At 43.1% G+C, this 288,358-nt stretch overlaps 2 protein-coding genes across 5 annotated transcripts; both read right to left on the minus strand.

Annotated features, from left to right (window-relative positions):
* Window positions 1–6,573: 6,573 nt before the first annotated feature.
* On the minus strand, window positions 6,574–147,549 carry dicer1 (dicer 1, ribonuclease type III). Of its 4 annotated transcripts, none has more exons than XM_073039417.1 (29): window positions 147,336–147,549; window positions 110,962–111,022; window positions 107,100–107,198; window positions 99,415–99,598; window positions 94,221–94,383; window positions 93,457–93,587; window positions 93,106–93,240; window positions 84,914–85,074; window positions 83,870–84,041; window positions 80,767–81,239; window positions 76,989–77,121; window positions 74,981–75,223; window positions 71,212–71,366; window positions 63,764–63,896; window positions 60,505–60,580; window positions 60,285–60,424; window positions 58,612–58,791; window positions 57,520–57,733; window positions 56,440–56,593; window positions 54,772–54,954; window positions 52,082–52,187; window positions 50,693–50,868; window positions 43,829–44,618; window positions 33,281–33,436; window positions 22,267–23,176; window positions 17,854–18,122; window positions 13,247–13,409; window positions 13,083–13,158; window positions 6,574–9,779 (listed from the first exon to the last, which is right to left on the minus strand). In XM_073039417.1, exons 4-29 carry the CDS (start codon window positions 99,526–99,528, stop codon window positions 9,614–9,616), a joined length of 5,772 nt encoding a protein of 1,923 aa, XP_072895518.1. In that variant the 5' UTR covers window positions 99,529–99,598; window positions 107,100–107,198; window positions 110,962–111,022; window positions 147,336–147,549; the 3' UTR covers window positions 6,574–9,613. The 4 variants fall into 4 exon arrangements, with proteins under 4 accessions (XP_072895518.1, XP_072895522.1, XP_072895520.1 ...); XM_073039421.1 differs by lacking the exon at window positions 147,336–147,549 and adding an exon at window positions 115,367–115,401; XM_073039419.1 differs by lacking the exon at window positions 147,336–147,549 and adding an exon at window positions 115,357–115,375.
* A 7,348-nt stretch (window positions 147,550–154,897) lies between these two features.
* LOC140724798 (uncharacterized) lies at window positions 154,898–236,486 on the minus strand. The gene is made up of 14 exons (XM_073039422.1): window positions 236,194–236,486; window positions 189,612–189,673; window positions 188,443–188,538; window positions 186,829–186,912; window positions 184,788–184,880; window positions 181,403–181,593; window positions 178,613–178,806; window positions 175,865–175,947; window positions 172,607–173,944; window positions 170,120–170,274; window positions 169,002–169,092; window positions 166,816–166,959; window positions 165,001–165,065; window positions 154,898–156,321 (listed from the first exon to the last, which is right to left on the minus strand). Exons 1-14 carry the CDS (start codon window positions 236,273–236,275, stop codon window positions 156,117–156,119), a joined length of 2,883 nt encoding a protein of 960 aa, XP_072895523.1. The 5' UTR covers window positions 236,276–236,486; the 3' UTR covers window positions 154,898–156,116.
* Window positions 236,487–288,358: the final 51,872 nt, after the last annotated feature.

Genomic DNA, 288,358 nt, shown 5'->3' on the forward strand with positions numbered 1-288,358 from the left:
GGTTTTGACATAGGGAAAGGTTAAGATTAATTGTGGCGTAGTTTAAAAGATAGATACAACAGCTTGGGCTGAAGGGCCTGTACTATGCTGTACTGTTCTATGTGACATGCTCTATATTGCTCTCAGATACCCTCTAGTGGCTGAAGTCAGTACTGGCATCCTTCAGACTTGAATGCTGCTTTACTCAGTCAATATATACAAAATGCTGGAGGAACTCAGCAAGTCAAGCAGCCTCTATGGAGAGGAATAAACAGTCAACATTTTGGGCTGAGACCCTTCACCAGGACTTCATGCAGTTGAAACTGGTTATTCTTCTCCATAGGTGTTGCCTGACCTGCTGAACTCCTCCAGCATTTTGTGTGTATTGTTCTGGTCCTCCAGCATCTGCAGAAACTCCTATGCTTATCCTAGGCCATATCAGGAATGAAAAATACAACAGTTAACGTCTGATGCAGTTTTTAAAATAGCACAAGCTCCAGCCTTGGCTCACTGCTAATCCTGCATCCTTGCCTCTTAAGTCACAAGGTTACTTTTCAGATCTTCCAGAACCCCAGCTCATGATCTAGTGGGGACCTGAGTGGAGCTCTGAAGCGAGACTTGCATCAGAAACACTCCTTTGGAATGGCATGATTAGGATGTACAACTTAAGTGAACGTAGCCCATGAATGAATAAAGAGTAGGGTCGCAGTTAGTGCAACACTATTATGGAACAAGCTGGGTTCAATTCTGCCACTGAATTTAAGGAGTTTGTATGTTCTCCTTGTCACTGCATGGGGTTCCTCTTACATTCCAAATATGCATGTCAAGGGTTAGTAGTTGAGGGCATGCTATGTTGGCACTAGAAGCATGGTGACACTTCTGGGCTGCCTTCAGCACATCCTCGGACTGCTTTTTACCTTGTTGCAAATGATGTATTTCATTGTATGCTTTGATTTACATGTGACAAATAAACCTATAACAACAAAAACTCTTCGCCAGCTTCCAGCCAGGTATAGGTATTGATTATAACTGATGTTTTGATGACTAGCTGTGCCATTTTCACCAGGGATGAAGATGGCAGAGTTGGTCATTGAAATGCCAGTTACAATCGATACCCGTTCCCGGCTGGAAGCCCTAGAAAAGTGTATTCATCACATATACCCGGAAAGCTCTAGATCCTTTTTCAAATTTATAATAAACTTGAACTTGATCCTTGACTGATTAAAAAAAAACTCTCCATTATGGGAAAAGTTGGGGTGCAAATTCTACTACTGGAGCTGGGCAGGAAGACAGGAGCCCTTGACAATCATGCCAGGAACCAAAAAATACAAACAATTCCAAAGGTGCTTTTAATGAAGTGGTATCATTCAAACAATGGAAAAGTCAAGATTTGCCAGAATTCTTAGCTCATTCTGCAACTCATCAACAGCCTATCGAAGGATGCCTTTCCCCAACAACCTCATCCAGCAGGGAGCTGCAAACATTGACACGTCATAAGACTCAAAGCCCTGTCTTCACATAGGATTTGCTGACAGAGCTGTGTTACAGCCTGAATGTTGGTTTTAACTACAGGAGTCATGGCTATAATAGTTTTGACAAGAGTCCAAGACACATAACTGAATGCCATTAAAAACAATGGCAGTCCAAGTTCCAAGGAGCATGGCCCAGACACTACTGTGCTCGACATTCAACTGCTCCTCAAGTGGATGAACAGATGTAGTCATAGAGGGGACTGGGAGATGGGAAAATTATGGTTGTCACAGGTACTGAGGTACAGTGAAAAACATCTCTCTCATACACTGTTCGTACAGATCAATTCATTACAACAGTGGATTGAGGTAGTAAAGGGAAAACAGTAACAATGCAGAATAAATTGTTACAGTTACAGAGAAAGTGTAGTGTAGGCAAAAATAATAAAATTATGAGTTAAGACTGAGGTCTAGTCCTTTTTATAAGAAGTAACTGTTCAATGGTCTTATAACAGTGGAATAGAAAGCTGCCCTTGAGCCTGGTTGTGTGTGTTTCAGGCCTTTGCATGTTCTGATCAATAGGAGGGAGGAGGAGGGAGTTTTTGATTATGCTGGATGCTTTACCTAGGCAGTGAGAAGTGTAGAATCCATGGAGGGGAGAGCTAGCTTCTAAGATGTGCTGAGCTGCGTCCACAACTCTCTGCAGTTTCTCGTGGCTGTGGACCATACCAAGCCACAGTGCATCTGGATAGAATACTAAGAGAGGACAAGGATGAGAGCTTTCTCAGCTGTGGCATCAAAATGATTGGACAAGGGCAAGATATTGATGATGTTCACTTGATTCTGCCAACCCTCTTGACCTTAGCACTGTTGATGCAAACAGAAGCATATGTACCACTCCCGAGATTGCTGAATTTAATGAAGAATAGTTTTATCACAACTAGGGGATTTTCCATTTCCCTCCACAGATGCTGCATGACTCTCTAATAGCTTGCTTCCTTTTGCTCAAGATCTGTCCAAGGACGCAGGTGCAGAAATTTAGGAGTGTGAAATGAGCACTAAGTTTCAGATCAAACTTGGAGGCCAGAGGTTGCAGGGAACTAAACGGAGGTGCCTCTCCACTGTGGAACTAGCTGATCTTACAATAACTGTGGGATGAGTGCACATCTCTGAGGATTGTCACCTTGTCATAGTGGAGTGGCCTGTGATCCCAGTGCCTTTTGGAGCTTATCTCCTGGCAGGGCCACACACAGTGGAAAGGTCAAGGGGGAGGAACCAGACAAAGAGCGATCCAACCAAGATCTCAATGGTGGAGTTCATGGAAGACCATAGAACACTACAGCACAGTAGAGGCCCTTCAGCCCTCCATGTTGTGCCGACCCATATAATCCTTAAAAAAAAAAGCACTAAACCCACACTACCCCATAACCCTCCATTTTTCTTTCATCCATGTGCCTGTCCAAGAGGCTCTTAAATACCCCTAATGTTTTAGCTTCCACCACCATCCCTGGCAAGTCATTCCAGGCACTCACAACCCTTTGTGTAAAAAAACTTACCCCTGATGTCTCTCCTAAAATTCCCTCCCTTAATTTTGTACATATGCCCTACAATAACACATCACAATGGCAGAGGTGGAGGAAGACTGCAGTAGTGAAAGCTCCCTGTCGTCTTGCAATCTATACCACTGGGCTCTGACTACAATCTTTCAAGGACCATGTGGTGGCTGCCCATGCATCAGCCTCCCTACATTAAACAGTCATGCACAGGCATTCTCTATTAAGAAAAAATAATCACTTGGGAGAACATAGTGCTTGACTCAAGAGATCACACTGCTGCAATTAACCAACTGATTTTAAGCCAAAATGATTTATTGGGTTTCTGACACCACAAAGCCCAACCAAGTGGCCTATTAATGACAGATCTCATAGCCATCACCCAACAGGCTTCATCATTCTCAGATATTCTTTCCAGATGTGTAACCATTCATTGACAGATACAAGGTATTCCATTGTCTTTGGGTAGGCTTCTTTACCAATGTTGGCCTTCATTAACATTTTGGAGCCATTAATTTCAGCTGATTTCCAGCCTTTCAGATCCTCTTGGATTTAACAATCAGAGAAAAAGCAATTCAATGGCATTGCTATTTCCAAGTCTCTCACTATGAACATTTTGGAGGTCACCATTAACAGTAAAAAAAAATTAGAAATGTAATCAGACTTGGGAGTCCTAGTGCAGGACTTCCTAAAGGTTAACTTGTAGGTTGAGTCAGGATATGACAGGTTTTACAAGGCATTGTTCAGGCTGCATGTGGAATATTGTGAGCAGTTTTGGGCTCTTTTTTCTAAGGAAGGATGGAGAGGGTCCAGAGGAGGCTCATAAGAATGATCTGGGAATGAAAGGGTTTACACCTGAGAGAGTGTCATGGCTCTGGACCCATACTTGCTTAAGTTTAGAAGTATGCGGATCTAATTGAAACCTACCAAATATTGAAAGGCCTAGATAGAGTGAATGTGCATAAGATATTTCCAATAGTGGAACAGCCTAGGACCAGAACTAAAGTACATCCCTTTAGATCAGAGATGAGGAATTTCTTCAGGCAGAAGGTGGTGAATCAGTGGTCTATTTAAAGCAGAGGTTTATATCTACTTAATTACTAAGGGTGTCAAAAGTTACAAGGTGAAGGCTAGAGAATGGGGTTAAGAGGGAAAATAAAATAAGCCACAAGCAAATGGTGGAGCACCGATGGACCAAATGGCTTAATTATAATCCTGCCTTATGGTCTTGAATCAGTGCAGGTAGCACTTGATATCTTGAAGCAAATGATTCACAACAGCAACCCGTTTTTTAAAATATCTACCATGGTTGCAACCCGTTTTTTAAAATACCCATGGTTGCAGCTCCCACAAAAAAAACTTGAAACCCTACTCACCAACAGAGCTCCATGCAGCCATTGTGTTCACTGCGGCTACCCGATCTGACACACTGTACTGGTTGTGAAGGTGGCTCACTACCACCTTTCCAAGAACAATTAAATCCAGATGATAAATGCTGCTCTTGCCAGTGAAAGCTGTATGCCAAAAAAAAAGAGAAAAAAAATAGCTGACTGGAAAGCTGTTCTTCCTTTGAGAGGCATGCTGTACTTGAAGTATAAGCACAAAATCACATCAAGATCTTTCTTTATAAAGAGACAAAACAACAAGAGTTCTTAAACTCAGAAGACATGCCAAAACAAAAGATCACTGAAGAACTATTTCCAGATAATTCTCAATCTCTAAGATCTCAGCCCCTCTGATTACTAGAGTAACAAAAAAAATCAGTATTCTTTTTTGTATTCATCTTTATTGGAATTTGGCAGTGAAAGCATTAGGGAATCCCTAGCCATTTATGTGATTCAGATTTATTTATCACATGTACATCAAAACATAGTGAAAAGTGACGCTTGTGTTAACAACCAATACACCCAAGGGCAAGTGGGGGCATCCCATGGTAGTGTAGTGATTAGCACATTTTACAGTACCAGTGACCTGGATTCAATTCCTGCCACTGCCCATAAGGAGTTTGTACATTCTCCCAGTGACCGCGTGGGTTTCCTCCCATGGTCCAAAGACGTAGGTTAATTGGTCATTAGGCTGAGATTAAATTGGGGCAGTGCAGCTCAAAGGGCTGCTGTATCTCGATTATAAATAAATGTCACCACACATTCTGGTGACAACATAACATGACCACAATGCGTGGCAGAAGAAAACAAGTATAAACATTTTCAGTATGTGGACTGCTAGCAAGACTTCACACTGAAGATGAAGCATAAAGTTAATTGCAGGATTCTTAGCAGTGTGGAGGAACAGATGAATCTTAGCACCAAATCCATAGACCTCTCAAAGTTCCCACAAAAATTCATAGTGTGGTTTAGAAGGCTATATGGTGTGTTGGCTTTCATTAGTCAGGAGATTGAGTTCAAGAGCTACAAGGTAATATTGCAGCTCTAGATCTTTGGTTAGATTACACTTGGAATATTGTGTTCAGTTCTGGTCATCACATTATAGAAAGGATGTGAAACTTTAGAGGGGGTACAGAGGAAATTTACTAGCACGCTGACTGGATTAGAGAGCATATCTAATGAAGAAAGGTCAAGGAAGCTAGGTTTTTTTTTAAAAGCAAAGGAGTATGAGAGGTGTAGAAAATTGAGGCAAAGCCAGAACCTTTCTTCCAGGGTGGCAAAGGCCAATACCAGATAGCATTTGTTTAAGTTGAGTGAAAGTTAGTTTAGAAGTAGGTTTTTTAAAAAAAAAAACAGGTGATAGTTCATAAACACCTAGTCTGCAGATGCTGGAAATCATCTTCAGCCCATTATCTTTCCAACCCACCTGGCTTCACCTATCACCTTTTAGCTACTCTTCTCCCCCCCCCCCCCCACCTTTTTATTCTAACCAGCTTCTTTTTCAGTTCTGAAGAAGGGTGTTGGCTTGAAATGTCAACTGTATATTAATTTCCATAGATGTGCAGTATATGACCCAGTTTGACCTGCAGGGCTCTTCCTAAAATTGATGTACTGCATTTACAGTAAGAACACTAAGAATGGTTTGTGTTATCTGAGAAGCACTAGAAAAATTAAAGATTTATAAAAGATATTACCGTAACTATGCAAAATCTGCACTCTTTTTTTAAACTGGAGCAGAAGTTACAGATATCCTAAATGACTATTAAAGAAATATTTGATAGGATAAAATAAAGACATTTCCATGCAAAAGGAAAGACCAGTGAAAGAATGAACAGAACAGCTTCACCAATAAATCCAACGGTTTTAGAGGAAATTTCAGTAGTGCCACATTTTTTCTCAAGAAACATTAAGGCAAATTACTTGGGGCATTTAATAGAAAGCTAGGTAAGTCCACATGGAAGTAAGTAGTAGGATGTGTTGATTAGATTAGGTGATATGTATGAAACATAAATATTGACATAGGACTTTGGCATTAAATAGTGTATCTGTCTTGTGCTGTAAAGTTCTGAGAAGCAATCTGCTGGCAAAAATGCAAAGGGCTGATACATAAACTCCCTTTAGTATTCCTGAGCACAGAAGCTCAATTCATACATTATTTTGATGCAAGGAAACTTCCACACTTTAAAATAATGACCAACCAGACCATACTTTATTGTTGATATTTAGCTACAATTACAAAAAGAAACCATTAAAAAGTAAATCGTGATCCATAAGGTGCAGAATGCAAATCTCTGCAGCAAGTTTACAGTATGAATGAGATAGATTCTATGTCCCTTGAAGACTGCTGCAGTATGTGATGTTGCAGTTCATTTAGTTCCAAAACATTTTGTACTCTTTCCCATTCTGCTGCAGGTGCTTTAAAAATCACACTATTTACAATACAGCAAACGCCCGCAATACTCAAACGCCTCGCAAACACGCACTTTTTCTTTTCTTAAATGTCACAGTTATCATTCTGGTACAAAATATCAACAAAACAATAGCTTTCTGCCACCGCTGCTGCTGACCCGCTGTTGCAATGAGGTTAGAGTGCATTAAAGTCATGTGTTGTACAGTGAATGAGGGACCGCAGGCACACAATAGATAGCAAGTTCATCACCTTTCACAAATAAAACCTTAGCAGTTATTACAGCAGCAAGGCCCAGACCCAAAATAAAACAAATCTTTTCTCATTAAGCATATTAGCATATACATTTCTCGTTTGAAATGAGGTAAAGCATGGTGCCAAGTGCAATGCTTAAATCGTGCTACATCTATATAACAGCAAAAGGGGAGGGGGACAGAACTGTGTTTTGTGTCTTGATAAAGACAAGAAAATAAAATGCAGCATCGATTAGGACTTTAAATGAGGAAGGTTGTTACAGTGGAAAAATATGATTTTATAAGTGACTGTAAATGATAGAAGCAGCCCACGCTTCTTTTAATTCTTAAAAAGTGTGATGCGCTGTTAATACTGAAAATAATTCCAAATTGGTGACATTGTGTTTGGTGTCATATTCTTTGTGACAGTTCTAGCTAAATAAAATCTCTTTGAAAGTACAAAATATGGAAATGAGTGTTTGCCCACGTCTATGCCCATATGTTGGGGAACAAATCTGTTTTCTGGATCATGCAGATTAAAAGGAGTCTGCACTAATCAATTACATACATGTGACAGCAGTTTTAAAAACAATTACTCATTTGTCAGCTTATACATTAATAAAAAGGTAGCCACGTTTCTTTAGTAATTAACAGATTTAAAAGGCTTTACTTTTCCAAGTGAAAAGAAAGTGATGTGAAAATGGAACATCTTAACATGTATCAAATTCATGTCTCCGTTTCATGTCAACAATAAAAGCTAAAGGCTAGCTTTCAAAATCTGAAACGGATCATGGTAGGAGAAGTGGGTAACATTGAGAGGATTTACCTGGAGAGCAAGCATTGAGACAAAGTTTCCAAATGTAATTTTAAAAACAAAAAGTAAATTAAAGAGGTATTATAGTTACAGTGCAAAAACAATTATTTAAAAATTTCAAGCATAATATAAAAACATAGCACCAAAAATAACGAGAAATCAAAAACGCATGCAAATGAGAACTGAGGTATTCAAAGGGAAGAACGCCTAATTGGTTTCTACTGAAAACATAACCACTACCTTGAGCTGAGCTAAGTAGGATGCATCCTCTCTTTAAAAGCTTGTATGCTGAAGACTGATTAAATGTAATCATATCTTATCACAGGATTTTCTGTTCCTTGCCTGTGCCATGTACATTTTAACTCTTATAAACTAAATGATGCAGCATGAATGTGGTTTCTTCACAAATACACAGCTTTGGTGTAAAATTCAACTGTTATGGTGCTATGGAAAAACACCGAGGATAGTCATGTGCGTGAATGTACATGTGCTGAATTGCGCGAGTGCTTGTTCTCTGCCCATGCATATGCAGGCGCCTGTGTGCATGTGTGTGCCTTTGTATGTGTTTGTGTATGCACATATATACATGTAATTTGCTGCATGCGCTTGTGTCTATGTATGTGTGTACTTATGTGCATTTTACCCCACCCCACTTATAAATGGAAAGGTGCTCATTAAAAATAAACTTTCCAATTTTCTTTTAGAAAAATCTGCAGCATATTTTATGAATGATATGTCTAAAATCACTGTCATTAGAGCAACAGTTTCAGTACTGCAGCACCAATTTACTGTCCTTTACATTTGGAAGCACCGCACTCACACCGTCAGCACAATGCACTTTCCCTAGAGACCAAATAGTGTAAATTTAGCTACTTGCATGAAAAAGAAAATTGTCAACACCTTAAATCTAAGTATCTGAAGCCATCTTATCTGTATTAAAATATATATGCAGCTACCTCTAGCTCTGCAGTAAGTTACACAACCACAACTCCAATGGAGGTCAGTCGAGGGCTGTAGTTCAGTATCATATAGTGTGTATTAAATGGGAATGTAAAATCAGCCATAGAAATGTATCAAAAGGTTCAAGAAAACAAAACAAGTGGGGGTTATTTTCAATTAAGGCAAAACCCTTTTGATTAAATGCAAGAGACTCATTGTGTGGCATTAAGTTGAACAAATGCTACTGTAAATGCCAGTCGCTTTAAGTGGAACCTGTTCCTATTTAAATTAAGTGCAAAACAAGGATAGGGCATGCCACCTCAAAATGTGAACAGATGACAAGGAAACAGGACAATACTGGCACGCTAGCTCTCTCTTACCAGCTCACACACGACAGTTTTACACACCGTGGTTGGACTGGCACTAGTGCACAGGTCAAGAATTTCAAGATTACTAAAAATGTGCAATCTAATAACTAATCACTTTCCAGCATAAGCTTCCTGGCTCACTAAACACCAAGCAAAAGCTATTAAAAAGAAATCAGTAAACATCATAGGGAAACCTGACAACTGTTAAAATGCTTGCAAAATGAATATAAAGCACTCTTGTGATTAATCTAGCAAAAAGGGAAGGAGGAGGGGAAGGATTGTGTTCGCGCAAGAGCTTACTATATTCTACAATTATTCTTAAATTAACTACTGTACTACAAACACTTTACACCTTCATAGAATAACTGGCTCACTCTTGACAACCCAGTCTTGTTTTTTGAGACCCCCACGTGAGCTTATGAAAAGGTGCGGGCTGGGCTGGGGTTCGGGAGTAGATGACAAATCCTCAGCTGTTTTGCAATGGAGACTGGTTTGCCTTCAGGCTCCTTAGTGCGCGCCGAGCTGCCGCAGATTTAGCAATCCTGTAACTGCGACCAACTCCTTTGAATTTTCCTTTGCCAACCACTTCCACGGTGACGCGGACTTTGCCATCATATGTTCTTTCTGCAGGGCTTTTAAGGAAAAGCAAAGTAAGAGTGAGAAATAAATTTATTTAATGAGACATTTCAGTTAAACAAGGGAAAATCAGCAGTTTACTTTGGTACAGAATACACATAAAACAGGAGGATTGAGGTGTTGTGGATAATGAGGTGGGTTTTCAAAGCTTGCAGGGAGATTTATGCCGGTTAGAAGAATGGGCTGAACGTTGGCAGATGGAGTTTAATGCTGAGAAGTGTGAGGTTCTACATTTTGGCAGGAATAATCCAAATAGAACATACAGGGTAAATGGTAGGGCATTGAGGAATGCAGTGGAACAGAGAGATCTAGGAATAACAGTGCATAGTTCCCTGAAGTTGGAGTCTCATGTAGATAGGGTGGTGAAGAAGGCTTTTGGAACGCTGGCCTTTATAAATCAGAGCATTGAGTACAGAAGTTGGGATGTAATGTTAAAATTGTACAAGGCATTGGTAAGGCCAAATTTGGAATATTGTGTACAGTTCTGGTCACCGAATTATAGGAAAGATATCAATAAATTAGAGAGAGTGCAGAGACGATTTACGAGGATGTTACCTGGGTTTCAGCACTTAAGTTACAGAGAAAGGTTGAACAAGTTAGGTCTCTATTCATTGGAACGTAGAAGGTTGAGGGGGGATTTGATCGAGGTATTTAAAATTTTGAGGGATAGATAGAGTTGATGTGAGTAGGCTGTTTCCATTGAGAGTAGGGGAGATTCAAACGAGAGGACATGATTGGAGAGTTAGGGGGCAAAAGTTTAAGGGAAACACGAGGGGGTATTTCTTTACTCAGACAGTGATAGCTGTGTGGAATGAGCTTCCTGTAGAAGTAGTAGAGGCCAGTTCAGTTGTGTCACTTAAGGTAAAATTGGATAGGTATATGGACAGGAAAGGAGTGGAGGGTTATGGACTGAGTGCGGGTAGGTGGGACTAGGTGAGATTAAGAGTTCGGCATGGACTAGGAGGGCCGGAATGGCCTGTTTCCGTGCTGTGATTGTTATATGGTTATACGCTGTTAGCTCAAGTCTGTGCTGCTGTTCAATTATTTCTTGGCTTTAAAGTTATTTGATTGCATTTGGATGCCTGTTCATCATGTAGCTCCAATGACTAACCAGACCATACTTCATTGTTGTTTTCCAAAATTTTTTGTTAATTTGCTTAATTAGATTAGGTTTCCCAGTTACTGTGATGGGTATTACTGGATTGACCACTCTAGCCTCTGGACAGTAGTCCAGTAACTTCATTGCTAAATTGCCATAAGTAAACAGTATACAGGGACAGTAGGAAACCACTTAGTCCCTCAATAAAAATGTGGCTGAAACACAAACTCTAGAAAGCAGGCTTTCCCATATTGACTGATTAACAAAAGAAAATCCATCTCAGACTTAAAACCAAGTAACAGTTTGTTTGCTTATATTTTTGTTTTTCCTCAGCATAGAAAAGTTTTCTAACTTCATTCTTGAAAGGTCCAGCATTCCTTTTGCCCCTACTCCAAGGCTCTGCAATTATAATATATTTCTTTCCATTTATCCTATGGTTCCCTTTAATATCCTAAAAAAAAAACTGGATCAAATAACCATCAACTAAACATTCGCTAGGCAATAAAATCCTAGTTTGTATAATCTCTTTATATTTAATGGACAGTTTTAATACCCCTACTTCCTAAAGATGGTAAAATACAGCTAATCATCTTTCTAATCCATTTCATTATGTCATATAAACCGAAGTATTCACAAACAGCACAGCAAGTGCTTTAAACAAGGCTTGAAAGTATTGTGGTTGGCTTATGATCAAACAGATTACATACTAAATGACAGAACAGATATCTAACCTGCTATTTAGGTCTCAGCTAATGTGAGGTTAAATGAACTCTACCTGTAGGTATGTTGCCTTCATTATAAACAAGAGTTTTTATAGTGCGCAGCAAAATCATCACAGAACAGTCATATACAATAACATGCTTACTATTTGAGAGGCATCATCTAAAGGTCAGTATAGCATCATGGGCCGAAGGGCCTGTACTGTGCTGTAGTCTTTTATTTAGCTAGTGATTTCTGCACAGAACGTGCTTGGAGTTACTGTACATATTATCCTTAGAATGTTGATGTGGATAAGCTGTCAAACTCCAGCTTCTGATTCTAGAGGTCGTTATGCTGTGTAGTTGGGGAAACTTCAATGTTGGAAAATTGAAATTTCAGAGCAGGACTAAGGACATCTCAGAAGACTTGAATGCAGTTGAACTGCCCCCTTAAACTGTATTTTAAATATCAATGCCTTGTATTTTTCAAAAATTCTAACCCTTAGCACTTTATTTTTGTTTTATGAAAGATATTATTCAATTTGCACATTTAATCTGGATCACATCAGCCCTTTGGCATATGAAATCTGTGCCATTATTTTTCTCCAAAGGCTCTCCAGTTTAATCTATCTACTGCTCATTTCATCCATCCTATTTTACTTCTCTGAGTTTGACATAATGGATCATGTTTAAATAAAAGTTTACAGAGTAGTCCACATTTTAATCAGCATCTGTTCAAAAGAAACATTTTTTGCTCCTCTGTTTCTTTCATTTTTAAAAATGCTCGCTTCTTACGTTCTTGTCAACAAGTAAAGAGCCCTGATTTATCTCAATCACATTGATGACTTTAAATTTCTTTTTTCAAATGAAAAGTAGCTTTCAAAAACATCTCTTTTCTGGTCCTCAGCCAAAAGAGGACCATTGCTTTATCCATTGCTTATAATAATGTGAACAAGGTTGTACTAACCACAGGTTAAAGGTCTCTTAATTTTCATTATCAGTTTACATTTTATTCATAGTGACTATCCTAAAACACCTATCCTTATAGATGTTCATATTTTTGCAAGTAACAAAATATATTAATATATTTTAAATGCACTTGAATTCATTTTACCAATTTCCATTGTTCCTACTGCTTCTGGAAGTGAAAAATACAATAATAAAAATCAGAGCATAAAAGAACATAATTGGATATATCTTATGTGGAGTGTGAGAGGTTGCAATCCCTGTTTGAGAATCTGAAGGAGCTACACCTCAAGTTCTGGCTTCACTTCAGCCTCATGCTACACTCACCTGTTGCAGAGAGGTATTTTAATTTGAAACTGTAAATAGTTTTGTGAACCTCTGATTATTGTATGTACTTGTGTGAATAAATATTTGTATATTTGTAAAAAAACATGTATCCCTTCTTTTAGATGCTTATATATTTGATATGCAGGTGTGGCTGTTTCCTGAACTGCTGTACTCTATTATTGATGTACAACATTTTGACAATCCTTTACCTGAATTTGGCAGTCTCCGGCTCCATCTCCAACAACTCACGAACAGGAGAGCGTGGCACATTTGCTGAAAACTTCTCTGAAACATGAAGTACAACAAAAAGCATTAATATTTAAGCTAAACCAATAGGTATAACAACATGAGGATGATAACAAGGCAGCACTACCTATCAGGGGTCTCATCATTGGGTAGTACACTTGCCAAACTGTCTCCAAGGACATCCTGCTGTCCATATAGATGGCACCAGCAAGAGATTCAAATATATCCCCCATTGCCTTGGGAACCTCAATATCTTCTTCCTTTTCTTCATCCTCTTCAGATCTTCTTAGCTTTCAAGAAAAAAAAAACACTAGGTTAAAGATTGCAGACAGACTTTTAGTTTAGCAGAAGATGAAGAATAAGTGATTACTGAAGATTTTCTCCAATTGGCAAAATTTTGACCTGAGGTTTACACACAAAACCTGTAACACTAGTAAAATAATTAAATTTAAAAAAAAAAAAACTATTTTCCAAGCAAGCAGTCATTGCAGCCATTGGCATTGTCTGCCAAACCATTTCTGTTTAGATTCCCAAGAACCCAAGTATTTTTCACGAAGACCCACTGTTTCAGCTGTTCTCATCCCAAAGAACCCTTGCTACCACCACTCAATTCTGTCACCTATCCTGTGTTCAATTGTATGAAGCTTCTGATACTCTGTACCAATCTGATGATTTCCTAATCCCAGCTGGTTCACCATTGCCATCAATCTGTCTACACCTGCATCCCACATCAAGATAATACAAGGGCCCTTCATTTCATCCATCAGCATAGAACAAATCACTCTCCCCCCCCACTTTATTTGAGGGGCTAATTTAAAATTGTCAGTACAAGTGCAAACAAGAGAAGCTTTAGAGTCAATGATGCTCCAATATTTTGTCACAAGGAATGTTTATGCAAAGAATGGGGACAAGCAGAGATTATTTTTGAACCACTCTGGCTAAAGCCTTTTAAGTCTTTGATGGGCAGAATGGTTATATTAGGGAGTCAGCAGAGTCACTGAATCATGAATGGGATCCATAATATGTAATTATGTAATTATCAGGGTTTCTCAACTGGGGTTCCACAAGAGATTGTGATTAAAATAAATATTGCTTTTTGGAACATGCCATGCTAGCACTTTCAGTGGTGGGCAGTGACTGAAAGCTCCATTAGATCTTGTTAGAAGTCTCTCAGCCCAGTATGGCAATGCGCAGTAGAACCATGTTTACTTCATTGAGTCCATTCTCAGTTTTTGAGGTGAAATAGGGGAGGCCATCGACAATTGGTGAGCGCTGTATTGCACAGAGAGGAGGGTGGCAAGCTGATGGGGAGCAGGAGTGCATTTTCAAAGCATTACATGGACTTGCCCAACTTGGGCTGTGACATCAGCCTCTCCCTCCCAAAATACCTCCTCCAACTTCTCTGATGCGTTGCCGACTGACTTATGGGAGCAAATAAACTACTAGTGTAGCAGAAAATTGGAGGGAATTTTTCATTGTAAAGATGGTCCAGTGTGGTGATTTTTGAAGAGGAGATGTGAGAAATGTGTATTCTAGGCTGATGACTACAGACAATTCTGATAAGGTTAACGATGAAGAATTACAATCTTCTGAGTCATTCCACTGCACTAGTGCAACAATGGACACAAAAACAGCCCATCTCTACATGAAAGTTACTTATCAATGGGTTTTCCATGGACTGGTGATCCAAGTTGTCCTATTCCACTGTGCCTTGTCTATGGTAAACAACTGACAAATGCAGCAATGGCTCCAGCAAAATTGAAAGGACACTTTAAAAGTCACAGCCATATGACACATAAAAGTGCTGATTGTTTTAAACGGCTATTGGAATCTCAAAACAAATAGATTAAAACTTTTGAAAATAAAGTCAGTCAGCAAAGAAAATCAGGAAACAAGTTATTTAGTAGCTTTCAGATCAGTTCACTCCAGACTGTTTAAACCTGGACACAGAGCTCACCACTCCCCTGCTACAAACAGAAATCAGGTGGCTTAGCAGAGGAAGAGATTTCAATGGGGTGTTTGAACTGAAAGGTGAATTGCAGTACTTTCAAGAAAATAGTAGGCCAGACCTTTGCTAAGTACCTGGAAGATGAAGAATGGCTACAGAAACTAGACTACTTAAGACATTTTTAGAAATCATATAAACCAGTTGAACAAGTCTTTGTAAGGACCTGGAGAAAATGTTTTGACTTCTAGTGACAAGATTCTTGAATTTAAAAGGAAACCGAATCTCTGGAAAAAATCATGCTGCAAAAGGAAATCTTTGAAATGTTTCTATTGTTGTTTGGGCTTGAGAGTGAGGAAGGACAAGAGAAATTTGAGTCTTATTAAAAACCACCTGGAAGAACTGCAGAACACAATTGAACACTATTTTATTCCTCCCTCAAGTGTATGACTGGGTGAGGGACCCTTTCTCTGAACCTTCGGCTCAGCCTGAGCATTTGAGAGAAGAGGAATAACTTTGTGAGCTGTACTCTGATCATGAACAAGATGAGATTTAATGGCCTGCCTCTACACAAGTTCTGGATTTCTGTGGAAGAGTATCCTGCCATTCATAGGAAACCAATGAACATCTTACATGTGAGCAAGCTGATTCTTGTTTAACAAACATCAAGAGCAAGGATAGAAATAGTCTCATTTCAGTAAAAGGTGAAATCCATGCTTATCTCAAGTTTGACCCAGAATTGAGAAATTTATTATGTTTGCCTTATGAGATTTTAAAATTTAAGAAAAGAGATTAATTTCAAGAAAGGCAAGCTAAACTTAACTATTTTTTCCCAGGAAAGGCTGGCTAAACATTCATTCTCTCCTGAAAAGAGCACTGACAATCATTTTTGGACTATTATATCTACAACTTACAGATCATGCTAACGTACTGTGAGCTCTAGATATAATAATTTTTATGCAGGGGTTTCCTGAAACCTGAAAATTATTTCCAAGGTTCCTCCAGGGCAAAATGGTTGAGAAAGGCTGATCTAGAGATGACTGTATTACTAAAGAGCAATCGACAATTGATGATAAATATTGAGAGTAGCAACTCTTCAGATGTTTGAAATTATCCTTATCCCTAACCTTGGTCACCTTTTCCTCAGACTGTGGTAAAGTGCCAGGTCTCAATTCAGCAACATTTTATGGTATCACATCTGTAACAATTGCAGTGATAAGTTCTTGGTTCACTCTTGAAATAACCAAGGCAGCAAAGTTCAAAGTAAATATATGATTAAAGTACATATATGACACCATATTCAACCCAAAAATTCATTTTCTTGCAGGTATACTCAGTAAATCCTAGAACCATAAAAGAATCAATGAAAGATTGCACCCAACAGAGTGGACAAACAACCAATGTGCAAAACACGACAAACAGTACAAATACAAAAGAGAATGAATAAATATATAAGCAATAACTATTGAGAACATGAGATGAAGAGAAGTTGAAATTGAGTCCATAGGTTGTTGGGTAATAACTATTCCTAAACCTGGTGGTGAGAGTCCTGAGGCTCCTGTACCTTCTTCCTGATGGCAGCAGTGAGAAGGGAGCATGACCTGGGTGGTGGGGGTCCTTGATGATGGACACTGTTTTCCTACAACAGTGCTCTGTGTAGATGTGCTCAGTGATGGGTGGGCTTTACCTGTGTTGGACTGGGCTGTAACCACTCCTTTTTGAAGGATTTTCCATTCAAGGGCATTGGTGTTTCCATACCAGGCCATAATGCACCCAATCAACATACTCTGCACCACACATCTATAGAAGTTTGTCAAAGTATTAGATGTTATGTCAAACCTTCACAAACTTCTAAGTAGAGGTATTGCTGTGAAATTTGCAGAAGATGCAGCATGATATCTTAATACTTTGACAAACTTCTATAGATAGAAGCTCAATTTCAACTTCAATGGTCTAATCTGCCTACTTTCTTAACATTCTCCAGCTCTTCCAATATTGCATCTCTACACAGTTTCAGCTTTGGCCTTTTGCACATCATTGATTTTTCTTCATCCTCTATCAGGAGCATGCCTTCAAATGTCAATGCCTAATGCTATGGAATAACCTCCAAAAAGCTTCCGTACTTTATCGTTTACCACATTCACTTTCTTAATATCTGTTTATGCTCCGATACCAAACTCTGTTTCTTTGATACCAAGTGTTTCAGCCCAAATGCTCACAATGTCTACCATTTGCACAATGCACTTCAACAGCTCATCAAGTCTTCTCCAATAGCATCTTTTAAACATGTGACTACAACCACTGAGGGACAAGGATGATGTTCCATATGTCTAAAAATTATTGGCATGCTTCATAGAACATAATACAGCACAGGCCCTTCAGCCATGATGTTGTGCTGACCCTTAACCAACTTTAAACACTATCTAACCCTTCTCTCACACATAGCTCTCCATTTTACTTTTTTCTTCAAAGTTACACCTTGCCCTTACTTGGAGATGTAGCAATTCCTTCACTGCCGCTTTATCAGAGTACAGGAGTTTCCTGTTCATTGGCATTGTGGAGCATTTTCAACAGAGGCAGCTGTGCCTCAAAATGTTGACTTCACTTCAACAAAAGTTAAAGGTGCTTAATAAATACTGATTTGTTAATGATGCCCACATCCCATGAACTTCTTAAAGAAAAAGCCCCTTTGTCATGCTGTACCAAGATGTGCATTTTCAAATAATCCTTAAGATCCTTTTCTCCAGGGACCATGATTCACAAAATTTGCATATGATACAGGGACTAACCTCAGAGTCCATTCCTTGCATTTCATTCTTCTCTAACTGGAACTGAACAAAGTCATCTATAACGTGGAACAGCTCGGGTGAGATGGCTTTAAAGTACTTATGGTAGTCATATTTCACAGCTAAAGATGCAAAGATGGTATTATTCACAAGGGCTGAACGCAAGTCTGTCAACACTCCAGGAGAATGTTGCCGGGGATCTTCATAAAGGTGCTTGGTAATGAGGTAGTCCAAAATTGCATCTCCAAGGAATTCCAAACGCTGGTAACAATCTTAAAAAGAAAGATTTTAAAATGCTTAAAATATTGAGTAAAAATAATTAATTAAAATAATTAATCTCACTGTATATATTGAAAAACATGCAAAATTGCCTTCTTGGATAAGGAATCATACTGCAGGAAAAAGTGAAACCTGCTAATTTTCTGATTTATAAAATTTAAACATTTAATCTCACACACACACACAAAGCCCTTCCATTGGAAGACTGTAACTGATGTATTGCAGGCATCAGTGCTGAGATCCTTCCTGTTACCTACATTATCTTGGATAGGAATATAGGAGGTATGATTTAAAGCTTGCAGATAAAACAATAGTAGTGTTGTGGAATGTCACAGCCTACAGGATATTATCAATCTATTGGCAAGATGGCAGAGCAACAGCAGACAGTATTTAATTTTGATAAAGACCATAAGATATAGGAGCAGAAGTAAGCCATTTGGCCTATCGAGTCTGCTCCGCCATTCAATCATGCCCTTGGATGGCTCAGGGACAGGATTGGTTAGTTCAAGTGCCAGATTTTAGATGTTTCAGAAAAGACAGGGAGGGAGGCAAAAGAGGAGGGGGCGTGGCACTTCTGATCAGAGATAGTGTCACAGCTGCAGAAAAGGTGGACGCCATGGAGGGATTGTCTACGGAGTCTCTGTTAGGAAGAGGAAGGGGTCAATAAATTTACAGGGTATTTTTTATAGGCCGCCTAATAGTAACAGGGATATTGAGGAGCAGACAGGGAAACAGATCCTGGAAAGGTGTAATAATAACAAAGTTGTGATGGGATATTTTAATTTCCCAAATATCGACTGGCATCTCCCTTGACGAGGGGTTTAGATGGGGTGGAGTTTGTTCGGTGTATTCAGGAAAGTTTCTTGACACAGTATGTAGATAAACCTACAAGAGCAGAGACTGTACTTGATTTGGTATTGGGAAATGAACCTGGTCAGGTGTCAGATCTCTCAGTGGGAGAGCATTTTGAAGATAGTGATCATTATTCTATCTCCTTTACAATAGCATTGGAGAGAGATAGGAACAGACAAGTTAGAAAAGCATTTAATTGGAGTAAGGGGAATTATGAGGCTATCAGGCAGGAAATTGGAGGCTTAAATTGGAAACGGATGTTCTCAGGGAAAAGTACGAAAGAAATGTGGCAAATATTCAGAGGATATTTGTGTAGAGTTCTGTACAGGTACGTTCCAATGAGACAGTGAAGTTATGGTAGGGTACAGGAACCGTGGTGTACAAAGGCTGTAATAAATCTAGTCAAGAAGCAAAGAAAAGCTTACAAAAGGTTCAGAGAGCTAGGTAATGTTAGCGATCTAGAAGATTATAAGGCTACCAGAAAAGAGCTTAAGAAGGAAATTAGGAGAACCCGAAGGGGCCATGAGAAGGCCTTGGTGGGCAGAATTAAGGAAAACACCAAGGCATTCTACAAGTATGTGAAGAGCAAGAGGATAAGACGTGAAAGAATAGGACCTATCAAATGCAACAGTGGGAAAGTGTGTATGGAACCGGAGGAAACAGCAGAGGTACTTAATGAATACTTTACTTCAGTATTCACTATGGAAAAGGATCTTAGTGACTGTAATAATGACTTGCAGCAGACTGAAAAGCTTGAGCATGTAGGTATTAAGAAAGAGGATGTGCTGGAGCTTTTGGAAAGCATTAAGTTGGATAAGTTGCCGGGACCGGATGAGATGTACCCCAGGCTACTGTGGGAGGTGAGGGAGGAGATTGCTGAGCCTCTGGCAATGATCTTGGCGTTGGATAAGTTGCCGGGACCGGATGAGATGTACCCCAGGCTACTGTGGGAGGCGAGGGAGGAGATTGCTGAGCCTCTGGCAATGATCTTGGCATCATCAATGGGGACAGGCGAGGTTCCCGAGGATTGGAGGGCTGTGGATATTGTTCCTTTATTCAAGAAAGGGAATAGAAATAGCCCAGGAAATTATAGACCAGTGAGTCTTACCTCAGTAGTTGGTAAGTTGATGGAGAAGATCCTGAGAGGCAGGATTTATGAACATTTGGAGAGGTATAATATGATTAGGAATAGTCAGCATGGCTTTGTCAAGGGCAAGTTGTGCCTTACGAGCCTGATTGAATTTTTTTGAGGATGTGACTAAACAAATAGATGAAAGAAGAGCAGTAGATGTAGTGTATATGGATTTTAGCAAGGCATTTGATAAGGTACCCCATGCAAGGCTTACTGAGAAAGTAAGGAGGCATGGTGTCCAAGGGGACATTGCTTTGTGGATCCAGAACTGGCTTGTCCACGGAAGGCAAAGAGTGATTGTAGACGGGTCATATTCTGCATGGAGGTCGGTCACCAGTGGTGTGCCACAGTGATCTGTTCTGGGACGCTTACTCTTCATGAGTTTTATAAATGACCTGGATGAGGAAGTGGAGGGATAGGTTAGTAAGTTTGCTGATGACACAAAGGTTGGAGGTGTTGTGGATAGTGTGGAGGGCTGTCAGAGGTTACAGTGGGACAGTGATAGGATGCAAAACTGGGCTGAGAAGTGGCAGATGGAGTTCAACCCAGATAAGTGTGAAGTGGTTCATTTTGGTAGGTCAAATATGATGGCAGAATATAGTATTAATGGTAAGACTCTTGGCAGTGTGGAGGATCAGCGGGATCTTGGGGTCCGAGTCCATAGGACACTCAAAGCAGCTGCTTAGGTTGACTCTGTGGTTAAGAAGGCGTATGGTGTACTGGCCCTCATCAATTGTGGAATTGAATTTGGGAGCTGAGAGGTAATGTTGCAGCTATATAGGACCCTGGTCAGACCCCACTTGGAGTACTGTGCTCAGTTCTGGTCGCCTCACTACAGGAACGATGTGGAAGCCATAGAAAGGGTGCAGATTTACAAGGATGTTGCCTGGATTGGGGAGCATGCCCTATGAGAATAGGTTGAGTGAACTTGGCCTTTTCTCCTTGGAGCCACGGAGGATGAGAGGTGACCTGATAGAGGTGTACAAGATAATGAGAGGCATTGATCATGTGGATAGTCAGAGGCTTTTTTCCAGGGCTGAAATGGTTGCCACAAGAGGACACAGGTTTAAGGTGCTGGGGAGTAGGTACAGAGATGTCAGAGGTCTGTTTTTTCTTTACGCAAAGAGTGGTGAGTGCGTGGAATGGGCTGCCAGCAATGGTGGTGGTGGACGCGGATACAACAGGGTCTTTTAAGATGCTTTTAGATAGGTACATGGAGCGTAGTAAAATATAGGGCTTTCTTCCAATTCTTCCAGTCATCCTCTCTCCCCTGTCTTCTCTCCATACCCTTTGATACCCTGGTTAATCAAGAACCTATCTCTGCCTTAAATGACTTGGCCTCCACAGCCGCTTATGGCAATGTGAGGTAATAATGCTAGAATAATGAATGGTTGAGCCCTAGGGAGTTTTCAGGAACAGAAGGACTTCCATGCACAGGTTGAGGATTTCTGAAAGTAGATAGGCATGCGCAGCCACATACTGTATACGGTAGGTAAAGGCATTTAAAAACAAACAGAATAGGTTTAAGGTAAAGGACAAAAATTGGAGAGGATATGAGGAATACTTTCCATATAGAGGGTACCTGAATAGATAGTAAAAGCATCTAAATAAGTACTTGAATCACCAATTCTTAGAAGGCTACTTTCTGACTTTTGGATTTGTTTAGATAGGTATGTGATGGTTGGCATGGACATGGTGGGCCAAAGAGCCTATTTCTATGCTACACAACTCTATGACAAGCCCTTAAAACAAGTCAAAATAGGCTCCTGCTGCCAAAAAGCACAGTTCAAAAATCAGATTTATTGTCACTGACACGTGACATGCAATTTGTTGTCACATTGCCTTAGCTCATAATGTAGGTCAAAGGCCAATTAGCGACTAATTAATCTACCTTTCCCAATAGTTGGAGGGGAGGTGAAAGAAGAAAGATTTCTGTTACCAATAAACCAAATGCTTTCCAATCTTACTTGCTGCCCTTAGACATTTGCTTTGAGCACAGGGCCAGTTTTAAATATATGCTGCTAACAAAGGGTTCTACCTCCCCATGCCATACTCACTGGTTCCTTCATAATTCTGCACACCAGTACCACAACACATTAAACCTATACAGTAATACTACACATTCATCAAGAATAATTGGCTGAACTTTTTACCTGTGATTGTATTGTAGTGGTAGGAGGCATGAGTAAATGCCTGTAAAAGGTAAGCCTTGTTCTTGAATTTGTAGTTTATTTTATTTTCAAAATTTTCATAACCCGATATTAGATGGCCCAGTGTTCTGTCAGCATCCGGGTGATCAAACATGCACCTCGGAGGAATCTGAAGGTGTCCATATTCTAGACCTTTGCAGGGTGATTTCAAGTGGGACAAAGGAAGAATTTTGGATTCTCCTGCTTTATTGTTTGTATTAAAGGTGCTCTGCTCCTCAGGTGGCCATTTTCTCTCTTCATCCAGTTTTTCTTCTGCTGGGAGTACTTTCAAACCCAATGAGCAGAGAAAAAGCTGGGCAGCTCTTTCACCACAGCTGGTTAGGTAACAGCCCAATAAAGCCTCCACGCAATCAGCAATGCTCTTGTCTGCTATGCATTGCTCTGTGTGCAAGTCGTAAGAGATGCTTTGCTTGCCTGTGTCAACGCCACCATTCTCTTCAGATGGGTTCCAGAAACCCACAACAAAATCATCCTCATCTGTGGCCTTACTGGGGTCCAAGTAGCACATGGCATCCCAAGAGCTGTAGTCAAACTCGTCACCATCAGAGACGGAATGGCCATTTCCTGTTGCAGATTTTTTAGGAGGTTTCCATTCAAAAGCTGTGTCATTGGGTGGGAAGTCAGGCAGAGAGATCTTTTTCCCAAAGGCCCCAGACCCCATAAGCATATTGTCAATGAATTTTATATGCTCCTGATCATACTCTGAAAAGTCATCGTCATATTCTGCCTCCTCCTTCTGGGCTGTCCACATCAGATCTTCACGGAAATCAGGGTCGTCATCATCATCCTCCTCCTCCTCATCGTCATCATCATCCCCATACGTATCACCATTAGCCATTTGTCCTGTTACTGTCTGAAATAATAAAAAACAGTTAGAAAGAGGTTTTATTCATATATACCCATGTCACTACTATACTTAGTGATTATCCAAAGGCAAGCAACAGCTGACAGTACCTTCACTGGTAATGTATGGTAGCATAATGCTTTATAGAGCTAGTGACTGCAACCGAGGTTCAATTCCTGCTGCTGTCTGTAAAGAGTTTGTACATTCTCCATGTGATCATGTAGGTTTCCTCTGGGTGCACTGGTTTCCTCCCACGTTCCAAAGGCATATAGGTTAGTATTCGTGAGTTGTAGGCATGCTATGATGGTGCCAGAAGTATGGCGACACTTGTCTGCTGCCTCCAGCACATCAGACTGTGTTGAATATTCACTCAAACAACAGAATGCACTGTATGCTTCAATGTTTTCATGTGATGTAACAAATAAAGCTGATCTTTCTTTCTGTATTTCAAAGGTGTGGTGGGGAGGTGGGAAGAAGGGAGGAAAAAGTAGTACAGCAGAGGAAGTTAAGGTAGCAGGATAAATTGTAGACAGTTCAGTGGATTCTAGTTAATTGGGCAGCTACTTCTTTCCTTAAACAACAAAAATTAATCAAGAAAATAGCCGGAATTCTCTTCGTTTATTTGGGACACCATGCCGTTTTATGGGGTAGGATACAGTTGCTGAACAGTTTCTAACTGTGCGGCCATTACAAGACACCACACTGTTTTTAGGACGAACGTTTTTTAAATAGCATCAGTTGCATGTGTTTGTGTTCAAAAAGCAGTGATTTTTGTCACTGATAGTTAGTGAGAAGTAAGCTGTAAGAAAATTTGAAACTGCTTTACTCACTGTGGTTTTGAAGTATTCAGGTTTGGAGGGGCCAGAAACAGCCGAAAGTGAAAATAAAACAATTTCACTGAAGTTCAAAGTAAATTTATTATCAAAGTACATATACGTCACCATATACATATACAACCCGGAGGTTCACTCTCAATGAAAGACTGCAACAACTTCGGCATTCAACCAGTGTGCAAAAGACAACAAACTGAAAAAAGAAATAATAATAAAGCAATAAATATTGAGACCATGAGTCCTTGAAAGTGAGTCCATAGGTTGTGGGAACATTTCAATGATGAGGCAAGTGAAGTTGAGTGAAGTTATCCCCTTTGATTCAAGAGCCTGATGATTGAGAGGTAATAACTGTTCCTGAACCTGGTGGTGAGAATCCCGAGGCTCCTGTTCTTCTTCCTAATGGCAGCAGTAAGAAGAGATCAATCGATGTTCAAGTGTGATTTCCTGGTGGCCACCAATTTCAATTCTACTTCCTAATCCTATTCTGACATGCCAGTCCACGGCATCCTCTACTGCTGTGATGAGGTCACAGTGAGGTTGGAGGAGCAACAACTTATATTCTACCTGGGTAGTCTCCAACATGGTACGGACATCAATTTCTCAAACTTCTGGTAATTACCCCCCCCTCCCCCCCCCACCTTTCACCATATGAGTTTCCCTCACACCTTCTCTTACCTGCCCATCACTTCCCTTCCTTTGTCTCAGCCCAAAATGTCAACTTGTGCTCTTCTGCATGGATGCCACCTAACCTGCCAAGTTCCTTCAGCATTGAGAGGGTTACTTTGGATTTCTAGGATTTGCAGATTTTCACATATTTGTGGGCTGCACCTACTGTTTTGTAGAATTTTCCGTTCAAGGGCATTATGTTTTTATGCCAGTAAATATACTCTCCACCACACATCTATAAAAGTTTCTCACGGTTTTAGACATCATGCTGATGCTTTGCAAACTCCCAAGGAAGCAGAGGCGGTGCTGTGCTTTCTTTGACAGGTCCTCTGAAATGATAGCACTTATATAAAGTAGCTGACCCCTCTCCACCTCTGATCCGCCGATGAGGACTGGCTCATGGACCTCTGTTTTCCTCCTCCTGAAGTCAATAATCAGCTCTTTTGTCTTGCTAACAGTAAGAGGTTGGTGCTGTGGCACCACTCAGATTTCCAATCTCCTTCCTATATGCTAATATCATTACCTTTGAATCAGCCAATGATAGTGGTGTTGTCAGCAAACTTGAATATGGCATTGAAGGTGTGCTTAACCACACAGTCATAAGCAGGGGGGCTAAACACACAGCTTTGTGGTATACCTGTGCTGATGGAGAATGTGGTTGTTGCTAATCCAAACTGACTGGGCTCTGCAAGTGAGGAAATCAAGGACCCAATTGCACAAGGAGTTGTTGAGGTTTTGAGGGGATGATGGTATTGGATGCCAAGCTGTAGCCAATAAAGAGCATCCTGATGTATGCATCTTTGCTCTTCAGATGCTCCAGGGTTGAGTGAAGAGCCAATGAGATGACATTCGCTGTGGACCTGTTTCTCTGGTAGGCAAATTGGAGCAGATCCAAGTAATTTCTCAGGCAGGAGTTGATATGTTTTATCACAAACTTCTCAAAACACTTCATCACTGTGAATGTAAGTGCCACCAGACGATAGTCATTGAAGGCAGGTTAGCACATTCTTGTTATAAGTGAAGTTTGCTTGAGCAGGTGGGTACATCAGACTGCAGAGGCGAGATATCAAAGATCTCAGTGAACACAACAACGAGTTATCAGCACAGGTCTTTAGTACTTGGCCAGATACCCCATCTGAGCTGGATGCTTCTCGTGGGTTCACTCTCCTGAAGGCTGCTCGCACGTTGGCCTTAGAGACATAAATCACAGGATCATCTTGGGCTGTGGGAATTTGATGGTTTCTCCATGTTTTGATGGCCAAAGCAAATGTAGAAGTCATTGGGCTCATCTGGGGGTGGAGCTCTGTTGTTGTCTATGTTGCTTGAGTTTACTTCATAAGAGGTGATAGCATTCAAGCCCTGCCAAAACTGTCAAGTATCCTTGATTCAAGTTTAGTCCAGAACTGCCACAGCTTGTTTGATGGCTTTTTGGAGGTTGTACCTGGACCTCTTGTAACTTTCTGGGTCACTGGACTTGAATGCCCCTGACTTGGTCCTCAGCAGACCGTGGATCTGATGGTTCATCCAGAGATTCTGGTTGGGTAAGACTGAATGATTTTGTGGGGTCACACTCATCTACAACTGTTTTTATAAAATCTGTCACAACTATAGTGTATTCATTCAGATCCTCAGATGAGTCCTTGAAATCAGCCCAGTACACCCTTGAAGCAATCTCGCAGCTGCTCCTCTGCCCCCTGCAACCACCTCTTAGTTGTCCTAATCTTTGGAACTCCGCTGTATGCAGGTAAAAGAAGGACGGCCAAGTGATCAGATTCCCAAAATGCAGTCTGGGTATGGTAGACATTCCTCATCTTGGTAAAACAGTAGCCTAGCGTTGGGAACTTGGGTGATATGATTTATATGCTGATGGTAATTAGCCAAGGTTTTCTTCAAACAAGCCTGGATGAAGTCCCCGACCATGATCTGAAATGCATCGGGATAGACTGATTTTTGTCTGGAGATGACATCATGCAGTATTTCAAGTGTGTGATTATAGTCGGCCGCTGGTGCCACGTAAACTGCGATCAGGTCAATGGAGAACTCCCTAAGTAAATAGCATTTATAGCAAATATATCCAGGTAGCATTAGACGACCATTAGGCCTTCAAGGTGGGGGAACACAAATTTGACAAAAACACCACATTCATCCTTTGAATTGAGAAGCCTTCAAGTCTGATCACTGTATCTGACAAGCCAGCATACCTAGATAACCCATAGAACACAACAATCCCTCATTTCCCTCCACTACAGCAATCTTACCCCCAGGCCCTCAATTTTGTTCTCCAGTGACTGCACATTTGCTAACAAGACACTGAGTAGAAGAGGTTTCATTCTGAATTCAGCCTGCCTTAGAGCCCCTCCTTCCCATCTTACTTCCAGCCATTGCAATTAATCTTCCTCTGCTTAAAGGTGCCATACCTGCTTGCATAAGAGTTAAGTTTGCTGAGTTCTTCAGAAGACTGTGAAATCTGTACTTCATTGTCAATTTAAAAATACATAGCTTGAGGGAAATTACATGCTGTAGATTACAATGAGGGTAATTCAAATGAGGTATATTTAAAAGTATTGTACATAGCCTGTAGAACACTGCCGTGGCTCACCGGTGCTATCTTGCACCGATAGGAACTACAAAGAATTTGAAGGTATCAACAATCATCTTCAATGTTACAATGAAAATGAAGATTTGGAGAATGTGATCGTCAAAAGCATTGCCTCAAGTCAGTGCATTACTGACATTAAGCGTGTGTTTGCTCATTTACAATCCATCAAAAGAACATGACAATGAATTCCTTCGTCAATAATTATTAGGAACAAATCACAGTTTTATAGTGCTGTAGCAGTTTTATAGTATTGTAGTAGTACTCATTTAAATGGTAGTTTGTCCTTCTTATATCTTTTATGTCTTTCAACTATTTCCATGAAACTTTGGCTACTTAGGGAAGATGTTTAATTGGGCAAAGATATACTGGTCCTGATGCATCCCAATTAACTGGAATCCATTGTATCTCCGAGTCATTGTTTTTTTTTAATACAGGTAGTCCCTGAGTTATGGACGTCCGACTTACGAACCGAGGAAGAAGAATGCCGTCCGCCATTTTAAGCTGCTGCCGTTGACACTTTGTTGAGTGTGTAACTTTGTATTTGGCTTAAATTTTTTTTTTAGTAAGATTCACCCTGACCCCCCTCCCCTTTTCCGGTCGGCTGGTGGCACAGTGAGATCAGCACCGGGCTCAAGAACGGAGGTTTCCGAGTTCGATCCAGTGACAGACCGCTCCCAAGCGCGCCGGGTTGATGTCGAGCTCGCAACTCGACCTCGTAAAAAAAAAATGCCACTTCCAGTTTAAATTCCCACGTGGAATATTGAGGAGGATCAAATACCCAAACCCAGCAGAGCCCCCACATGTCCCATTTAACCTGTCTCACTGAAGTGGACTTTAGGACCCGGGGAATTCGGTGTGGTGGTCCTTAGGATTCAGTGGAGCTCGGGAGCTGGTGGAGGTCGGAACCCGTTGCCCGCAGTGTTTCTGTTCCGTTTACAGGAAGCGATCATGATTGGAAATAAAGTGGAAATAATAAAGCGTTTGGAAAGAGGTAAAACGTCATCGGTTATTGGAAAAGCATTAGGCTATAGTCGGTCAACGATCGGAACAATTTTAAAGGATAAAGTGAGAATAATGGAGCATGTGAAAGGCCCCACCGCGATGAAAGCTACAATTATTACTAAGCAACACAGTAGTTTAATTATTGGAATACATACATTTCTTAAGTGTTTTATAAGCATAGAAAGGTAAAATATATGCTATATACTAAGACAAATGTTTGACTAACTGACGCTAAATAACACCGGATGTACTTGTTCCAACTTACGTACAAATCCAACTTAAAGACGGACTCAGGAACGGAACTTGTTCGTAACCCGGGGACTGCCTGCATCTGAAAAGCTATGCTAGCCAAGAGGGAATTAGTGAATCAGTATGTAAGCAATAAATGTTTATTGGAGTTGGAGTTAAAACATCTGCAAAGACACTAAAGAAATGGACAGAGACATGGATAAGGAGCAGAATGTGACAGCACAGTAGTAGGGTATCTGACTCATCAACTTCCTGTGTCTTGACAGACAAAAAAGGCAGTTCCAGTCAATCCTTCTTTCCTCACCATCACACAAGTATTGGTATTTATTCAATTTACTTTTTAAATACAAAATTATTATGCATCACTACACTACAGTTTCAGGCAGAGAATCTGCTATACTGTGCAGCATCATTGTGGAGCAACAGTGGACTCAGGATTTGATTCTGAACTCTCCCTGTAACTGGGTGGGTGCTCCAACCTCTTCCCACATTCTAAAACTGCTGGTTGGTTAGACAGCTACTGTGTGTTTTGGGGTAGATTAAATAACAACTAGGCCCGCTGGTGATGTAGTGGCATCTGCATTGGACTTCAAGGCAAGTGGTCGCAGGTCCGAATCTGGCCAGCTCCTTGCACACTATCCATCCATGCTGTGTTGAGCGTTGAGCTAGCAACTGGCCCTTGCAAAAACAAAAAAAATCAGACAAATGCAAAGGAAACGATGTGACAAAAGGCACGGAGAGGAACAACAATAACGACAAAATGAGTGTTGATAGACATAGAAGAGAACAAGTTTCAGGGGTGCAGAGAAATGAGAGGAGCAATGGAATTATTTGCTTGTGAAGAGTTGTAGGCTGAATAGTTTCCTGTATTGTTACAAGACTAAGATACAAGTATGAATGTTTTACTTGTTGCATTCTTGAATTTTTTGCCAATCATTTAAAATATGTGCCTTACACAAATGGGAACAGTTTCTTTTGATTTACTCTATCCAAGCCTATCATGATTTTGAACACTTCTATCCAATCATCTTTCAACCTTCTTGGTTCCAAATAAACATTCTCCAGATTCACTGGTTTAACAGTTTATCCAAAACGCCTTGCGCTCCATTGGAAGTGACAGGGATAAATATGGGAAACTACAAAAATAGAAGTCAGAGGTATCTATTACCCACATCTTGAGATGCTTGTTAAGTTAGAAATATTGGCATATAAATACAGCCTGCTTCCTAAAACACACAGATGCTGTGTAAACACCTATAAGAATTCCTTCTGTACTGGGAAAGGAGAGGCAAACCAGCTGAGCACATTATATGTCAGGCCCCATTGTTGCAATATTTCTGACGTACATAGATTTGTTTCATTTTGGAGTGGTAAGAGGGAGATAGAAACATAGAAAACCTACAGCACAATACAGGCCCTTCGGCCCACAAAGCTGTGCTGAACATGTCCTTACTTTAGAAATTACCTAGGGTTACCCATAGCCCTCTGTTTTTCTGAGCTCCATGTACCTGTCTAGGAGTCTCTTAAAAGACCCTATCGTATCCACCTCCACCACTGTTGCAGGCAGCCCATTCCACACACTCACCACTCTTGGTGTAAAAAAACTTACCCCTGACATCTCCTCTGTACCTACTTCCAAGCACCTTAAAACTGTGCCCTCTCATGCTAGCCATTCAAGCCCTGGGAAAAAGCCACTGACTATCCACACGATCAATGCCGCTCATCATCTTATACATCTCTATCAGGTCACCTCTCATCCTCCGTTGCTCCAAGGACAAAAGGCTGAGTTCACTCAACCTATTCTCATAAGGTATGCCCCCAATCTCCAATCTTTGTAAATCTCCTCTGCACCCTTTCTATGGTTTCCTCATCCTTCCTGTAGTGAGGCAACCAGAACTGAGCACAGTACTCCAAGTGGGGTCTGACCAGAGTCCTACATAGCTGCAACATTACCTCTCGGCTCGGAAACTCAATCCCACAATTGATGAAGGCCAGTGCACCACATGCTTTTTTAACCACAGAGTCAATCTGCACAGCAACTTTGAGTGGCCTATAGACTCAGACCCCAAGACCCCTCTGATCCTTCACACTGCCAAGAATCTTACCACTAATACTATATTCTGCCATCATATTTGACCTACCAAGATGAACCACCTCACACTTATTTGGATTAAATTCCATCTGCCACTTCTTAGCCCAGATTTACATCCTATCAATGTCCCGCTGTAACCTCTGACAGCCCTCTACGCAATCCATAACACCCGCTACCTTTGTGTCATCAGCAAATTCACTAACCCATCCCTCCAATTCTTCGCCCAGGTCATTTATAAAAATCACGAAGAGTAGGGTTTTCATAACAGATCCCTCAGGCACACCACTGGTCACCAAACTCCATGCAGAATATGACCCGTCTACAACCACTCTTTGCCTTCTGTGGACAAGCCAGTTCTGGATCCACAAAGCAATGTCCCCTTGGATCCCATGTCTCTTTACTTTCTTAATAAGCCTTGCATGGGGTACCTTGTCAAATGCCTTGCTGAAATCCATATACACTACCATCTACTGCTCTACCTTCATGTGTTTAATCACATCCTCAAAAAATTCAATCAGTCTCGTAAGGCACAACCTGCCTTTGACAAAGCCATCCTAATCTTATGCCTCTCAAATGTTCATAAATCCTGCCTCTCAGGACCTTTTCCATCAACTTACCAACCACTGAAGTAAGACTCACTGGTCTATAATTTCCTGGGCTATCTCTACTCCCTTTCTTGAATAACGGAACAACATCTGCAACCCTCCAATCCTCTGGAACCTTTCCCGTCCCATTGATGATGCAAAGATCATCGCTAGAGGCTCAGCAATATCCTCCCTCACCTCCCACAGCCTGAGGCACATCTCGTCCGTCCTAGTGACTTATCCAACTTGATGCTTTCCTCCAGCACATCCTCTTTCTTAATATCTACACACTCAAGCTTTTCAGACCCCTGCAAGTCATCCCTACAATCGCCAAGATCCTTTTCCGTAGCGAATACTGAAGCAAAGTACTCAATAAGTACCTCTGCTACCTCATCCAGTTCCATAGACACTTTTCCACTGTCATACTTGATTGGTCCTATACTCTCATGTCTTATTCTCTTGCTCTTCACATATTTGTAGAATGCCGTGGGGTTTTCCTTAATCCTGTCTGCCAACACCTTCTCATGGCCCCTTCTGGTTCTCCTAATTTCTTTCTTAAGCTCCTTCCTGCTAGCCTTATAATCTTATAGATCTCTATCATTACCTAGTCTTTTGAACCTTTCGTAAGCTTTTCTTTTCTTCTTAACTAGATTTACAACAGCCTTTGCACAACACAGTTCCTGTAACCCCCCACCACCCTTTCCCTGTCTCACTGGAACATACCTATATAGAACTCCTCGCAAATACCCCTGAATATTTGCCACATTTCTTTCGTACATTTCCCTGAGAACATGTTCTCAATTTATGCTTCCAAGTTCCTGCCTGATAGCCTCATATTTCCCCTTACTCCAATTAAACACTTTACTAACTTGTTTGTTCCTATCCCTCTCCAACGCTATGGTAAAGGAGATAGAATTGTGATCACTATCTCCAAAATGCTCTCCCACTTAAGAGACCTGACACCTGACCAGGTTCATTTCCCAATACCAGATCCAGTACAGCCTCTCCTCTTGTAGGCTTATCTACATACTGTGTCAAGAAATTTTCCTGAACACACCTAACAAACTCCACCCCATCTAAACACCTCACTCTAGGAACATGGTAGTCGATAGTTGGGAAATTAAATTCTTCCATCACGACAACCCTGTTATTATTACATCTTTGCAGAATCTGTCTCCCTATCTGCTCCTCAATGTCCCTGTTACCATTGGGTGGTCTATAAAAAAACACCCAGTAGAGTTATTGACCCCTTCCTGTTCCTAACTTGCACCCGCAGAGACTCCGTAGACAATCCCTCTGTCTTCCTCCTTTTCTGCAGCCGTGACTATCTCTGATCAACAGTGCCATGCCCCCACCTCTCTTGCCTCCCTCCCTGTCCTTTCAGAAACATCTAAAGCCTGGCACTCTAAGTAACCATTCCTGCCCCTATTTCGAGATATCACATGAAAGAGCCCTGGAGCAGTGGACTACGAGGGGTAGTAAAAAGGGAAAGCTTCCTCTTCTTGTGTAAGATACCTGTTAGATTTTAACATATCTGGGCTTGTTCTCTACTAACACACACAAAATGCTGGTGGAACGCAGCAGGCCAGACAGCATGTATAGGAAGAAGTGCAGTCAACATTTCTGGCCGAGACCCTTTGTCAAGACTTTTGTGTGTGTTGCTTGAATTTCCAGCATCTGCAATTTCCTCGTGTTTTTGTTCTCTACTAAATTTTTTTTGTTAAGAATTCTATTCTAAAGCTCTTGGATGCTTGTATGTGCCCTTTAGTAAGATGACTACCTACCATGATACTCTGGACATGGTTCCATCAAAGCAAAGTTAACTACCATCACAATTACTTATCAGTAAAAAGTTCTGAAGCTTGCAGATGAGGACATTGCCAACACGTTGCTCAGCAACAAAATGTTTACTGTCCATTGTGAATTCAGGCACTGGTACAATTTCAAACAAGTCTTATAAAGTTGATGTGGAAAATATTACTTCATACTAAAAAGGGATCTGGGAGGCCCCCTAGCTCAAAGAGCTCCCTTTCATTTTTAAATAGGAGTCTTATCCACCTCGTCCATTAGAGAGGAGCTTACACCTACCGCTTCTTTCATTTCACTCTTGTCTGCAATGTATTTGTCCTGATTAACCACGTAGCCAGGAGGAAGCCAATTAACGGGTGGGTCAAATATTGAGACCACCATTCGACTAGGAAGACCTTTCTTCTTTCCGAGGCGATAGAGATTACAATTGCTGACCTGGTTAAATGACACAAAAAGGCAGGTTATTAATTTTATCTAGCATTCAAATACAAAACTATCACCAACATTTTCACAGAAAAGGGAAATACCTACAATCAAACAGTGGGAAGAAATTTTATTTAACTGCCTTAAAAGAATAGGGGTATTATTATGTAACTTGTCCCACATTAGGGCAGTTAAGATGACGCCAGGACTTTGAAACTATTCCAAATCAAGCTTTCAACAATCTACTGCAAATTATTTCAATAAGTTTGGTACTGCTTTCCATTGCTGTTCCATTCAGTTCTGACTTGGACAAAAAGATAACAGAAAGGCATTTCAAATTTCTAACCTTTAAAAGACACATCCAAGCAACATAATGGGACACTGAAAGATATGTTCAGCTTTAACAGTTCACAAGTCAATTAACGTAAACTGTCATTGCTTAATGATACTTGCTAATAAACACTCAGTCTGCATTTACTGTGGTAATGGCAGTGACCACTTGGACACCTATCCACCAAGTAACACAAGATTTTGTTGCAACTGCACTACTTTCAGTTCTGTATGCATCCAACTTCATCTGCCAGACATTTGTCCCTACTACCAGCCCATTTCTACACACTACAATTTATCACCTTTTGTCACCACTCCACCGCAACCACCATCTTGAAACAAAGAATAAAAACCAGCAGACCAACCAGCATCCAAAATGACATTTATTGCAAAGTTGCTCCAGCCTATTCAACTTTGAAAAACCCCTCATTTGCAAAACATCTGGAAACTGCGATCTAGACTGGTGGAGCTGCCTCACAAGTTAACAAAGCAACAGCCTGAAAGGGAAATTGTAGGAGTACCTTCAATTAAATGACAGCAAAAGTTAAAAGAGGTGGCTAGAAAATTAAAGCTACCCTTACTAGTGATATACAGATCTTATAAAATAAATAGTAAAATCCATTCTCTCTTTGCCCCACATGCAGGACATATACCAGAAGCACTGCTCTTGCATTGTCAAAGACTCTTGTCATCTGCTGCACAAGTTCGTTGATCTCCCACCACCACACAGAAGATACTGCAGTACAAGAACAAGTCTATTAGGCTGGGTAACAGCTTCTTTTCCCAGGCTGTGAGACTTTTGAACACCTTGCTATCAGCCAGTACACATTCATTACAGTGGTAGCAGCATTATATCATTGCATACTTAACTATGTGGGATATGCACTTTATGTCAACTTGTACATCTACAGAATATTTTTATTGTATGTTAATATTAGTTTGTGCTGTATATATATGTACTGTGTTTTGCACCTTGCTGTACACATGTGTATGGTTCAATCTTTATTTAAATAATTGTATGCTATATCCCCACAAAACATTAGGTTGGAAATCAGGATTTGGGGGGTTGGAATATGAGAGTTTGGTGTGTGCGTGCCAGAAGAGTCACTAAAGTAGTGCAGAGGAACAGGAAAAGAGAAGATGTAGATTTGTGCTGGGATTTTCGAACAAACACAAGTGGGAATATGGTCCAATCAAAAATGGGAAAAGAACAGGAATGAAGCCATAGATTTGTAGGAGAGCTAACAGTTTGGATTTATCATTTTTCCTGTTATCATTTTTCCTGTATTTTTACATAATCACCTATATACATACATATATACATATAATTGCTAAAAGATTTTTCCAGTTGCTATTGTATTTTTCTAGAAGCTTCTTAGTTTTCAGCAGCAGGGACCACACCACTTGAATATGGCTATTTTATAGGCTAATAGTTATCACTGGAATTTTTTGCTATCTCTATTCTGAGTATGAGATGACCATAACTGCATTTTTCTTTGTTTTTTCTCGACTCCTCTTTCTTGTTCAATTTCCATTCTTGGAACACTTAATGAAACAACCATAAGCAACAGGTTTTATGCCTCATTCTTGACATCCCTTGGATTGCAAATGTATCAGGATCCAAAACATCATACAATTATAGAACACAGAAATGAGCCCATCATCTATGACAACTGTGATGCTCATCTACACTAATCTTATTTGTCTGTATTACACCAGCATCCCTCTACTCTTTTCCTATCCAAGTATCTGTACAACAGTGCAAGTGTTTGTCAGTCATTGACTCTATTGTATTTCTTTGATCTGTGAATGCTTGCAAGAAAATGAATTCCAGGGTAGCATATCCGACATCTGAAGTTTTGAGAGGAGGGGACTTCATTCAGGTCCACTGCCTGAGTACAAAAGACAGCACAGCGGGTTGCTACAGTGAAAAAGAGCTTTGACCAGTAACCAACTGGCATTTAGGATTGATTGATTAGCAAGAACAAATTAAAGGAAGGCCGGGACAAGTGCAGCAGCTAGCGTCCGAATGGACAGTGTCAGAGTGGTGATCTTGAGGCTTCAGCTCTTTGAGGTTTCAACAAAGAGAGGATTTAGACAAAGAAAGCAAAGGGAAAAAAAGCTAATGGTTAAGTTTTTTTCCTTCCTTTCTTCATAGCTAGGACAGTAGAGATGCCAGGCAGGATAGTGGAATGCTCCTCTTGTGCAATGCGCGAAGGCAAGGAGACCTCCAGTGTCTCTGCCGACTACAATGGGAAGAAGAGCATCCTAACAAACCAGCTTCTGACAAACCGTGTTAAGGAGTTGGAGCTGGAACTGGATGAACTGTGGATCATTCACGAGGCTGGGGGGGGGGGGGGGGGGGGGGGTAATAGATAGGGCATAGAGAGAGGCAGTTACACCTATGGTGCAGGACACAGGAAACTGGGTCACAGCCAGGAAAGGGGAAGGGTTAAAGGAGCCAGTACAGAGCACCTATGGCCACTCTCCTCAACAAAAGGTATAACACTTTGGACACTGTCAGGGAGTGGGGGGGGAGAGAAGAAGAATGACCCTAACAGAGGAAAGTCACTCTGGCACTGAGTCTGCCTTTGTGACTCAGAATGGAAGGAAGGAAGGAGGACGCTGTGGTGATAGGGGACTTGTTAATTAGGGGAAAAGACTGGAGGTTCTGTGGGCAAGAACAAGATTCCCACATAATACATTGCTTCCCAGGTGCCAAGGTCCAGGATATCTCAGATGGAGTCCTCAGCATTCTTAAGTGGGAGAGTGAACAGTCAGAGATTGTGGTCCATGCAGGTACCAATGACATGGGTAGGATCAGTGATGAGGTTTTGCATAGGGAGTTCAGGGAGTTAGGTGTAAAGTTAAAGTAAAGGATCTCCAGGGGTGTGATCTCAGGATTGCTATCTGTGTCACATGCTAGTGAGGCTAGAACTAGGAAGATTATAGAGTATAATACATGGCAAAGGTGTTGGTGTAGGAGGGAGGGCATAAGATTTTGGGATCATTGGGCTCTCTTCAAGAGAAGGTGGGACTTGTACAGAAGGGGCAGCTTGCGCCTGAACTGGAGGGGGACTAATATCCTAACGGGAAGGTTTGTTAATGTTGCATGATTTGGCTCAAACTAGAGTTGCAGGGAAATGGGAACCAGAAGAGTTAGTGGGGAGGTTCTGGAAGCAGATGTTGGTAAAACCTCAGACAAAGTTAAGAATTTGTATTGAGGAATGCAAATGCAATATTAGCATTCATTGAAAGAGGACAAGAATATAAAAGCAAGGATGTAATGTAGACAGATTATAAAGCACTGGTGAGCCCTTACTTGGAGCATTGTGAGCCATTTTGGGCCCTTATATTAGAAAGGATGTGCTGAAACTGCAGGGGGTTCCATAGGAGGTTCACATAAATGATTCCACGATTAAACGGCTTTTCATTTGAAGAACATTTGATGGCTCTGGGCTTGTACAGCATTCACTGGAATTCAGAAGAATGTGGAGTGACCTCATTGAAACCTATCGAATGGTGAAAGGCACTGATAGATTGGATGTGGAGAGGATATTTCCTATGCTGGGAGAGTCTAAGACCAGAGGACACAGCCTCGGAATAGAGGGGCGTCTTTTAAAAATGGAAATGAGGAAGAATTTCTTTAGCCAGAGTGCAGTGAATCTGTGGAATTCTTTGCCATGGGCACCTGTGGAGGCCAAGTCTTTATACATATTTTAGGCAGAGGTTGATGAATTCTTGACTGGTCAGGGCATGAAGTGATACGGGGAGAAGGCAGGAGATTCAAGCTGATAGGATAATTGGATCAGCCATGATAAAATGGTGATACATTGATAATAAATTTATTTTGAACACTGCACAAGAATCCCAATTCTTCTAGAGAAGAAATGTGGATAAATACTTCTGTTTGAGTATACAGTAGGTTAATGTGGTATGAATGTACGAAATTGCAAAGGCAAAAACATATGACTTTAGCAGGTATATTGAGTTGCAATATAGCATACGAGTTAAAAACAGATCACATCACATCAAGGTCAGAGAGAACATGCAATCTAAAAAGTGTATGGGTATTGTCAGGAGTTTTTAGCACAAGCTAATAAAATTCACTTCTAACAGAAGCTGTTCTTTAAAGAAGTTCCTGTTCCAAGGACTTTCTAAAAATACAGGTGTGGTCAAAGTAGTGTAAGGATTAGAGAAGTGAAAGCAGAGCCTGTGGCCACAAAGGAGGTCACCCAAGGGTCAGAATGCCTTCCAAGAATGTTGGAAAAAGCTGCAAGTGCTGTGAGGTAAAGAGTCACGGGAGAAGGAAAGCAAGAGGATAGGTTCACTCTTTGAAACAAAAGAAATGCAAAAACATCTTGCATTTTGATTGGAAACAAAATGGGAAAAGAAATTAATGCAAAAGAAAGCAGCAGGGCGAGTTTGGAATTGCAAAACAAAAACGATTGAACCAAATCTGGCAGCAGAGAACTGGTGCAGCAAAATATCAGTCAACTGAGAATTGTATTGGATGAAGGATAAAGAACAAAAAATTATACTCAGATTATGCCAGTTCAGTGATTTTCCACAGTTCAAGTGCCAGACTGAAAACTGAATAAGAGCGATTAGTTACTGAACAGATCCAAACTAGTCTAGATTTTAAAATCTCAAAAGAAAAAGACCCTTGCCTTTAGAGCTATTCCTCCAAACAAAAATCTTTTAATGAGTACTAAAGTAAATGAATTCAGGCTGAAAATGTAGCTAACTGAACATCCATGTTTTCTCAGTAGCACGCAAAGGGAATAGACAATAGACAGTAGGTGCAGGAGTAGGCCATTCGGCCCTTCTAGCCAGCACCGCCATTCACTGTGATCATGGCTGATCATGCACAACCAGTACCCCGTCCGTTCCTGCCCTCTCCCCATATCCCTTGACCCCGCTATCTATAAGAGCTCTATCTAACTCTCTCCTGAATGCATCCAGAGACTTGGCCTCCACTGCCTTCTGGGGCAGAGCATTCCACATATCCACCACTCTCTGGGTGAAAAAGTTTTTCCGCATCTCTGTTCTAAATGGCCTACCCCTTATTCTTAAACTGTGGCCTCTAGTTCTGGACTCACCCATCAGCGGGAACATGCTTCCTGCCTCCAGTGTGTCCAATCCCTTAATAATCTTATATCTTTCAATCAGATCCCCTCATCCTTCTAAATTCCAGTGTATACAAGCCCAGTTGCTCCAACCTTTCAACATATGACAGTCCCGCCATTCCGGGAATTAACCTTGTGAACCTACGCTGCACTCCCTCAGTAGTAAGAATGTCCTTCCTCAAATTTGGAAATCAAAACTGCACACAATACTCCAGCTGGGGTCTCACCAGGGCCCTGTACAGCTGCAGAAGGACCTCTTTACTCCTATACTCAATTCCTCTTGTTATAAAAGCCAGCATGCTATTAGCTTTCTTCACTGCCTGCTGTACCTGCATGCTTGCTTTCATTGACTGATGTACAAGAACACCTAGATCTCGTTGTACTTCCCCTTTTCCTAACTTGACTCCATTTAGATAGTAATCTGCCTTCCTGTTCTTGCCACCAAAGTGGATAACCTCATATTTAGCCACAGTAAACTGCATCTGCCATACATTTGCCCACTCACCCAACCTGTCCAAGTCACCCTGCATTCTCATAACATCCTCCTGACATTTCACACTGCCACCCAGCTTTGTGTCATCGGCAAATTTGCTAATGTTACTTTTAATCCCTTTATCTAAATCATTAATGTATATTGTAAACAGCTGCGGTCCCAGCACCGAACCTTGCGGTACCCCACTGGTCACAGCCTGCCATTCCAAAAGGGACCCATTAATCACTACTATTTGTTTCCTGTCAGCCAGCCAATTTTCAATCCATGTCAGTACTCTGCCCCCAATACCATGTGCCCTAATTTTGCCCACTAATAATAGGAATAGTTCTATTTAAAAAATAATTTTAAAACCTGACATATCTACCAGATTCCTACTAGTATTTGGCATATTGTTGATGAGCTGGATACTTGACCTCCAGTTAAAGGAGGCAGAATGAAGAATGTACCGTGTGAGCTGTCGGTCTGGATGCCACCAGAGTAAACCCAGAGGACTCTTCCCACGTATAAAGACATTAATTTGATCACTGAAAAACCCAATGGAGCTACAAGTGCCACCAGCCACAGGAGAACAACGTACTTATATACAAGGTGTGCCATACAAAATACAACAAAACCCACATATTAATGTAGAAAATCCGCATGTCAGGTTCAAAGCTGTGTAAAGATCCTGGTGTAGCAGATTGGGAACTCCTGCCATGGCTTCACTGCTACTTCAGGTTTGGGACTTTAAAAAAAATCAAAGGAGTGGAAGATAGAGAAGCGAATAGTGAAAATTCTCACATATTTGAATGAGAAGTGTGTATTCAACTAAAATGGATTCTTGCACCTTTCCTGGTAATGCTGCCTTGCTGTACTTAAAACATTCACTTCATTGACAGGATTTAAGAAACGCTGCCACATCAAAATAAAAGCAAAAAAAGCCTTTTCAAGTAGATTGATAAGTGCTGAAATAAAAAAAATGAACCAAGTGCCTGAAGGCCATGATAACTTTTGGTTAATAAAGTAAACAGACATCACCTTTAAAAAAAAGCCAGTTTCAACTTACTCAGCTGAATAGATTAAAATACTAATGACTTGCATTTTAACAGTGATTATAAAACATCAAGTTGTTTCAGAGAAACAACCAAACAGCTGAGCTTTAAAAAGTTTATAAGAATTAGTTTCAAAGGAAAGAGTCGGAGAGTTCAAGGCTTTATGAGTATTCTACAACTTCAATCATGGCCACATGACAAAGCACCTCCAAGGCACAAAAAAAACAGCATCCAGTTAAACTGCTTATTTTCCAATAACCAAAATAACACCAGGAATCAAAAATCACACAGAAATGCTCAAGAATAAATAATGAAATGTTAATATACATATTATACACACACACACACATAGAGTAAAGCAAATCACATTTGATTTCAGTTGCTTTTTGAGAGGTTTATTTCCCATTTTGAGGAAATTGCAAACTATGCTTATAGATTTTTGATACCATCGATTTCCATTTATTATAACAAAAACTATGAACACTGGAAATAAAAAAAAAATAGTAATGGAGAAATGCTGGATGGTGCCAGAGGTTTGCTAGTAGCCTGGAATGTTAACCTATCTCTTCAGAACTTCAAACCTTTTGTGCTTTTACTTCATTTTGTATCCTTGTGGCTGCATCAATTTTGTTCAGTGCATCAATTAAACAGCAGCACGCCCGTCATAGCTAAAGCCAGGGGCGACTATTTAGGCAGAATCTGGTAATGTTTTCCAGGTGCCCCCTTTCTATTTTCTTTAAAATTGATTTATTAAGGAAACAGCTGCAATTACAACAATATAATTTAGAACACATTTCCTGCTAAATCATCCATTTTATTCTTTACACACCACACTCTGAAATAATTAAACACTACAATATTCCCCCCAATCTGAAATTATTCTGTCAGAACATGGGCTTCATAACATTATTCCAGTGTATTACAGTATAATGTATAAATATGCTTCTAACAATCTGTCATTATGGTGACACCTAGAAGACTCTCCAGGATTGATGTGGGCAGACTCTGTAATCATTCAGTAACTCAAATGAAAAGTACAAGTGTCAAGATGTTTGGAAATATTGCACTGCACTTATAAAATAATAATTACTGTTATGACATTTGATTTCTTTTGACAGTTTGGAACAGATGGGATTTTTTTTTCAACATTCTCCAAATCTGATTTCCTTACATTTTCCTGTCGTGTGGCTGAATGTGCATCAAAAGCCTTTTTTATCCTCCCCATCTGCCTTTTTATTGAGTCTACCAATTTAAGACGACAGACAGGGTTAATTGTCCTGGCAATGTTTGCATGAGCACAAAAAGGCTTTTGCAGGAAGACTATGACATACCATGTTGAAACCTGACATTTAATTTCACTTGCCCAGATAGTCACTTGTGACAATTAAACAGTACCTGTCATTTCAAAAGGGCTATTTATTTCTTAAAAGGCTGATAACCTGCTTTAAAGTAAATCTTAAAAATTACACACATTAGTTGGAATTCAATATTTGCTCGAGCAAAGGACCCAGAGCTCCATTTGCAAGCTTTTAAGAGTGGTTCAGTTGATTCATTTAACAAGTGAGACCCTGCCTGTTTGGATGATATTGAAATGAGGGGGACATTTTCTTCTTCTGCAGCAATAGACAAAAACATCTTCAGAAGGATAAAGTACTGGAATCCCAATACTGTACGACTGTTACAACTTCAAGTGGGTAGAGAAATCGTATCATTGAGAAAATCATTTTCAATAAAGGTGAACATTAAATGTGGTGACTTATTGCACGTTTGAAGAAACAAGACATAAAAATGTTAACGAATGAGTTCTCAAACTGATAATCTTGTGGAAATGTACATTTGAAAAGAAAGGCGAATCATTATTTTCACAGGTTACTCTTCCTTGTTGTTTCGCCACCTAGGACTGCAGTGATGTTAGTAATTAATTTTGCTTGTGATCCCTTAAGGCATATTTCTAATACCAAGACTGGAATGGGATAGAATGCTTTGTTAAGCAGTATATTGCCTCTTAAGACAGGCAAAGATCCCAGTCAAAGAAGAAAACTGAACTTCCTCACCATGATTTAGTGCAGGAATTTTCTTTCCTGAGACATCCTCCTTTGAGATTTAGCTTCTAGTTTTAAACTTAGAATTCCAACTCAAGGTGAAAGCTTCTATACTTTAGCAGCTTGCCCCCCTAAACTATTTGTGCATAATTATTAACTCAGCTTTTACTTTATAAAACTGTTTTGTCCCAAAGAAAGCCCATTTCCTTTTTTTCTAAGAAAGCAATTTTTGTGTCTGACTGGCGACCACTCACTCTGAGCTCAGTGTCTGCTTTAGATGATGTGATGCTGCTTGTCTGAAATAATAGAAACAGTAGCAGGTGACAGAGCCTTGAGCTTGGTGCCAGTTGGTCTCTAGTAGTACCACTTTCACCTGATCCGTGTATCTCTCAGCTTCAAGTCCTCAGTAATTTATTCATTTGGCTTAAACCATTCTCAATAATTGAGCATCCTTCTACAGTACAGAATTCCCTCACATTTACAATATTCAGCCAGATGTTCCTGGTACAACTTCATGTCTGAAAATAACAAATGAGTACTTAAATAGTCCATACCCAATTACTGAAATTGTAAGAGCACAAACTGTGGGTTACTTATTATTAATCAATAACAGATGGATAACACAAACACCTATGAATGGCATCTTGACGTCGACTATAGCTCAGCACTTAATATCATCATTCCCACAATCCCGAATGAGAAGTTGTAGAACCTGGTCCCCTTTGCAATTGAATCCTCGACTTCCTAACCAGACGACCACAATCTGTGCGGATTGCTGATAACACCACCTCAGAAAGGTAGTGTCCATTAATAAGGACCTCCATTACCCAGAGCTTGTTCTTTTCTCACTGTTACCATCAGGTAGGAGGTACAGAAGCCTGAAGGCACACACTCTGTGATTCAGAAACAGCTTCTTCCCCTCTGCCACCCGATTCCTAAATGGACATTGAACCCTCAGACACTACCTCACTTTTTAAAAATATATTATTTGGTTTTTATTGTACAATTTCTAAGCTATTCAATGTATGTATACCGAAATTGATTTACTTAGTTTTTATTATTATTTTATTTTGTTTTTTTTCCTTCTATATTATGTATTGCATTGAACTGCTGCTGCTAAGTTAACAAATTTCACAACACGTGCAGGTGATAAATATGGGAAACAAAAGACCTGTAAACAATACAGCAACTTTCTTTGACACCTGTTGAAACTAGTTTCACTTCATATTAGAGGCTACTTTTTCAAAAGACTACATTCAAATTTCAACCTTTGAGTATTCAGGTGTTAGCAAGAGACGGGAAGAAATGGCAAAGATCACAGCATGTAAAAGCTATAATACACCTACTGACACCTTTATAGTTGGAGATTTAACACTTACCTTCTTACTCCTCATGTAAGACAGTCGCCCTTCATGGGCATCAGGGTATGTACAAAAGAGATATGTTGTGATAGCATGTTTCAGGAATGAATCGCCAAGCATCTCCAGGCGCTCCAGATTGAAGCCATCACTGGCATTTGACAAGGTCAAGGCTTGGAGAATCAGGCCAGGGTTAGGGCCAAGGGTTTCTGTTGTATACGCGCCAGGGGGGCAGTCACCCAAATCCAAAATCCATTGCGGAATTGCTGGAGGCTCTGAGGAATTGCAGGAAACTGCCTCTTTTAAGCAACAATCTGAGGTAGATTCGTTAGTAATTCCGTCTAGGTTATTACTTTGTAGATTACATTCAGAACTGGGCTTGGGCTGGTTCTCACTGTGGTGTGTGTTAAGCATGGGAACTGAGGTAGCTGGTTGTAGAAAGAAGTCATGCCTGTAAGAGTTAATTTGATTTTGATGGCAAATGCACCCTTGGTTTAGCAATTCAGCATTTCCATTGGTTAGGCTTTCGGTACAAACTACACCATTAACTAGTATTGTGCTCTTGGTAACTTTGTCAGCACTGAAGAGCTTTTTGGGAGACAGATTCTTGGTGGTTGTATTGTTCACAGACATCTGGTGAAGGTTCTCAGAGGAGCTCTTGTCGATAGCACCTCGGTGTGCAGCATCTTCAGGGGCTACAGTTGTGCTGTGTTTACAGTAACACTCATTCTCATCTGTACAGCAGTTGGCAGCCAGGATATAAGCTTTGCTGTCTATAGACTTTTTCCACCCAAAGTCTAGGTTGGAATACCTTTAAAAAAAATCACAAATGTACAATGATAAATTGGTAATTTCTGGACAGCAAGAAGATAAAAAAGTCAAAAATTAGGTACAAGGTCATTTTCTCAGAAGCAGAATTCAAAATCAAAGTGTCTTATCATTGTAATGCAACAGATAAAGTTAAGGAATAACCACATATGTGAGAACGGAATCATATGCACACTGGTCAGAATCAGCGAGGCAGGACCCTGGGAATTTAATACACCAAACTTCTACATATATTGAAATGAATTTTGAATCTTCCCATGACAGAATTTAAATTGTTATATTCAAGGTGTCAGCCCAGTGGGATGGCTATCTCTTCCCAGCCCAGCCTTGTTCTTGATAACATTGTACTGATCCTTTCTCTCATCCTATGAAAAGTAACAAAATGCACAAATCCATCGTCTTCCTTCTACAACCAACAAGTTTTTAAAAATTCAATCACTGCTACTTTTTCCATCTTTTTTCCAATTTTGATGCCATCCTTGACCCAACAAACCAATTTTTCCATAAGGAATTTCTGAACTTTAGATAGGGTACATTCAAACCAAACTTTGGGTTGACAGAATTGGGCACCTTTCAATTGTTGGGATGAAAAAAGACAATAATCAAGTTTCTATATTCATAACTGCAACATAGGATTTCAGAAACATTAATGTTCTATTAAGCTTGGTTTTATCAACCTAAAAGCTAAAATAATTCTAAAGCACTTGAATTTTACACTACCCCATTGCAGAACATGCAGATTTGAGCTTTTCAACAAGGCACTGTGCTTTTGAAATCATATGTTACAAGTAAAAGAAAACAGTCTAAATCAGCTTGTAAACCAAAGTAAACTGCCCATTTTTCATAAAGAGTTTTCTAGGCATGCACAAGCCTCACCTTCACATTCATGGAATATCAAGCTGCACTAGTTCAAGATTCCCAGAATATGCTTTTCCCAAAAGATTTTAACTTAAAAATAGAAAGTGCTGGGAACACTCATCCAGTCTCATAGCATTTGTGGGAACAGAATTAATTTTTTTGGGTCTTTGACTGTAAACATTAATAGTTTCTTGTTCCAATAATGTTGCCTGATATGCTGAGCATTTCCAGAATTGTGTTTTTATTTTAAAATTTCCAGTATCTGCTGTCTTCTTGATTTTCATTTATCATAGAATCGGACATATCTTGTTCTTATGCAAACAATGATGCAACAGCTGTGGGAGTCCTTTACAAAACTGCTCACAAAATTCAGAGACAATGTAGTTAATAAGCAGAAGGGGAAGCAGAATAATGTTGCCTGGGGTATCAGGCAGGAACTAATTTGCCGTAGCTCCACAAAACTGATCGGCACTGTTCTCAGTATGAAAATACAGTGCCTTATTTCTTCTTCCTACCACAGAATGGAAAGCACTATGATAACCACGGCTCTCAACATTCAATGAACCCACAACCTTCAACCACTGTCATAGTGACTGCTGAACCCTCAGGGGTACTTCAGTGCAACCATTTAAGTGAGCAAACGTTTATACAAGTAGTCAGGATTTTGCTGTAACATAATCTTTAAGCTGTGATGACTAGATGACATCTATGTTACTGCCGCAAGCTAACATGTACAAACTATGGATAGATCCTTCCTGAAGTTTGCTGCAAGTTATTCACAAAGTACTTCGCACAGGGTCACAAGATGAAAACCTCTCAAACATTACAGTACAAGGACACAAATTCATCTAAAAGTAAGTATTTCTAACTGTAAAAGCATGCTTTACACATTGCATAATCAGACACCAAGGATGAAGTTCAAGAGTGTAATCAATCTCAGGGTTCAGATGACGTTATATACCACTTACTATATGCCTTCACGGTTTCATGACATCTGAACCTTTTCTATTAGATTAGAGCCTTGTAAATTCCATCCCAAGAGAGTCGCTATTTTGTATAATACAATAATCACTGTAAAAATGATTGCATTGCTAGTGTTTACCCTGGACTGTTACCAGCATTCCTGATTTGAACTTCACCTCTTATGTCAACTGCAGTGATGTTTGTTCCAAACACAGTTACTACGACGTGATCTGTTATCCCAAAATGTTATGTTATATTCATGGTTTCTAAAAGCAACCTTGTTGTTTCAGGATCCATTAAATGATCCTGAATCTAATTCTGTGTATACACAAGACTGTGACCAACAATAATCAATGCTTGGAAACTGAATACACAAATTGTGGTGCCTTTTTAAAAAGCTCTATGCATTTCACTCAAACATCACTTGATAGCACAAAATCCTCACTGTCAGATCCCATCCATGCCAGAAAACAAATGCATCTCAGTCTAGTTGTCAACAACTGAGATGTGCCGCTCCTCCTCCAAGACCTGAGATTGACAATATTTTGCTGACAAAAGAAGTCAGGAACAAGTGCACACACTAAGAGAAAACTATGAGGAAAAGAATGAAAACATATTATATGCCCACTTTACAGGGGGGAAAAAATCAACAGGTCATGCTGTTGCACAAAATTGGGTCCCTAAGATGTAAATGAAGGTGACCCAGAGTGTTTCTTTTTATTGAAATTTAAAGAGTCTAACTTCTCTCATATGTTTTGTAGGGATGATTTTGGGAGGCAGCATGGGAGAGTTAGTGTTTAGAAGCAGGGATGGAGGGGTGGAGGGGAGGAGTTGAGGCTGGAGCGCTCTGCAGTCGAAGGCCAGCAATCCTTGAGAACGGATGCTGGATTGGCAGGTGCTCAGGATGAAAACCAATGATCACTGTGGGCAAGGGATGGTGAACCCCCTCCTCAGGTCAGTGAGTCAAGAGTTGGAAGTTAGAGCCAGAGCAAGTGGAGAGGGATTGGGAGGGGGGAGGAGCAGAGCAGGAGTGTACAAGTGTGAGAGGGAGAAAAGGGACTTGTTTTGCTATTTGTATTTTGCTGTTGTTGTTATTCCTTGTGTTGTGGGCATGCTATGTTGATGGTGTAATGTGTGACAACACTTGCAGGCTGCCCTTGGGTTGTGTTGGTTGTTAATGCAAACAACACATTTCACTGCATGTTTCGATGTACATGTGATAAGAATCTGAATTTATCATTTTGCCAACTATCTGGAAGGTGTTTGCACATTCGCCCCTTGACCACGTGGGTTTCCTCCCACAGTTCAAAGATGTACCAGTTGGTAGATTAATAAAAAATAGTCATTGTAAATTGTCTTTCGATTAGGCTAGTGTTAAATTGGGAGTTGCTGGGTAGTGTGGCTCAAATGACTGGAAGGGCCTATTTTGTGCTCTATCGCAAGTAAAATAAAAACGCGAGTGAAGGAAACTTGTGCTAGGTAGTGGTGGGAGTGCAGCTTGAGTGTGTCTGAATAAAATTTGTCACTGTTACCGATACGGGTTTTGGTGAAGCTCAACCCCTGGAGAAGTTTGAACATAGCATAATTTATTCTCGATTATAAATTAGCCTTTCCAGAACATGGATGTACTAGATAAACATTCTATATTAGAACTCAAATATTTGGCTTTTATATACCGTAGATTCCGGATTTTAAGCCGCTACTTTTTTCCCACATTTTGAACAGCTTTGAACTTTGCGGCCAATAATCCGAAGCGGCTAATGCATGGTTTTTTTCATGCCGCCTCGTAAACATTTTGCCTCGTAACAGTAGACCAATAAAATTGATGAGTAGTTCACAGAGGTCCAATGAAATTGTACGATAAATCAAGCGCACTTTCACAATTAAATTATTGTAAATCAGTCATTTGTACTCACCCTCATCAACATGGAAAACACTCGAAGCATTGTGCTACCTACCCTACTTAGTTTAAACTATATTTGTTTTCTGTACTACATCGCGGGATGCTATGACGACACACCCGGTTTCGCGGTGTCTTGTGGGAAAATGCCGTTTGCGATAAACGGAAAGGAGGGGGGGAGCGCATTACGCGAGCGGCTTTGGATCCGAGCGAACGCTGCTTTTAAATGCCGTTTGCGATGAAACGGGACGGAGGGGGGGAGCGCATTACGCGAGCGGCTTTGGATCCGAGCGAACTCTGCTTTTAAATGCCGTTTGCGATGAAACGGGACGGAGGGGGGGAGCGCATTACGCGAGCGGCTTTGGATCTGAGCGAACTCTGCTTTTAAGTTAAAGGTATCAATAACTTTTCCTGGTAGGCTGCAGTATATATATTTTTTACCAGTCGTTAGGAGATATTGGAATGTTGTTCAGTAAAGAAGTATACGCAACGTATATTTAAAAGTAGCCGCGTACGGGCACGGTTCGAAAAAAAGCATTTGCAATATGTATTTGTTTTTGTTACCATATGGATTTAATTAAAAGTTAAAAAAATCCTCACGTGTAATATCTTTCTGTGTAAATATCTCATATTACAACGTGGGACACCTGCGGCCGAAAATCCGGTGCGGCCTTTACAATTAAAAAAATGATTTTATTTCTAAAATTAGAGCCAGCGGCTTAAAATCAGGTGCGCTCTGTAGTCCGGAATCTACAGTACACACAATTTTTAAAAAATCAAGAAAGTAGAAAAATATGAATAACTTTTTAAAAAATGCAAATGGCCTGTATTCAGTGGTGTAACAATAGGAAAATAACTGTTGTTCACCATTACTGCATCACAAAAAGAGCAGCAATTTTGGCATTATCATGGAAATCCCGATGCCGGCACTGATTCCATCCTTATTCACAGGCTGTGCTATTATCTCAATCAAGAAAATCAGTTAAATGCATGATTTAGAAACTAGTCTCAACCAAAGTTATCTCACAAGGTCAGTGAGGTTTATCAACAATCTAGCACAATCGCTGGCTACAATTAGTTATAAAAACTTCATTTTACTATGCATGTGTTCATGTATACTATTTTGGGAAACAGTAAAAATTCCAGTTGTTAGTTCACACTCTGTAAAATGCTCAAAATAATTAAAATGGTGCCAACTCCGGTCTTGGTTTACTGTTTGTAAGGATTTGTTAAGGGGATTGGCTGTTTAGCCTGCTTGATGACATCACTGGCTGAAGGCAAAGGATTTGCTTGAACTGATGCCTAACAGCAGCGGACAATGGAAAGTTTTTTTACAACAGGTTAGTGGCAAGCACTACTGCTCTACCACTAATCACAGGATACAGATCATTAGGTGGCGAGGTTTTCTGAAAAATGGACAAGGAGCTTGAGAACAAACAGGTACACCAAACGCTAGATTCAATTAGATCATAAATGGGAGAAACAACTCTGTCTACAGATTGATTTGCCTTTGACATTGACATCTTATAAAGAGATATATCAGAAGATTAAATTTAATATCCATAAGAGCAGAATTAGGCCAGTCTATCAAGTCTGTTCTAAGCATGGCTGGTTTATTTTCCATCTCAAACTCATTCTCCTGCCTTCTCCCCATGACCTTTCATGGCCTTACTAATCAAGAATTTATAAACCTTCATTTTAAATATACCCATTGCCATCTGTGGGAATGAATTTCAGATTTACCACCCTGTGGCTGAAGAAATTCCTCCTCATCTCTTTTCTTTATGATCTTGAAAATGAAAATGATTCAAAATCAGAAGTAGTTTCTTTTAAATTTAATACACCAAATGCCCTCCTTATATTCCACAGTGAAGCACTTCTCACTAAGGCAAGAGACTGTGGTTTGAAGTTCCAATTCCAAGTTGCACACAATGCAATATCAACTTTGTGTAACACTGAGGGAGTAATAGGTTGTACACGGGACATTTTACAGATGTGAAGTTTAATACATGTTCTAATCCCAAAGTTTTGAAGAGCAGGATACTTTGCCCTGTATCAATACAGGATCGTTGGTCTGGAAGTGTATGTTACCGTGCTGTATCTCTAAGTAAATAAAACACTTATTCCTCAATTAAAATGAATAGAAGAGATTACCTGGCTACCATATTATTGTTTGTGGGACATTGCTGTGTGCAAATTGGCTGCTGCATTATAAATGTTACAAGGTACAATATTGTACAAAAACTTCATTAGTTATATAGTCCTTTGGAACGTCCCAAGATTATAGACAATACTATACAATTTCCAGTCTTCCTTTCTGTAGCAAACATACACACCTGAAGTTAGAAGGGAGAGCTTCGATTCCCACACCTGCTTCCTTTGCTGTTTGGGCTCTCAGCTCCTCTGCTGTTAATAGACAGTGCAGTCGATAAAGAATACTGGGAAGGCATACAGCCTTTCTCCACAAGGAAGCTGGGATAGGATGAATAGCGCAAAGCTCTGGGACAAGAATCTTGTAGGAAGGAAACAGATGAATTAACCAACCATCGAAAGTTTTATTTCCAACACAATGATGCAGACATGTCACAAATGCGCATAATCTAAAAAATCAGAACTCGTGAAATATCATCTGCCTGAAATATTAACTATCTTCCATTCCAAAAATGGTGTCTGACTAGTTGAGCAATTTTTGTTATCTTGAACCTGCAGTATTTTAACTTTGCTCAACAGCAAATCTGAAAGGCAAGAGAAGCAAATGATACTGTACTAATGAAAATATTTCCAGTGTCAAAACATCTGCTCCAAACAACTTTTCAGCATTTATGAACCTTTTGTTAAATCCTGCAATTTTGTTTACATTAATAAGAAGTAGGCCATTTAGACCCTTCTACCTGACCCCCTCATTTAACAAGAACATGGTTGATTGAACCATACTCTTCATAATTGTACCCATCTCTGGAAATCTTTCACCCTTTACTTATCCTGAATCTAATTTTACCCTACATTATTTACCACTTAAGATGAGTGCGCAAAGTTCAGTAGAGATGTCACAAGCAGATTTTATTTTTACACAGTAGTGGGTACGTGGGAATGTACTGCTGGGGATGGTGGGAAGGGCTGTTGCAATATCTGACAATGCTCAACCCAACTTTTTATCTGGTCTTAGAAGAGGCTTATACAGAGCCTCCCTATCTCTCCATGCTCCATCTGCAAACTTACTAGTCACATCTTCTGCATTCACATCTATGTGATGAATGTGTAGCAAACACAAAGGTCCTAGTATTGACCCTCACGTGTCATCAGTGATGAGCAACATTTAAGCTGTTGGATCCAATTAGCCAGCTTACTTTGAATCACACGCATGTTAACGTTCTGTACCAGCCTACCATGCAGAACCTTACCAAAATGGAACCTCGTATATCACCTCTGCATATGGGACACCGGAGAGTATTTTTTTACTAGCACATGCTGGGAAGGCACAGTACATGAAAATAGTTTGCTTGTATGTCTTTGGCAATGTTACCAAACAGACCAAACTTGGATGGAATTCTTAAAACAGTAGTGGTAGGCCACGAGAATAGAATAAGTCCACTTTGATTTCAGTATTTCTCTTATGTGGTGGTTCTCCCAAGTCAATGACATAAGTGCTACAAAAGGGCCCATTTTTCTGATGTTTGATTGAACATATTGGCAGCAGGGATAAATAATTAGTGAGAACTACATACCTGCTTGTTTTGTAGACTCTCCCATTTGGCCTTACGCTTCTCTGCACTACTTAAAGGAAGTGCTTTTCCTTTCTGATTCAAGTGTCGGGGGGTTAAAAGATTCAGTCTGCAAAGAGGCATGGAAAAGGCCCTGTTAGCTTATTTTTGAGAAAGGCAGGTTGAACTTAAAGGTAACCTTCCAAAAGAAAGTAAGACCAAACAACCTTTTTGCAGGTTCTTCTCCACCTTTATTAACTATGATCACCATGTGCAATGATATTATACCAGATAGGAAAATATGGTTAATGAGTTCAAGACCAATTTTACTCTCCATTTTGCTGCACATTAATCTGCAAGGATTACTGCTGAGGTCGACTAGACAAAATTTCTGACTTCCAACAGCAAGCATAAATTATGTTAATTAAGTTCATATGAAAGCATAATCAAGATAAACGGGCTTAATGTCTCCTTCTAATGTTCCCTGCCTCAAAGCATCAGCATTGATGTCTACAAGAGCTCAATGCTGGAAACATTCTGCAAGTCAGGCAGCACCTCTGGAAAGAGAAACAGGACTGTGGAAAAGATTTCAGGATTGAGATCCTTACACACAACTAAGAAAGAGAGAGAAGCAAGCTAGTTTTCAGTAGCAGAGAGGGATGGGTAGAACAATGCCACATATTATGCCTCTTTGTCTTGTGTGATGTGTTGCTGATAGCTCACCAGAGTGTACCAATGGAAAAAGCTGAGCAAGAACAATGACAGGCAGAGTGAATTACCTAAAACTGGACCTTTTAAGTTGCAAAACGCTCAACTGAAAATGAGATAGGTTGTTAAGCTTGCATTGGGCCTTCTTGTAACACTATAGGAGGCCACAGACAGGTTGGTCAGGTGCAAGTTGGATGGGGAATTAGCACTGCAGCGAACCAGAGCTCAATCACTTTTGATAAATAAGTAATAATGCTCCACAAAGATATCCCCCTTTCTGTGTTTAGTTTCTCCAATGCGGCAAAAGCCACATTGTGAACACCGAATGCAGTACACTAGATTGGAACGCAGTATTCTTCTATCACTGCTTCACTTGAGTGAAAGTGTGAGAAATGATTGGATGGCTCTGGAAATCACAAAAATCCCTTCAAAATTCTGAAAGGGGAGGGGATGGAATTTGTCCGTCCTATTTGGTGTGGTCTTTCATTGATTATGGTTCGTGGATTTATAATGTATGCCTACAAGAAAAGAAATCTCAGGGCTGGTTGCATATAGTGACATACAGTATATGTACTTATATAATAAATTTACTTTGATGTTATGAGTGCAACGTTAACCTGGAAAACGAAAAAAGTGACCATGTCAAATTCAATAGAAACACTCAAAAAGGAATTGATGAGTAAAGAGAGATTGCTTATTTATCACAAAGGAAACAGTGAAATGTATTGTTTGTGTCAATGAACACAGTCCAAGGGTATGCTGAAGGCAACCAAGAAGTGTAACCGTGGTTTCAGCACTAATATAGAAAGCCACAATTCACTAGCCCTAAACCTACATCTTTGGAAAACGGGACGAAACCCGAGCGTCCGGAGGAAAACCTCACTGTCGTGGAGGGAACTTCCAGTTTCCTTACAAACAGCGCAGCCAGTCATCGTTGGTGCTGTAAAGTGCTGTGACAACCACAATGCTTAAAGTCATTATGTTTTGGATAAAGGGCATGAAATTGAGCTGAAATGGCTTATATTTTCACAGATGTGGCCTTTTAGTGATTTTTAATTAAGATTTATTGACTGAAGGATACCAAATCTAGTAGTTAGTTGGGGAATTAACAAGCCTGGGAGAGGAGCTTTGTGGCTACATGTTAAAGGCTGATTGAGTTTTCAGCACCTGTGGGTTAGGAAGTAAGGAGGAAAATAAAGCAGCTGAAAGTCACGCCGCTGGTTTCAGTCATCTCCACATAGCGGAGCAGAACTGTCCCTCAGGTTAACTGCACCTGGGTGCACAGGAGGGCTCGACAACTGGTAGCCAAGTTTTCCCAACATGTCACTGGCACCAGCCAACCTGCCATCACGGACATAAATACTAAAAGGCGCTGGAAAAAGGCCAACAATATTATGAAGGATCCCACCCACAAACATAGACTATTTATCTTACTCCCATTAGGGAAGAAGCTATGCAGCTCCATGCCATGACCATTAAACTCAAAAAGTTACTGCCCCACACCGTCAGGTTGATCAACACCTCTAGCCATTAACCTATTCCACCATCCCAGCTTTATCACTTCCCGCCAGTTACTGCTGTACCTAGCGTCATTCTATGTACATACAATCAACCTACGCATATAAACTAATCTTATTTACATTTATGGTGTTTTTATTGTGTTCTTTATGTTTACTATATTTTTTATTGGAACTGGAGTAACAATCAATTTGTTCTCCTTTACATTTGTGTACTGAAGAATCACGACAATCTTGAATCTTAAATATATAGCACTCAGTGCACCTAAAAGCTCAGGTTCAAGCACAAGGAATAATTACCAGTGACAAGGTAGTAGAAGACGCACCTTAGTTCCAATGCAGACCTTCATAGTGAAAATATATGAGTGTACAGTTATCCCACCACTGGGTGGCTCTACAGATTCTCTTAACAATTTACAAAGAGTCACATTCATGCTAATGTTTCTGCAATTTTTGGAGAACTGGAACTGTTCTGGAAATTCCTGTTACCTGGAAGATGTGTGGTCCACGTCCAGCAAAGGCTGGTTCAAGTTGGTCAGATCCAGATTGTACTTGGTTTTGTAATACTCTGCAAACGTTTCATACTCGGGAGAAGGGAATTTGCTGAGAGGTGTGAGATCTGTGTACACATCGGCCACATAAAAGCGATGAGGCTGGTCAAAGTTTCGATATCTATTCCAAATCGAGTAAATTTATACAGTTTGTTAGATAGCTGATACAAAACTATGCAAACAAGGTTCAATAATAATTTGAAGCAGGTCTGAAGCTGAAACACATTAAATGAGATGTGCTTCAGTAGTTACTATGTTACAATCGATTGAGAACAGAACCTGAGTAAGTCCACTTTAAATTAAAAATTTCCCCCACGTGATGGCCCTCCTGAATCCCAAGCAGGAGCCTGAACCCCTGAACCTGTAATTCTATCCTACTGACAGATGGATACCTGTTCCCCATTGTCAACCCATTCTCTCCATGCTCCGTCAGTAAAGACCCTTGAGCACAGTAAGAGTACAAGCCAAGTTGAGCTGCCTCTGAGGCCTTGGACCTCCCACAATAGAAGACCCACAAAGAAAAACTGGTCTGGGAGCACAACCCATTTAATACACTTTACCAGATTAAAAGAACTTTTCTTTGCAATAAGTACAAAAACTTATCAGTTAGGATACTGCATGCAGTGATTCCTGTATGCACTATGCAGCTGATTTCAGCATGTGGTGCCCAGAGTGAAAAGACTAGGACCTGTGGTTAACATGTTACAATCAAGTAATTTCTGGGAATTTTCCTCAGGAGTCTGTAGAGGTCCAGCATGTCATTGAGAGCCTTAACAAATTTCTATAGGTGTGTGGTGGAAAGTGTACTGACTGGCTGCATTACAGCCTTTGAGTGGAAAATCCTACAAAAGATAGTGGATTCTGCCCAGTACATCATGGGTAAACCCTCCCAAACGTTGAGCACATCTACACGAAATGTTGACTTAGAAAAGCAACATCCAAAGATCCTCCCCATCCAGGCCACCATCTTTTCTTGCTGCTGCCGTCAGGTAGAAGGTGCAAGTGCTTCAGGGCTCACACTACCAGGTTCAAGAACAGTAACTATCCTCAACCATCAGGCTCTTGAACAAAAGGGGATAACTAGGAGGGGACATTGCCTCAAGATTCAGGGGAGAAGATTTAGGACGGAGATAAGAAGAAACTGTTTTTCCCAGGGAGTGGTGAATCTGTGGAATTCTCTGCCCAGGGAAGCAGTTGAGGCTTCTTCACTAAATATATTTAAGATAGAGTTAGTTATATTTTTACATAATAGGGGAATTAAGGGTTATAGGGAAAAGGCAGGTAGATGAAGATGGGTTTACAGACAGATCAGCCATGATCTTATTAAATGGTGGGGCAGGCTCGATGGGCCAGATGGCCTACTCCTGCTCCTATTTCTTATGTTCTAACTACACTCATTTATGGATTCTGATATATTGTTATTGCATGCCTGTTATTTATTGCTATTTACTTATATCTACATTTGCAGTTTATAGATCCCGATGTTTACAGTTACTGCTCTATAGCTTTGCTAAGTATGCCAACGGAAGAAGAATGTATGTGGTGACACATATGGACTCAGATAATTCTTATTTTGAACTTTGAATACAAGCTAAAATATTCTTACCTTGGAATGATAACTGCATCCTGATAATCTTCCAGATTAAATGTGAACGGCTTTTCCTTTGTGTACTGTGTATTGGGAATGCCTGTGCGAGCTTCTGACCTTTCTATATCTTCCATGAAGGTGAAGTCAATATCCAAATGGCTGGAACCATCAACTACAAAAGTACCATTTCATAAACAAATTATTTTTGAGACCATTTCCCCAATTAACCAATTGCTGGACACACTAGGCAGCAGGTATTTATAGAGTTTAGTGTTAAATAATCAGAGATGAGAAATGTGTATGAAGGGTTTTATATATCTTTTTGGTGGTGGTGGTTTCCTTTAATTGCTTAGTTTTATTGACCCCTCATGATGACCAAAGCCTCCGCGTGCATACTTGGAACACAAAACTACTGAGAAACATATCCCAGATCAACACCCCTCCCAGTGCATAGGTACACTGCATAGTGACCAATCCATAAAATGGCCTGATATATTCAATAGTTATGACACCTTAACCAGAACGAATGCTCACAGGGAATTCTCAGCCCTGATGCATGGTCTTGACCCAAAACATTTGACTATCCCTCTGGCTCCACAGATGCTCCCTGACCTGCTGAGTCCCTCCAGCAATTTGGTTTTAGTTCCAGATCACAGCATCTGTAGTCACGTACCTCTAAATTGATTATTCCTTGTATTATTAGTGCAATTTATTTCTAAAAGGAGGAACAAAGTGGGAAAGCTAAATAAGCAGCAAAATAGAACATCTTTTAAAATGAATAAGTCATTTATCATCCTCAAAGTAGCAGGGAAAGTCAATAGCACCTGGGGGTTACCACTACCATAGTGAGAATGGAACCTCCCAATTGTCCTCCTCTTGGAAGATTTAATCTGATATCCAATTGCATATCTATGGTCTTCCCAGTTATACACAGAGCTTGAAGGACAGAATCAGTGATTGCTTGGTATAATGTGACAAATGTTAAACAGGACAGCTATACACACCAAAATTACACAAAGGTGAAATAACGATAAAAGTTTTAAAGGGCACCCACCCGCCATTAATCGACATTGAAATACGAGTGTCAATAGCAGGTACCTATATCAAGAGGTAGAACACAATAGGCTGCATCAGCTTCTGTAGGCTTGAATTCTAGTGCAGGTTTCTCCAGGCGAAGAATGTGAGAGAAGATATACTGATGTAGCCTAGTGATCAGCTCCAGCTGCTTGGAACTCAACGTGAAGTTCAATTTACCCAATTCAATAGATATGGTAACCTCACCAGAACGTGTATAAACCGGAAAATGTGGAATCTGCCAGATGAGACACACCACATAAAAACAGGTTAAAATTATCCTTGCAGTATTACTTTGAATGGTTTCATTTCTATTCTGTGATTCAAATTTTAATTTTCCCTTCACAACTTTGATTGAAAATACTTTCAACAACCTAGTACAAAACTCATGGCAACAGGTTTTGAGTGGAATGTATAGGATGTTGCTCTGTTTCCAAACCTCCAGAGTATCCTCCTTTGGAAGAAGTGGATTTGAATTGCAGGGGGTGGCACTGAACATAAAAAGTTCCAAAATACTTAGTTGCATGGTTTCATTATTTTGCTTCCATCTTAATGCAAAGTTTCCAATTCCACAAATATTTTAGGTTATTCTACACAAAACAAGCATTTTGCAATAAATTATTTTGCTGTTGTTTCAACAAATAATTGCTTTTAAATTTAGAAATGTTGGGAGACATAAATCTGTGGGAAATTCCTGACCCAATATACTCCTTCCTCCAACAAAAAATGTTACTACATTTTTCTCTTTCTGAAGCAAAAGAGACAATTTAAATTTGCATCAAAAAACCAAGTGCAGAACAACGGAAAGCTAATGCACATGCTTCCATTCAATCTGATTTTGAGATATGCAATTCTTCACTATAACTGTCATAATATTAATACCAATGTAAAAAAGAAAGATTTAGCATCTGACTTCAACATTTCTATCATCTGCAGTCAAAATTAAATGCTTCTGATGAAAGGTCACTGACTTGAAAGTAACTCTCCACAGGGATTAGGTCTCTTTTCCATAAAGCGAGATTCAGATATGTTAAACTACGTTGCTTGCCCTGTGAACTATGGAGTTTCCCATCTGTCTGTAAAACACCAAATCTTACACTGTCATGATTAAAGTACCTGTGGTATTGGTTTGGCAGTCAGAATTCCAAAGCATCGGGTTGTATCTTCTGGAGGGTACAGCTTTCTCCTTCTGAAGTTGAGCTCATCAGGAAGAGGAGTGGTCAACACCATGCCAATCACATACAGGTAACACGGCTGATTTGCTTTAGGGTAACTGTTCCTCAGACATTCGGGAATCTAATAAAAGAGAGAGAGGGGTATATGGTCAACAGACCAAATTATTTGGCTTTGTAACAGTTCTGAAGGATCCAGAAGATTTGCAATTCATAGTACCATTTTTGAGACAGAACAAGAACAATGCTTGGAGGTCAATGATTTGGACAATGAGATCAATGGATTTGTGGCTAAGTTTGAAGAGCAGGTAGTGTTGAGGAAACAGAGCCTGCAGAAAGACTTAGTAGTTTAGGGGAATGGGCAAAGAAGTGGCAAATGAAATACAACATTGGAAAGTGTATGGCCACGCACTTTGGTGAAAGAAATAAACAGGCAGACTATTATTTAGATGGGGAGAGAATTCAAAATGCAGAGATGAAAAGGGACTTGGGAGTTCTTGTGCAAGATACCCTAAAGGTTAACCTCCAGGTTGAGTTGGTTGTGAAGGAGGGTGAATGCAATGTTGCCATTCATTTCTAGAGGCATAGAATTATAAGAGCAGGGATGTGATGTTGAGGCTCTATAGGTCACTCATGAGACCACACTTGGAGTATTGTGTGCAGTTTTGGGCTCCTTATTTTAGAAAGGATATACTGACATTGGAGAGGGTTCAGAGAAGATTCACGAGAATAATTCCAGGGATGAAAAGGTTACCGTATGAGGAACGTCTGGCAGTTCTTGGGCTGTATTTCCTGGAGTTCAGGAGAATGAGGGGGGATCTCACAGAAACATTCTGAAGGTTAAAAGGCCTGAACAGATTAGATATGGTAAAGTTATTTCCCATGGTAGGGGAGTCTAGAACAAGAGGGCACAACTTCAGGATTGAAGGACATGCTTTTAGAACTGAGATGCAGAGAAATTACTTTAGTCAGAGGATGGTACATCTGTGGAATTTGTTGCCACAAACGGCTGTGCAGGCCAAGTCACTGGGTGTACTTAAGGCAGAGATAGATAGGTTTTTGATTACACAGGGCATCAAAGGGCATGGGGTGAAAGCAGGGGAGTGGGGATGACTGCAAGAATTGGATCAGCCCATGATTGAATGGCAGAGCAGACTTGATGGGCCGAATGGCCTACTTCTGCTCCTATATCTTATGGTCTTACAATAATAATAGGGGCCGAATAAAAACACGCCCAGAGTATGGTTTTGGTTTCTTGCAGATGGAATTCAGCGAAGGCTCACAAGATGGGTTCAGGGATGAATGGTTTGCTGTAGGAGGAAAGATTGAGTAGCTTGGACTGCATTCTTTAGATTTCAAATGACAGAGGTCTGAATAAAACATACAAAATTCTTAAAGGGCTTGACTTGCTATGTAGGACTAGGAAGCAAAGCTTGAAACCATGAAACTCCCCATCCTCAGCAGCTATAGAAGGTCAAGCAATTCAAGGTTTTTGCGGTTTAGTGCAGGAAAGTGGCAGTGAGGTAAACCGTAACCATGGTGAATGACAAGGCAGCTCCGAGGGCAGGATGGCCTACTCCTGCTCATCCTTACACCTGCATACTCCATTCCACTTACTGCTTTAGGATAGCACTGTCTTCGTTTTGTGGAACCTGGTCTTCCAGGAATATTGGTTTCTTCCTCATCATGCAAATCAAGCTCTTCTTCGTATTTCACTGTTTCCTTTCCGACTGGCATTAAGTGATCATCCAGTTCACCTGCACAAAAGAGAAACTATAATACCTGCAGTAGATTGTCCAGTTGCTCAAATACAAGAACAAGTTTGTTTATCACTTACCTATTTTGTGCAGTCGTTCACAGCAAAGAAGGGCTGCTGCTTTCTCAGCCAATCTTATGCAGGGCATTGGAAGACCCTAGGTGTCAAATAGAAGTTAATAATATATATCACCTTTACCATATCTAGCTATTTTACTAAAACAGTCAAAACAAGGCTGCATTACACGGCCAAACACTGAGCTTGCAAATTCAATGCATGAAATCAGAGGGAGAAGCAGGAGAATCAGAGAACATCAAGATATCAAAGAGATGGTCAAGAAATCAAAGATGTAGCACTATCAACTCTGACTCGAGCCAATAATATAGCTTATATCATTAGACTGGCAAACTGAAATGCTGTTTTCCATTTCTAAAGGTATAAAATGACCCACTGTGGCAACCCACTTTCTACGCAGGCGAACCGGCTCACAAAATGGTGTGCGTGTTGGCAGAGAGGCCAGCCCCAAAATGGCGCTGGGCCTTCTTCACCAGCAAGGGGTGAAAGCCCATGTGCGGGAAGAGACTTTGTAATGCATCTCTGGCGTCATTTCCACCCAGAGAGGGCGGGAACAGAACTGCGTAAAAGCGAGTGCCGCGAAGTTTGAATAAACTAGTCTGGAGTGAAACTTATGGACTGCGTGTCATTATTTCTAGCTGTGTGTAGCACATCACCCCGACGGTCCAAACTGGATTTGGACCAAAGATGATCGACTCTTCATCTGTTCATGCAGTTTCGCTAAAACCACCAACTTTCTGGACCAAGCGTGTGGTTTGGCCAAGCAGAAGCCCAGTTGCAGATTCAGCAGATATCCTGATTCCACGTGTTACTATTTACATGGTGAGCTCCCTTGACCAGGAGACAGCCGCCCAGGTTGAGGATTTCATACAGTCACCCCTGTAAGAAGGCAAATATGCAGCATTCAAAGCGCTGCTCATAGGGACCTTTGGCCTCTCACAGCGTGAGCGAGGTGCCTGCTCGCTGCACCTGGACGGTTTGGGAGACAGGCCGCTGTCAGCATTAATGAACGAGATGTTGGCTCTGGCTGAAGGACACAAGCCCTGCCTCATGTTTGAACAGGCGTTCCTAGAGCAACTGCCCGAGGACATACAGCTGTACTGGCCGACGCAGATTTCAGTGACCTCCAGAAGGTGATGGCCCGGGCAGACGTGCTGTGGAAAGCCAAGAGGGAGAGTGGGGTGTCCATCGGACAGATTACCAAGCCACGCGCCAAACAGCAGGCCAGACCAGGCCCGGCAACGGAGCACACACAACCCAGAGGCAGGAGTGAGGAGGCCAATGAACGGTAGTGTTTCTACCACCAGCAGTGGGGCACAGAAGCCCACCATCGTCGCCCGCCCTTCAAGTTCCCGGGGAACACCAGGGCCAGCCGCTGCTAATGGCTATGGCGGCTGGCCACCAGGACAGCCTCTTGTACGTCTGGGACAAACAGTCAGGACGCTGCTTCTTGGTCGACACCAGAGCGGAAATCAGTGTCTTACCCCCAACAGGGTACAACACCCGCAACAGGAAGCCAGGACCCACCCCAAGGGCCGCAAACGGCAGCACGATACAGACCTATGGCACCCGCACAGTGCAGTTGCAGTTCGGCGCCAGCCGGCTCATGTGGGACTTCACACTGGCTGCCGTAGCCCAACCACTCCTGGGGGTGGACTTCTTGCGAGCTCACAGCCTGCTGGTCGACTTGCAAAGGAAAAGACTGGTCCATTCCAAGACTTTCCAGACATTCTCCCTGGGTGAAGCCAAGTTGCCAGCCCCACACCTGGACTCCATCACGCTGTTTGACAACGAATTCACCAGAATCCTGGCGGACTTTCCATCGGTTCTGGCACCGCAGTTCATGGCAGCCATGCCCAGACAAAGAGTACAGCACCACATTCTGACCCAGGGACCACCCCTCCACGCCTGTGCACGAAGGCTACCCTCGGACAAGCTCCGCCTGGTGAAGGAGGAGTTCAAGAGGATGGAGGAATTGGGGATCATACGGCGGTCCGACAGCCCATGGGCCTCCCCCCTGCATATGGTGCCCAAAGCAGCCAGGGGCTAGAGACCATGCAGCTACTACCACAGACTGAACAAGGCTACAACTCCAGACTGCTACACCGTGCCGCACATACGAGGGGCCGTTCAAGGTGATCAGGAACAACGGGTCCACATACATTCTGGACACTGGGTGGGAAGAGGTAGTTTTCACGGTGGACCGACTCAAACTGGCCCATGTGGACTTGGTGCAGCCAGTCAAGGTTCAGGCACCATGGCACAGAGGCAGACTGCCCAAACAGAGACTGATCCAGACTGTGGACATTGGGGGGGCTGTATTGCCAGTTCTGGGGGGGGGTTTATGTGGCAACCCACTTTCTGTGCAGGCGAACCGGCTCACAAAATGGTGTGTGTGTCCGCAGAGAGGCCAGCCCCAAAATGGCGCTGGGCCTTCTTCACCAGCAAGGGGAGAGAGTCCACGCGCGGGAAGAGACTTTTGTAATGCACCTCTGATGTCATTTCCGCCCGAAGAGGGCGGGAACAGAACTGCGTAAAAGCCAGTGCCGCGAAGTTTGAATAAACTAGTCTGGAGTGCAACTTACAGACTGCGTGTCGTTATTTCTAGCTCTGTGTGTAGCACATTGCTATACCACAATGCAACATGAGGACAGTTTTCCTCGGTGATGTTACCAATTCATCCCTTATATCTACATTACACCACCAAATTTTACCTTACTGCTGTGTATCGACTTAGCCGTCTTTTTTTTTTAAAACATTGCCTCTACTTAAGGGATCCCAGAGATCATGACAGGCACTTTATAAATCAAAATTCCTTCCAATACAAACATGTAGGAATTATACAATGGGTCAGTACTCAAAAAGTAAAGGCAAATATGAACATGTCTTTTCTCTGGTTGATCAGAGTACTTTCAGCTCTTTTGGTTAAGACAGACAGGGTTTTTTGAATTTATTCCTGAAATGTGAACCACAGGTGGTGGTAGGATATATCTTAATGCCATGTCACTATTTAAAAAGCTACAGTACTCTCCTGACCAATCCAGTTCAGGGCCTTTTGGAAGGCTACTCCGTTTCCAAATTAATTTCATGAATTTTAAACTAGTTTCATGAATAGTCCAGATTGAAAATCCATTGGAACTTCCCCCCCAAAATGCAAATCATTAACATAGTCAGAAAAAAAAGGAAACATTAGCTGAAACTATGAGCAAGCACAATAATCAAGGGTTTACATTATGAGGATACCACTAGTTCAATGTTTACTCACAGTTACTGGGATGCGGAGGGGTGAGTTGATTGGAAGGTAGAGTGTTGACTTAAAAGTACCATCTGATAGCTCTTGAGTTTTACACTTTGGTGCCAAATGTGTGAAGGGGTCACTTGGTAATCTGGCACAGTACCTATAAAGAAAACAAATAAAATTACAATTCATATTCCTACCAAGTTTTGTATTTGGTGCAGCACAGAAATTACATCAATATTTATTCAAAACGCAATGTGTAACAGGTTGAAACATTCAGCTTCACAAAAGCTGTTCCTACAAAATGTATCATTTGTATCATGGCTCACAAGAGAAACATGAATACATATAGTCTTAATTATGGAAAGGACGTCATCATGATAAGACAGAATTGGCTTAATACAAATGTCAAAATATTTCACAATCTATTTTTATTCAATTTATAATTCTGTATACCATTACCTTCATACATAAAGCAGATATATAGAAATGAACGTTCGTGCTGACAATAGTATAAAGATAACATAGCTTTTAAGGGAGATATCCAGCTCCAATGGCTAAAAAAATTAGTTTCTGGGACTGTATAATCCCTTCTTAATGTTATTTTTTGTAATGGAGATAAAGTTAGAATGCAGTTATACCAAACCCAGCAAAATTCATAGATCATCTTTACATTGTGTAATGTAATGCTAAAATTATGAGCATGAAATCTCACTTACAGAAAGAAGCAAACTCACTAAAACAACAATAGTACATCTGAAAATTGGAATACATCTCCAAATGCAACCAGGGAATATAACCACACAAATTTCAGTGTGTATTAATTCATGAATATTAAAATATTCACTGTTCACTCTGCTGACCCACGACTGTGCTGCAATACACAGCTCGAACCACATCATCAAGTTCGCCGATGACATGACCGTCGTGGATCTCATCCGCAAGAACGACGAGTCAGCTTACAGAGAGGAGGTGCAGCAGCTAATGGACTGCTGCAGAGCCAAAAACCTGTCTCTTAGTGTGAACAAAACAAAAGAGATGATTGTTGACTGAACATCAACGGCTCCTCGGTAGAGATCATAAAGAGCACCAAATTTCTTGGTGTTCACCTGACGGAGAATCTCACCTGGTCCCTCAACACCAGCTCCATAGCAAAGAAAGCCCAGCAGCGTCTCTACTTTTTGCGAAGGCTGAGGAAAGTCCATCTCCCACCCCCCCATCCTCATCACATTCTACAGGGGTTGTATTGAGAGCGTCCTGAGCAACTGCATCACTGCCTGGTTCGGAAATTGCACTATTTCGGATCGCAAGACCCTGCAGCGGATAGTGAGGTCAGCTGAGAAGACCATCGGGGTCTCTCTTCCCGCCATCACGGACATTTACACTACACGATGCATCCGCAAAGGAAACAGCATTATGAAGGGCCCCATGCACCCCTCATACAATCTCTTCTCCCTCCTGCCGTCTGGGAAAAGGCTCCAAAGCATTTGGGCTCTTACGACCAGACTATATAACAGTTTCTTCCCCCAAGCTATCAGACTCCTCAATACCCAAAGCCTGGACTGACACCTTGCCCTACTGTCCTGTTTATTCTTTATTGTAATGCCAGTACTGTTTTTGTGCACTTTATGCAGTCCAGTGTAGGTCTGTAGTCTAGTATAGCTTTCTCTGTGTTTTTTTTAAATTACGTAGTTCAGTCTAGTTTTTGTACTGCGTCATGTAAACCATGGTCCTGAAAAACGTTGTCTCATGTTTACTATGCACTGTACCAGCAGTTATGGTCGAAATGACAATAAAAGTTGACTTGACTTGATATTGATCTTGCATGCAACCTAAAAATCAAAGCACTTAAAGACATGAATACATCTGCTAACCTCTGGAAGATACTCAAGATGCTGCTCTACATTTCCCCCTTTTTGTTACTTCCCTGCTCAAGGAAAACCATGGGAAAATTTAACAAGACATCCTATCACTCAAAAGGAACTGTTTTTAAAAACAGCATGAAAGAGTTGTGTTTAGGAGCTCAATTAAATTGAAGGGGAATCTCCAGAGTACATTTTTCCTGCCTGAGTATGATATAAAGGGCATAAGAGTCACAATTACTTTTCCTTAGTATACTCAATGCTGACCTTAAGTCAGAACTGCACTGACATGTACTTAAGAATGTGGATCATGTCTACAGTTATAATAATAGCTGCCTGATTAATCTGCTTGGCCTAAAAATGCTTTTACATTGCACACTACTGATGGTTTTGGTCTGCTGCTGAATGCCCATTCTACACTTTTCTCATTGTACTGACGTCAGGGGACAATGGGCTGACAATCAGTGGCCTGGCTGAAGAGCAGGGGCCAATTTCCTGTAAGATATGTTGTGATGCTTCAAGTGGAAGATTCCTCCCTACCATCCTGATAAGGTGCTACGTTGGAGGTGGAAGTACAGTGACACACGTGGGCTGTCTCCAGCAATCCACAGACTGTGTTGGTCATCAATGCAAACAACGCATTTCACTCTATGCTTTGATTTTCAATATACTTGTGACAAATAGACCATTTTCTAAATGCGGAGAAAAATCAGAAATCAGAGGTGCAAAGGGACTTGGGAGTCCAAGTGCAAGATTCCCTAAAGGCTAACATGTAGGTTGGGTCAGTGATAAGAAAAGCAAATGCAATGTTGGCATTCAAGAGAAGCCAGAGAAGGCTCACGCGAATTATCCCCGTAACAAAAGGGTTAATGTATGAGGAGCGTTTGCTGGCTCTGAACCTGTACTCTGGAGTTTAGAGGAATGACAGGGAATCTCACTGAAACGTATCAACTATTGAAAGGCCTAGATAGAGTGGATGTGGAGGATGTTTCTGATAGTGGGGGAGTCAAAGACGAAAGAGCACAGCCTCAGAATACTAGGATGTTCTTTTAGAATGAGATGCAGAGAAATTTCTTGAGACAGATGGTGGGAAATCTGTGGAATTCATTGCCACAGTTGTCTGTGGAGACCAAGTCATTAGGTATATCTAAAGCAGAGCTTGATGTGTTCTTTATTAGTAAGGATGTCAAAGGGTTCCTTAAGATTATTATAGTGTGCACGAGGGGATGGGGGGGGAGAGTAGTGTGGATAAGCCCCCACTATATGCTCCCAATGGCATGCGCCTCAAATAGTCCCTAACAACCAAGTCCAGCTCCTGGTCTTCACATGTGACTTAGCTACTAAATCCAGTGGAACCATTTCTACTGACAGGAGGGGAAAAGGTGGGCTACTGGTGCTTTAAAACCAGTCGCTTTGGGTAGATGGGGCTTGTTGGCCATGGTTATCAGCTCATTTAGGGGAAGCAAAACTAATCTCAACCTCCACTGCCTTGTGGCTATACCCACTCTTAGGTAAGGCTTTGGAAGTGAACCCCAAGGAAAAATTTGGAGCTGGTGACCCTCAGGCAGTCCTATGTTGAGTTCACCACTAATTGGAAGTCCTGTGACACCACTGGTGCCTAACTGTATCAGTCTCTGCTGTTCCTTTGGATTCATCAGCTGCGTGAAGGGGGAAGCCTGCCAAGTAGGCAACAGCTTGCTCTCCATATTGCACTGCCATGGCTTGTGTCTCACATACATAGCAGGGACACAGCATCCATGATCGACCCCAATCAATGGAGAACCCAAAGGATATGGGGAGAAGGCAGGAAAATGGGGTTGAGAGAGGTAATGAATCAGCCATGATGAAATCTTATTTTTATTTTATTTAGGGATACAGAGGGGAACAGGACCTTCTGGCCCAACGAACCACATTGACCAGCAATCCACCTCACAGGACAATTTACAACAACCCATAGAGTCACACGGGGAGAATGTGCAAACCCCTTAGAGATAGCAATGGGATTGAACTCCCAAACTCCAGAACGCCCTATGACACTATTGAGAGGAAACGGCAGAGCAGACCTGATGGGCCAAGTGGCTTAATCCTGCTCCTTGGTCTTATAAAGCAAGTCTTCTTTAAAACTGTGTAGTTAGTGCAAGGGTGATTCTCAATTAAAAGTGCCAGGTCAAATTCTGCTGCACAGTGATTGAAGATGGCTCCAGGTGGTTTCAACTCCAGAAATAAACCAGAGCCAGAGTTCCCAACCTGGAGCCCACAGACCCCTCGGTTAATGATAGGGGTCCATGGCATAAGAAAGGAAGGGAACCCCTGCACTAGACTGAGAAAAAGTGCCATGTGACTGAGCTTCTGGATTGTGTTGTAATTAAGACAATGGTGCGAACCACAGCACTGCAGCACCATCACAGTAAGTTTGAAAGATCACCTCAGTGTATCAGTGTGGATTGGAAAAAAACATCTTCTCGCTGGCCATCAACATTGGTGCACCTGAAGGATGCATGCTTAGCCCATTGCTCTACTTTCCCTACACCCATGACTGTGTGGAGATATACTGGAGAGCATTCTAACTGGTTGCATCACCATCTACTATGGAGGGGCCACTGCACAGGATCAGAAAAAGCAGCTTAAGGTTGTAACCTCAGCCAGCTCCATCATGGGCACTAGCCTCCCCAGCAGAGGACACTTTCAAAACGTGATGCCTCAAAACAGCGGCATCCATCATCAAGGACCCCCATCACCTATTACATGTCCTATTCTTGTTACTACCATTAAGGTGGTGGTACAGGAGCCTGAAGACCAACACTCACTGATTTGGAAACAGCTTCTTCCTCCCCAGGTTTCTGGAATGGACAACAAACTCATGACCACCACCTCACAATTATTCCTCTCTTTTTGCAGTACTTAGTTTAAATTTTTAAATATATGCACATTGACATATGTAATTTTTAAAAAACTATAAATTACAATGTACTGCTGTCTCAAAACAACAAATTTAACGACATATACCAGTGATACTAGAACTGATTCCAATTCTGAATGGCAATATCTCAGCAAGGCCTATTAAAGAATTGAATATTAAGCCAGTAGAATAGTAAAAATACAAGTAATTTGTCATTCAATGATTTGGAAATCTCAGTTGTTCAGTATCTGCCTCACCAGGTTGTGTTTGCTTTAGACTCCGCATGTTCCAGCTTCCACAACCCTTTTAACCTGATTTACTGCATACCTATTGATTTGGTTTACCTCGTGATTGCAGTTGCGTACTTGTAATACCCGATAGAAAACTGAGTACAACTACTTTAAAGATAGTGTTTGACCCTCAGTTACTTCCTTTCCAACAGGTTCTGTGTCGAACTTCCAGGAATAATGTGTCATTCACAGCAAGTGCTCAAGCACCTTGTACACAAGCTCTACATACAAATTAAATACCTGTATATTCAGTTGGTAGTGCATTCTATCTTTCAGACTTAAATTTCAGTTAAGCAACAGGCTTTAAGTTTTGGAAATGACTTTCACATAAAGAATTTTTTTTTTTTTTTTTTTTTTTTTACAGAATTAATTATTGATGAGGCCAACATTTATGACCAATCAATAACTGCCTTTCAGAGAGTTGTTAAAGTATTGCTGTCCATTTGTTGAGGTCCATCAACAAAAATATGGTTATTGGACAGGGATTCCCTCAAATTAACCCCAGCAATGCAGAAGATGATACAGCTGTCTCACAACTCCAATGAGAAGAACTTGATTTTGACCTCATGTGATTGTATGGGCTCCCCCTTGTTTCCTACCACATCCCAAAGTTAAAATGGCTACAGCTATAGCAGATACAACTTAGAAACAAGTCCCTCAGCACAGAGTCCAGGCTGTGCATCAAACACCCATCTTTCCACTCAACCCATCCCAATCCATTTTATTTTCTCCAGTCACAACTCACCTGAGGTTATACCACTTATTTATATACAAGGACCAATATACAGTGGCCAATTAACCCATCAACCTGTATATGCTTGGGAATGTGGGAGAAAAGTCATTTCCCAGACTGCAGTTGGTATGTTTCAAAACAAACCTCTCAAAACACTTCATCACTGTGGATGTGAGTGCTACTGGGCAACCGTCATTGAGCCAGGTCACCATGCCCTTCTTGGGCACCAGTATAATTGAAGCCGGTGGGTACCATGCTACCAAAGCGAGAGGTTAAAGATCTCAATAAACATACCAGTAGTTGATTAGCACTAATCTTTAGTACTTGACCAGGTAGTGCATCTGGGCAGGATGCTTCACGAGTTCACCCTCCTGAAGGCTACTCGCACATCAGCTTCCGAGGTTGAAAGCATAGGATCATTGGGGGATGTGGGAGTTTGTGATGCTTCCTCCATGTTTTGATGGTCAAAGTGAGGACAGAAGGCCTTGAGCTCATTTGGAAGAGAAGTCATGCTGTCTCCTACATTTGATTTAACTTTATGAGGTGATCGTATTCAAGTCTTGACAGAACTGTCGAGCATCCTTTGTTGATTCAAGTTTGGTTTGGAATTGCCACTTTGCCTTGAAATGGCTTTCTGGAGATCGTACCTGGACCACTTGCAACTTTCTTGGAGACTTGAAAGCTTCTGATCTAGCTCTCAGCAGATTTCGGATCTTATGGTTCATCCAGGGCTTCTGATTGGGAAAGACGGAATGATTTTGTGGGGATACACTTGTCTACAGCTGTTTTAATAAAGTCCATTACAACCACGGTGTATTCATTCAGATCCCCAGATGAGTGCCTGAACTCGTCTAGACAACTGACTTGAAGCAAGCCCATAGCCATTCCTCCACCTCCCGCCACCACCTTTTTGCTGTCCTGATCTCTAGAGCTTTGCTCTTTAGTCTCTACCTGTATGCAGGTAGAAAGACAGCCAAGTGATGTAATTTACTGAAGTGGTGGTCATTCTTCAATGTGGAAGACACCAGAAGCTTGAGTATATCAAGGGGCAGACTCACTCAGAAGCTTGAGTGTGTCAGGAGGCAGGAGAAGATGCTTGGGAAGTTGAAAGGTTTGAAGGTAGATAAGTCATCTGGACCACATGGACAACACCAGTGTTCTGAAAGAGGTATTAACAATGATCCTTCAAGAATCACCAGAGTCTAGAATGATCCTGGAGGACAGGAAAATTACAAGTATCACTCCACTCGAAGAAGAGAGGGAGGCAAAAGACAGTAAATTATAGGCCAATTAGCCTGACATCAGTGGTTGGGAAGATGTCAGGATTATTTGATTATTAATCAAATTACTCATCCTTTGATTATTAAGGATGAGTTTTCAGATTACCTGGAGGCACATGATAAAATATGTAGACATTCAATTCCCCAAATTATAATTGTGTACATCAAATATTCAAAAGAGTTAAAAACTTGGACCTTCAGCAATTAGTATTTTATGAGTCAAAAGGAGAATAACTAAAAGACATACAATTTAGCTTACTACACTACTTGCTAGGTCTTTTGTACTTTTTGATATTACTTTATTTTATGAAAACTAAACAATAAACCACAAGCAGATAGTAGATATAGTGGAAACAAGGCTGGTGTTATTGAATGCCTGGAAGTGTATTCTGCCAATGCTTAGACTCTTACCTGTTCACATGTCCAATTGCAGTGTTAATAGTTACTCGCGGGCTCCCGTCTTCTGGTCTCAGTACATATGGAGGAAGCAGTTCATCATCATCGGTTACAGGTTCTACCTCCACATCAGCAGAATCCACAGACTTTGAGCATTTATTTCGGAGAATCTTAAATTTCAAAGTAAATTTATTATCACCATATACAAGCCCCTGAGATCATTTTCTTGTAGGCATACTAAATAAACCCATAATAGAATAATAACTAAAATAGAATCAATGAAAGACCACACCAACTTAGGCATTCAACTAATGTGCAAAAAAACAAACTCTGCAAATACGAAAAGAAAGAAATAATCATAAATAAATAAGCAAAAAATATCGAGCACATTGAGATGAAAAGTCCTCAAAAGTGAGTCCATAGGTTGAGGGACTATTTCAATGTTGGGAGCCAGATGGGGTAATAGCCATTCCTGAACCTGGTGGTGCGAGTCCTGAGGCTCCTGTACTTTCTTCCTGATGGCAGCAGTGAAAAGAGAGCACATCCTGGGGGTCCCTGATGATGGATGCTGCTTTCCTACAATGCTTCATGTAAATGTGCTCAATGGTGGGGAGGACTTTATCCATGAATCACTGGGTGGTACCCACTACTTTTTTATAGGATCTTCCTTCAAGGGCATTGGTGTTTCACACCATGCTGTGATGCAGCCAGTTAATATACTGTCAGGAAACATCTATAGAAGTCTGTCAAAGTCTTAGATATCATAATGAATCTTCACAAACTCCTAAAGTACAGGCACTGTCATGCATTCTTTGTACTTGCGATGCAGGGCCGAGGACAAGGGCCTCCGGAACAATAACACTGAGGAATATAAAGTTGCTGACCCTCTCCAATTCTGATACCCCAATGAGGACTGGCTCTCGGACCTCTGATTTCCTTGTCGGTCAATAATCAGCTCCTTGATCTTGCTGACGTTCAGTAAGAGGTTGTGATGGAACCACTCAGTGGCACCAGATTTTCAATCTCCGTCCTATATGCCGATTTGTCACCACCTTTGATTCGGCCCACGACAGTGGTGTGGGCAGCAAAGAAGGTATCAATAGAAATATGAACTTCCTAGAATATATAGCAACAACGTAATGTTTTACAATCACTGTTCAATCATTAACTACATTTCTGATGATGATCTCCCAAGGCATTTCCTACTCACTTTTTAAGAAACCTGGTATGCTGTTTACATCATTCAGCATTCCCCAAAGAAAGCCACTGCCTGCCTGCTCAACTACATAAGATAAACTTGGTTTAGTTTTGATATAACATTCATAAATACAAGCACAGAATCTGGAACAAAAGCACTACTGGAGGAACTCAGCTGGTCTAGAAGCTTCTGTGATAGGAAAGAATGATTATAGTTTTGTGTCAAGACCATAAAATAGAAATAGGATCATGAATGTAGACTACAGAGGAGACTTGACAGTTGACAGGAACATGAATGTTAGCTACTTTAACCATGCAGCTACCTGTAGATGCTCAGCCACCAGCATGGCCAAAGCCAACTTAATTTAACTTGCTCTCACTTTCACAAAAGCAACAAGTTTGATTTTGCATTTTTTGTGACATACAACAAAATCATTGGCTTCAATGTTCCTGGGCTGGTAGATGTGTGGAGAGTCAGCCAGGATTCTGCTTCCATTCTCTATCCAGGAACCTCTGCTGGAAGGGGCATGTGTAAGTTTGTAGAGGTTGCATCAAGACAATGGGAACCACTAATATTACCTTGGCTGAAATCTGGATTCAAAAATGGCTTGCCCACAGATGAGACGGTATTCTATTTATTCTATTTTTTTTTTTAATTTTTATTTAGAGATACAGCACAGAATAGGTCTCCCTGGTCCTTTGAGCCATGCTCCCCAGCAACTCGCCAATTTAACCTTAGCCTAATCACAGAACAATTTACAATGACCAATTAACTGGTACGTCTTTGGACTGTAGGAGGAAACTGCAGCAGCTGGAAAAACCCACACATTCCATGGGGAGGACATATAAACTCTTTGCAGAGGACACTGGGACTGGCTCCGAACTCCAACGCCCCAAACTGTAGTAGCACCATGCTATTCATGGCACCCATCCTGCTGGCCAGTGACCAGTTGGTGTTCCGCAAAGATTGGCACTGAGGCATATTTTTTGTGATGTATACAAATTACCTGAATGAAAATTCAGGTGTGTGGGTTTGTAACATTGCAGATTGGTAGAGTGTGGACAGTGTAGAGGATTGTCAACGGATATAGCAGAATATAGATAAAGGACAGAGAAATGGAGGATGGAGTTTAATCCAAACAAGTGTGAGAAGGGATGTCTAACGTAAGGGAAAAGTTTACAGTCAATGACAGGACCTATAACAGTATAGATTTACAAAGTATATTTTGGTCCAAACCCATAGCTCACTGAAAGTGGCCACACAGTTAGACAGGGTAGCAAAGGTAACTTCATTGGTTGGTATGTTGAATATAAGGGATTTATGTTATCAGCTATATAAAACTTTGGTTAGGTTGCACTAGGAGTACTGTGTGCTATTCTGGTCTCCCTTTTACAGAAAGGATGTTGATGTTTACCAGGGTACTCTTCTCACCTTTCCACTCAGTCCTGATGCAGGGCTCTGATCCAAAACTTCAACAACTTCCTTCCTCCCACACATGCTGCTCAACCAGCTTCCTTCCAGCAGATTGTTACTTAGCAGAATGCTGCCTAGATTAGAAGTCCATATGAGCTATATGGACAAGCTTGGGTTGTTGACTCTGGGACAGAGGTTGAGGGGAGACCTGATGACAATGAAAGGCACTGATGGTCAGACTCTTTCTCCCCCAGGACAGTAGTATCTAGCAATAGACAGCAGCATTTAAGGCGAGAGTGGGGAATTTGAGAAATTTGGGGAGTTTTTTTTTAAAAGAACTTGTACAGAGAATGGTAGATGCATGGGGGATTGGTGAAAGTAGATATAACAGTGGCATTTAAGAGGCTGTTAAAACATGAATATTATATGGAGTTACATGGATCAGACGCAGGCGGAAGATTTAATTTGGCATGATGCTCGGCACAGACATAATGATGGGCCAAAGGGCCTATTTTGTGCTATACTGTTCCACGTTCTATAAACCTGAAGAGCGGATCAGTTGCGGATCTGGTAGCACAATGGATTTGAAACCCAAAACTGACTGTTCAATTCACATCGTGACAATCTGAATAATACAAGTTAGCGTTCCAACTTAAAATGTTGATACCATCAAGAAATTTATGTAAATTCTATTTGGATGCCATAAAGCTGATGCAAAAGGCTAAAATAACAGCTTTGACGGAACTTATAAAGTTAACGTTGCAGGTTTACTGACTGATGACCACTTCAGAAAAGAATACTGATGAATGAGTTATCAAGGAAGTTGGTGAAAAGGCAACTGCTTCATCAAGTAGCTTCCAAAGTTCAAAGTAAATTTTATTACCAAAGTATATGTCAGCACATACAACCCTGAGATTAATTTTGCTGCAGGCCTTTCCTTTTCATCCTTCATGATTCTAGTCCAGTAAATCAAGTTGTTATTGGTATAATAATAAACATTGGTTGTCACTGTTTTCTAAAGCCCAAGAATAAAGTTAAACATACTTGATCAGATGAAAGAATATTCAACATTTCACTTCCCTACCCTTGTAAAATGATGTAAATTTTAATTAAAAAGTGATCATTGCTACTGTTACTGCACAAATTGTACTTATCAAATAAATGATCTGGTACCTTTTCAATTGCTTTGTAGGTTTTGAGATCCTCTTTGAAATCTTCAATTTTGTCAGAATCTGAAAGCATGATGTAGTTTGAGATGGGAGCTCGTGCTCTTCCTTTTGATTGCACATAAGAACGATATTCTGTTGGTAAATCAAAGCGAACTACCAGATTGCACTTTGGAATATCAACTCCCTCCTCAACAACACTAGTTGCAATAAGCAGGTTGGTTTCATGTGCACGAAATTTTCTCAGCACCTGCAACAACGTTCGAGAGAAATAAGGATGACATTAATGTAGCTACAGTTCTTGAAACTCAACAACCAGTCAATCATGCAAGAGAGCACAATTTGTCCAGCCCTTTGAATTTTTGAGGAAGATGTTCATGAACCAAAGAACTGAGTTAAAGACAAAGTAACCTCGAGACTTATCTCCTTACAAGCAAACACAAAGAACCCCCCCAAAAAATTTTAAAAGACTAAACAACCCAATGCGCAGAGAAAAAGCAAATCATGCAAACAACAAGAGCAAGCAAATAGCATTTAGAACTGGAGTCTGTCACACAGACACACAGCTGCAACCTCAATTCAGCGCAGGGCCCAGTAAATGTTGCAGAGTTGCGAGCTGAACTGGTCAGTCCCTCGCCTCTGGCTCCCAACACCTTTTCAATCTGGCCCAGCACTTAAGTCATCCAAACATCGAGTTCTATCACTTTGAAATGCTCTGCAACCTGAACCCCACCGGCTCGATTCAGCCTGTACCTGACCCAGCACTTAAAATAATCAAACCATGGGTCTTTCCCCACTCTCGGGACAAGCTCCAACTTGACTCCACTCCATTCCCTCTAAACCTTTCCTACCCAACTGATGTTTAAAATGTATTTTAAGCATTGTAACCTCTACAGCTTCCTCTGCCACCTCACTCCATATACCCACCATTCTGTGTGGAAAAAGCTATTCTTCAGGTCCCCTTTAAGCCTTTTCCCCTCCCACCTTAAATCTATGTTATTTAATTTTTGACTCCCCAATTATCATCTTTCAGTCTCCAATATCCCTTGCTTATTCAGTCCCTCGTTCATACCTCTAGCCTGCCAGTCCTGGTAACACCCTGTGAATCTTTATTGCATCCTTCCCATAGCTGGACTTCCCATAATGTCAACTTATGCAGCTGTAATATGATGCCCAACATTTATGCTCAATGCTCTGACCAATGTTCTTCATCATCTTGACTACTTGTGTCTCCACTTTAAAGGAACTACATACTTGTACCCAAGACTCCATTCTGTAATTTTCTCCAGGGTCATACTGTTCATCATACAGGTCCCGCCATGGCTTAACACCCCAAAATTCATAATTTTACACTTGTTCAAGTTAAACTCCATCTGGAGTTCTGTTGAATCCATTTAGTTAACTGATTCTGTTACATGTTTATCAGATCACCTGTATTTCTAATCCTGTAATCTTAAACCATCTTCTTCACTGTCCACCACACCACCAATGTGTGCCATGTACAAATTTACAAGCATATTGTGGTCCAAATAAATATAAACATAAAAGAATGGTGGACAAAGACAATGCCTGCAACACACCCTGGCCACAGGCCTCCAACCTGAGAATCAATCTTCCACTACCACCCTCTAACTCTCAGCATCAAGCCAATTTGTTTCCAACCGGCTGGCTTACCATAGATCCCATGTGATCTAACCTTCCAGACAAGCCCACCATGCAGGACCATGTCAAAGACCTTGCTGAAACCCAGGTGAACAACATCCATCACCCTATCCTCATCAATCCACTTGGTCATGTCTTCAAAAAAACTCTAATCAAATTTGTGAGACAAGGTTGCCCACACCCAAAGCCATGCTGCCTATTCTTAATCAATCCTTGTCTTCCGGATGCTAGCAGATCCTGTTTCTCAGAACTCTGTACTATAACTTTCCTATAACAGATGTTAGGCTCACCACAGCCTACAGTTCCCTGGCTGAGGTGAAACCAAAATGGGAAAAGAAACGAGATGCTCTCACCTCTTCTTGTTTCCTGAATTCCACTTCCATCTGCTTATTACGAGGTTGATTCTTTCCAATGCCATGACCAGTTATAAAATTACTGCTGACGTAAGCCAACTCTAGATCCTGTTTACCAGCTTCCTTTATTAATCTGAAGATTAGATAATCAAGATAAATCAAACTCTTAAATTAGAGGAAGAGGGATTGAGAGAGAAAAATCATCAAAAGTTAACAAATCTAAGATAGCAAATCTAAACTATCTCAAGATGATCATCACTGACATGTAACAGAATTTGCTATTTTGTGGTTGCAGGACAGTGCAAAACAAAAAATGTTATAACTTACAAATAAATAGTGCAGGAGAGGAATAATGAAGATAGAGTTCATGGATCCATGGATCGTTCAGAAATTCGATGGTCGAGGGAAAGCAGCTGTTCCTAAAATGTTGACCCTGTCTTCATGCTCCTGTATTTCCTCCTTGATGGTGTGAGAAGTGGGCATGTCCCGGACAGTGAGGGTCCTTAATGATGGACTGTCTTCTTGTGACACTGCCTCTTGAAGATATCATTGATGGTGGGAGGGTTGTGTTTAGGATGGAACTGGCTGCTCTCCCCTATCAGTCTGTGATACACCACTCAATGTCTTCCAGTGTACATCTATAGAAATTTGCAAGTGTTTGGTGACATACTAAAATCTCCTCAAACTCTGAATGAAGTTAAGCCTTTGGCGTGTCTTCTTGGTGACTGCATCAATGCCTTTATAACAAGAGGAATTGAGTATAGGAGTAAAGAGGTCCTTCTGCAGCTGTACAAGGCCCTGGTGAGACCCCACCTGGAGTATTGTGTGCAGTTTTGGTCTCCAAATTTGAGGAAGGACATTCTTGCTATTGAGGGAGTGCAGCATAGGTTCACAAGGTTAATTCCCGGAATGGCGGGACTGTCATATGTTGAAAGGTTGGAGCGACTGGGCTTGTATACACTGGAATTTAGAAGGATGAGAGGGGATCTGATTGAAACATATAAGATTATTAAGGGATTGGACACGCTGGAGGCAGGAAGCATGTTCCCGCTGATGGGCGAGTCCAGAACTAGAGGCCACAGTTTAAGAATAAGGGGTAGGCCATGTAGAACAGAGATGCGGAAAAACTTTTTCACCCAGAGAGTGGTGGATATGTGGAATGCTCTGCCCCAGAAAGCAGTGGAGGCCAAGTCTCTGGATGCATTCAAGAGAGAGAGTTAGATAGAGCTCTTATAGATAGCGGGGTCAAGGGATATGGGGAGAGGGCAGGAACGGGGTACTGATTGTGTATGATCAGCCATGATCACAATGAATGGCGGCGCTGGCTAGAAGGGCCGAATGGCCTACTCCTGCACCTATTGTCTATTTTGCTGTCACTCTGGAACCTGAAGCTGCTTATTCCATCAGTGACTCCTGAGTACTGGCACACATCCTCCCAATTTCCCTTCTTGAATTCCACAATCAATTCCTTGGTCTTGCTGACAGAGTGAGATTGTTATTGCAACACCACTCATTTAGCGATCTATCTCATCCTGTATGTCTTCTCATTACCACCTGAGATTCTGTCAACTATAGTAATGCCACGTGCAAATTTTCAGATGGTGTTTGAGCTATGCCTCGCCACAGAATCAGTGTAGACCAGGGATTTCCAACCTTTTTTTATGCCATGGAGCCTTACCATTAACAGAGGGGTCATGGACACTGTTGGGAACCCCTAGAGCAATGGGCTAAGCTCATATCCTTGAACGATTCTCTGTTGATTGGGAGGGGTCATTACTGATCTGCTCTGAACGTGGTTTCCTAATAAAGTTAAGGATTCAGTTGCAGAGTGAGTTACAGTGGCCCAGGTTTTGAAGCATTTTATTAGTACTGAGTGGATGATACGTTGAATGCTGAGCTGTAATTGATAAACAGCATCATTACACATATTTCACTGTTGTCTATATAATATCCAGTGCAGATCCAGTGAGATTGTATCTGCTGTAGACCAGTTGTGGTGATAGGCAAATTGCAGTGGGTTCAGGTACCTGCTTAGGCAAACGTTAATTTTAGCCATGACCAACCTATCAAACCTCTTCCTCACAGTAGATGTGATAGTTATTGAGGCAGTTCACCTTCACTTCTTGGGCACCGGTATAAATTTTGCTCTTTTGAAGTAGGTGGGAACATTTAAATACAGCAGTAAGAGACTGAAGATGTCCCTGAACACTCGCCAGTTAGTTGGCACAGGTCTTCAGTACCCTACAATTGGAGCCTGATGCCTTGTCGTGGGCAAAGTACTGGAGAGTTTAACATCGGTAGCTGAGCGAAGGGCGCTGAGTAGGCTACAGTCAATTATGGAAAACTCTGAACATCCTCTACATAGCACCATCCAGAGACAGAGAAGCAGTTTCAGCGACAGGTTACTGTCGATGCAATGCTCCTCAGACAGGATGAAGAGGTCAATACTCCCCAATGCCATTAGGCTTTACAATTCAACCGCCAGGACTTAAGAACTTTTTAAAAGCTATTATTAATGCTTTTTGAGATAGTGATTTAGTTGCATATCATATTTTTTACTGAGTTAAGTATTGTATGTAATTAGTTTTGCTACAACAAGTGTATGGGACATAGGAAAAAAGTTGAATTTCCCCATGGGGATGAATAAAGTATCTATCTATCTATCTATCTATCTACAAGGGTTTCCCCTCCTAAAGGATGTTCAAATATAGAACAAGATTGTTATTATTACAGTTCCTCCAACAGCTTTCTTTTGCTGGAAACAAAAAATGCACAAATGCCTTGCCTTTTAAATCCACTGTTGTGATAACATGGGAAATAGAACAAAATTAGGGAGCAACAGAATGTTGAGATTGGAGTCCCAGCTTAAAAGTAACATTATTAAAATATATATGTTACCATATACTACCCTGAGATACATTTTCTTGCAAGCATTATAGAAAAAGGTACAATGCAATTTTACAAAAAAAACATAAACAAAAAGCAATGTGTAAAAGACCATCTGTGCAAGTAAAAAAGTACTGAAAACATGAGTTGTACAAGTTGTAAAAAGTCTGAGGTGTAAAGGGTTGAAAGTGAGTTGGTAGGTTGTAAAATCAGTTCAGAGCAGTGGTGATTGAAGTTATCTGCACCGATTCAGGAGGCTGATAGTTTTACAATAATAACTTTCTTTTTAATTAAAGAACACAGTACAAGGACCTACTGTATTTTCCAGAGTCAGTATCTTGTACTCCACAGCACTGAGCCAGGGTTGAGTGGCCCTTGCTACCAGGATCAAATGGTTCATGCTGCTAATGAGGCACACTGAAGTCACTGGATATAGTCCATGCCATGCGCAGCATGCATCTGAAGTCATCTTTTGGTGATGTGGAAACATTTAGAAACACAGCACAAATTTGGCAGCTATTTGAATGAACTGAAGTTAGCAGAGATTTATGTGGTGACACCTGCAGCACATCCGTGGGTGTGTGGCTGTTAACGCAAATGATGTATTTCATTGTAAATTTCAATGTACATGCAATAAATCTGACTCTGAATCATTCTGGGTGGGTGATCTGTGGAATTTTGGGATGGATCAATGAATTCAGGATGGAATTAAGGGACTGAATGTTCTAGCTCAACCACACTTGGCAAGTAAAATCTATGGCAAAGTTTTGTACTATTAGTCATTTTACTCGTCTAATAAAATCACAGTGACTCTTCCCAAATGTTATTTCTAATTCACTCTTGCTATTCAGAACGCAACAGGCTATACACACGATTTTCAACATGCTCTTACCTGTTTAGTACAACTGCTGTATAACGTCTCTCAACAAAAATGATCCCACAAAGTATGTTGGTGAAAGGGGATGGAAAGTTAGTGTCAGTCTTCTCTTTCTCTTCTGTTTCTTCATCCTCATCTTCATCTTCCGAATCACTCCATGACACATAATTGTCTTGGTTTCTGTTGTTGTACCATTCAACACTTTCAAACTGCTGCCGCTCAAAAGGTTTGTACTCATGCAAGATTTCCAACAGTTTGCTGACTTTTGGGGTCACATATTTCAGATCGAGAGCAGCAGGAGAGAAGTGTTCTTCACAGAGTGCATGAATTTTCCTTAAAAGAGTATCTGTAAACAAAAGGAACTTCCTGTTCAACTCCTCCTGTTCATGTTTTATGTACTTCTGGAGTTCCCTCACCATCATACCAGCTACTTTATCGGCACACCAAGGTCCCAGAACGGTTAAAACTGCACGGCAATCTACTAGTACCTATAGTGAACACAGAAACATAATTATTCATTGTGAAAACTGACAGATTCATTATTTCCTAAACTCTACAAAATAATTCAATTACATTCATGTTGTACAAATTGTGACATACGGGCCACATACAGACTGCTGGGTATTTCTTTCTAGTCTGTCCAGAAGCTCACCAGGCACAAGAGTTGACTAATTGTCTCAAGTTTCTCCCACATGTTCAAAATGCTTATTTATCTGAAAATAACAAGTCAACAATCATCTAACTTCCCAGCACCCACAAATTGTTGTCAGTGAGGGCACTGTTGAAATTATTGAATCTATGTGTGGATCTGCAGAAAGATGACTCAAGCTGATGCTGAAATATCTATCAACAGCAGACGGAACTTTCTCTTGAAGATGCACGGATCATGTAGAAACTGCTGCTGGTGATTAGACAAGGTGACGGAATGGTGTGATCTGTTCTGTTGGCTGTACATTAATCGATGAGACCAGAAACAAATTCTTCAGCGGATGGTGAGGGCTGAGGCATGCATAAGCGATGTGCGAAGATTTCACAAGCAATACAATCATAATTACTTTACTGAAACTCAGAATACAGAATCCCTTAAACCTGTTCACTAAGGGATGTAAAGTCAACTCCCCAAGCCAATACATTAAGGATGTCTGTTCAACATTCTTGGTCAATTTTCTTTGTTGACTTGACGTAATGCATCAAAGTTAGTGTAACGATCAAGGCAAGGGTGATTGAATGGCCACTGAGGAAGTGTAAGGAGAAGTGGGGTGGGGATGTAAAATCAAACTAACCGAATGGAACAGTGCTAGTTCCCATATTACTACATTGACTAAACAGTTACTATACAATGAAGCTGAGAGGTTCCATTTTGCTCAAAGTAGTCCTGGGAGATAAAATTACAAATTAATCACAAAGCATTACTATTTCATTTTTTAAATAATTTTATAAGTTTGATTTAATTAAATAACATGTAAATTTGAAAGGCAGCTTATGATTTAAAGTAAACATTAAAATAAAAAATAGTATAGATAATGGAAATCTGCAACAAAAACTAAAAAGGTTCGAAGGTTCATTTATTATCAAAATATACAACTCTGAAATTCTCCAGATAGCCATGAAGCCAAGAAATGGCAGCATGATCCATCAACTCCCAAATCCCCCCCGCCACTACACACACAAAAAAAACAAGAAAAACTGGGCGAAAAACAGTCTTAAAAAACCTATAAGACTAGGAAAAAAAGTCCATAGTCCATGTCCATACCCAAAATGCAGAAAACCTGGGTAACATTCTCCAGACACAGTGGCAGCAGAGCGATCTCACCAGCAATCAAAAGGCAGTCTCCCCTCTTCGACAGCAGAGCGATCCCACAGCATCAAAAGACAGCCAGCACTCACCTTTGTCATTCACATCAATGTTTCAGTCTTGCTCTTCACTTTAATCAGTGAACAATGAAAGCTTTAATTGGTGAAATAGAGTCATACATTGGCTCATGCCTATCCTGCAGCCTTTTTGTCACAAAGTTTGCACACTCTGCTTGTCTCCCAGAATCCTCCTGGAGACTGCAGAGCACTGAAAAACCCAAATAATCTCCAAACTACAAATCACATGCTCCAATAGATCCAGAATCACATTCAAGATGAAAAGCAGATGTAAAAGACATAAAAGAATTGAAATATATGGTTTCATGATCTATCTAGAGGATGTCGACCGTGGGAGCATTGTACACAGGCGCCATCTTGACCAAAAATGCTGAAAATACTGGCAATACTTAACAGGTCATCTGTAATTATTTGTATTTCAATAGATGCTGTTTCATCTGATAGACATTTCCAACAGCTTTTTAAAAAAAAAAATCAGTATCCCGGATGGAACAAAATTTAAACTTGAGAGTATCAAGACCGATACAAGATTTAAAAGTGTTCTTAAGTTATGCTGGCAAATCACTTGTACCAAGATCTAAGAAACTGTGCAGGCTTGGTTGTAATCTAAACAGAAGCTATGCTGTTAATAATATTATATATTCACATAAATGACAAAAAGTCAATATCCAGCTAATATGGTTAAAATATTTTGCACACTTAGTGGATCTCAGAAGAAATCTGGGCATTCCCTATAAAAAGCTGTGTATCACTGAAGTACACAAATTAAACTCTGGAAAAACAAAAATAATACAAAAGGGATTGCCAACGACCCAAACAATTCAATTCCTTACGATAAATTTCATTCAGCTTGTTAAGGAGAGGTTTCCCCAGGATATTATACCTTCATTACTAACAAAGTTAATAACAATCGTGGAATGCAGAAGTAACAGCTCACACAACACTAATTCAGGACACAAAATAATGGCCTAGTTTGCATTCAGTTCTTCTGCCACCAACATTAACAAGGGTGATGCTTTTTAAATCAATGGCACAAATCTATTTTCCCGATGAAATATGACTTCACCTTCAAATATGAATACTGTTTTCAGCGACTGTGCCTTTAATCCATTGGAAGCGATTTCAAACCAATACGTCACTGGAATCAGCTAGGCTTCACTCAACATAGTTGTGAAAGAAATAATGTCTGAAAACTTGTCAGTGACAAATTTGCAAAAATAGATAATAGAAAAAGTATAAAACATACCTGTTTAGGGACTGAAGTTGGGCCTCGATCGTCACAGTGTGCAGATACATTATTGAAGTCATTAATAAAATGAAGTGCTTCATCCAATTCTTTTAAAAGCTTTTTGTATAATCCACTTTTATCCTCATATGGGCCACAATCGAGCACAACTTCATGAGGCTGAGAAGAATACCTATAGCCAGAAGAGGAAGAGGATATATGAAGCATAAATGAAGTAAATGAAGGGATTCAGCACGTTGCAGTAAATAAGGCAGCGAGAATAACCAACAAATGCTGGCCCTGCCAGCAGAATCCTTATCCTGGAGAAGTGAAATACAAGATAGTAAATTAATGGCAGAAACATAACAAATGGAATCTAATGAGGCCAACAGTAAAGAAAGAACAGGAAAGCAAAACTATTTCAATTGTGTAAGGGTAATGAATGGTGACATGCAGAGTTGAGTGTCTTCATACAAGAAACAGATAGCAATAAGAACAAGCGCTGGAAACTTTTAGTATATCAGGTGGCATCTATGGAGAAAGAAACAGAGTTAGCATTTTAAGTTAATGGCCAACTAACTGCTTAGGACAAAACAAATTTGTGTCCAGATCACTGAACCGTGTTCATAAGCGGGTTGAAGTTTAGGATAAAAGTTTAGGTCAGGACTAATCTTACCTCTCAAAAACAAATAATTCAGCTATCAGAACATGAAGGGCAACAAGACAGCATTGTAGATACACCTGGATTTGATCCTGACCTCCCGTGCTGTCTGAGTGAAGTTTTGCACATTCCTTTAGGACTATGCAGATTTTTTTTCTGGGTGCTCTTGTTCCCTCCACATCCCACACTCCTCCAAATTGGTCGTCAATTGGTTACCAAGTTATCCCTAGGGTTGGTGCATTGCAGAAGATTCTGGAGGAAGTTGCTGTGCATCTGAGAGGTGGTTTACCATTAATAAGTCAAGGGATCAGATTGATGTAATTGTTCTGAAAGCGAGCCTTCGATGTTATTATAAACATTCAATGGTATGAAAAAGATGAAAATATTAAGAGTTTACAACTTACTTGTCCAACACCACCAGGTCAGTGGCAGTTTCTGCACTGCTCCTGAGAATCTTTTCCAGCTTCAGGATCTTCTCCTCCAACTCAGAAGGATCACATTTCCCATTTAAAATGGAGGCAGTTAGTCCCAAGATACGAGGGCACGAGAGACTTTCTTCACACATCTAAAGATAAAATTAGAATGATCCTCTCAGAAAGAAAAATACCAGACTAAGTATTTGTTTAATTATCAAATGCAGAAGACAATCACCAGCTGTGAAGTTAAAAGTAATTGTGGGGAAAAACAATATGCTTGTGCCCTTATTCAAACAGATACTATTATGTGCCAAGAGACAGATACAGGACTTGATTGATGCATTATCTGGCCAGCGTACCAGGCAAAGAAAGATAACTGGTTCAAGATACTGGAAGGAAAGGGAGAATGTACCCTCAGAAAGGAACCCTATGCATATTAAAATTTCTCAGGTATGCAGCCTGCACCAATGTTTTCCTTTAGTTATTTTCAGAAGATCATATGCTTTCCTATTCCAACAGCAAACTTCAATTTCTGTTGAACACATTCTTTCAGAATTGTATTTTACAAAATGGAGTACAATAATAATAATCTGATCATTCCAGCTCCCCAACTTTTCCTGTGCACTGGGTCAGGTTCAAGGTAGTTACTTATTATCCCACAATTCCAATTATATTCAAACTGCTCAATATGACAATATTCCTATTCTGTAAATGAACTAAGGAAGCTATAGCAATTATAAGCTTAACATTCCTACAGTAAGTCATATGAATCCCAAAATTAGATTACAAATGAGGTTTAAATAAAAGTACTTTAACAATGCAACAGTTTTATGGTAGGGTATTTTTGGAGCTACTTAATTTTTGATGCCAGCTGTGACTCAATGGGTAGCACCATCATTAAGTCTATGAGCTCTGGCTTCATGTTTTATCTCAATAACTTCAGCACAAAAAACTTAGGCTGATGTTTTGCACAGTACTAAGACAATGCTAAAGTGTCAGAAGTACTTGCATTCACTGAAATTTTAAAAATCAAGAGGGCTTGATTGAAATGTGCAATATCTTGAGAGGCTTGACGGGGTGGATGTGGAGAGGACTTTTCCTCTTGAATCTAGAATTAGAGGGTTACTGTTTAAAAATAAGTCACCCAGGTTCTGAAATTCTGGATCTTTGGAATACTTGCCCTCAAAGCACAGTGGGAGTCTGAATACATGTAAAACAGGGATAGAACAATTCACGAACCTATTAAATGGTATTAAGCTCAAGTGCTTAAGTGGTCTACTCCCAATTCATATGCTTGTATGTACTTGTAGGTAGGGCATTAAACCTCACAAAAAGATAGCCTTGCCTGCCCTTATAGGTGGCCACAAAAGCTCCTATGGCACTATTTCAAAGAGCACAGGAATTTTCCTTCATACTCTAATATTTATTACACTATAAATGTAACTGTGGCATGGTAGTATAGTGATTAGTGTAATGCTATTAAAGCACTAGCTGTAGGACCAAGGATTCAATTCCCACCGCTGTCTGCAAGGTTCTTCCCGTGACCGCACAGGTTTCCACCCACATTTCAAAGAGTACACTTAGGCTTAGTGAATTGTGGGCATGCTATGTTGGCATTGGAAGCATGGTGACACTTGCAGGCTGTCCAGCACATTCCTTGCTGATTTGATTTGACACAAACAAAACATTTCACTCTATGTAACTTTATCTTTAACAACTTTGCTCCCCTTTGGGAATGCTGTGTAAATAAGTACTAGATTGCAAAACTGCTTCATCGTCTATAAAGCTCTTTGGGATATTTAGGATGAAACCATGAAAGGTTTAAAACCATTAAATCTTTCTACTTTTGAAACCAGGTAGGTTAATATTGCAAAGACAAGTAATATAACCCAATCACACTGATGCCAATTTTTACAAAGTAATAAATAGTTAACACAACATGTTCTGTATGTCAAAACTGCAACATTAGCAATTTTGCAGATGACAGCAGTTAAGAGTTGCAAACCGCTTTAAGCATATGCCCCCAAATTGGTGATAACCTTCCCAAAAATTATCTTGTGTGCCATGATAATTTTGAGAAGAAATTATCATTGATTAATGAATTAGCAACAATAATTATGGACTTAAAATTAAAAGGAAGAGCCCTGTTATTTATTTACACATATTCATTGTTTTGCTATCAATAAAAGTACTAGAGACATTGAAAAAAGTGAAGTACTTTAGGAAATGTGTTGTAAAATTAATAGTGGATTCTGGATAATTGGGCCATTGGTTAATCGGGGCAGCCATTTATTTGGGACATAATGCAGCTAAATAAGGACAGGAAATTATTGCCAGTTTTTAAAATAGCGTCAGCTGCATATGTTTGTGTTCAAAATACAGCAATTTTTGAAACCAGTAGTTGACGAGAAATATGCAGGAAGAAAATTTGAAACAGTTTTGCTCACTAGTTTCACTACTTGAACAATATAGGAATTATGAAGTATTTGGAAGTATCTCCAACCTTCTTGAATGTTACAATGAAAAAGAAGATTTAGATGATGCAATCACGTAAAGCATTGTATGAAGGCAGTTCATAATCTGTAATGCACTTGTGCTGATTTTGTTCATTTAGATAGATAGATACTTTATTCATCCCCATGGGGAAATTCAACTTTTTTCCAATGTCCCATACACTTGTTGTAGCAAAACTAATTACATACAATACTTAACTCAGTAAAAAATATGATATGCATCTAAATCACTATCTCAAAAAGCATTAATAATAGCTTTTAAAAAGTTCTTAAGTCCTGGCGGTAGAATTGTAAAGCCTAATGGCATTGGGGAGTATTGACCTCTTCATCCTGTCTGAGGAGCATTGCATCGATAGTAACCTGTCGCTGAAACTGCTTCTCTGTCTCTGGATGGTGCTATGTAGAGGATGTTCAGAGTTTTCCATAACTGACCGTAGCCTACTCAGCGCCCTTCGCTCAGCTACCGATGTTAAACTCTCCAGTACTTTGCCCACGACAGAGCCCGGCTTCCTTACCAGCTTAAGACGTGAGGCGTCCCTCTTCTTAATGCTTCCTCCCCAACATGCCACTACAAAGAAGAGGGCGCTCTCCACAACTGACCTATAGAACATCTTCAGCATCTCACTACAGACATTGAATGACGCCAACCTTCTAAGGAAGTACAGTCGACTCTGTGCCTTCCTGCACAAGGCATCTGTGTTGGCAGTCCAGTCTAGCTTCTCGTCTAACTGTACTCCCAGATACTTGTAGGTCTTAACCTGCTCCACACATTCTCCATTAATGATCACTGGCTCCATATGAGGCCTAGATCTCCTAAAGTCCACCACCATCTCCTTGGTCTTGGTGATATTGAGACGCAGGTAGTTTGAGTTGCACCATATCACAAAGTCCTGTATCAGTTTCCTATACTCCTCCTCCTGTCCATTCCTGACACACCCCACTATGGCCGTGTCATCAGCGAACTTCTGCACATGGCAGGACTCCGAGTTATATTGGAAGTCTGATGTGTACAAGGTGAACAGGACCGGAGAGAGTACAGTTCCCTGCGGCGCTCCTGTGCTGCTGACCACCGTGTCAGACCTACAGTCTCCCAACCGCACATACTGAGGTCTATCTGTCAAGTAGTCCACTATCCAATCCACCATGTCAATTTAGTCAATATAACCAAAGGGTGGTAATAGGGACAAGCTCCCACTACCTATTAAATGTTCCCAAAGGCATGTGCCTCAAATAGCCTTTGACAACCAAGTCCAGTTCCTGGCCTTCATGCCTGGCTTAGCAACTAAGTCCGGCAGAGCCTTTTCTGTTGACAAAAGGGCAAAGGTGGGTTTTTGGCACTTTAAAACCAGTCGCTTCAGGCAGATGGGGCTCATCAGCCATGGTTGGCAGCTCACCTCGGAGAAGGAAAACACTGATTTCAACCACTCCCTGCTTTGCGGCTATACCCACTCATGGGGAAGGCTTCGGGAGTAAACCCTGAGGGAAAAATCTGGAGCTGGAGTCCCTAAGGCAGTCCAACATTGAGTTCAATGCTGACTGGTAATTCCTACGATGCTGCTGGTACCAAACTGCATCGGTCTCTGCTTTTTAGTTTCATCAGATGCGTAGAGAGGGGGAGCTTGCTACATGGGCAACAGCTCTCTCTCCATATCGTACTGCCCAGGCTTGTGTATCGAGACAGCTAAGACCACAATATTCATGGTCAACTCTGATCAACAGAGGCCCTCACCTCACTGTCAGTCAAAAGAACACAGAATTCCTCCATCGATAGCTATTAGGAAATGTGCTACATATGTATTGGTAGTATTATAATTTAATCTGTATATAATTTAAACATATCAAATTGTTACTCATTTAAACAGTAGTTTGTCTTTTTTTAATATATACTTTTAAACTATTTCCATGAACCTTCGGCTTACAGGGCAGCTGCTTAATTGGGCCAAAATACACCGGTCCCGATGTCCCAATTAACTGGAATCACTGTATTAAATCTTTTAAAAAGTCAAATGAAAAATAACACTTCTAAATAGTGTTATTCTAACTATTTACTATCCAAATACTGATGTGTACAAGGCTGTGAGGATTTCAAAGTGTATTATTGAATGTTATGCGTTCTTATAACCATCTAGCTGGTGCCAAACCATGTAAGATGTTTCCTGTAAAAACATCTCACTGCTCTTGGGATGTAAAGATAATATCACTCCCTTGGTAGTAAAGTTAATCATTATATCTATTTATTATGGGTGGGGGTTTAAATTGAAAGGCAGCACTGCATGCCACATACCAACATGTGTGCCATAGGTTTACCACACCTTATAGCTGTTGTCATTTCAAGATTTTTAAAAAATAAAATGAATACTGAATAAATTTTGGCATAATATACCATGTCATTAAAATTTTAGCATGCCGTCTGCTAGCAGCAAACTGATCAAAAATTTCCTAGTCAAAGATTACTGTTAAGTATATCTGAGTTAAAATGTCATTTTTAAATATTTAAATCATTTATGCTTTATCAGAGGAAACACAAGTCTCAGCAATTCTTGCCAGATGCAATAAAAATTTCAATAATTATTTCCATAGTCTCTCCACCCACAGGATTAGACAAATCAATCAAGTTGACAAGTTCAATAACACAAATGAACTCCATGTTTAACAAAGAGCAATAATGGCAAATGAAGCCCAGTCGTGAAGCTTGAAGTCTGAAAGCTTGCTTGCATCGTGCCAAAAGAAGGCAAGCATAGAGAAAGTAAAAGAGAAACAGCTGCTACACTTCCTTTTGAACATAGGCAGCAACATGCAGATTCACGGGGCGAGCCCAGTCAGATTGAGAATGATACAGGTCTACACTGGTGCCATGCAAGATGATACCCCTGCAACACATACCCCTGACTCAAATTCATTTAGTCAAATTGATTGCATGGCCATCAGACAGCCCAAACTGAGTGATTGGCAATGCTTTGTTTCTATCAGAATGTAGATTATCCCATCTACACTGCAAGGTCATGCACATCATTTAAGTATAAACAGTATTCATACATCACAAATAGAGAACCTAAGAAAAGCAACAACAATACAGCCCTTTAAAGTATTTGCTGAAATTTATGTAAAGTCCAAAAGGCAGGACTTGTCACGAAAGACTAAGGAATAAAGTGCATAATAATGTTTCTCGTCAAATAATTGCTGGAAGATTGAAGGAATCAACAGGTAAACCTATATGTGCTTAGACAAGCAATGAGGATGGTCCTAACAAAGACTGATCAGACTACAGATAAGCAAATAACATATTTAAATTACCACACATTACTCGGATAATTGTAGAAGAATGCAAGGGAAGGTGTTTTTTAAAAAATTGTGATCAGTAGGCTTTCAGCCCAAAAAAAAGGCACTGCTGGATCTGGCTCTGTGGAATGAGATAATTAAATGAAGAGGAGAAAGAAATGCTGGCAGAATTGGCAGACAAATGTCAAAAGAACTTCAATAGTGTGAACTGATACACTATTTCAGAAAGAATTAGGATAGACTAAACAAGGGTAGAAGGGTGTACAGGTTTCCCTGCTATCTGAAGGTACAGCGTTCCTATGAAACCGTTTGTAAGCCAAAATGTCGGAAAGCGAAGAAGAAATTACTATTAATTTATATGGGAAAAATTTTTGTGCGTTCCCAGACCCAAAAAAAACCTACCAAATCAAACCAAATGACCCATAAAACCTAAAATAACACTAACATAGTAAAAGCAGGAATGATATGATAAATATACACCCTATATAAAGTAGAAATATTGTATGTATGGTGTAGTTTCACTTATCAAAATCGGGAAGACAGTGAGCCAAAATCGATTTGGAGAGAAAAAAAAAAAATCGGTGCGTATACGCATGTGCACACAACTGCCCGCACAAGGCTTCACGGTCATGGTAGTCTTTCTCGGGGTAAACACACGTTTAAAGCGGGTGTCTTTTTTTTTGTAAAAGCGAAAATCCTCTTTGGTTAGCGAAAACAGGTACTAATGTAGGTCTTTCGTGACAGCGAGCTGTCGTGAAGCGAACATTTGAAAAACAGGGGCCACCTGTAGCTAAATGTGCACATGGGTCCTCAAGTTGAGATTTCAAACGATATAATTGATTAGTACCCCTACAGGTGATGGAGTGCAATAAGTAAAGGCTTAGCTAGTCTTGGCCTGCTCCTGTTCTTTTCTTTTGTTGTTAATTTAACGGAAAGATAAAAGCAAATTTCATAATTCCCCTTTGTTTAGGTTCTGGCATTTGGGTAGCCTCTTGATTCAATTGCTGGTGGAATTCTGGGCTCAAGATATCAGACTTCAAGCAATTCTATCACTATGGCTAATACACAACACAGAAAATCTAACTGTATTTCAGTACACAAATAGATAGATACTTTATTCATCCCCATGGGGAAATTCAACTTTTTTTCCAATGTCCCATACACTTAAATCAAAAGTGGAATTTCAAAAGCTTAGAACACTATGAGGACACTAACAATATAAATATTGCAGTATCAGTCACCTTTATGTAGGAGGTACATAAAAATATGTATACAGTGCAAATACTATTGAGTCTCAGCTAGGGAAAATCTCTCAAACCCCCATCAACTGGGCTCAGGCCTACCTTCTAGTGCTGACTCAGTGCAGACTGGCACACTTTCTCCAATCAGCATCAGGGGTTTCATAAGAAACAGATTTGTACATGCCCTCCACATCCATGCTGACCTTTCTTGTTCATCAAGACTTACCCCATTTACCTGCATTACAGCCTTGATGTCCCGTACCTTGTCATTTGAAACACTAGCCTAAATGTTACCTAAACAGTGATTGTATCCAATTCTATCACCTCCTCTAACAGTGAGTTCCACATATCAGCTAATCTGTGCAAAAAAACCTTGTGGTTCAAACCCTCTTTATTGAATCCTCCTTTTCACCTTAAACCAGCCTTAAGCCAATGCCCTATTTTAAAAAAAATACCCTTATCATTAGGAAAAAATTCCACCGACTCGATATATGCATCCCTCTCCCCACTTTGCTCCAGTCTATCCAATCTCTCCTCACAGCTAAAGTACTTCAATCCAGGCAACATTCTGGTGAATCTGTCAAGTGCCACCACAGCCTTGGTAGAATCAGACAACCAGAACTACAAGTAGTCTCAGTGTTCTGCAAACTTTCTCCAAGAAATGCTGGTTGTTAGGTCACAGTGAAGGGTGGATGATGGGAGAATCAGGGGTGGAGGGGTGGTTCTATGAACAGAAATACAATTGAAAATCAGTTACAAAAACATGATAGATTGATGGGCTGACTTCAACAAATGCGTTCTATGTCATAATCAAATAATAAATATGAAAAACCTTCATATAAACTTTCCATTTTAACATCTTAGTAACTAGTTAAAAAGAAAACAATGCAAAACTACTACACACAAATCACAAGGTATCACACAAAAATCAGTTGCAATTACAGCTCCAAATTGCATTCAAATTCCTGACAAAATACAATTTAACCTTTAAATTTGATGTTCTAAAATCCTATATGGTATTCTTAATTGAATTACATGTACCCTTGTCTAGGAATCCACCACCAAATCCCAAGACTCCTGCACCTCACATCCACTTTCAATTCCTGGTGTTGAACATTGGGATATCTAAATGAGCATGATATCATACCTTCATAATTTCCTGATAGGGATGGTCTTTAATTGCAAGGTGACATTCATCGAACACCAGTAAGTTGATATTCGAGAGGAAAATGTAGCCTCGCTTCAATATGTACAAGAAGATGTGGCAAGTCATAACTAGCACCTGTCAAAACAGAACAAGGTTTGGGAATGTCAATCACAGTGCATTTTATACAAAAAATACCAAGTCTGGTCAAGTTTCTCACAATGCAAGACAAAATACACACATACAGAGCAAGATAGCAATTAACTGTATCCTTACTTTACTTTTAATAATGGGCAATAGACATTGGCCCTTCCAGTAACACTCCAATCCTGACATGAATAAGTATTTGATTACCTGCTGTCCGCTGAAGTGTTTATTCCATTCTTCCTTTGCCCATGACTCAACACTTTCCATAATAGAATATTCCCCCACCTTCAGATCTGAATGGGTCTTGACAGCTGCAGCGAGCTGAGCCACTGAGGATGCTAGAGGATGTAATGCTCTTAGTTACTCAGTGCAATCTTTCCAGAAACAAGTTACCGGTATATCATCTCCATTTTAATTTCCTCACATACAGCAATATTAGTTATGTATGCTGGCGATCAGATTTATGGTAACTTTAACTTACAGATTATTTCAGTGGGCTTTCATATTAACCAAAGCCACTATCCAGGAAGGTCTTTGGTTTGACTGCAACCTGCAAGTCAGAAGTTGTGATTTACAAATGACTGCAGCATTCCAACATACCCATTTTCTCTGCTTATGGTCAGTGAGATACCCATGCCCGATCATTATCCTTCGCTTTACATAATCATGTATCCCAAATGCTCCAGAGCTGATGTCAGTCAAGAATCAACCTCAAAGATACCTTCGGAAGCACAACTAGGCCAGACAGAGCAACGAAGATAGATTTACTTCTCTACAGCACATTAGGTAGGTTTCAGCTGTGGTAAGCATTACTAAAGCTTTTATTTAAAAAATATTAAACCAACATGCTCTAACCACTTTCTTTGGTTAACCATTTGAAAACAAAATGGTTATTTTATCCACATAGAACTAAAAACAGACCATATAATGTGAAAGTTTACTGTTCAGGAAGTTAGAGTAGCTGTACTTACATGAACTAACTAAAAACACAGTCCGTGAGCCATTCTTGTTGAACTGTCCCCTGATCTGATGAGATAACTCCTTTGTGAGTAGCACTGCAATAAAAGTCTTCCCTGAGCCAGTATTTAAACAAACGATAGTATTGTGTTCCAAAGCTGCTTCTAGAAGTTCAACCTGTAAAAGATAGTAAATTTTGCAGCAAATTATAATAATGAAATACTGTTAAACTTCTCTCCATTCTCTGCAGCAACTCCTCGGCTGATTTCCCATTCTATATTTAAGAGTCATACTATCAAAGCCAGAATCCTTTCAAGCACGTGGGCATGAACTTGAAGCTCTCATACCATCTCAAATGCTCCTTCACAAGTTTGAGCCAGGGAATGTCAAGTTACCAAGGGGTGCTACATTTATTTAAGAGTGCTTTGAGCATATCAATAAATCTGTACCCCTGTCCACCTGATAATCCCTTTCTGTAGCAGAACCTGAAAAAAAGTTAATTCAGGAGTCTATTGTTGTGCTACAAGTGCTCACTGAAGCTAACTGACTGAATGTGGCTTCAAGGTAGGGAACCTTGGCCTGGGGAAGAATACAAGACAGATTCAACCTTATTTCTGGTAAATTTGAAGGATATTTGATTGCTGGAATATCTTTCAAAGGTCACAAGGCGTCAGCTATAGGTAGCTCATATCTGAGAAGCATTCAGGAGGACATCATTTGCTGCCTGAAGATTAAATGTTTAGTGGTAGGGTTGAGATTCTGCCTTCAATTATCCTCTCCCACCACCCCCCCCCCCCCACCAAAATCTACCAAACACTGTGTGAGCCACTGAAGATTGTAAATTTAATCACTGATGTTTACCTTCATTGAGGGAACTCCCAAAATATGGGAAGTAGCACATTTTTCCTATAGTCTTACCCTGGACATGTATTTTAACTAAATTGTCAGGAACTTTGGAACACCCTCCTCAAATGTCTGCTTGCTTAATTTCATTAAGCTTTGCTTCATTATGATCGTCCAACTAATGATTTTAAATCAATGATCCCACAATCAAGACAGTTCATGGCACCACAGATGGCTCTGATGCATAGCAGGTGAGGGAAAAGTCTAGGCAAGTGGTAGAAGTTGGGTAGTTGATGAGGAACAGACCAAGAATGAGAAAGGTATAAAGAATCATACAGAGGAGGCCCAAGGAGAACAATTAAAGGTTGTAGAACATATTGATACTAATGAAATTGTGCAGCAATTAATCAACATGAGGTACTGTGTAAAAAGAACAACCTTTTTAATCAGGTCGCAATCATGATTTAAAAGGCAGCTTTGCAGCAGTTTCTCCAAGTTGTGCTGTGACTAATCAACGAGTGATTCCTTAGAAAGGGTGAATAAAAATAGTGCAAATGCAAGTGAAGTGGTCATTCTTTTGAATGTGCCAGTCTTTAGCTCATCAGGTTTGGGCAAGGTAAAGTATTGGGTTTCTCTGTTTTTGTTCTTATTTGTTCTTTCCTTGTCTGTTAAGGTAGAGTAATGTAGTGAGAATGGCTCCTTGGGCAGTGCTTTATAGTGTAAGTGGGATGTGGGAAGCTTGGGAAACCTCCAATTTTCCAGATTAACACATCTGCATCAGGTACACCGAGCTGCAGCTCAACCTTGACTCGTACAGGAGAATGAGGTGGTGACAGACAGGAGATACAGGGAGGTAATCACCCCTAGGTTGCAGTAGACACACAACTGGGTGACTGTTGGAGAAGGACAGGAAATGCAGAGCCAATGAAGAGTACACCTGTGGCTGTTCCCCTCAGTAAGTACACAACTTTAGGTACTGTTGAGGGGGGATGAACTAGTGGGGGACAGGCCATGGTGAATGGGTCTCTGACAGAGTCTGGTGCCGTGGTTGAGAAGAGAAGTGAAGAGGACTGCAGTATTGATAGGAGATTACATAGTCAGAGGAACAGAGATAAGATTCTGTGGGTTGATAGATAGATAGACAAGGTGAGGTGTTCCTAAAGAGGGATTTTAGGGAGCTAGGTAGAAAGTTGAAAAAACAGGCCCTCAGGGTAGTAATCTCTGGATTGCTTCCTATGCCATGTACCACTGAGGGTAAGAGTAGGATGATTTAGCATAGGATGAGGAACTGTTGCAGGGGACAGGGGTTCAATTTCTGGATCACTGGAATTTCTTATAGGCAAAGTACGACCTGTGCAAAAGGGATGGATCCAATATCCTTACGGGCAAGTTTGCTAGAGTTATTCAGGACAGAATTTCTAAAAGTTACTACAGAATTTCTAAGAGATGGCTTTTTAGAGCAGCTTATGGTTGAGCCCACTAAGAGATCAGCTATTCTAGATTGTGTGTCATGCAATGAACCAGAATTGATTAGAGAGCTTAAGGTAAAAGAACCCTTAGGGAAAGTGATCTTATATGATTAAATTCACCCTGAAATTTGAGAAGCTAATGTCAGATGTATCAGTATTACAGTGGAGTAAAGGGAATTAAAGAGGCCTGAGAGAGGAGTTGGGCAAAACTAATTGGAAGAGAGCACTGGCAGGGATGACAGCAGAACAGCAATGGCTAGAATTTCTGGAAGCAATTTGGAAGGATCAGGATATATATATATTCCAAAGTGGGAGAATTATTCTAAAGGAAAGATGACACAGCCATAGCTATCAAGAGAAGTCAAGGTCAATATAAAAGCCAAAGAGACGGCATATAATAGAGTAGAAATTATAGACAATAGACAATAGGTGCAGGAGTAGGCCCTTCGGCCCTTCTAGCCAGCACCGCCATTCACTGTGATCATGACTGATCATACACAATCAGTACCCCGTTCCTGCCCTCTCCCCATATCCCTTGACCCCGCTATCTATAAGAGCTCTATCTAACTCTCTCTTGAATGCATCCAGAGACTTGGCCTCCACTGCCTTCTGGGGCAGAGCATTCCACATATCCACCACTCACTGGGTGAAAAAGTTTTTCCGCATCTCTGTTCTAAATGGCCTACCCCTTATTCTTAAACTGTGGCCTCTAGTTCTGGACTCACCCATCAGTGGGAACATGCTTCCTGCCTCCAGCGTGTCCAATCCCTTAATAATCTTATATCTTTCAATCAGATCCCCTCTCATCCTTCTAAATTCCAGTGTATACAAGCCCAGTCGCTCCAATCTTTCAACATATGACAGTTCTGCCATTCCAGGGATTAACCTTGTGAACCTACACTGCACTCCCTCAATAGCAAGAATGTCCTTCCTCAAATTTGGAGACTAAAACTGTACACAATATTCCAGGTGGGGTCTCACCAGGGCCCTGTACAGCTACAGAAGGACCTCTTTACTCCTATACTCAATTCCTCTTGTTATAAAAGCTAGTATGCCATTAGCTTTCTTCACTGCCTGCTGTACCTGCATGCTTGCTTTCATTGACTGATGTACAAGAACACCTAGATCTCGTTGTACTTCCCCTTTTCCTAACTTGACTCCATTTAGATAGTAATCTACCTTCCTGTTTTTGCCACCAAAGTGGATAACCTCACATTTATCCACATTAAACTGCATCTGCCATACATTTGCCCACTCACCCAACCTGTCCAAGTCACCCTACATTCTCATAACAACCTCGACATTTCACACTGCCACCCAGCTTTGTGTCATCGGCAAATTTGCTAATGTTACTTTTAATCCCTTCATCTAAATCATTAATGTATATTGTAAACAGCTGCGGTCCCAGCACTGAATGTTGCGGTACCCCACTGGTCACAGCCTGCCATTCCGAAAGGGACCCGTTAATCACTATTCTTTGTTTCCTGTCAGCCAGCCAATTTTCAATCCATGTCAGTACTCTGCCCCCAATACCATGTGCCCTAATTTTGCCCACTAATCTCTTATGTGGGACTTTATCAAAAGCTTTCTGGAAGTCCAGGTACACTACATCCACTGGCTCTCCCTTGTCCATTTTCATAGTTACATCCTCAAAAAACTCCAGAAGATTAGTCAAGCATGATTTTCCCTTCATAAATCCACGCCGACTCGGACTGATCCTTCTACTGCTATCCAAATGTGTCGTAATTTCCTCTTTTATAATTGACTCCAGCATCTTTCCCACCACTGACGTCAGGCTAACCGGTCTTTAATTCCCTGTTTTCTCTCTCCCTCCTTTCTTGAAAAGTGGGACAACATTAGCCACCCTCCAATCAGCAGGAACTGTTCCTGAATCTATAGAACATTGGAAAATGATTACCAATGCGTCCACGATTTCTAGAGCCACTTCTTTAAGTACCCTGGGATGCAGACCATCAGGTCCTGGGGACTTATCAGCCTTCAGACTCAACAGTCTATCCAACACCGTTTCTTGCCTAATATAAATTTCCTTCAGTTCATCCTTTACCCTAGTTCCTTTGGCCACTATTACATCTTATTATTGGGAAGTTAGAAGATTGGGAAGCTTTTAAAAAAGTAACAAAAAAGTCAACTAAAAAACCATTAAGGAAGAGATGAAATATACAAGTAAGCTAGCCAATAACATTAAAGAGGATATCAAAAGTGTCTTCAGATTTTTGCAACATTCATTGACTTGGGGTCTTGGACTACTATTTTTAAAAATTTTTGGGTAACTATTTTACTGCGCTTGTTATCTCATTTGTGCTTTGAGCTGTGTGTGACTGTTGGTTCTGTGTTGCATCATGGCCCCACAGTAACACTATTTCATGGATTTTTGAATGAAAATTAAACTTGAACTATGAACTGTGATTTAAAAAAAACAAAAGGATGGCTAGAATCTGGAACACATTTCCAGTTGATGTGTGGAGGGAGAAAGTGTAAATGATGTTGGATACAACAATTTAGTATTTAGACAAGCTCTTGAATTACCATGTCATGGAAGCTATGGGCCAAGTGCCAGAAAATGAGATTAGTACAGATGGGTGTTTAATGAACAAGGTGAGTTGATGTGCTGTACACTCTATGTCTTTGAATTTCCCACTGGCTCTGGTGGGATGCAAACTGGTCTCCAGATCAAAGGTGAAGGATTCTGGATAACAGAAGCAGATTCTTTATCCACAATACGAATGGATGAAGGATGAGGGAATAAGGAAGAAAAAGTCTATATTTTAACACATGGCGCTAGGTTCTGAGTTAAAAAGCCTTTGAAAGTCCAAAAATAATTTTAATGTTTTCCCCATTCTATTTTGTCTCATTTAACTTTTTCATTAACACATACCTGATATTTTCTTGGTGTAAAAATGTTATCATGAATAGCTTCCTGTTGCCACGGCAGTCCAAAAAAAGGGCCCATAGGTGATGAAGCAGGTGTCATGAGCTGTAGTCCTGCCATGCTTAGATATCACAATAAAGGTCCTCTCATACATCCAGTGTTTCTGTCATTTCATGTGTTCCAGCAAAGCCTGTGAGGTAACCATCCAGAACAATGAATGTACCATATCCAAAGTAAACTCCTTTGTAATCACAAAGCACAAAATACCAAAATAAACTTCAAAATTAACAAGTACCACTTTATTCTGTCCTAACTGCATAATAAATAAAAATAAAGAAAAAGGACATTCATCAATGCTAATCATAAACATAAATTCTGTGGATGCTAGAAATCCAGAGTAACACACAACAATGGAGGAACTCAGCAGGTCAGGCAGCATCCATGAACAGAAATTTTGGGCCAAAAATATGAGCCTTTTATGGGTAAATGGTATTGGTACATATATAAAGTCAGCATGAATGTGATGGGACACATTGCTTGTTTTTATGCTGCACAATTCTATTACTGTGATAATACTATGGCAGGTGAAAAAAATTAAATCTACAAAAAGATATAGTTCTGAGAAACCAAGCTTCCACGGCTCTCAAACACCAAAGATTAATAGCTCTCTGAATGGAGAAATTTAATCTCCATCCTAAATGGTCAATCTTTTATTTTGTTTTAACTATGTCAGCTTAAAGAAACATTCCTGTATCTACTCTATTAAGCCATTAGGATTTTGTATGGTTCAATAAGATTGCCTATCATTCATCAGCATGGTTCTAGGTTTGCCTTAACTTAGAGACAGCACAAAAATACAGACCAAATCAATTCTTATGAAGCAGTGGTCCTTTGAGGAAAGATTAAGTAGACTGAACTTTTATTCTCTTGAATTTGGAATGAGAAGGGATCATATTGAAATATCAAGATTCTGTGACCGCTGGATATAGTAGATATTTGCCCTGGAGGGGAAATCTAAGGGCATGGTCTCCAGATAAAAAGACACGAATTTAAGACTGAGTTGAAAAGTTTATTTTCTCAATCTTTGGAATTCTCTACCCCAGAGAGTTGCTGATGCTAACTTGTTAAGCACAAGGTTGGAAGACAGATTTTTGAACACAGTTGAAAGATTACAGGAATCAGGCAGGAAAGTGGAAAAGAAGCCAATCAGATCAGCCAGAATCAAGTTGAACAGCTGAATAGACACCAGGGACCAGATGAACATTCCTCCTTATTTCTGTGTTCCTATGCAATTTCCAGATAAAGGCTTCGGGGTCCAAGTGACAACATGAATTCCAGCTCTTTTTCAACTTTTCCATGTTTTTAAAAAATACTTTGGAAAATAAACTCTTCAGCTCAGTTTTAAGTTTGTGTCTTTTTATCTGGCGACCATGCCCCTAGATTTCACCTCCAGGGCAAACATCTACTATATCCAGCGGTCACAGAATCTTAATATTTCAATATGATCCCTTCTTGTTCCAAATTCAAGAGAATAAAAGTTCAGCTTACTTAATCTTTCCTCAAAGGACCACCACTTCATAATTGAATTGGTCTGTATTTATTGGTCAGTACTTGGAATTTAGAAAGGATGAGAGGGGATCTTATTGAAACATAAGATTATTAAGGGATTGGACACTCTAGAGGCAGGAAACATGTTCCCGATGTTGGGGGAGTCCAGAACAAGAGGCCACAGTTTAAGAATAAGGGGTAGGCCATTTAGAATGGAGTTGAGGAAAAACTTTTTCACCCAGAGAGTTGTGGATCAATGGAATACTCTGCCTCAGAAGGCAGTGGAGGCCAATTCTCTGGATGCTTTCAAGAAAGAGTTAGATAGAGCTCTTAAAGAAAGCGGAGTCAAGGGATATGGGGAGAAGGCAGGAACGGGGTACTCACTGTGGATGATCAGCCATGATCAAAGTGAATGGTGGTGCTGGCTCGAAGGGCCGAATGGCCTACTCCTGCACCTACTGTCTATTTTTGTGCTGTCTCTAAACTAAGGCAAATCAAGAGCCAGGCTGATGAATGATAGTCAATCTCATTGAACCATACAAAATCCTTATGGCTTAACAGAGGTAGATACAGGGATAGTGTTTCTTTAGGCTGAAGTGTTTAGACCCAAATAAAATATTGACCATTTAGGACAGAGATGAAATATCTCCACCCAGAGAGGAATTTATCTTTGGTACCTGACAGCTGTGGAGGCTTGGTTGCTGAGAATATTCAAGGCTGAGATTGAAAGGTCTTTAGATATCCAAGAAAATTCCTTTCCGGACATGCAAATAATTACTTTTGTGATACTTCAAATTACTGATACTTTTCCACCTGAAGTTATCAATCTGTCAATTAAAATAACACTTCCAATTCAATTAGTGAAAAAGACTGCCCAAATCTGTTAAGTAGTTCTGTTATCATTGATGGTATTTTAGATAATTTTTGAGAAATTTCAGACCACCACAGGATGATCAGGATCATCAAGAATATTCCTTTTTCAAAATTTAAGAAATAGTTTTCATGAAATTGAAAATCCTTCCCAGAGTTACACCTTCAACTATTTCAGGAATCACAAGGGATCAGGTACAGGTGGAATACGACTTGCATCAAATATAGAATAAAACGTTTGTTAGGATTGTTTTGTTCCTTGTAAAATTCCTGCTAAAACTCAAATGCCACCATCTATTTTACATCATTTACAAACAGCCCGAGTGAGACATCCAGCCCTTCAAGCCTGACATTCACAGCTGATCTTCTACCTTAGTGCCCTTTTCTAGCACTAGCCTCTTGACAATTAATTTCCTGAAATATATATTCAACTTTTTTGACAAACACAGCTACCAAGGTTCCAGAAATCACCAGGGTAGCAAATTTCAAATGTCCCAGCTTCTTGAGATGAAGAGCAGTCCACTGACCCGTATTCTCAAACTGTGCCCCAGACCTAAATTCCTCTGTCAAAAGAAACATTCTTCCTGCCCATCAAGCTCTTTGGAAGTTTCAAGGAGATGGTCTTTCACTTCTTGAAACTGTACAAAATACTTGCAAAGTCAAATGTCTCCTTGTTCTGCAAACATATCATCCTTGCTATTAGCCTGCTTAAATCACTATTCTATTTCCTCTACGGTGAATATGTCATTTGTAAGGTAATTATGCTCAATACTCCAGGTATAGTCACACCAAGGCCCTATACAATTACAACACAATGTCTTTACTCCTATAGGTCAAACCATTATAAACAGTAAAAGCCAACATACCATTAGCTCTTCTAACCACTTGCTGTACCTGTATGTTGGTCTTCTATAGAGCACCCACAGGTCCCTTTGAAATCAATTACTACACTATTTCTCTTTACTTAAATATCCTGTTTTCTGTTGTACGCACCAAAATGGATAATTTTGCATTTTTCAACATTATATTCCTTCTGCTAAATTCTTATTCTCACGCAGGATCCCCTTGAAGCCTTATCCATATTCTCAAACCATCTGCAAACAAGAGAAAATCTGCAGATGCTGGAAATTCAAGCAACACACACAAAATGCTGGAGAAACTCAGGAATGGTGAAGGGTCTTGGCCTGAAATGTCAACTATTTACTCTTTTCCATAGATGCTGCCTGCCTGCTGTTTCTCTAGCATTGTGTCTCAAACCACCTGTTTAGTCCTGCATACGTACTGGTAAACCAATATGTTTTATCTCATCAGCGGAAGTATTGATAGAAGACATGGGTGCAGAATTAGGCCATTCAGACTATCAAGTCTTCTCCACCATTCCTCATGGCTGATTTATTATCCCTCTCAAACCCATTCTCCAGCCTTCTCTCCACAACCTTTGACACCCTGACTAAACAAGAACCCATCAACCTCTGTTTTAAATAGACTCAATGACTTGGTTTCCACAGCCGCTTGTGGCAATGCATTCCACAGATTCACTACCCTATGGGTAAAGAAATTCCTCATCTGTCCTAAATGGACATTCCTCTATTCTGAGGCTGTTTTCTGGTCCTAGACTCCCCACTATACCAAACATCCTCCCTACATCCACTCTACCAGATCTTTCAATATTCAATAGGTTTTGATGAGATCACCTCTCATTCTTCTAAATTCCAGCGACAGGCCTGGAGCCAAACATGCCTCATACACTAACTCTCATTTCCAGAATCATTCTTATGAACCTCCCCTTGACCCTCTCCAATGCCAGCACATCTTTTCTTAGAAAAGGGCCCCAAAACTCCAAGTGCGATCTGACCAATGCTTTATAAAGCCTTACATCACTTCCTTGCTCTTATGTTCTAGTTCTCTCAAAATGAATGCTAACATTGCATTTGCCTTCCTTACCACCGACTCAACCTGCAAGTTAACCTTTAGGGAATCTTGCACAAGAACTCCTAAGTCCCTTTGCACCTCTAATTTTTTAATTTTCTCATTTAGAAATCAGTCTATGCCTTCATTTCATCTACCAAACTGCATATCCATACACCACCCTATACCATATTCCATCTGTCACTTCTTTGCCCATTCTCCATAACCATCAAAGACCTTCTTTCTGCAGACTCCCTGCTTCCTCAACACTACTTGCCCCTCCAACTATCTTTGTGTCATCCAGAGTCACAAAGCCATCAATTCTGTCATCTAATCAGACATACAATGTGGAAAGAAAAGCAGTCCCAAAACCAACTTCACAGAACACCACTAGTCACCTGCAGCCAACCAGAAAAGGCTCCCTTTATTCCCATTATGCCTCCTGCCAGTCAGCCAACTTTCTATGCTTGTGTATTTCCAGTAATACCATGGGCTCTTGTCATACGTACTCATGTGCGGCACCTTGTCAAAAGCCTTCTGAATACCCAAATAAACAATACCCACTGACTTTCCTTTGAATTCATTGAGGAAATAACAGGCATGATAGACAAACAGTTCTGTCAGGCAAGATTTCCCCTTTAAAAAATATACAGCATGACTAGTTGGAGACCAAACCTTTTCTACAAATCACTTTCCTGAGAAGGACACTTCTACAATGCTTTCTGTCCAAGATCTCTATCAATGTCAGTATATTATCATTAATTCCACCTGCCCCAACCAATTTCTGTGCATACCCTTACAAAAATTCAAATATACCAGTTCAATTGTTTTTTCCTTATTTAGTTTATTAGTCATATCCTCAAAGAATTGCAGCAGCACTAATCTAACCATGTATAGACAACTAAAGAGATTAACCTTGAACATGGGGAAAAGAATAGAGAAGATTGCATGCTACGGTAGCATAAATTACAAAGATTACAAAGAACTTATTTTGGACCTTAAATGTTTAGTTGGGTAATGGACCAAGAGACACAGAGCAAAGGCAGGAAAATTAAGTTTAAGCCTAAATGTGACTTTATATAATCAAATACAGAACATGTGATACTACAGTGCTCTTCACTCAATCCAGATTTCCTTGTTATGGACCCTGTCATCTTGCAAGTACAGGAGGAATAGTATTTATCCCCTGATTGTAACTGACCCTGAAACTATTACACCTCCAAGAGCACCACAACTTTGGAGATTCCATGATCTGGAGAGCTATGCTGGCTGGAGTCAGGGCTTCATGCTCTTGGCAGGGCCACCCATTCCAAGCAGGTCAAAGGGCAGAGGCCAGACGAAATGGTCTACCGATCCTCCAGGTTTGGGGGTTCAGCACAGGACTAACAACCCTGACTGGCTAAACAAAACTGTTACAGAAACAGCAATGAAGAATCCTTCTACATCTGTGTGCTATGGTATTCTGGAGTCTCCACATAGGTCTTGAATGATTGACAGCAGTGAAAACGGAGAGGAAGCTACTGGCACTATGAATGAAGCCCTGAACACTGCCAAGACCAAGACCAAAATTGTTGACAGAGATGGAAGACCTTCATTGCTGCTCTAAATGCCAGTGGAGCCATGGGCAGTAAGAAACTGAGTAAGAATTTATTTACAGGAGAGGTCAACTTTACCAAACCCAATACACAAAACTGGCTTAAAATTAATAACAATATTCAAAATAAATAACTAATTCTAACATTTATCATACTAATATAATTTCTTCTCATCATAGCCTGTGTCAAACAAATCAGAGCATAATTAAGGGTACAAAATAATAATAATTCATTCCCTTCATTTAAGCAGTAAAAACTGGCAACATTAGCGGTTTTCTTTCATATTCATTGCCAGTACAGAATTTGAAATAATGTAACAGGAACACATCCCAAATGGAGTTTGACTGGCAAGTTATAAATTCTGTGCTTTAATTTTCATGGGCTTCTGCTACACACAAGAATCACATCTTCAACCATCTATGGTCTAAGGTCAACTAAACTAAACTACTAATCATTTCTCACTCTCCCAAGATACTCCCTGACCAGGTTCTGCAGATTTCACTTCAGATTGCTAAAGTGTGCATTCTTTACTGCTCTTTAATACCAGCAAAGGTGACTTAATTGCTCTACAACACAAATACTGATGGCATAGAGAAACTAGATGCACTGATTATCTCCAGAACTCCAGAAATTCTGGAACTGCCACAATGTAACCCCACCAGTTATGAAAAGATGGGGAACTACAAAACAGTTAGCCTGACAATAGTAGCGCTGAAAAATCATAGAATCCTTATTAATTAGTAACTGTGCACATATTTCACAAGTCTACTGGATTTTAACATGGATATGGATTGACTAATGATATGTTGTTTTTGAATTTTCAGATAGCTGATAATGTACCACAGGAAAAGTTATTAAACAAAACTACAGCACATGAGACTGTGGGCAATGTATTGATGTGAGAATGAGGATTTGTTTGGATAGAAAACAGTAGGAATAAACAGGTCATGTTCAGACTGCAGACAGTAACTAATGGGATGCCAAATGGATTGCTGCTCAAGGCCCCACCCATTTTCAGTTTACATTAATGACTAGGAGCAGGGGTTCAGTTCTTCACCCAAGCCCTTTGACGGTATAAAGCCAGTGGCAATCTGACTAATGAGAAGGGTGAAGAGAGGATTCTGGGGATGGGCCAGATGAATGGACAATGTATGACAGAGTCACATTAACAAGGGCACAGCAGGCAGTTGGGAAGACAAAATGAAGTTGCTCTTTATTGCATAGAGGATTTGACTACAAGAAACAAAACCACAATTATAGATGTCTTAAAAGAGATTGGAGGTGTGGCCTCCTATTTGAAAGGAGAATATACTTGTGATGGGTAGAGTGCAGCGAAAATTTATCAGGAGCGATGGAATAGAGGATAAATTGCTTTGAGAGATTAAAGCAAAACTCTTTCATTTCTAAACTCTTAAATTCTTAAATTTAAGAAAACTCCTAAACTCTTAATTTTTTTTATAAAGTTGGAAGGGGAAGATACTTTTTCAAGCTGGGATGCATGAAACCGGGGCTAATCTCAAAGTAGGGGTTTAGTCATTCATAATTTAACCAGGAAGTATCTTCGTCCATTTCTTACGTCAATTTTCACTTTTCTTGAGTGGATGAATAAATTCAGCTCAAAAGTCAGGTTCAGAAATGCCTAACGGCCTAGTTTATTAATGGTATTATTTTACAATCTAAACCAAATAATCGCCAATGTTAAATCATTTAATAACTGCAGTATTCCAACTCTGATCCATTAAAACAATTCAGTTTTAATAGTCTACTTACAGTTTCACAGATGACTACATTTGCTCTGTTTGTATAAAACGTTAGCATCATGAGATCCGTATCCTTTATGTAATCACATCATTCCTCAACCTTTAATTCCTGGTTTGATGTAAGAAGAGAAAAGGTAAGGTAAGAGATGGAAAGAGCAAAAGAAAGTTATTAACTATAAACACTGCACTTTGTAATAAATAAAGTAAGCTTACCTAGCAATTTTCTGAAAAGATTTAGCAAATCTAAAATGATAATAAAAATCTAAGTTTAATAATTGTTTTTTCTCCCCTCTTTAAATACAGTGCTTGAAGGGTAAATTTTCTCCCAGCTCACCAATAAATCTTCAAGTGGTAATATGCATTGATGGGGGCAGACACCAATGATCCAAAAGTGATTTCAAAACACAGTATTTTTGATCTGAATAATGCAGGGTTAGTCATTCCAAGTCACTCAGTTATTTAAGCCTATTGCAGTTATTTAAGCTTATTGCAGTTAAGTAGGTATTAATTGCTAATCTAGAACCATGTACTAATCGCACATCCCTGCTTTTCAGGAATGTACATACAGTATCGATTCTGCAGCTTAGCAGTCAGCACATCGCTTTACAATGGCAATGAACCAGGTTCATTTCCTGTTGCTGCCTGTAAGGTGTTTGTATGTTCTCCCCCGAAACTGCATTTGTTTCTTCTGGGTTCTCATTTTCCTCCCATATTCCAAAGACATATGGCTTAGTACGTTAACTAGTCACGTGGGTGTAACAGGATGGTGCAGGCATGTTGGGCCAGAAGGGCCTGTCCTGTATCTCTAAATAAAAATAATAAATTCTAGCAATCAAGCACAAACATAATCACCCCTTTTTTATTGTGTTAACTTGGGCATCAACATGCCAACCATTAGAATTAATCTTTCACTATTAACCTTCCGTAAACATTTATTATAATCCATAATCTTTTCCTATGTGAAAGAGACTCAATTTTTAAAGCCTTTCTTAGCAATAGCCACTCATTCCTGGCATTTAAATGGTGAATCTTTGTTGTATCCTCACTTAATTTTAATGTTTCCCCATGATAGATTCAGAAATGTACGTATAGATTCAGAGACCCTTCTCGGCCCGAAACGTCGACAGCGCTTCTCCCTATAGATGCTGCCTGGCCTGCTGTGTTCCACCAGCATTTTGTGTGTGTTGTTATCGGTTATCAAAGATGTGATAACAGCACATTTGGAAAGAGGTGAAATCCTCGGACAAAGTCAGCATGGATTTGTGAAAGGAAAATCATGTCTGACGACTCTTATAGAATTTTTTGAAGATGTAACTAGTAGAGTGGATAGGGGAGAGCCAGTGGATGTGGTATATTTAGATTTTCAAAAGGCTTTTGACAAGGTCCCACACAGAGATCAGTGTGCAAACTTAAAGCACACGGTATTGGGGGTATGGTATTGATGTGGATAGAGAATTGGTTGGCAGACAGGAAGCAAAGAGTGGGAGTAAACGGGACCTTTTCAGAATGGCAGGCAGTGACTAGTGGGGTACCGCAAGGCTCAGTGCTGGGACCCCAGTTGTTTACAATATATATTAATGATTTAGACGAGGGAATTAAATGCAGCATCTCCAAGTTTGCAGATGACACGAAGCTGGGGGGCGGTGTTAGCTATGAGGAGGATGCTAAAAGGATGCAGGGTGACTTGGATAGGTTAGGTGAGTGGGCAAATTCATGGCAGATGCAATTTAATGTGGATAAATGTGAGGTTATCCACTTTGGTTGCAAGAACAGTAAAACAGATTATTATCTGAATGGTGGCCGATTAGGAAAAGGGGAGATGCAATGAGACCTGGGTGTCATTGTAGACCAGTCATTGAAGGTGGGTACAGCAGGCGGTGAAAAAGGCAAATGGTATGCTGGCATTCATAGCAAAAGGATTTGAGTACAGAAGCAGGTAGGTTCTACTGCAGTTGTACAAGGCCTTGGTGAGACCACACCTAGAATATTGTGTGCAGTTTTGGTCCCCTAATCTGAGGAAAGACATTCTTGCCATAGAGGGAGACAGAGAAGGTTCACCAGATTGATTCTTGGGATGGCAGGACTTTCATATGAAGAAAGACTGGATCGACTAGGCTTATACTCACTGGAATTTAGAAGATTGAGGGGGGATCTTATTGAAACGTATAAAATTCTAAAGGGATTGGACAGGCTAGATGCTCCGATGTTGGCGAAGTCCAGAACGAGGGGTCACAGTTTAAGGATAATGGGGAAGCCTTTTAGGACCAAGATGAGGAAAAACTTCTTCACACAGAGAGTGGTGAATCTGTGGAATTCTCTGCCACAGGAAACAGTTGAGGTCGGTTCATTGGCTATATTTAAGAGGAAGTTAGATATGGCCCTTGTGGCTAAAGGGATCAGGGGGTATGGAGAGAAAGCAGGTACAAGGTTCTGAGTTGATCAGCCATGATCATACTGAATGGTGGCGCAGGCTCGAAGGGCTGAATGGCCTACTCCTGCACCTATTTTATATGTTTCTATGCCTTATGTATTTGTCACTTTGCCTTTCCTAGTTTTGTACTCCACATTTGAAAATAAAACAGAATCCTACTCTGCTTTCAAAGACTTTCCAGCATGCAATCAGCTCCTCAGATCCATTGCCTTGAAATTGGATCGTGTAGTACAGTTTATATGTACTATGTACTACATTAATGAAAAATAAAGGGGAAAATGTGAAATTACTGCAGATCGTGCAGTCTGATATTTTTCCTCCAGGTCCTAGGTTTAATACATTAACGTACTGGGAAATATTCTTGTTGAATTTACGTATTGTACTGTACATGTGCTGCAAAACAAATTTCATGACATATGTCAGTGATAAAAAACACACAATTCTGATTCTATTAACCAATGGTCTTCAAAATCTTGCAGAAACCATTTTTTGGAAATTTCTAAGTTTATCATTATTATTGTGTTCAATTATGTCTCTTAATGTTTTTAAACCAGCATTAATTTAAAACACTTCAACAAAAGAGTTGAAGACTTGCTCATACCAAAATGAGGGACAGTGAATATTCAGAATCAGATTTATTATCACCAGCAAATGTCATGAAATGTTATACATGATAAGTGTAGAAAAATACAATTACAGTATATATACAAGTTGAAATAAGTAATGCAAAAACAGAAATTTTTTAAAAAGTTGAGGTAATTTTCTTGGGTTCAAAGTCTATTTAGAAATTGGATAGCAGAGGGAAAGCTGTTCCAGAATCACTCAGTTGTGTACCTTCAGATGTCTGTACATCCCTCCCGACGTGAACAATGAGGTGGGTACGTCCTGGGTGGTGAGGGTCCTTAATGATGATGCCACTTTCAAGGCACTGCTCCTTGAAGATGTCTTGGATACTATACTATGAATACTGTACTTCTCTTGGAATTCTTGAACTTTGGCTAAGAAATCAATGACTCCACAGCTACCTGTTACTCTAACTCAAGGTTTAGGAAGAAAAGTTTTTTTCCTTGGACCCACCAACTATGTACAGAAAAAAATACACATCTCAGATATTTCATTTCAGAGAGTACACTGTCTAGTGCTACACTTACACAAAGTAACACATCAGTACTAAAATTTGATGAGACACCTTCAAAACTCTGCAATACAATTCTCTTCATAATTTTAAATTACTCCATTGGCGACAGACCCAATCTCAGGACTTTAAATTTTTAATGATAAGCTTAAGCTGTTCTATCTAGACAAAATACAGGTTGAGAATTCAATGCAATTTTGGGTGATTTACATTGCTCCAAGATTTCAGACCAAACATTATTAAAATGCTGATGACAAAAAAAAATGCAGTTGAAGAGACACATGCTGTCTTTAGCTATTGACATACCTTGAACATTGATGCTTTGCTGGTTTGAGTCCAAGGTTGAGCTTCTTTGAGCAGAAATAGCCTGAGGAAGAAAAATACTCAATTATGCAGTGCTCCCACTGTCAGGCTGCCTTCTGGATTCCAGATATTGATGGTTGTTCTATAGAACATGTACAACAGGCTTAACAAACCAGTTATCACACTTGTTTGTTTGGACAAGAGAAGGCTTTAGATGCCACGGTTACGTCAACAAAAACTCAGCTCAGTTCATTGGTAGCAAGCTTGTGTCAGACAGAAAGCTAAGGGCTCTAAATCCACACCAGGATTTGAGCACTTATTAACTCTGACACTTTGGAGTGATGCAAGTACCCTTCTGCCAAGAAACTGAACTAAGGCTTTATCTACTTCATAACATAATCAGAAGACCACAGTTTATCCAAATTCTCTCCTCTGACAATACTGACAAGATATCAGCATCAATGCTGCATTGGATGACATAACCAAAAATTTTCCATGCTTGGTCACGGTTAAGTCCTTTTCGAAATGCCAACAGTAGGGGAAAAAATGCTATGTGAAATTACTGTTTTGAAAAGCTGACATTAAATGATAACTTTCTGAACCTGTACTACAAGAATCTGATTTACAGCCTAGTGATGCTTTAAACATTTGAGCCTAAAAGAATATAGTACAGATTAGCAGATAACTGAAATAACGAGTCAATAGCAACGCTTTATTCAGAAAGTATTAATACTATTGTGTGCTATCTGATGAATAACAAGTTTTAAAGACAAGAGTCCATTTAGCTTTTAAAATGCTGTCTGGCACAAAAAAAAATTCCATGTGCATATAACAAGCAATATAGAAAGGTTTTCAGTCATACACTTGGATAGAAATAAACTGTAACAAAAGCATTTTGTTTAAATGGTTATACTGAAACACCTCCTAGGAATTTACTACTCCTATTTCTACCCTGATTCATTGAATCTTCATTTCAACTTTATTCAAACTATTTGAAATGTTTAAACTTGAATTAGCTCATTAGCCTTTTCTAACATCCCCTCTGATGCTGGCAGTGGAGGGGGTAAATTCTGATTTACATAGCTTAAGCTATAGACGAATTTGATTTGAGACACTCAACCACGGCAGCCTCTGGTGCGTTTCCCACACAAACAGTAAACTCACGATGACCCCAAGAGAGCATGACCCCTCAAGCATATTCATCTTCTCTGTCTTTCATATCAGCACTGTGTCCAAATAACTGCAAATGTAAAGCACTCAGGAACCAAGCTTCAGAACTGCTTGTTTATCTAGTAAACATGAAGTACTACTTTCTTTCTCTTCATCTGGACAACATAATAAAAATGTAATTTAACTGGAAAAGGATATCTCCAAATAACGATATAGAGCCATGAGCACTACTAAATTGCAATGCTTTAGAAAGAACTTTTTAAGAAAGCAAAACATTGATTATATAGGGAAAGAAGTAGGCTATTCAGTAGAGAAAATAAATGGGAAGAAACTGGTTCAAGTGAAAATCAATTAAAAATGCAGATGCTGGAAATCTAAAACAAAACAGAAAATGCTGGAAATAAGATGTACATAAGAGTGGAAAAGGCCACTCTGCCCATCAAATCTGCTCCACCATGGCTGATTTATTATCACTCTCAACCCGATTTTCCTGCCTTTCCCCATAGCCTTTGAAGCCTTGACTGATCAAGAGCTTATTAACCTCTTGTTTAAGTATACACTATAACTTGGCCTTCACAGCTGTCTGTGGCAATGAATTGCAGATTCACCACCCTCTGGCTAAAGAATTTCCTTCCCCTTTATTCTAAATGGATGCCCCTCTTTTCTGAGGATGTGTCCTCTAGTCCTAGACTCCCCCACTAAAGGAAACATCCTCTTCACATTCACTCTGTATAGGCCTTCCAATATTTGATAGGATTCAATGAGATCACCACTCATTCTTCTAAACACCAGCGAGTACAGGCCCACAGCCAAACTCTCCTCATATTAACTCTTTCATTCCCATAATAATTCTTCTGGACCCATTCCAATGCCACACATTTTTCTTAATACTCAAACTTTTCAAATATCCAGGAGATCAAGACACATCTGTGACGAGAGAAACAGTCGACATTTCTGACGTGAGATCCTCCAGGAGCTAGTTCATGTTTTGAACTAGATTGAAAACTAATGCCCATCTGTTTATACCACCACAAGGCGGAAGATGAGAGGTGGTGACACAAGCAACTGAGGCCAGAAAGTTCCAAAGCACAAGTCATGCTCAGCAAGAGCAAACAGGAAGAACTTCAATTTACTTAGCAACTTTATGTAACAAAACATCACTTCTTTTTAACATTTCTTAAAAGCCAAACACAAGGTATCATTTGGATAGATAACAAATATTTGAAGAATGTAATAGATAATAAGAAACACCTTAAAGGGTTGAGGACTAAGGGAGAAGATTCCATAGCTAAGAGTGAAGGCATCTACAAAGCTGTCAGCTTATAATAAAGTGCCCACCTACAAGTTTAAGTTGAGCTATCATTCAACCATACACAAATATAGCCAAATGAAACAGCATTCTTCCAGAGCCAACGGTGTAAAACACATTACCTACAGCACACAGCACAATGCCCAAAGCATAAACAGCACAGGTACAATTTCAGAAAAAAAAAAGTCACTAAGAGGAAAAAATAATAATACAGACTGGTGCCAGAACAGGCAACGTTTTGTAATATGTACTAAAGCCAGATTTGAATGCACTCTGATACTTCCATAAGAGTAAATTTGCATTGACAGTACCTGCAGCTTGGGTCTCACATAAAAGGGCAACTTCAATGCAACCTTGGCATGTTTGCTCAATCTTAGTTGAGAAATACTTTTTACTTGCCTTTGTGTATTGGTGTTAGCATAATGTTTGTAAAAGCAAGTATTAATATCTGTAAACCTATTTAAAAGAACTTCATCATGGACTGCAGTGTGTATGAATAACGCATCTTATTCATTCAAAGAAAATCAGTTATTCCTGTTTCTACAGAAAATATACCTGGCTCTAAATTTATAGTTTGGCCGAAGGTCTACTACTTTTCCCTATAAATTATTCACAGAAGAGTTTTAAAAAGTAGTGAGGAAGGATTCAAAACAATAGCAATTAATCAACCTACCTCACTTAGAGGAAGGTAGGAAAAGGCCACAATTACATGCAACTTTGGCAGCACCACAAACACTTCTGCTCAGAACGAAAAACGTGAAAAGCTGTCTGACATGTAATTTTTGTTCCATCGCCACATTCCTTTCTGCTTATAACTAAGACTGCCCAATTCAGTCATTTTAGCTCGCAGAAAAATAACACAATGCCTCCCAGAAGAAGTGGCAATGAACAAAAATCAATTAAAAGTACCACTGTAGATCTCAATATGAAAGATAACGTCTAGCCAGACAAGCCACATCACATACTTTGTCAAGTTCAGAGAGAGAACAGTTAGCGTAACCCATATTAGCATGTAAATGGCGCGCAGCACCTACTGGAACAAAGCAGTTCGCCTGTACACGGCCATCTCTCACATTGTGAAGGCCAAAGGCAGCTGCAGCTTCCTGTGTTGATGCCAAACAATGGAGCACAGTGAATAGTTACTGCAGCAATGAACGTGACCTTTACAATTTTGTTGTAGATTCCGGCACCGACAGTCAAGCAGCGAAGGGCAAAAAAATTATCTGTGAAAGGAATTTGTTTTAGGATCAAACTACTCACCACAGATAATATGGATGCAGTGAATGTGCTTCACCCCTGGAGTTTAGGAATCCAAGGTAAAAAAAATTAATGCCGACATCATAATTTGCGCGTCTGCCTTAGCTACCTCTGCTCCCTGTTTTAAGGCTGTCAAGAATCTGGATTAAAATCTCAAACGCAAACTTGCATAAAACAAAAGCATGAATCTGAAGAATGCTGTAAGCAGAAGAAAATTAGAACAATAAAGTGGGTGAAAATAAAAGCTACAGAAGACAGCTGCTCTCTCTAAAGAAACAAATATGGCGGTAGACTACCCCCTCCCCACCCCTCCACCCATCAGTGACTTTGACAGTGCTCAACAAATTCCCACCTTACAATTCAAAGCATACACTTCTCAGAAATGTGCCGCTAATTAGCTGCAAGCTTCTGCAATCGTGAGCCACAATAACTCCTTTGATATCTTTAGACAGTAACGCAGGATCATGCAGAACATTCACACAAGCAGCAAGTCCTCAAGGGTAGCTGCATCAACGCAACAGTCGCAGTACATGAAACATATCAACATCCTGCTGCTTAATTAAAAGGCTAATCACCCACATGAAAAATATCCGAGAATTAATTGCATCAGATTAAACAGTACAGAAGTAGTTCAATAGTAGTAGAAAGGCTGTAGAACACACATTCATTCACCTATTCCCAGCTTTTCAAGAATTACAAATGGCGTCCAATCTCAGTTACAGTTGAAATATAGGGAATTGTTTAAAGCATGTGGGCACAACCTCTGAACCCTCAGGGTAAAATTCATCCTTCTTGCAATAAAGAACAGAACACTGCACTTAGCATAAACCCCCATTAGATCCAGCAGTAACTGACTTAGTTGGATTGTAGCATGTTGTAATCTTAATATAGCTCCTCTAGTGTAAGACTGGAAATGACACATTTCACTTTTGGAACATACTGGATCACATTGAGAGATTTAGTAAAGTAGATCTGGATCTTTAATTATATACACATACCTTGCTGGTCTATTATAGGAAGCTAAGTCTAGAATCTATTCAAGGAACAACATATATAGTAAAGCCCACAAATAAAAAACACACACAAGGACTTCAAGTTCTGAAATTCATTTTTAACTAGAGCAGTCACAACTGAATATAGTAATAGAATTCATCACAAAATCATCACAATCACAGGAAACTGTTGTCCTAGGCAATACATCTTTACAGTAAAATGTCAGAACAGGATGTTGGGGAACAAAGTGAAAATAATTTTCATCAAGCTCCTACCCAATTTCTCCAAACCCCATTCTACTAAACTAAAACAAGGGCATTTATTTTTTTTAAAACTACACTGATTGTTTTGGAAAAAAGATTCAGCTTCACTTTGGAACTCCACAATGTCAGAAGAGACCTACAAGGATGAAATCAGGACAAAACAAAATACAAACAGCCTCAGTGTGTGTGTGCCCACAGTAGGGACCATTTGCTTGACAACACACACATTGGCTGAAGGAACTCAGCAGGCCAACATCTATGGAAAAGAATATAGTCAACGTTTCAGGCTGAGACCCGACTGGAGATAAAAAGATGAGGAGTCAACAAGAAGCTGAGGGGAGGAAGAAACACAAGGTGATAGGTGATGCAGGGTTGGAGAAGGGGGTATATGATAGAGGACAAAAGGCCACAGAAGGAAGAAAAGGGGGAGGAGCATCAGAGGGAGGTGATGATGTAGGAAATAAGGTGAGAGATAGGAATTGGGAATGGTGCAGTGGGGAAGGGGGTGGCCCATTACCAGAAGTTCAAGATATCAATGTTCATGCCATCAGGATAGAGGCTACCCAGATGGAATACAAGGTATTACTCATCCAACCTGAGTCTGGCCTCATTGCGACAATAGATGCAGCCATGGACTGACATATCAGAATAGGAATGGAACTAAAATGGATGGCCACAGGGAGATCCCGCCTTTTCTGGTGGATGGAGCGTAGGTGTTTGACTAAGTGGTCTTGCAATCTACATCAGGTACCAATGATATATGGAAGGCCACATAGGGAGCACTGGACATAGTATATGACCCCAACAGACTCACAGGTGAAGTGTTGCCTCACCTGGAGGGACTTTTTGGGGTCCTGAATGGTAGTGAGGGAGGTGGTGTAGGGGACAAGTGTAGCACTTGTTCTGTTTGCAAGGATGAGTGCCAGGAGGGAGATCAATGGGGAGGGACAAATGGAGAAGGGAGCAGGGAGCAATCCCTGCAGAAAGCATAAAGGTGGGGAGGGGGGAGCAGAAGAGAGGGAAAGGTCCGCTTGGTGATGGGATACTGTTGGAGGTGGAAGAAGTTACAGAGAATTATGTGCTGGACACAGAGGCCGTGTGGTAGGGACAAGAGGAACCCTACCCCTGGTGAGGTGGCAGGAAGATGGAAGTGGGGCCAGACGTGCATGATATGGAAGAGATGTGGTTGAGGACAACATTGATGGCAGTGGAAGGGAAGCCCCTTTCTTTGAAGGAGCACATCTCCTTCATTCTGGAATGAAAAGCCTCACCGAGAGCAGGTGCAGTAGAGACAGAGGAACTGAGTGAAGGGGATTACATTTTTACAAGTAACAGGGTGGGAAGAGGTATAGTCCAGGTAGCTGTGAGAGTCAGTGGGTTTATAATTAACATCAGTAGATAAGCTATCTCCAGAGATAGAGACAGAGAACGCGAGAAAAGGGACAGAGGTGTCAGAAATGGACCAGGTAAATTTGAAGGCAGGTTGGAAGTTAGAGACAAAGTTGATGATGTCGACGAGCTTTGCATGAGTGCAGGAAGCAGCACCAATTCTTAACTACACCACAGCGACAAACTTGAAGTAACGAGGATGTTAATCTCCTTACATATACATTGCTTGAAGAAGGGGAGGAATACAAATTAGTTTTGCTCCTGAATGATGAAAAATCTGATAGTGAACTTAGCTGGAACAGTCACACCAAACCAACTATTGCTGTTTCATTAAGGAATGGAAAACAAAAATCAGAACCCTGATCAAGTCTACTTTTAGCTATTCCTACTGAGTATTTGACAGCATTCCCAGAAAGAAATTATTTAAACACTAGAGAATAACATTTTTTCAATTATCTGTAGCGCACTGCATTACCATTACAAAAGATGGATAAAGTAATTTTTTACACCAGTCAAAGCATCACTTCTGTAGCATTTCGGTATTTGAGAATTAATAGATATTATCTACGAGAAAAGTTACTTCCATGGTGCCCGTTCTCTCTTTAGAATCATTTATTATTTTAACTACATAGTATTTGAAACATTTGCAATATTGTATTATTGTAATATTTGAAGTCTTGTTGAATGATAACAGCATTCAAAAATCACAAAATAAGAATGATCATCAGCCACAAAACATTTCTGTGAGGAGGATTAGAGTGCAGAACACTACTCTGGGTTTTAAACAGTCTTTTACAGCGAAAAAAACAGAAACTAAACTAATGAAGAATATGCATTTCAGCTTTGCCATTACTTCACTCAGTAAAATGATCATACACATGCTAAAAAAAAATGTTTGGTACAAATGACATTTTATTCTCAGAAATAATTGACTCAATGGTTATACTCAAAAATCAAAGAATTGACAAATCTGTGTCCAGAATCTCACAGTAATATTTCTTCCCTCAGCCAGGAGACCTGATCAACAGGTGCAACAGAAAATTTTAAACAAAGAATCATTTGGTTGTAGTCCCTTTATTACTATTTCTGATTAATAATAAATAAACATTAGGTTGCGATTATGAAGTCAATTACAGTGGATTCTGGTTAATTGGGCCATCAGTTTATCAGGGTAGCCACTTAATCCAGAAAACTGCTGGAATTCCCTTCGCTTATCTGGGACGCTATGCCGCTTAATTGGGACAGAAAATTGTAGCTGACCAGTGTCAGTCACTAGTGTCTAGCTATACCATGCTCAGAATGATCAGTTTTTAAATAGAATCAGTTGCACGTATGTGTTCAAAAGAGTGATTTTTGTTACTGATAGTTAGCGAAAAATAAGCATTAAGACAATTCAGAACTGTTTTGTTCACTGTGATTTGAAGCATTCAGGCTCGGAGATGCCAGAAGCGGCTGGGAGCGAAAGTGAAATACGCAAGTTAGGAATTATGAAGAACTTGAAGATATTGATAATCATTTTGAATATTGCAAGAAGTGAAGATTTGGAGGATACAAGCATCAAAAACATTGTTTGAAGGCAGTCCATTATCTGCATTGGATGTATCTGCTCATTTTGTTCATTGCATACACTGGATGAATTCCTCCATCAGAAACTATTAGGAACTAATATAGTTTTATCATACTATAATAGTATTGTTAGTGATCTAATTTGTTCTGTATTTCATTTAAATACATAGTTTGTTACTCAGTGAATTTTTAAAAATACCTTTTTAACTATATCCATGAAACTTCATGGGGTAGCCGCTTAACTGGGTCCCAATATGTCCCAAGTAGCCAGGTACCACTGTATATATATCCAATGTAGACTGACACATCACAGGCATTGCTGCCAGTTTTACAGCAACAGCAGGTAAAAAAAAAAAAAATAAATCAAGTCCCAGAAATCAATTAAAGTCTCTTAGGCGGTTGATATGAATTTTGGGTGTCAAAATCCACCATGTCCTATTAGCAGGTAACATTGCAAAGAGACAATTAATAGTATATGACAGAGCTTTTTCACTTGTGCCTCTTTTCTAGGAATAAAAAGCTCAGATCATCTCTCAAACTGTTACATTTTCAAGCATGATGCTTTTAACAAAATAGGTGTATTGACTGACTGCAATAGAGATAACCATTAAGCCCCTTCCCAACTAAGAACCCTCATATGCAATGTCTCGTAAAACAAATTCTGGTTATTTTTTCCTCCTAATCCAGCAATGGACAGCACAATGACCAGCAAATAGTCATTTTCTAAAATTGTCTGCACAATATTGGAAGTAACAGCAAAACCCAGATATTGGAATCTGAAATAAAAACAAATGTTGGAAGAACTAAATCGTCAAGCAACTTCTGTAAAAAGAGAACAGTTAACATCTCTGGACAGTGACCTTTCCTCAAAACTGGATATATAACAGGTAGATTAAACAGTGGTTAACGATGGAAAACGTAGAATAGGACAGACAATATCTGAAACACTACGCTGTAGAATACAAAAGATATGTAATATTTATGGTCAAAATGCTTTCATTGAACTTTTTGACGATATAATGCTAAGGTAGCAATTTGGTCTACAAGTACAATGAAGAACTTTCAATGAATATAGACAGGTTAAGTGAATGTGGAAAGGGCACGTCAGATTGTGTAAAAGAATGAGCACATCTTCTGCTCTGGTAGAGATAAAAGCAGATAAGCAGTGAATTTTACATACACTTGCTGAAATATTGAAATGTATACTTGTTCAGAGCTACCCGATTCATGTCTTTTCACATGAATCAAAGTCCACATGCAGGTAAAGCAAGCAATTATGAAGGCAAAGCACATGTTGTCTTCAAATCCTCTTACAGTAAAGGCCAAGAGTGAAGACATCTTTTTCTGATCACATAGGGTTCCAGTAAGATGCCATCTGCAACAGAACATGTCTGTGCCCAAGGAAAGATATACTTTCAGTTGTGTGTAGCAAAGGTTCACCATGATGATTCCTGGTATGATAAATTTTAAGAATGAAGAAAAATTAAGAAAATAGCCAAGATTCCTTTCATTTGAGAAACTATAATTGCTGAAGATTCTAACAAATGCCAGTCATTAGACACTACACTGCGCTTAGAGCAAACAGCTTTTAAATAACATCAGTTACATGTGTTTGCATTCAAAAAGCAGCGATTTTGTCACTAATAGTTGGCAAAAACTACAAAGGATTTGAAGGTATTGATAACCATCTTGAATGTCAGAATGAAAAATAAGATTTGGAGGATGTAATTGTTGAAAGTACTGCATGAAAGTAGTCCATCTGAACCAAGTGTTTGTGCTAATTTTGTTCATTTACAGTCAATCAAAAGAACACAACGCTGTTGGTTGTCCATTGTATCTGACAATGACAGTGAAACCTGTGTGAGTGAGCTTTTAAAGTGGGAAAGAGTAGAATTTGCAACAATTCCACTCTCATGACCTTGGAAGTTCAGGTCCAATGGTACAAGTAGTCATCACAATCTGGGATCTTTCTTGGTTACAGTGGATAACCATGAACTCTGTACCTTCTCATGCTCTTCATGCTTTACCACGACGTGGTAAAGACCCATCTGTGGGTCACCCATGGGTGCTGGATCTCATCCATCCAGTCCACCAGAGCTGACTTCACATGCTAGGCAAGACTGTAATTCACCAGGATATGAGGCCTACAAGCTACCCTCAGCCAGTTTAGCCTGACTGTTGAAGCAGTGTGCTGGTGTGCAGCCGCTGATGCATGCAAGCAGCTACTTGGAACTACAGGTGAGAGATAAGTGTCTGATCTTGACCAAAAATGAGCTGCCCCAGAATAGACACAAGCCCTTTCACCAGAAGTGCTACTCCTCCCTCTACACTCTATATAATGAATTCTTCTGTCAATAACCATTAAGAACTAATATAGTTTCATAGTACTGTAGTAGCATTGGTAGTTTTCTAACTTGTTATGTATTTCATTTAAATACATAATTTGTTACTCAGTTAAACTGTCTTTTCTATACCTTTTTAACTATTTCCATGAAACTTTAGCTAATTGGGACAGCCATTTAATTGGGCCAAAATGTACTGGTCACAATGTGTCCCAATAAACCAGAATCCATTGTACTGTTAATTTTCGTGCTTCCTCAAAACTAATCTACAAAACAAAAAAAAGAGCAATACCAAACCGTGGATCACTGAAGTAATGTTGTATCTAGAGACCTCAGGTGCTAGCTGAGTGAAGTTTGCCCTTTCTCTGCTGACCATGGTGGTTTCTTCTGGGTGCTCCAGTTTCCTCTCAAATCTATTACTCTTTGGAGAGGAGGATGATGAGAGGACACATGATAGAGGTATACAAGATATTAAGAGGAATAGACAAGAGTGGACAGCCAGCGCCTCTTCCCCAGGGCACCACTGCTCAATACAAGAGGACATGGCTTTAAGGTAAGGGGAGGGAAGTTCAAGGGGGATATTAGAGGAAGGTTTTTTTTACTCAGAGAGTGGTTGGTACATGGAATGCACTGCTTGAGTCAGTGGTGGAGGCAGATACACTAGTGAAGTTTAAGAGACTACTAGACAGGTATATGGAGGAATTTAAGGTGGGGGCTTATATGGGAGGCAGGGCTTAAGGGTCAGCACAACATTGCGGGCCGAAGGGCCTGTACTGTGCTGTACAGTTGGCCCTCCCTATTCGGGAGTTCTGCATGCACGAATTCAACCAACTGCGAATCGAGAAAACCCGTAGGTGCTCTTCCAGCACTTGTTCGAGCATGTACAGACTTTTTTTCTCTTGTCATTATTCCCTAAACAATGCAGTATAAAAACTATTTTACATAGCATTTACATTGTATTAGGCATTATAAGTAATCTAGAGATGATTTAAAGTATATGGGAGGATGTGCGTATGTTATCGTGGATCGGGATCGAAAAAAATCGGAAGTCGTCTTACTAAGTAAGTCGGAACAGGTACATACTGTATTATTTAGTGTCAGTTAGTCAAACGTTTGTCTTGGTATATAGTATATATTTTACCTTTCTATGCATATAAAACACTTAAGAACGTATGTTTCAGTGCTGGGCTCAGGAACGGAAGTTCCAGAGTTCAATCCAGTGACAGACCACTCCCGAGCGCGCTCTCCATCCGTGCCTGGTTGATGTGGAGGATCAAAAAGCCAAAACCCCAAAACCCAATAACTAAACCACTGCGTTGCTTAGCAATATTTGTAGCTTTCATCGGGGCAGGGCCTTTCTCACTTTATCCTTTAAAATTGTTCCGATTGTTGACCGACTGTCGCCTAACGATTTTCAATGACCGATGGCATCTCACCTCTTTCCGATCGCTTTATTATTTCCACTTTATTTTCAATCGTGATAGTGATTATTTTCGTGAAAGGAAACACTGCGGATTCAGAGTTCCGCCGCCAGGTCCTAATGTCCACCGCACTGAGACAGGTTAAATAAGGTCTGGGGTTCCGCTGGGTCCTAAAGCCCACTGCATTGAGACAGGTTGAATAAGGCATCCGTGTTTTTGGTATCTGCAAGGGATCCCAGAACCAATCCCTCGCAGATAAGGAGGGCCCACTGTACTATTCTATGTTCTATCCCAAGGATGTGGGCTGGTAGATTAACTGATCATTGTAAATTGCCCTAGTGTGTAGGCAAGGAGTTAAATCTGGAGGAACATTGAGAAGAATTTTGGGTGAATAAAAATGGGTGTAATGCAGGATTACTGTCAAGATTCAAGATTGTTTCCAGTACACAAGTGAAAAGGAGAACAAAGTAATTGTTACTCCACATCAGATGCAGCACAGAAAAAAAACAATAAAACAAGTACAAATACACACGATAGATCAATTGTATGTTCATAAAGTGACACCCGGCTGTACTCTCAATGTGTGGGTGGTGGTCAGCGCCTCTTTCCATTCTGTACTCTCTAAAACAATGATCTTGTATAACAGAAGATTGTAATTCCAGATTTCCATTTGAAAGCTAAAAGTCAACATCCCCTTTCACACAGGAAACACATCTGAATCTTGGTTTTAATGACCAGTCTCACCCCAAATACCTACAGTACTTTTCCTACATTTATTAATTTAGCCAGAGCTTAATAGGATTGGATAGTACTCCTGGCCACGATGAAAATAGAAACAAAAGGAAGAGCAACCATAGTGCAGACGGAAGGTTATCAAGTGTCAAATCTAGTGGCGATTTCTTCACCAATGTCAAAATGCCTGCTGCTACTACCTGTCAATGCTAGAGCAGGAATGCCATTTGGGTGATGTTTCAGCCACCAGCACAAGATAAATATTAGTTATATTTGTCACATGTACCTTGAAACAAACAAGTGAAATACACTGTTTGTGTCAAATCAAATCAGTGAAGATTGTGCTGGGCATCCCACAAGTATCACCACCAACATAGCATTCCCACAACTTACTAACCCTCAGCCATAGTCTTTGGAATGGGGGAAGAAACCCATGTGGTCACAAGGTGAATGCACAAACTCCTTACAGGTAGCAGCAGGAATTGAACCCCAATTGATCTCTGGTGCTGTAAAGCACTGCGCTAACTGGCACACCACTGTACCGCCCCTCTAGGAACACCAAGATGGAGAAAAATTAAAATAGGGAGAAAATAATGAGGCATTTAGTGATGGCATAATATCCCCTGTTTAAAAAACACACCCAGGAAATACGACATCTGTTCTACTACAGAAATGAAATTTGATTCACCTCCTTGTGGAAGGAAGTCACATAGTACTTTCACTGTTATCTGCACAGTACACTTGGGTGGACATAGTTACCATACTGGTGGCAGCTATAACAGATTTTTTAGATAAATACTGGTTTATGTGCCATATTAGAATTAAATAAATCTACGTCATATTTGTAAACTACTGAACACGTACAAATACAAAACAATCTGCTTACAAGAACTATATTTGCTTTGACAATACTGTGCATGAAATGATCCACAAAATCCAAGACATCAATATGTCAACACCTTTGACATTACATTCCCCTCTAACATGCTGGCGAGACAGAATCCTCAGGAGAGGGAGCAAATGCATAATTCATTCTACTCCCTTATGGTACCTTCAGTACAGATAATGACCATGTTTAAAAGAACACAGATTATAAGGTTCAAGTCTAACCCTTACCAATTTAGATTTGAAATCAGTTCATATACATACTGTACATTCAACTTACCTCTGTAAAACACAACTTACAAAACCCAGAACAAAAGATATGGCCTTAGCTCAATACAAATAAGGTTTACTAGCATTCGATATATTTCACAAATGTGCCAGGGTTATTCTGTAACATGCAAGTAGAATACAAGTAACACCGGCCTGAAAACTTCAAATGGTGCACGTGATGTTCCCTGTCTGGTAACAGAGTGGAACAACATTGTGCTTCAGTCAATTGGTCATGATATTAGTCAACTGGTAGAGTTAGGTATACTAATGGAACGCAGGGGTAGATATAAGAAATTAAGATGTCAAGATTAAAGGTCACTTGAACTGTTCTCAAATAATTGATAATGGTTACCTAAATGGAACAGAATCAAAAACCAACTTCAAGAGTTTATTTCAATCTGAGCAAAAAGACATGCAAGTAGCTATTCAGAAAGACCAAGTGTTTAAAACCAAACTTCATTCAGTTGTCAGCATTACAGCTCAATCTGATTTGCCCATTAGTTTTGCTTTCATTAACATGGACATTGCTGCTTCAAGTAACAAAAGGACCACTCTTCAAACTGAATGACTCTTCCTCTCAACATTCGGCAAACCTCTCCTATTCACACACACTTCGTATTTCTTTTATTAAAAAGCTGCCTTTAAAAGAAAAATCACAGGTCTGCAAAAAAATGTTGGAAGAAAGAGTATTTCTCTGCAATACAAAAACATATTTCTTTACAGTTATAGTGCAATAACAAATCTACACAATAGTGATGTGAATTACCTACACATTTTGACTCATTAATGTAGAAAATGCTTAACCTACTTGCTGTAGATACCCTTCAGATCAACCATCACTGGTTTGTAGAGTCAGTACTAGCAGCACCAACCTCACCAATCATCCCTGCAACTGACTGTGCATCACAGCTATAGATCAACATGGAAATGGCTAATATCACGTCACACCACGGTTGCAAATATAACACAAAGATGTTTCTAGCTATAGAAAGCCACTGATCCTGAAAATGAAACCTGTTAATAAAACCAAAACTGGACCCAGTCAATCTTTGTTACAGAAATGAAGCAAGATAAACAACTGTGAAACAGGAAACTGTGACGAAACAGAATCTTTCATACCTCTGGGTACAACTGGACGTCCAACCTTACTGAAGGTGGAAAAAGTCCGATGAAATCAAAACAATTTTCACCCATGATACACTTTTCCTTTGTACACTGATTGTTTGTCAGTCTCTGTGTAGTTTTTCCACAGATTCTAATATATTTCCCTGTTCTACTGTGAATGCCTACAAGGAAATGAATCCCTGATAGTATACGGTGACATATACTTTTCAGGGAGTTTAAAGAGTGAGGCAGTAGATCAATGATAGCAGATATTTAAGAAAACACTTCAAATATCAGCTACGTTATTCCAGGTATACACCACTTGGAAAAGTGTGAAAACTCTGTAAGCATACAGTGATGCAAATTGTTTTATATTCATAGAAACATAGAAAACCCTCAGCACATACAGGCCCTTTGGCCCACAATGCTGTGCCAAACATGTACTTTAGAAATTACTTAGGGTTACCCATAATCTCTATTTTTCTGAGCTCCATGTACCTATCCATGTACCCTATCGTATCTGCCTCCACCACCATCATCAGCATCGCATTCCATGCGCTTCACCACTCTCTGCATAAAAAACTTACCCCTGACGTGTCCTCTGTACCTACTTCCAAGCACCTTAAAACAGTGTCCTCTCATGCTAGCCATTTCAGCCCTGGGAAAAAGCCTCTGACTATCCACATGATCAATGCCTCTCATTATCTTGTACACCTCTATCAAGTCATCTCTTATCCTTCACCACTCTAAGGAGAAAAGGCCGAGTTCACTCAACCTATTCTCATAAGGCATGCTCCCTAATCCAGGCAACATCCTTGTAAATCTCCTCTTCACTCTTTCTAGTTTCCACGTCCTTCCTGTGGTGAGGTGACCAGAACTGAGCACAGGGCTCCAAGTGGGGTCTGACCAGGGTTCTATATAGCTGTAACATCACCTCTCAGCTCTTAAACTGAATCCCACAGTTGATGAAGGCCAATGCACTGTATGCTTTCTTAACCAGTCAACCTGCGCAGCAGCTTTAAGTGTCCTATGGACTCGTAACCCAAGATCCCTCTGATGCTCCATACTGCCAAGAGTCTTACCATTAATACTATATTCTGCCATCATATCTGACCTACCAAACAGAACCATCTCATACTTATCTGGGTTGAACTCCATCTGCCATTATCCACACTATCCATAACACCCCCCAACCTTTATGTCATCAGCAAATTCACCAACTCATCACTCCACTTCCTCAACCAGGTCATTTATGAAAATCACGAAGAGAAGGGGGTCCCAAAACAGATCCGAGGCACACCACTGGTCACCAACCTCCATGCAGAATATGAGCCGTCTACAACCACTCTTTGCCTTCTGTGAGCAAACCAATTCTGGATCCACAAAGCAAGGTCCCCTTGGATCCCATGCCTCCTTACTTTCTCAATAAGCCTTGCATGGGGTACCTTATCAAATGCCTTGCTGAAATCCATATACACTACATCTACTGCTCTCCCCTCCTCAATGTGTTTAGTCACATCCTCAAAAAATTCAATCAGGCTTCTAAGGCACGACCTGCCTTTGACTCTCCAAATGTTCATAAATCCTGCCTCTCAGTATCTTCTCCATCAACTTACCAACCACTGAAGTAAGACTCACTGGTCTATAATTTCCTGGGCTATCTCTACTCCCTTTCTTGGATAAAGATCATAGTCAGGGGCTCAGCAATCTCCTCCCTCGCCACCCACAGTAGCCTGGGGTACACCTCATCTGGTCCTGGAGACATATCCAACTTGATGCTTTCCAAAAGCTTCAGCACATTCTCTTTCCTACTGTCCATATGCTCAAGCTTTTCAATCCCTACAAGTCAACCCTACAATCGTCAAGATCCTTTTCCATAGTGAATACTGAAACAAAGTATTCATGAAGTATCTCCGCTATCTCCTTCGGTTCCACACACACTTGATTGGTCCTATTCTCTCACATCTTATCCTCGTGCTCTTCACGTACTCGAATGCCTTGGGGTTTTCCTTAATCCTGCTCGCCAAATCTTCTCATGGCCCCTTCTGGCTCTCCTAATTTTATTCTTAAACTCCTTCCTGCTAGCCTTATAATCTTTTAGATCTCTATCATTACTTAGTTTTTTTGAACCTTTCCTAAACTTTTCTTCTTGACTAGATTTTCAACAGCCTTTGTACACTACGGTTCCTGCACCCTACCATCCTTTCACTGTCTCATTGGAATGCAGAACGCCACACAAATATCCCCTGAACATCAGCCACATTTCTGTCGTACATTTCCCTGAGAACATCTATTCCCAATTAATGCTTTCAAGTCCCTACCCGATAGCTTCATTTTCCCCCTTACTCCCCTTGTTCCTATCCCTCGCCAATGCTCTGGTAAAAAGAGATTGAATCATTATCTCCAAAATGCTCTCCCACTGAGAGGCCCAACACCTATCCAGGTTCATTTCCCAATATTAGATCAAGTACAGCCTTTCCTCTTGTGGACTAATCTACATATTGTCAGGAAACCTTCAACACACCTAACAAACTCCACCCCATCTAAACCCCTTGCTCTAGGGAGATGCCAATTAATATTTAGGAAATTAAAATCTCCCACCCTGTTATTATTACACCTATCTGCTCCTCGATGTCCTTGTTACTCTTGGGTGGTCTATATAAAAAAACTCAGTAGAATTACTGAGTAGACAATCCCTCTGTGACTTCCAGCTTTTCAGCAGCAGTGACACTCTCTCTGATCAGCAGTGCCACGCCCCTCCCTGTCCTTTCTGAAACATCTAAAGCCTGGCACTCGAAGTAACCATTCTGACCCCTGAGCCATCCAAGTAAGTGTCAGTAATGGCCTTAACATCATAGCTTCAAGTACTGTACTGATCTACACTCTAAGTTCATCTGCTTTGTTCATGATGCTTCTTGTATTAAAATAGACACATCTCAAACCATCAGTCTGAGTGCATCCCTTTTCTGCCACATGCCCTAACCTCCTCCTTGCACTGTCTCCAAGCTTTCTTTATTTGTGAGTCAACCGCCCCTTCCTCCGTCTCTTCATTTCGGTTCCCACTCCCCAACAATTCCAGTTTATACTCTCCTTAGCAAACCTCCCTGCCAGGATATTGGTCCCCCTCGGATTCAAGTGCAAAGCATCGTTTTTGTACAGGTCACACCTGCCCCAAAAGAGGTCCCAATGATCCAGAAATCTGAATCCCTGCCCCCTGCTCCAATCCCTCAGCCATGCATTTATCCTCCACCTCACTCTATTCCTATACTCACTGTCACGTGGCACAGGCAGTAATTCCAAGATTACTACCTTTGAGGTCCTGCTTCTCAACTTTCTTCCCAACTCCCTGTAGTCTGTTTTCAGGACCTCCTCCTTTTTCCTACCTATGTTGTTGGTACCAATATGTACCACGACCTCCAGCTGTTCATCTTCCCACTTCAGGATATCATGGATGTGATCAGAAAAACCCTGGTACCTGGGAGGCAAACTAGCATCCGTGTTTCTTTCTTGCATTCACAGAATTGCCTGTCTGACCCCCAACTATATTTACTGCTGCCTTCTTCCTTTCCCTACCCTTCTGAGCCACAGGGCCGGACTCTGTGCCAGAGGCACGACCACTGTTGCTTTCCCCAGGTAGGCCATCCCCCCAACAATACTTATTGTTAAGAGGGACAGCCACAGCGGTACTCTCTAGTATCTGACTCTTGCCTTTCCTTCTCCTGACTGTGACCCACTTATCTGTCTCCCGAGACCCCGGCGTGACTAATTGCCCATAGTTCCTCTCCATCACCTCCTCACCTTCCCTGATCAGATGAAGAACATAGAGCTGCAGCTCCAGGTCCCTAACCTGGTCCCCAAGGAGCTGCAGTTCGATGCACCTGGCGCAGATGTGGCCTTCCGGGAGGCTGAGAGTCTCCCGGACTTCCCACATCTGACACCCAGTACAGAACACCGGTCTCACAGACATACTTCCTGTTTCTATTCTACACAGGTAACCCACCTCGCCTCCATCTGTTATCGCTGAAGCCCCATTGAGCCAAAGCCCTCTTACTCTTGTCTACCTCGCTGACGTCCATGCGCTTGCAGTCGTCCCTCGATCATAGGATCATGCATGAAATTATAAGCAAGGATAACTAAAATGAGAACCAGTCTTCAGGAAATAAAACCTGTCCAAAATTTAACTTATAACTGATACTTTGTGGCTGTGAAACCAATCATTCAGATTGTCCAACTGAAACCATATAGGGAAAGGCTTTATATGAATTTTCCTGCTATTAGCATATTGTTGGAGGTGTATCCCTGCCACTAAGGTACAGCTCAAGACAAGTCTGTCACTTAGTTGTATACATTCATCGAGTCAGAACCTAACACTGTAACAAAGTGGTATATTTTGGGTGTCTGGATTTTTGAACAGACACCAGCATTGAATATTCAAAGGAGTTCTGCTAGTTGATATCCTGACTGTATTCCAAATGTGAAAGTAGATGATTATAGCAACAGAAACTGTAATTAATCATTTATTGTCATCTTTATGATTGTGCCAGGAGAGTGAGATTCAGCTGGACTCTCTTCTAGAGGTTTCCTGTGTGAATAAGCACTTATAATTCCCAGTCAGAGCTTCCTTGTGGCTCAGCTTTAGTCAACCACAACAAAGTAAATCAAATCCCTTGTATCGGAGGGTTTATAAAGAAATGGTATTGTGAACAGTGAAGGTTATCAAAAATTACAGAGGGATCTTAATCAGCTGAGCAAATGGGCCAATGATTGGCAAATCGAATTTAATTCAGAAAAGCGTGAGGTACTGCAGCTTACTTAGAAAATCAAATGCAATAGGACTTTGTGAATGGTAGGGCCTTCTGGAGTGTTGGAGAACAGAGGGATTGTCAACTACAAATATGCAGTTCACTGAAAGTTTAGTCACAGATAGGCAGGATGATAAAAGTGCTGTTCTTCACTAGCCAGGGCAGAGTATAAAAGTTAGGAGATTATGATGTGGTTGCGTAGGGTACTGGTGAGGCTAAAGTTGTAGTAGTGTTCAGTTTTGCTGCAGGAAAAATGTTATTAAACTGAAAACAGTACAGAAAAGATTAGTACAGTGGTGTAGCAGTTAATACAACGCTAATATAATGCCAGCAACCTAGGGTCAATTCCCACCGTTCTCTGTAAGGAGTTTGTACATTTTCCCCGCGACTGCTCGAGTTTCCTCCTGGTGCTCCAGATTTCTCCCACATTCCAAAGACATATGGATTAATAGGTTAATTGGTCACATGGGTGTAACTGGCCAGCATGGGCTCATTATAGTGTGGCATCCCTAAATTAAAAAAAAAATTACAAGACGTTGCCAAGTTATCAGGAGAGGTCAAGCACACTAGAACTATATTCCCTGGAGCTTACGAGACTCACAAGTGATCTTATAGAGGATCTATAAAGATGTATAAACCTTGAGGGTATAGAAAGGGTGAATGCACATCCTTTCTATCCCCACTCAAAAACTTTTATGGAGAGCATTCTGACAGGCTACATCACTGTCTGGTATGGGGGGGAGGGGGGGAGAAATGCTATTGCACAGGACCAAAAGAAGCTGCAGAGGGTTGTAAATTTAGTCAGCTCCATCTTGGCTACTAGCCTACAAAGTACCCAGGATATCTTCAAGGAGCGGTGCCTCAGAAAGGCAGCATCCATTATTAAGGACTTCCAGAACCCAGGGCATGCCCTTTTCTCACTGTTACCATCAGGTAGGAGGTACAGAAGTCTGAAGGCACATTCTCAGCGATTCAGGAACAGCTTCTTCTCCTCTGCCATCCGATTCCTAAATGGACATTGAACACATGAACACTACCTCACCTTTTAAAAAATAAATATTATTTCTGATTTTGCACATTTTTAATCTATCCAATATACATATACTATAATTTATTTATTTTTACTGTTTTTCTTCTAAGTTATGTAGTGCATAATTTCACGACAAATGCCAGTGATAATAGATCTGATTCTGTATTCAGTCCAAGGTCATGGAAATCAGAACAATAAAGCATAAATTTTTGGTGAGGGGGAAAAGATTTAATAATAATTAGAGGAGCACTTTTTTGCACAAATGGTGTTATGTATGTGAAATGAGATGCCAAAGGAAATGACTGAGGCAGGTACAAACTTTTAAAAAGATTTTGAGCCAAATGCTGGAAAATGGGACCAGCTTGGATGGAGCACCTTGGTTGGCATGAACAAGTTGGGACGAATGCTCTATAACCATGCAGCACCACTGTCTGTGAAATTATGAGAAGGATAGAGTAAATTGTAAGAATCTTTCTCCCCGGTTGAAATGTTCAAACCAAAAGAGCACAGGCAAAAGAATCATAGATGACAACACATTATCTTCCCCAACTTCTGCTATCTGTAATTGGATCCTACCATCCTCTGCTTTCTACAGGATTCGCTCCCACTGTGATTCCCTTGTCTACTCCTCTGTCTTCACTAACCTCCCTTTCAACAATGCTACACCTGCCCATTCACCTGCATTCAAGGCCCCAAACAGTCCTACCAGGTAAGGCAACACTTCACCTGTGAATCTGCTGGGACCATCTATTGTGTCCAGTGCTCTCAATGCAGCCTCTTCTGTATTGGTGAGACCCGTTGTAAACGCGGGGGGGGGGGGGGGGGGGGGAAACCACTTCGTTGAGCACTACTACTCCATCCACCAAAAGCAGAGCTTCAGTGGCCAAATATTTTAATGCCAATTCCCATTCCTGTTCTGACAGGAACATTCCTGCTCCCACACCTTGTGTCAAGACGAGGCCACCCTCCAACCTGATGGCATGAATTCGTCCTGATGAAGGGTCTCGGCCCGAAACATCGACAACGCTTCTCCCTGTAGATGCTGCCTGGCCTGCTGTGTTCCACCAGCATTTTGTGTGTGTTGTTGTTTGAATTTCCAGCATCTGCAGATTTCCTCGTGTTGGCATGAACATTGATCTCTCTTGAAATTCACTGAAATGTCCCTCCCCACCTTCATCTATTACCCATTCTGGCCTGACCTCTTCCACCTGCTACCACCACCCCTTGTGCCCCCTCTTCCTTCCCCTTTCTATCAGATTTCTTTTACTCTAGGCCTTTACCTTTCCCACACCTTCATTTCCATAGACTCTGCCTGATTTGCTGAATTCCTCCAGCATTTTGTGCGTGTTGCCATAGATGAGTGGTGACAATTACAAGTTCAGGGGAAATCTAATTATTTTTAAACCACAGAAGCTGAAATTTGGAACACACTATAAAGTGAGGAAGCAGTAAGCACTCTCAACACAAGCATTTAGAGAAGACCTTGAGTTTCAAAGACATATAGGGCTGCAGGCAAAATGGTGGTAAATGAGATTACTCTGGATGAGAACAATGGTCAGTATCGACATAGCAGGATAAAAGATCGGTTTCTGACTGCACAGTTGGAACTCTATGGATGTGAATTAATAAAATTCCCTGGATCCAAGAGAGGACCCAGAAGAACGAAAGAGGCTGGGACCAGAAAATAGGAAGATTATATCAATGTCATTGGAAATAACATTTCCAATGTACTGTCCAAGTACTGGCGCTTTTAAGAAATTTAAAAGTGGATAAATCTCCGGGTCCTGACAGGATATTCCCCAGGACCTTGAGGGAAGTTTGTGTAGAGATAGCAGGAGCTCTGACGGAGATCTTTCAGATGTCATTAGAAACTGGGATTGTGCCGGAGGATTGGCGTATTGCTCATGCGGTTCCATTGTTTAAAAAGGGTTCTAGAAGTAAGCCTGGCAATTATAGACCTGTCAGTTTGACATCAGTGGTGGGTAAATTAATGGAAAGTATTCTTAGAGATAGTATTTATAATTATCTGGATAGACAGGATCTGATTAGGAGTAGCCAGCATGGATTTGTGCGTGGAAGGTCATGTTTGACAAACCTTATTGAATTTTTTGAAGTAGTTACGAGGAATGTTGACGAGGGTAAGGCAGTGGATGTAGTCTATATGGACTTCAGCAAGGCCTTTGACAAAGTTCCACATGGAAGGTTAGTTAAGAAGGTTCAGTCGTTAGGTATTAATGCTGGAGTAATAAAATGGATTCAACAGTGACTAGATGGGAGATGCCAGAGAGTAGTGGTGGATAATTGTTTATCGGGATGGAGGCCAGTGACTAGCGGGGTGTCTCAGGGATCTGTTTTGGGCCCAATGTTGTTTGTAATATACATAAATGATCTGGATGATGGGGTGGTAAATTGGATTAGTAAGTATGCTGATGATACTAAGGTAGGAGGTGTTGTGGATAATGAGGTGGGTTTTCAAAGCTTGCAGGGAGATTTATGTCGGTTAGAAGAATGGGCTGAACGTTGGCAGATGGAGTTTAATGCTGAGAAGTGTGAGGTTCTACATTTTGGCAGGAATAATCCAAATAGAACATACAGGGTAAATGGTAGGGCATTGAGGAATGCAGTGGAACAGAGAGATCTAGGAATAACAGTGCATAGTTCCCTGAAGGTGGAGTCTCATGTAGATAGGGTGGTGAAGAAGGCTTTTGGAATGCTGGCCTTTATAAATCAGAGCATTGAGTACAGAAGTTGGGATGTAATGTTAAAATTGTACAAGGCATTGGTAAGGCCAAATTTGGAATATTGTGTACAGTTCTGGTCACCGAATTATAGGAAAGATATCAATAAATTAGAGAGAGTGCAGAGACGATTTACTAGGATGTTACCTGGGTTTCAGCACTTAAGTTACAGAGAAAGGTTGAACAAGTCTCTATTCATTGGAGCGTAGAAGGTTGAGGGGGAATTTGATCGAGGTATTTAAAATATTGAGAGGGATAGATAGAGTTGACGTGAATAGGCTGTTTCCATTGAGAGTAGGGGAGATTCAAACGAGAGGACATGATTTGAGATTTAGGGGGCAAAAGTTTAAGGGAAACACGAGGGGGTATTCCTTTACTCAGAGAGTGATAGCTGTGTGGAATGAGCTTCCTGTAGAAGTAGTAGAGGCCAGTTCAGTTGTGTCATTTAAGGTAAAATTGGATAGGTATATGGACAGGAAAGGAGTGGAGGGTTATGGGCTGAGTGTGGGTAGGTGGGACTAGGTGAGATTAAGAGTTCGGCACGGACTAGGAGGGCTGGAATAGCCTGTTTCCGTGCTGTGATTGTTATATGGTTATATGGTTAATAGGGCATTTAGAATCAGAATTGTCACCGACACAAGTTGTGAAATTTGTTGCTTTGTGGCACCATCACAGTGCAGGCAGACCAAATTAAAAGTTACAATAAAACAGGGCAGTACAAAAAGAGGAATAGCAAGATAGTGTTCATGTCCATTCAGAAATCTGATGGCATATGTGGAAAAAAACTGCCTAAAATGTTGTGAGCCTTTAAGCTCCTTTACCGCCTCCTTACCGGCAGTAATGGCATTCAGAAAATGATGAAACAATCTAGCAGAGTTGATAATGAATTTGTGAAGGAGAAAGTGACTGACAAACCAGCTAGAGCTCTCTGAAAATTTAAGTGTGCAAACAAGGAAACCAGTACAGTACAGCATTTGGAGTCCCACAAATCATTGATAAAGTACTACATAAAAGGTTGTTGCACAAGAACTCATATGAGGGGGGACGTCACATGATGACGTAGGATCGAGACGTGGAAATCCAGCTCTCCCGTAAAAAACCAGTAAAATAATGTTTAAGTGAAGAAAAGATAGTAAATACTTTTTTAAAATTACTTATAAACTACTCAGGATTGTCTTAAGATATGTCTCCTAAACAGAAGCAGAAGAAAACTACTACTTTGAAGACAGCACAAGCTGGAAAAGAATCAAGGCCGGCCGCCATGAAAGAGCCTCGGGCTCAAGTGCATTTACCTCCGGCGATACAGAACAGTAAACTGCGGCAAGATCAACCGTTTCCAAAAAAAAAGAGCAACAGGAATTGCGCATGCGTGAAGGAAGGGGCATGCGCAAACACGAGCAACCCAAACTACAAATCCCAGCTATGATCAGAACTGAAAGTGAAAGTGAATATGAGATGGAATCAGATTTTCTGGATAAATCAGACGAAGGTGAAGAGACAAACAAAGAAGAGCATCAGGAAGAGGTTGGAGGTGATATTGGAGACAAAAAAATCTTTGGTGCAAATAATGCATGAATTAAAAGCATTAAAAATAATAAAAAAAGATATTAAAAATATGAAGATGTTTGATAAAATGATGAAAAGACAGGATAAAATGGACAAGAAAATTAAAAACTTGGAAGAAACAACGGGAGACACCATTGATAGAGTGAATAAAATGGAAGATAATATTTCTGCCTGGACATCAGAAAGAAAATGGTTGTTGGAAAAAGTGGATGTACTTGAAAATTTTAGCAGATGAAATAATATTAAGATTGTTGGACTTAAAGGTGGTATAGAGGGAGAGGATCCAATAAATTTTTTTCAAAAATGGATTCCGGAAATGTTGGAAATGGAAGAAGGAACCCAGTTAATTGAAAGGGCTCACAGAGCCTTAAGATCAAGACCTCAAGTTGATCAAAACCCATGATCAATTTTGATAAAATGCTTAAGATATCAAGATAAAGAAATGATCCTGAAGGTGGCTGCCCAACGTGCCAGAAAGAGAAACGGGCCACTGATGATAGAAGGGAAAACAGTTCTTTTCTATCCTGATATAAGTTATGACCTTTTGAAGAGAAAGAAGGAATTTAACCCAACGAAAAAAGTTTTATGGGAAAAGGGTTATAAATTTATATTGCGCCACCCGGCAACCCTGATAATTTTTTTGGATGACGGAAAAAGATCTTTTACTGATTATCGGGATGCGGAAGAATTTGCATAAGAACTCCCAAATATTCGCTAACCACAGCCAAAGATTTAAAAGTGAAACGGATTAAAGATGAAGACAGGGACAGTGAATGGAGTTGATGGATGTTTAAGGACAGAAGAATATTTAAATATATTCTTAATTATATGATACAGGGGAGAAAGGTAAAAATTTGAGAAATATTAATCGAGAGTAGTGATATTATTTTTTCTTCTCTTATATATACACTTTTTTATGTTACGGGGGAGCTGGGGGAACTTCGGATCGATTGCTATGGGATTCACGTGTGTAATCATGGTGATTGCCATGACCCGTACAACGGAGGGGGGTAATGTTGTGTTTTTTTAATTCACATTAGTAGGGGGGTATTTTGTTATTTTTTTCTTTATAATCTATTTTTCTTTAATCTTTCTTTCTTTGCCTGGACAATCGGGGGGGGGGGGGGGGCGGGGGAGGAGACACATAGCAACACAGAGAATTTTAAAAAGATTCCCCAAGGAACTACGAAAGTTGAAAAGTTAGGTATTACTATAGACTGGAGTAACCCTGTTAAAAATAATGACTAATTTACTGAATTTTTAAAGTTTTATTGTTAATGGGCTTAATGGACCGGTGAAAAGAAAAAGAATTTTAACATACATTAAGAAAATGAAAATAGATATAGCTTTTAGCTGCATTCCATTTGAAAAAATTACTTATAATTTAAGAGATAAATATGAAATATTACTGAAAATCTGGCGCCCTTATTTACAAAAGATAGGATTAAATATATAGGTGCTCCGAAGATAAAATTATTGGTTATTTGGGGAAAGAAATAAATATATATACTAAAGCTATTATGAACTCCATGGAGCAAGTGGGTATCTTCTGATATCCAGGCCTTCTTTCTTTCTTTTTTTTCCCTCTCTTTCTACAGGGATATGTTAGGGGGGAGGGGTTAAGGGGAGAGGGGGGGGGGGAAGGGTTGATAATTTTTTTTCCTTCTGTAACCATTTGAAAATTCAATTAAAATTTTTTTTAAAAAAGAACTCATATGATTGGGATGTTATACTGGTATAATTTAGGAATATAGATTCAAAAGAGAGAGGCCCTCCACTGGTCAGGTTCGACCGTGGGCTGTTGTGTCTCAGCTGTCAATGTGATACGCAAGCCAGGGCAGTACAATATGGCGAGAAACTGTGTTGCCAATGTAGGAGCTGATGAATCCAAAGGATTGAAAAGAAGGGATTATCGATTTAAGAGAAAAGGAAGGAATTGTTCGCAAAGAGTCATGAATCTTGGGAATTCTTAGCCTACACAGATCCATGGTGGATATATTGAGCATATTCAGTATTTAGAGAACCACATCAATTACAAATGCACACAAACTACCAATGAAATGGTGGTAAATGAGATTACTATGGTTAAGAACAATCAGATATGGCTTTAACAATGCCCTATAGTCATTTAATTTATCTTGAAATAAACATGAACATTTTATTTACTTTCCCAATTAGTGCACTTGCATTCTAGCCTTGACAGTACCAGTTCAACTCAAGGCAATCCCACGTTGAGTTCAACATCAACTGACAACCCCTATAATGCTGCTGGTGCCAAACTACATTGGCCTCTGCCATTCCTTTGGATTCATCAGCTGCATGGCCAACAGCTTGCCCTGGCTTGCATATCACACAGACAGTTATGATATAACATTTGTGGTTGATGCCGACCAATGGAGGGCGTTATGGATCCTAGTATGGCCTAGTAGCTCAACCTAGCCTCAAGATGCAAATTCATTCCTGTCTTTTAAGTGAATAAAGGTAATGGAAAGGAACTACATGTCATTTCTGTATTTTTTTTAACCCTTTATCACATGTCACAAATCTGAATTCAGATTAACTCATGTAAATTTGAAAAATGTTTATCTAAACCAACATCCAATCTGTAGGTAAACCAACATATAACTTACTATCCAAGATGTTAAAAGAAACGTGAACTATGCATTTTAGATCACAGGTCCTAAAATGTTAACTGACTGAAATCATTCAATAGTCATAAAATATCTAGACTAACCTGGTTATAGTTCAGCACTATATATCATTTGTTTACAAACCCCATTTCCAGAAAAGTTGGGATATTTTCCAAAATGCAATAAAAACAAAAACCTGAGATATGTTAATTCACGTGAACCTTTACTTAACTGACAAAAGTACAAAGAAAAGATTTTCAATAGTTTTACTCACCAACTTAATTGTATTTTGTAAATATACACAAATTTAGAATTTGATGGCTGCAACACACTCAACAAAAGTTGGGACAGAGGCATGTTTACCATTGCATTACATCACCTTTCCTTTTAATAACACTTTTTAATCGTTTTGGAACTGAGGATACTAATTGTAGTAGATTTGCAATTGGAAATTTTGTCAATTCTTGCTTGATATAAGACTTCAGCTGCTCAACAGTCCGTGGTCTCCGTTGTCTGATTCTCCTCTTCATGATGTGCCATATATTTTCAATAGGAGACAGATCTGGACTGGCAGCAGGCCAGTCAAGCACACGCACTCTGTGTCTACAAAGCCACACTGTTGTAACCCGTGCAGAATGTGGTCTGGCATTGTCCTGCTGAAATAAGCATGGACGTCCCGGGAAGAGACATCGCCTTGATGGCAACATATGTCTCTCTAAAATCCCAATATACACCTCAGAGTCAATGGTACCTTCACATACATGCAACTCACCCATGCCGTGGGCACTGATGCACCCCCATACCATCACAGATGCTGGCTTTTGCCCCTTTTGCTGATAACAATCAGGATGGTCGTTTTCATCTTTGGCACGGAGAACTCGACGCTCGTTTCTTCTGAAAACTAGCTGAAACGTGGACTCATCTGACCACAGCACATGGTTCCACAGTCTTTCGGCCCATCTGAGATGAGCTCGGGCCCAGAGAACTCGCCGGCGTTTCTGCATAGAGTTGATGTATGGCTTCCTCCTCGCGTTATACAGTTTCCAGTTGCATTTCTGGATGCAGCGACGGACTGTGTTAAGTGACAATGGTTTTCCGAAGTAATCCCGAGCCCAGATGGCTATAATTGTCACAGTAGCATGACGGTTTCTTAGGCAGTGCTGCCTGAGGGCTCGAAGATCACGCGCATTCAACAGTGGTTTCCGACCTTGCCCTTTACGCACCGAGATGTCTCTGAATCTTTTCACAATATTATGTACTGTAGATGTTGAAAGACCTAAATTCTCTGCAATCCTGCGTTGGGAAATGTTCCTTTTGAACTGACTAACAATTCTCTCATGAATTTTGGCACAAAGGGGTGAGCCACGACCCATCCTTGCTTGCAAAGACTGAGCCTTTGATGGACGCTACTTTTATACCCAGTCATGATACCTCACCTGCTACCAATTAGCCTGCTTAATGTGGAGTCTTCCAAACCGGTGTTACTTGAATATTCTGTGCACTTTTCAATCTTATTTTAACTCTGTCCCAACTTTTGTTGAGTGTGTTGCAGCCATCAAATTCTAAATTTGTGTATTAAGGGTATCCAAAATACAATTAAGTTGGTCAGTAAAACTACTGAAAATCTTTTCTTTGTACTTTTGTCTATAAAACCTTTATTTAACTATAAAGGTTCACGTGAATTAACATATCACAGATTTTTGTTTTTATTGCATTTTGGAAAATATCCCAACTTTTCTGGAAATGGGGTTTGTAGTACTACTAAATCTACTTTTCACTAAATGTATGGCAAACTGATGGTTTTTTTCCTCTAGAGATACATCACAAAGGATGTAGATCATGTTAGCCCATGTCCTGGTTAGAGAACAAATCTGAGGTGAGAAAGGAAAGATTTAAACGGTGCCCTAGTGACAACTTTCACACAGAAGGTGATGGACAAAATGGTAGAGTGAGGTTCAAGCCCAATATCCGAAAGACACTCAAACGAGTAGATAAATAGAAAAGTTTTAAAGGGATACAGGCTGAATTCAGGCAAATGGAATTAGCTCAGAAAGACATCTTAGTTAGCATGGATGAGTTGGGCCAAAGCACCTGTTTGCCAGCTGGCTCTTTCTGCATTTCTCCACCAATCAATTTCACACCAATCAAAGTGTTATTTAAGTCGATTTGGTGAAGTTCGAGACACATTCGATGCAAAACAGCTGCCATTACTTTCTATAGTGCAAAAACCAACCATAAAAGGCAGTGTGAATCCCCACTGCATATGGTGACCCTATGACCTCTGTCTCAGAGACTAATATCAGGACATCCTTCAAGAGAGTGAACGCCTGCAAGGCCCCAGTGGTGTACCTGACAGGGTACTGAAGCCTGTGCAAACCAACTGGCTGGAGAGTTCAAGGACATCTTCCTGCTGCAGTCAAGGGTTCCCACCTGCTTCAAAATGCTGTCAAATATTCTGGTGCCCAAGAGCCAGATGAGCTGTCACAACGACTATTGCTCAGTAGCAATCTCATCTACTGTGACGGACTCCTTTGGCTACACTTTACTACTCCCTGAAAAATGACCTAGACCTGCTGTGATTTGTGTACCACCAGAATAGGCGATCTGGCCAAGCACATACCTGCCATTTCCCCATAACCCTTAATCCCCAGTACACAGAAATACATCTAACTCTCTCTCAACCTCAATAAGACCAATGAGTTGATTGTGGACTAAGGAAGCAGAAGCCCAACACCTTGCCTTATGGAGTAATCAGCAATAAGAAGGGTGAGCATCATCATCAAGACTTGTGCTGGCCCAACACATTGATACAATCATGAAAAAACACAAGACAGTGGCTTTACGTCATTAGAAATTTAAGGAGATTTGGTATGTTAACTGAAGACTAGCAAATTTCTAGATGTAGGCAGGAAAGCACCCTAACTGGTTGTATCACTGTCTGGCACAGATACTCCAATGCTCAGGATCAAGAGGCTGCAGAGAGTTTCGGACTCAGCCAATTCCATTACGGACACAACTTCTCTGCCAGAAGACATCTTTAAAAGGTAACGGCCTAAGACAGCATCCATCACTGAGAACCCTCACCTCCCAAGGCATGCCCTATTCTCATTACTACCAGAGTCTGAAGAGCCACACTCAATGTTTTATGAACAGTTTCTTCCCCTCCACGATGACTTCTGAATGGCACATGAACACTACCTCACATACCTTTACACAGTTTATTATTTGTAAATTACATTAAGTTTTTATATTGCACAATACTGCTCTGGCAAATCTACTAAATTTCAAGATAAAAATATAAGAGTGTAATTCTCCCAGATTCAGTTTTATTTTGTACACATCTGATCCATAATTGATAACCTTTTTCACATCAGTGCTGTTCTTTAGGAAGTGTGAAATACTAAAGGCTATGAAGTTGTGGAAGAGGTCATTAATTATTTCCACCAACCATGGTTTTGAGTGAATCTGCTTGCTTATAAACTGAAATAGCAATGTTGCTGTAGGTTTGCCCAGAACAGCCCAATCATATACTCATCAGCAAGTCCTTGAACAACTGATCTTTCTCCTGCTGAAACATCTGTGGACAAATGTGTGACTATCAAAATTAAATAACATTGATTATTGAATAATCACCACCTAAACTCATCTGTCAAGTGTAAAATAAAGTCCAGGTGAGATGCAGTGGGAAGGATTTTGGCCAATTACCATTGCCCCCTCACTGCCAACCTCACCTGCAAATACCTAGTCCACAACCTCATAAGTTTCCTTAAATATCTGCAATTCCTTTGCTTCTAACCTTTAACATTTCCACTGATGTGGAAACTTTACAACTTCTCCCTCGGAGTGTCAGACACCCTGAGCCAATAGGCTGGTCCTGGACTTATTTCCACTTGGCATGATTAACTTATTATTTAATTATTTATGGTTTATATTGCTATATTTCTTCACTATTCTTGGTGCGGCTGTAATGAAACCCAATTTCCCTCAGGATCAATAAAGTATGTCTGTCTGTCTATCTGATCTTGAAAGTTTCCAGTATTTTCTGCATTTACTCTAAACTTGCCTCACTTGTCCTACAGACATTCTGAGGAATAGTGCCATAAATTGTTAGGTAATATTTCAATGAAACATCAAGAAAAAATACTTGCATCTTTTTAAACCCTCCATGATTACAGTATTTCAGAAGTAACTTAGAACCAATGAAATATTTACTGAAACAGTAACTACTGGAAAACATAAAATCTGGTTTTCTAAAATGAAAACTGATTCTCCAGATCCACATGAACTAACATTAATTTTCAGAAATAAAGACTATGTATCAAGTGCTTCTGCAAAAGGAATTACTTTTATTTAGAATAATTAATAACCAGCAGACTCATAATCAATTAGATAGCAACAAACTGAGAAAATATGGTCGGGTTAGAAAACAAAAGAACCTAACATAAAGTGTACCCAGCCCATCAGAATATGGCCAATTGTTAAGCATAAGCATCATTTTTCATCAAGGCAAAAAATGTACATTCAAATTACTTTCCATGCTGAGGACTTGATCACAGAAAAGACACAATGACGTAGGTGAATAAAATATTCCCAGGGCTCCTAATTCAAAGAAAAGCATTAGTGCTGAACAGTGATTCAGCTGGCAATAATACAAGTATTAATTACCAATTCCTAACTTCCTTCATGAACTACTACACTCCTCCAGATGAAAGAGCTTCCACAGAAATGGTTACATCATGTAAAATCTGTAACGCAGGAGATCCATTAACCCACCTTATCCATGACAGTGAAATAAACTACACAACCCAATCCAGCCTTTGAACTTGCATTTGTGCTGGTCACAGTTCTTACAAATAGATATATAAATCAAATGTGGCAAAGGTTTGTGTCTTTACTACAGTTCAGACAGCAAGTACCTGACCCATCACTCTCAGTGCCTCAACTGCCTTCTAATACCTCAATCAATTGCTTTGGATTACCAACAGAAAGCATCCTTTCCAGATGTGTCATGTCTTGACCTGGCAAGTGCTCTACACATGTCTGCAAGAACCAGCAGTTGTAGACACAGTTTGGCATGCCTGAAAAACCACCCTAACCTCTGTGGACTATCTGCATTTTTCACTACCTTGGTAAAGAAGCCAACATAATCATGACCCCACCCATCCTGGACATTCACCTCCCCACCGCCTCCTCCACCCAATTAGGTAGAAGATATAAAAACTTGCAAGTATGTACCACCAAGTGTTATGATTACTGAACAGTCCTCTAGTACAATAAAATGGACTCAACCTCACAATCTACCTCATTACGACTTGCACCTTATTGTCTGCCTGCACATCTATTTTGCATTCTGTTATTGTTTTTAATCTTGTACTACCTCAATGCACTGAAATGAATGGATCTGCATGGAAGCATGCAAAGCAAAATTTTTCCATTGTATCTCAGTACATGTGATAATTATAATTCATTTTATCAAATCTTCTCTGCACTCACTAGATGTTTTGGGTGGAGACCTTTCTTCGGGACTGGAAAGAGGGCGCCAAGGTTGAGGTGGAACAAGAACCACGGTGACGGGCAAGTCCAGGCAATGTAATCTGATAGAAAAGGACAGTGAGACTGAGGGAAGAATATGCAGATCAACAGGGGGAGAGAGAAAGAATACAAGATGTTTTTCCTCTAATTATGTTCTGCTAGTACAGTACAAGAGATGTGGTTTAACTACTATCGTACACAGACTGGCATTACCCAATTGAGTGCTTCAGGTTTTGACTGCAATCAGCCAATTGTATCTGCGCCAATGAAAACTATGACTCAGACTAATCCCATCTTCCAGTACACTCAGACCCAGCCTAACGCTATCCGCAGAGAACTGATTTGTTACAAAACGGTTATTCAATTCTTTTTGGAAATGTTTTAAAATAACAAAAATTCATCCTAAACAACACTTAAGATTTCTCATAACCAGTTGCCATTACAGTAAACATTCAATCAGCCAGAGAGCTTTACATATGCTGAGCCACTCACAGACGATCACTTACTAATTTACGCTCTGCCTCCCCCACGTGTGTAAACGTTCTTGCTCCCTCACCAATAATGTCTGGAAAGTGGCCTGCAACTTCCAGTGAGGGGAGTACATCTAAGATGTCTAGGAAAAGCATTAGCATGGATGTGAAACAGCATTTGGAACCTGGTGAGCATCAGGCTGATGATGGTCCACTTTGAAATTGGCTACATCAACGATCAGAACAATTATAAAAAAAATGCTGGCAAGATAAAAGCTTCTGCGGCAACAACCTCAAAGTTATCATCAACAAAGGTCATTTGCTTGAAAAAAAGGAAAATAAAGATATGGGTGGATGACCAAACACAATGAAACATGCCCCAAGCCAGCTGATAATAATGGAAAAGACAAAAAGCATCTTCAATCATATTCAAGAAACCAACCACTGCCAGCAGAGGGTGGTTTCATACATTTAAACAGCTCAGTAACCTTGATAGCATACACATCTCTGGTGAAGCAGCTAGTGCAGACAGCAAGGCAGCTCAGGATTTTCCTGCAACGCTGACGGCCATAATCGTAAAGGATGATTTTCCTCCTGGGTTTGTCTTCAATGTGGATGAAGCAGGCCTATTTTGGGAAAGAATGCCTTCTTATACTTTCTCCTCCCAAGAAGAGAAACTTGCATCTAGGTTCAGGCCGCAAAGGACTGATTAACTTTCTTGTTAGGCAATGCTAAAGGCAACTTTAAGTTAAAGCTTTTCATTGTGTATTACTCTGAAACACCATGAGCGATGAACGACATTTTAAATTCAGGTCTACCAATGATTTGGAAATCAAACAAGAAAGCCTGGGCGACCACTGATGTTTTCCAAACTGAGTTTGTTTCACATTTTCGTCCAGCAGTGAAACAGTATTGTGAGGAGCATGACCTTGAATCTAAAGTATTGATGGGGCTTGATAATGCCCCAGGCCACCCTGAGAATCTAGACACACTTCGGACCTGCATTCCTGTAAATGCGGTTTACCTACCACCCAACACTACTTCATTACTCCAACTAACGGATTAAGGAGTAATACTGAATTTTAAAGCCTACTACCTTCACTGCACATTCAAGCAACTTGTAGAGGAATTAAAAGGCCAAGGAAAACAATCCATCAGGCAATTTCAGAAAAACTATGTCATGAAAGCTGTAGACAATATCAGAGCAGCCTGGGATGAAGAAACTTCGAACTGCAGGAACTGAGTGTGAAAGAAGCTATGGCCAGAAACTTGCAACGATATCCCAGGATTTCAGGCAGAACCAGTCAACCAAAACATTGTTGAACTAGTCAATAAAGTGGGGTTAGAGGATATTAATGATGACGAAGTTGAAGAGTTACTGCATTCTCATAGTGAGAGCCTTAACAACGAAGAGCTTCGGGAACTGGCAGGGCAACACATCCTGGGTGAATCTGAGGACATGGATGGAGAAAAGGAAACATCAGCAAGAAACTTCACCACAATCACACAAATCATTGGTCAGGGTTCATCGATAATGACCCTGACCAGGAGCGAATCACTAAGGCAAACAGGTGTTCTTGACATGATTTCCTGCTATCAAGAACTGTTTCATGAGAAGTAACTTAAGAAACGGCAGTCAAATCTCGAAGCCTACTTGAAGAAGAAGCCAAAGCTCGAGGAGGACCCGCAGCCTGGTCCCTCCCCGAAGATGTAACCACCACCTGCTTCCGTTACTGCTCCACTGATGTACAGGTTAGGCCTATTTACTTCATGAATTACTGCAGAAAATAATAAATCATATCTCGGGTTTGACTTTTTTTAAAAAATCAGACACATATGTCAATTTATATCATGCTATAATGACCCCACACAGCACTGATCTACACAGCACTCCAACTTCGAGCAGCCCACCCTCAGTGCTAAGCAGGGTCTGAATATACTAAAATCATAGTCTGCAGGTACTGCTTCAATTCCCTTTCAGGGAGAGTTCCAGATACCCACAGGCCTTAGTATTTCTCCCACACCCTGACTATTAACCCCGGCCCCATGAAAACCACCCTTACTGTGTGAAACCTTATCAAGCTTTCCAAAAGTTAGATCATTCCTCAAAAATTGGGCTTCCCTTCCCAAAAAAAGCCGAGGTCAGTTATAAACCCCCTTGCCTCACCTCCCCCAAAACAAAAACTCAACAACCCCCACCAAAAGCAGAAGCCTACACCACTGGCTTCCCAAAATTCAAGTCGGAGTCAATTGTAGCACATCCACACTCCCAAATCGAAGTTCGAGACTGCCATTCACTTTCCCTCCTCCCACCGTCCCCTCAAAGCAAGCCTAAATGGTCCCTCCTCCTCAATAGGACCTCGGGGGAATCCCCCCTCCTTCCTCCCCTCTACCCATACTGGGAACCTCCTCCCCAAATCATCACTCCTCTTGCTCCATCTTCCCCCCCCCCCCCCCCGGCGTTGTTCCCTGACATACCCCCGTCCCTGTGGTGGGAAAACGAAGAGTAGAGGCGGCACTTCCCACGATCAGCACCCCTTCCCTCCCCTCCTATAACCAGCCCGAGCCGCTAGGCCCCGGCCGACCTTGGCCTTGGCCCAGTCTGGGAGACCAACACACACCACCCCGCCCCCGCCCCCCCCCCCCCCCCCCACACCGGCCTGAAGAAAAATAAAACTTAACGCATCTGGAAATGACCCCCCCCCCCACCCCCCATGCAAGCCCGAAACATAAAATCGATCGCGATGCCTTTTCGGAGGGAGGCGAGGATTTACTTCTGCGACGTGCGCGGCCCTGCGGCGCCGAGTGGCGGTTGCTGGCGATCGGTGGCGCGCGGTCGGGCTCCCGCCAACCTCCCCCCCCCCCTCCCTCTCTCCCGCCGCGGTCCCCCCACCCGCCGGGCGCTTACCCCTGGCTGCAGCGAAGCATTGAGCGCGGCGTGGCTCTGCGAGGGGGAGGGGATAAGGATGGCGACGGTGCCCACTTCCCTCGCTCACTCGCCCTGTCTCCGCTGCCCTCCGAGCTCGAGGTAAACCGGCCTGGGTTGTGGTGGTAGCCGGTGCAGCGCGGCAGTCGCGCTCGGCCGCTGCTCTCCGTGTCTCCTCACTCGCGCTTCACCTGGTCAGGCCCTGCCGCTGCGCGCGCACTCGCCCCGCCTCCCTTGACCCCGTGCGGCCGCCTGCCATTGGAGAAGGGCGTCAACAGCCGTGGACCAGGTCCAATCAGCCGGCGCGTCACGGCGGGCCCCTGCTCAGGCTGGACTAACGCGGGGATAGGCCGTATTCAGAGGCTGCCATCTTAGACGTGACCTTTCAACCCAGTCCTGGCGGAGGGTCTCGGCCCGGGGCGTCGATATTTTGTTCCTTCCCACGAATGCTTTCTGACCTGCTGAGTTCCTCTTGCATTGTGTGTGTGTGTTACTCTGCGTTTCCAGCATCTGAAGAACCTCTTGTTTACCTTTCAACCAGTTCTCCACCCGATGGAAACACAAGGAGGCTACGGTCGATCCCACGCAACACACACAAAATGCTGGAGGAACTCAGCAGGTCAGGCAACATCTATGGAAATGAAGACGTTTCGGGCCCAGATCCTCTGGTATAGAGTCTCGTGTACCATTGGCTCCGGTGATTTTACCCGTCCAGACACTGCCTGACTGATTTCCTCCCAGCAGCTCGCTTTTGGCTCCAGATTCCAACATCCGCAGCCTCTTTCGTCCCATCAATATTACTTCAGGATTCAGATTCGTTGATTAATCATATGTACATCGAAGCATACAGTGAAACGCGTTGTTTGTGTTAGCAACCAACACACCCAAAGATGTACCGGGGGCAGCCCACGAGTGTCACCACACCGCCAACACAGCATGTAGAACAACAAAACAGAACAAACCAAGCAAGCAACAAAACAATAAGAGCCTCTTTCCTCTCTCCCTCCCTCCCACTCACCCACAGACCTCTAATCCCAGGACAGGCCATTTTCACCCTCCTGCGAACTCATGGATTTACAGTTATTGGTACTTCAGCTTCCCCAGCGGACTCGCAGACTTGAGGCGCGTGTTCTCAGTATATTTTAGTTGCAGTTTGTGTTTTTTTACATGTTGGTTGTTTGTCAGTCTTTGTTTACGTGTTGTTTTTTTCCCCTTTGTAAATCCTATTGTATTTGGGTTTTTTTCCTGTCAATATGTGACCCTTCCCATCTCCCGCAGAGTCTGTATTTTGCAAGCTGTGAGAATGTCCAGCAGGAATGAACTCGGAAGTTTTATCTGTTTACGACGAATTTACCCATAAGGAATTCACAACTCGCCAGGTTCAGAGTTCAAAGTAAACTTATTATCAAAGTTACTATATACCACCTCGACATTAATTTTCTTACAGGCACTTACAGAAGAAAGAACTATAATAGAATTTATATAAAACTATATATAAACAAAAAACAATCAATGTGCAAAAGATATGCTGTGCAAATAAAAAAATAATTCCGAGAACATGAAAATTTAAAGTTCAAAGTAAACTTACTATCAAATACATACGTTTCCAAACACTGCCCTGAGATTTTTTTGCAGATATTCACAGTAGAACAGAGGAAAATGACGCAATAGAGCCAATAGGCACCACGGTAGCATAACGGTTAGCACAACGCTATTACAGGTCTCGGGTGCCGAGTTCAGAGTTCAGTTCCGGCGCCGTCCTCTCTGTCCGTTGTCTCCGTGGAATGTGTGGGCTTCCTCCCACAGTCCAAAGACCTAGGTCAATCAGTCATTGTAAAATTTAGGGTTAGATCGGGGTTGTTAGGGGTTGCTGGGCGGCGAGAGTCGAAGGCATACTCCGCTCTGTATTAATTAGTTAATTTAGATACCTAGATTAGTTAGGTGGATAAAATTACACACAACCGGTGCAAAAGAAGTCAAATTATGTAAACTAAAACATAAATAAGTAGATGATGCCGAGAACACGAATTGTAGAGTCCTTAAAAATAGGTTGTGCCTCTCCACAAGAACATTCCCTCAGGATGCTGTAAGAAGTACTAATGGAGACTTCACCCTAAGAACAAAACAGCCTCTTTTCTATGTAAGAACTATAGAAATCAGTTAACAATGATGAGTTTTCCCCTGTATATAATTCTTATCTGAAAGAAACGAAAAAGATCCTTGCTGGGTATGTTGAATTTCTGTACTATTTAACTAAAAGACATCACCATTCCTTCGTCAACCAAGTCTAGATGGAAAATACCCTTAGAAATCCAAAGTTTAAACCCAGGATCCAGTATGCCAGGCAATCTGGACTGCAGGTTATTGGAGTGAAGGGTGATATTTTCGCTGCATTGCCCTCAATTTGTCGCACCACCACAATGTTCTTGTGGAGAAGCTGAGCAGCTGGGAAGGGTCTGGGAGGAAGAGCTGCGAGTAGAAATTACAGCTGAAACATGGGAAGACATCTGTGATGATGCAAGGAAAATTTCAGTTTGTAATAGAACAAAAGCATTGCAACTCAAAATTCTGCATACAGCCCGTCTGACTCCAGATCATCTCTCGAAACTTAAGACGGGTTTCTCCAATGTGTTCTAAATGTAAAGGAAATACTGGAACTCTCACCCACTGTTTTTGGACGTCCCCAAGTTCAGGCGTACTGGAGTGATATTTTGGGTGAAATGGAAAAGATCCTGAAGATGGAGCTTGAACTGGACCCAGTGTCTTTTCTCTCATGCTTACCCAGCAGTCGTATTATTAACGCACATCAGAAAAAACTTTTTAACATCCTGACTTTTTGTGCAAGGAAGAACATTTTTCTTTGTTGGATATCCGACAAAGCCCCTGGACTTTCTGGTTGGCATAAATTAATAATGGAATACGTTCCTTTGGACTTCTTGACATGTATGGTACACTCAAAAACAAAGAGTTTAAATAGGCTGGTCCTGGACTTTTTTCCACTTGGCATAATTAACATTATTATTTAATTATTTATGGTTTTATATTGCTATATTTCTATGCTATTCTTGGTTGGTGCGGCTGTAACGAAACCCAATTTCCCTCGGGATCGATAAAGTATGCCTGTCTGTCTGTAAAACATGGCAACTTTTTCTACAATACCAGTCTGCTATACTGATAAGGCTTTTGTATAGGGTGGTGATGTCTATACTTTGATGGAAGTGTAATGATAGCAGATATCTGTGAGGGGAAGAAACATAAATGTACTTGGAAATTGAAAATTTTGTTATGCCGAGCAAAAAATATTAAAAAAAAATAGGTTGTGGAATCAGTTCAGAGTTGAGGTGAGTGAAGTTACCCATCCCAGTTCAAAAGCCTGGTGCTTGGAGAGTAATAACTGTTCCTGAACCTGGTAGTGTGGGACCAAAGACACATGTACCTCCTGCCTGAGGGCAACAGCAAGGAGAGAGCATGGCCAGGATGCCTATTGATCGATGTGCTTCCAATACCCTCGAGGGTAAGGGGTGACCATCTGACAGTGGGGATAACTCAGACGTGTTCATATTGAATTGATCCCTGAATGTTGCTTTTAAGAAACAGAAATTCCTCATCATAAACAGAAGAAATTCTGCAGATGCTGGAAATCTATAGTAACACATACAATGCTGGAGGTATTCAGCAGGTCAGGCAGCAGACCAGGGCTCAAAGATCAGTTAAAGGAGTTTCTGGCTTCTTCCCGCAGTTCTGATGAAGGCTCTCGGATTGGGACATCGACGGTTCATTCCTCTCCATTGATGCTGCCTGACCTGCTGAATTCCTCATTGTCTCGGGATGCCCAGGCGCTGTGTCCACAGTTTCGGTGAGACTGTGTCCCAGCATCTTTAACCAGTTGAAATGAGGTCAAATATTAAAACACACAAAAGAAATACAGAGTTTAAAGATATTTATTAAACAGTTTGAACAAAGTTCTATTCACATAAACTAATTTTCTTTACAGAATATTCCAAAAATGTACACCATCTCATGGAAATATTATCAATATTTGTGTGAAAATATTTGATTTTGAGATTCATCATATAATTTTACTAATAACATCGAGTTGAAAGACTGCCAAGTCAACCAGCTTCTATCAAGAACTATAAATGATGGATGCCTCTAATTTTCTGAGTCGGAAAGCACATCCTAGGAGGGCCAGCCTCTGGGCCTCACTATCCCTTATGTCAAGGAATGTACAACTGACCCTTACAGGATGGTGGTACGAGACAGCCATTTCCCTTATTAGTTTTCTAACCCAAATAGCTGACCAAGTCAGAGGTCTGGACAACAGGAAAGAAATTAGCCTGCACATTGCAGCCCTCAGAATATGCTAGCCTTGAGGAGATTGCAAAACAGGAAGAAATACACCAGACAGTGACTCTACCAGCCAAGCTGTGGTGAGAAGATTCTCAACAGTCTCATGATGCCCTGATTGAGAAATTGTTTCTTTGTTTGACGTCCCAAGAGAATATTCCTAGCTGAAAGCTCTGGAGACCCCGGAGTCAATCCATAGATGACAGGCCCACTCAGTAACTGGTTTCTTGCTCACCCGAGATTAATTGAAGCCTACTCTGGAATCACCTCCCGACCTACAGATACTTCCAGGAATTTCCAGAGTTCTTCCCAGCAAGACTGAATAAAACTCTACGTCCAAGTACAATTTAGCAACTTTAACCACAAACCACCCTTAACCCAACAGAACTGGACAGCAGTCATGACATCGAAGCTTTTGTGACATTATTTTTGGTCCACTAAAAATAGATTAAATTTATCTCATTGGATTTTAAAAATCAAACATGGAGCACTTGATACTGTACCTGCCAGTACTCTTTATAAATTAGCTATAGAACTCAACAGTGTCTGTTCAAGTCTCGAATGTCGGTACCACTGCCATGAGCCTCCAGTGTCCATTTGCAGACCAGTACTGGAGGAACTCAGTGGGTCAGGCAGCATCTGTGAGGGGATACGGACGGTCGATGTTTCAGGCCGAGACCCAACAAGGGGTCCACCTCTCCGTATGGATGCTGCCTGGCCTGTTGAGGCCCTCCAGCACTCTGAGAGCTTCTCTAGACACGGCGGTGACGGAAGAGGGAGCAGGAGCAGGAAGAGTGGCAGCCAGCCATCCTCACTGACTGCGAGTGAGTGACTTCACTCAGTCTGCCCGGCTCCTGACTGTTGTGGCTCAGTGGGGGTGGGGGGGGGGGGGAAGGGAGAACAGGCATGTGAAAATGCCCCTTTCCTGCCCGGTAGAAGGTGCCTACAGATCACTCACTCCTATGTATGGGATGTCTATAAACCAGGTGTTCGTGACCCAGGGAAGGCCTGTATCCACATACAATCCTTGTGTGTTCAGTTCTGATCTCTTCAAAGGAAGGATGTGGAAGCTTTAGAGAGGGTGCAGAGGAAATTTTAATCACAAGAGATTCTGCAGGGCATGATGTGCTATACTCATTCTCGAAGCTGCTGATTGGTCAAGATAACTGGTAGCCATGGAACATCTCTACTGACTCATGTGTTAATGGAATCTTTCCCCCTCCAGCTGCCTATCACCCTTCCTCACCTGGATCCACCTCTCACCCACCAGTTCTTGCTTCATGCCTTCCCCCCACCTCTGTATACTGGCTCGCTTCCCTCCATCTTCTTGTACAGGTGAAGGGTCCTGACCCGAAACATTGACTGTCCATTTTCTTCCGCAGGTGCTGCCTGACCTGCTGAGTTTGTCCAGCATCTCGTGGGTTAATAATGCTTTGTTTGATTTTAGGATTAGGGAAGGAGGTTTGCTGATCCTCAAACTGGGAACTCAGAACCCACAGGTGGGGGGAGGGAGGAGTACAAGCTGGCAGCTGAGAGACGAGACCCAGTGAAGGGGAAGGAGAGTGGGTGGGGGATGAAGGAAGGAATGGGAGGTGCTAGGTGGAAGAGGCAATGAGCTGAAGGAGGAGGGAGATGAGGGTGTGAGTATCGAAGAGCTGCAGTAATGAATAAACGAGCTTGCTACCCTAAATGTTACTATTTTCTGTACAGAATGGCACTATTCCTTCAGATACTGCACATATCCCTTTGGGAATACCCTAACCAGATCCAAAATCGATAAGGCTGATAGGAACACAAGAGATTCTGAAGGTGCAGGAAATCCAGAGTAACACACACAAAATGTAGGGGGATAGAGTTGACGTTTTGGACAGAGACCCTTCATCAGGATGTGACACCAAGTGAGGGAGAAGGTGTGTGGGTGGGAGGGTGGGGCCATAGCTCAGGAATGTGCCCATCAGTGAAGCCGGCACAGATCTTTAAGCACACGACAGTGTTACCCAGGACATGCGGTGACTTCACTGATTTTAGCGAACAGGTTTATATATTTTACAGGGCACACCCGAGGTACAGGATGTTACCTTTGTAAAAGACCCTGCCACCCTGCTCGACCTATCTACACATTTTGAAAATAATTTCAGTTTCCCTCACTGCTGCCTGACAGGAAAAAAAAACTAATATAGAGGATGTTTCCACTGTGTGGGGAGGAAGAGGTTAAAAACAAACTTACGCTCACAAGGTAACAATAAGACCTCTTCGGTAGTAAAATCAAATCTGTCTCAGGCTGCATAAACACAGACACACAAACATAAAATGCCATTCAGAAGCACTTGTTCATTAGCTACACGAACAGCAGAGGCCCAGCCTCTACTTCCCGCAGCAGTCTTACGTATTATTGTTACCATCAACTGGATGAAAGAGGAAAAGATTGCACCAAGAAAAAGCTAAGCCAAAAACACAAGAGATTCTGCAGTTGCTGGAAATCCAGAGCAACACACATAAAATGCTGGAGGAACTCAGCAGGTCAGGCAGCAGCTATGGAGGGGAATAAACAGTCAATGTTTTGGTCATCTGTTCATTGCCTTCCATGGATGCTGCTTGACCTGCTGAGATACTCTAGCATTTCGTGCATGTTGCAAAGGTGATACTAAACTGAAGCGAGCCTTGTCCTCAGATTTCATCAAAATCATTACATACATATTTATCGAAGGTGGACACCCACTGGCAAATAAGTAATAAATGATGGATAGCTTGTGAATATTACAGAGAAGGAAAGAGATCCTGGATTTAAATATTCTGCAGGCTTTAGTCATTCTATTATTAATTTACCACCAGGGTTCAAACAATTGTTCACTATGGAGCCTTATTTCTATATTTTGTGTTATTTCAGCAAGGGATGGAGGAGTTGGAACAGCAATATAAGATTGTCATAATCTGGATCAGCTCCTACTTAATTTAATTTAAAGGCTTCTGCGGATGCTGGAAATCCAGAGTAACACACGTGTATATATACACACACACACACACACACACACACACACACACACACACACACACACACACACACACACACACACACACACACACACACACACACACACACACACACACACACACACACACACACACACACACACACACACACACACACACACACACACACACACACACACACACACACACACACACACACACACACACACACACACACACACACACACACACACACACACACACACACACACACACACACACACACACACACACACACACACACACACACACACACACACACACACACACTGGAGGAGCTCAGGCAACATCCATGAAGAGGAATAAACAGTTGATGTTTTTGGCCAGTACCCTTCATGAGGACTTGGTTTAATTAATTTCCTTTTGCACTGGATCAGATCTTCTGGCTCCCTGAACCTGGTGGTATAGGATACCATACCAGCTTTCTCCACCCTTCCTTTCTAGTCCTAATGAAGGGTCTTGGCCTGAAACATCAAATATTTACTCCTCCCCATGGATGCTCCCTGACCCACCGAGATACTCTGGCACTTTGTTCGTGTATTACCAGAGGTTTTATCAGAGAAGGCTTGAAGGCCAGTTTTGTGGGGAAACCAAGGTGGATCATCTCAGAAGCCACAGGAATCAAAATCACACAGAGTTATGCTTATTGCACAGAATAGTAGGTAGATGCACAAATGTGTGCACCCAGCCATGATAGGTGGAAAATGGACATGGATGACCAGTATCCCTGTTCTCCAGGCATTTTCCATGAGAAGTCCAGAATCCAGAACATTCCCATCTGACTAACTACTGTGCCCAAATCTTCAATCTTGGTTTCATTACCCTTGGCCACGTGTTTCAGCTTTTCAGATTCCTGCACTTTCTTTTCAGTTTTGGCATTTCCTTCCCACATTGTAGCTTATTAATGACGTACCAGGCAGAAAAGCAAAATAATTAAGAAAAAGATCACTTCATGTACAAGAAAATCGTCACTTTCCTTCTCTTACCCAGCTCACGTGAGGACTCCATTTACTCCAAACCTCTTGTGCACACGTGGTTACGTACAACCATAGGTTTGCAATACAATGTCTGCTTTCTTTGAAGATATGCATGCTTGCACATGAGGAGTTATTAATAACCAGACCTGATCTGACCATTCTCACAAATCAACCCTTTCAGATTTTATGGAAAGAAAATAGTTTCTTAAATTTCACCCACAGGCTACAACTATAAAGATTAGCCATTTATCTTTGTTAAGAGTATTGGAAGAATGGGATCTCACTACGGAATATGGGCTGTCATTCCAGAACAGTTTTTAAAATTGTCCACTAAGGTAAAACCAAACAATGCAGAACAAGTCAGCAAAATGTCAGCCATGAGCAGAGCAGATTGGATTGTTTGGTAACATTAGCTGGATGCAGACAGCCCCACGGTCTCCAGGTCGAGGTGCAGAAGGATGATCATCCAGTACACGGCCATCCAAAGCAGAACAATCAGGTATGGAAGATGAGGATGTGCGGTCAAATCTAAAGGTGTCTCATCACAGCTTTTGATGGAGGCTTCCTGGCTGGCAAATGTCAACGTAGCTGGATTGCAAGACTCTAGGGCTGACCTGTAGTTCAGCAAGAATAAAAGGAGAGGTTAAGTAAGGGCTGAAGTTCCAGTCACACTGAGTATGAAGAAATACAGCAGTACCAGGCAAAGTATCACTCAGTGGCCACTTTATTAGGTACGATTGTAAACCTGCTTGTTAATGCAAATACCTTATCAGCAAATCATGTGGCAGCAGCTCAATGCATGCAGACATGGCCAGATGTTCAGTTGTAGTTCAGACCAAACACCAGAATGGGGAAGAAATGTGACCCAAGTGACTTTGACTGTGGAATGATTGTTGGTGCCAGATGGGGTGGACTGAGTATCTCAGAAACCGCTGATCTCCTGGGATTTTCACACACAACAGTCTCTAGTTTACAGAGAATGGTGTGAGAAACAAAAAAACCAAATGGGCAGCAGCTATGTGGACAAAAACAGCTTGCTTCTGAGAGCAGCTAGACATTCAAGCTGACAGTAACTCAAATAACCTTGCTCTTACGACAGTGGTGTGCAAAGCATCTCTGAACACACAATGCATCGAAACTTAAAGTGGATGGGCTACACAGCAGATGACCATGGACATAAAGTGGTCACTGAATACTGGCTTTCATTGATACCAATGTGTTTCTTTTTCTGCTGTGAATGCCTCTAAGAAAATGAATCTCAGGGTAGTATGTGGTGAAAAATACATACTTTGATAATAAATTTGCTTTGAACACTATTTCATCTTGGACACAGTGGGTAGTGTCCTCTCATTATTTCAGTATGATTGAGGTTAAGGAAGTTCAGCTTGTTACCAGGCACTAACAAACTTCTACAGATGTACTGTTGGAAGCACCTGACTGGTTGCATCATGGTCTGGTACGGCATTTCAAAGGCACAGGAACACAAGGAGCCGCAGGGGATAGTGTAATCTGCCCAATACCTCAAAGTCAAAGTAAATTTATTGTCAGGGTACATATATACTAACATATACTACCTTGAGATTCATTTTCTTGCAGGTATTTACTGGAATTTTTTTTCAATTTATGAAAAACTGTACAAAAACAAAGACTAGCAAACAACCACTGTGCAAAAGACGACAAATTGTGGCAAGTCAAAAATAAGTAACATTGAGAAGATGAGTTGTAGAGTAATTGAAGGTGAGCCTGTAGGGTGTGGAATAAGTTTAGAGTTGTGAGTTACCCACACCAGTTCAGGATCCTGATGGTTGTAGGATAAAAACTGTTCCTGAACCTGGTGGCGTGGGACCTCAGGCTCCTGTATTTCCTGCCCGATGGTAGTGTGAGAAGAGGGCATGGCCTGCCCAGTGGGGGTCCTAGATGATGGATGCTGCTTTCTTCTGATAATGCTCCTTGTAAATGTCCTCTATGGAGTGATGAACTGGGTTGTATCCACCACATTTTGTAGAATTCTCCATTCCTGGGCATTGGTGTTTCCATTCCAGGCTGTGATGCAACCTGTTGGGATACTCTCCACTGTGCATCTATAGATGTTTCTCTAAGTTTTAGGTGACATCACAGGCCCATAACTCCCCACCACTGTAATATCTACAGATGCTGCTGCCTCAAGGTGAGAATATCCATCATACCAGATCGCCACCATCTGGGCCATGCCATCTTCTCACTGTTACCACTGGGCAGGCAGTACAGAAGCCTGAAGTCCCACAACACCAGGTTCAGGAACAGCTACTTCCTTTCAACCATTCACATTTTGAATGAACCTGCACAACCTTGATCACTACCTCAGTTTAACAACACTATGACCACTTCCCTCTATGTGGAATTTGTAGTAGTTTTATTGTACAGTAGATGTTTTTTCCCTATGAATGCAAAAGTCCCACCTGGTCCAGGTTTACACCACCAAGTTCAGGAACAATTATTATCCCTCAACCATCAGGTTCCTGACCAAAGGGGATAACCTTACCCCACTTCACTTGCCCCCTCATTGAAATGCTCCTACGACCTACAGACACACTTTCAAGGACTCATCTCATGTTTCTGATATTTATTTATTCTTCTTCTTTCTTTCTTTTTGCATTTGCAGATCTCACACATTGGTTGAATGGCCACAAGGGTGCAGTCTTTCATTAATCCTGTTATGGTAACACTCAGTGGATTTATTGAATATGCCCATAAAGGCACTGAATCTCAGGGCCGTATATGGTGACATATATGTACCTTAATAATAAATTTCTGGCATGCCGCTGGTGTCTTCCACAGTGAAGATGGACACAAAATATTTATTAAGTTCATCTCTTTGTTCCCCCATTACTAGATCTCCAGTGGCCCAATATCCACTTTCACCTCTCTTTTACTCTTTATATATTTGCAAAATCTTTTGGTATCCTCTTTTTTATTATTGGCTAGTTTTCCTTTGTGTTCCATCTTTTCTCTCCTTATAGCATTTTTAGTGTCCTGTTGGTTTTTAAAAGCTTCCCAGTCCTCTAGCTTCCCAATAATTTTTGCTATATTTTATGCCCTCTCTTTTGCTTTTATGCTGTCTTTGATTTCCCTTGTCAGCCACAATTGCCTCATCCTCCCTTTAGAATACTTCACCTTCGAAATGTATCTGTCCTGCGTCTTTTGATTCACTTCAGCCATTGCTGTTCTGCCATCATTCCAGCTAGGGATCTCATCCAATCAATTTGGCCAGCTCCTCTCTCATGCCTCTGTAACTCCCTTTACCCCACTGTAATACTGATACATCTGACATTTCCTTCCTCCTCTCAAACTGCAGGATGCATTCTATAATATTATGCTTACTGGCTCCTAAGGGCTCCTTTACCTTAAGCTCCCCAATCAAATCTGGTTCATTACACAACACCCAATCCAGAATTGTCTTTCCCCTAGTAATGGGCTCAATCACAAACTGCTCTAAAAAGCCATCTCTATTTCTAACGTTTTGATTTAATATTTTCTTTAACCACCCACCCCCTCTGCCTACTTGCCTGTCTTTTTGATACAATGTGTATTCCTGGATGTTAAGCTTCCAACTCTGATCTTCTTTCAGCCACAGCATCGCACCTGCCAATCTCTAACAGTGATACCAGATCATCTACCTTATTTCATATACTGCGTGCATTCAAATATAACACTTTCAGGACTGTATTCATTTCCTTTTTTGATATTGCCCCCTTGTTACACTTCATCTCATCCCACTTACAATTTTGCCCCGTCATCCGCCTGTCCTTCCTCATAGTCTCACTACACACTGCCTCTGCTTGTATACCAAATGCCCCATCCTCAGCCCCATCACTCCAGTTCTCACCCTCCTGCCAAATTAGTTTAAACCCTTTCCAACTGCTCCAACCTGTAAGGATATTGGTCCCCCTCAGGTTCAGGTGTAACCCGTCCCTTTTGTACAAGTCATACCTCACCTGGAAAAGATCCCAATGATCCAGAAATCTGAAATCTTGCTCTCTACACCAATTCGTCAACCACGCATTCGTCTGCCAAATCATCCAATTCTTACCCTCACTGGCACATGGTACAGGCAGCAATCCAGAGATTACTCCCTGGAGGTCCTGCTTTTCAGCTTCCTATCCAACTCCCTGAATTCTCTCTTCAGGACTTCCTCCCATTTCCTAATTACGTTGTTCGTACCAATATGTACCATGACTTCTGGCTGCTCACCCTCCCCCTTTAGAATGCTGTGGACCCAGGCCAAGAGGTCCCTGACCCTGGGAGGCAACACACCATCCAAGTGTCTCTTTCATGCCCCCAGAATCTCCAGTCTGCTCCTCTAACTGTGGAATTCCCTGTCACTACCGCACTCCTCCTCTCCCCCTTCCCCTCCGAGCCACAGCATCAGAGTTAGTGCCAGAGACCTGGTCACTGTGGTTCACCCCAGTAGGGCTCTCTCCCCCCACCAACAGTATCCAAAGTCGAATGCTTATTATTGAGGGGAATGTCTACAGGGGTTTTATGCACTGGTTGGCTACTCCCTTTCCCTCTCCTGACAGTCACCCAGGTACCAGCCTCTTGCAACCTGTGTGGGGGGGTGGGGGTGGACTATTGCCCTGTAGCTCCTAGTAAACACCTCCTCATTCTCCCGTATGAGCCTCTCCAGTTCCTTAACATGGTCTGTAAGGAGCTGCTGCTCGATGCACCTCATGCAGATGTTGTTCTCAGGGAGACTGGAGATCTCCCAGAGTTCCCGCAAAAAACTTACGACTAATTCTGGGCCTAATCTCAGCTCACTAGGTATGTACTAACAGACAAAGAAAGAGAGGAAAAAGCTCACTAGAAACTTACTTAGAACCTCTGCCTGTGCTTGCCCAAGCCTGCTGAGAACTATGCAGGAGAGAAGCATTAGATTGCTCTTAGAGCATCCTAAATGGTCAGCACAACATTCTGGGCCAAAGGGTCTGTGCTGTGCTACACTGTTCTAGCACCTCATTTTCTCTCTAGGTAGTCTCCAACCTAATGGAATGAACATCGATTTCTCTAACATCTCCCCAGTTCCCCCTTCCCCTTCCGGTTTCCCCCATTCTGGTATCCGTCTCTCTCTCTCTCCCTCTCTTACCCTCATGAACTGCCCATCATCACCCTCTGGTTTCCTGCCTCCTACCCTTTCTTCCACGGTCGACTGACCTTTCCCAGCACATTCATTCTTCTTCAGCTCTTCACCCCTTCCACCTCCCCCACTCCCCCACCCACTTCTCCCCTCACCTGGTCTCACCCATCACACGCCAGCTCGTACTCGTTCCCTCCCCCCAAGTTCCTGAACTGTCTTCTTCCCCCTTCCTTTCCAGTCCTGATCAATGGTCTCTGTCTGACTTGTCGACTCTTTATTCCTCTCCGTAGGTACAGGGAGGTTGTACCTCATTTATATATTGACTTATGATGGTCACATGTGCCAAGGTACAGGTGTCCTGCCTACTGTGCCCACAGATCAAATCATTTCCAAGAGCAATGGTGAGGCCACATTTGGAGTATTGTAGGCAGTTTTGGTCACTGTGCTATAGGAAAAATGTCATTAAGTTGGAAAGTGTGCAAGAATATTTAGAAGATTGTTGGCAGGACTTGAGGGACGAGTCAGAGGGAAAGTTGGACAGGCTAGGACTTTATTCCTTGGAGCACAGGAGACTGGGGTCTCACAGGGGTGTGAGTGGCATAGAAAATGACCCTCAGCCATTTTCTCAGGACTGGGGAATGAAGAGCTAGAGGGCAGAGGTTAAGGTGAGAGGGGAAAGATTTCATAGGAACTTGAGGGAGGAATCTTTTATCCCCACATGTAATGGATGGTCTCTATGTGGAGTAAGCTGGTAGCGTGGTAGTGCTGCAGTCAGTGTAACGCGTTACAGTGGCTGCAGCCCAGTTTCAACCCTCACCGCTGCCTATAAGGAGTTACTACATTCTCCCTGTGAGTGTGTGGGTTTCCTCCGGGTGCCCTGGTCTCCTCCCACATTCCAAAAGCTAGTTGTGAGTTGGAACGCACAGTGACACTTGCTGGCTGCCCCCAGCCGGTCCTCGGACTGCGTTGCTCATTGATGAAAAACAAGTGTTTCACTGCATGCTTCCATGTAGAAATAAAGCTAACCTTTAATAAAAAGTCGTGTGGAGTAAACCGCCGGGTGACGTGGTCGAGGCACATACAGCAGCAATGCTTAAAAGACAGCCAGACTGGCCCATGGATTGTAAGGGTTTAGAGGGTTGGCAAATAGGACTCCCATGAATGTGGCACCTTGGTCAACACGAACAGGTGGGCTGAAGGGCCTTTTCCCCTGCTATAGAACTCTGTGACCTTATGCATACTTGGAACACTCTTCCCCAAAGGTAGTTGGAAGTTTTGAATATTTCTAATGTAGATGGAGAGATGAGGAGCAAGTGGGTCAGAGGTTACCATAGGTAAACAGGAATGTAGTGTAGAGGTTACAATAGAGTCAGTCAGGTAACCTTTCCCTGCTTCCAAATCTGTATGCTCATCTGTTCATTGTTGTGTGCTGATGTCATTGTGGTTAGACCGTCCTCAGGCACACGGGAAGGTTTCAGGTGTCACTGGAGAACAGGCTGTTGCGCGTGTAGGTCAGGACGGGGTTGGAAGAAATTCTGGAGGGGAGAGACAGAGATGCAGCACAAGTTCGACAAACTGTATGTTAACAGGCTGGGGGCACACGAGGTTCTGCCGATGCTGGAGATCTGCAGCAACACACACAAAATGCTGGAGGGACTCAGCAAGACTCAGCAAGAGGCAGCATCTACGGTCACTGTTTCAGGCTGAGCCCCTTCTTCAGGACTGGAAAGGAAAGGGGAAGGAAGTGGAGGGAGGGGAAGGAGTACGAGCTGGCAGGTGAGAGGTAAGACTAGATTCGGTGGTTGGGGCAGGTGACAGGTGGAAGAGATTTTATAGAAGGCTGAAGGAAAGGGATCTAATAAAAGAGGGAAGTGAAAGATGGGAGAAAGGGAAGGAGGTGTGCGGCACCGGGGGAGTGATAAATAAATTTTTCAGTCAACGTAGTATAGGTGATTCTGTATTTTCTAGAAGCTTCTCGGTTTTTCTGCAGCAGGTGTCATGCTGTTTTATTCGTTAGTTGTTATCACTGGAATGTTATCTCTCATCTGACTATGAGATGACCATGACTCCCTTTCCTTTGACAGTTCTTTATTCTTGTAACACTTAATAGAACAGCTATTATCACTAAGTTTTATGCCTCATTTTTGACTTCCAAAACCTTTTTGGAATGATATCACCACACCTTTGTCTGTCTGCACCATCTCTGTAACTATAACACTTTATTCTGCATTCGGCGATCATTTTCCTTTGTAATACTTCAACGTACTGATATGTTGAAATTACCTCCATGGACGGCATGCAAAACAATGGTTTTCACTGTACTCTGCTACACGTAACAATAATAAAGCAGTCTACCAATTTAAATTCATCAGGGACATTGAATAGGTGAATGATCAGTCTTTTCCCTGAGTCAGAGGAGCCAAAAATTAGAGGGTGTAGGCTTATAATGAGAGAGGAAAGATTTAAGAGAGATCTGATGGGCAACTTCTTCCCCCCTAACCACCCCCCCACCCCACCAACAGGGTGGCACCTGTGTGGAACATTTAGAAGATATTTGTACAGGTAAACTGACGAGGACTGGTTAGAGGGATACAGGCCTAGAGCAAGCATATGAGACCAGATCAGTAAAGCAACTTGGTTAGCACGGAGGAGTTGGGCTGAAGTGCCTGCTTATGTATTGTAAAAATCAAAGTTATTATCTACTCTCCTCAGAGAAACCTTGCACCCATGCTAGTAAATCTACCTGCAATATTTCAAGTCAGCACAGATTATTGCCATCATATTTCACCTAATGTTGCTGGGTTCAAGCCTCAGTTCGGATGCCAGGGGAAGTACAACGAGATTTAGGTGCTCTTGTACATCAGTCAATGAAAGCAAGCATGCAGGTACAGCAGGCAGTGAAGAAAGCTAATGGCATGCTGGCTTTTATAACAAGAGGAATTGAGTATAGGAGTAAAGAGGTCCTTCTGCAGCTGTACAGGGCCCTGGTGAGACCACACCTGGAGTACTGTGTGCAGTTTTGGTTTCCATATTTGAGGAAGGACATTCTTGCTATTGAGGGAGTGCAGCATAGGTTCACAAGGTTAATTCCCGGAATGGCGGGACTGTCATATGTTGAAAGATTGGAGCGACTGGGCTTGTATACACTGGAATTTAGAAGGATGAGAGGGGATCTGATTGAAACATATAAGATTATTAAGGGATTGGACACACTGGAGGCAGGAAGCATGTTCCCGCTGATGGGTGAGTCCAGAACTAGAGGCCACAGTTTAAGAATAAGGGGTAGGCCATTTAGAACAGAGATGTGGAAAAACTTTTGCACCCAGAGAGTGGTGGATATGTGGAATGCTCTGCCCCAGAAGGCAGTGGAAGCCAAGTCTCTGGATGCATTCAAGAGAGAGTTAGATAGAGCTCTTATAGATAGTGGGATCAAGAGATATGGGGAGAGGGCAGGAACGGGGTACTGATTGTGTATGATCAGCCATGATCACAGTGAATGGTGGTGCTGGCTAGAAGGGCTGAATGGCCTATTCCTGCACCTACTGTCTATTGTCCCCATCCTGAAATACAGATGCTCTTTCAATTTCTGAGATGCTTTCATCCCCAGCTCCCACATATCTACACATTCCAGATTGTTTATGTCATTCTTCAGTACACGAGCGTAAAGGAGAATGAAATGACTTACTCCGGATCCAAGGCAACACAAAAAAAACACAATAAGCATTAAAAAAAAGATAATAATCATAAATATGAAAGCAACCCTATAAAACACAATGTACAAATAACTGCTTGAGTGTGCCCGTGGAGACACAAGATTAGATTATACACATAGACTGATTGTGTGTACACAAAGTGCAGGAGTATCTGAACATAAGGTGACTGACAGGAAATGATAACGTGATTCTTGGCAAGAGGAACTCTTCCAGATAGCAGGAGGGCAGGTGAAAGCACAGTGGACAGTGTAGGTATGAAGTGCGCCGTGTCAGTGTAAAGCGGCAGTGTATAAAGGCTGCTTAACAAAACGCATCCTCAACGCTGCTCTGGAGCGACACAAAGCGTGAGTGTACTTGACCAAAGCTTAATTTCATATTTGAATGGCTGCCATAACGTACGTCGGGCAAGCGATCCTGTGGGTGGACAGAGCCATAGTTACAGACAGATATGAAGTCATTGTTCTTACCCTGTTTCCACGCTTGTTTGCTCTGTTGCTTTTGGTTCGTTCAAGCGCAGCTGACAATTTGATATCTGTTGTTCAAAAAATAAATAAAAGGGGACAACAGTAAATCATTAACTCATTTTTATGCTACTTGCAAAACCTGTATTTCATCAACACCGCTCACAACCAGTAAACCCAATGTAACTTTTGCTCAATGTTCTCCACTAGAAGTTAGCAGGGCCATCGGGTGCCCCTGCTTTATAAAATGGCTGCCACAACATCCTAAAGAACCAAGCTAATCATATCACTAGATTCCACCAACAACTCAGTCCATAAACCATAAAAAAGGAGCAGAATTAGGCCAGTTGGCCCATCACTGTGGACATGCTATGTTGATGTCAGAATGGTGTGGTGACACTCCCTAGGTTGCATTAGTTGTTAACACAAACAACGTATTTCATTATGTTTCGATGTACACATAATCAATAAATCTGAATCAATACATCTGTCATTTCTCAGCCCAGTTCTGCATCTTGTCAATGTCCTTTGTAACCTATGACAACCTTCTACACTATCCACAACTCCACCAACTTTCTTGTCATCTGCAAACTTACTAACTCACTTCCACTTCCTCATCCAAGTAACTTACTGAAGAGCAGGGGTCCCTGTGGAGCACCACTGGCCACTGACCTCCAGGCGGAATCTGCTCCATCGACTACCACCCTCGGCCTTCTATGGGCATCCCAATTTTGTATCCATGCAGCCAAGTTTCCCTGGATCCCATGACTCCTGACTTTCTGAATGAGCTTACTATAGGGAATCTTGTCAAATGCCTTACTAAAATCCTTATACACCACATCCACTGCTCTCCCTTCATCAAAAAAGTCAATCCTTTCCAACAGCTTGCCCACCAATGACGTACGGCACATTGGTCTACAATTCCCACAATTATCCCTATTACTTTTCTTGAATAAAGGAATAGCATCTTCGCCCTCCAGTTTTCTGGGACTACTCCTGAGGCACGGCACTTCCTACCCTCACTTCCCATTGTAACTTGTATCCTTTTCGACTCCAGGGACCCATCTATTGGAACTTTTGAAAAAGATTACAACACTGCCTCTATCACAACGCATTTAAATGTCACGAGCAGCCGATTAGATTATTTTTTGTCAGAACCGGTTGTAAACCCAGAACTCAGATAGCTCGACGTTACTCGCCAATTCTAATCACATTGTCCAGATATTGCTGCGGGCGCGGGAAGCTCTGAATGGAGTTAAACTTTGCACAGTCCTCACAGGACGGGAACGTTTTCTTCCCCTCTGCCATCAGAGTTTTGAATACTACCTCATTATTTCCTTTCTTGTTTGCATTATTTATTTTCTAAATTGTAGCAGTTTTATGTCATTGCACGTACAGCACAGCCTCTTCAGCCCACAATGTTTTGCCAACCTATACAAACCTACTCCACAATCAACCTAACCCTTCCCTCCCTCACAGCTCATAATCCTCCATTTATCTATCAGCCACCTGCCTATCTAAGAGTCTCTTAAATGCCCCTAACCTTTCTGCGTCTACCACCACACCTGGCAGTGCGCACCACGCACCCACCACTCACTATGTAAAAAAAAAGCTACCCCTGACATCCGCCCCATACTTTCCTCCAGTCACCTTAAACAATGGCCAATTCCATCCTGGGAAAAAGTCTCTGGCTGTTCACTCTATCTATGCCACCCATAATCGTGTACACCTTTACCAAGTGGCCTCCCATCCTGCTTTGCTCCAAAGTCAGGGTGTACCCAGCACGTGATAAAGAGAAGGTGGGGTGTAAACAAGCACTACCTCGTGCTGCTCGTCCTGTTCTGCCGCTGTCATCAATAGGTCACAGGAGTGTTCATCAGGGAGAAGTGTTCCCGGTTCCAGCAGTGACTTCATCTGATCTTGCTCACTCGCGTGTTGTTGCCAAAGATTTAAATGATCTTCATCCTTAGTAAGAGGGAAGCAAGAGGCTCTGATTAGTTTGGAGGGTGTAAACTTGAAGCATTTGAACAAACGGACTATGTATTAAAAGCAGAAGGCCATTCAGCCCCCTGAATCTACTCCATCATTCATTGACCACATGCCTGAAGGTCGAAGACTGAAGTCAGTGAGTCTTGAGGCAAAGGCCCAAAGGTTGAATCTGAGAGTCCAGGGACTGGAGGTTGGAGGCCTGGTGTCTGTGAGTCAAGGAGTGTGGAATTAAGAACTAGAGGCCTGGAGGCATCCTGTCCTGGTGTTGGAAGCCTATGTGTGTTTCTGGTGGGGTGGTTTGGTTTGATGTCATTTTGGCTTGTTGTTGTACTGCTGAACTTTGTGGCTACATTGGTGCCAGAATGTGTGGCGACAAGTGTGGTCTTCCCCCAGCACATCCCTGGTATACTGGTCGTTACGATGCTTTTCACTGCGTGTTTCAATGTACGTGTGATAAACAAATCTAAACTCTGAGGCATTTGCAAGGCTTATTGAGAAAATAAGGAGGCATGGGATCCAAGGAGACCTTGCTTTGTGGATCCAGAATTGGCTTGCTCAGAGAAAGCAAGGAGTGGTTAGATGGGTCATATATTCCATGGAGGTCGGTGACCAGTGGTGTTGCCTCAGGGATCTGTTCTGGGACCCCTTCTCTTCATGATTTTTATAAATGACCTGGATGAGGAAGTGGAGGGATGGATTAGTAAGTTTGCTGATGACACAAAGGTTGGATAGTGTGTTGTGGATAGTGTGGAGGGCTGTCAGAGGTTACAGCAGGACATCAATAGGATGCAAAACTGGGCTGAGAAGTGGCAGTTGGATTTCAACCCAGATAAGTGTGAAGTGGTTCATTTTGGTAGGTCAGATATGATGGCAGAAAATAGTATTAATGGTAAGACTCTTGGCAGTGTGGAGGATCAGAGGGATCTTGGGGTCCGAGTCCATAGGGCACTCAAAGCTGCTGTGCAGGTTGACTGTGTGGTTAAGGCGGCATATGGTGCATTGGCCTTTATCAACTGTGGGACTGAATTCAAGAGCCGAGAGGTAATGTTACAGCTGTATAGAACACTGGTCAGACCCCACTTGGGAGTACTGTGCTCAGTTCTGGTCACCTCACTACAGGAAGGATGCAGAAATTATAGAAATGGTACAGATTTTCAAGGATGTTGTCTGGATTGGGATTGCCTTATGAGAATGCCTTACATGAACTTGGCCTTTTGACGATGTGGACGATGAGAGATGACCTGATAGAGGTGTATAAGATGATGAGAGGCATTAATCGTGTGGATAGTCAGAGGCTTTTTCCCAGGGCTGAAATGGTTGCCACAAGAGGACACAGGTTTAAGGTGTTGGGGAGTAGATATAGAGGAGATGTCAGGGGTAAGTTATTAATTAATTTTTGTTTTTTATTTATTTATTTTATGCAGAGAGTGGTGAGTGTGTGGAATGGGCTGTCGGCAACGGTGGTGGAGATGGATACGATAGGGTCTTTTAAGAGGCTCCTAGATAGGAACATGGAGCTTAGAAAAAGAGGGTTAAGAGAAACCCAAGGTAATTTCTAAAGTAAGTACGTTTGGCGCAGCATTGTGGGCCGAAGGGCCTGTATTGTGCTGCTAGGTTTCTATGAAAATGAAATCTGACATCATTGCAGCTTTATTCCTGCATTCTCCTCCTAGACTCGCCCACTACGGGGAACATCCTCTCGATGTCCACTCAGCTTCCAATGATTTGGGCTGATGGATGGCATGTAAAACAAAGATTTTCGCTGTACCTCGGTACATGTGACAATAATAAACTCATCAATAATTTGGTTCTTAATGCAACCTTCATACCCCAAATCACCACGTCAGTACAGCAACACTACCACCACTTTGCACGACAATGCATTTTGCCTGTTTGTGTTCTTTCTTGTATAATTTGGTATCTCTCTCTCATGCATGTTGTGTATTTGATGTTGCGTGCCTGTAATTGTGCTGCAGGTAGGTGTGTACATACACGAGCTTGCAGTCTGCGTCACTCACCACCACTTCTGGGGGCAATTCTTGATCCAGACCATAAGGATCATAGCTGTTTGCATCTCTCACATCTTCAACAGTTCTTGTAACTGTTGAGCTGGTAAAACAAAAGCCACAAACCAAATAATTTGACAAGCACACTTAGACAAAGTATATGATAAGAAAACACATCAGTCAGGCTTATTTTGAATCAAGAAAATAGTTGTCCTTTTGGTCTCATTGATCATAACATAGGAGTGTTTGATGGCTCCGGGCCCGTGCTTGGTGGAATTGAGAAGAATGAGTTGGGATCTCATTGTAGTCTATTGAATATTGAAAAGCCTAGATAAAATGGATATGCAAAGGATGGTTCCCATCATGGGGGGAGTCTAGGACCAGAGGGGACAGCCTCAGAATACAAGGAGGTCCCTTGAGCTCAAAGACGAGGAAGAATTTCTTTAGCCAGAGGGTGATAAATCTGTGGAATTCATTGCCACAGATGGCTGTGCAGGCCAAGTCATTGAGTATATTTAAAGTGGAGGTTGATAAGCTCTTGATTAGTAAGGGTGTTAAAGGATGTGGGATAACGGCAGGAGAACGGGGTTGAGAAGGACAATAAATCAGACATGGCAGAGCAGAATTGCTGGGCCAAATGACCCAGTTCTACTCTGATTTCTTACGGTCTTATTGTCATATACACAGGTGCAATGAAATTCAGCCAGAGGGAGGAGAGGACCCCTTTCCTCCTTATACCAGCTTCTAACTTTCAGCCCAAAAGGAGGTCTCAACTCAAAATGTTGACCATCCATTGCCCCCCCCCAAGCCCACAGATGCTGCCTCATTCGCTCAGTCCCTCCAGTAACAAGTAATCTGCTGAAGGACTCAGCAGCTGTGAGGGGGGAGTGGGGTGGGTGAAGAAATTGTCAAAACTCTGCATCAGGGATGACTTTGTCCAGCAGACTGTTCGTTGTTCCAGATTCCTGTGTCTGCAGTGACCTACGTCTCCTGAAGAGTTTTTGTTCCTTTAGTTCAGGTTATCGAGTTGCAGTACCAAAGAAAAATGACAGATCAGCTGCAGAGGGAGGAGGAGGGAGAGGCCAAGAAGCATGGGCCGGACGTGACAGATAAAAGTCATGGATGTTCACCTTGAAAGCTCGGTGCTCTGTGGTTCTGCCAGTTGCTGTGAGCTGGCGATGGCCACCAGCTCTGTCTCACTGCCCGAGCCCTCCTCTTCTTCTTCAATCTCCTCTGCCCTGTCCCTTGGATTTGTCTGCAGGTCCCATTGCTGGGCTCCAACCTCCTAAAATATTCAGAATCAGAATTAGATTTATTATCACTGAACTTGATGTCGCGAGTAACACACACAAAATGTTGGAATTAAATTTTTTTTTAAAATCTTAAATCCATCCGACAATGTGGGGGAGTAAAAATCTGGTGTCTGAAAGGAGGATGCTGTCCAAGTTCCATGCCATCTTGGACAATGACTCCCATCCACTCCATAATGTACCTGTTAGGCACAGGAGTACATTCAGCCAGAGACTCATTCCACCGAGATGCAACACTGAGCGTCATAGGAAGTCATTCCTGCCTGTGGCCATCAAACTTTACAACTCCTCCCTCAGAGTGTCAGACACCCTGAGCCAATAGGCTGGTCCTGGACTTATTTCCACTTGGCATGATTAACTTATTATTATTTAATTATTTATGGTTTTATATTGCTATATTTCTACACTATTCCTGGTTGGTGCGGCTGTAACAAAACCCAATTTCCCTCGGGATCAATAAAGTATGTCTGTCTGTCTGTATGACTCTGTTACAATGTACAGACACGTGAATTTAAAAGCCTAATGGCTTGTAGAAAGAAGCTGTCCTGTAGCCTGTTGGTCCTGGCTTTAATGCTGTAGTAGCATTTGTCAGACAGAAACAGCTGAAATAGTTTATGGTCAGAGTGGCCTGTGTCCCTGAGGATCTTCCAGGCATTCTTCATGCACGTGTTGCCATAAATGTCCTCAATGGATGGACGTTCATGTCCACAGGTGCGCTGGGCTGTCCATACCACTCTCTGCAGTGCCCAGTGATCAGGTCAGGTTGGTGCAGTTCCTGTACCAGGTGGTGATACAGTCAGTCAGGATGCTCTCAATGGTGCCCCTGTAGAAGGTCTTGAGGATCTCAGGGCCCGTGCTGAACTTCTTCAGTTGCCCGAGATGGAAAGATGCTTTTGAGAGGCAGAGTTACAAGAAGAGACTGGACCGACTAGGACTTTATCCCTCAGAGCGTAGGATTCTGAGAGGTGGTCTTACAGAGGTGTTTAATATCATGAGGAACATAGTGTGAATGCAGTCAGTCTTATTCCCAGTGTTTGGGAACTCAATCATTGGAGGGCATAGGTTTACGGTGAGAGGGGAGAGAGTTAAGAGAAACTTGAAGGGAAATTTTTAAAAACCCAAGTGGTAGTATAATTGTGGAATGGGCTGCCATAGTGGTTGAGGCAAGTACAAGAACAACTTTTAAAGGACAGTTGAACAGGTGCATGGATTAGACTGGTTTAAAAGGTTGTGGGCCAAACTCTGTCAAATGGGACTTGGATGGGCATCTTGGTGGGTATGAACAGCTGGGCAAAAGCACCTGGTTCTGGGCTGTGTGACTCTATACCAAATCCAAGAAAGAGTAGAGCAGTTGATGTGCCTTCCTTATGACTGCATCCAAGTGTTGGGATACCCGCTGAGTTGCTATTGTAAAATAATCAAAGATTTTACAAGCCTTCTGATATTTTTAATTAAACTTGAAAAATAGAAATTATTCTTTGTTTTAGAAATTTCAAGCTCAATTTCCATTTCTTAGGAAAGTATCTTTCAATACTTATCAGCAGTTTCTGCCCCCACAACACTGGCAGCACCGTGGCACAGTGGGTAGAGTCGCTGCCTCACAGCTCCAGCAGCTCAGGTTCAATCCCGACCTCGGGCACTGTCTGAGTGCACAATGTCCCTGTGACCGTGTCCGATTTCCTCTGACATTCACCTCAGTGACACGTGGCCCAGTAGGCTAAGTGGCTGCTGTAAACTAAACTGATTGTTTAGGTGAGAGGGTGGTTGATGCTTAGCATGAACGTGTGGGCCGAAGGGCCTATTTTAGTGCTGTATCTCTGCGCACATGACAATACACTCGACTTGGATTGACAAAGCATCATGGGCACATCCCTATCCACCATCTCAGGAGTAACTACAAGAGGTGCTTCCTCCAGAAGGCAACATCCACCACATGGGCCGTGCCAGCCTCTCTTCACAACATTGGGCAGGAGGTACAGAAGCCTGAAGGTCCACACCACCAGGTCCAGGAACAACTACTTCCATTCAACCATTTGATTCTTGAACCAGCCGGTGCAACCCTAATCACTACAGTAACACAATCATCACTTTGCACTAAAATGGACATTTTTTTTGCTCTAATGGCATTCTTCCATAACTACGCCATGTATAATTTATGCCTAAATTGTGTTTTTCACGTGAATGCTGCTTTGTGTGTGTCATGCTGCTGCAAGTACATGTTTCATTACACTTGAGCATATGACAATAAATATATGACATATAACCGTTGTTGCAAACAGGACAATTTACTTAATGAAGAAGCATTACCTCTGAACCTTCATGCCTTTCTTCTTCATCCTCATGAGGTTCTCCCTCAGATACTTGAAGATCTCCATTATTTGGTCCTGAGGACTTTCCTTCCCAAGGTGCATCAGGATGGTGTAGTGTTGGCTGACCTGACAGCTCATCCTGACACACCACAGCGAGTTCACTGGGAATACCAGTCTTCGCCTCCGGCACAAACTCAGCCGTCTCGGTCCCTTGCAAGGAAGACGATGGCTGAACAACCTCTCTGGTTTCTGAAAGACTAGAGTGACTCAAAGCGTCCACTTGATCAGTGTCAGGGGAGCACAGCGCATAATCAGATGAGGTTGGACTGAGTTCCTGCAGGGAGAATGTGCCGCTGAACTCAGAACAAGACTGATAGGCTTCGTCAGTAAGTGGTGACAGTTCTTTGTCAGTCTGAATCCTGGGAATAAAATCCTTCTGTGAAGTACCGGTTACTGAGAAAGCTTCAAGTACTTCAGACACAGGTACGTCATAATGAGGGTAATAAACAAGATTGAGTGGTATCACTGACACTTTCTCGTCACCCTGGAGGATTGAGCCAATCCCCATGGAGGACTGCTCATTCTGCTGAGCAGATGGCTTCTCATCTGTCTGCGTACCCGACTCTGAAACGGTACGGTTCCAGGCAGGAGTGCTGGCCTCCGCTTGGAGGTCGACAGGACATAAAGAATGAGGTTGAGAGTTACTGGAATTGTCAGAGTCCACGATGTCCACTTTTTGTAAGGAGGTTTCCGAGGAGGCATCATCTGCCCACTTTACAGATGATGCAGAGGCTTCAACATTGGGTACAACTGTGAAAACGTCATTGGCTGAGACCGGTGAACCGCTGTCATGGGAGACTGGGGACGTTGGCTCCTCCCCCAGAAACAATATTTTCTCTCCAGTTGAAGACTTTCTCCTCATTGGATGCAGCACTACGTATATCTCCTCTACAGTCTCAGTAGAATCGGGGGAATGCTGCAAGGATGGGCTGTGCAAATCTGATGATGGTGGTCCGTTATCTGGATACAGAGTTGAGTTTTTGGCATTAGGAATGGATGTAGGAGATGCTTCTCTCTCAGAGCCTCTATTCTCGTTATCAAGGATGTGATCAACTTCATCAGGTAAGGGTAGATCATCGACCATCTCCTCTCTTTGCCAGGTGTGCACAGTTTCCGTAGGGTTTGCTGAAGCATAGGATCCGTTGTTTAGAACACTGTCCAGTTCTTCTTCCTGGCTCTTACTTGAATATTGCACTCCTAAATTTGAAGGCATAACTTCAGGGCTGAAGTGAGAGTTTTCCAATGGTAATTCAGAGGCATCTTCTGCCAAATTTTTCTGTCAAGAAAACAAAATAATTAGATGTATTAACCAGACACACATCCCCTAATCTTTTAAAAGCTCACAGTGATGGATTGTTAGTTACAGAGGCAGAGACCCAAACGGCACAAAAACCTTCAGTCCATTGGTTCATTGCAATCAAGATGCCCTCCTAAGCCAGTCCCACTCACTTGCATTTGGGCCATGTCCCTGTAAACCAGGGATTCCCAACCTTTTTTATGCCATGGACCAATACCATTAAGTAAGGGGTCAGTGGTCCCCAGGTTGGAAATCCTGCTCTAAACCTTTGCTGTCCATGTACCTGTCCACATGCCTTTTAAGTGTTGTTACACTACCCACCTTAACTTCTTCATCTGGTATCTCATTCCATATACATACTGACCAAGCGTGGAAAAGTAGGTGGTGTGTATAAAATCTCTCTCGTCTTGCCTAAAACCTATGCCCTCTAGTTCTGCATTCCCTTTCCCTGAGAAAAAGACTGTGCATTGACCCTATCAATGTCCCTCATGATTTTATATACCACGATAAGATCACCCCTCAGTCTCCTACATTCCAAGGGATAAAGTCCTAGCCTGCCAAAGCAAAGGTTAGCGTAATTCAATCACAGCACCAGCATCCTGGGTTCAATTCCTGCCGCTGTCTGTACGGAGTTTGTACAAACATCCCATGACCACTTAGGTTTCCTCCGTGTGCTCCAGTTTTCTCCCACATTCCACAGATGTACGGGTTTATCGGTCACATGGATGTAATTGGACAGCATGGGCTTATAGCGCTGGAAGGGCCTGTTACTGTGCTGCATCTCTAAATCAAACAAAACCACTCCCTATGACTCAACGTCCTCGAGTCCTGGCAACGTTCTTCACTCTGCTCTTCAGGACCTCGTTGAAAGAAGGCTTTATTATTGGAAAATGAAGTCTAATTAATTAGTGAGTGATAGTTGGTCTCAATCTTCTCAGGTGGATCTCCCAGTACCCTTAGTAACACCAGGCACAGAGGTCATTTATTTGACAGAATGGATGGCACATGGGCACAGCACCATGGAGCCAGGTTCAATCTTGACCTCAGGTACTGTCGGTGTGGAGTTTGCATGCTCACTCTGTGACTCAGTAGGGTTTCCTCCACCTGCTCCTGTTTCCTCCCACATTCCAAAGACATGTAGGTCGGAGGGTTGATTTGCAGCTGTGAATTGCCCCTGGTGTGTGGGTGAGTGATGGGATCTGTGGAGAGTTCTGAGAGTGTGGGGAGAGTGAAAAATGGGGTCAATGTACAATTGGTATAAATGGGTGGCTGATAGTGTAGACTTGTTGACCCAAAAGGCCCGTTTCTGTACTGTGACTATCCTCCTGGAAAGGGTATGGATATCGGTTTATCATTGTCACATGTACTGAGATATCGTGAAAAGCTCGTGTTTGTGTGTCATCCACACAGATCCTGCTGATCACAAATACGAGCAGAAAGAATAACAGAATGAAGATAGTCAAAAGAAGGATAACAAAGAATAACCTGAACACTTTAATTAAAATATTATATAGATTAAAGATCAGCTTTATTTGATGCAAAGGGCACATTTCACTGTTTCGATGTTGATGTGACAAATAAAGCTAATCTTTATCATCATTGTTATTGTTTTACCTCCTTCTACCTCAGTGCACTGTGTAATGATCCTATCTCTATAAACAGTATGCAAGACAAGTGTTTCACTGTATCACGGTACATGACAATAATAAACCAATTCCAATTCCAAGCCTGTTAACAGTGCTTCTACATTATTAATTTTCCTGACTAAGTTTTCTGTCTTCTCGGTTCAATCATGTTGTTCAAACTCATCTGACTCACGGACACTGGTGGGGAGAGCAACTCAAGACAGCTCACTGTTGATGGCAGAGTTTGCCAGATGCTGAGACACAAATCTCCTACCTCGTCCACATAAGGGAAATGTTCCAGAAACTGTGAGACATAGGTCGCGATGGACTGTTCTTCAGGACGTTCAACATCCACATCTGAAGATCAAAGGAAACACAAGACATAGGAACAGAAATTAGCCAGTCATTCCATCGAGCCTGATCCATCACTTAAACCTGGCTGCTTTATTTTCTTTCTCAGCCCAATTCTTCTAATGGCTCCTACTAACCAAGAACCTATCAACCTCTGATTTAAACAAATCCAATCACTTGTCTTCCCGAACACTTGCATCAATGATGTTGAGGTGGAAAGGGCTGAGAGTGTCAACTTCCTGGGAGTGAACAACAAACACCGATAGCCTGCCCTATTCCAACCACATAGACACTATGGTCAAGGTCACCAGTGTTTCTACTTTCTCAGGAGGCACAGAAAATTTGGCTTGTCCCTTAATATTATCGATGATTCATAGAAAGCATCCTGTCTGGATGCAGCACAGCTTGTTACGGCAATTGCTCTGTCCTGACCACAGGAAACTGCAGAGAGTTGTGGACACAGCTCAGCACATCACTGAAGAGGACTTTGTCTACGTTTTCTGCTGCCTCAGTAAAGTAGGCAGCATAATTGAAGACCCCACCCACCCCAGACATTCTCTCTTCACCCCTCTCCCATCCGGCTCAAGGACAACATCTACCTCACTGTTAAAAAACTAATGAATGATTCCCTAGTACGACAGGTGGCCTGTCGACCTCATTACCTACCCCGTAATGGTCCGTGAACTTTATTGTCTACCTGCACTGTGCTCTCTGTAATTGTAACACTTTATTCTGCATTCTGTTATTGCTTTCCCTTGTACTGTCTCAACACACCGTTGTAATGAAATGATCGGTATGGACAGTAAGCAAGACAAGTTTTTCACTGCACTTCGGTACATTTGACAATAATAAACCCAGTTACTGTTCTGTAGTCTCATATATAACTAAATTCTGCGTCTCTACTTTCCCAAGAGAGTAAATAACTTGCATTTCCCAGATTATATTCCTGTCAAGTCTTTGCCAGTTACTCAACTCAATGGAATTGGAGATGGAATTAGTTTATTATTAGCATGTTATTGTCACACAAACTTTTTCCTTTGTCTGTTCTCTTACTTCTCTTCTTCTCACCTGCCCATCACTGCTTCTGGTGCCCCTCCTCCTGCCCTTTCTTCCATGGTATCAGATTCCTTCTTCTCCAGCCCTTTGCCCTTTCCACCTGTCACCTCCTAGTGTTTTTACTTCATCCCACTCCCATAGTCACTTACCTTTCCGGATCACCTACCACCCCCCCAACAGTGTAAAGAAAAGGCACCCACCACTCTGTGTAAAAATCAACTAACTCTGATATCTCCGTGAAACCTTTCTCCACTCACCTTAAATGCACGTCCTCTGGTATTAGCTATTGCTGCACTGTGGATAGCCCCTCCATCTATGCCTCCTATCATCATGTACACTTCAATCAAATCACCTTTCATCCTCCTTTGCTTCAAAGAGAAAAACCCCTTGCTCAACCTATCCTCATAAGATGTGCTCCCTAATCCAGTCAGTGTCCTGGAAAATCCTCTCTGCACCCTAAAACACCCACATCCTTCCTATATGGAGGTGACCAGAACTAAACACAATGCTCCACGTGTGGTCTAACCAGAGTTTTACAGAATATAGATAGGGTAAATGCAAACAGGCTTCACCATTGCTGGATCAAAACCATGGATCTCCTTCCCTACCAGCACTGTGGGTGTACCCTCACCTCAAGGTTTGCCGCTGTTCAAGAGGGCAGCTCACCACCACCTTCTCAAGGGCAACTAGGGATGGGCAATTAAACGCTGGGCTCAATTCTCGGCTATTGAGATGATGAACAGTTGCTTGCCATTGCACACAGAAGTCAGACGACTCTGAAAGGAAACTTCCTGAGAAGCTGTTATGAAGCCTTTTGAAACTGTGATAAAATTCTTTGAATGCTCAAATGCTTCATTCAGTAATTAACTCAAGAATATTAGACATGTCAGTGCTTATATGTCTGAATTATTCAATAAATTTAATGAAATTAATCTTCAATTGCAAGGAAATGATGTGACTTTTATCAAAGTCAAATCAGCCCTCTCTAGGTTTCTGTTCAAGTTAACCCTATTTAAGTTCAACATTGGCTGTTGCGACCTTTTCCCATTTCTAAGCCTCTCTGAGTTGGAAGAGAAAGAAAGAATGCCAGGTGATGATCCTCAAGTATACTGTGCCCACCTGGGTGAGCAGCGTAAGGACGTGTCAGAGAGATTTCAGGATCTTCTCTCGATCCAAATTCCAGACTGGCTAATAAATCCATTCCTGAACACTTGTTAACAGGAAGGCTGGAGGAAGAACAAGATGACTTTGCGCTTAAGCCAAGGGTCAAAAAATTATATCAAGACTTTTGGTTGCAGAAAGAACTGTTTGAATACCATCTTGGACTGTGGAAAAAGGTCAAGATATTTTTTATTGCCTTTCCAACATTTTTTTTTAACTGGACTGTGGTTTTAGTGCAGTTGCCTAACTTCTTTCAAAGAAACCAAACGGGGAGTGTGAGATGAGACTGCGCTGAAGGAGCTTCACTCTGTGTCTGACCCCAGGAGTACGTGATGGGACTGTGTTGAGGGAACTTCACTCTGCTGGTGTAAAACTAATCTCCATTTTGCAGACAATCCTTCCATCCAAACACAAAAACAAAGACACAAGATTGTGAAGAGAAATTTGGACCCACCTTCTGGCTCGAGGAGCGGTGGGATCTCAAGACTGTCTTCTGCTATCTTGAAAGCGTCTTCAAGGTTTACCCGGCTTGGTCTCTCCATCGCCTTCGCCATGTCCACCAGGCTGGGCTTGACGGCCTTGATGAGAGCCAGAAAGGCGATTCCACTCCGCCAACTGCTCCCAAAGTCCTGGACGGCCACGCCATATCTACACGCAGCATACATTGAGGTAGCAAGAAAAGATAACTGAATGCAGACATGATCAAAAAAAGGATGATAAAGAACAGCCCAAGTAATTTAATTTGGAAATTATTTAATATCATTTCTATATTATATGGATTAGAATATACATTAGCTTTATTTGTCACATATACATTCGAACATCTTTACATACAGTGAAAAGCATCAATTGCGTCAATAGCCAACACAGTTTAAGGATGGCCTGTGGGCAACCTGCAAGTGACACCACACTCCGGCACCAACGTCACATGCTCAAAAACTTACTAATCCTAACCCATACATCTTTGGAATGGGGGAGGACACCAGAACATCTGGAGAAAACCCACAAAGTGAGGTGGGGGTGCACAAACTCCTCACTGACAGTGGTGGGAATTGAACCTGGGTTGCTGGCACTGAAGAGCACTGTACTAAATGCTACACTGCTGTACTGGCCTTATGCTACTATAGAACATAGAACAGTGTAGTGCAGGGACAGAACCTTTGGCCACGTTATTGTGCTGATCTATATTAACCTGCACATTGCAAGATGAACAACACTACGTGTCACTATGTTTGGATACGGCCTAAGTGCGGAGCGAGAGACACTGAAGCAGGTCGATCTTTCACAGACTTTAACGTGAACAGAGTTAGAGGGAAAAGAAAGCAATAAATGCTAGGCCAAACAGGGCCGTTAACTAAAACTTTCAAATAGAAACTGAAGCCAACGCTGCAGCTGAAAGGAATAACTAAATATAAAACTAATACTGCTAGTCTTCAGAGTCAGTTGACTCGAACAATCCAATTTCTCAGGCAAGGCCGAATGCAAGCAGGCAGCAAAACATCGCTCTGCTTATCTCAAGTCTTGACAAGCACCACGATGAAATAATAATTAGCTGACACGTGCATATTCACAAGTGCAGTTGCCGTATCTGCCGTGCAGCCAAATCCGTGGTTGTGACACAAAGCATATAGAACATTGAAGAGTACAGCACTAAAACAGGCTCTTCAGTCCACAATATCTGCTCTGAACACAAGGCTGAATTAAACTAATTTCTTCTGCCTGTACACGATCCATATACATCCTAAACCTGCAGATGCATTCGTCTAACAGTTTCATAAATACCTCTATTATATCCATTTCCACCACCACCCCGACAGCCTGTTGCAGGCATCCACCATTCTCTACGTCAAAAAACTTGCCCTGCATATCTCCTTCAAACCTTCCCCCTCTCACTTTCAACTCAGGTCCTCTAATCTTTGATATTTCTACCCTTGGAGAAAAGATTCTGACTGTCTATTCCTCTCAGAATTTTATACGATGTCCCTCTTCAGCCTCCGACCCTCCAGAGAAACAACCCACGTTTGTTCAACCTCTTGTACTACTCATGGTCGTAGTGTCACAGGGCGGTACTGCGTGACTGCAGGCCCTGCGTTCAGCCCATATATCTCCAATCCCTTCCCCTCCATGTACCTGTCCAAGTACTGAAACGATATTATTGTACATGCCTCAACCACTTCCTCTGGCAGTTCGTTCTATATATACACCATCCTCTGTGCGGATAAGGTTGCCCCTCAAGACTTTTTCAAACCTTAAGCTCACCTGAAACCTGCTCTCTTTAGTTTTGGACTCCCCTATCCTGGGGAAAAAATGGTTGCCATCCAATTATCTTGGCCTCTCTTACTTTAAATCCTTCTATAAAGTAACTCCGTCATTCTCCTACGTTCCAAGGAATAAAGATCTAGCCTGGACAACTTCTCCCTATATCTCAGGCCTTGAGTCCTGGCAACATCCTCGTAATCTTTTCTGCACTTCTTCCAGTTTACCAGTGTCTTTCTTGTAACAGGTGACCAAAACTGCAGACAGTTCTCCAAGTACGAATGACTTATAAAACTGCAATATAACATCCCAACTCCTTACTCAATGACCCAGATTAATTTATTTATCACACGTACATTGAAGCACGCAGTGAAATGTGCCGTTTGTGTTCACAACCAACACAAGGGTGTGCTGGGGGCAGTCCGCAAGTCACCACACATTCTGGCACCAACACAGCATCACTCAGGCTATGCTGAGCAGAGCAAGCAACAAAGCACGAACAACAAGACAAGTCCCTTTCTTCCTTCCCATCCACACTCCTTCAATCCCAGAACAGAAAATCTTCGGCCTCCGGTAAACGCATGGATTTGCAGAATTCCCCAGCGGACTCACAGACCCAGGCTTCCGCCGACTTCCGACTGACCTTCAGAATCGACGCTAGGACTCAGTGATGATCTGATTAAAGAAGGGCGGCGTGCTCAATGCCTTCTTCACCTGTCTGTCTGTAACACCCATGTACTTGCACTCCTCCATCTCTCTGTTCCATTATACTCCCATTCACTGTAGAAGTCCTACCTTCCTAAACACATCAGCTCACACTTCTCTGTAGCTAAAACCTGTTAATAGCTCATACTCTCTAATCCAGGCAACATCTTCTGCACCCTCTCCAAACCCTCCTGAGGGAATGGAAGAGCAGCCAGGGTCTCGTCTAGACCAGCAGAGGATAAAGATGGAAGACGGGCAGCGGGGATGGAGGGAAGAAACTTACTTTGCTGTTGCCCTCTGCACCCACTTCAGTAGCGCTTTAATAACCTTCCTCTGGTCCTTGTATGGGGCCAGGGGCACCGCCTCCTGGAGAGAAGCAGGCTGTTCAGTCAGGTCGCTCTCACTCCCATTGTGCAAGGACGACAGGCTGTTCGTCATGGAGAAGATCTTCAGGTGGCCCGCTGCTTCCTTTATCTGCAGTTACAGAAAGGCCATCAATAGACAGAAATAAAAGACAAAATAAAACTCCAGGATGGGACCTGGAGATACACATCCATCATTCCTTGGAAGTTATTTACGTGGAGATAGAGTGCAGAACAGGCCTTTCCAGCCCAGTGAGCCACGTCACTTAGCAACCCACCCATTTAACCCCAGCCTAACCGCAGGACAATTTACAATGACCAATAGACTTACTAACCGGTGCGTCTTTGAAATGTGGGAGGAAACCAGAACACCCGGAGGAAACCCACGCAGTCACGGGGAGAACGTACAAACTCCTCACAGAGGGCACCAGTATCGAACGCCGAACTCCAAAACCCTGACTGAAAGAGCGTTGTGCAAACTGCTACGTTACCATGGCACCCTGAAAGTGGAGTATACTGGATTGGGGTGTAGTTTTCTTGTAGCTTAACTCTCCCATGCTTGCTTGTAATTTTATGCCATCACACACACAGATGTAATTGTTCAGAGAGTTTTCCAGTACTCATGCTGCAGTTGCTTCTGTATTTTTGTCACATCACATGAATCTTCATAGTTAATTAGTTAATTGTTATCACTGGAATTTGTTATCTCCAGTCTGGTATGAAAAGACAACTACTTTTAATCTCCTGATGAAGGGTTTCGGCCCGAAACGTCATCACTACCTCCTCCCATAAATGCTTTCTGGCCTGCTGAGTTCTGCCAGCATTTTGTGTTTTTATTTATTTCCAGCATCACTCGTGTTACTTTTAATCTGCTCGTTTTACTTTGTTTCCCTTGATGCTTCTTTTTCTTTGCTTTTGTAACATTTAATAAACCAGGCACAAGCGACTGTTTATCCCTTTCTATTGATGCTGCCTGATCTGCCGAAACGCAAACCCAGCACTTTGTGTAACTCTAGATTAGGACTTTATTCCCTGGAGCGTAGGAGAGTGAGGGGAGATTTGATGGAGGTATACAAAATTATGAGTGGTACAAACAGGGTAAATGCAAGCAGGCTTTTTCCACTGAGGGTGGGTGAGACCAGAACTAGGGGTCATGGGTTAAATGTGAAAGGTGAAATGTTTAATGGGAACCTGAGGGGGAACTTCTTCAGAGGGTGGAGAGAGTGTGGAACGAGCTGCCAGAGGAAGTGGTGAACGCGGGTTTGGATAGGTACGTGGATGGGAGGGTATGGAGGGCTATGGACCAGGTGCACGCTCATGGGACCAGGCAGAACAACCATTTGGCATGGACTAGATGGGCTGAAGTGACACACACAGAACGCTGGAGGAACTCAGCAGGCCAGCCAGCATCTGTGGAAATGAGTACAGTCGACGTTTCAGGCCGAGACGCTTCATCAGGACTGGAAAGGAAGAGGAGGGTGAAGGGTCTGTATCTGTGCTGTACTGATCTATGACTCTGATAGAAGGGGAAGGGTGTGAGACAAAAACTGGCAAGTGATGGGTGGATCCAGATGAGGGGGTAAACGGCAAATGGCAGGGGTAATAATTACAGTAGCTGGAAAGTGATGGGTGGAGGTGGCAAATGGCTGCAGATGGTAGTAGAGGAAGGTGAAGCTTAGAACCAAATAAGGGAGGTGGGCAAGGCAGGTGGGAGGGGTAGGGAGCCCAGTGGGAGAAGATAGAGTGGGTGCAGGAAGGGATTTAAGGTGATTAGCCAAAGAACCACAGACACTGGGAGTGGGGCAGCAAATAAATTAACTTAATCAAAAACAGCCTGGCCTGGAGTGGCAATGGGGAAGAAGCTTACAAGTGAATAAAGCAGGGTGGGGGGGGGGGGGTGTTCCTAACCTTGTTTATGCCATGGACTCCTACCATTAACCGAGAGGTCCTTGGAACCCCTGGAATAAAGTCAATGGGACATGCTTGATAGAGCCATTTAGAAAAGCATATAATTCAGATAACAGTAGTAGAACTATTTCAAGAATGTATAAGGGGTTGTCAAATCTTAAAACACATTCGACTTCATACATTAAAACAAAATTGGAGAAGGAAGGAGGGATAATTATATCTGACGAAGAATGGACAACAATATGGAGATATCAATGGAAGAGTACCAATTCACAGAAATGGAGGGAGTTTAGATGGAAAAACTTGATAAGATATTTTATTACAACCTCTCAGAAATCCCATTATGATAGTAAACTCCCTGTTTGCTGGAGAAATTGTGGAAATCAAAATGCAAATCATTATCATATTTTTTGGGACTGGCCTGTTATCAAAGACTATTGGAGCGGGATACACAATGCCCTCCAAGACATCTTTAAATGTGAAATACCCTTAGAGAGTAAGACCATATATTTTGGATATATACCTCAAGAATGGTTGAAAAGAGATAAATATTTAATGAATATACTGTTGGTGGCTGGTAAAAAGACTCTTACTAGGAAATGGTTATCACAGGAGAGCCCAACTTTAAATACATGGATGGAAATTACAATGGACATTTACAAAATGGAGAAGATAACAGCATCTGTTAATCATAAGCTGGAACAATTTGATTCATACTGGGAAAAATGGTTTAACTACATAATGCCCCATAGGCCTGATTTTATTCTCACAAATCAATGAATTTGTTGTAAAAAAAAGATCACTCCCTACCTGTACATAGTTCTTTCCTTTTGCTTGGTTTTTTCTTTCCACTCTTTTCTATAAGTGTATACCTCAGATAAATACTTTGAGGAGATTTGTGACATATATGATTATATGATACATATGTACAATGTCTGAAATACATCTTATGGAAACGTTTGAAATGTTTCAATAAAAAAAATTACAAAAAAAGGAATAAAGTCAATGGGAAAGCCATACAGGTCTGTGGGGAGCCAGTCTGTTGTAGATAGAGACATGAATATTCAAGGGAAGGAAGCATACAGTATGCACTCAGAGAAAAGCCACAGAGTCACAGGGAGAACATGCAGACAGCGACTGTAATCGTGCCCAGGAATGACCTCCTAGCACTGTACATCATAGGGAAGTGGGACAAACCAGAGCACCCGGAGGAAACCCACGTGGTCGTGGGGAGAATCCACTTCTCTCAGACAGCCGCGGGATTGAACTTGGGTTACTGGTGTTTTAAAAGCATTACACTACTGTGCAGTCTGCAAACAGATCCCGTGCAGAAAGGAGCTCTGTGTGTTTGTGACAGACGTTGTTCCTGTGATGGACTGCCCAGTGCCACTGACTTACCTGGAAGCGAAGGATGATGTTCCAGATCAAGCCCAGGATCATCGAAGGGTTGCCGTCTGCAATCTCAGGGGCATCGATGCTGACCAGCTTCACCTACCATCAGAAGACAGAGAGTGGTCACAACATTCACAATGACTGCTTCCAGTTACTGCCTGTCCCCTCATGCCGTATGAACGTGGGCCATAAACTTCCCTGTCCCACTCCCATCAGGAAGAGAGGCCATGCTGCAACCACACCAGGACCACCAGACTCAGATACATACCCCCCCACACTCAGATACATACCCCCCCACACTCAGATACATCCCCCCCACACACTCAGATACATACCCCCCCACACTCAGATACATCCCCCCCACACACTCAGATACCATCACCCCCCCACACTCAGATACATACCCCCCCAGACTCAGATACATCCCCCCACACCCAGATACATACCCCCCCACACTCAGATACATACCCCCCACACTCAGATACATACCCCCCCCCAGACTCAGATACATACCCCCCCACACTCAGATACATACCCCCCCACACTCAGATACATCCCCCCCACACTCAGATACATCCCCCCCACACTCAGATACATACCCCCCCCCAGACTCAGATACATACCCCCCCACACTCAGATACATACCCCCCCACACTCAGATACATACCCCCCCAGACTCAGATACATACCCCCCCACACTCAGATACATACCCCCCCAGACTCAGATACATACCCCCCACACTCAGATACATACCCCCCCCAGACTCAGATACATACCCCCCCCCAGACTCAGATACATACCCCCCCACACTCAGATACATACCCCCCCAGACTCAGATACATACCCCCCCACACTCAGATACATACCCCCCACACTCAGATACATCCCCCCCACACCCAGATACATCCCCCCCACACTCAGATACATCCCGCCCCACACTCAGATACATCCCCCCACACTCAGATACATACCCCCCCACACTCAGATACATACCCCCCCACACTCAGATACATACCCCCCCAGACTCAGATACATACCCCCCCAGACTCAGATACATACCCCCCACACACTCAGATACATCCCCCCACACTCAGATACATCCCCCCCACACACTCAGATACATCCCCCCACACTCAGATACATCCCCCCCACACACTCAGATACATCCCCCCACACTCAGATACATCCCCCCCACACACTCAGATACATCCCCCCCACACACTCAGATACATCCCCCCCCAGACTCAAACAGATACATCCCCCGAGCCGTTGGGCTGATCAACACCTCCACTCACTAACCCAGCCCATCTCCACTACTTTATCATTTGCTATCAGAGTCACCTTACATACTGCAGGCTAGAGTCACTTTATGTACAAACGTTTGTACAACACACAGAATCAGTCTATATAGATCTGAGCTAACCCTATGTCTTTAGATTTATTGTGTTTTTATTGAGTCCTTTACTCTTGTGTTTGTTTAAAACCTGTGTCAAATCTGGAGCAACAATCATTTTGTAAACAGAAGGAATTCTGCAGGTGCTGGAAATCCAGCATTTTGTGTGTGTTGCTAACAATCATTTTTGACAAATGACAACAACCAATATTCAACCCTGAACCTTCAACCTGTCCGGGAAACAGAGGTAGGTTTTATTTAATCCACGGAGAGTGGCGGATGCGTGGAATTGGGTAGAGGGCTGAAGAAGGAATCTGTTAGGAGATTGTGAAACTGGGTGAGGGGGTGGGACAGCCCTTTGCCTCTTCTACCGATCACCTGCCAGCTTTTTACTTCAATCCCAGCCTCTCCCCTCACCAGCCCTCACCCATCATCTGCCAGTTTGAACTCCTCCCCTCCCCCACCTTTCTAATCCGGTTTCTTCCCCCCCCTTCCAGCCCTGAAGGAGGGTCTCCCCTCCACTGACGCTGCCTGAGCAGCTGTGTCTGCTGCTCACTATCTCTCGTGCCTCTGTGCAGTCGGTGTGAGGGGTTCTGGCTTTATTTTGAAAGGTGTGCAAAGGGCAGGTAGAGCTACACAGACGCAATACTCACGTAGCCATCCTCCAGGAATTTCAGGGCTCGGGCAATGTTGTTCAGCCGGAAAATCCGATGCCTTGAGTGCTTGTAGTGGTGCATCTGAACAAAGAAGAGGGCATTAGTCAGCCGATGCAGGCAGGAATGGCCAGCTGCCAATCTACAGTTATCCCCATGGCTCACTGGTATATGCCAGGCATGGGGCAACACCAGTTGATGTCTGTAAGGAGTTTGTATGCTCTCTCCGTGACCGCGTGGGTTTCCTGCGGGGGTCCCGGTTTCCTCCCACATCCCAAGGAGGTACGGGTTAGGAATGCGCTAAGTTGGTGCTGGAAGCAGGACAACACTTCTGTGCTGCGCCCAGCACATTTCAGACCGAGCTGGTTATTAACTCGCGATACATTTCACTGTACGTTTCAATGTACATGTCACAAATAAAGCTGATCTTTCATCTTTTCCTTATCACTCAAGCCCCCCCAGTTTGAGAGTGACACTCTCATATCACTTCCCACCACCATATGCTCTGCCTGTGACCACGTAGATTTCCTCCAGGAGCTCCGGTTTCCTCCCACATCCCAAAGACATACGGGTTAGTAACTTAATTGGTCACGAGTGTAACTGGGCAGCACGGGGTCATTAGGCCAGAGGGTCTGTTATTGTGCTGTATCTCTGAACCTCCCATCCTTGGACATTCTCGCTTCGCTATGTCCCACTGTTACCCGAGTTTCCAGTGAGAAGATGGACTCATCACCTCGCTGTGATCTTGCACTTGTTAACTGCACTTTCTTTTCAATGGCTTTTACATTTTACTCTGACTTGTTACAGTTTTCCCTCGTCCTGACTGCATGCACTGTGTAATGATCGGCTCTGTGAACAGTTTACAGGACAAGCTTTTCACTGTTTATGAGCTCATGTGACAATAATATACCAACATCAATGCTGCCCTTTCTCTGTAGCTGTAACGCTATACCCTGCTATTGTTCCTTTCCCTTTTCTACCAACGGATGTACTTACAATGTACTGCACTGACACACAAACAAAACCTTTTCCACAAGACAGTGAGCAGAATTGGGCCAGTCTGCCCTGCCATTCCATCATGGCTGGTTTATTCTCCCTCTCAACCCCGTTCCCCTGCCTTCTCCCCATAACCTCCAACACCCTTACTAACCAAAATCTTATCAAGCTTTGTTTTAAATATACCCAACTGCTTGGCATCCACAGCCGTCCACAGATTCACCACCAGAGAAATTCCTCCTCATTCCTGTGCTAAAAGGATGCCTTTCTATGGTGAGGCTGTGCCCTCTGGTCCTAGACCCTCCCACTATAGGAAACATCCTCTCCATATCCATTCTATCTAGGCTTTCCAGTATTCACTAGGTTTCAACGAGATCGCCCCTCATTCTTCTAAACTCCAATGAAAACAGGTCCAGAGCCATCAAACACGCGAGATTTTAACCCTTTCATTCCTGGGATCATTCTCATGAATCTCCCGTGGACCCTCTCTGATGCCAGCACATCCTTTACTGGGGAAGAGGCCCAAATCTCGGGATATGTGACAAAAATGAACTAACTAATCGGAAGAACACTTGAAGGAACAGAGCAGTGAATGGCGAGGTGCAGCAATAACCTTACCAGTTTGTGTCCAGACAACACCTCCAGCAGAGCCATCAGCACCTTCCCATCTTGCATGTCATGGAACAGATCTCTCACCTCCAGCGGTGGTTTGCACTGAGAGGGGTCAAACAGAGCGGGGCAGGAAATGAGCAAACCTGGGCAGAACACTCACATGCCTGTACACACACGAGATGGGGGAATCATTCCACCAGCTGGGGCAACGGGGAGAGCTGGGATAACATTCCATGACTCCGGAAGTCGGAGGCCGGAAGAATGGGCCAGGGACTGGTGGTTGGGGCCTGATGTCTGTGAGTTTGAGTTTGTGATCCAGGACTGGAGGCTCAGAGGCAGCCTGTCCAGGGATGAAGACCTGTCTCTGTGTGGGGAGGTGAATGAGTGGGGAAAGTAGCTTGACTTGTTCTGATCTGTTGTTGCCTCGACTAGTCCCGTTCCACACCTGGAGTATTGTGTACAGTTTTGGTCTCCAGGGTTAAGGAAGGACATCCTGGCTGTAGAGGAAGTGCAGCGTAGATTCACGAGGTTAATTCCTGGGATGTCTGGACTGTCTTACGCAGAGAGGTTAGAGAGACTGGGCTTGTACACACTGGAATTAAGGAGATTGAGAGGGGATCTGATTGAAACATATAAGATTATTAAGGGATTGGACAAGATAGAGGCAGGAAATATGTTCCAGATGCTGAGAGAGTCCAGTACCAGAGGGCATGGTTTGAGAATAAGGGATAGGTCATTTAGGACAGAGTTAAGGAAAAACTTCTTCTCCCAGAGAGTTGTGGGGGTGTGGAATGCACTGCCTCGGAAGGTAGTGGAGGCCAATTCTCTGGATGCTTTCAAGAAGGAGCTAGATAGGTATCTTATGGATAGGGGAATCAAGGGATATGGGGACAAGGCAGGAACCGGGTATTGATAGTAGATGATCAGCCATGATCTCAGAATGGCGGTGCAGGCTCGAAGGGCCAAATGGTCTACTTCTGCACCTATTGTCTATTGTCCCGTCACCGTTGCCTCGTCCCGTCCTGCTGTCTTGTTTGCTTTGTTGAGTTGTTGTTGCTGCTGCTTGTGTTGTTCAGCTGAACCTCGTGGGCTGCTATGTCACGCAGTTAATGGGATGTGTAAATATTTGAAGTGCAGCAAAATAAACAGGATTAAGAGGGAAAGTTCATCCTCACCCTTTCCAAGTGGAAGTTGATCCATCGCGTAAACGTCCTCTTCTGTGTCCTGACTCGTTCAACTGAAGAGACACAGGGAACACAGTCAGTCATCAGCACGAAGGTTTGAAGATTAACTTTATACGTCCCGTGTACATTGAAACATCAAGACATACAGTGAATTCTGCGTCCATGACCAACACATTGTAGGAATGTACCGGGGGGGGGGGGGATGTCACCAGGCTCCCAGCACCAACATAACATGCCTATAACTTACTAACCCTAACCCACGCATTATTGGAATGTGGGAGGAAACCCAGTCACGGGAGAACGTACAAACTCCTTACACACGGTGACAGAACTGAACCCGGGTCACTGGCACTGCAAAGAGTTATGTCAACTGCTGCGCTACCGTGTCCCAAAGACGTACATTGACTGAACACACCGGTCTGGTTGGGAACTCCTGTGGCCTTACCCATTGCAGCACAACTGTGGCTGGTCTGGTTAGCGAAGGGTGATCTCACTCTAACCCACATTAACGTTTCCACTTAACCTGACCTTGGTTTATCAAACCACGAGGGACCTGGGTAAGGTGGATGGTCACAATCTTTTCCCCAGGGTAGGGGAATCGAAACCGAGAGGTCAGAGGTTCAAGGTGAGAGAGGAAAGATTTAAAACTGATCATCAAAGGAATAACTTCTTCACACAGAGGGTGGTGTTTCTATGGAACGAGCTGCCAGAGGAAGTGGGCAGAAGAGGGTACAATTACATTATTTAAAAAGCACTTGGACAGGTACATGGATAGGAAAGGTTTAGAAGGATATGGGTCTGGCTTAGAGAGTATTTTTGTGGGTGTGAGCAAGTCAGACTGAAGGGCGTGTATTACTTAATGACAACGTGTTGGGCAGCAATTCATCAGGAGCTCGCGTGGACCAAGGTGGTTATCATTCTAATAGTTTAGCCGACCCAAGGAGAAAATACTTTGTAAAAGTAAAACAGAAAATGCAGAGTTGTGAACACAGCTCAGCACATCATGGGAACCAGCCTCTGTCCATGAATTCTATCCACACCTCCTGCTACCTCAGTAAAGCAGCCAGCATCATCAAAGACCCCAGCCATCTCAGACATTCTATCTTCTACCAAAACAGACTGAATGGAAGGAGGATGCTTCCTCCGGATGAGGTTTCAAGGACCAGGAGTCACTCCATAAAGCCAGAGAAGATATTTGGGAATTCTTTTGCGAATTCCCTATCCTGGAGGTCTATGGAGGCTCACTCACTGGGCTTGTTCAGATGTGGAATCAAAGGTATCGGGGGAAATGGAGAGACACAGAAACATAGAAAACCTACAGCACAATACAGGCCCTTCAGCCCACAAAGCTGTGCCGAACATATCCCTACTTTAGAACTACCTAGGCTTTACCCATAGCCCTCTATTTTTCTAAGCTCCATGTATCCATCCAGGAGTCTCTTAAAAGACCCTATCGTTTCCTCCTCCACCACTGTCACTGGCAGCCCATTCCACGCACTCACCACTCTTTGCGTAAAATACTTAACCCTGACATCTCCTCTGTACCTACTTCCAAGCACTTAAAACATGCCCTCTTATGCTAGCCATTTCAGCCCTGGGGGAAAGCCTCTGACTATCCATATAATCAATGCCTCTCATTATCTTGTACACCTCTATCAGGTCACCTCTCATCCTCTGTCGCTCCAAGGAGAAAAGGCTGAGTTCACTCAACCTATTCTCATAAGGCATGCTCCCCAATCCAGGCAACATCCTTGTAAAACTCCTCTGCACCCCTTCTATAGTTTCCACGTCCTTCCTGTAGTGAGGCGACCAGAATTGAGCACAGTAGTGGGGTCTGACCAGGGTCCTATATAGCTGCAACATTACCTCTCGGCTCTTAAACTCAATCCCACGATTGATGAAGGCCAATACACCGTATGCCTTCTTAACCACAGAGTCAACCTGCACAGCAGTTTTGAGTGTCCTATGGACTCGGACCCCAAGATCCCTCCGATCCTCCACACTGCCAAAAGTCTTACCATTAATACTATATTCTGCCATCATATTTGACCTACCAAACTGAACCACTTCACACTTATCTGGGTTGAACTCCATCTGCCACTTCTCAGCCCAGTTTTGCATCCTATCACTGTCCCACTGTAACCTCTGACAGCCCTCCACACTATCCACAAAACCTCCAACCTTTGTGTCATCAGCAAATTTACTAACCCATCCCTCCACTTCCTCATCCAGGTCATTTATAAAAATCACAAACAGTAGGGGTCCTAGAACAGATCCCTGAGGCACTCCACTGGTCACCGGCCTCCATGCAGAATATGACCCGTCTACAACCACTCTTTGCCTTCTGTGGGCAAGCCATTTCTGGATCCACAAAGCAATGTCCCCTTGGATCCCATGCCTCCTTACTCTCTCAATAAGCCTTACATGGGTACCTTCTCAAATGCCTTGCTGAAATCCATATACACTTCATCTACTGCTCTTCCTTAATCAATGTGTTTAGTCACATCCTCAAAAATTTCAATCAGGCTCGTAAGGCACGACCTGCCTTTGACAAAGCCATGCTGACTATTCCTAGGGCTTTGCAGAAGATAACCAGAATCAGGTTTTATCACTGACACGATGTAAAATTTTTTGTTATGTAGCAGCAGTACAGTGCAAAGACATGAAAATATACTGTATATCGTCATCTGAACCCTTAGTGCCTAGATGGCACATGGGGCCTCATACTGTATATGGTACAATAATAAATCATCATCATGTGCCATGTCATATACCGTGGGCCCATGGCCACGATTGCTCTTGACAAACTTTTGTACGGGGTTTGCTGTTGCCTTCTTCTGGGCAGTGTCTTTACCAGACAGGTGACACCAGCCATTATCAATAGTCTTCAGAGATTGTCTGCCTGGTGCCAGCGGTCACATAACCAGGACTTGTGATCTGCACCGGCTGTTCATATGACCATCCACCACCTTTTCCAATGGCTTCTGTGACTCTGATCTCTGATTGGGGGGGGGGGGGGGGGGTTTGATCAAGCAGGTGGTACACCTTGCCCAAGGGTGCCCAGCAGGCTGGCGGAGGGAAGGAATTCCTTTGGTAGAGATGCATCTCCACCAAAAAATAAAAGAGGGCACAAAAAAAGGAGTAGAGGTAGCATTTATGGACCATTCAGAAATCCAATGGCAGATGTCTTCAGGCTCCAGTACCTTCTCCCTGATGGTAATTATGAGAAGAGGATATGCCCCTGATGGTGAGGGTGCTTAATGACTGATGCCACCTTGTTGACGCACTGCCTTTCAAAGACATTCTCGATGGTGGGGAGGTCTGTGCTGTTCATGCATCTCAGTCTTCAACCCTCTGTAGCCCCTCGTGATTCTGTGCATCGGAGAGTGGAAATGGCTAATACGACGGCATGATTTTAAGCTGTTTGGAGGAAAGTTATAGAGGCAAGAGGTAGATTTTTATTTACACAGGGTGGTCGTCGCGTGGAACACTGCTAGGGGGTGGTGCTAGAGGCAGATGCATTAGGGACATTTAAGAAACTCCTAGGCACATGGATGATAGGGAAATGGAGGCTCATTAGTAGGGAGGTGGTAAATTGATCTTAGAAGGTTAAAAGGTCATCACAGCATTGTGGGCCAAAGGGCCTGCACTGTGCAGTACCGTTCGACGTTCTACTTCTGCCAACACCCCACCACAGTGTGGGTTCTGACAGAATCAGTCAGCACTGCACTCCCAAAGAGACAATCAGCTCCCTACAGGCAGTCCGAACTCTTACAACCGGCAGTAAAACATTAATAGGTCAGGCTGAAAGTACCATGGAACCATTCCAAAGTAAACACCATCGTAGAATCACACACTCAGTCTACTCTACATGTACCATATCCAACAGTCCAAGCCCGCTACTTTCTACAACAATCTCTTTTCTCCTACTCAGAAACTGTTTGAATTTGCTTTTGCTATTCAAGTACTGTAGGAAAGAATATCTTGTAGATATGGAATCAGCTGGGAATAATTTGGAAGGGAAAAGCTGAGACACCAGCAGAGGGCAGAGCAAGTCCACCAACAGCAAGTCAGAAGCACACGATGTACTGCAGGTGCTGGAAATCCAGAGCAACACACACAAAATGCTAGAGGAACTCAGCAATTCAGGCAGCATCTATGGAGGGGGAATAAACAGCCAATGTTTTGGGCTGAGACCCTTCATCGGGACTGGAAAGAGAGGGGGGCAGCAGCCAGGTTAGGGAGGGGGAGGAGTACAAGCTAGCAGGTGATAGGTGAGACCAGGTGAGGGGGAAGGTGTGGTGGGTGGGGGAGATGAAGTAAGAAGCCGGGAGGTGATAGGTGGAAAAGGTAAAGGGCTGAAGGAGGAGGAATCTGATAGGACAGGACAATGGACCATGGAAGAAAGGAAAGGAGAAGGGCTCTAGGGAGAGGTGAAGGACAGGTGAGGAGAAGAGAATGGGGAATGGAAAAAGAGAGGAGGGGGAGGGAAGTACCTGAAGTTTGAGAAATCGATGTTCATGTTGTCAGGTTGGAGGTTACCCAGACAGAATATGAGGTGTTGCTCCCCCAACCCGAGTGTGCGTGGCCTCACCACAACTGACATGCCCAAATAGGAACGGGAACATCCCAGTCTCCCCCCCCCCCCCCCACTCATCAAAACATGTCTACTTGTGCACCAGCTCCCTCTGTTCATGGCGACGATAAGCACAGGGTAACCCAGCTGAGCAATTAATTATCGTACTTAGGCAATGTTGGCATGGAAACTGGATTGGGATGAGATTATTCACGTTCCACCCCAACTCCTCTGGGGACCGTAGGATCTGAGTGGTTTCAGGTACATAGGGATCCCCTATCATTAATTAACACCTCCTCTCACAGTCGTGTACAAGTTCACAATGGGGTCGGCTCACTGCCAGGACCACTGTACTTCATTAATACTGGACAGTTCCACCTCTCCCACACAGGGAGTGAAGCAGCTCCACCCTCCGGTAACCAGAACCTGGGGTGGCTCTCTCACTATCACCTGGCTCGCTCCCACTCCCCAAATCCTCCCTCAATCCCCAATAGCTCCCTCACTCCAAAGATCCCCTCACTTTCCCCATTTCCCCACAGCTCCCCTCCTTTCCATAGACCTTCGTTTTTCCCCTTACTCCCCCCGCTCTCCCCCTGGATCATCATTCCCAAGAAGTCTTCACTTCTCTCATTCCACCAACTTTTCAGACGCCTTCGCTCTCCCCCCCCTCACTTCCCCAGACGCCTGAGGAACTACAACACAAAAGAACGGCACTGTCAGGCCGGGGACGCTGAGGGAACACACACCACTCCTCATCAAGGCATCGGCAGTGGAAAGGGGGAGCAGTTTCAAATTTCTTGGCGTGAACATCTATCCTGGGCCCGACGTGTCGATGCAATTACAGAGAAGGCACAGCAGCAGTTGTCTTTCATTAGGAGTTTGTGGCGATTTGGGACGTCACCAAAGGCACTCGCAAATTTCTACAGATGTGACGCGGAGCGCATTCTAACTGGTTGCATCAGTGCCTGGTACGGAGAGGTCACCGCACCGGATCGGAAAAAGCTGCAGTAAATTGCAACTCAGCCAGCTCCCTCATGGGCACTCGCCTCCCCAGAACACCTTCAAAAGATGATGCGTCAAAAAGGCAGTGTCCATCATGAAGGACCCCACCACCCAGGTCATGCCCTCTTCTCATTGCTGCCATCAGGGAGGAGGTCCAGGAGCCTGAAGACACACTCTCAAGGTTTCAGGAACAACTTCTTCCCCTCATGATTTCTGAATAGACAATGAACCCATGAACACTACTTTTTCCTCTCCTTATTTAACCTAATTCTTTTTATATATACACTTCTTGTTGTAATTTATATATTTTTTATTATTATGTACTGCTGCTGCAAAACAACAAATTTCACGACATATGCCTGATACTAAACCTGATTCGGATTCTGAGGAACAGAGTTAAACTCATCTCAAAATGCAGAGGAAATGTTTGTGTGTTTAAACTGTTCACACCACCCTGTCTCCCTGTCACTCCTGAACCAGACTGTCCACTGCCTTTTGGAATTTGTCACTACTGCTGAGAAGTCAGCAACTGTCCCCCCACAGTACCCGTCTGTCTGTGTCCAGTGCAAGATGAGGATGCAAATCTCCACACGCACAGTGGGAGCATTCTGACTGGTTAATCACCGCCTCGTGTGGAGGCTCCAGTGCACAGCATTGCAGGAGGCTGCAGAGGGTTGTAGACTCTGCCAGTTCCATCATGGGCACAACCCTCCTCAGCCTCGAGGGCTCTTCCAAAGGTGACGACTCCAGAAGATGGTATCTTATCATTAAGGACCCTCGCCATCCAGTACAAACCCTGTCCTTGCTACCACTATTGGGGAAGAGGAACAGGAGCCTGAAGACCCACACTCAATGTTTTCGGAATAGCCTCTTCCCCCCTGCCATTAGATTTCTAAACCGTCCACAAACACTACCTTACTATCCCTCTTTTGCACTACTTGTTTACACTTTTTATTGTAACCTGTAGTAATTTTGGTTTCTTGCTACTACAAAACAACACATAAAAATGACAATATCTGATTTCACATCATGTCAGTGATGATGAACCTGGTTCTGAATCTGAACGTCAGCAGACAGTGGTTAGCTCTCTGATCTTCCTTTTTCCCTTGAGTACAGCACAGTTAGCTGCTACCCCACCGCTCCAGAGACTGGGGTCCGATCCCAATGCCTGGTACTCTCTGTGTGGAGTTTGCACGTTCCCCCTGCGTCTATGTAGGATTCCCCGAGGTGTTCTGGTTTCCCATATCCCAGAGATGTGTGGGTTGATAGGTTAATTGGACACTGTAAATTGTGAGTTGTAGAATCTGGGTGGGGAAGGAAATTGATGAGAACATGAAGCGATAAGTTCTTTACATATAAAGTGGTGGGTGTGTGTGTGCGCCAGGTAGAGGCAGACACGTTAGGGGCATTTGAGAGGCTCTTAGACACATGAGTGAAAGAAAAATGGAGGGCTATGGGGGAGGGAAGAGTTGGATTGCTCTAGGAGTAGGTTAAAAGGTCAGCAGAACATTGCGGGCTAAAGGGCCTGTACTGTGCTGTGATGTACGACGTTCTACAGAGCTCAGAGGAGATTGGTCAGGTTGGTTCAAGGTGACTGTAACTCAAGCATGCATTACAACGGTGGCGTGCAGAGGGTCTCTGAACTCACAGCACATTGAACCTTCACGTGGATGGGCTACAGCAACAGAAGACCACAAACATACCCTGAGTAGCCACTTCATCAGATACACCAGGGAGCTAATAACATGGCCACTGAGTGCATGTTCTATCGCCTTTTTCACTCTGACTACGGCAGAGTAAGCTGCTGCCCCCTGGTTCCACAGACCCAAGTTCGATCCCAACCCCCAGCACTGACTCTCTGAAGTTTGCACGCTCTCCCTGTGAGTTTGTTCTGCTTTCCTCCCACCTCCCAAAGGCATGTGGGTCGGTGGGTTAACTGACCTCTGTGGGTGGGTGGCAGAATCTGGGGGAGTTGATGGGGAGATAAAAATAATTGAAACTGGAATTAGTGCTGGCCGGATCAGTGTATATGGGAGGCTGATGGCTCGCACAGACTCTGTGGGCTGAAGAGCCTGCTGGAACACTGTCTCTTTGTTCTGAATGACTCATTACTGCCAGTCGTGTTACCTGTCACTTCTACCAGCCCACATCCAGATCCCTCTACACAAATTGCTTCACTTGCTGCGGAGCTGGAAATGGAATTCAACGTTACCTAAACAACAGCAAACGTCATCAGCTTCTGACTGTCTTAAGGGAAGAATGTTCCATTTGGGGAAGTTAAACCAGGGGAGGATTTTCACAGTGAGCAGCAGGCCACCAGGGAACGTTACGAACAGTTCCCTGGAAGTATAAAATGAAGAGGGGGTCCTGACGAAGGGTCTCGGCCCGAAACGTCGACAGCGCTTCTCCCTATAGATGCTGCCTAGCCTGCTGTGTTCCACCAGCATTTTATGTGTGAGGGGGTAGAGATAGTGGCTTTTCCCACTGGGACTGGGCAAGATGAGAACTAGAGGTCATATGCCAGGGGTGAAACATTTAAGGGGAACCCGAGGAGAGGCTTCTTCACTCAGAGGGTTGTGAGAGCGAGGAACGAGCTCCAGCACAAGTGGTGGATGCCAGCTCGATTTCAACACTGAAGGGAAGTCTGGATAGGTACACGGATGGGAGGGGTATGGAGGGCTACGGTCCCGGTGTAGGTCGATGGGACTCGGCAAAGTAACAGTTCAACATGGACTAGATGGGCTGAAGGGACTGTTTCTGTGCTATGGTGCTCTAGGGTTCAAAAATGTCACTGAGTGTTGAAGAACAGATCGTGCCGGGTATCCCGCAAGTGTTAAAACACCTCCAGCACCAACATAGCATTCTATAATTCACTAACCACAACCGCTCGTCTTTGTGCGAGGAAACTGGAGAATATCTAAACTCCTCAGAGCTAGTGTCAGGAATCAAACCCCATCTTACAACTCCCGCTAAGCGACCTGTAAGAGGCACTGGGATTTTATTCCCTGGGGAAGTTGCAGAGGCCTGTAGAATTATGAAAGGCATAGATACGGTAGAAAGTCACAGTACCCGGCTCCCCAAACCCACCCGCAGAGTAGAGGAGTCATAAACAAGATGCACAAATTTAAATCAAGAGGGGAAAGATTTAAAATGGGACCTGAGGGACAACTTGTCCCACACAGAGGGTGGTACAGTAATGCAGCGGTTAACATAACTAGGTTTGATTTCCACCACTCTTTATAAAGGAGTTTGTACGCTCTCTCTCTGTGACTGCGTAGGCTTCCTTCGAGTGCTCCAATTTCCTCCCACAAGGTGAGGATTAGTGAATTGTGGGCACCGGAAACATGGTGACACTTGTGGGCTGCCCCCAGCACAACCATTGCTGATTTGATTTGACACAGACAACACATTTTACTGTGTGTTTCGACGTACATGTGAAAATTAAAGCTAATCTTAATCTCTGAACAAGCTGCCAGAGGTGCCCACAACGTCAATGATCATGGATAAGAAAGGCTTATCCTTTCATTGGCAAATGGGACTAGCTGGAGGACACATTTTGGTTAGCATGCACAAGTTGGGCCGAAGGGCCGATTTCCCTATTATATATCTCTCTGATGCGTTGTACCATCTCTCCCCCCACCTCTCCCTTCCTAGACCCCACACCCTTCTCTCCTCAACACCGTCACCACTCTATATTAAGACTGCTCCCCTCTCCTATGGCTGTGTATACACTCAGCCAGCTGGTGGTGGTGATGTTCACAGTACGTCCCAACGCTGTAGGAGAGAGAACTTGTCGATCGGGGTGCAGGTAAATTTCCAAAACAGTCGGTTGTTGATGTTACAACTGCCCTGTTCGCAGAGGGTACAGAGAACATTGAACATAGAGCAGTATAGCACCGTACTGGCTCAAATATGCTGGAGGAACTCAGCAGGTCAGGCAGCATTTCTGAAGGGGAATAAGCGGTCAACGCTTGACACTGAGACTCTCAACACAAGATCTCCAGGGATAATTAAAGGAGGTAACAACTGGTGATCGTACCAGCAGAACCCACATCCTCATTCCTTCCCCTTCTCTCTTTTTCCATTCCTCATTCTTGCTCCCCTCTTACCCCTTCACCTCTCCTCACCTGCTTATCACCTCCCTCTGATGCCCCTCCTCTTTCCCTTTCTCCCATGGTCCACTCTCTTCTTATTCCTTCCTCACAGCCCTTTACCTCTTCCACCTTTCACCTCCCAGGTTCTCTCTCCATACACCTTCCCCACCCACTGTTCCCCTCACCTATTACCTACCATCTCGTCCTCCTTCCCCTCTCCCCATCTTCTTATTCTGGCTTTTGCCCTCTTCCTTTTCAGTCCCGATGAGGGGTCTCAGCCTGACAAACAACAGAGATTCTACAGATGCTGGAAATCCAAAGCGACACACACAGAATGTCAGAGGAGATCAGCAGGCCAGGCAGCATCCATGGAAAAGAGTAAATAGTTGATGTTTTGGGCCGAGGCCCTTCATCAGGACTGGTGAAAGGTCTCTGCCTGAAACGGTGACTATTTACGGTGACTATTTACAATAACAATATGCTACAAAGGAAGAGAGTTTAACAAAAAAGCACCTAAATTGAAGACAAGTAAGCTTAGTGTCCTCCCCAAACCCCACAACACAAGAAAAAAAACAACAACTCCAGACCAACCACCACACAATATAGAGAGTATAAGTCCGGACAGTCAAACTCCCAGACTGTGAATACACTTAGTAACAGAGGATAATAATGCCTACTACCAGAAAAAAAAAGGAGCTGAAAGCAAGGGACCGAAAAGAAGAAAAAAAAAAGAAAAAAAAAACCCTAGTCAAGAGGAAGGTTATGAAAGTACTCGATAAAAGGTCCCCAGACCTTATGGAACTTTAGATCCGAATTAAGAACTGAATAATGTATTTTTTCGAGGTCCAAGCAGGCCATAATGTCGTTAAGCCATTGTGCATGAGTGGGCGGGGCAACATCTCTCCATCTAAGGAGGATCAAGCGTCTCGCCAGGAGAGAGGCAAAGGATAGTATTCGGCATTTGGTCGGACCCAGACATAAATCTGTCTCACCCCAAAAACCGAACAGAGCAATTAAGGGGTTAGGTTCTAGGTGCTGATTCAGAATACCCGATAATGTAGTGAAGACATCTTTCCAGAATTTCTCCAAGCTAGGACAGAGCCAGTACATATGGATGAGAGAGGCCACGCCCCTCTTGCATTTATCACAGAGTGGACTAATGCCAGGGTAGAATCGAGATAGTTTAGATTTAGACATATGGGCTCTGTGAACAATCTTAAACTGTAAAAGGCAATGGCGAGCACAAAGGGAGGTTGAGTTAACCGATTTGAGAACTGAGTCCCAGCTCTCCTCAGATAAGGAGATATTTAAATCCTGCTCCCAGGCCATTTTAATTTTATCCACAGGGGCCCGTCGTAAGGCTGCTAGTTTATCTCGGATAATTGAAATTAAACCTTTACCTAGTGGATTAATGGAAAGAAATAGGTCCATAGCATTTTTCGCAGGCATTTCAGGAAAGTTAGGAATTAAAGGAGCAGTAAAGTGTCGGATTTGGAGATATCTGAAAAAGTGAGCGTTAGGCAGGTTGAACTTAACGGAGAGCTGCTGAAAAGAAGCGAAGCGATTATCAATGAAGAGATCTTCAAAATGTCTAATGCCCTTCCTGTTCCAAACATGGAACGCTGAATCGTACGTGGTAGGTAAAAAAAGGTGATTATGTGCGACAGGGCTAGAAACGGAAAACCCCTGGAAACCATAGCATTTCCTGAACTGAGCCCATATACGCAAAGTGTGTCTAACCAGAGGATTAGCTATTGATCTGGGCAGACTGCTAGGGAGTGCAGAGCCAAGAAGTGCAGATATAGATAATCCTTTAGTGGAGCTCAACTCCATTGCCACCCAGTTAGGGCACTCGGGTTGACCGTGGAAGAAAGACCAGAAGGCAGCACAATGTATAGTAGCTGTCCAGTAATATAAGCGAAAGTTAGGTAAAGCCATGCCACCCTCTTTTTTAGATTTTTGGAGGTGGATTTTATTAATTCTAGAGCGCTTATTCTGCCACAGATATGACAAAATAATAGAGTCTAAGGAATCCAAAAAAGATTTAGGAATAAAAATTGGGATAGATTGAAATAAGTATAAGAACTTGGGGAGAATGTGCTGACCTTTTAACCTACTCCAAGACCAGTCCAACTTGTACATCTCTCATCCTCCTTCACTCTAAAGAGCCCTAGCTCGCTTAACCTATCTTCATAAAACATGCAAGGTTATTACCCACTGGGCAATGTCAAGTCAGATTAATTCTGTGGATCTGGAGCTACAATTAGGCTTAGATTAAAGGGATGGGCTGAAGCCATTCCATATTGCAAATGGGAGTAGGTGTGAGCTCCACCCAATCTCAACCGGTAAGGTTAGTTGCTGGTGACTGGGTTTTCCTCGTAGTGGTTCTGGTAAACACAAAGCAAAAGACATCATGGGAGCACCTTTCAAAATCTGAGAGAATACTACCCAAACCGGAGGGCTTGAGTGATAGCTAGGAGATTAAATATGAGCTTTATCTGTCACACATACATCAAAGCCCGTGGTGAAATTCAGTCCGTGGATGCACTGGGGGCCAGCCAGAAGTATCACCGAGCTTCTTTCACAACATGGGATGCCCACAACTCACTAATCCCAACCAGTGAGTCTTTGGAACGTGGGAGGAACCCGGAGCATCTAACGGAAACCCACGTGGACTCGGGGCGAACGCACCAACTCTTCACAAACTGCAGCAGGAATTGAACCCCGATCTTACAGCTGGCACTGTCTGACGTTACACTATGTGCTGTGGACTCAATAGGCAACCTTCCAGACAAAGCTACTCAAGCATTATCCGATTTCTCATCATCACCCTCATAAAATCTGCAGTATGGGGCGGAGACGAAGTGAAAGGCCTGTTTTGCAGACTCTTCATATTATTACACGGTGCGTCGAGGTAGTACAAGGTAAAACAATAACAATACAGAATCACGTGTAAAAGCTACAGGGAAATCTATATTCCCAGCATCTGCAGTCTGTCTTGCATTCCATGTTTGAGTCATGCACAGTAACAGGCCAGTTGGCCCCCAGTGTCAATGCTAACCCACTGACACTAATTTCATGATAACCTGCATTTGATTTTCTACTCAGAGAAAACAGTGGCCCTTCAGCCCACTGTGTCTGTGCTGGCCATGATGGCAAACTAAACTAGCCTTGTCTGCCAGCATGTGACCCATACCCCTTCATTTCCTGTCCAAATGCACCTCAAACATTCCTATCTTCCCACCTCTGCATCCGCTCTCTCCCTGACAACGTGTTCCAGGCCCCCAGCACACTCGCTGCCCTGCACATCTCCTTTAAACTTTTCCCCTCTCACCTTAAACCTATGCCCTCTTGTTTTCGACATTTCCACCCTGGGATAAAGAATTGATTTTATTATCACTGACGTGTCATGAAAGGAGTTGTTTGACGGCAGCAGTACCGTGCAACACATTATTGAATTGACCGTATTTCTTACATCCTTCACATTCATGAGGAGTAAAAATCTTTGTTACGTCTCCAACTAAATGTGCCTTGTGCAACCATAGTAATTTATAATTTATAACAAATAGAACAGTCAATGTAACATAGAAATACACTCAGATCAGCGTGAGTTCATCAGTCTGATGGCCTGGTGGAAGAAGCTGTCCCCGGAGCCTGTTGGTCCTGGCTTTTATGCTGTGATACCACTTTGGTAGGGATGGTAGCAGCTGGAATAGATTGTGGTTGGGATGACTTGGGTTCCCAATGATCCTGTGGGCCTTTTTTACACACCTGTCTTTGTAAATGTTCTGAATAGTGGGAAGTTCACAACTACAGATGCGCTGAGCTGTCTGCACCACTCTCTGAAGAGTCCTGCGATTGAGGGAGGTACAGTTCCCATACCAGGCAGTGATGCAGCCAGTCAGGATGCTGTCAATTGTGCCCTTGTAGAAAGTTGTTAGGATATGGGGGCCCATACTAAACTTCCTCAAGCGTCTGAGGTGAAAGAGGTACTGTTGTGCCTTTTTCACCACACAGCTGGTGTGTACAGACCACGTGAGGTCCTCGGTGATGTGGATGCTGAGGAACTTGAAGCCGTTAACCCTCTCAACCCCAGATCCTTTGCTTTCAATAGGGGTTATCCCATCTCCATTCCTCCTGTAATCCACAACCAGCTCCTTTCTTTTTGCAATATTGAGGGAGAGGCTGCTTTCTTGACACCACTGTGTCAGAGAGATGACTTCTTCCCTGTATGCCACCTCGTTATTGTTTGAGATTAGGCCAATCAATGTGGTGCCCTCGGCAAATTTAATTAGCAGATTAGAGCTGTGGGTGGCGACACAGTCATGGGTATACAGGGAGTAAAGGAGGGGACTCAGTACGCAGCCCTGAGGGGCTCCTGTATTGAGAGTCAGAGGGTTGGAGGTGAGGGAGCCCACTCTTACAACCTGCTGGCAATCTGACAGGAAGTCCAGGATCCAGCTGCTCAAGGCAGGGTCAGGGCCGAGGTCTCTGAGCTACTTGTCGAGCCTGGATGGAACTGTGGCATTGAATGCTGAACTGTAGTCCAAGATCAGCACTCTCACATAAGCATCCTTCTCCAGATGAGTACAACCCAGGAATAAACTAAAAGCAACAATAAGAAAAATAAAATAAACAAGAGCCAAAAGTGAGGTGGTGCTCACGGTCCGTTCAGAAATCTGATGGCAGAGGGTAAAACGCTGTTACTAAAACATTGAGTGTGTGTCTTTAGGCTCTAGTACCTCCACCCTGATGGTAGTAATGAGAAGAGAACATGTTGAGGGTTGTAGAGGGTTGTAACGATGGATCTTGCGGTATCACCTGTTGAAGATGCCTCGATGGTGGGGAGGGAGTGCTCACAATGGACCTGCCTGAATAAACAATCCACTGCAGTTATTTTCTGATCCTGTGCAGTGGTCCCTCTGTACCAGATGGTGATGCAACCAGTTAGAATGTACATCTGCAGAGGTTTCTGATATCTACCCTATCTACATCTCTCATAATTTTATAAACTTCTGTTAGGTCTCTCCCTAGCCACTACCACTGCGGAGAAAACAGCCCAAGTTTGTCCGACCTCTCCTGATGGCTCATATCCTCTAATCCAGGCAGCAGCTTGGTGAATTTCCCCTGCACTCTCTCCAAAGCCTCCGTGTCCTTCCTGTGATGGGCCAACCAAACCTGCATGTTTCTCCGAATGTGTCCGAACAGCCGATTTATAGAGCTGCAACTTACGTCCTGACTCCTGTAGTCAACGCCGACTCCGGTAGTCAACGCCGACTCCAATGATGGCCAGCATGCCGTTTGCATTCTTTACTTCCCTATCTACTGTGCAATTTGACAACTTAAAGCTTGTGAGAGCATTCACGTAACCACTCCCTGTGTAGAAAAGTTCCCCCTGAATTCCAAGCAGCAGATTTTCTGCTTCTGCCCTGCAGCTGTAGTGTAGAATGGCATTTACTATTTTGGTTGGGATGGGCGCTGCAAGAATGCACTTCCTTTTGTTTCTGGTAATTTGAAGCAACTCTTTTCTGGGTGCGACCAAGTCCACGACAATAATGAGTTACTCATGTTCATGCAGCCTGGAGCTCATTGAGAAAAAAAGATTCTTGGGTGCACAACCTTGCATTAACCTCCTGGGACACATCCAACAGTTGGCAGCCCGTTCCCCGGCATTGTTCTGACATCCCCTGGCAGACAGCCCATCTATTCATAACAATGACACCTCTTTGCCAATGCCGCGCCCTGCCACGAGAGGAAGAAAGGCCCTTGATACGGGACTGGAAGCGGTACCTTCTCTAGGTCAGATATTCGGGACTTCCACTACAAGAGCCAAAAGAAACTTATTCAAGAACAGAACATAGAAAAGTGTGCAGTTTACACATCTTCTAAATATACTTCTTCTGAACTATTTCTACACTTTGAATCAGACCTGTTAACATAGAACAGTGGCACAGTGCAGGCCCTTCGGCCCACAATGTTGTGTCAACCTTTTAACCGGCTCCAAGATCAATCTCACCGTGGCCTCCCGTATAGCCCTCTGTCCGGGCAACACTTCAGTGCCAGCAAACAGAACGGGGTTCAGTCCTGCCGCTGTCAGTAAGGAGTTTGTACGTTCTCCCTGTGACTGTGTGGGTTTCTTCCCACATTCCAAAACAAAGACTTGGGTTTAGGCTTAGTAGGCTGTGGGTATGCATTTCATTGTATGCTTTGAGATGTTGATGTAAATGTAACAAATAAATCTAAACTTTGTTTTTCTTTCATCCATGTGCCTGTCTAAAAGTCTCTTAAGATCACTAATGTATCTGTCTGTACCACCACCCCAGTAGCATGTTCCACACACCCACTACTCTAAAAAAAAACTATTGAAGTTTATAGAGTTAGATTTGATAGAGCTTTATAGAGTTACAGTGTTTTATAGAGCTGCAGTGTTACCTCACAGCTCTTGAACATAAGCCCTTGACTAATGAAGGCCAACACACCATACGCCTTCTTAACCACCCCATCAACCTACATCATCCCAGACTTCCCTCCAATTACCTTGAAATTACATTTTCACCTTGTGTAAATCATCCCTGCCCTGGGGAAGTGTCTCTGGCTGTCCACTCTATCTATGCCCCTTCTCATCTTGAATACTTTTATCAAGTCACCTCCCAGCCTCTTCCACTCCAAAGAGGAAAGCCCCAGCTCACTCAACCTGCCTTCATATGACATGCCCTTTAACCCAGGAAGCATCCTGGTAAATCTGCCCTGCACCCTTTCTTAAGCTTTCACATCCTTCCTATAATGAGACGCCACAATACTCCAAGTGTGGTTTAACCGGGGTTTCATAGAGCTATTGAGGTTTATAGAGTTAGATTTGATAGAGCTTTACAGAGTTACAGTGTTTTATAGAGCTGCAATGTTACCTCACAGCTCTTGAACTGATGAAGGCCAACACACCATATGCCTTCTTAACCACCGCATCAACATGTGCCGCAACTTTGAGGACTCCAGGGACGTGGATCCCGAGATCCCCCCGTTGCTCTAGGAATCCTACCGACCTGCTTGATTTTGTAACGTCTCACAGTACTCCTCCCAAAGCAGTAAGGTCATAAGAGAGATTGGGCCTGTTTCCCTGCTCTATCAGCCACCCATTCAATATTCACCCACACAATCCACCCGATTCTGTTCCTCACCCACACACTGGGGGAAATTGATAGTGACCTGTTAACCTAACCAACTGGCCCGCACAGCTTTGGGATGTGGGAGGAACTGGAGCAGTCGGGGAAACCCAGACAGCGAGGAGGAGAACAGAAAAGCTGCACACAAGACAGCACTCGAGGTCAGGACCCGTGAGGCCTACCCACTGCCTCATCACAGGAAGGCACCTGGCCTCACTTACTCTGCCCCTTGCTTTTCAAGCTCACATCATTCCAACTGCACCTCGGGCAGGGAAAGGGGAGAGAAATCCGAGATGGCATTTTAAGCACCTCAGTGATGACACAAGATGGTAGGTAGAAAGTGGGAGAAACCAAAGGAGAAGTCGTTCAGATTCCAGCAGGTGGAGAAGAACGTTAGTAGACTACATTGGTTTGCTTTAGGTACGAGAAGGAATTTTACAGCCCCAAGGCCTTCCTGATGGGGTGTGAAAGTGCAACGGCAACAAATGCAGCACAGGCCCGTTGGCCCGCAATGTCTGTGCCAAACACGAGGCTAAATCAAACCAATTCTCCTCTGCCTGTAGGTGATGCACATTCCACCATTGCCTGCAAATCACGTGTCTGTCCAAAAGCCTCTGTTGTACTGCCTTCCTGGCAGCCCATTCCAGACCCAATATTCCTACCAGCACAGCCTTCCCCACCATCCAGTTCATTTTCAAGCAGGCAGCATCCATCATTAAGGACCCTCCCCACCCAGGACATGCCCTGTCCTCGTTACTACCAACAGCGAAGAGGTACAGGAGCCCTGAAGATACACACTCAACGATTCTGAAATAACTTCTTCAGATTCACTTATTTATCACACGGTGAAAAATGTCCTCTGCATTAACAGCCAACCCACCTGGAGAACATGCTGGGGGCAGCCCACAAGTGTCGCTACTCATACCGGGGGTCACGATGTTCAGCAGAACCACACAAGCAGCAACAGGAAAGCAAACCCCATTCCTCCCTCCCACCCACACACGGGCAGTCCTCCAACGCCAGGACAGGCTGTCTCTGACTCGCTGGGCCTTCGACTTTCCCAGCAAACTCACAGAGCCAGGCTTCAGCCATTAAGCCTTGACTTCTGGATTCCGATCGATCTTTGGGCTTCAATACTCAGCATCAATCAAAATCTCACCAATAATGACAACAAAGGACCTCAAACACCAGGCCTTGAACTCCAGACTCACAGATAACAGGATAACTCCATTGTCAGATATCTGAACAGTCCACGAACAATACCTCACTATTCCACCATTTCATAACGTGTTAACTTATAAACTTGCAGTACCGCTGTCACAAAACAAATTGCTCGACATTGCGGGCATGCTACGTTGGTGCCAGAATGTGAGATAACACTTGCGGGCTGCCCCCAGCACACCCTTGGGTGCGGTGGCTGTTAACGCAAATGGGATATTCCACTCTACGCTTCGACGCGTGTGACAAATTAACTCCAATCTTGATATGCAATGTTCTGCCGAGCACTGTGGGAATGCTACTGGTGGCGGAGTGTGCAGCAAGAGTGGCGGGTTGCCACTGGTGTGTTGGTCGTTAATGCAAACGAGGCATTTCACCGCGTGCTTGGACTGGCATGTGACAAGTAAATGTACATCTGAGTTTGATCTGACATTAAACCTTACTCTGATGATCACCTGGACCAAGGTTAAGCAGAACAACAGGATCATCAGCTCAGCTGCTCCAGGCCTCGGCAGACAGCGCAGAAACCTTGTCATAGTGAAGCACAGACCACTGTCATCCCTGAAGACGCTCTGCACTGCACATGAGAATTCTTTACCCATCCAGAAACTGCTCACCGCCAACACTGTTCGTGCAGAAGACCCTTCTCCCAACAAAATACACAAGACCATAAGGCATGAGAGCAGAACTAAGCCATTCTGCCCATAGAGTTTATAGAAAGGGTGGGAGCCAATCAGCTGTCCACTCTCTGCATAAAGAACTCTTAACATAAAACAGTACAGGCCCTTCGGCCCACTCCAATGCTGGTGGATGTATGTGAGGCAGAAAGAGCCCAGGAACAATGGAGGGGGACTGGGACCAACTTTGATGAATTGACTCCTAGACTTGTCACTTGTGGTCGACACAACACCCCCCCCTCCCTCCACAACGTGTTCATGTGTCACAGGTCTTTTGCCCAGCTCTAACCCATAGTCTGCTCTGAAGATCTTGGAGCCCTAATAATTTTTGTAAACTACTCAAGACTTAATTTAGTTCAGGCCAATGGGGTCATAGAACAGACCAGTACAGTATAGTGAAGTACAGGTCCTTTGGCCCATATTGTTGTGCTGAACTCTTAACCTACTCTAACATCAATCTAACACTTCCCTCTCTCACAGCCCTCCAGCAGTAAATCCCCTCAGGTAGGTGGGTCCCAAGATCAGATGCTCATGAGAGCTGGTACACGAGACAGCAACACCTGGTTCAAGGCCTAGCGTTCAGGGCCCTGTCATCGACTGGTCCTGAGGTCAATACAGAAGATCGAAACCTGAAGGTTGATTGGAAGTCTGGAAATCGAGGCCTGATGGTCAAAAGCCCTGGATCTACGTGTCTCATGTCCACTGGGGAAGTCAGAGGTCCAGTGACTGCGAGTCCACTGGAGGCCCGAGGCCTATCCTGGAGTTGGAAGATTGTCTGAGTGGGTATGTGGTGGTTTTAGGAATAGGGCTTGTTTTTCAGTTGTTATTTTGGTACTCTGTGTTCTGTGTTGCTCTGCTGAGCACTGTGGGGATACTGTGTGCCTCCGGAACATGTAGCGACACTTGCCACAGGCTTATCCTGAGTTAACACAAGTGATGCATTCCACTGTATTGTTCTGATACACATGACAAATGGGCGAGTCTGAATCTGAATTTATTTTAAATCACACCGTACACGTGCCTACTGAAGAGTCTCTTAAATGCCCCCAAGGTATCTGCCTCCCACATAGCCCTCCATCTGGGTGGCACAAGAGTGAGGCACTCAGCATAACACTTGAATGGAATTCAATTCTGCAGCTGTCTGTACGGCATCTGTATGTACTGTACTTCCCCTGTCTGAGGCATCCGTACGTACTGTACTTCCCCCAACTGGAAGGGTTTCCTCCGGTTGCTCCAGTTTCCTCCCACAACCCAAACAAAAGTCTTACAGTTTAGGGTCAGTAAGTTGTGGGCACGCTATCTTGGCACCGGAAGCAGGCTGCCCAACACATTGTCAGACTGTGTTAATCATTGACACAAAAATAATGTATTTCACTGTATGTTTTACACCGAAACATCAAATGTGACAGATCAAACTCATCTTTATTTTTCTTCCATCCAAGAGTCTCTGAAATTTCCTTAATATATCCGTCTCTGCCAGCACCTGCGGCAGTGCGCTCCACACACCCGCCACTGTGTAAAAAACCTCCCTGTTCCTCTCATGTACCTCTACACTTTCTTTCAAAACTCCTTAAATTTATACCCCCCTGATTTAGCCACTTCTGCCCTGGGAAAGAGCCTCCTTTTGCAAGAGGTAAATTTCACTGAAGCGTCAATGAGCATAAACATACAAGCCAGCAACCGTTCATTCACCAGCTGTGTGACATCGTGAGCAATGCACCCAGATTTACATCAAACACACTGAATAATAAAGGCTTGGAGCCACAAGAGACGGCAGTCGCTGGTAGCTGGAGGAACTCAGCGACTGTGCAGCATCTGTGGGGGAGAAGTTCTGGGCCAAGACCCTTCATCTGGAGTGAAAGGGCACAGGGAGGGCAGCCAGTGAGGGGGAAAGGTGGTCCCTTCTCCCTGCTCCTGGTCCATTCTCTTCACGTTCATTTGACTATCTGAGAGTCCTTTATACTGTACATCACTACTGTAATTGCCTCCACCACACCGCTGGCAGTGAATTCCAGGAACCCACCACTCCCCATGTAAAGAAAAACTTTCTGAACATCTTTGAACTTTCCCCCTCACACTTTTAATCCAGTATTAGACATTTCAACCCTTGGGTAAAGCTAACAGCTGTCTATTTTATCTACCCAATCGTAATTATGTAAACTTCCATCAGATCTCCCCTCAGCCTCTGTCCAGAGAAAACAATCCACGTTGGTCCAACCTCTCCTTGTAGGTCGCACCCTCTAATCGAGGCAGCAACCTTGTGAACTTCTTCTACATCATCTCCAAACCTCCACATCCTCCCTGTACTGGGACGACCAGAAATGAAGGCAATACTCTGGAACGTCCCCTCTTCTGCCCTCTCCCACCGTAGCAGAGTCAAAAGCCTGACAGGAGATACCACCAGATCAGGGACAGCTTCTATCCCACTGATATCAGACTCCTGAGCAGACCTCGTGATAAAATGGACTCTTGAACAACAACACACACAAAATGCTGGTGGAACACTATAGGGAGAAGCGCTGTCGACGTTTCGGGCTGAGACCCTTCGAATGAGGAGGCTTACACTCTGACCAAATCTCCAGACCCCCACAACTCTGCCCCTAAAACCCACCCTGACACCCAAATCCCTGCTCTGACCCCAGAATCATCCCTACGAACATAAAAAAGAAAAATGGAAGAGGGTCTCCCAATGTGTATACGTCACAGCTTAGTACGGCAACTCTGTCAGAGCATGGAACACCACAGCACAGTACAGGCCCTTCAGCCCATAATGTTGTGCCAACCTTTTAACCTACTCTAAGATCAATCCCTCCTACATAGCCCTCCATTTTCCTATCATCCATGTGCCTATCAAAGTCTCTTAAATGTCCCTATGTGTATCTGCCTCCACGTGCGTTCCACACACCCACCACTCTAAGACAACCTAACTGTGACATTGCCCTTTATATTTCACAAGAGACTGTGGAAACTGCAGAGCATCTGTCTCTGTTCTACATACATAGCATAAGAACATAAGAGATAGGAGCAGGAGTAGGCCAATCGGCCCCTCAAGCCTGCTCCGCCATTCAACAAGATCATGGCTGATCCAATCTTAACTCTAGTTTTCACCGAATCCCACAAGGCAACAGTGCCAACCAGCAGGGCACCATGCCGCCCATTTTATTTTATTATTCATCCCGCCCAAACCCATGTGATCACCTGGGGAAAAAAAACCCAGTTGCCAATTGAGGAGAAAAAATCTGGAAAATTCCTCTCCGACCCATCCAGGCTATCGAAAACTGGTCCAGGAGATCACATGGCTGATCTAAACCTAGCCTCAAGTCCACTTACCTGCTCGCTCACCGTATCCCCTAATGCCATTTTTATCCAGGAAAATGTCTATCTCCGTTTTGAATTTATTGAGTGTAGTAGCTTCCACAGCTCTCTGGGGCAGTAAATTCCACAGCCCCACTACCCTCTGAGTGAAGAAATTTCCCCGCATCTCAGTCCTGGAACGGCATCCCCTTATTTTAAGATTATGCCCCCTAGTCCTAGTTTCACCCATCATTGGGAACATTCTCCCCGCATCCACCCGATCAAGCCCCTTCACAATCTTATATGTTTCAGTAAGATCGCCTCTCATTCTTCGGAATTCTTCTGTAACGCTCTGTGTCTGTTTTGCAACACGTCAGTGGATCAGCTGTCCCAGCTTGACTGTGTGCTTAAGGCATTGAAGGGCCATGTCTAATTGCTCCTCAGGGCACTTGGATGCGATGAGTCACATCATGTATTTAACGCAGTGGTTGATAGGTTCTTGATTAATCAGGGCATCAAAGGTTACAGGGAGAAGTCAGGAGAATGGGAGTGGGAGGGATAATAAATCGGCCATGATGGAATAGCAGAGCAGACTCGATGGGCCAAATGGCCTAATTCTGCTCCTGTGTCATAGGGTCCAGAAATATTAAATACTGGAAGGCAGAGGTTCACAGTAAGAGCCATCATACAATGATACAGCACAACAGCAGGCCCTTCAGCCCCACTGGCCTATGCTGACCCACCACATCCTCTCTGCTAGTCCCAGGTACCCATCTTTGACCCATCTCATCCTGGACCATAACCATTCAGCCCATCGAGTCTGCTCTGCCATTCCATCATGGCTGATTAATTTTCCCTCTCAACCCCGTTCTCCTGAGACTTGAATTGACTTTATTACTTACATCCTTCATATGCACGAGTAAAAATCTCCATCTCACTGTGCAATTTATAGTAATTTATAATAAATATTATGTACAACAGGATAGTCAGTATAACGTAAGAATACAATTGTATCAGCATGAATTAATCAGTCTGATGGCCTGGTGGAAGAAGCTGTACCAGAGCCTGTTGGTCCTGGCTTTTATGCTGTGGTACTGTTTCCTGGATGGTAGCAGCTGGAAGTTTATAGTTGGGGTGACTCAGGTCCCCAATGATCCTTCAGGCCCTTTTTACACACCTGTCTTTGTAAATGTCCTGAATAGTGGGAAGTTCACATCTACAGATGCACTAGGCTGCCCACACCACTCTCTGCAGAGTCCTGTGATTAAGGGAGGTACAGTTCCCATACCAGGCAGTGATGCAGCCAGTCAGGATGCTCTCAATTGTGCCCCTGTAATGTCTGACACTCTTACTGATCTAGAACCTATCGACCTCCTCTTTAAATACATAATGTGACTCCTGCTAGACTCAGAGCCCTCCTAGACCCTCCCCATCCAAATGCCAGGGTCAGGCTCGGGTTTATTATCAGGGGCATGTCGTGAAACGTGTTAGCTTGCAGCAGCAGTACACTGCAATATGTGAAATACCTGCTGTAAGTTACAACATAAACAAAAATCGAGCAAAAGGGGAATAGTGAGGTGGCATCCATGGGCAGCCCAGAAATCTGATGGCGGAGGGGAATTGTTCCAAAAATGTGGAATGTGCGTCTTCAGGCTCCGGTCCCTCCTCCCAGATGGCAGCAATGAGAGCAGGCCTGTCCTGAGTGGTGGAGGTGCCTTTTGATGTCATCAGTCAGTAGCTGGGGGAGGGGAGACGTCCTGCCCCTCCTCTGTTAAATGTGTGAGGTGCCATTGCAGTTGGGCAGAAATGCATGTCTGATCGTGATTGGGGGAGTGACTTATCAAAGTACATTATTACGTCACCATAGAGAACCCGGAGATTCATTTTCTTGCGGGCATACTCAATGAATCCAGTGGGCAAACAACAACAAACTGTGCAAATACAAAAAGAAAGAAAAATACCAATAAATAAGCAACAAATATTGAGACATGAGATGAAGACTCCTTGAAAGTGGTTGCATACTGATAAGATGAGCCCTTGACCTCACAATCCACCTCGTTATAATCGTGTCGTTTATTGTTTATCTGCACTGCACACTCTCTGTAACTTCTACACTTTGCATTGTTTCTGTTTTACCTTGTTCTACTCAAAGTATTCATTGTGCCTCAATAGCTGAGGGAATAATAAACCAATTCCAATTTCAAAGCAGGAAGAGTCTCCAAGGAAGAGTCAGAGACTATGGCGGCTTCACTATGAGGAACAGTTGTTGTGGAGGTCAGGGTATTGGATTGTCATTGCCACAGGTACCAAAGATACAGTGAAAAGCCTGTCTTTGCATATTGTTCACGCAGTGCATTCAGGTAGAACCAGGCAAAACAGTAATAATTTAGCTTAAAGTGGTAGAGCTACGAAGAACATGCAGGAGAGGTAAACGACGAGATGCAAGGTCATTATGAGGTAAAATAGTGAGGTCAAGAGTCCATCTGTGGTTGGATGTCGGACTGGTTGACCAATGTCGGACTGGTTGACCAGCGTGGACAAGGGGTGGTGGACCTCTCCCTCACCAGTCAGCAAGTTGTGGGTGGGTTCTGCAGTCGGAGTTCCATGCAGGAAGGAGGAGTGAGGTCCCCTGGGTACGTGATTCAGTGAGACCAGAGTTTATGAGCTTGTGCTTGGTGTCCCTCCATCGACAAATCCAGTTTGAGGCCTAGTGTTCAGGGATCAGCGGGTCCTGGAGTTGATGCAGAGGATTGAGGCCCGGGGGTCGATTGGAAGTCCGGAATTCGAGGCCTGAGTCTGTGAACCCGCCGGGAAGTTGGTGGCCCAGTGGTTGCAAGTCCAAGTCCACGGAAGGCTGAAATGGCCTGTTCTGGAGTTGGAGGACTGTGTGTGTGCTTGGGGGGGGGCGGGGAGGTATGGACCTTGTTTTGCTGTTGTTGCTTTGTCAGTTGTTGTGTTGTGCTCTGTGTTGTTCTGCCAAGCATTGTAGGCACTGGAATGTGTGGCAACACGTGTAGTTGCCCCCAGTACATCCTTGGGCACATTGGCTGATGCATTTCACTGTGTGTTTCAATGAACATCTGATAAATAAATGCTGAATCTAGAATCTTGACTTTTCTTTCTTGTGAACCTCCTCTGGAACCTCTCCAAATGCCAGCACATCGTTACTTAGATACCGGGCCCAAAACTGCTCACTATACTCCAAATGATACCTTATAAAGCCTCAGCGTTAAATTTTTGTCATTAACCCTATAATTAACTGGTGTGACTCAGCTCGTTTCACGGTGGGTGTCCTGCTGTGCAATACAAGTCCCGTAACCCAGGCGCCTTGACCAACAATGGCAGGCCACTTGGGGATAGCGGTGCAATGTTACATTGTGGTTGCACAATATGTTGGCGAGGCGGCTTTTGGGAATATTGTGTTCAGTTTCCTTCACCTTGCCGTAAGAAAGACACCATTAAGCTGGAAAGAACACAGAGGAGATCTGACATTGTTGGAGACCCAGAGAGCGATCCTAACCCTAAACCGCACGTGTTTGGAATGTGGGAGGAAACCGAATCACCAGGAGGGACCCCACACCGTCACTTATGCACCAGACGATAAGCTGACTTGACCTTGTAACTGCAACTTCCTGCATCAATAGACCTGATGAAGGGTCTCAGCCCCTCCAGAGATGCTGGAGGAACTCAGCAGGTCTGGCAGCATTTTGCGTGTGCGTTCCTCCAGATTTCCAGCACCTGCAGAATTTCATGCTCACTTCGTATCTGTGCCTTCTCTCTCATCAGAGTTGCCTTTTGCAATACTTATTCACGATCTGCAACGACACTGTGTCTCCACAGTCTGTGGTAGAGATGTCCCTTCTCCCAACCCCACATAACCGTACACCTGCACTGCAAGCTCTGCTTGGTCCAGTTCTGGTCGAAAGGAGGGGATCTACAAAGGGTTCAGATCCACCCAACTTCACTCCACCCCTGGCCACTAAACCACCCCAACTTCTTCCCCCACTGCACCCCCACCCCTCCAGCAGTTCTGGCCATCTCACTACAGCAGGTGGTGCTGAAGGGGCTCACTGGAACGCTGCCTGGATTAGATGGCATGACAGGTACATGAACATTCAGGGAACAGAGAGAGATGATCACATGCGGGCAGGCTTAGTTAAGTCTGGCCTCATGATTGGCAGGGAGGGGTGTCCAAAATGAGAGCAAAAGTAGTGAGGCCATTCGCAAATCTGACTGTGATGGGGAAGAAACTGCTGCTAAAACATTGGGCAACACACACAAAATGCTGGAGGAACTCAGCAGGCCAGGCAGCGTCTGTGCCTTCTCTCGGCGACCTGCCAAAGGGTCTCGGCCCAGAACGTCAACTGCACTCTTTTCCATAGATGCTGCCTGGCCTGTTGAGTTCCTCCAGCATTTTCTGTGTGTTCTTTTGATTTCCAGCATCTGCAGATTTTCTCTTGTTTGTGCCTAAAACATCGGGTGTGAGCCTTCAGGTCCGTGTACCTCCTCGCTGAGAAGAGGGCATGTCCTGGGTGGTGGGTATCAGATGCCCTCAGTGATGATGCCACCTTTCTGAGGTATCTCCTTTGGAGGTTCTTTTCAAGAATCCAGTGCTGGCCACAGTGTCAAATGCTACAACACATCGGCAAGACCCAGAGAACATTTTATCACGTGTGTACAAGTAACGCTGCCGAACGGTTTGATTTAGTTAATACTTCAATGCAACAGCCCATGTTACAGCTACCATAGCTAAATCACAAACCGGCACTTCCCTTCATAACCTGTTTGCATCCGACAGCTCCAACTCTGTGTTGCCCTCACAACTACAGAGTTACACATGCCTAGCGTTTTCACCCCTTACGAGGCACTCCCTGGCTGCAGGGATTCACTAACGGCAAAATGAAACTGATTTCAATCCATTCCAGAGATGAGGTGAGGTGTAGGAGGAGGCCTGAAGGGATGAGTCACTGTTTATTTTTCGTGTCAGTTAATTGGGCAAAACGACTCGACATTTGTCACAGAACATGGAAGGAGACACTTTGTGAACAGGTTGGGACTTTATTCCCCAGAGCACAGGAGAATGAAGGGAGATTTGACAGAGGTATACAAAATTACCAGGGGTATAGAGTCTGATATGGATACAGAGAATGGTGGGATAAAGATAATCTGCAGGCAGATTTAATTTAATTTGACATTGCGTTCAACAGAGCCACGATGGGCCAAAAGGCCTCTTCCTGTGCTCCATTGTTTTATGTTCTACATTCCAGGTTTCGTTAACCGAGGTCATTTAGGGATTTGAGGAGAAGGGGGCGTGATGGAGACAGGCCACAGATTATCCATATTCTCCTTCAAATTGGCTAAGATCGAAAGAGTTCTGAGAAAATTAACAAGGATGTTGCTAGGACTTGAGGATCTGAGTTATAGGGAAAGGTTGAATGCATTTGGACTTTATTCCCTGGAGGGTAGGAGAAGGAGGGGGCAATTTGATAGAGGGATTCAAAATTATGAAGGGTACAGATAGGGTAAATGCAAGCAGGCCTTTTCCACTGAGGGTGGGTGAGACTAGAACTGGAGGCCACAGGTTAAAGGTGAAAGATGAAATACTTAAGGGGAGCCTGAGGGGGGACGTCTTCACTCAGAGGCTGCTGAGAGTGTGGACTAAGTTGCCAGTGGAAGTGGTGAATGCAGGTTCAATTTCAACATTTTGGATAAGTTTGGATGAGTACATGCACCAGAGAGGTATGGCAGGCTACGGTCCAGATGGGACTAGGTAAATTAACAAGTAAATGGGCTGAAGGCCTGTTTCTGTGCTGTAGAGCTCCATGAACCCTAACCTGATAGAAATGTGGATAGGGCAGACAGTCACCAGGGTGGAAATGGAAACAGTAGTGCAGCGATTAGCCGAATGCTACTAGTTGCAGCAACAGGGGTTTAATTCTGCTGCTGTCTTATAAGGAATTTGTATGTGACTGCACGGCTTTCCTCCGGGTGCTCCGATTTCTGCCACACTCCAAAGACACACGAATTGGTAGGTTAATTGGTCACGTGGGCGTCATTGGGCATCACTCTCTCATTGGGTTGGAAGGGCCTGTTACCATTCTGTATCTCTAAATAAATCAACCAACCAAAAGCTGGCAAGTTGAAAATTAAAAGCACTTAGAAACACTTGGCAGAACAGTCAGCATCTGTGGAGAGACAGTTAACATTCCAAGTCAAAGACCACAGAAAAGGTGGTTGTTCGTCACCTCAGTGTCCCAACAATCTGTTGTCATTTAGCACAAAGGCAGACAGCCCGTGGAAGATTCTAGAATAAATGGTCCCATTAAAGGAGATATTGGATGTAACTCCCAGCAGGACCCAGTGCTCCTGTTTGAGCGCATTACCACTTTTTTGGTTGCCCAGCCAAAGCAAGTATCAGATTAGCTGAAAGCTTTTGGAGACTGTGAGGAAAATTGCAACCCATCTCTGCTAAAGGTTTGATTTGATTTGCCATTTTATTCTGAGTCATGCTATTAGCTTCAGCATTTATATTTGACTTCTTTTCATGGTGCTGCTCAGCATTTGCCATGTGTGATTGCAATTTTCCAAAACAGGGAATTGTTGGTGCATTTTAATGAGCAAATATTCACCAGTGAAATGGCAGGTACATGCAACTAGAACACAGAATATTACAGCACAGTACAGGCCCTGCAGCCCAGGATGCTCTGCCAACCTCTTAATCTACTCCAAGATCAATTTAACTCTTCCCTCTCACATAGCCCATTTTTCTATCATGCACGCGCCTGAGTATCTCAAATGTCCCTACTGCATTTGCCCTTACCACCACCCTGGTAGACAGTTCCACACACCCACCAACTTCAGTGTAAAAACAACTACCTCTGAGCTCTGACATCCCCCTATACTTGCCACCAATCACTTTCAAACTATGGTGCCTCGTATCAGCCATTTCCACCTGGGGAAAAAAGTCTCTGGCTGTCCACTCAATCTACGCCTCTGATCATCTTGTATACCTCTATCAAGTCGCCTCATTTCCCTCTTTGCTCCAAAGAGAAATGCCCTAGCTCAGTCAAATTACCCTCATATGACGCGCCCTCTAGTCCAGGCAGCATCTCCTCTGCACTCTCTCTAAAGCATCCACATCCTTCCTAAACTGATGGCAATACTCCAACTGGAGTTTATAGAGCTGCGACACCACCTCACAGCTCTTCAACTCAATCCCTGACTAATGAAGGCCAACAACAGATGCCTTCTTTAACAACCCTATCAACCCACATGGCAACTTCGAGGGATCTATAGACATGGACCCCAAGATCCCTCTGTTCCTCCACACAGCTAAGAATCCTAGCATTAACTCTGTACTCTGCCTTCAAATTCGACCTTCCAAAGTGAATCACTTAACACTTTTGCCAGATTGAACTCCATCTGAAACTGCTCAGCCCAGCTCTGCATCCTGTCAATGTAATCTTCTCCACTATCCATAACACCATTGACTTTAGTGTCATCTGCACCAATGATAATTGACACAAAATAAATACAGAAAACACAGGTGATACATTTGGTTGTATCATCCTGGGGGAGGTGCGGTAGAGACCAGACCTGCCAAATAACAAGAGGCCAAGATATAATGACATTACATCATTGGCTAGAGTTTCCCTCAATTTGAATATTAAAATCCTGCCAGGGTTTGGTTAACAGATCTAGTTAAAAACATAGAAAACCTACAGCACAATACAGGCCCTTCAGCCCAAAAAGTTGTGCTGAACATGTCCCAACCTTAGAAATTACTAGGCTTACCTATAGCCCTTTATTTTTCTAAGCTCCATGTACCTATCCAAAAGTCTCTTAAAAGACCCTATTGTATCCACCTCCACCACCATTGTTGGCAGCCCATTCCACGCACTCACCACTCTCTGAGTAGAAAACTTACCCCTGACATCTCCTTTGTACCTACTCCCCAGCACCTTAAACCTGTGTCCTCTTGTGGCAGCCATTTCAGCCCTGGGAAAAAGCCTCTGACTATCCACACGATCAATTCCTCTCATCATCTTGTACACCTCTATCAGGTCACCTCTCATCCTCCGTCGCTCCAAGGAGAAAAGGCCGAGTTCACTCAACCTATTTTCATAAGGCATGCTCCCTAATCCAGGCAACATCTTTGTAAATCTCCTCTGCACCCCTTCTATGGCTTCCACATCCTTCCTGTAGTGAGGCGACCAGAACTGAGCACAGTACTCCAAGTGGAGTCTGACCAGGGTCCTATATAACTGTAACATTACCTCTCAGCTCTTAAATTACACCGTACGCCTTCTTAATAACAGAGTCAACCTGCACAGCTACTTTGAGTGTCCTATGGACTCTGACTCCAAGATCCCTCTGATCCAAGAGTCTTACCATTAATACTATATTCTGCCATCATATCTGACCTACCAAACTGAACCACTTCACACTTATCTGGGTTGAACTCCATCTGCCATTTCTCAGCCCAGTTTTGCATCCTATCAATGTCCCACTGTAAACTCTGACAGCCCTCCACACTATCCACAACACCTCCAACCTTTGTGTCATCAGCAAACTTACTAACCCATCCCTCCACTTCCTCATCCAGGTTATTTATAAAAAATCACGAAGAGTAAGGGTCCCAGAACAGATCCCTGAGGCACACCACTGGTCACCGACCTCCGTGCAGAAAATGACCCATCTACAACCACTCTTTGCCTTCTGTGGGCAAGCCAGTTCTCGACCCACAAAGCAATGTCCCCTTGGATCCCATGCCTCCTTACTTTCTCAATAAGCCTTGCATGGGGTACCTTATCAAATGCCTTGCTGAAATCCATATACACTACATCTACTGCTCTTCCTTCATCAATGTGCTTAGTCACATCCTCAAAAATTTCAATCAGGCTCGTAAGGCACTACCTGCCCTTTACAAAGCCATACTAACTATTCCTAATCATATTATACCTCTCCAAATGTTCATAAATCCTGTCTCTCAGGATCTTCTCCATCAACTTACCAACTACTGAGGTAAGACTCACTGGTCTATAATTTCCTGGGCTATCTCTACTCCCTTTCTTGAATAAAGGAACAACATCCGCAACCCTCCAGTCCTCTGGAACCTCTCCCGTACCCATTTATGATGCAAAGATCATCGCTAGAGGCTCAGCAATCTCCTCCCTCACCTCCCACAGTAGCGTGGGGTACATCTCATCCGGTCTCGGTGACTTATCCAACTTGATGCTTTCCAAAAGCTCCAGCACATCCTCTTTCTTAATATCTGCATGCTCAAGCTTTTCAGTCTGCTGCAAATCATCACTACAATTACCAAGATCCTTTTCCATAGTGAATACTGAAGTAAAGTATTCATTAACTACCTCTGCTATTTCCTCCGGTTCCATACATACTTTCCCACTGTCACACTTGATAGGTCCTATTCTTTCATGTCTTATCCTCTTGCTCTTCACATACTTGTAGAATGCCTTTGGGTTTTCCTTAATCCTGCCCGCCAAGGCCTTCTCATGGCCCCTTCTGGCTATTCTTGTTATTCAATCAGTTTCAATATGTCAGCCCTGCTTTGGGCTGGCCATTGAAATACTCCGGAACATTCTCTCTTCTCAACAACACACGCAAAATGCTGGAGGAACTCAGCAGGCCAGGCAGCATCTATGAAAAATGGTAAACAGTCAATGCTTCGGGCCAAGACCCTTCATCAGGACTGGGGAAAAATGATGAGAAGTTAGAGCAAGAAGGTGCGGAGGAAGAAGGAAGAAGTACAAGGTGGTAAGTGATAGGTGAGACCGGTAGAGGGTTAGGAAGCCCTTTTCCCCTCTTCCTTCTTGCAAATGTCACTCCACACTTTAAAAAGGGTAGGAGGCAGACAAAAGGAAATTATGGGCCAGTTAGCCTGACTTCAGTGGTTGGGAAAATGTTGGAGTCCATTATTAAGGATGAGAAGTACTTGGAAGGGCATGAAAAATAGGCAAAAAATCAGCATGGCTTCCCAAAGGGGAAATCTTGCCCAGCAATTCTGTTGTAATTCCTTGAGGAAATAACAAACAGGACAGACAAAGGGGAGTCAGTGGATGTTGTTTACTTGGATTTACAGAAGGCCTTTGACAAGGTGCCACAGGTGAGGCTGCTTATCAACACAAGAGCCCATGGTTTTACAGGAAAGGTACTAGCATGGATTGAAGATTGGCTGACTGGCAGGAGGCAAAGAGTGAGAATAAAGGTGTCCTTTTCTGGTTGGCTACCAGTAACTAGTGGGGTCGATGATGTGACTGCTTCTTTTTAGGTTATATGTCAATGATTTGCTTGATGGAATTGATGGTTCTGTGGCCAAGTTTGCGGACAATACAAAGGTAGATGGAGGGCAGGTAACGTTGATGAAGCAGGGAGGTGATGGGAGGACACAGATTGGGAGAATGGACAAGGAAGTACCAGATGGAATATAGCACAGTGAAGTGTATGGTCATGCACTTTGGTACAAGTAATAAAGACGTAGACTATTTTCTAAACGGGGAGAACATTTAACAATCAGAGGTGGAAAGGAACTTGGGAGTCCTGGTGCAGGATTCCCCAAAGGTTAACGACGGGCCTGTACTGTGCTGTACTATTCTATGTTCAACTTGCTGGCTGAGTCAGTGGTAAGGAAGGCCAATGCAATGTCAACATTCATTTTGAGAGGAGTAGAATATAAGAGTAAAGATGTAATGAAGCTTTATAAGGGATTGGTCGGACAGTACTTGAAGTATTTGAGCAGTTTTGGGCCCCTTATCTGAGAAAAGATACACTGGCATTAGAGAGGGCTGTTCACAAGAATGATTTTAGGAATTAAAGGGTTAACGTATCAGGTGTGTTTGATGGCTCTGGGCCTATATTCACTGGAGTTTAAAAAAATGAGGGTGGATCTTATTGAAACTGTCAGGACGAGGGAGCAGAGATCCAATCACAGACTCAGTACCATGCACACAGTGATATTAATTGAGTTACAAATTTCAAGGTGCAAACAAAGTCAGTGTCAAAGTTCAGGCAGAGATCAAAACATCCAGGGAAATCTGAAAACCAGAATCGGGGAACAGGCAGAGTCGATATTCAGACAAGACAGAGTACAGATACAAATGCTGGAAAGGCTCAGGAAAATTCGCTGGAACAGTCTGGCAACAAACAGGTGAAAACACAGGACTGAAATACACCGAGCAATAAACAGAGAGGCAGGTGATAGGTGGAGCACAATGTGACAGCAATACAGGTAATAATGAGAAACAGGTGAGAGACAGCGTACTCAGTGATACAGGGGCCGGAGTAGAGCAGGAACAGGGACTGGAGCACATGGCAATACAAAAACACAGACTGACGGCTAGGGGAAACACAACAGACGAGAGTTCAACTGGAGGTACTGACAGAAACCTATTGAATATTGAAAGGCCTAGATAGAGTGGATGTGAAGAAGATGTTTCCTATAGTGAGGGAGTCTAGAACCAGACGGCACAGCCTCATAATAGAAGGACATCCCTTTAGAACCGAGAGGAGGAGGAATACCCCTCATTATTTTGTATTATGCCTATCAAATCTCCCCTCGTTCTTCTACGCTTTAGGGAATAACCTATTCAACCCTTTCCATTACAGGTCCTCAAGCCCTGTACTGTTACTTTCTATGTTTTATGCTCTGTGTTCCAATTCCAATTTCAAGCTTTGGAAGATGCTGAGATAGGGGTGATATTCAGTTGCAAAACCTGCTGTAATCAGCAGTTAGAACTAGCCACTTTGTCACTGCTGTGAAATCCTGATACAGGAGTGAGTGAGATAAGATGGTGGAGTGGTGTTGCAACAACCACCTTGCACTCGATGTCAATAAGACCAAGGATTTGACCGTGGACTTCAGGAAGGGAAAGTCGAGGGAACACATACCAGTCCTCATCGAGGGAACAGCAGTGGAAAGGGTGAACACGCCTCAATATCTGGTATCAACATCTCTGAAGATCTATCCTTGGTCCAACATAATTAATGAACTTACAAATAAAGCACGTTAGTGGCTATGTTTCATTTTGAGTTTGAGGAGACTCCAGCGAATTTCTGGTACGGAGGGGCTGCAGTGGATTGTAGAATCAGTCATTTCCATCAGGGGGACCAGCCCCACCCCGCCACCCAAGCATCAAGAACATCTTCAAAAGGCAACGCCTCATAAAGGCAGCATCCACCATTAAGGACGCCCACCACTCACTCAGGGCGTGCCCTCTTGTTGCTACCATCAGGGAAGAGGTCAAGACCCTGAAGCGACATACTCACCGTTTCAGGAACAGTGTCTTCACCTGCACTATCAGATATGCGAACAGACAATGAACCAGTCCATGGACACTACCTCATTATCTTTGCTCTCTATTTGCAATACTTATTAATTTAATTTTGTATAAATGTTTCTTATGGTAATTAGTTTGTCTTTTGTGTGTTGCACTGCATGGCTGCTGCAAAGCAACACATCTCACAGCAGGTATCAGTGATTCTCATTTCCTCTGCTCACACCTCAGTCCACTCCGACTGCCTCCCTGTCACTCTGAGGGCCTGCTACTCTGTCTCAATAGCTCTCCCCCCACCCCCCCCAACCCGTCTAACCTGCAGGTGAGGCACCCAGATTCAAATTTAGAGCAAGAGCGGAGCTTTAGTCAAAACAAGCTAATTAGCTTTCCAAAACAGATGGAAAAAACATGCTCAAGAGCTACACGGAGGAGGAACCTCCCATTGTTTATGTGCTTATTACATAGAACACTACAGCTCAGTGCAGGCCCTTCGGCCCACGATGTTGTGCTGATCCTTTAACCTACTCAAAGTCAACCTAACGCTTCCCTCACACATAGCCCTCCATTTTCCCATCATCCATGTGCCTATCGGAGAGTCTCCTAAATACCTCTAATGTATCTGCAGGGCATTGCACGCACCCACCACTCTGTAAAAAAAAAACCTACCTCTGACATCCCCACTAAACAATCAACTTAAAATTAGCCAGTCCAGGTGAATGGTCTCGGCCTGAAATGTTGACTGTTTATTCCCCTCCATCAATGTTGCCTGACCTGCTGAGTTCCTCCAGCATTTTGTGTGTGTCGCTCTAGATTTCCAGCGTCTGCAGAATCTCTTCTGTTTATGACCTAAAAATTGTGCTCCCCAGCCCCCATATTAGCCACTTCCACCCTGGGAAGGAGTCTCAGGCTGTCCACTCTATCGATACCTTGTACATCTCCATTGTCACCTCTTTCTGGTTATGAACTGAATCTTAACAAGAGTGAGCTTTTTCCATTAAATATGCAAGTTCCAATCTATAGACAATCATCACTGTCACCTCTCCTCCTCCTCCTCCTCCACTTCAGAGAGAAGCCCGAGCTCACACAGTCTCTAATCCAGGCAGTATTCTGGTAGATCTCCTCCACACCCTCGTTTTACGATAGAGGAGGAGGACATTTGATCCGTCATGTGCATGCCAGCGCCAAGAAGAGCAATCCCATTCATTCAGAGATGCAGCACGATTAGCGGGCCCTCCCAGCACTCCCTAGTTTGGGTGAGACGAATCGCTGCCGCAGGAAAGCAGAATCCATCATCAGGGACCTCCAGCACCCATCCACGTAACCAACTAATCTGCTAACCCATACGTCTTTGGAATGGGAAAGGAAACCGGAGCACCTGGCAGAAACCCACGTGGCCAAGGGGAGGATGTACAAACATTTTACAGACAGCAGCAGAATTGAACCTGGGTCACTGGCGCTGGAGGAGCAGTACACTAACCATTACAACACTGTGCCACCCTATGGGTTTACTCTCACCACGCATCCACCAAATTACCACAGCACCAGGCCCTTTGGCCCATCTAGTCCATGCTGGGCTGATCTTGTCTACCTGCACCTGGACCATACCTCTCCATGTACCTATCCAAACTTTTCTTAAGTGGTCCAACTGAACCCCCTTATCCGCCACTTTTGCTGGCGGCACATTGCACACTCCCACCCGTTTGAATGAAGTTTTCCCTCAGATTCCCCTTAAATATTTCTCCTCTCACCCTTAACCCATGACCTCCAGTTCTCATCAAAGTTCAAAGTAAATTTATTATCAAAGTCACCACACACAACCCTGAGATTCATTTTCTTGCGGGCATACTCAATAAATTCATAACCGAATAATAATCAAAATAGAATCAATGAAAGGGGGCACCAACTTGGGACATTCAATCAGAGTGCAAAAGACAAGAAACTGTTCAAACACGAACAGAAACCACACCACCACACTCGGAACCATTACTGCCCTAAAACAATCATGTTCCTTAACCAACATGGTTGGTCCGGTCACCTCAACACTGAACTGATCCCACAGCTTACAGACTCATTTCCAAGGACTTTACAACACATTCTCAGTTTAATTTCTATTTTTTTTATTTTCAAAATGTGACTTCTTTTTGCACATTGGTTGTTTATCAGCCTTTAGAGTTGTTCATAAATTCCACTGTTTTTCTTTATTTTTCCTCTAACTGCAAGAAAATGAATCTCAGGGTTATATATGGTGACATACATGTACTTTGGCAACAAATTTACTTTGACTTTGAATGTGGGAGGATTAAAATATAGGAGTAATATAGGATTAGTGCAGCAGTCAGATAGCATGAATTTGATGGGCTGCAGGGTCTGTTTCTGTGCTTTAACTCTTTACTTCTCTCTCTTTGCCACATCTCAAGACAATTGTACCTCACACTCTCTCCATTCACCATCTCCTCCTCTGACAGATTTCACTGAATCAGTTACAAAAAGTTAGCCCAGCACGGTTCACTGCGTTCACACCACTGATCGTAGGCAGTACTATTGACCACATAAACCTTCGCTTGCAAGAACCGCTTCAAAAGTCACATGAACCTTTTAATTAGATTTCAGCCTAAGTACGCTAACATACTGTCGGATATGTTTTTCTGTAGACAAGTCTTTGACTAGACTCTGGCCTGTAATTCACTGCTAGGTAGCTGTTCTTCAATGTACCAAGCCCGTCATTAGGCCTGTAACTCACCCCCTGGTCGCAGTGATCAGAGCAGGTCAAACTTTCACAACTCTGCTAACTTGCTAATGGGAAAGAAGCAGGGAAAGTTACATGTGTCTTGGTGCATGCATGAGACAGAGAGATAAAGGTAGTGACCAGAGATCAGAGTCCCACTCCTGACGTGCGAGAGAGAGAGAGAGAGACACACTCACACACACACACACACACACACACACACATAGAGGGAGTCTCTTCAAGGTATGCCAAATTTGAAGAGGTTTCCCTTCTCTCTTTGACAGGAGTTCTTTGCGATCATCTCTCACTGTTCCCCCTCCGTAATTGCTATTGCTTTTCAAAATTCAAAGTTCAAAGTAAATTTATTATCAAAGTACAGATGTCACCATATACAACCCTGATTTCTTGCGGGCATTCACAGAAAATACAAAGAAATACAAAAAGCAAAGAAAACTGCACCCAAAGATGAACAAACAACCAATGCATAAAGGTAACAGATTATGCAAATACACAAAAGAAAATGCAATTAAATTAACAACTAAAACAATACTGAGAACATGCGTTGTCAAGTCCTCGAATGTGAATCCACAGGTTGTGGAATCAGTTGGACCATATTCTCACCCATTCCCTATGCACAGACGCAGCTCAACCTGCTGAGTTCCCCCAGCAGTTTGCTCATTGCTTCAGATTCCAGTACCTGACGTCTCTCGTGCCTCCACTACTGAGAGCATGGTTATTTCACTTCCACCTTGCCTCTGCGGAGGTCGAGTTTGTGGGAGTGGTTACTTGAGGATTAGTCATTTCCCATAACCTTACACAGCCTTGTTTATCAAGAAACTTGGGACTGAACCCATCCAAATTCAACATTTCCAGTGGCCTTTGTGGAAAAGAGCCACAAATGTTTGCCAGCTTCCAAGAAAAATCAAATCATCACCTCTCTCTCTTAAACGAGCAACTCTTTAACTTTTGAAGTGACCCCTCGGTCCTCCCACACGAGGAATCATTCTTTCCACAACCACCCTGTTGAGATCCTTCAAGATTGACGGCGTGCTGTTCCAGTCATCCCATTACAGGAGGAGGAGGAGGCTGTGGAGAGGGTGCAGAAGAGGTTCACCAGGATTAGAGGGCACCAGTGTGAGGATGGACAAACTTGGGTCCTTTTCTCTGGAGCATCGGAGGCTGAGGGGACATCTGACAGAAGTCTATAAAATTATGAGAGGCATAGTTAGGGTCGAAATGTGTAATACTAGAGGTCAAGCATTTAAGGTGAGTGGGGTTAAGTTTAAAGGTTATCCATGAGGATCGATGCTATATGTTGGCACTGGAATGGGTGACAACACTTGCAGGCTGCACTTGGGTGTGTTGATTATTAACACAAATGACAGATTTCACTGGGTGTTTCAATGCCCATAAGCTAAATGTGTGGGGTCAATATTTTATTGGGGTCAATACCTGGAATGAGCTGTCAGGGGTGGAGATGGAGGTAAATATGATAGAGGTGTTGAAGAGACTCTTAGAAAGGCACATGAACGTGCAGAGAACAGACCCAACCTGGGCTCCACACACCCCTCGGTTAATGGTAGGGGTCCACAGTAGGGAACCCCTGGGACAGAGGGACATGGACATTGTGTCAGCATAAAATTACACGATTAATTAGTTCAGCACAAGATTGTGGCCAAGGACTGTACTGTTCTATGTTCTGGACAGAGTAAACAACATGAATCTTTTCCCCAGTGCAGAAATGTCAAAAACTAGACAACATGCATTTAACGTGACAGGGTGAATTTTTAAAGGAGATGTGCTTTAAACAGACGAGCGGCAGGGGAGGTGGTGAATGCAGATGGGATAGTGGTATTCAAGAGGCTGTTAGACACACACTGTTCCTTAAGGTTGTCAGAGCCGAGGGTGGGACTGGGGATAATCTCCCACTACCTATTAAATGCTCCCAATGGCGTGCACCTCAAATGGCCTCTGACAATCAAGTCCCGCTCCTGGTCTTCAAGTGCGGCTTAGCCACTAAGCCCAGTGAAACCCTTTCTACTGACAGAAGAGGCAAAGGTGTTACTGGCACCTTAAAACCAGTCGCTTCGGGCAGATGAGGCTCATCAGCCGCGGTTGTCAGCTCATCTGGGAGAAGGAAAACTCTGATCTCAAACCTCAGCTGTCCTGCGGCTATACACAGTCACGGGGAAGGTTTCGGGAATAAACCCAGAGGGAAAATTCCGGAGCTGGAGTCCCTAAGGTCCTACGTTGAGCACAGCACTGACTGGCAACTCCTGTGACGCTGCTGGTACCAAACTGTATCGGTCTCTGCCGTTCCTTTGGGTTTATCAGATGTGTGGAGAGGGGGAGCTTGCTACATGGGCGACAGCTCGCTCTCCATATCGTACTGCCCAGGCCTGCTGCAACATCCATGATTGACCCTGACCAATGGACTCTTGACTAGACATACAGTGAATCATGTGCAGGCAGAAGGGATTTAGTTGAATTTGGCATTGAGTTCAGCTCAGACAAGGCAAACCAATCTTGTGCTGTTCTATGTTGAGATTTTTTTTAAAAAACTTTGTTTATCTCTCCTCTCACTTTGGTAAACTCTGCCGTACCGTTCAGAAGAACCTCTGCCAACTATTAACACCCAGTCTTAAATAAGGAGACCAACACTGCACACGGAGCTCCAGGTGTGGCATCACCAATATGCCATGTAGCCAAAGCGCAATCTTGCTGATTTAAAAATTTTTTACTTCCTTTTATATTAATTGTGCTAATGTGCCCTTGAAAAACTCACTCAACCCTTCATTTTGTTCATCGCTGAAAACTCTGACAGGGCAGTGCAGGCAACTAAGCGAGTTAACCCTATCCTGCCCTTCCATCAACTACATTCACAAAAGATTCACAGATGCTGGAAATCTCAAAGCAACACACAAAATGCCACTTGCAAACCTCTTACATTAATTAGATCACCAGAAACTTAGAACAAGATGAAAGGAGAAATATTTAAAGGGGATGTGAAGGGTACCTTCTTCACTCAAAGGGTGGTGAGAGTGTGGAACGAGCTGCCAGTGGAAGTGCTGGATGTGAGATCGATTTCAACATTTAGGAGGCTGGGTGGGAGGGGTATGGAGGGCTATGGTCCAGATGCAGATCAATGGGACTAGACAGTAAGGTGCAGACTAGATGGGCCAAAGGGCCTGTTTCTCTACTGTAGTGCTTTATGACTCTGTAACTCAACAGGTCAAGCAGCATCTATGGAGGGAAATAAACAGTTGGCACTCCAGGCCGAGACCATTCCTCAGGAATGCTGCATGACCCGAGTTATTCTGGCATTTTGTGTGTGTTAATCTGATTCTGGTTCTCCACCCTGATCCTGTTTTTTCAGCCATTGCTTCATTTTGCATTCTTTCACCACCCTCTCCCGCTCACAGAGGCACCAATAATCCACAACGCCAGGGGCAGCTTCTAGTTCCTAGGTGTCAGCATCTCTGAAGGTCCATCCTGAGCCTAACACCCTGAAGCAATCACAAAGAAGGCACACCAGCCGCTGACTTCATTAGGATTTGGTATGTTACCAAAGACTTGAGCAAATTTGTATCGATGTACCGTGGAGAACATTCTGACTGGTTACAGCACTGTCTGGTATGGAGGGGCCACTGCACAGGATTGGAAAAAGCTGTGGAGGGTTGTCAACTCCACTAGCTCCATCATGAGAACTAACCTCCCTGCCATTGAGGGCACCTTCAAAAGGCCGTGCCTCACCACTCGGGACATGCCCTCTTCTCATTACTACCACCAGAGGGGAGCTACAAGACCCAGGCATACAAAGTTCAAAGTAAATTTATTATCAAAATAAAGAATAATAAAAAATAAATAAGCAATAAATACTGATAACATGAGATGAAGAGTCCTTGAAAGTGAATCCATAGGCTGGGGTAACATTCCAATGATGTTTCCAAGAGAAATTAAGTGATGTTAGAGAGTCATAGACAAGTACAGCACAGAAACAGGCCCTTCAGCCCATCTAGTCCATCCCAAAACTATCTAAACCGCCTACTCCCATCAACCAGCACTTGGATCATAGCCCTACCATCCATGTACCTATCCAAACTTTCTCTTAAACTTTGAAATTGAGCTCACATGCACCACTTGTACTGGCAGCTCATTTCATTTCACACTTGTACCACCCTTGGAGTTAAGTAGCTCCCCCTCATATTCCCCTTAAACTTTTGACCTTTCACCCTTAACCCATAACCTTTGGTTGTAGTCCCACCCAACCTCAGTGGAAAAAGCCTGCTTGCATTTACCCCATCTATACCTCCCCTTTGCTCAATCTTCTATGTTCCAAGGAATAAAGTCCTACCTACACCAGACCTGACAACATCCTTGTAAATTTCCTCTCTACTCTTTCAATCTTACTTACATTTTTCCTGTAGGTAGCTGACCAAAACGGTACACAATACTCAAAACTAGGCCTCACCAATGTCTTATACAACTTCAACATAACAACCCATCTCCTGTCCTCAGTATTTTGATTTCTGAAGGCCAATGTGCCAAAAGCTTTCTTTATGATCCTATCTACTTGTGACGCCACTTGCAATTAATTCTGTATTCCCAGATCCCTTTGTTCCACTGCATTCCTCAGTGCCCTTCCGTTCACTGTGTAAGACCTACCATATCTGCCATTTTTCAGACTAATGTTCCAGCCGATCCAGGTCCCTCTGCAAGCTATGATAGCCTTCCTCACTATTCACTACACCCACAATCTTTGTGTCATCTTCAAATTTGCTGATCCAGTTAACCAGATTATCATCCAGACCATTGATATAGATGACAAACAACAACAGGCCCAACATCAATCCCTGTGGCACACCACTAGCCACAGGTCTCCAGTCAGAGAGGCAACCATCGCTATCACTCTCTGGCTTCTCCCACAAAGCCAGCATCTAAATCAATTTGCTACCTCACCTTCAATGTCAAGTGACTGAACCCTCTTGACCAACCTCCCATGCAGGTCCTTGTCAAGTACATTGCTAAAATCCATGTAGACAACATCCACTGCCTTGCCTTCAACCACTTTCCTGGTAACTTCCTCAAAGAACTCTATAAGATTGGTTGGACATGACCTACCACTCATGAAGCTATGCTGACTATCCTTAATCTGTGCATGTCTATCCAGACACTTATATACCCAGTCCTTTAGAATACCATGCAATAACTTTCCTACAACTGACACCAGACTCCCCAGCCCATAATTTCCTAGTTAATGTTTAGAATCTTACTCAAAAGGCAGAACAACATTGGTTATCCTCCAATCTTCTGGTACCTCTCCTGTCACTAAGGATGTCAGCTAGGGCCTTGGCAATTTCTACACTTGCCTCCTGTATAGTCCAAGGTAACACCTTGTCAGGCCCTGGAGATTTATCCACCCGATTTGCCTCCGGACAGCAGACAACTCCTCCTCTGTAACCTGAAAAGGGTCCATGAAGTTGGTGCCACTTTGCCTCACTTCTATAGACTCTGTGTCCATCTTCTGAGTAAATACAGAAGCAAAAAAATTATTTAATATCTTCCCCATCTGTTTTGCCTCCACACATGGTTTACCATTCTGGTCCTTCGAAGGACCAATCTTATCCCTTGCAATCCTTTTGCTGTTAACATATCTGTATAACTCCTTAGGATTCTCTCCAGCTTGTCTGTTAGGGCAACTTCAGGCCTTTTTTTAGCCATTCTGATTTCTTTCTTAAGCGTTCTCTCACATTTCTTATACTCCAGAAGCACCTTATTTATTCCTACCTGCCTATACCTGCAACACACCACCTTTTTTCTCTGATCCATGGCCTCACTTAAGAACTTCCTTCACTTGTTATCTTCACCTTTTATTCTGACAGGCACATACAAGCTTTGTACTCTCACAATTTCACTTTTGAAGGCCTCCCACTTACCAAGTATAACTTTGCCAGAAAACAGCCTGTCCCAATCCACAGTGGCCAGATTATTTCTGATACCATCTAAATCGACCTTTCTCCAATTTAGAATCTCATCCCACGGACCAGACTTATCTTCCTGCATATTTACTTTGAAACTAATGGCATTGTGATCACTGGATGCAAAATGTTCCCCTAAGCAAACTTCTGTTACCTGGCCTGTCTCATTCCCCAATAGCATATCCAGCATCGCGTGCTCTCTCGTTGGGACTTCTATGAACTGATGGAAGGAAACTTTCCTGAACACATCTGACAATCTCTAACCCATCAAGTCTTTTTACAGTATGGGAGTCCTAGCTAATATGTGGAAAGTTAGATTCACCTTCTTTAACAATCTTGCATTGCAGCAGCCTGAAATCTCTGTACAAATTTGTTCCTCTAAGTCTTTCGGATTGTTGCGTGGTCTGTAGTACAGCCCCATTAACATGGTTATACCTTTCTTATTTCTCAGTTCCATCTATAATTCCTCACTATACAACTTCTCCAGTTTGCCCTGAAGGAGAACTGCCGTGACATTTTCCCTGACTAGTAATGCCACCCCGCCCCCTTTAATCCCTCCCACTCTGTTCCCTTTGGTTCAACAGCCTGATGATGGTTGAGGGGAAATAACTGTTCCTGAACCGGGTGGTGAGAGCCCTGAGGCTCCTTTACTTTCTTCCTAATGGCAGTAGCATGAAGAGTGCACGACCTGGGTGGTGGGGCTTCCTGATGATAGAGGCTGCTTGCCTAGGATGTTTCTAAAGCTCAATGCTTTAGGAACTTCACTATTTTGTTCACTTTTTCCACTAATTTTTTATGCATTATACCGTACTGCTGTGCAAAACAATACACTAAACCAGAATCCGATTCTGTTGCAGTGTTTTTAAGCTGTATAACAGAATGAGCAAGACAAGGACGGGACTACTGGCGTTCTGAAATAGAACAAATGAAACTCGAGGAGAAATTTGATAGAGTAATACAAAGTTATGAGGGATATCCACAGGCTTTTTTCACTGAATAGATAGAGGACAGAGCTAGATGCCACAGTTTAAGGGTGAAAGGTGAAATATTTAAGGGGAACCTAAGGGGGAAGCTCTTCACTCAGAGGGTGTTGCAAGTGTGGAACAAGCTGCCAGCAGAAATGGCAGATGCAGGTTTGATTTCAACATTTAAGAGAAGTTTGGACAAGTACTGCGCAAAAGCCTTGGGCACATATACATATAGCTAGGGTGCACAGTACTGTGGAGCGGAGAGCGAGTTCATAACTCCGGCGGTAGCAAACTATGTTGAGAATGGCAAAGGTGAAGCACTGGTGAGACACAGAGGAGTGCCAAGGGTGGGGTAGTGTCGCGGATGCAGACACACCCAGCCCTGAGACACCAGGCACAGTCATTGGATTCCAAACAATCGGTTTAATGATCATTACAAAATGTCTCTCTGGTGCTTCCCGCTCCCTCCCCTTTCCCAACCACAATTCCCCTCTCCCTGCCCCCTTCCCACTCTCAGTCCACAATAGAGACCCATACCAGAATCAGGTTTATTATCACTCATATATGATAAGAAAATATCAATTTTTTGTGGTAGTAGTACAGTGCAATAGATACAATTCCCGCAGTACTGTGCAAAAGTCCTAGGCATCCTAGCTATACATGTACGCCTAAAAGCTTTGCACGGTACTGTACATGGATGGGAACGGTATGGAAAGGTACGGTCCAGGAGCAGGTCAATGGAACTAGGCAGAATATCAGCAACTAGAAGGGCCAAAGGGCCTGTTTCTGTGCTGTAGTACTGTACGACTCTAAGGAGAAACTCAGCAGGACAAGCGGCGGCTGTGATGGGAGAAACGTTTCAGGTTGAAGAGGATTGGTTAGAGGAGCACCAGCCACAGAGACGTACCTCACAACCACCGACAAAGGGGGAGAGATCTGACAGCAGAGGTACACAAGAGGTCGGGAAACAAGAGAGGTGGTGGGACGCACGAGTCTTTCATTCCGTAGTTAGGGACGGAGCATCACAATCTGCGACGGCAATTCAAACGCGCAGGAAGACAAGAAGCTGCAGAGTAGCGGGCTCTATCCGATACATCACAGACACATTGCTCCCCACCATCGGGAGCGTCTACAGGAGGCACTGCCTCAAGCAAGCAATAGCCATCATCAAAAATCCCTATCATCCAGACCACGCCAACTTCTCACTGGCTCCGTTAGGCAGGTTCTACATCACCAGGTTCAACCAGTCAGCTCCTGCATCAACTGGCAAAACCCTCATCACTGTAGTCTAGCAACACTTATGAACACTGATCAGTTTACATTAACATCCACTTTTTTTGTTCTAAATCTGTTCAACTGGGTATGTTTTTCCTCGAGAACGCTGCTTATCTGATACTCTGTGTCTGTGATGCTGCTACAAGTTTTTCATCGCACTTGTACAGGGTAATAACCTCCAGCTGATCTGACATGACACAACTTAGCCCGTGTCAATTTCTCTCTCTCTCTCGTGGACACAAAACCGCACAGTCTTTGACAGGAGTGAGGGAGAACGAGTGGAGGGGGTGACAGCAGTAGTCAATGGGGAAAGGGTGGTAGACCCGGAGATGTATGGAGATTTCAGAGTGAAGCACAACGAGATGTGTTAAATAACAGACCACGGGCCAGGGAAGAGACCAGTTTTACACAATTAATGCCCCAGTGAGCGGGTGAGAGTAAGAGGGGCAACAGGTTGTCAGAGTCTGAGTCAGGGTCATTCACCCCTTCACTCCAACCCTCACACCACATCTCCTCCATTCTCCCCACACCCCTCCCTACCTAACAGCACCCTCTCAAACCTGCTCTGCTCACTCCCCCACCCTCTTCACGCTCTCCTACCCCTTCCCTCCCTCCTGTCACCTGTACCTCTCTCCCAACCTCTTCACACTCCTCCCTCACACCCTCTCTCTCAGCCCTTATCAGTCACACTCACACTCCTCCTCTCTCACCACCTATCTCTCTTGAACCCACTCTCCCCCTCACCCCACCTTTCAACCTCTCCCCAACCCCCTTTTACCCTCTCTCTCACCACCCTTCTCTTAACCCCACTTTCTCCCCTCTCCCACTTCTCCCTCAAAACCCTTCACCTCTCATGCCCCCTCTCACCACCTTCTTCCCCTCCCCATATTTTTCCTCAATCCCTGCTTCTTCGCAACACCCTCTCTGTCCCCCACTCCCTCACACCCCCTAACCCCCGCTCTGTCATCCCCTTTTCTGTCCGCCACTCTCTCATCCCTCTTCTTTCACTCACTCCTTCCATCCCTCTCACACCCCTCTCCCTCTTACCCCCTCCCAACCCATCCCTCTCGTACACACACCCCTCTCTCTAACCCCTTCCCCCTCTCTCTCTTTCACTCACCTCCTCTCTATCAGCCCCTACTCTCTCTCTCTCCCCACCCTCTCTCCTCTCCGCTCCTCACGGACTCCGAGAGCCCGGAACTCCCCCCAGCCGCGGACTCTGCTCACACCCCGGAGATGCCGCTGCCCGGCCTGGGGAACGTCCCAACTTGGGACGCTAGGCGCTAGAGGAGCCAAACTTCAGGCGGACTCACCCTGCAGGTTCTGTACCCTCAGGTCGCTGATTTGTCCGATTAGTTCCTCCCGCTGAAACCAGTCCCAGTCGGTCGCTGCCATCCCGTGTGCCCGGACTCCGGCTCTCGGCGTCCCCTCAGTCCGGGCAACCAGCTCGGCGACCGGGCTAGGCGAGCGGCGAGAAGGGGGAGGGACGGAGCCTCGCTCACTGGCACGGCGTACGGGGCGGAACCGCCGCCGCCTCCTCCCGACGTCTCGGCACTACCTGAGCTCGGAGAGGCAGGAACTTCCTCAGAGTCCAGGCACACCCTCAAGTAGGCTCCCGGTGCAAAGAAACACCTTTAAAGAGACATCTCCTCACAGACTACAGGCACACCTCCCAACTCATAGACGCACCCACTGTACAGTCACTCTCAAACTGACACCCAGTGTACAATCACACCCTCAAACCGACACCCAGTGTACAATCACACCCTCAAACCGACACCCAGTGTACAATCACACTCTCAAACAGGCACTCAATATACAGTCACACCCTCAAACTGACACCCAGTGTACAACCACACTCTCAAACAGGCACTCAATATACAGTCACACCCTCAAACTGACACCCAGTGTACAACCACACTCTCAAACAGGCACTCAATATACAGTCACACCCTCAAACTGACACCCAGTATACAGCCACACTCTCAAACTGACACCCAGTGTACAATCACACTCTCAAACAGGCACCCAGTGTACAATCACACTCTCAAACAGGCACTCAATATACAGTCACACCCTCAAACTGACACCCAGTATACAGCCACACTCTCAAACTGACACCCAGTGTACAATCACACTCTCAAACAGGCACCCAGTGTACAATCACACTCTCAAACTGACACCCAGTGTACAATCACACCCTCAAACAGGCACTCAATATACAGTCACACCCTCAAACTGACACCCAGTGTACAGCCACACTCTCAAACTGACACCCAGTGTACAATCACACCCTCAAACAGGCACTCAATATACAGTCACATTCTCGAACAGACACTCAATATTTATTTACTTTGAAGTGTGATGAGATTTATATAACTGATGTTATCTAACATCCACGGCTCAAAAAGGAACAATTGCTTCATTTCTACAGGTAGTAAATTGTTATAAATTTTGAAATTTAATATATTGATGAAGAAGCTTAATTTTGCTTTGTCCTATTTTCTTTATCCCTCTAAATAAGGGAAAGTTTCACTCCCACGCTCTCTTCATAGCAGATTTAATTCTAATTCTTCCTATTTCCTCCCTTTTCATTTGTCAGTATTCTCATTAAATGACATATATTAAAGGTCCCATCTTTCAACAAAGTCGCGGGAGTCTGGCTACCAGATACTGAAAGACCTGGGCAGAGTGGACTTGAAGAGGATATTCCCATTAGTAAGAGGGTCTAGGACCGAGGCACCGACTCAGAATAAATAATCAGAATCAAAATCAGGTTTACTATCACTCAGCGGTCTCTTAATTAGGTACACCCGCTCAGTAATTGAACGGTCCCCTAGTATAAGATGGACTTTTGACCTCATAATCTATCTGATTATGATCATGCATCTTATTGCCTGCCCGTAGTGCACTTTCTCTCTAAATCATAACACTTCAAAGATCAAAAGTAAGTTTGTTATCAAAGTACATATATGTCATTATGTACAACCCTGTGATCCATTTTCTTACAGGCATACTCAATAGATCCATGGCATAATGACCTTAACAGATTCAGTGAAAGGCCGTGTTCAACCAGTGTGTCAAAGATAACCAACTGTGCAAATCAGAAATAAATAAACAAACAAGCAAACAAATAAGCAATAAATATCGAAAGCATGAGATGAAGACTCTTTGAATGTGAGTCCGTAGATTGTGGGAACAGTTCAGTGATGGGGCAATTGAAGGTGAGTGAAGTTATCCCCTTTGGTTCGAGAGCCTGATAGCTGAAGGGTAATACTGTAACTGAACACGTACACAATACTGTAACTGTTCCTGAACCTGGCAGCATGAGTCCTGAGGCTTCTCTCCTTCTTCCTGATGACAGCAGCGAGACGAGAGCGTGGCCTGGGTGGTGGGAGTCCCTGATGAAGGAAGCTGCTTTCCTGCGAATGGTGGGGAGGGCTTTATGCACGATGGACTGGGCTGTATCCTCCACTTATTGTGGGGTTTTCTGTTCAAGGGAATGGAATTTTATTCTGCACTCTGTTCCTGTTTTACCCCAATGCACTGCGATGTGATCTGTATGGATGGCAAATGAAACAAACTTCAGCACATGTGACAATAATAAACCAATTGACCCACTCGGCCCATTGAGTCTCTGTTGACCCTCAACCACCTATTTATATCAATGCCACTTTATTCCCCCAATACTCACAAACTGGGGGCAACTTGCAGCAACAAGGAGCTTGCCGAGCAGCGTACCTTTGGGATGTGGAAGGAAGCTGAAGCACGCAGGGGAAAGGCGTGCAGTCACAGGGAGAATGTGAAAAGTCCACACACAATTAATGATGGAAGTCAGGGCTGAACGTGAATCCCCAGAGTTCTACCCGCTATGCCTCCCTCCACAGACGACAGATGTGGTCACTGAGTGGAAATAGAAGGGTTAATTTTTGCTTCATGGTGATGGAAAGACTTAGGAAATTCAGAAGCTACAGTAATTATATCTGGAGGATAAACCCATGTGAATCTGCTGTGTGCTCTGATTCCCATACAGTATACTGTATCCAGCTGTCACTTCACACAGGCACAGAGACAGAAACACACACACACACACACACACACAGAGACAAACACACACACACACAGAAACACACACTCACACACACACACACACACACACACAGAGACAAACACACACACACACACAGTGTGCTCTGATTCCCATACAGTATACTGTATCCAGCTGTCACTTCACACAGGCACAGAGACAGAAACACACACACACACTCACACACACGCACAGAGACAGAAACACACACTCACACACACACACTCACACACACACACAGAAACACACACTCACACACACGCACAGAGACAAACACACACTCACACACACACACACACACAGAAACACACACTCACACTCACACACACACACACACACACACACACACACACACACACACAGACAGAAACACACACTCACACACACACACACACACACACACACAGAAACACACACACACACACAGAGAAACACATACTCACACACACGCACAGAGAAACACATACTCACAGACACGCACAGAGACAAACACACACTCACACACACACAGACAGACAGAAACACACACACACACAGAAACACACATACACATGCTCAGACAGACAGACAGACAGACACACACACACACACACAGTGTGCTCTGATCCCCATACAGTATACTGTATCCAGCTGTCACTTCACACAGGCACAGAGACAGACACACACACTCACACACACACACACACACACACACACACACACACACACACACACACACACACACACACACACACACACACACACACACACACACACACACGGTGACTCTTCCCCTTATGCTCACTGAACACTCACTCACACGTCAGATTTATTTCTTCACTGTATTTAGATTTCAGATTCATGTATTTATCACATTTACTTGGAAACACACAGTGAAATGTGTCATTTGCATTAACCAACATGACCTAAGGATGTGGTGGGGCAGCTTGCAAGTGTCACCAGATATTCCGGCGCCAACGTAACATGTCCACCATGTTTGGCAGTCCTGGACCCTACAATGAAATACGTCATAAAACCCCGTAGTGTATCGTGTAAATGTAATTACATGTATTTCTGTGTGGGTGGGAGTAGATTTGAATTCTGCCTTCCCCTTCTTTTCCACCTACAAGCGTAGAGAATGAGATGCATCTGTGTGACTAATTCCCAGCTGAGCCTGGAGACTGTTATTCCTGGTGGATGGGGCAAGGTCTCCGAGGGCGATATGCAGAATACTGAAGACTCAATCAAATCCTTAGCTGATGAAAATAACCTCTATCTCTTTCTCTGTCACTCAGAGTTAATGTTGAACTTTGAACAGAAAGCATTACAACACAGTACATGCTTTTCAGTCCATGGTGTTTTAACCTACTCTAAGATAGATCGAACCTTTCCCTCTTATGTAGCCCCTCCGTTTCCCGCCCTGACACAGGCCAATTCAATCTTCAATGTGTTCATATCTGAGGAATGAGGCAGTGACAGGTGAGTGATGGAATCACAACAGCGTACAGGCAGTGTGGTAGCGTAACGGTTAGTACAAGTGCCAGGGAGCTCCATATGGGGTTCGATTCCCACTGCTCCCTGTGAGGAGTTTGTACATTCTCCCCATGACTGCGTGGGTTTCCTCCAGGTGCTCCGGTTTCCTTCTACACTCCAAAGAGTAGGATTAGGTAAGTTGTGGGCATGCTATGTTATTGCCAGAAGTGTGGAGACAATACTCCAAGTGTGTTCAAACCCTGCTTTTATAGAGCTGCAACAATTCCTCACAGCTCTTGAACTCAATCCAAGGCTTTCTCTCTTCTTCATTGTTTTCATCTATCTAGTGACGTCCTCTGGCCCAGGAATTTTTCTGTGGGCTGGAGGGCTCTTTCCTATGCACAGTGATGTAGGCGTTCATCATACAATGTTGTTTCTTGTTAAGTAGATAAGTTGAATATCCCGTATTTGGCAGAATCATATTGGTTTACATAAAGAATCTGGCAGGAATTACTTTCTGTGGCTGATAGTAAGAATGTGGATATTGTTACTCCGTACTTTGGGAAAGTGTGAAGTGATTCCTTTTGGAAGGTCATTCCTGAAGGCAGAGTACAGGTTAACAGGGATCTAGGGGTCCTCACCCATAAGTCCTTCATAGTTGCCATGCAAGTTGGTAGGGTGGTTAAAAAGGTGTACGGTGTGTCACCCTTCATTGATAGATAGATAACTTCATTGATCCCAAGGGAAGTTACAAAGTCACAGTAGCATTACAAGTGCACAGATATACAAATATATAAATATTAGAAGAGAGTAAGAAAGAGTAAAAACAGTTAACAGGAGGAGGTTATCACTTCCCCGGCTATAGGTTGACTCATTATGGAGCCTTATTGCTGAGGGTAAAAATGACCTCATATAGCACTCTTTGGAGCAACACAGTTGTCTTAGTCTATGCTGATGTGGTATTTCATTGAATCTGTTAAGGTTATCATTCAATGGATTTATTGAGTATGCCCACAAGAAAATGAATCTCAGAGTTGAATATGGTACTTTGACAGGGGAGATTTGATGGAGGTATACAAAATTATGAGGGGTATAGATCAAGTAAATAAAAGCGGGCTTTTTCCACTGAGGTTGGGTGAGACTAGAACCTGAGGTCATGGGTTAAGGAGAAATATGGGTTAAAGGGGAACCTGAGGGGGATCTTCACTCAGAGAGTGGTGAGAGTGTTTGATACGAGCTGCCAGATGAAGCGGTGGATGTAGGTTCGATTTTAGCATTTAAGAGAAGTTTGGATAAGTACATGGACGTGAGGAGTATGGAGGATTATGGTCCAGGGGCAGGTTGATGGGACTAGGCAGAATAAAAGTTCGGCATGATTAGATGGGCTGAAGGGCCTGTTTCTGTGCTGTAGCACTCTATGACTCTATAGGTATTCTGTACAGTTTGGTCTACATGCTATAGGAAGGATGTCATTAAATTGGGAAGACTGCAAAGGTTTACCTGGATGTAGCCAGGACTCGAGAGCCTGGCTTTCAGGGCGGAGGTGGGCAGGATAGGAACATATTTGTGGAATGTAGGAGACTGAGCAGTGACCTTATGGAGGTATATAAAATCACAAGGGGTATAGATAGGGTGAAACGCAGGAATCAAAAACTGGAGTGTTTGAGCTTAAGGTGAAAGGGGAAAGAGTTAAAATGGACCGGAGGGGCAACTTCTTCACAAAGAGTGTGGTGGGTATACACTCTGTGGCCACTTTATTATGTACCCCCTGTAGCCCGTCCATTTAAGGTCTGACACGCTGTGTGCGTTCAGAGATGTTCCCCTACACACCACTATTGCTTGAGTTACCACTGCCATCCTGTCGGGTCATTCTCCAAGCATCTCTGAACAGACACGTCAAACCCTGAAGTGGAGGGGCTACAGCAGCAGAAGACCATGAACATGATAAAGTGGCCGGAGAGTGGATGTCTCTAGTGTCCTCTCCTTCAATAATGTCATGGCTGCTCTCCCTCAGCGCAGTTTTTGTATGCTAACCCCATATATCAGATTATCTCGAGCAACACACACAAAACACTGGAGGAACTCAGCAGGTCAGGCAGCATCTATGAAGGGGAATAAACAGTCGATGTTTCAGGCCGAGAACTGTTCATTAGTTCTGGAAAGGAAAGGGAAGAAGCCAGAATAAGGTGGGGGGAGGGGAGTACGTTCAAGCCAACAGGTGGTAGGTGAGATTGTCAGGATGACTTACAGCAGACTGAAAAGCTGGAGCATGTAGATATTAAGAAAGAGGATGTACAGGAGCTCTGAGAAAGCAACAAGTTGGATAAGTCACCGGGACCAGAGGAGATGTACCCCAGGCTACTGTGGGAGGTGAGGGAGGAGATTGCTGAGCCTTGGGCAATGAGCTCTCCGTCCTCAATGGAGACGGGAGAGGTTCCAGAGGATTGGAGGGTTGTGGATGTTGTTCCATTATTTAAGGAAGGGAGTAGAGATAGCCTAGGAAATTATAGACCAATGAGTCTTACTTCAGTAGTTGGTAAATTGATGGAAAAGATCCTGAGAGGCAGGATTTATTAACATTTGGAGAGGTATAATATGATTAGGAATAGTCAGCATGGCTTTGTGAAAGGCAGGTCATACCTTACGAGCCTGATTGAATTTTTTGAGGATGTGACTAAACACATTGATGAAGGAAGAGCAGTAGATGTAGTGTATATGGATTTCAGCAAGGCATTTGACAAAGCTTATTGAGAAAGTAAGGAGGCATGGGATCCAAGGGGACATTGCTTTGTGGATCCAGAACTGGCTTGCCCACAGAGGGAAAAGAGTGGTTGTAGATAGGTCATATTCTGCATGGAGTTCAGTCACCAGTGGTGTGCCACAGTGATCTGTTCTGAGACCCCTACTCTTAGTGATTTTTAAAAATGACCTGGATGAAGAAATGGAGGGATGGGTTAGTAAATTTGCTGATGACACAAAGGTTGGGGGTGTTGTGGATAGTGTAGAGGGCTGTCAGAGGTTACAGTGGGACATTCATAGGATGCAAAAATGGGCTGAGAAGTGGCAGATGGAGTTCAACCCAGATAAGTGTGAGGCGATTCATTTTGGTAGGTCAAATATGAGAACAATGGTGTTAATGGTAAGACTCTTGGCAGTGTGGAGGATCAGAGGGATCTTGGGGTCCGAGTCCATTGGACACCCAAAGATGCTACGCAGGTTGACTCTGTGGTTAAGAAAGCATATAGTACAATGGCCTTCATCAATCGTGGGATTGAGTTTAGGAGCCAAGAGGTAATGTTACAGCTATATAGGACTCTGGTCAGACCCCACTTGGAGTACTGTGCTCAGTTCTGGTTGCCTCATTACAGGAAGGATGTGGAAGCCATAGAAAGGGTGCACAGGAGATTTACAAGGATGTTGCCTGGATTAGGGAGCATGCCTTATGAGAATAGGTTGAGAGAACTTGGCCTTTTTTCCTTGGAGCGACAGAGGATGAGAGGTGACCTGATAGAGGTGTATAAGATGATGAGAGGCATTGATTGTGTGGATAGTCAGAGGCTTTTTCCCAGGGCTGAAATGGCTAGCACGAGAGGGCATAGTTTTAAGGTACTTGGAAGTAGGTACAGAGGAGATGTCAGGGGTAAGTTTTTTACTCAGAGAGTGGGGAGTGCGTGGAATGGGCTGCTGGCAACGGTGGTGGAGGCGGATACGATAGGGTCTTTTAAGAGACTCCTCGACAGGTACATGGAGCTCAGAAAAATAGAGGGCAATGGGTAACCCTAGATAATTTCTAAGGTAAGAACGTGTTCAGCACAGCTTTGTGGGCCGAAGGGCCTGTAATGTGCTGTGGGTTTTCTATGTTTCTATGAGACCAGGTGAGGGGAAAGCACTGTTTCCTCTAAACTGCAGGTGCACAGCTGGAATGCTCCCATGCTCATGACCTTTGTTGTTGCACAGCTGGAAATTTATCTTATGTACTGTTAATCTAATTTTGAAATCTACAGTATGTAAATATAATTGTGAAATACCCTGTAATAAATTATGATATAATGAAACATTCAGCTACTATTGTGAACTACAAAGAGAGCTTCACCTCAGAAATTTCTCAGCAATACTGTAATTTCAAATTTGTCGTTTCTGGGGAAGTTAAAACTGGTTCAATTAAAATGTTCACTGATATGTTGAACGACATGCTCAGAAACAAAGAGTTCAAAGAACTGTCAATTCTTGTTGACACCACTGGAACATTTCAAGCTTCCAGTGCTGACTGTAAATGTGGATTCGTTTTTGAGAATTCAATCAAATGTAAATCCAGAAACAGAATAGAAGTGGAACATTTTGGTGATATAATGAGGATTGTTTCTTTAATCTGGATAGCATTTCTAGACAATGGATTTGTAATAAAGACAGACGGGAAAAGTTTATGAAACGTAAAAGATTTTCTTTGTTGTACTGTATTTCATCATACCCTTCAATTAATAAGATCGAAAGTTTGTGATTTCTCAATTTTCATTCTAAATATTCATAGCATGCATATTACACAAAAACATTTAAAATGCCAACAACACACACAAAATGCTGGTGGAACTCAGCAGGCCAGGCAGCATCTATAGGGAGAAGCACTGTCAACGTTTCGGGCCGAGACCCTTCGTCAGGACAGCAGTTTTCAGGCCATGTAAATATTTCCTGATCAGAGCAATGGTTGGGCTGCGCGGCTGTGAAAATATTCAGCGGTAAGGTTGGGTGGAAGGGGGAGGAGGGTTGAAGTGAGAACTGGGAGGAGGAAGGTGGAGAAAGGAAAGGGCTGAAGAAGCAGGAATGTGACAGTGGAGAAGAGTGGATCAAGGAAGAAAGGGAAGGAAGAGGGTTGGCTGTACTACCTAATGATTCATTCTCATAGGGCTCCATCCAAGCTTGTTCCATTTGCTAACATTTGGTCCATAACCTTCTCGGTCTTTCCTGTCCACATACAGTAACTGCCCAGCTAGCTTTGTAACTGTCATTGTACCACTTCCTCTGTCCGCTCATTCCACCCTTTGTGTAAATAACACGTCTCTCAAGTTCCTGTTGAATCTCTCCCCACTGATTTTAAACCAGTCCGATGAAGGGTCTCAGCCAGAATAAGGAAATGGTGGGGTAGGGTGGGGCGAAGGAGGGGAAGGAATACAGGCAAGTGATAGGTGAAGTGATAGGATGAAATAAGAAGCTGGGAGGTGATAGGTGGATGAAATGAAGGGCTGAAGAAGAAGGAATCTGATAGGAGAGGAGGGTAGACCATGGAAGAAGGGGAACCAGAGGGAGGTGATGGGCAGGTGAGAAGAAGTGAAGCGGTGAGCAGGCAGTGAGAATTAATGGAAAAAGAGAGGAGGAATAATTACAGGAAATTTGAGTGTTCATGCCTTCAGAGTGGAGGTGTTGCTCCTCCAGCCTTAGGGTGTAAAATATTTGGAACTCTGTTCCTGAAAGGACACTGGAAGCAGAGAATGAACCAGTTTAAGGCAAAAGGAGATGTTTATAAAAGAGTGATGGTATGTATGTAAGGAGGTAGAGTTCAGGTACGCCAGTAGCTCTGCTTCTGAGTCTGAGGACTGAATATGAGGTGTTCCTCCTCCAACCTGAGTGTGGCCCCATTGTGGCTGTAGACTGACAATGGAATAAGTAAGATTTTGGGTGGCTAAGGGGTTAAATATTGCATTCTTTATGTTTCCTCCCCCACAGACTTTCTTTCCTCGCTGTCGCAGCTCCAGATTCTCTGCAGCTTGTGCTGTCTGTTTCCATCTGAGAACCCTCAGAAGCAAAAGAACAGAATATTAATAGTTGGTTTCTGTGGGAATAATGGCAAAAGTGCAGAGGATATTTTGACCTTATCTTCTCCATTCAATCTACTGTGAACTAATTGAGGGAGAGAGACACACACAGGGACAGAGGGGAAGGACCCCAGCTAGTCCAGGATGCAAATGAAAGGAACTCTGTAACAAATGCTCATTTTCCCCCTTTGTGGGCAGAACCTGTGTGGAAGAGGCTTCAACTTCAGTTTATGAATGAAAGTTATTTATCAGCGGCTTTAGATTAATAAGCAGTGCAAAGGATTTAAATGGGACATTATAGCATTTCTCAGCAAGACACTGCCATTTCTGGCATATAGTGAAAGGATTTAAAACATAGAACTTTACAGCACAGTACAGGCCCTTCGGCCCACAACGTCATGCTGACCTTTTAACCTAATCCAAGATCAATTTAACCCTTTCCTTCCACATAGCACCCCATTTCTTTTTTTTTCTGCTTTCTTAAATAAGTTCTCAATAATGGTAAACAAGATAAAATCTGCAGATGCTGGAAATCTGAGCAACACACACAAAATGCCGGAGGAACTCAGCAGGCCAGGCAGCATCGATGGAAAAAAGTACAGCTGACATTTCGGGCTGGAACCCTTCAGCAGGACTGGAGGGATAAAAGAGGATGGTACTACTTATAAATTCTTAGATAGTGTTTCAAAGTCTCTGGTCAAGATATCAGTCAACCAAAATTTTGCAAATGCAGCACCACGGAATTAATAAATTAAATTATTTTTTATCCACTGACAGCAGAGCTAATAGCAGTACTCAGCAGCTGGGGGCTTCTGTGGACACCAGCAGATCGGCCTTGGCGGCTCAGCTGAAAGAGTGGTGAATGCAGGAGGTGCAAGAGGAGGCACAGAGCTGAGGCACTAGCTAGACTAAGCACTAATCACCTGGCTGTACTTGTGGCATATAGGCAGAGACAGCATCAGCGGTGAGGACCAAGAAGGTGTGGTCAAGGGAGGTGGAGGAGTATTAACAGACCTGCTTTGAGTTGGCAGACTTTACAATGTTCAGGGATTCATCTTTGGATCTGAATGAATATGCCAGAACTGACACCAACTTTATCAAGACCTGTACGGATGAGTGAGTGCCTTATAGAGCACACCAGACGTACTCCAACCAAAGGCCATGGAGGGACCGGGGGGTCATAGTCTGCTGAGGGCTGTGCAGTCAAGACCAGTGATCCAGAACTTCACAAGAAATCTATGTATGACCTATGAAAGGCTATTTTAAGAGCTAAAAATTAATCTCTCACTGCTGCAGGTGGAGATTCACGCCTGCTTGAAAAGGACAATGACCATTCCAGTGGCCAAGAAGAGCAGGGTGAGCTGCCTTAATGGCTATTGTACTCACTTTGAGAGGCTGGTCATGGCCAGTATCGACACCTGCCTAAGCAAGGACCTGGACCCACTGCAATTTGCCTGAAGCCACAATAGGTCTACAGCAGATGCAATTTCACTGGCTCTCCACTAGGCCTTGGATCACCTGGACAATAGCAATCCCTACGTCAGGCTGCTGTTTATTGATTACAACTCAATCATACCCTCAGGACTAATCAACAAGCTCCAAAATCTGGGTCTCTGCAATGGGATGCTTGACTTCCTTATCGGGAGACCGCAGTCCATGCAGATCAGAAATAGCATCTCCTCCTCGCTGACAACACTGGCGCACCTCAAGGATGCGTGCTTCGCCCTCTGCTCTACTTTCTCTACACCCATGCTTGTGTGGCTAGGCACAACTCAAATGCCATCTATACGTTTGCCAATGGCACAACTATTGTTGGCAGAATTTCAGATGGAGATGAGGAGGCGTACAGGAATTAGATCAGCTGTCACGACAGTTTTGCACTCAACATCAGTAAGAGCAAAAGGAATTGATTGTGGTCTTCAGAAAGGGGAAATCGAAGGAACATACAGGAGTCCTCATCGAGAGATCAGCAGTGGAAAGGGTGAGCAGTTTCAAGTCCCTGGGTGTCAGCAGATCTATCCCAAGTCCAACACACAGTATTGATGCCAGCCAAAGAAGGCATGGCAGTGGCTATACGTTAAACAAAAGCTGCAGAGTTGCAGACTCATTCGGATCCATCGTGGGCACTGGCCTCCCAGCGCTGAGGACATCTTCAAAAGGCTATGTCTCAAGAAGGTGGCATCTGTCATTAAAAGGATCTCCATCATCCAGGACATGTCCTCTTCTCATCGCTACCATCAAGGAGGAGGTACAGGAGCCTGAAGACACACAGTCAATCTTTTCAGAACAGCTTCTTTCCCACCACCATCAGGTATCTGAATGGACAATGAACCCATGTACACTACCTCAGTTTTCTATGCTCTCTTTTTGAACTACTTGCTTAGTTTATTTATTATTTAATAAACTAAATTAATTTCTTATTGTAATTCAGTTTTTTATTATGTATTGCAATGTACAGCCACTGCAAAGCAACATACACCAGTGATATTAAACCTGATTCTGATTCTAATAATCCTCTTATTATCAGAGAAGTTTAGGTTGGTACTATGATGTGGAAGGTGTATGGAAGGCTATGGACTAGATGCAGGTTGATGGAACGAGGCAGAATAGCAGTATGGCATAAACTAGATGGGCTGAAGGGCCTGTTTCTGTGCTGTACTGCTCTATTACTCAATGACTCTATGTCACTTCCAGTCATTTCTTTGACTTAAACATCATGTTACACAAAACACTTTGTTATGTTCCACTCTGCACCTGAGCTCTGGCTGTTTACAGTTCCTTAATTCTCATCTGGGATGCCCAGGGTTTATTCTAAGGTTCACTGGAGATCTGATCACGGGGGGGGGGGAAGCTGCAGGTCTATGGAAAACATGAGGGAGTGCGGAACCATCTAATCTGCTCTTTGAAACAGCCGGGACTGACAGCTCAATTCCGGATTCTGTCATCACCAGGACACAGGCACTGAGTAAATATGGAAGATCCAATGCATGTTGCATGGGATTAAGGATCAATGGTCAACTTTATTCGCTATAAACATTTACATGATTTAAGGATTTGCTGCGGAGTGTTGGTCAGTGCATGACACTTAACAGAAAGCAACATTCAATAATTATAAAGAGTAAAGAATTATATAAAAATAAGGTAGAGGTTAAAGTGCAGACATGGAATAAAATGTGCATGAATACGTACTGTAAATACCAGCATGTATTTACAATGTAAAATGTGTTATAGAACCAGTTTAAAGTGTTCACAGTGCAGTGCAATAACTGTGGTAATAGTGAGGGGAGATGGGTGCAGGGAACTGCCCAGAAAGAAACTTTTAAGATGGCATGAAGTTTTTTATTTTAATAGCCATGAGGAATAGCTTTCCAGGAGGAAACTTTTGGAAAAGTCCGCTTACTGGGTGGGTTGTGTCGTCAGTAATTTTCCCTGCTCAATTCTTTGTCCTGGACACATACAAGTCCTCCAGCGATGGTAGGTTACCCCCCTTTTCTGCCTGTCTGAGTTTGCACGATCTCAGAACTGGGAATACAGTTACTAACAACGGCAAGCTCCCCTGGGCTAGGAGACGATCAGCCTTAAAAACAAACTCCTGGGACGGCATCAGTGTTATTTTGGAAGAGATAGCCTGTTCACTTGGAGACGGCGAAGGGAGTTTCTTCCAATGTTCTGACAATGCTTATGCCTGAATCAGTGCCACCATGCCAGTTAGTGGGAGCTTAGTGTGCACAAAATGGGTGCCGTCTCTCCTGTGTTACAACAAGATTCACCCTTTATTCACTGGTTGGGTGGACTTCGTAACATTTTGAGGGACACAAGTAAGTTGCTTGGTCACAGTCGTTTTCCCAGTGTGGAGAATCCCAAACGAAGAGATAGGTTTAAAGTGAGTGGGGGAAGATTTGAACAACACACAAGGGGCATCTTTTTCACACAGAGTGTGGTGGGTTATAAAACATGCTTTCAGAGACGTCTGAGAGGCAGGTTGAACAGTGTAAAAAAGATACTTAGGCAGGTACATGGACAGGAAGAGTTTAGAGGGATATGAGCCAAATGCAGGCAAATGGGACTAGCTTGGTTAGGATTGTTAGATACAGATGATTTGGCCTGAAGGGTCCTTATCTGTGTGGTATTACTCTATGACTGTATGACTATAGTAATCCATTATGTGTCATGCAGGCTCCTCCCAGTCTCCAGCTAGCTAACAGGAGTCACTTACCACTCATTTCCAACTCATCACCTGCAGCCTATTTAAACCCAGCTCCCATCCACAATCCGTGTTTACTCACTGAACCAGCCAGTCTCTCCTAGCCTTCAGTTACCTTGTTGCCTTGCTGAGTTAAGTATCTGTTCCCTTTTGTTTTGTGGACCCTCATGGCTTGTTATTTTGCAGTCTATTATTAAAGTTTTCGCTCACCACCAAATCATTTCTGCTGCTCTGCTTTTGGGTCAACCCTCCTCTACATTTCCTGACACGTTGGAGATGGAAACAAGATGGATTGGTGACCTATTACGATCTCAGCAATTTTATTAAAGTTCAACATACATTGTCAAGCAAACAGTTTCATCCAAGATCTAGAGACAAGAGTTCAAATCCCCCCGTGGCATTTAAATCCGGAATTTAAAAATATCAAAACCTGAATAATGTTTGTAATCATTGATATTTGCGAAATATTTTTGTTTTACCGCAGCAGTACAGTGTAAAAACATTAAACATTCTAGAAGTAACAAAAATAAATAAATAGTGCAGAAGACACATGAGGTACTGTTTGTGGGTTCATAGATCATTCAGAAATCTGATGACAGAGTGGAAGAATTTCTTCCTAAATTGTTGAGTGTGGGTCTTCAGGCTCGTGTACACCCTCCCTGATGGTAGTAATGAGAGGAAGGCATATCCCAGATGCTGATGGTCCTTAATGACTGATGTTCCACACTTGAGTCTCCTCCTTTTGAAAATACCCACCGTGGTGGTGAGGGTTGTGCCCACGATGGAGCTGGCCGAGTCTAAACGTTCTGCAGCCTCTCGTGATCCTGTGCTTTGGACCCTCCACACCAGAGTAAGGTGCAGCCAGTCATAATACTCTCTGCCATGTATTGGTGGAGGTTTGCTAGAACCTTTGACGACCGCTAAACCATTGAGTTGTTTTAAAACACAAAAGATTCTGCAGATGCTGGAAATTGTGAGCAATACACAGAAAGTGCTGGAGGAACTCAACAAGTCAGGCAGCGTCAATGGAGGAGAATAAACAGTCAATATTTTGGACCAAGACCCTTCATCTTTAAATCCATCAGCTCACTAATGCCTTTTAAATGCTTCAGCTTTAGTCAGTCTGGACTAGGTGTAACTCCAGTTGTCGATTATTAACTGTCACCTGAACCATGGGAAAGATTTAAAGAGGATGGGAGGAGGACAATGTTTATATGTTCTTTTCCTCAACCTCGGCCCTCAATCCCAGAGGCCTGGGAGCTTGAGGGATCGGTGCGGTATCCTTGCTGCTCCTAGTAGCACGTTCTTCCGGACTGAGATCTCAGATGTTCTACCGAGATTTGTTGGAGCCACTCTCCCAGTCCAGGTATCATAGCTCCAAGTGCTCCTGGCATTAGATAGATAGATAGATAGATACTTTATTCATCCCCATGGGGAAATTCAACTTTTTTTTCCAATGTCCCATACACTTGTTGTAGCAAAACTAATTACATACAATACTTAACTCAGTAAAAAATATGATATACATCTAAATCACTATCTCAAAAAGCATTAATAATAGCTTTTAAAAAGTTCTTAAGTCCTGGCGGTAGAATTGTAAAGCCTAATGGCATTGGGGAGTATTGACCTCTTCATCCTGTCTGAGGAGCATTGCATCGATAGTAACCTGTCGCTGAAACTGCTTCTCTGTCTCTGGATGGTGCTATGTAGAGGATGTTCAGAGTTATCCATAATTGACCGTAGCCTACTCAGCGCCCTTCGCTCAGCTACCGATGTTAAACTCTCCAGTACTTTGCCCACGACAGAGCCCGCCTTCCTTACCAGCTTATTAAGATGTTAGGCGTCCCTCTTCTTAATGCTTCCTCCCCAACACGCCACCACAAAGAAGAGGGCGCTCTCCACAACTGACCTATAGAACATCTTCAGCATCTCACTACAGACATTGAATGACGCCAACCTTCTAAGGAAGTACAGTCGACTCTGTGCCTTCCTGCACAAGGCATCTGTGTTGGCAGTCCAGTCCATGTCCTTTCTATCTGCTCTTTCAAGCCCTGGTACTTCTCCAGCTTCTCATATTCTTTCTTCCTGATCTTACTGACATTCAGGAGAGAGAGAGAGAGAGAGACACACACACACACACACACACACACACACACACACACACACACACACACACACACACACACACACACACACACACACACACACACACACACACACACACACACACACACACTTTTTATTTATTTATATGTATTTATATATGTGAGCTGCCAGAGGAGTTGGTGAAAGTGGGCATGATTACGGTGGTTACCAGACATTCATCCAGGCACGTGGACAGGAAAGGTTTGATAGGGACCAAACACAGGCAAACGGGTCTCACTCAGTTTGGCGACAGCGCAGGGTAAAGTAGGGACGGGCATTAAATGCTACCTCAGCGATGATGTCCAAACTCTGAGAAACAAAATACTATGGATACACCTTCACCACACGGATCGGGGAAGTGACATCCTGTTTATTCAGAGCAATGCTTGTTTGAATTGCCATCCCCGTGTTTCATGAATAAATTAAAGAGGTTAATGCCAGGACAGCGAGTATTCATCTGGTTTCAGTGAGTCTGCCTTCCCTCAAGATGAGCACTTGTTTTTATTAAATTGAAAATCAAAGAAATTACTCTTGTCTTTTGTTTAAATTTGTTTAAATCACCAGGCTTATAAAGGAAACTATGTATTCACTCAGAAGCCAAGTTGTGTGTTAGAACCTCTGTGCTAGGAACAGAGTCAATGAAAGAGCATGTTCTGACTCTAGCTACTCTATTCATGAGGAACGTACTACGATTTACACCCTCATCCAGGGATAGTTAATGGCACAGACCAGACGAGTAAGATACACAATTGTTTATGCTCTATGTAAAATCTATCCTCTGTGGAGTTATCAAGCTATGTAGAATGGAAACCGGCCCTTGTATAAGCGAGCTAATTCCATGTTGCTGCATTTGGCCCATATCCCTCTATGTCTTTGACAAACTTCAGTGGAGAGTACCCTGTCTGGTTGCTTCATCGCCTGGCATGGAGCACCAATGAGTGTAGTTACCCACGCTGGTTCAGGAGCTTGATGTTTGGAGTGTAATAATTGTTCCTGAACCTAGTGGTGTGGGACTTTGAACTTGTGTACCTCCAGCTCGATGGCAGTGGTGAGAAGAGAGCCTGGCCTGGAGAGTGGGGGTCTTTGATGGACGCTGCTTTCTATTGGAGGTGTACCTTGTGGGTATGCTCAGTGGTGGGGAGAGCTTTTCCTGCGACGGACTGGGCTGTGTGCACCACTTCTTGCAGGTTTTTCTGTTCCTGATCATTCGTGTTCCCATACCAGGCTGAGATGTAACCAGCTCTCCACAACACGTCTATTGAAGTTTGTCAAAGATTTAGATGGCACGTCAAATCTGCGCAAACTTCTAGGAAAGTAAAGGTGCTGCTATGCTTTCTTTGTAATGGCACTCACATCCTGGTCCCAGGACAGATCCCCCGAAATAATAATGCCAAGGTATTTAAAGTTACTAAGGCTCTCCACCTCCAATACGCTAATGGGGACCAGTTCATGTCCTCCTCCTGTAGTCAATAATCAGCTCTTTGGTTTTGCTGACGTTGAGTGAGAAGGCGTTGCTGCCCTGTTCAATTAGATTTTTAATCTCCCTCCTATATGCCAATTTGGCCAATAAAAGTGATGTCATCAGCAGGCTATGGGAAGGAGACTGAGGGGCATCCTCTTTCAGATACCCCTCATGATTTTATAAACCTCTGTAAGGGCTCCTGTGCTCCAGGGAAAAAAGAAGACTTGAAAATGGAACAGGAACTAGTTTATTGTTGTCACATGTAGCAAGATACAATGAAAAGCTTGTCTTGCACACTGTCCATACAGTTCAGATCATTACACAGTGCACTGAAAGGAGAACAAGGGAAAACAATAACAGACTGAATCCAGCCTCTCCTTGCTGCTCAAGCAATCCATTTGCAGTCCCGGCAATGTTTTTCAGTACCGCTGATGACTGATCCGGGTTCAATTCCCACTGCTCTCTGGAAGGAGTTTTCCCTGTGACCGTGTGGGTTTCCTCCCACAGTCCAAAGACATGAATTGTGTAATTGGGCTGGTTGGGTTGTAAGGGCCTGTCACTGTGCTTTCTCTCAAAGTAAACAGATAAATAAATAACAACACAAATCGTCCAGCCCCAGTAACATCTTCATAAACCTCTGCCCATCTTACAAACATCGCCTATAGTAGGAAGAGCAGAGATGCTGAGTGGGATCTGTTTCACACCTGACAGCTTCTCCAAGCAAGGAAAGTCTTACCAAGAGTTGTGTAAGTGCAGAAAGAGAGGACGTTCTGGTAGGTCAAGCAGTTTGCTTGTCTCTGTGGGGCAGGTCCTCCCACAATGAATACAGTCATAGGACAGGCACTGAAGACTACAGATGCTGGAAATCAGAGCAATGCATACCAAGTGCTAGAGAAACTCAGCAGGTCAGGCAGCTCCTATGGAGAGGGATGGAAGAGCATAGAAAGATGCCACCTATCCCATTCTGCACACACCCACCCTGGACGTTCTCTCTTCTCCCCACTCCCACTGGGCCAAAGGTCCAGAAGGTGGAAAACATGTACCAGCAGGCTCAAGGACATCTTGTTGCCCGGCTACTGAACAATCCCCTATCATGGACTCTTGACCCCACAATCTACCCTATAGACAATAGACAATAGGTGCAGGAGTAGGCCATTCGGCCCTTTGAGCCAGCACCGCCATTCACTGTGATCATGGCTGATCATCCACAATCAGTACCCCATTCCTGCCCTCTCCCCATATCTCTTGACTCTGCTATCTTTAAGAGCTCTATCTAACTCTTTCTTGAAAGCATCCAGTGAATTGACCTCCACTGCCTTCCGAGGCAGAGCATTCCATAGATCCACAACTCTCTGGGTGAAAAAGTTTTTCCTGAACTCTGTTCTAAATGGCCTACCCTTATTCTTAAGCTGTGGCCTCTGGTTCTGGACTCCCCCAACATCGGGAACCTTGACCTTGCATCTTATTGTTTGCCTGTGCTGCACGTTCTCTGTAACTGATACACTTTATTCTGCACTCTGTTATTATTTTACATTGTTCTACCTCAATGCACTGGGCAATGATTTGATGTGTATAAACAAGCTCTTCACTTGGTACATGTGACAGAGATAAACCAGATCCAGTTCCAATTCCAATCCAAGTGGAGTTCAATTCCCGCCGCTGTCTGTAAGGAGTTTGTATGTTCTCCCTGCGATGTGACTACGTAGGGTTCCTCTGGTTTCCTGCCACAGTCTGAAGAGGTATGGGTCAGGGTTGGTAGGCTGTGGGCATGCTGTGTTGGTGCCCGAAGCAGGGTGACTCTTCCCAGCACATCCTCAGATTGCGTTGGTCGTTGACACATTTCTCTCTATGTTTTGATGTTTCGATGTACATGTGACAAATAAAACTAGCTTTAATCTTTGTTCTTTCCAGGTGTTTCAGCGACCACCTTCTGAAAGTTCCTGTTGTGTCTTTTTCATTCTCCGCCTTCCAGATGGGTCACAGTATAAAAACACATTGAAGCCCGTTGGCTTTGTATGCTAATCTGGCCAACACTTCTGTCACTGAGAAATGCACTTATTTACATTAAACCCTCATGCTCTCTGCTGCTCCAAGAACAACACATTCATTCCGAATTGTAGAGAAAGGTTGACTAGGTTAGGACTTTATTTCCTGGAGTCTATGAGAACGAGGAGAGATTTGACTGAGGTATACAAAGTTATGAGCTGTATAGTTAGGGTGAATGTAAGCATCTGACTCACCCCTCTGAGGTTGAGTGAGGCTATAACTCAAGGTCATAGGTTAATGGTAAAAGGTGAAATAACTAAGGGGAACCTCTTCGTTTGGAGGGTGGTGAGAGTGTAGAACAAGCTACAAGCACAAGTGGTGGATGCGGGTTTGATTTTAACGTATAAGAGGAATTTGGATAGATACATGGATGGGATGGGTGTTGAGGGCAATGGTCCAGGTCAGGGTCAATGAGACTAGGCAGATTAACAGTTAGCATGGATTAGATGGCCTGAATGGCCTTTTCAGTGCAGTAGTTTTCCTCGTTTGAATTCCCTCATAACCAAAGTACCTGTATCTTTCTGGTAAATTCTTTACTCAGAACATTGAAGCGTACAGCACAGGAACAGGTCTCTCCCCCACGATTTCCACGCCAGCCGCACTGCTAATTTCAACTGGCCCTAACGGGAACGTGCGGTGATGGCGCAAGTACAGAGAGAGACTCTGAGGCGGGGGAACAGTTCACTGAACTTTACTGGGAACTGTTGCAGAATTAAAGGAAAAACAATAAACACCAGACCAACAGGGCTGTTAACTAAAACTCTCAAATTGTAAGCTAATGCCAACGCTGTGGTTCAGAAGCAGTAACTTAACACTAAATAAATGCCGCTCCTTTACAGTGTCAATCTAAACAGTAGTCATTTTCCTGGAACAAGAACAAAGATAAGCAGGGAGCGCAGCCACTGCTGTGCTTTTGATTGTGACTCATCAAGACCGAAGCAAGAGGAAGAGAGTTAAAAACCATCACAGTAAAACACTAATAACGAGGAAATCTGCAGATGCTGGAAATCCAAGCAACACACACAAAATGCTGTTGGAACACAGCAGGCCAGGCAGCATCTATAGGAAGAAGCACAGTCGACGTTTCAGACCGAGACCCTTCGTCAGGACTAACGGAAAAAATAGATAGTAAGAGATTTGAAAGTGGCAGGGGAAGGGCGAGACCTGAAATGATAGGAGAAGACAGGAGGGAGAGGGATAAAGCTAAGAGTTGGGAAGTTGGTTTTCAAAAGGGATACAAGGCTGGAGAAGGGGGAGTATCATAGGACGGAAGGCCTTGGAAGAAAGAAAGGGGGAGGGAGCACCAGAGGAAGATGGAGAACAGCCAAGGAGTTATTGTGAGAGGGAAAGAGAAAGAAAAAAATTGGGATGGGGTAAGAAGGGGAGGAGGGGCTTTAACAGAAGTTAGAGAAATCGATGTTCATGCCATCAGGTTGGAGGCTACCCAGAGGGAATATAAGGTGTTGTTCCTTATCAGTAAAACACTAATTGTCTGGGACGTGTGTACTCACAAGCGTGACTGCCAGTCCCACTCCACAGCCCACCCGTGAGGGTGCCCAGACCCCGTGGCACAGTCAGTAATTACCCTGCTCTCTGGGTGCAGCTGCTGAGATGTGTGCCCACTGGAAGTCCCAGGACGAGAGACTTAACCAGGATGCCATGGGCTGGAACCCAGGATCACTCCTCAGAGCCATATCTCTCCCAGCCCACAAGATACTGAGTCCTGCCCAGCATCCAGCAAGATGTCAGGAAGTGCTGCTCAGAATAGACCAGCGACCCATCTAGGGGCGACTGGAGCAAGGGGGGAGGTAGACACTCGGTTTGAGCTGGGAAACATGGAACACACCTGAATCTTCATTGATAGGCACAATCTATATGAGACCTTGTTGATAGTCTTTTCCACTATGAATGGTCCCATGTAGCGTGAGGCCAACTTACAGCTCTCAGCTTTCAGATGCAGATCTCTAGACGCCAGCCAGATGTTCTCCCCTGGTCTGAGAGGCCTCATCAGCTGGCAGGGCTGGTCAGCCTGCTGGGCACATTGCTCGTGAGCACGCAGCCCCACGTGCACTTGTGCGGACCCACCGTCCAGCAGCAGAAACTCCCATATCAACGTCTTGGTCGGGGAAGAGCGATGACTGGAGGCAATTTCTGCCCAAACCAGCTGGGAGCTGCAAGTCGTGGGGCTGTAAGAGACAAGGCAGTGCAGGGTTACCTCCAGCTCCTGATTCACACTCTCAGTCTGGCCATTAGATTGGGGGTGACAGCCAAGTTCAAAGTTCAAAGTCAGGTTAATACCAATGGTGGGGTGGGTTTTACCCGCAACGGACTGGACCGCATCCACTACCTTTTGCAGGATTTTCCACTCAAGGATGTTGGTGTTTCCATACCAAGCCCTGAAGCAACCAGTCACCTCCACCGCACATCTATAGAAGTTTGTCAAAGTTTTACATGTCATGCTGAACCTTAGTAAACTCCTAAGGAAGTGAAGGTGTTGCTGTGTTTTCTTTGTAATGGCACAGATGTGCTGGGCCCAGGACAGATCCCACGAAATGATAACACCGAGGGATTTAAAGTTGCTGACCCTGTCCACCTCTGATCCCCCGATGATGGACCTCCAGTGCCCTCCTCCTGATGTCAATAATCAGCTTCTTGCTGACACCAAGTGAGAGGTTGTTGTTGTGGCCTCACCCAGCCAGACTCTCAATCTCCCACCCATTTACTGATTCATTACCCCTTTGATCTGGCCAGCACCAGCGGTGTCATTAGCAAACTTAAGTAAGGCATTGGAGCTGAGCATAGACAGCCCACTGATGAAATCCACCGAGAGGTGGGACTGGGGGAGGAGATGCATAGGCAGTGGGCAGGGCAGACCAGCCGGGCGCCGGTGTGGTGTCTTGTTCTGGGCACAAGTGGGGCAGGCAGAGACCAACTCATGGATATCTTGGGACATAGACGACCACCAAAATCATCTCTTTATGAATTCCAGAAGCTGGATGGCTGACCAGGTGGGAAGTGACTGTACCCCAACACTCCGGGACACACAGTGGCAGGGACAGAGAGCTGGTTGGGTGGTCTCCCACCTGGGGCTGAATCCAACTGTTGCATGGCCCTCACCTCTGCCTCTCTGTTCCAGACCACAGTCAGGAAGGATGGACTCTGGATTGGCGTTGTCCTCGGAGACGTCAAACTGTCAGGAGAGAGCATCAGCCTTTTGTGCTCCAGCTGCCAGGAACGGTAGGTGAGGCTGAAGTTAAACCGGGTGAAGAAGGGAGCCCAGCAGGCTGGGCGGGAGTTGTACTCTTGGTGCTTGGAATGTAGGAGAGGTTCTGGTGATCTGTCCGTACCAGAAAGCAGTTTTCTGACCCCTCCAGCTGCTGTCGCCATGCTTCCGGGGCCTCCTCGACAGCCAGAAGTTTTAGATTCCCAACATCGTAGTTACGCTCGGCAGGAAAGGAGAGCACAGGGCTTTTCGTTTTGGAGAGAAGGAGGATGAAAGGTGACTTGGTGGATGTGTACAAGCTGGTAAGAGGCATAGATCGAGTGGACAGCCACAGACTTTTTCCAGGGCAGGAATGGCTAATACAATGGGCATAATTTTAAGGTGATTGGAGGAAAGTATAGGTTTTTTCACACAGAGTGGTGACTATGAGCTGCCAGAGGTGGTGGTAGAGGCTGATATTTTGGGGACATTCAAGAGACTGTTATATAGGGACATGGATGATAGAAAAATGGTGGGCTGCTATATGTGAGAGGGAAGGGTTAGATTGATCTTTGAGTAGGGGAGAACATACAACATCCTAACTGAGAGTGGCAGAATTGAACCTGGGTCAGTGGTGCTGTAGTAGTGTTACGCTGACTGCTACAGTATCGTATTGCCTCCTAAATCCTTCTCCCTCCCCACCATCAGATTTCTGAACAGTCCACGAACCCATGACGTTATCTCACCGTTCCCCTTTACATTGCACTATTTATTTGTGTTATTTACAATAACTTTTACACCTTTCCACTACTGCTACTGCAAAACAGCAGATCTCATGTTGTATTTGTCAGTGTAATAAACATGATTCTGGTTCTGATTCTGAAAAAGGCCCACAGTACTCCAGCCAGTCCACACAGTGACACTCAGCCACCAGCCACGCCCTAACACATCCTTTCCCACCTGGAACCCCCCCCCCCCCCACCCTCCACAGCTTTATGATCTTGAAATGAATACCTGAAATCCTGGTTCGTGATAAAACCATGTCCATTAGTCGTAGGAGAAGAACTAGGCTGTTTGGACCATCAAGTCTGCTCCACCATTCGAACATGGCTGATTTATTTTCCCTGTTGACCCTGAAGAGCTCCAATAGATAGATCAATCATGCTTTCCCTCTCATGACTTCACTTCTGTTACGTTATTCCTTCTGTTCTGATAGAAGGTTATAAGATTACGAGAGGCAGAAATAGAGTTATCAGATAGTATCTTTCACTGCTGTCCGAAGCAAATCCGGAAGTTCGACCCTTCACCTTGAAGAAAATAGCACCATCTGATAAGATAAAAGTTCAGGTTTACAGCCCTTCGAGGAAGAGCGGGAAGTTTCCTTTAGATCCCTCACGAAGATCCTGCCCTCAACCAGTGAAATCCGTGCCATTGGCTGGATTCCCAAGGACGATGCGGGATGCAGTCTGGATGTGTGTTTCCCAGCGTGAAGGAAGCTCACACTTCCATTTGTATGGTGTAGAGGATGTTACCTGGATTGGAGCAGCCGACCTGGATATCGTCTCTTCCCTCCCCTCTTCTACCAGCTCGACGACACAGAAGTCTGAATGCACTTGCCACCAGACCGAAGGACAGCTTCTACCCCACTGTTTAAGACTGTTGAACTGTCCCCTAGTATGATAAGATGCACTTTTAACCTCAAAATCTTCTTCATTATGACCTTACATCGTATGCACTGCAATTTCTAGAGCAGGGAACAGTATAGCACAGTACAGACCCTTTGGCCCGTGATTTTGTGTCGACCTTTTAATCTACTCTAAGAACAAGCTAACCCTTCCCTCCTATATAAACCCATTTTTCCAAAATGCGTGTGCCTGAGAGTCTCTTCAATGACCACTGGATCTGCCTCTCCCTCACCCTTAGCAGCGTGTTCCACGCATTCGCCACTCTCTGTGTAAAATCTTACCTCTGGCCTCCCCCATAAATTTTCCTCCCATCATTTTAACCTCTCATATTAATTGTTTCCGCCCTGGGTCATAAAAATCAGTCGGTACACTGAGCAATGAGAGTGTGGACTGATAAACAGGAGACACAGAGCTCATACTGTTGGGGGGTTTCTGCAAATATTCACCATTCAACATGACCACGGCTGATCTGTGCTGCCCTCAACCCCTGCCTTACAGCTCCTCGTTACCCTCAGTCTCTCCGTCTTTCAGATATTTATTTATTTATAGCGACACAAAGCAGAATTGGCTCTTTCAGCCTCTTGAGCCATGCCGCCCAGCAATCCCCCAGTTTAATCCGAGCCTAATCGCGGGACAATTTACAATGACCGATTAACCTACCAACCGGTACGTCTTTGGACGGTGGGAGGAAATCCACACGGTTACAGGGAGAAACTCCAAACTCCTCACAGGCAGCAGCGGGAATTGAACTTGCACTGTACTGTAAAGCATTGTGCTAAACACTATGGTCCTGTGCTACCACAAGTTATCGTCTCCAAGTTAAACATGTTCAATGGTTGGGGCTTTACCACTCTCAGGAGCAGAGCATTCCAGAGGTTCATCACCCTCTGGGAGAAGAAATTTATTCCCACCTCAGTTTTAAATTACATTTACCAGGATGCTGCCTGGATTAGAGAGCTTGTCTTATGAGGATGGGTTGAGAGAGCTAGAGCGAAGGAGGATGAGAGGTGACTTGATAGAGTTGTACAGGATGATAAGAAACATAGATTGAGACCTGTTCCCAGGGCAGAAATGACTAGTAACAGGGGGCATGCTTTTAAGATGATTGGAGGGAGTACGAGGGGTGGGGCGGGATGTCAGAGGTAGGTGTACTTTCCACCTTCCTATCAACCCGCCACATTGATCTGAGTGGCAATTTAGCACGGTCAATTAACCTGTGTAACTCCCTGGTTTTACCCAGAGTGGAGGATGCAGGGAACACCTTGCCTGAGCCAGTGGCGGAGGCAGATACATTAAGGACATTTAAAAGACACTTAGATAAGGTACACAGATGAAAGTAAAATGAAGGGCTCTGTGGGAGTGAAGGGTTAGATTGATCTTGGAGTAGGTCAAGGGTCAGCACAACATGGTGGGCCGAATAGCCCGCATTGTGCCGTACTGTTTTGTGTTCTGTTCCTGCGCAGTTATCACACACTATCTTGGGAACTTTCCAAAGACAGCAGTACATTCCCTGATAAGATCCTCAATGGGATAACAGCCTTAAAGTAATGCTGCTTTGCACGCAACCCTTATTGCCATACACTATAAGAGGCCATTCGGCCTGCTGAGTCCATACTAACTCTCAGTGTAATGCCATTCCCCCAATAATGTTTTTTTATTCTCCTGTACAGTACTTTCCACCTTCCTATCAACCCGCCACATTGATCTAAGTGGTAATTTAGCGCGGTCAATTAACCTGTGTAACTCCCTGGTTAAGATTTTTACTGCAATGTTGTAGGTATTTCATTTTAGAACTTTCTTTCTCCAGTCCTGATGAAGGGTCTCGGCACAAAACATCGACTGTACTCTTTTCCACAGGTGCTGCCTGGCCTGCTGAGCTCCTCCAGCATTTTGGGTGTGTTGCTCGGATTTCCAGCATCTGCAGATTCTCTCTTGGTGTTCTTGTGCTTTGGTTATTGGTGATTGATTGAAACCAGAATCAGAATCAAAATTAGGTTCATTATCACTCTGCCACGTGATAGGAAACTTATTGCTTTGTTGCAGCAGCCTAGAGAAGAGATACAGAGTGCTGTAAATGTAAATGATGTACAGCTAAACAGAAGGAAAGAGAACCCCTTTATCCTTCCACTGTGGGCTCACGGACTGTGGAGAAGCTGCTCCTGAATCGTTGAGGGTGGGCCTTCAGGCTCCTGGACCTCCTCCCTCCTCCCCAATGTAGTACTGAGGGGAAGGCATGTCCCCAGTGGCGAGTGCTCTTCGTGATGGATATCGCCTTCTTGGGGCACCACCACAAAGGTGGGGAGGGTTGTGCCCATGGTGGAGCTGGCTGACTCCACAGCCCTCTGCAGCCTCTGGTGATCCTGAGCGTTGGAACACCATACAAATGACAAATGGTGTCACCAGGGTTCCAAAGTTCAAAGTTCAAAGTAAAATTTATTATCAAGCACTGTATACAGGCATATACCTTGAAATTCATTTTCATACAAGTATTTACAGGGAAATAAAGAAATACAACAGAACTTATGAAAAACTAACAAACTCAGCAGGCCAGGCAGCACCTGTGAGAAAGAGTACAGTCGATGTTTTGTGCCAAGACCCTTCATCAGGACTGGAGAAAGGAAGATGAGGAGTCAGAGTTAGAGTGAGGGAGGGGAGGAAGACAGACAAGGTGAAAGGTGAAACCAGGAGTGGGGGAATGGGGTGAAGTACAGAGCTGGGAAGTTGATTGGTGAAAGAGATACAGGACTGGAGAAAGGAAGATGAGGAGTCAGTTAGAGGGGAGGAAGAAACACAAGGTGATAGGTGAAGCTGGGAGTGGGGAAGAGGTGAAAGACATACAAGGCTGGAGAAGGGGGAGTCTGATAGGAAGGCCATGGAAGAAAGAAAAGGGGAAGGAGCACCAGAGGGGAGTGATGGGTATGTAAGGAGATAAGGTGACAGAGGGAAAAGGGATGGGGAATGGAGAAGGTGGGGGGGGGAAGCAAGTCTGTTGGGGTCATCTACTATATCCAATGCTCCTAGTGTAGCCTCCTGTACATCAGTAAGACTTGACGTAGATTGGGAGACGGCTTCACCGAGCACCACCAAAAAACTGGGATCTCCCACTGGCCATCCATTTTAATTCCACCTCCCATTCCCATTCCGGCATGTCAATCCATGGCCTCCTCTACTGGTGCGATGAGGCCACACTCAGGTTGGCGGAGCAACACCTCAAATTCCATCTGGGCAGCCTCCAACCCGATGGCATGAGCGTCGATTACTCGAATTCCCGGTAATGCCCCCCAGCCCACCCACCTCCTTCACCTTCCCCACTCCTCATTTTTCTCCCCAGTCCTGATGAAGGGTTTCAGACTGAAACGTCGTCTGTACTCTTTTGCATGGATGCTGCCTGGCCTGCTGAGTTCCTCCAGCACTTTGTGTGTGTTGCACAGGAACATCAAAGTACGGAAACTCATTAAAAACATACACTATCTATATGAATCATCTGCACCTCTGTGGCTAGGATCTTATCTTTAACTCATCCCCAGTATCTTTTACTCTATATATAAACTCCCTATTCCAGGAATAGCTTTCGATTTGTGATTCATTCTTAAATTACTGTTATTCTCAAATAAAATCCTCTAGTCCAGATTTCATTAAACTAACTTCCGCTTTCATATCATCTGCTATTAATATAAGAATGAGAGAGAGAGAGAAGATTGTTTTATTCTAAGGTACATATATCAGATAAATGTTAATTTTTTAATCTACACAAGATTTATTTCAGATTCAGAGTCAAATTTATTTATCATATATACATCAAACATACAATGAAATGTGCCATTTACAACCAGCACAACTTAGGGATGTACTGCGGGTAGCCCACAAGTGTTGCCACACGTTCCAGCGCCAACACAGGGCATGCTGGAACAATGTTTGGCAGAACAACACAGGACACAACAGGCAACAAAACAACAAGAGCAAAGCAGACCCATTTCCACCCACCTACCCACAACACACCTGGACAATCCTCCATTCTCCAGGACTGGCCTCTATCTCCAATTTCCAGGCATTGGCCTTCGCCTTCCGGACTACCGGTCGACCTCCCGGCTCCCAGCTTCAGTATGGACTCCAGATTAGCTAGTGACGGGACCCTGATTTCCAGGCTCAAAGTCTGGTTGCCCCACTGACTAGCCTTCGTGTGTCCTGCTTGCACGGACACCTGCTCGCTGGCCTTAGAGCACGAGGCAGAGGCCTGGACTGTGGACGCCCTTTGTCACCCATCCCCGTCGCTGAACTTCGAACAGGGAGCGTGGGATGGAAGCCTGACCACCAATTCCTCACAGATTGTTTTGTGCATCCTCTTCTCCAGCGGAGGGACATCATCCTTACTCAACAGACAACTGGCTGAGTTTAGCTTAGTTAATCCTCAGTTCCACAGCAGGTAGAACCGTGGCCTCACACCTCAGGTCTCTCCAGTTCGAACCTGACCCCGGGCGCTGTGTGTGGAGTTTGCAATTTCTCCCAGTGACCACATGGGCTTCCCCAGGTGCTTGGGTTTCCTCCCATAGCCCGAAGGTGTGTGGGTTAGTGGGCTGCTGAGTATTATCTTCTACTGTGTAGGTGAGTGGTGGAAGAATCGGGGAGAATTGATGAGAAGGCAGAGAGAATCAAAAGAGAACTGGGAGTCAGTCTCGTGAACTGAAATACAGAGAAAACCTTTCGTTTCTCTGTTATCCATAGATAATAAATAGTGAAAGTGTAGTGCAGGTATACAAATGGTTAATACAAGACGGCATAATTTTAAAGTGATTGGAGGAAAGTGCAGTGGGCTTGTCAGAGACAGGGTTTTTTACGGAGAGTGGTGGGTGTGTGGAACGCTCTGCCGGGGTGGTGCTGGAGGCAGATGCATTCAGAACATTTAAGAGACTCTTAGCTAGACACATGGATGATGGAGAATCAGAGTGCTATGTGGGAGGGCAGGCTTAATTGATCTTGCAGTGAGTTATGTTGTAAAGTGCAAGGCCACAGCAAGTTAGTTTGGAAAAGTTAATCTTTAGCATTTGAGAGTTTTATAACAGTGGAGTAGAACTTGTCCTTCAGCCTGGTGGCACGTGCTTTCAGGCTTTTGTATCTTCTGCCCGATGGGAGGCGAAAGAGGAGAGAGACTGTCTGTGGTGAAGGGGTCTTCGATTACACTGGCTGCTTTCCTGAGGCAGAGTCCGTTCAGGGCAGGCTTTCCTTTCCCGTGATGTGCTGAGCTGTGTTCAGAACCCTCTGCGGTTTCTTGCCGTCTTGGGCAGAGCACCTGACATACCGAGCTGTGATGCTTTGAGATAAGAAGCTTTTGGCGATGCATCTGCACGATATTGGCACATGCTAAATTCCCTTCACCTCCTGAGAAAGTAGAGGCATTGGTGAGCTTTTTTGGCTCATAGCTGGACCAGGAAAAATCATTGATGTCAAAAATCCCTAGAGTTTGTGCAAATGGATGAATAATAATCAACACAGACTTGTTGGGCCGAATGGCCTGTTTCAGCGTTGTATCTCTACAATTACAACATTCAAAAGTCATTTGGACAGGTGTATGGATAGGAATGGTTTAGAGGGATACAGGCAAATGGGGATTAGTTCAGATAGACATGTTGGTCAGCAGGGATGGGTCGGGCCGAAGGGCCTACTTCAGCACTCAATAGCTCTGTGAAAGGAACAGCATCAGTGAAGTTGGTCTCTTACTCAGTCACCCTCAGAAAGCCTGTGACCTTTCTTCCCAAGCTGAGCAGATTTGAATCCTTCGAGGGACCAAGTCTTCCCGTCCGACTGGTGTCATGCAAATACAAGCTCTCCATGGGCAGGTGAAGTTTTTCCAAGCTCTGCTAAGCAGAACTGGAGACAGGTATAAGACCTCCTAGCTGTGGTGTATTCGTGTATTGTCATGTGCAGAAGTCACGTGCCCATAATCGGCGGTGACATCATCACGTGCCCTGTTGTTCCAGTCAGAGTACACACCCTTGTGTGCCGCACCTACTCCGAGCAGAACCTACCTGGACTCATCACCAGACAACCACGACACCACAACTGGGGCTCAGTGGGCAGTGATGAAGACTATCAAAAGCTCGCGGTGGGATCTGGACCAAATGGAAACATGGGGTGAAAAACGGCAAATGGAACTTAATGCAGACAAGTTGCACTTTAAGAGGACAAACCGGGTTTTAGGACTCACACAGTGACTGGTTGGTCACTGAGGATTGTGGTAGAACAGAGGGAGGTATCACGGATAGATAGAATCATCAAGAGAGCTTTTGGCAAGTTGGCCTTCTGAGTAGTGAGTTCAGGAGTTAGGATGTTACTTTGAAGTTATATAAGACATTGATGAGACCTGGTCACCTATCTACAGGAGAGATATCAATCGAATTGAAAGAAAACAGAAAAATATGAGGGGGTTGCAGGGACTTGAGGACCTGAGTTATAGGGAAAGGTTTAAAAGGTTAGGACTTTACTCTTTGGAGTGTAGAAGAAGGAGGGGAGATTTGATAGAGGTATACAAAATTGTGAGGTTGAAATGCAAGCAGGCTTTTTTCACTGAGGTTGCATGAGACTATAACTAGAGGTTATGGGTTAAAGGTGAAAGGTGGATTGTTTAATGGGACCCTAAGGTTCCCATTCACTCAGAGGGTGGTGGAAGTGTGGAACAAGCTGCCAGTGGAAGTGCTGGATGTGGACTTGATTGCAACATTTAAGAGAGTTTGGATCGATATGTGGATGCTACGATTATGGAGGGCTATGTTCCATAACTGGATAGAACAACAGTTTGGCACAGACTAGATGGGCCAAGGGGCCTGTTCCTGTGCTGTTGTGTTCTATAACTCTGTGACTCTAAGTGTAGCTGGTAGTTTTCTTCCTTAGGAGGATTTTGTTGAACCTGCTGGCATTTTGTTTTATGCTAAAACATTAACGTCACAGTTAGTTTTTCTGACACCAGCTGCCATTCGTTCTCCGTTCCAAAATAAAGTTCTAAACTTCCATCTCAACTGTCAGCGAGGTTAGGAGCCAAGATCCAAATTCAGAGATGAGTGGGAGAGTTTCCCGCTAAGTGTGAGCTGAGGGTCAGGTTCAGGAAAGAGATGGAAATACAAAATCCACACGACTCAGTTGGAAGGGGATGGATTCAAAATCAAATGTAGTTTATTGTCATATACACAAGTCCACGTATACACAGGTACAGTGAAAAAGTTAGCTACAACAGCATCGCAGGTACATAGCATCAGATACACAATATTCACTTAAGAAAACATGGGTTTAAGCTGAGAGAAGAAAGATTTAATCAGAATCAGGTTTATTATCACTGATATATGTCATGGAATTTGTTATGTAAGAAAATTCATCTCAATGTAGTAACAATAATAACAATAATGCATACTTAGATAACAAATTTACTTTGAACTTTGAATTTTGAAATGAAAAGATGCGATAGTATGTGGCTTTGAGCTTCAGTGCAATACTGGGGCTTTGAGTTTCAGAGCTAACTTTCCTTCAGTATTTAGCAACAGATCCCTGCCCCGTCCGTATCTGCCTGTCATCCCGTATCCATTCAGTTCTGCGCTCGAAAGGAAATTCAGACTGTAGCCGATCAGGCACCCCGCAAACATTTCATCAGAGGCTGCGGAGCCGTGCACTGTTCAGCATTCCTAAAGGAAGTTATAACAAGTTGGTGCTTGACATTAATTCCTGGCATGCCTTTTCCATCTGGGTGAGAACAGAACATTACAGCATAGGCACAGCCCCTTCGACCCTTGATATTGGCTTAATTTAATTAGGCTGACAACAATGCTAAATTAAACTAAATCCATCTGTCTGCACACAAATCAGAATCACATTCAATACCACTGACGTATGTCAGGAAATATGTTGTTTAGTATTGTGCAATACATTAAAATATTCTGTACATAGTGCAAAAGAGAGCAGGACGAGTGAGGTAGTGTTTAGGAGTTGGTTCGTTGTCCTTTCAGAAATCTGATGGCGGAGGGGAAAAGCAGTTCCCAAAATGTCGGATGTGTGCCTTCTCCTTTCCGATGGTAGCAATGAGAAGTGGGCACACAATCCATATCCCTCCACTTTCTGTCTAAAAACTTCCTAAATGCCACCATTGCACCACCAAGCCTGGCAGCCCATTCCACACTCACCACACTCTGGGTAAATCCGTCACTCGATGGGCTGAATGGCCTGATTCTGCTCCTATGTCTTAAAGGGCTTGATAGTATAGATAACCTGCCCCACACATCTCCTTTAAACCTTTCTCCTTCACCTTAAATGCTGTCATCCGGTACTTGACATTTTTACCCTGGGAAAAAAGGTTCTGACTTTCTACCTGGTCTAGGCCTCTTGAATAATGAAAGACAGACTCTGCCTAATACATCATAGACTCACCCTTCACTATCATTGGTAGTATCTACAGGAGGTGATACCTCAAGAATGCAACAGCTCCACACAATCAGGGCTGTGCTATCTTCTCGCACTTGCCATCACGCAGGAGCCTGAAGATCCACACCATCAGGCTCAGGAACAGTCACTTCCCTTCAATCATTTGGTTCTTGAACCACAGTTCAGCAACACTAGAGCCACTTTGGCTCTACACTTCCCACACTTTCACAAACCTCGGAGTGCAGAAGTTTCCCCTCATGTTCCCTTTAAACCTTTCACCTTTCACCCTTAACCCATGACCTCTACTTGTAGTCCCACCCAACCTCCGTGGAAAAAGCCTGCTTGCATTTACCCTATCTATACCCCTCATAATTTTGTATACCTCGATCAAATCTCCTCTCAATCTTCTATATTCCAAGGAATAAAGTCCTGACCTATTCAATCTTTCCATATAACTCATGTCTTCCAGTCCCGGCAACATCCTTGTAAATTTTCTCTGTACCCTTTCAACCTTATTTTCATCTTTCCTGTATGTAGGTGACCAAAACTGCACACAGTACTCCAAATTAGCCTCACCAATGTCTCACACAACTTCAACATAACATCTCGTCTCCTCTACTCAATGCATGAGAAAAACTGTAGATGTTAGAAATCCAAGCGACACACACAAAATGCTGGAGGATCTCAGCAGGCCAGGCAGCATCTATGGAAAAGAGTAAACAGTTGATGTTTCAGGCCGAGACCCTCAATAGAGTCTTGATGAAGGGGCTTGGCCAGGAAACGTCGACTGTTTACTCTTTTCCTGACCTGCTGAGTTCATCCAGTATTTTGTGTGTGTTTCCTGTACTCAATACTTTGATTTGTGAGGGCCAATAAATAATTCACCCTAACACCCTAACAACCAATGATACCACTTTCAACGAATTATGGACCTGTATTCCCAGATCCCTTTGTTCTACTGGACTCCTCAGTGCCCTATCATTCACTGCGTAACATCTATCCTGGTTGGTCAAAATCTCACACTTGTCTGCACTAAATTCCATCTGCCATTTTTCAGCCAACTTTTCCAGTTGCTCCAGATCCCACTGCAAGCTATGATAGTCTTCATTGCTGTCCGGTACACCCCCAGTCTTGGCGCTATCCGTGAATTTGCTGATCCAGTTAACCACATTATCATCCAGATTGTTGATACAATGACAAACAACAACGGACCCAGCACCAATCCCTGTGGCTCTCCGCTAGTCACAGACCTCCAGTCAGAGAGGCAACCATCTACCACCACTCTTCGGATTCGCCCAGAAAGCCAACGTCTAATCGAGTTATAACCTCATCTTGAATCCCACGAGACTGAGCCTTCTTGACAGTCCTCGCCGGCCGAACATCGTCAGATGCCTTGCTAAAGTCTATGCCACTGCCTTGCCTTCATCAACTTTCCTGCTGGTTTCCTTGAAAAGCTCTATAAGATTGGTTAGACACGACCTACCACACACAAAATCATGCTGACTATCCTTAATCAGTCCACGTCAATCCAAATACTCATACGTCCAGTCCCTCAGAACACCTTCCGATAACTTTCCCACAACTGATGTCAGGAACACAAGCCTATAATTTCCTGGTTTATTTTGCCAGCCTTTCCTGAACAGCAGAACACGATTGGCTCCCCACCAATCCTCTGGTACCTCGCCTGTGCTAAGGATGATTTAAATATCTCTGATAGGATCCCGGCAATTTCTCTGCTTGCCTCCCACAGGGTCCAAGAGAACACCCGGCCAGGCCCTGGGGATTTATACACCCTGACTTGCCTCATGACAGCAAACAATTCCTCCTCTGTAATGTGTTTAGGGTCCATGAAGTTGCTGCCGCTTTGCCTCCACTGGTGCAGACTCCATATCTGTCCCCTGAGCAAATACAGATGCAAAAAATGCATTTCAGATCTCCGCCATCTGTTTTGGCTCCACACATGGATTACCATTCTGGTTCTTCCAGAGGACCAATTTTGTCCCTTGCAATCCTTTTGCTCTTAACATATGTGTGGATTCCCTCAGGATTCTCCTTCACCTTGTCTGCCAGGGCAACCTTGTGCTTTCTTTCAGCCCTCCTGATCTCTCTCTTAAGTGTTCTCTTGCATTTCTTGTACTCCCTCAGCACCTCATTTGTTCCTTCCTGCCTGTACCTGCAATGCACCTCCTCTGTTTTCTTAACCAGGGCCTCAATATCTCTTGAAAACCAAGGTTCCCTACACCTGTTATTTTTACCTTTTATTCTGACAGGCACATACAAGCTTTGTATTCTCAAAATGTTGCGTTTGAAGGCCTCCCACTGATGAAGTCCACCTTTGCCTGTAAACAGCCTGTCCCAATCCACACTGGCCGGACCATTTCTGATAACATCATAATTGGCTTTCCTCCAATTCAGAATCCAAACCCGCGGAGCATTGTGATCAGTATATGCAAAGTGTTCCCCTACACAAATTTCTGTCACCAGCCCTGTCTCATTCCCTAGCAGGTAAAATCATCTGCTGTAACAACATTATGTTTCTTGCAACAGTCTCTGATCTCTCTAAAATAGTTTCTCTAAATCCCTTGGACCGTTGTGTGGTCTGTAGCATAGCTCCATTAATGTGGCCGTACCTTTCTTATCGCTCAGTTCCACCCATAACGCCTCGCAAGATGAGCTCTCCAGTCTGTCCTTACTGAGACCTGCTGTGACAGTTTTCCCGATTAGTAACGCCACCCACCCCCTTTAATGCTCCGGCACTGTTGCGTTTAAAAAAATGGAACCCCAGAATATTGAGCTGCCAGTCCTGCCCATCCTACAACCAAGTCTCACTAATGGCTACGATATCATAATTCCTGGTGTTGATACATGCCTGGGCTCATCTGCCTTTCCCACGATACTTCTTGCATTGAAATACACGCAGTTCAGGATATCAGTTGCACCGTGCTCAACCTTTTTGATTCCTGACTTTGACATCTTAACAACATCTGCCTCATAAGCTCCCCACTATCCGTTCTGGCACTCTGGTTCCCATCCCCCTGAAAGTCTAGAACAACCCCCTACACCCTCACCGCGAGCAAACCTTCCCGCTAGGGTATTAGTTCTCCTCCAGTTCAGGTGTAGACCATCCCTTCTGTACAGGTTGCGCCTTCCCCGGAAGAGAGCCTCATGATCCAAAACTCCTATGCTCTCCCTCCTACACCAACTCCTTAGCCACGCGTTAAATTGTATGAACTGCCTATTTCTAGCCTCACTAGCATGCAACACAGGTAGCAACCCTGAGATCACTACCCTGGAGATCTTGCCCTTTAACTTAACACCTAACACCCTGAACTCACTTTGCAGAGCTTTGTCACTCTTCCTACCTATGTCGTCGGTACCTACATGTGTCACCCAATTTTCTGGTGTACAGGTGTAACGACCTCTCTATATGCCCTATCTGTGACAGACCCAGGGGCAGAATTAGGCCATTCGGCCTGTCTGCTCGGACATTCAATCGTGGCTGATTTATTTTCCCTCTCACCCCATCCTTCTGGCTTCTCCCATAACCTTTGATTTCATTACTTATCAAGAAACCCACTAGCCTCCACTATAAATATACGCAATCACTTGGCTTCCACAGCCGCCTGTGGCAATGAATTCCACAGATTTACCACCCTCTGGCTAAAGAAACTCCTTCTCATCTCCGTTCGAAAGGGACCTCCTTCTATCCTGAGGCTGTGCCCTCTGGTCCTAGACTCTCCCATGATTGGAAACATTCTCGGCACATCCAATCCGGTAGGTTTGTAGGTTCCACTACAATTCCCCCTCATTCTTCTAAACATCACGAGTACAGACTCAGAGCCAATTAAGCACTCCTCATACCTTAACCCTTTCATTCCTGGGATCTCTCTTGTGAACCTCCTCTGGATCCTCTCCAATGCCAGCACATTTTTTTCCTACAGCCTCGTGACCTTTCATATACCTGACACCAGAGCCCTGAAGTAGAGATTATTTTCTGTCTGTGGAGGAGATTACCAGATGGCCAGGCAGGACCTGAGCAGGAAAATGGACGATCGATGTTTTAGCTCAAGGCATTTCAGCTGGACTGATCGGAGCCAGTATAAAAAGGTAAATATCAGACAAATGGGAGCTAATCACAGACTAAAACCTATTGCAAGACACAAACAAAATTCTGGAGGATCTCAGCAGGTCAGGCAGCCTCTATGGAGGGGAATAAACAGAAGGGCTTAGACCATTCCAGAGGACTATTTATTCCCTCTGTAGATGCTGCCTGACATGCTGAGTTCATGGAGTCATAGAGAAGTACAGTACAGTAACGGGCACTTCGGCCCATCTAGTCCATGCTGAAACCATTTATCTGCTTACTCCCAATGACCTGCTACAGGACCACAGCCCTCCATACCCTCCCATCCATGTACCTATCCAAACTTCTCTTAAATGTTGAAATTGAACTCACATGCACCACTTGTTCTGGCAGCTTGTTCCACACTCTCTTGACCATCTGAGGGACAAAGTTACCCTTCGTAATTTTGTATACCTCTATTAAGTCCCCTCTGAATCTTCTATGTTGCAAGGAGTAATGCTCTAACCTATTCAACATTTCCTTATAATTCATGCCGTCCAGACCCGGCAACATCCGTGTAAATTTTCTCTGTACTCTTTTAACTTTATTTACTTCTTTCCTGTAGATAGGTGACCAAATCTGCACACAATACTCCAAATTAGGCCTCACCGACATCTTGTACAATTTCAACATAACATCCCATCGTCCTGTACTCAATACTTTAATTTATGAAGGCCAATGTGCCAAAAGCTCTCTTCACAACCCCATTTACCTGTGACTCCACTTTCTCACCACTGATGTCAGACTCACTGGCCTATAATTATATAGTTTTTGTTTACAAACTTTCGTAAACCACAGAACAACATTGGGTATTCTCTAATCCTCTGATACTTCTCGTGTTGCTAAGGATGATATAAATATCTCTGATAAGGCTCCGGCATTTCTGCACTTGCCTTCTTTAGGGTTAGAGGAAACGCCTGTGGTGAACTACATATACCTGTCTGGACACGCCCCTCTGCTGACTGCTCCTGTGGCTCCTCCCACAGACCCCTGGGTAAAGGCGGTTGGAGGCACTGCTCCCCCCCTCAGTCTCCAGGATGTTGTGTGGTCGTCTCTTGCAGCTAATAAAAGCCTGTCGTTTGCCTCCCGTCTCCGAGAGTTATTGATGGTGCATCAATGCCTTATCAGGCCCTGGGGATTTATCCACCCATTTTTGCCTCTGGACAGCAAACAGCTCATTCCTCTATAATCTGTACAGGGTCCATGTTGATACTGCTTTGCCTCACTTCTATAGACTCTGTGTTCACATCCCAAACAAATACAGACACAAAAAAATAACTTAAGATCTCTTTTGGTTCCACACATGGACCACCACTCTGATCTTCCAGAGAACCAATTTTGTCCCTTGCTATCATTTTGCTCTTAACATATCTGAAGAATCCCTTAGGATTCTCCTTCACCTTGTCTGCTAGGGCAAATTCATAGCTTCTGTTAATCCTCCTGATTTCTCATTTAGTGTTCTCTTGCATTTCTTATACACCACAAGCACGTCATTTCTTCCTACCTGCCTATACCTGATATGCACCTCCTTTTTCTTTGAACCAGGGGCTCGATATCTCTTGAAAACCACAGGTATCCTTACCTTGTATTCTGACAGGCACATACAAGCTTTGCACTCTCAAAACTGCACTTTTGAAAGCCCCCACTTACCAAATACACCTTGGCCAGAAAACAGCCTGTCCCAATCCACAGTGGCCAGATTATTTCTGATACCATCAAAATTGGATTTTCTACAAACTAAAATCTTTTTGCAGACCAGACATATCATTTTGCATATTTACCTTGAAATTATTGGCACTGTGATCATTAGATGCAAAGTGTTCCCCTACACAAACATCTGCCACCTGCCCTGTCTCATTCCCTAATAGCAGATCTAGTATATCATAATGTCTTGTTGGGACCTCTATGTATTGATTAAGGAAACTTCCCTGAACACATTTGACAAACTCTATCCCATCTAGACCTTTTGCAGTGTGCGTGTCCCAGTCAGTATGTGGGAAGTTTAAATCACCTACTATCACAATTGCTTTGTCAAGCATCTCTACACCATCGGTCACAAGTGGAACTTTCCAGTGGGCAAACATTTTAATTCCCATTCCCATTCCCGTTCCCATTCCCTTTCCGATGTGTCGCTCTATGGCCGCCTCTTCTGCCAAGGTGAGGTCACCCTTTTCCATAGATGCTGCCTGACCTGCTGAGTTCCTCCAGCATTTTGTGTGTGTTGCTATAACAACTTTATGTTTCTTGCAACAGTCTGCGAACTCTCCTCAAATTTGTTCCTCTAAACCCCTCAGAGTTTTGGGTGACCTGTAATATAGCCCCATTAATGAGGTTATATCTTTCTTATTCCTCGGTTTGGCCCATAATACCACAGTAGCCAGGTTCTCCAGTCTGTCCTGATGGTACACGCTGTGATATTTTCCTTGACTATTCTCACCACCCCTCCCCCTTTAATCCTTCCCACTCCGTCACCTCTAAAACAACAGAATCCTGGAATATTAAGCTGCCAGCCCAGTCCCTCTTGCAATCAAGTCTCACTAATGGCTACAATGTCATGATTTCAGTTGTTGATCCGGGCCCTGAGCTATCTGCATTTCCTATAATACATTGAAATATATGCAGCTCTGGACATTAATCGCACTATGCTCGACCTTTTGATTCTTAATTCTGTCTGACCAACATCTGACTCCACAACCTCTCCATGAACTGTTCTGGCACTCTGGTTCCCATCCCCTGCAACTCTAGCTTAAACCCCACCGTGCAGCATTAGCAAACCTTCCCACTAGGATACTAGTCCCCCCCCGCCCCCCCCCCAGTTTAGGTGCAAACTGTCCCTTCCCTGGAAGAGAGCCCAATGATCCATAAATCTCATGCCCTCCCTCCTATGCCAACTCCTTCATCATGTGTTAAACTGTATAATCTTCCTGTTTCTTGGCCTCACCAGCAATCCTGACATCACAACTGTGGAGGTCCTGCCCTTTAACTTAGAACCTAACTCCCTGAGCTCACTTTGCAGAACCTTGTCACTCTTCCTACCCGTGTCTACATGGTCCACAACCTCTGGCTGTTCACCCTCCCACTTAAGAATGCCGAGGACTCGATCGGAGATGTGCCAGACCCTGGCACCCAGGAGGGAACGTACCATCCAGGAATTTCGTTCTTGCCATAGAACCTTTTGTCTGTTCCTCTAACTAATGAATCCCCTATCATTACAGTTTGCCTTCCCTCCTGAGGCGCAGAGCCAGACTCAGTGCCAGAGTCCCGACTGCTGTGACTTTCCTCTGCTAGGTCATTCCCTCCAACAATACCCAAAGTGATACACCTGTTGATGAAGCGAATGGCCACAGGAATACTTTGCACAGGCTCTTTCCCCTTCCTTTTTGTCATTCAGTCTCCTGCGTCCTGAACCTTTGGGAGTAACTACCTCTCTATATGTCCTACCTACACGCCCTCATCCTCTCGAATGATCTGGAGTTCACCCAGTTCCAGCTCCTACACCTAACGCAGATTGTTAGAAGCTGCAGCTGGATGCACTCCTCACAGTTGTAGTCATCAGGGACCTTCCTGCTTCCCACATCCCACAGGAGGAGCATTCCACCACCCTGCCTGGCATCTCCACCGTCCTAACTGAGCAAATCAAGTCAAGTTTATTGTCATTTAACCAGTTACATGTAAATAACATATATAATGTATATAGAAACGAGATGTTTCTCTGAACCAGCACAATAGTACACATAACACACACAACCCACGATAAAAGCAAAGAAGGAGAAAAAAACTCTACCTATGGTTTTTCTTTTGCCTTCTCTGACTGAAGCTTCTCTTCGCTGGTCTTGAAGAGCTAAAGCCTCAAAATCTCCCACTCTAACTCGGTCCGCTCCAACGATGGCCGCTCTGCCTGCCCCGCCTTGCTTGAATTTGTTCTGCTAACCAATCCCGAGCGCTGTTTGGCCTCTGCTCAAAGCTCCAAAAAGCTGCCATGGCTCACTTCCTTTTCCATCCAATCAGCGAACCAGAGTGATTTACGTCTTCTCAAGCTTCTGATCTCTCCGATTGTCCACTGCTCAAAGCTCCTCCAGCATTTGTGTGTGTTGCTCAAGATCTCCAGCGTCTGCAGAATCTCTGGTGTCTCTGAGATTAATCGAGTGTTTATTGTGCTTAAGTAAGAATGATGGAGATCTGGGAATGATTTTTGAGTTGGATTATAATAAAGATGTGAGGTAATTTCTACATAGGATAACAGCTACTCCAGCTGGAATCAAATCAAAGGCGAGCAGGGTTTTGCTAAGTTCCATGTTGCCAACAAGCAACATTTACATTCCTGGGAGAGAACTTCAATTGAAAAAGAAAACATATTAAATTATGTTTTTTTTTGCTTCTGCTTAATACTCAAGAATGGTGAGTGTTTCATTGTGGGAAAGACACCACTCGTTTGCACTCAAGGATTGCAACGTGATCATCATTGAACCAACGGGCAGAACCTCAGGACTGCAGTTTAGCAACACTGTGATTACCTTTCACTAACATGTACTCTTTACTTGTTCTTATCGCGTCCTTCCTTGCAAAAATTCTGGATAATTTACGTTCATTTCTGACTCTCTTGTGAATGTTTCTTAGATGACGGAGCACCTTCGCTCTGCCCATCGCAAAAGACAGAGTTTCCTGGTGGCCGCTCATTTGATTTGACTTCCCAGTCCCATTCCAACATGTCATTCCATGGCCTCCTCTACTCTTACAATATGGCCAGACCGAGGCTAGAGGAGGCAAACCTCATATCCGCTGGGGTAGCCTCCAACCTGATGGCTTGGCATCCATCATGAAAGGCCCTCTCCATCCTGTAACTACCATCAAGGAGGAGTCACAGGAGCCTGGAGCCCCACACTCAGTAACAGCTTCTTCCCCTCTGCTATCAGATATCGAAACCCATGAACACTACCCCGCTATTCCCTTTTTGTGCTATTTATTTATTTTGTTAATTATTATTATTTTGGCTTTGCACTGCACTGCTGCCACAAAGCAACAAAGTTCACATCATATCAGACAGTGATAATAAATATGATTCTGATTCTGATTTGGACTGAGCCGCACTCCTGAGCTGCATGTTTGCCTGACAATTCACTGTCACTTGTCCAGATGAAGAACAGCAGTTTCTTTCAGAGAAGCCTCGGTCCTGTGGCTGTAATTGGACTGGCTTCTCTTCCCTGATCAACGTACCAATCCCGGCCCTCAAAGGGTTAAGCCAAGACACTGAGGCAGATTTAATATGTAACAGGAACAAAGTACAAACAGATCTCTTGTTATTGTGTTATTGCTAGAGGCTGACACTGAGTTCAGAAAAGCAGACAAAGTTTTATTCAGTTCCCCAGCAGAACTTTGACTCACTGGTGGATTCCCTTCAACACCACCTCCACGAACGCCCACCTTCCTCCTCGCCATCCACAAATCGTTCCTTATGATCTAAACCTCATTCAATCCCAAGATCTTATCAGTGCTGATGATGTGGGTGGATTTTGTCAGAATCTGAAGCAGAACCAGAATCTGGTTTATTACCACTGACGTTTGTCGTAACGTTTCTGGTTTTGTAACAGCAGTACAGTGCAATACGTAGAAACATAGAAAGCCCTCAGCACAATACAGGCCGTTTGGCCCACAAAGCTGTGCTGAACATTTCCTTACCTGAGAAATTACCTAGGGTTACCCATAGCCCTCTATTTTTCTGAGCTCCATATACCTGTCCAGGAGTCTCTTAAAAGACCCTATCGTATCCGCCTCTATCACCATCGCTGGCAGCCCATTCCACGCACTCACCACTCTCTGAGTAAAAAACTTACCCCTGACATCTCCTCTGTACCTTCTTCCAGGCACCTTAAAACTATGCCCTCTCCTGCTAGCTATTTCAGCCCTGGGGAAAAGCCTCTGACTATCCACACAATCAATGCCCCTCATTATTAAAAATATATAAAAATTATCATAAGTTACAATAAGAAATATAAAAAAATAAGTAAATAAGTCAAGCAAAAGTGAGCAAATTAGGGAGGAAGTGTTCATGGGTTCATGGACTGTTCAGAAATCTGACAGTGGAGGGGAAAAAACTGTTCCTAAAATGTTGAGTGTGGGTCTTGAGGCTCCTGTACCTCCTCCTCCCTGATGGTAACAATGAGAAGAGACCACATCCTGGGTGACGGGGGTCCTTACTGATGGACACAACCTTGTTGAGGCCTCACCTTTTGCTGGTGGGAGGGTGAGGCGACCATAAAGAAGCCCCTGCGGGCAGCTCAGCCGTCGAGCAGGCCTGGAGTCTCAGCTCTGCGAGGCTGCGCTTCCCTCGCTGTGTAGGTGAGTTGGGAAACAGCGTCCAGCTCCTGGTTTACACGCTACACACCCTGAGGGAAGGGACACAGAGGCCGAATTCAACACGTGTTGCCACCATTTTACATCTGACCGGGTCACACGGAAACAAGCCCTCTGGTCCAGCTGGTGTTGGTACTGCATAGTGGTAGTCTTTCTGGATATATCCTGCCAATTTGAAGAAAAGGACATACAGCAATACAACACAGGAACAGCCCCTTTGGCCCATAATATATGGCCAACCATGATGCCGAATTAAGCTAATATGCATTCTGCCTGCACATGATCCATACAGGTACTGATACGGGTTTATTATTGTCACATGTACCAAGGTACAGTGACGAGCTTCTCTTGCATACAGATCAGATCATCACTCAGAGCCCTGAACAAGAATAAGGTAATGCAAAAACAATGCAGAATAAAATCTATCGGAAAAGTGCAGTGCAGGCAAATGATAAAGAGCAAGATCTTTAAGATGGATTATGAGGTCCATCTTATCGTATAAGAGGTCTGTTCAAGAGTCTAATGACAGTGGGATAGAAGCTGTCCCTGAACCTGATACGTGCTTTCAGTAGTGAATCTGTGGAATTGCCCAGGTCAGCAGGGGCTATTCATTAGATATATGTAAGTTAAAGTATATTTATTATCAAAATACTTTATAGGCATCCGTTGGTCTCGAGAGACCATGGATCTGCGCCTGGAGTTTCCAGGGCACAGGCCTGGGCAGGGTTGTATGGGAGACCGGCAGTTGCCCAAGCTGCAAGTCTCCCCTCTCCATGCCACCGATGTTGTCCAAGGGAAGGGCACTAGGACCCAAGCAGCTTGGCACCGGTGTCATCGCAGAGCAATGTGTTGTTAAGTGCCTTGCTCAAGGACACAAATACACTGCCTTATCCACTAGGCCACACGCCAACACTTATATGTTACTATATACTACCTTGAGTATATACTACATTTTCTTGAAGGCATTTACAGGATACAATTGGATAGACTTTTGCATAGCAGGGAAGGCAGGTGGAGATGAGTCCATGGTCAGATCAGCCGTGATCTTACTGAATGGTGGAGCGGGCCTGACAGGTCAGAAGGCCGACTGTTGCTCCTATTTCTTATGTTCTTAAGTGGCTTGCCATAGAAATGGGAGGGGTCTTTGATTAGGCTGGCAGTTTTGCTGAGGCAGAGGGAAGGGCAGACAGACTCCATGAAGGGGAGGCTGGTTTCCGTGATGGGCTGAACCGTGCCTACAACTCTCTACAGTTTCTTGCGGTCACGGGCGGAGCTGTTGTGTATTCATCCTGAATGGAGTTGCTGTTTTGACACCAGGTGGCGTGGGACTTCATGCTTCTGTACCTCCTGCACGATGGTAACTGTGTGACGATGGTAGTGGGGATCTTTGACAGTGGATGTGGCCTTCCCGAGGCAGCACTGTGCCAACCTTCCATTGCTTTATTCACATTCAACACCACATCATTACAAACGTCATGCGATTCTCAAACCAGCCAACCAGATAGTATTTAATAATTAATGGTATTTTTTTCCATGAGATAAAGGACCTTGATCCAGTAATTAGTGATTACATGTTGTTCAGTTAATGCAAGAGCTGGCAATAAAAGAAGCTTTCTTTAGAACGTTTAATCTGTCAGCTCTAAATAACCTGATGTTAAATAATAGAAAACTCACCTCAGTTGCATTATTGGTTTGAAAGAGCCTTGCATTCAGTGTGGCTCACGGGCACAGGTGGTAAATGTTATGTTTTGCAACTCCAAAACATAAAACTAATTGAAAGAAAACAAGGGAGCCCGAAAGATGCGTGTATTAGTTTTGTTTTTTACTCTAAGTGAGGCACGTGCGTACGATGTGGTCGTGTGATGATGTATGCCAATCACGTACTTTTACATCTGATCTGTAATGAAACAAAAATGCTTGATCAAACAATATATTTCCAATATTACTGAAATATTAATTTCCTTGAACTCAATATAGAATGCATCTCAGTTTATATACATATACAGTATACACAGTATACCATATAATACAACTACTATATAGACATTCATAGCATAGTAATTTTAAAATTGTTCCATCCAGGCCTAAAGATTTAATCGCTGTGGAGGATTTCTTGCCCTTGTAGGGTAACGTTTTTCCTGATGGCGGGAGGGTGGTGGGGCGTGGTGTCACTGCTGGACAGGAGAAACGTGGCTGCGAACAATCTCAGTTTTCGGGGCCTCATCCGTGGTGACTGCAGGAAGCGGCTCTGACAGCTCTGAACAGCTTTCTTCTCTATGAATTGACTCTGCTCTCCTCAACTGAGTGATGCGTCATCTCCAGATGACATCAGTCACAATCTCCACAGTGCAGGAGAGTGTTCGAGTCCTGTCCTTAATCTTCCCAGGTTCCTCTTTTGATCACCTCTGTAGTTTCAACTCATTTTGTGGAATGAGCCAGTGTCCATCCATTTTCATTAATCTGTCATTTATTTTTGGTGTAAACCACATTGTTTGTCTGTTATTTTTCACATTCTAAATCTCAAGGCCACCCAATCTGGTGTCACTCTCTTCATTATCAGATCTTTCATCAATAGCATGCAGATTAGTGCTCTTTTTGAAGCTGCCACTTGACTTTTTTTTTAACTTATTCTCTTCCCTGTGCAGTCCATTTATTTTTGTCTAGCTGACATGCTTTTTGTATGTGTCCTACATTGTTGTCTTCCTGCAAGTTTTACCTTTCAACCTGCACTGGCCTGGTGTATGTGAGTCTCTGCTACAATGGTTTTACAGTTTGTTTGGCCAGGCATGTTTCTGTTTAGATGTTGCAATTTTGTTCACGCTCAAATTCATCCCTGACTGCAACTTAATTGCATCTCTGCTTGTAGTTTCCATTGATACAGCTATTTCTACTGCTCTTTTAAATATTAGCTGTGCTTTAGTTAGGAGTCATTTTTGAATGATTTCTTGTAAGACTCCATGAACTAAATGATATTCAAAATACTGCTCAATTTGCTTAGTTTACAATATCAATTATCTTTTGTGCAATTGAACACGTCAATCTTTCTGATGTAGCCAGTCATTTCAGCTCTTCTTAAAAAAATTATGATATTATCACCATGTACTCACCACGTTTACGAACCCGTGAATTTGTCCATTTACTATCTTCTTAAAAAATTCAACTGTCTTCTCCTCTTGCGAAGAAAGCATGCTGCGCTTTTTAAACCTAAACGTCTCGCTGTGCTTCGACAGGTAGGTTGTTGTCCTCAATGCCACTGTTACCTTGTGTAAATTCAAAGCATAAAACTAATTGAAAGAAAAACAAGGGAGGCTGAGAGATGCGTGTATTAGTTTTGTTTGTACTTCAACTGAGGCATGTGCATGTGACCCGGTGGCGTGGTGACGTGTGCCATTCACGAACTTTTACACATAGCTGTAACAAGTTATTTAAACAAACAAAAATGCCTAATCAATCAATATATTTCCATGATTACTCAAATATTACTGAAATATTAAATACAAAACAGTAAATACAATAGATTCTGCAGATGTTAGAAGTCTTGAGCAATACACAAAAAATGCTGGACACTCAAAACAAGTTTAATGTTGTCAGCAGTCTTACTAATCACACCCCCTACATTCTCACTCAAGGCTTTTCAAACTTCAAGGTAAATTTATCAACAAAGGACACACTGAATGTCACCATATACCACTTTGAGATTCGTTTCCTTGTAGGCATTCTCTGCCTACAATTTCATTGAAAGGGAATCAATGAAAAACCACACACAAAAAATACTAACATGTAACACTGGACAAAAAATTCTTTTGAAAGTTGCTTCCTCTGAATTTTTTTGTTTCAGATCGACTGCTTGAAGCTGAATACAAATATCATTTCGGACGACTTGTATCACATAGGAATTTGGAGTAACAAGAAATTTAACTTTTATTGAATATAATGTATTTAACTGTATAATGACGCATTGAAATAGTTCAACTAAGCTAAAAATGATTTGTTGATGATTTTCATTTGTACTCTGTGTCTGAGGCTTCTCACTGGATTCCTGTTGCCCCGATACCATTTCTCCATGACCACAATGTCCCAATGAAATCTGTCACCATTTTCATTACTGACAGCGGCAAGATTTACTGGGAAGAAGTGTAAATGGGAATGCAGAAGATGAATCTTTAGTGACATGTCGAACTTCTTGGCTTTGTATGTTTGAAGCACGTTGTCAGCCAGCTGCACGTACTTTGGTGTTCTGTAGTTGCCAAGAAAATTTTCAACAACGTCCTTGTATGCCTTTCATGTGATTTTCTCCAGACCCACTAGGAGCTCTTCGAACTGCCCATTATTGATGACCTGTTTGATTTGTGGACGGACAAAAATACCCTCCTTAATCTTAGCATCAGTTATTCTGACTTGAATTATGAATTAGAACATAGAACATAGAATAGTACAGCATGGTACAGGCCCTTCGGCCCACAATGTTGTGCCGACCCTTAAACCCTGCCTCCCAAATAACCCCCCACCTTAAATTCCTCCATATACCTATCTAGTAGTCTCTTAAACTTCACTAGTGTCTCTGCCTCCACTACTGACTCAGGCAGTGCATTCCACGCACCAACCACTCTCTTAGTAAAAAACCTTCCTCTAATATCCCCCTTGAACTCCCCCCCCCTTACCTTAAAGCCACGTCAGGCAATTTTAAAATAATGAGGCATGACAGGGAAATTTCATGGTGATTTTCATGATCAGCAGCACCTTATACTTCAGGAAGCAAAATCTTCATTGCTCAGTGTAACCAATGTGTAAAAGAAGAGAAACTGCACAAACAAGTAATAAATGAATAATAGATAGCTAGATAAATAATATTGAGAATGAGTTGTAGAGTCCTTGAGAGTGAGTTTATAGGCTTTGGAGTCAGTACAGTGTTGAGGTGAGTGAAGTTATCTCTGCTGGTTCAGGAGCCTGATGGTTGAAGAGTTGTAACTGTTCCTGAACCTGTTGGTGTGGGAGCTAAGGATCTACTACCTATGCCTGATGGCAGCAGTGAGAAGAGAGCATGGCCAGGATGGTGGGGGTGCTTGAGAAATGGATGCTGCTTTACTGTGTCAGCTCAGTTTTGGGGAAAGCTTTGCCTGTGACGGACTGGACTGCACTCACCACGTTCTGTAGGGCTCTCTGTTCGTGGGCATTGGTGTTTCCATACCGGGCCATGATGCAGCCGGTGGGGATACTCTCCAGTGGGCTTCTACAGAAGTTTATCAAAGTTTTATTTGACATTGTAAATATGCACAACCTTCTTAGAAAGTAGGGGTGCTGTCATATTCTTTGTGATGACACTTAAAAACTCCCAGGACAGATCCTCTGAACACCAAGGAACTTAAGGTTACTGATCCTCTCCAGGTCTGATCTCCTGTTGATAGGTTCTTGATTGATCAGGGCATTAAAGGTTATGGGGAGAAGGCAGGACAATGGGGTTAAGAGGCATAATGAATCAGCCATGATGGAATGGCAGAGCAGACTTGATGGGTTGAATGGCCTAATTCTGCTCCTATGGCTTAAGGTGTAATGGTCTAACAACAGTGAAGTGGACAACAAACTTACATATGGCATTGGAGCTGTATTTAGCCACACAGTCATGAGTATTTATTGAGCAGAGCAGAGGACTAAGCCCACAGCTTCGTGTGCACCTGAGCTGATGCTAAATGTTGCTTGTGTTCCTATCTCTCGTCCTCTTCTTTCTGGTGTAATTCATATACTAATTAGTTAAAAGTTATCGCCTGTCCCGAGCCTTACAGGCTCATCAGGCTGGTGTTTATGCTGGTTTCCGTGGCGTGAAGCAACTGGGAGTATGAGACTCTCCCCCCAGACAGGACGCCAGTCTATCGCGAGGTTAACCCCCAGCATTTTGCCGGGACCCATTTTCAGCTGGGTGGACTGGAGCAATGTGTGGTTCAGTGCCTTGCTCAAGGACACAACACGCTGCCTCGGCTGGGGCTCAGACTCACGACCTTCAGATCGCTAGTCCAAAGCCTTAACCACTTGGCCACACACCACGCTCATATACTAATTGAAGCTGCACAAAAACTACAGAAGAGTCCCAGGAACACTAATTCACTTTTACCCCTTTGTGCACTGCTTATTTCTTTCTTAATATTTACTACTATCTATTGTACCGCACTGCTGCCACAAAACAACGCACTTCACGACCAACTCTATGGCAGTGATATGCAATTCAAGTTTAGTTGTCACTTAACTATACATGAACACTCATGAATACAGCCAAACCAGACCGCATCACTATGGGGTCAAAGTGCTATAGCAAATTGTCAACAGAAACACACAAAACACATTTACAGAATTAAAGAGTCCCGACACTGCCCCCCCAACCCCCAGTCCGCACGCAATCAATCAACAAGCCCAAATGGGATATCAGTAATATACTACGATGCAGCATATGCATTATGTAGTTCAGACCCCCCCAGCCCTCCGATATCATCTGTCGACCAGCCCCTGATACCCGTTAGGTGACACCCTGGCTTTGAGGCCCTGTCCTTGCGTATACAGGCACATATGGAACGTTAGTGAAAGCACAACCAGACAGGTATATATAGTCGAGACCCCTAAATCCAATTGAAATCTTCAGTTGACCACAACTGCACTGCGCTGACCCCGGTAGAGTGTGATGTCTCAGGTGCCTCTCTGGCGGATGAAAAGCAAGCGACCCCACAAGCTTGAGGCCGGAGTCCATCGAGTGCCGCCAAGCAAATCCGCAGTCGACCACCACAGGGCTTGCCCTCTGCCGAGCAAAACCCAGGGAGTGCAGCGAATCTGACTCTACTTCTGACATTTTCTACCCTGGCACAAAGATTCTCTCTCTCATAATGTTATAAACTCTGATCAGGGCTTCCCTCAGCCTCCGCCCATCCAGAGAAAACAACCTAAGTTTGTCCCACCTCGCCTCAGAGCTCAGACTCTCTAATCGAGGCAGCATCCTGGTGAATCTCCTCTACACCCTCTCCAGAGTCTCCTCATCCTTCCCTTAATGGAGTGATTGGAACTGCATTTCGGGGGACGTGAGTGGGCGAAAAGCAAATGAGATATCATAGACAAGGATCTCGGTCAGCAGGCATGAGTAGGCCAAAGGGCCTGTAACCCTCTCTATGACTCTATGAGCTCTTGACAACAGGACTGCTTCCCACAGTCTCCGTAGTTATCTGGCAATTATTACAATGAATAGTAAATGAGTTTATTTCCAGGAAAACAAAACCACAGGAATCCACTTGGAATATAATGCCACTAGTGTCATACTGTTTACTTTTTAACTTGAGTTGTAAATTCACCTTATTATTTGTTAATTTATTTATGGTAATATTACTTTATATGTTGTGTCTGAGGTATAGGTACCGCATTGTGCACCTTGGTCCAGAGGAATGTTGTTTCATTTGGCTGATTTAATACCCCCCTCAACTCCATCCTATTCTTTCTCCCTGTAACCTTTGACGTTCTTACTAATCAAGAAACTGTCAACTTCCACTTTAAATATACTCAGTGACTTGCCCTTCACAGTCTGTGCAATGAATTTCATAGATTCACCAACCTTGACTAAAGAAATCCCCCTTCAGCTCTGTTCTAAAGAGACGTCTGCCTCTCCTGAGGCTGTGCTCTCTGGCCCTAGACTCACCCACGATAGGAAGCATCCTCTCCACGCCCACTCTGTCTAGGCCTTCCAATATTGAATAGGTTTTAGTGAGACCCTCCCTCATTGTTCTAAAGTCCAGAGAGAGCAGGCCCAGAGCCATGAAATACTCTTCGTACATTCACCCTTTCATTCCAAAATAATTCTCGTGAAGCTCTTCTGGGTCCACTCCAATGCCAGTGCATCTTTGCTTAGATAAGGGTCCAAAACTGCTCACAATACTCCAAGTGTTGTCTGACCAATGCCTTATAAAGCCTCAATATTACACCCTTGTTTTTGTGTTCTAGTCCTCTTGAAATGAATGCTAACATTGTATTGGCCTTCCTTACCACTGACTCAACCTGCAAGTTAACCTTTAGGGAATCCTGCACAAGGACTCCCAAGTCCCTCTGATTATGATTTCTGAATTTTCTCCCTATTTTGAAAATAGGCTACATCTTTATTTCTTCTCCCAAAGTAGTGACAACTTCCTAAAAAGAAATGGCCTGAACACCGGGTCTGGATGAGGTCACACTGCCACTTATGAAGTCATTGTGACATTGCTTGGTGTTGTCAAGCTATCCATTGTTCCCATTTTGCCACTGTCTTGGTGGTTACCTGATCTACCAGACACACTCTTGCTCCCTGTTGGTCTCTACTGGGAGGTCAGCTAACACATCTGTGTGAGCATTTTGTTTACCCCTCAATCTGCCCTGAATCTGTGTTCTTGCCCTTTCATCGTCGAGGTGAATGTATCAGCGTCGCTTTATTGCAGTGTCTGAAATGTATTCAACCAATGTATTATACTCCGTTAAAACTGGCCGATTACAACCTGCAGAAGCCCAGATCTCCTG

Source organism: Hemitrygon akajei, chromosome 3 (assembly GCF_048418815.1).
Source record: "Hemitrygon akajei chromosome 3, sHemAka1.3, whole genome shotgun sequence".
Lineage (NCBI taxonomy): Eukaryota > Metazoa > Chordata > Chondrichthyes > Myliobatiformes > Dasyatidae > Hemitrygon > Hemitrygon akajei.

Bases quoted from the DNA above. Each gene is read 5' to 3' on its own strand.
- dicer1 (XM_073039417.1), bottom strand. From the start codon at position 99,528: ATGGCAGGACTACAGCTCATGACACCTGCTTCATCACCTATGGGCCCT. The intron at 81,240-83,869 runs GTATGTTTTATA...TGTTCACTATAG, and splicing joins CAACTTCAGTCCCTAAACAG to GTACTAGTAGATTGCCGTGC. The intron at 18,123-22,266 runs GTAAAAAGTTCA...TTTCTTTTTAAG, and splicing joins CCACTACAATACAATCACAG to ATTGTTACCAGCGTTTGGAA.
- LOC140724798 (XM_073039422.1), bottom strand. From the start codon at position 236,275: ATGGCAGCGACCGACTGGGACTGGTTTCAGCGGGAGGAACTAATCGGA. The intron at 189,674-236,193 runs GTGAGTCCGCCT...GTGTCTCTTCAG, and splicing joins GAGGGTACAGAACCTGCAGG to TTGAACGAGTCAGGACACAG. The intron at 178,807-181,402 runs GTAAGTTTCTTC...TGCTGCGTGTAG, and splicing joins GTGCAGAGGGCAACAGCAAA to ATATGGCGTGGCCGTCCAGG.